This window comes from Excalfactoria chinensis, chromosome 1 (assembly GCF_039878825.1).
Source record: "Excalfactoria chinensis isolate bCotChi1 chromosome 1, bCotChi1.hap2, whole genome shotgun sequence".
Taxonomy (NCBI): domain Eukaryota; kingdom Metazoa; phylum Chordata; class Aves; order Galliformes; family Phasianidae; genus Excalfactoria; species Excalfactoria chinensis.
This window is the reverse complement of record NC_092825.1, coordinates 23091573-23379930: the sequence shown is the minus strand read 5'-3', so window position 1 is coordinate 23379930 and position 288358 is coordinate 23091573. Positions and strand designations below refer to the sequence as shown.

At 42.5% G+C, this 288358-nt stretch overlaps 4 protein-coding genes across 6 annotated transcripts in view; 3 read left to right on the top strand and 1 right to left on the bottom strand.

Annotated features, from left to right (window-relative positions):
- The window catches only part of MET (MET proto-oncogene, receptor tyrosine kinase), an 87407-nt gene extending 10458 nt beyond the window's left edge, over nucleotides 1-76949 (top strand). Inside the window, exons 2-21 of one of the 2 annotated variants that reach the window (XM_072337474.1) lie at nucleotides 8406-9618; nucleotides 23417-23608; nucleotides 35623-35757; nucleotides 37140-37313; nucleotides 42216-42376; nucleotides 43055-43157; nucleotides 43355-43491; nucleotides 45501-45665; nucleotides 46559-46658; nucleotides 55014-55232; nucleotides 60657-60803; nucleotides 62837-62993; nucleotides 63786-63926; nucleotides 66150-66380; nucleotides 68722-68802; nucleotides 69503-69684; nucleotides 71310-71419; nucleotides 73967-74132; nucleotides 75017-75153; nucleotides 75331-76949. In XM_072337474.1, coding sequence (XP_072193575.1) covers nucleotides 8419-9618; nucleotides 23417-23608; nucleotides 35623-35757; nucleotides 37140-37313; nucleotides 42216-42376; nucleotides 43055-43157; nucleotides 43355-43491; nucleotides 45501-45665; nucleotides 46559-46658; nucleotides 55014-55232; nucleotides 60657-60803; nucleotides 62837-62993; nucleotides 63786-63926; nucleotides 66150-66380; nucleotides 68722-68802; nucleotides 69503-69684; nucleotides 71310-71419; nucleotides 73967-74132; nucleotides 75017-75153; nucleotides 75331-75541 — 4149 coding nt within the window. In that variant the 5' untranslated portion in view covers nucleotides 8406-8418 and the 3' untranslated portion in view covers nucleotides 75542-76949. The remainder of the gene's footprint in view (nucleotides 1-8405; nucleotides 9619-23416; nucleotides 23609-35622; nucleotides 35758-37139; nucleotides 37314-42215; nucleotides 42377-43054; nucleotides 43158-43354; nucleotides 43492-45500; nucleotides 45666-46558; nucleotides 46659-55013; nucleotides 55233-60656; nucleotides 60804-62836; nucleotides 62994-63785; nucleotides 63927-66149; nucleotides 66381-68721; nucleotides 68803-69502; nucleotides 69685-71309; nucleotides 71420-73966; nucleotides 74133-75016; nucleotides 75154-75330) is intronic. The other variant, XM_072337483.1, reaches the window with a different exon arrangement.
- Nucleotides 76950-99311: 22362 nt separating this feature from the next.
- On the top strand, nucleotides 99312-126971 carry CAPZA2 (capping actin protein of muscle Z-line subunit alpha 2). The gene is made up of 10 exons (XM_072345908.1): nucleotides 99312-99451; nucleotides 112689-112752; nucleotides 114309-114360; nucleotides 115046-115109; nucleotides 115638-115844; nucleotides 117264-117343; nucleotides 118285-118363; nucleotides 122105-122176; nucleotides 124945-125007; nucleotides 125979-126971. Exons 1-10 carry the CDS (start codon nucleotides 99377-99379, stop codon nucleotides 126117-126119), a joined length of 897 nt encoding a protein of 298 aa, XP_072202009.1. The 5' UTR covers nucleotides 99312-99376; the 3' UTR covers nucleotides 126120-126971.
- A 12511-nt stretch (nucleotides 126972-139482) lies between these two features.
- On the top strand, nucleotides 139483-268959 carry ST7 (suppression of tumorigenicity 7). Of its 2 annotated transcripts, none has more exons than XM_072329584.1 (15): nucleotides 139483-139797; nucleotides 211253-211335; nucleotides 218247-218406; nucleotides 221230-221284; nucleotides 221573-221688; nucleotides 222851-222926; nucleotides 224918-225072; nucleotides 228285-228382; nucleotides 239461-239575; nucleotides 247841-247913; nucleotides 249500-249602; nucleotides 258416-258566; nucleotides 262782-262874; nucleotides 264505-264644; nucleotides 268637-268959. In XM_072329584.1, exons 1-15 carry the CDS (start codon nucleotides 139647-139649, stop codon nucleotides 268730-268732), a joined length of 1665 nt encoding a protein of 554 aa, XP_072185685.1. In that variant the 5' UTR covers nucleotides 139483-139646; the 3' UTR covers nucleotides 268733-268959. The 2 variants fall into 2 exon arrangements, with proteins under 2 accessions (XP_072185685.1, XP_072185696.1); XM_072329595.1 differs by lacking the exon at nucleotides 139483-139797 and adding an exon at nucleotides 177532-178036.
- A 3339-nt stretch (nucleotides 268960-272298) lies between these two features.
- Nucleotides 272299-286181, bottom strand: WNT2 (Wnt family member 2). The gene is made up of 5 exons (XM_072344693.1): nucleotides 286048-286181; nucleotides 285052-285275; nucleotides 283629-283906; nucleotides 280468-280732; nucleotides 272299-272774 (listed from the first exon to the last, which is right to left on the bottom strand). The coding sequence occupies exons 1-5, from the start codon at nucleotides 286179-286181 to the stop codon at nucleotides 272545-272547; spliced, it is 1131 nt and encodes a 376-aa protein (XP_072200794.1). The 3' UTR covers nucleotides 272299-272544.
- Between the last annotated feature and the right edge of the window lie 2177 nt (nucleotides 286182-288358).

The window sequence follows — 288358 nt, the reverse complement described above, 5'->3', positions numbered from 1 at the left end:
CACAGATGTGAAGTGAACACTGTCCTTGACATTGCTGTTTGATTATCATTGAACTGCTATGAAGCTAGGTAGACCACCAAATTATTAACGTGACTGTCAGATAAAGGATGTATTCTGCTAAGCGAATAGTTCATTGCTTCCACTAGCTGTTTACAAACACAGACAATTTAGCTTGGTCTGTAAGGACAGCACCACATTTTTTTACATGGGGCAAAGAGTATTTAGCTAGTGTTAGACAGGGGCAGTTTGTATTTGGTAAGGCTAGTTATCTCTGATAAGTTAGATTATTGTGATTTAACTGTAGTAGAGGAGCCAGACTGGACCTGGAAGGTGTGAAGTCTGCTTTCTAGCCCTACACTAAATACAATACATGTGGGTAAACCACAGTATCAGCACAATGGGCTGTGCCAGGCCAATTTGGCTCTGCAGCTTCTCAAAATCTCCAAATGCAAGGAGCAGGCTTTGGGGTAAACCAAAGCTCTCTGTGCAGTACTTCAGAAATCATGCATTTTCCAGATGTCTGTCACCCGAATAGTCCAGGCCTCAGCAGAGGAGAGCTGAGTGACCCATTTCAGCCCTCTGAACCTCTGTGTTCATCTCCTCCTGAAGATGTGCTGATCTCACAGGGACCCGCCGTGAACTTTGACCACAACACCTTAGCTTGATGAGATACGTATCAAGTAGGGTGTCAGCAGCCTATTGGAAATCCTTGACCCTGGGTATTTGTCACTAATTTGCCGTGTGGCCCTTGGAGGCATATTGACAGAGAAGGGTGAAGCCGTGGCACCCAGCAGCATGCTTTATGTGTGCTGCAGAGCAAAAAAGCTGCTGCCTGACACCACCTTGTCAGTTCTCTCTCTCTCTCTCTCTCACACACACACACACACACACACACATATGCACACCAAAAACAAAAAGCCACCACCAACAAAAAACCCACACCAGAGCCAGCATGATTTCTTTTGCCTGCTATAGTAGGTATTCATACATTCATTCCTCACTGGAGGAATTCAAGGACCTGTTGGGGTTTTGCTGCTATTATTATTATACTTAAATGTTTACTATGACATTAAAAGGAAGCTTGATGACATGATGCACAAGTAAATATTTTAGTACTGATTTCATGTCCTATACTTTGTCATCTCTATCTATTGATGCAAAGAAATTTTATTAATCTTTTTTTAAAAAAGATTAATGTTTGGCTATGGAGTTATTGTCTCAGGGACTCATTAGAACCATTAGCACCAGATAACAATTAAACTGCAGGAAACGCGCTGCGTCAAGATCATTTATAATTGCTGTTAGAACATTTAGATCAAATCTGTGTGCTGTCTTGGTTACTCACTGCTATCTGCCTTTTAATCTTTCTCATTTTATGACCCATGCCTTTCCTTTAATTATCACACTATGGAAGGCTGTTAGTTTTTACTGCAAGAGGGAAAAGGCTCCCAAAAGTTGTTCTATGTTTCAAAACATGAATTCAGGTAGATAGATGATATAACCATAAAACAGGAAATCTAAGTAAGTGCTGGGAGAATAGTCAAGGGAATTGAGCTAAAAGTGTGCTTATGGACAGATTTCCAACTTGGCTTTTTAAGAAAGGAGAAGCTACATTCTAAGAAAATTACACTGTCCCTATTCTTTGCAGACAACCACAGAATGCCTAGAATCTTGCTAAAAAGCTGATCAACAGGGTCAGCTCAGAAAAACTGCTTCCTCCTACTCTAAGGTATTATGTTTTTATACTGACCAATAAGGTACTTGAGTCTTTAACTGAGGTTGCATGTGCCTCAGTCAGCTGGGGCACATAGAATCACAGAATGGCCTGGATTGAAAAGGACAATAATGATCTTCTAGTTTCAACCCCCCTGCTTTGTACAGGGTTGCCAACCACCAGACCAGGCTGCCCAGAGCCACATCCAGCCTGGCCTTGAATACTTTCAAGTTATACCTCAAGTTTCCCATTTAAGTGTTATGTGCTTAAATATTTCCTGAAGTGCAGAATACCAGCATGGACATTTGTACTTATCTCAAATGGCTAAAGTTCTGCTTATGTAGTAAAAATACACTGAGATGCATTAGCAAATAGTCCAAATAAAAGAAAAATTGAGAGTGAAAGCCAAATATCTCCATATTCACTCTACTGAAACAGATAACAACCCTAATATGGGTTATTGTTTGTGACATGTAAAATAACAAATACAACATCTTATTCTGCTCCCCTACAGATCTCCTTTTCTGCTTGAACTAGATGTTTGCACTAAGATGTTCACACAAGGGTTATCAGACAGATTTGTTTGATGCGAATGTGGAGTTTAGGTCTGTGTTAGAACTGAACTTCTCTTACTGCTGATAACAGCGGTAAAGAGCCACAGTACCGTCCCAGGTATTTTGTTAATGAAGATCTACATTTTCTGACTTGCATCGAGATGAATATAGTGGATCAATAATGCTGTGCTGTGCAGACTCTAATTTCTATTTTCACACTATTGTCAAACAATACAATTATTTCAAAGAAGTCCTTCCATCTGTGTGCTTCCAGATGTGAAAAACAGTCCATCTGAATGTAAAGATCCAAATCCATCTTGAAATATGTGTGAACAAGCAATGAGAGATCTATCTTATTCTAGTTATCTCTGCCCTGTTCTTCAATTATTCTTTGTATAGTTTGAACTCCTTTTTTAGTTCCTGTTAACAATGAATTTGATTCCTCAGTCCTTAGAATGACTTCCTCACTTGGGAAATCTTACTGAATTACAGCAACTGCTGTATTCCACCTTTTAAAGTAGACTTCCTGATCGAGGTGTAACTCTTGATCTTCTCCACTCGCTTGTAATGTATCAGTGAGCATTTGCTGAGGTTCATCATGAAAGACCCTGTAGTGTCATTATAGCTCATCATATCAAAGGCAATTAAATAAATCTGGTTGTGCTACACACCCAAGATGTATGCTGGTGTTAAGATCTGCTGCAAGTTTCCAAGAAAGCACTCTGCGTTTGGTGTATGCAGGATATCTACAGATAATTAATGATAAGTGAGTGTAAGAATACCATTTTCTCCTTTGCAAAGGATACGTTTATTTTTTTCTGTTTTGATGCTAGTTAAGACTGTCAGACAACAGAAACACTTCTGTTGTAAGCTGCTGTGAAATATAATGGTATGTTGGATACACTAATGGACCGTGTATATTAGAGTATATTTTATGCAGTGAGACTTTAGATTGCTCCTTTATATCTGAATACTGTAAGAAAGAGCTTGCAGATCAGCTGAATGTGCCAGTGAAAGCAATTTCTTCTGACACACACCACCACGCTGGAGTTATGGAGGGTTTATTTAATGGTAGATCCTCTAGCAATTGCCTAGGCTGTGCCCTGCCCACCAGTTCTTCATTCAAATCCATCTTACATGCTTGCATACAGTATGGCTACCTCCTAGCATTCCACAGAAACCTCTTGATTTGAGTTAATTTGTAACATACATCACAGATACTAAATACTATTTACTCTTTGCAGTGGGGAGCTGAATTACATTAGAGCATATATTAGCCTGCAGAAAAGTTACGTTCTCATCTCAGAATGAACAACTTAAATAAGGAAAATGGGGTGAAAGTAGGACAAGAAAATATGGATTTGAACTCAAATAGTTAATCTGGGTTAAACTCAGGGATCTGTTGTATGCTTGATGCTGAGTTGCACAAATTTCCTTATTCTCTCAGTTGTACTCATGGTAGCTAATTCAGATTAACAATTCTAAATTAGGAATGTTTTCAGTCTGTGGATGTAGGAAAGAGAAAATCAGCTTCAATCCTTTCTACAGTTGCAATTGGTTAATTGAAAAGTCTGTTGAAGACATGCCCACTGTAAACTTGCTTTGTTAAAGCTGGTGCTGATGTTGTGACAGATTTGCTATAACAGATTAAGATTGGATGGATGAAGCTGTTATCATCTCCTCCTCTTATTTGTCCTGTCCTTTCAAGTGATGCTGCTGTCTCCATGGCAGGGCATGTGATCTGTGGGGAATCAGGTCCTGAACTGACACAGTTTTCAGTCTAGAACTGCAAAGCAAGCTGAACTCTTAGGAACAGTAATCATTGTGGTTATCCTACATGTATCTGCCATCAAAAGTCTGTCAGAGCCCACAGTAACAAGATGTACTATTCTGTTGGGGGGAAAATACAGAAATATACTACCAAAATTTAATTTTTAAAAATGTGAAAAGGCTACTTTTCATTCTATGTTTGGTAACAGTAGGGTTTGTGAAGTAAGAATTTACGTGTTTTTGCTGTATCTAACCTGAAATAACCTGAGGAGTCAGCATATTCTTGTAAGAGCATGCCATTGTACACTGTATGTAGGATAGACAGGGACCTTTCCACTTCTGTAATATGATAAGAAAAGATGAGGTGCACTAAGAAATCTGCCAAAGCCTTTCATTCGTGCCTGTGTGCTGTCTTAACCTGTGCAGTTCTATGGAGTGCTTTATGATCAGATTTAATGGGATTTGTGTTGTTGAAATGAGGGCTGGTAAGATGCATACAGCTCTGTTTTCTGACTTCTTTGCAGAAGATAGCTTGAACGTTATTTAATAGTTATTCCAAGTCTGGCTTGTTGGTGCTCTGGCCAACACCAGCATGGAGAGACATGATGTTCAGTGTTTTTAAATTATCACCCAACCTCAAATTAGGGAAGCTCATAGAAAAGAGATTGCCATTGGGAAGCTATTAATGGGATACTCAAGACCAAACCTGACGAGAATCATCATCCGTAACACTGGAAGTTTCCAGGCACACTAATATGATGCATCATTACTAGCCATGGTTGCAACAGTTGACCAAAATCTGTTTTCTCATCAGTTATACAAGCTAGTGCCTGCTGAGAGATGGAAAAATGAGCACATCATGACACAGGCTTTGAAAATATCTCTTACAAAAGGCATAATCCATCCACAGCTACTGCTTGTGATAGTTATCACAGGCCAAAGCTTACAAGTCTTCAGTAGACACATGAAAGAGTCACTGACATGGAAGTCACAGAAAGGTCATGAAAGCATCCATCATTCAAATCAAGAAAAGAAACAAAGAGATTGCTTGTTTTCCTTTTCCAGCTCACAGACAGCAAATAATTATTTGACCCAAATTTAGAAAGAAAAGTGTATCTTTTACCACAAGTATTTTGGTTCAGATTGAGCAAAATGCTAAGTGCTGAAGTTCATTGCATTTGAGTCTGTGCTTAGGAGATCTGGGACTGTTGGATGTTTAAAATAGGTGGTACTAAATTCTTAATTCTCCAGAGTTTTCCTGCTTCTCTAGGATGTATTCAAGTGAAGTATGTTTGCAATTACCTGATTTGGAGTTTGCAAAAAGAGACTCTATGCTAGGAGCAGTGATTCTGGAACAGAGAAGGACTCTGGGTCAAATTAAGATAAAAAGAAGGCACTGAATGTCACAGGTCTGGACACAGTACTCCAAGTAGGGTCACATGAGGGCAGAGCAGGGGGGCACAATCACGTCTCTCACCCTGCTAACCACCCTTCTTTCAATGCAGTGCAGGATATAACAGAGTTTGGGATTCCCATAGGTGGGATTCTGCATATTTCTGTCTAGGAGGTTGACTGAAACACCTTGAAAACATACAGAGAAGGACAAAATGAGAGCAAAGTTATTCATCACTCACATTTTCCTTCTCTTTATGATGAAATGCAGCACCTATTATTCCCGTTATCTGCTGCATTATGCTGAATCCCACCCTTGTTTTTGCTGCTGAATGCTTTGTTTTGTATCTCGATTGCTAGAAGAGTTGAAGAAGGAACTTTTCTGTCTCCAGAGCACAGATTCTAACCAGTGCTCTTTCAACAACTGAATATAAGTTGAGGATATTGACCTCACACCCCAAGATGTGGCTTGAGGGAAAGAGAATATTCCAGTCTGTATTTATTGCTCTGAAGCCCTCTGAAGTGCACACTGAAGTTTGCTGTTTTACAGCTAGGGACCCCCTTTTAAGAGTCTGGAAGAACAGGTGAAGTCTGAGGGATTCTATATGGACATACTGGTTGGGAAATTATTTAGGAACATGCTAAAACAAGAGCATGGCACCAAATACACTGGTACTTGGAAGGAGGTACTTGAAGGAGGTACTTGGTTGACAAGTAACCCTTTTCTTTATTCCTGTAACAGCATTAAACTGTCCTCATCGAACTCTTGTCCCACTTATTGTATTTCTTCCTCTTTCAGAGTTACAGAGATAACTTGGGTTAAAATTGATGATGTAGAGAATATATTTGCTTCTGTGTTGTGTCAGAAAGAGAGCACTTTTGGAATTTTCAGCTTAATCTATTATTTGTCAGAACATGTTGACTTGTCAGAACTGAATGCAGGAATGTATAACAGAGTTTTTGTGCAGTTTCTCAGGGTGGAAGTGCTGGCTAAAAGGAGGTAGACAGTTGGACTGTTTTCCCACTCCTCCCAGCTCAGCACCGATGGTGCAGGGACGTGAACATGGTTGTTCTTGGATCGCATGAAGCTTTTGGGTGTTTCACAAACTTTGAAAGCTCTTGGTTTCATCCCAGTACAGAGCAGGAAAAAGTCTGTAACAGCAAGAAGTTTCATGGGATGAGAAAACAGTTCCCTGCCCTATAAAATATAAAGTCAGCATTATGTGTACTGTGGCTGTTTCCTAATTACAAATTCCTGTTCTTTTTTATTATTATTGTTTTGAAAATATTTGGCTATTTTTCAGAATTGTTATTACTGATTAATATAAAATAATAATAATAATAATAATAATAATAATAAAGGTTTCTGGAAAGAAAGACCTTCATTTCTCAATACCAAAAGTGTGAATTGTCTTTACCAGCCAGTACTTGCAAACAGCCTGTGTTTCTGAGGTTTATCCCAGTCCTCGATTATGACTCTTATCAGATAATGGGGAGAAAGAACAAGTCCTTGTTTCTAAAACCTATTATTCTGTGTAATCAGTGAGGTAAGCCAGTGAAAGAATTCAGTAGATGCTGAAGCAAAATGTCACAAGGAATGCAGGAAAATTATCGATGTTTAAATCGTTCATAAAAAAACACTGAATTTATAGCTGAAAGAGTTCTGTCTGAATGAAATATAATTAAACATAGCAATCCTGATTTCTACTCTTAATTTGCAATTTTCAAGGTCATCTATTTTGAATCCTTTAAGCATTTCTGTGTTAGTGACAACTGCTTAGCTATATCCAAACTATAAGGATTTTCCCAAAGCACGTGATCATATTGCTGTTAGAATGCATAATTGTTTTCTCCACGAAGGAGCTAAATTTGGCTTAACAACTGTGTCATGGCATTAACAGAAAATGTCTGGTGTGACGGGGCACAGTGTGGACACTGCACCAAAAACTCATAACCACAGCTCATTTCATTGATCTTCCAGGGGGGTGAAATATCACACTAGTCATCTGCCTTTGGTTTTCAAAGCCACATCAAACAATTGCATGGAAAAATAAAAAAAGGAAAGTGCCAGGTTTTTTGATTTCATCAGTTAATGGCTGCAGGTCACTTGATACCCCTTTGTTTGAGAAACAGTGATATGCCTGTATCTTCTAAAGGTTCACCAGAGTGACTTATTGCTGTGGTACAAGGCCTAAAATAAAACTTGCACATGCCAGGCACCACATGATGCATAAAATATTCTAACAATATATTACAAAACCTTGTCAACGCTTGGGAAAATTACTATTCTAAGAAGTAGAGTTGGCTGAAAAAAACATTCTTCTTCCAAAATGGGCCCTAAGGAAAGATCTCGAGGGAGAGAGGAAAGGGGTTTTTCCTTTGTTCTTATGGAGAAATGTCTCTTCCATGGTTAATCAAAAATGCAAGAGAATAAAAGAGAAGCCCAATCCCAGCTCAGATATGTATATTATTTAATCTCTTCTATTTCTTATTTTCGAACAGCTGTGCTAAGAAACATTCCAGCCCTTTAGGGTACTTGCCAAGTATCTTATATCCACACACTAAAATACTATATCTGCTTTGTGTGCATTGTGAATGTCCTGAGGACATTTGCTTTCAGCTACCTATGCACCATCTTGTTCCAAATCCTATCTGCCAGCTGTTTTAATGCCAATGGAGGAGTAGTCATCTTTCTTCTACTGTTGTATGATACACCAAAAGTTCTTGCAAAATCTATCATTGTAAAATCTTGCTGTGAACTGTACAAAAAGCAGTGAAATTAGTACCTACAAAGAACAGTAATCATTAGCAGTTCTCAGAGTAAGGCTATTAAGGATGCTAAGCAAGAGTATGACACTTAAACTGAAACAGTTCAGGTAATATTCACGGTCTGGAAACAGATTTCTGTTGGCTGCTAAATTCGTGTTTTACTCTATGAAACATAACTACTCTTCTTTTTAAATGTATTTTGACAGATTAAACCTGACGATGAAGCCTGTTACTGCCGATCTTTCTGGGATTATCCTATTCTTTTTTGCGTTGCTGCAAAGAAGTCATGGACAATGCAAAGAAGCAGCTAAAAAATCAGAAATGAACTTGAATGTAAAATATGATCTTCCTAACTTCATCACAGAGACGCCAATTCAGAATGTAGTTTTATACAAGCATCATGTTTATATTGGAGCAGTCAACAAGATTTATGTTCTAAATGAGACTCTCCAAAACATTTCTGTCTACAAGACTGGGCCTATTTTGGAGAGTCCTGGCTGTGCACCATGTGAAGACTGCAAAGATAAAGCTAATCTATCTAACAGCGTATGGAAGGATAATGTCAACATGGCACTGCTCTTAGAAACCTATTATGATGATCAGCTCATCAGCTGTGGTAGCGTGTCTGGAGGTGTCTGTCACCGCCACATCATTCCCCCTGACAACCCTGCTGACATAGAAAGGGAGGTGCACTGCATGTATTCACCACAGGCAGACGGAGAGGCAGATAATTGTCCTGACTGTGTTGTAAGCACTTTAGGAACCAAAGTTTTGGTGACTGAAAAGGACAGGTTTGTCAACTTCTTTGTTGGAAACACTGTGACATCTGCATTTCAGCCTCCCCATGTACTGCATTCAATATCAGTTAGAAGGTTGAAAGAAACACAGGATGGGTTTGAATTTCTTACAGATCAGTCTTATATAGATATTCTCCCTCAGTTCCGTGACTCGTATCCCATTAAGTATGTCCACGCCTTTGAGCATGACCACTTTGTCTATTTTCTGACTGTCCAGAGAGAATCTCTTGACTCCCAGACTTTTCACACCAGAATTATCCGCTTCTGCACTTTAGATTCAGAGATGCGCTCTTACATGGAAATGCCTCTTGAGTGTATTTTTACAGAAAAGCGGAGGAAGAGGTCCATTAGAAAGGAGGTGTTCAACATTTTACAAGCTGCGTATGTAAGCAAACCCGGTGCAGCTCTAGCCCATGAAATGGGCCTCGGACTGAACGATGATATTCTCTATGGCGTTTTTGCGCAAAGCAAACCAGATTCCTCAGAACCAACAAACAGATCCGCTGTCTGCGCTGTCTCTGTGCGAACAATCAATGAGTTCTTCAACAAGATTGTTGACAAGCAGAACATGAAATGTCTTCAGCACTTTTATGGGAAAGATAGCAAATACTGCTTGAACAGGGTAAGTGACAATTTTTTTATATTTCAGAACTCTTGGTCTCTCTTTGACTATGCCATTGTTAAATAGATGCCATCTCATCTTCAGTCACAAAAAATAAGACCCTGGTAATTCCAGATTACCTAGCATTGCTGATGACTCATCCTTGTAAGAATGAGTTTCTGACTGAAACTGACTGAAAATCACTGAGGTCTTTATGGTGCTAAGTATTACTGGAACTGGGAAAAAAAAACAACAACAAAAAAACCCACTTCTTTATTCTTAAGTAATTGGTTATTCTGTGTTCTCAACAGTCCGTGCTGCAGATAAGTAGGATGTTTAGGGAATTATTTCTTTCACTGTCTTGAAGAAGTCTTCATTAACATTCGTATCCATGTGCACTGAAAAGTCTCTGAAAATATCACTCATATTTTAGACTCTGTTAATGCTGAATCACTGCTCTCTTAAAAAAAAAAAAAAAAAAAAAAAAAGAAAGTGCTGGTTTGGAACTTGCCACAGAGAGCCAGATTGTAATACAATTACTCATGCTTAATACATAAACGGTCCCACTGAAATCAGTTTTCTTAATGAAAGAAGTATTTATTAAAAGTGTGTCTGAGTGAGGATGCCAGTAGTCTCAGATGGGAAAAGTGGCTGCTCTGTGCACCATGTGTTCAGGTGACTGCTGAGATACTGAGGTGAAGGAGGCACAAGAATTATTGATTCCTTTCTGGTTGGTGTCTGTACCCGTGGCAGCACTTGGAAAGGAAATACAGAGTCTGAAATAGGATACTTCTAAAATTTATTTCAAAACATAAAACACCCTCACTTTGAATTATGCAGCAGGGCCTTACATGCACTCTCTGTGGAGCTTTCTTTTTGCAAATAAAAGGAAATTGGAGCTGCAAGGCAGCATGCTGCCCTCTGCCCCAGGGCAGGGCCAGAGGGGCCATGAGGAGGCTACACAGCCCAGCAATCCCAGCCAGGGTTGGGTCAGCATGGCAGCAGCTCAGTTTGCCCTTGGGGAAGGCTTGAGCTGAGGATGGGCACTGCAGGCCTCTGTTGCTCCAGTGAGACCAGCTCAGCACACTGCCCAGCCCAGGCCATCCAGAGGGGGTGCTGAGACTGACCCCATTAGGAGCTGGGAACATCTGAAATGAGAGGATCAGGAGGGGGCATCTGCAGAGAAGGAGCTGTCATAGAGATGCTGTGGCTTTTATCCAGTAGTGGGAATGTGCTCAGAGGTGGGGTCCAATCCAATCAGAGCATCATCAGCTCATCACAACAGCCTCTGCATTCAGGAATGCCTTCTTACTGCTGTCTCCAGAACCAGGCATTGTCAGTGGACGCTGATACTACAACCACAGCAGATGTAACATCCTTTTTGAGGAGAGGGGAGTCAGTTTTCAGGAACTAAAAGCAAGAGAGCAAACATTCCGTATGGTGACTTTCAATGCATTATTGCTGTCCTAATTTTTCATTTCAGGTCTTAATACCATTTCATTTTCACATTTCAGCTCATTTTTCACAACAAACATTGTTCTTCTCTGAAAGGACTCTTTTTTTTTCCCCCCTTTATTCCCAGGGTGTTTTATTTGTGAGTAACTGTCTTATGGCCTTTAACTTATTGCATTCTGTCTTGCCTGTAGACTCGTTTCATGAGGTGACTTCTTGTAGCGAAGTATACCATTAAAATATTGACAGAATAATTTGCTACTTTTTACATGCTGGGAAGTACTTTCTTGTTTCAAAAGCTTTTCCAGAATCTGCTGCTGCTTTGCATATCAGAACTGAATGTCTTATACTGCAGACGGTTTATTATAGTTGCTCGATTTCAAGAAATGTCATCAGAACTCTGATTTCTGCTACATTAAATTGATAAAGGCAAAAATGTTGCTGTGATTTCCTGTGGTTCCTTTAAATGGCACAAAGACAGTCAGAATTTTTTGTCCTGATTGTTTGCTTAACACTGAGATATCAAGATTGTCAAGCTCTGCCATTCCACTTTCTAAATGCATATTTACTCCAAAAGAATCACTAAAGCTCCAGAAGAAAACATAGTTTGAGCTTTTCTCGGGTTTCATTTGTCCAAAAATATAGACAAGAATTTGCCAGGCATCTTTTAATGCACCTGTTTTTCTGAGGTATGCAAAAGAGATCTGAAAGTTCGAAGAGCAAAAGAAGGGAAGGAAGAGGCAGAAGAAGGAATGGTTGTGCCTGTCAGTTCTGAACTCCCTTGATTCTGCTGGAGATCAAAACAAAACAAAATCCCAAACCTTTCAACTTGTCTTACGTCCCTTTTTGTAGATGATTAAAATGCACTTTGTAAGTCACCTTCAACTTAAAAGAAAGCTTTTAATAAACTGTGAGAGTTTGTCACAGTTTATTTTGGCAAAATTAAAAACTTGCTTTTTGTAATACTGCCAAGATGATCTTTCTTTTTAACGTTGACAGAATGAAACCGCAGACCACTGAAGCAAGAAAAAGTCTCTGACCACTATGAGAGTTAGTCATAGGACAGTGAAAAAGAGCCAGCAGTGAATAAGAGTTACCACTATCTTCAAAATTAAATAGAAAAAAAAAAAAGAAGCCTCTAGCAGCATTTGCAAGAGACTGCTCTGCTATCTGATAATTTAGCAGCAGCTTCATTGACAAAGGCTGTTCAATGTTACCAACAAAATTCCCAGTAGAAAATTATACATAATTTGGTTGGACTTTGAGGTAGTCCATATTCCTAGGAGGCGATCCCTCAGTACTGTTGAGAATGAGGTTGCTAAAGGGTGCTTGGGCTGCAAAGTATATCAGAGTAAAGCAACCAAAACATTTCCTCAACCCTATCTTCTCAGATTTTGACCTTTTTAAAGAAGCTTTATACTAATCTCAATGTGCTTAGTAAAATTTGTTAGATTTTTAGCCTTGTTTTCTAACTCAGTGTTATGATATGCCTGTCTTTCTGTTAGTTCTCCTGGCAAATGCAACCTTCAGAAATTTTACAGATGTGAATCCAAATGTGACTCTAGAGGCAGATCCAATATAAGCTCAGGCTGTGGAAACTGACAAAGTGCAAGGAGCCCCTTTATAAACAGCAGAGGGGCTAACTGGGTCTGGAGAAGGAATTGCTCACCCATGGGAAAAGTCTATGTCAGAGCTCAGTGGGAGAGTGTAGTCAACCAACCACAAGATGTAAATCCAGGCTCAATTGTGCTTCACTTATTCCATTGTTCATGGAAAGCATTTTAAAATCAAAATGAAACACTTTCAGTTGTGTTTAAGTGAAATACTTAAGAAGGCAAAGCCTGGACTCACTAAAGTCTGGGTTAGGAAAAGTTAATCCAGTGGTACATCTGACTGACATCGGATGTACTTCAAGTGGAGCTGAGACCAGTTAACAGTTCCTGAGAATTTCCTTCACTGAAGAGCTGGCTGTCACTTGAGTGACAGAAAGGAAATTGAACTGGCTTCAAATTAAAAGTAAAATATGGAGTTGTAGTAAAGGAGTCTTCTTGCCAAAATCAGGACTGTGGAAGGTTTTGAATCACTGTTCAGGAGTCCCCTCACCCACAAGGAGGAAACTGGTCTTTGGCTTTTAGTCACTTTCAGCTGTGGTATTGGAGTGGAGGTGTACATAACTAAGGAGACAAGTACTACTTGTTTCATCTGCAGATGTAGTCCAGTAGTCTCAACCTCTGTCATGAATTGAATGGGATCCTCCATGTGAGGAAAACGGTTTGAGTTCAGCCTCAGCAATCAGCTATGTATATATCAATTGTCAGATCAGAATCTTATGGCTTTGTTTAGCTTTTCTGTTTCTTTTATTTACCAAACTATTGTGAGCCCATTTCCCTGCTGCCCAGTTTCAATCTCTATGGACTTCCATGGAAAAGCATCTTTGAAAATGAAATCAACTCTAGAAGTTCCTTCTGTAGGGACAGATGAGAGGCTAACATACTCCATTTACTTTCTGGGAAAAGAGAAACCACACACAGGCTTTTACCACATTTCCCACAAGTGTCCTAAAGCAAGACAATCTGGTCGCCACTCCTGTCAAATGAAAGGCACAAAGAGATAAAAATCATATTGGAAAAGCATGAAATGAAAACAAAAAATCACCAAAACAAGAGATAAAATGACAGTAAAATGAACACATGCTGATGCTTCTTTATTACTATTACATATCATGATAGATGAGTAAAATTGGGTTATGCTTATATTGTAATGGAAGAAAATAATTGCTGCCTTCTATCAGGAAACCACAAAGGCACTTATTGATCTGTCATCCTTAGGGTATGTCTAGGAATATTTAATAAAATAAACAGAGACAAATAAGTCTTTTGAAGCCCTGTAACTCTAAGATCCCACACCATTTGGCTTAAAAAATATTAGCAGGCTTAAAAATAGCACCACATCTCTCTGGTTAGGAAGGGTAGATGTGGCTTATTTGGATAATCTCACAGCATGGAGAATACGTTTTTTGTATCGTGAGTAGGATATGCCTTGTTCCTTCCCCTAAAAGCCAGGCACCAGGATCCATCTGATTGATTCAATCATTCATTCTTTTTTTAAATGCTACATCAAATGGGACACAGAGATCTGCCTGGGCATGAAGCCTGCTCCTAGCCACGTAGTTTTTGTGCTAGTTTCTCTATGGGTTCTGACATCTCAGAAGGATAAATAAAGAGCAATTTGGTGATGAGCAATGCACAGTGACACCCTTTAATATAGGCTTAAATCATGCTAGTAAAATGATGGGCTGCATCTACATTCCTGTTTTGCACTCACTGCCTGTCTGCTGAAAGTCCAGGAAATACCCTACCTTCATAAGTCCTGCATGGCACCAAGTGCAAAGCAAGGTATGCTTGCCATCCCAAGGCCCTCCAGCATCTACTACAGTGCCATCTACTCATTCAGTTTTGCAAGGCATGTCTGGGGAAAGTGTGATGGCTGCAGGAACAGTCTGAATTCCATGAAAGAAGTTAGGCACAGGTATGGCTATGGTTATCTCGGGCTGGGTCAGATTAATTGGAGGTGGTTGAGGTGATTGCCCAGGGACAATGACACAAGAAAGTTCCCAAGAAAAAGACAAGGAAAAAAGCGTGTCAAGGACCTTCTTTGGAAAGTACCAGGCTGCCATTAGTAGTAGGTGTAGTAGGTACTAAGTAGTACCTACTTAGTAGTAGGTAGTAGTAGGTGTATGCAGAGTCTTCCAAGCCCCAGCACACATGGGACTTGCGGGCTGACTGACCTGTTAATCTAAGTGTTGAAAAACTACAGAGTTTTTCATCTCCTGATCTCCTGTTAAGGACCTGGCTCTGGCTCCCAGTGCTGCTGTTTGGTATTTTATCATCTTCTTGTTGAAAGCTGGATTTCTCTGTGAAAAAGTGGTATCCGTTAACCTACCATTTTCTGCAAAGGGCACTGCTTTATCATCCAGAGTTACTAATAATGTTCCATTTCCAGAGTTTTTAATCAAATTCTTCCACCGAAGGCAGGGTTCCCTGTTGGCTATTAGTGTGGGAGAGTGATAGTGCTGCATTTCTCTGGAATTTCACAGAAATCATTTCAAGCAGAAAATGTTTTTAATTTTTCACATTGATGTCTGGATATTCTGGTCATGTGTTTTTTATTCCCCGGAGTTTCTGAAACCCTTTAAACTCTAAAGACTAGAGCTGGGCATAGAATAATTTTCTGATCCTGTGTAACTCTGACAAAATGTGGAAAACTTTATGGTCCCACAGGAAGACTCTTCCAAGTGTAGACTAGTAGGCGTGCGACATTAAGTACACTCACTAGAGATGTATTCAGATCTAAGTCTATTTTCCTGGGTGCAAAGCAAATTCTAAGGTTCCTTTGCTCCACTCTTAAGTTTCTGTCTGGTCTGCAGATGGATAGTTTGCAATGGGACACTGTCAGCCCTGCTGAGTGAGCTGCTTGGGTTTCTTTGTATACAAATCCATGTTCTGGAGAAAAGAAAGCTGATTCTGCAGTGCACCACATGCATATCTACTAAGCCTTGGATTTAGCCCACCTGGCTTTGATAGTTAGCTGAGACATCTAAGTCAGGAACAAATTTCTCTCAGCTTCTTCTGCCAAATGATGAAGAAACATATCCAGAGGGCATCCATCAGATACTACAGTATTGTAAGCGTCTAACAAGCTTTCAGCCTTCTATTTCTGCCCATCTATGAAAGACACTTTTTTATCCTGTCTGCATTTAGAACAAAAGCCCTGACAAGGCAGACATCTGCCTTTCAGCTCCCTCAGCACCACCCTTACCTCAGCAATTTCTCTGCTCACAGTTTGATCTGACTCAGGACCATGTATCACCATCACTTTCACCATTGCTCACTAAAGCAACAGTAGGCAATTAGTATCCAGGAGACTGTTGTGTCACTTGGGCTTTCTAGGTTAAGAACTCAGACAGATTTTCCATCAGAGTGGAATTACTCCTGATTTCCACAGACAGAAGTAAAATCAGAGTCAAATCCCATACTAAATATTATATATATATATATTACATATATATTATTATTATTAATTAAATATATATATATTATTAATATATTATATATATATATATTATATATATATATATATTGCAAAGGAATAAAAACCATTGAATAAATGTTTCAGAAAGCAAGAGTAGGTCACAAAGAACTATTAGTTCTACTGGATATGCACTGAGTGAATACAATGAAATGTTAGGGGAAGAATGATCCTGGGGGAAGTGATAATTAGAGCTTCATTTTCTTAAGGCATACACAACTCTTCTTTTATACGCTGACTAGAATCTAGGGCCAGTTGTATGATTTTTTCCTACTTTCTGGACACTTTTGTATCCCACACACTCTTGCACCACTGTTTTGGCTGCAAGTGCAGTTGTTGAGCAATATTCTCGTGGAGTAAGAGTCTCCACACTCAGCATTATTTTAGAATATCTGGTCTACATGAAATTCACAGCTTTTCTGCATCATCACAGGTTCCACATAAATAAGGATTTCTCTGAACAAATGCACCCAACATACTGTGTAAATGTATATCTAAACTGTTTAGAGCAACAACTCCTACACCTTTTTTTATTTATTCACTATCTGTAATTCGTCAACACCTCTCATTTGATAATCTGTATACTGAGTTAAACGTTAAATTAATATAAAGGAAATAAGCAAAATGCGAAGATTACTTAGGTCCATTTTATCTTTCAAATCAATAAGATTTACTTAGTGCTAATGCACTAACCGAATTATGAGAACTAATGCAGTGCTGTTCAATGACAAAAGCAAATAACTCTTTGAATGATCTTGACAATAGAACATATAATCATCTTAATTTGTATTAACTAATTACATTTAACGTGGATGTCTTTTTACCTTGTTACCTTAAGTGGAGTATCACTACAGTAACCTCTTTCCCCTCCTCATTTAACAGTGAAGTAGATCAAGGCAACAAGCATAGGAGTTAGTGGGTTGATACTGCGTAAAATTTTAGTTCAGTGGAGTTCTTTAAAGATTTAAACATTTGAACAATCCTTCCTTTGACTTAAGTGAGTTCCAGACCAAGTACTGGAAGTTCAAAGTGAAGCTCAAAGATCTTCCAGTAATTTCCTCCAAATTTCTCCTTCTTTTACAACAAGGACTGTTTTGCAGGGTTGGCTTCTTGTGTTACTAAGTCCAGGCAATAGTAACTCATAGTATTGGCCACAGCATAATTACAGTTTCTTACTGGTTTCTATCTTGCTTTTTCTTCAGATCTCTTACTTTGCAGTCGAGAACTGAAATTTTACTCTCAGAAAGGGAACATACTTCCCCTGTATTTTATTAAAAAAAAAAAACACTTGAATTCCATTCAAATACATGAGGAATAATAGGAAGAAGAGGAAGGAAGAGGGAAACAATTCTTTGTTTAAAACAAAAAGAGGAAGAAGCTCTTTTTCCACGTAAAGCTAAGTTTTAGTGCCCCAGCAGAAGTTCTTAGAAACAGAAGAACTCGATCCACTGCCACAGATGTGTTCAGTTCTCAAGCAACACTGCACATAGCTCTCAGCACCTACACTCTCATGAAGTGACCAGGAACACCTCAGATCTTTTTCTGTAGGAACTGGTGAGAAATATGTGCCCACTAGTGAAACTGGCTCATTCCATTTTTTATTGCTTTTTTTTTCCCTGCTTATTATCACAAGAAGAATTCTGCTTTGCAAAACTATGTTTTAAAATTCACATCGCTTTTTGTATGATGTGTTTTAAAATACATTTTTTGTGATGTGAGCTCTGAATGACTTCTGTTCCTTTTCCCAAGAACATAGATATTAGGTAGCTGCTTGACAGAACAGTGCTTGAAGAAGGTGAACATGTGTACCTAGGAAGCTATCTACTACCTATCATTGCCTCATTAACATGAAAATTAGATGTTTTTCTGGGCTGTTAGAGCAGCAGGTGGGCTGTGCACAACAGACTGTTCCAGTATCATTTCCATTGGGTCCCTACTGCAAATAACAGCTGACTCACCTATTTGGAATACCTCGTTCCAAGGATATACTGAGCCCATCTATATAAATATGTGCAACAGCTCAATATGAAAGACCAAAGCTCATCACTGATAATATCTAATAAAGGAAATGAGATAATATGATCTTGGTAATCTTGGTGCCAATGAAGAACAGTGTCATTGTACATTCAGCCTGCTTTTAAAGAGTACGTACAACTAGCATGGCTATATGGACATCCCTGTTTAGACACATATAGCTGCTTCTTGGAAATGCAGCAGCAAGTTTTGGGAATTCACACTGCTGTTGTGATGATCCAACAGGTGACAATTCTGACTATAGAACTGTGGTTGATTTTGTTGGCAAAAGCTGGGATGCTGTATCCAAAGAACTTTTGTTCCTCCATCCTGACTGGCTTTAGTGTACAGCGCTCATGTTTGTTCACAAGTTATTCTTTTCTGTTCAGTTACTTACAAAAAATAAGTGTTCATTGTTTTTCCTTGTAAAGTCATTGATTGTGCTCATAATTAAATAATGGACACAATTGTGTCCAGTGAGAAAAACAAAGTGACCATTCCTTTTTAGAATTGTTAGTAGTGAAATTGGGTCAATTTCATAAATTTTTGTTCTTGCAGATTGCAGAGTTAAAAAATCTCCTCCATGGGATCAGCTTGGAAAGCTACATGTATATGTCTAATTTTCTCCCTTGTGCATTATTCCATCTGACCAACTATGATGTGAAACTACATGGAAAAGGAGAGGGGAAATTGTCCCTTTGCTAAGGGAATTGACAGAATAAGGCACAGAGTGAACAGGGCCCATAAATGCGTCAGAGGCCAGGAAAGTTGTCCTGGTTATTTTTCTCCTCACCTCATTTTGTCAAGGAGTTATAAGAACAAGGATCTTCGTAGTCTTCCCTGAGTTTAAAATTTAAGAGATAGGTATGTGACAGCTGGGAAGATTTATGAGGTTTATGAAATCCAAGGAGTAATTCCTTTCAAAGATAACAACAATATACAATCCAGGTTAATAACGTACCTCACATTTTTTAATTTGGGGGATGAAAAAAAGATGGTACAAGTTCCAAATTTAGTCTTCTAATGGGCTGCCAGCATGATGCTGATCAAGTCACTCATCCTCTTCAGGCAATATCTTGGCTTCACCAGTGTTACTGGAGCCAGAATGTTAGTTCTTGTCTTTCATATGGAAGGATGGAGTGATCAAATGCATTTCTCACCTGGAGAGAGATATTGTACACTACCCAGAAAATCTGGATGTGTTGCAAAGCAGCAAAACTTTGTTGACTAGAAACACGCAAGCAAATTGAGAGAGGAAAATCTGAAGAGGTTCTTTTATCTTCCCTGCAGTTGCTGTTGCTGTTCAGCCTGTTATGCATGTAAGTTCTTCACAATTATGTATTTGTATATAAAAGAATACATTCCTGAAGACTGCAGTTTACTCATCTCGATTTGCTAACCTCCACGGCAGAAGAGAAAGTAAACTATTCTGGTGATTTCCTAAATGTCTTCATACACTGTTTTGACTTTAAATTGGCTTGGGAATCAATTTTCTATGTAGAATCATCCATTCATTTCCTTTATAGCAGTTATTCATTGAAACTGGATTTTGCCATTTGTAGATATCAGTCTCCAGCTCATCTGGCAGCAGCTCCTTTTCCATGATCCATGTTAGACCATGGAAATGCTCAACAGAGAAATGCTGTAGGCACTTCTGAGTGCCGATTTCCCTTCCTGGAGACTTTCAGTACCTATAGCATGAAACTAAAGCTGGTATTAGTAGTTTGTTTCCTGAGAGCCAATAGGTGATAAGCCGTATAAACTAACCAATAGGAAACAAGATTCCCACCTATTTCCAATGTACTTGAATTCTCCTTCATAAATGTAGTATTTTACAACTGACACTAGTAAATCTTGTTACTTTCAGTCCATTTCTCCAATTTGTCAAATTAAATTTAAATTTTAATGATGTCCTCCAAATTGCTTGCAAGACATTATGAGATGTTCTGCAGTGATTAAGTCATTAATTTCGAGTTTATTCAAGACATTAAGTATCAGATCAAGACATAATATCACTATCTAATTGAGCACTGCACTTAAATGATGAAAGGTTTTGGCCAGCTCTGGACAGACCAGCCTGGAGAAATGCTTACTGAACTGTTTCTCCAAATAACATGGCTGCAAATGTCAGGAAAGCTCACAAAAAATCCCTGGTTAAACCTTTTGAGACTTTTTGTCCCTGAGTCTAGCTGTTTGGACTAGATAGAAGGCACTGACACTGACTCTCTTTAGTGGTTTTAAAATTTTCTTCATGATTTGCACTTTCAGTTTTACATGTGCAGTTGTATCCAAAATATTATATTTAAGTCTGATCATGTCATTAGTTAACTGCCAAGCAGCAACTGATTTTGATAGCCCGGCTCAAAGATTTCTGGAGGGTTCTTCGATGTGTCTGCCTTCCCTGAACCCAGACAGGAATAAATACTGAAAGATCAACATTTCTCCTATGAAAAAGTAAGGTGGTGTATGTTATGTCCTACCCTTCTGGATAGCGCATGTCTGCACCTTGTTGCATTCCAATGGCTCACCTACAGTAGTTTCACAAAGCCCTTACTATGAGTCATGTGCAATTGGTACTTCTCATAACACAGGAGAGGCAGCATAGCCCAACCCAAGCGCTTACCCGTGCTCTAATCGTCCATTTCAATATTTGTGTGATTTGTCACTGGAACTTGGCATAATATCCCGAGTGCATCATCTGACATCAGTTATTTTTCCACACTGACAGCCAAGAGAATACTTATGTGTACACTGAGAGAAAGAGAGGGAGAGAGATTCAATCTTCAAAGAGTTAATTTAAAGCAGCTTCTTTGCTGGTTTTCTGTGTTATCAGTCTTTCTATAATTTTCTAAGTAGCCTTTTAATCTCTCTACTTCTACTCAAGGATCAAAGCATTTGTATTTTCTGAACAGCTAACCTTACATTGTGGTTGGTGCATGAAGAGCTAGGTTTTGTAAGAGAGCCATATGTGGAACAGTCTGAAGGTTCTTGGGCAGATACCCAAAATTACAACATCTCTGAGGAAGGCTGAAATGACTTCAGGGAGGCTAGGAAAGGTGTCAAGGCAAGTAGGAAAATCTAGCCACTTGTTAAAATGAGCTTGAACAGAGCTGCACAAGGAGCGTCAGGATGTTCCAGTCATGTTGAGATGGGCAAACAGGAGGAAGTGCTTTTTTAAGGTTAACGCAGAAGCATCATACCCAAAGTTTTGGTTTTTGTTTTTCACATGCAAGGAAAAGAATTAAAGAAAAGAACAGAGGTCCCAAGGTGGGGGAAGGTAAACTCAGAAACCTGCATTATTTCAAAAAAGCATGAAAAATGCACATCTTTCTACACTTGAACTATTCATACTCACTGTATGAGTAATCTCTGCACAGATGTTTCAGAAATATTTTTCAACTGGATAGGATATGAGTGCAAAAGAACAAAGCCTTTAGCTTGTTTGGTGGCCAAAACAAAGAAAAGTTGTGTTTGTCTATTGTTGATGATTTAACCATGTCAAATACTAGGTTAAAATTATGTATTCAGTGAATGTTCAGTGTGTTTAAATGCAAAGTATTAGCTGACTTCCTAACATACACTGATAGTTAATAAGATATAGAGAAAACACTAGCATGTGGATAACCAAACTGAAGTGACTGCTGTATCAGGTCTAATCTGGATGCCCTCTTTCTCTATCACTAAATTGTGTATAGAGATTTCAGTTGCTTGTTTGGTCTTATGCAGACTTTTACATAAATGATACAGCAAAATGGCAAGACACCTGGAGAAAAGCTGACTCCACTGCTGAAAGCAACCTCCAGGAATCACAGGACCTTCATTTGCCACTACTATTGCTGGACACAGTTCAGGAATACAATTTAATGGCCAAGGACTGCACCATTACATTGAACAGTTTGCTAGTAGCATTTTCAGTGCATTGTTTTGTGTGTTGTTTATCTTTTCCAGAATTCACCAGTGTTTAACCAACAAGAAATTCTGGGTTGTGTTCTTTTTCATAATACTTTGATTATAAACAATAGAAGGAAAATCGCCCAAATCAAGAAAATACAAAAGTAAAATTTTACTCCTACTTGTTCTTAAAGTATAAGATCCCAGTCTATTGAGTTTAGTGGTAAGACTATGTCTTTAAAAGGCTTAATTCAAGCTTTTAAAACGATTTTAAAAACATGTTTGTAACTACAAATCAATACAAAATCAGGAAAAAACCTTGCTCTGAATTGATTTTGACAGAGGAAATCATCATAAGATCCTTTTTAATCTTCTTGCATGTTTATTCATAAAGTATGCTACTTCCCCTATGAAGTGGGGAGACACTAGATGACTTCCAAATTTAAACTGGTTAGAGATCCTTTTGGGGGTTCCTGGTTATTATGTGTACAAATTCACCAAAACAGATGATGTAGTATCAATAGTAATGGAATTTTCAGTTAGTAGATTACTATTGAATTCTCAAAACAGCAGGTTATATTCTTCTCTGGAGATTCCTTAAAGTGTACTCCACAGAAATTTTTCCAATGGAAACTAAAAACATGTATTCTCTGTTGCCAAACTGAAGAAGAAAATCCTGCAAATACAGCAACTATTATGGTTCACCCAAGACATACAGAGATTGGACAAAATAGTGCATAAGCAATAGATGATCAATATAACAGCTTATGTGATTAGAAAAATCTGGCCTCATTCTCAGTTTCATTAAAATGCACGATCAGAAACATATTTTTCCTGCTCTATCTTCTTCTTCTTTCTCCATCTTTTTCTGTTACTGAAACAAATGTGGGGAAAATAGAACAGAAAAAGAAAAATGTTGGAAAATCTTGTTTTAATGCAGAAAAAAAAAAAAGTGGGGAAAAAAAGCAAAGCTTTTTAGAGAATCATTTTCTAGGAATCAGTGTTTTAGAAACAAGTGTGTTCTTGGTCAAGTTCTGCAATCAAAGAATTCTGAGAGCCTTGTTGAGGAAGCATTATGGCATTCACTAAGAGAAAGAATACTTTGGTATGTGTTCTTATACACACATCATCTGGTTAAATGAAGACCCTGTGGTCTTCTTCCTAACCAACTGAATGAAAAAGTTCAAAGAAACATTCCCATAATGTTAAGAAGTCATTGCCTTCCTCAAGGAACACCATAACTGATGAAGCAATTAAGTTTGAAACGTTTTAAAATACTTTTGGTCAAATGCATTTGTGCTAAATGACTTCACTCTGACAAAGATCTATTCTTACTCATAAAGACAGTACTCATCTGTACTTCATTTTCTAACAGGCTTTTTCAAGAAATGCTTCATACTGCAGAGCACAAGATGATGAATACCGCTTAGAAGTTACGACTCCTTTGCAGAGGGTTGACTTGTTCATGGGCCAGTTCAACAACATCCTGTTAACTTCAATATCTGTCTTCACCAAAGGGAACCTTACCATTGCCAATCTGGGAACTTCAGAGGGCCGCTTCATGCAGGTAAATATTACCTTCACACTGAAAAAAAGCACTCTGGAGTTTTGTAGAACAGGAAAAAGTGAGGACCAGTATTATCCAGTTTAGCAGGGTGTTAGAAAATATAAACTGCTGAGCAAAATAGAACCTCTGGAACATAAACAAAGCATCTAATGGAGCATTCAGCATTTTAAATGTTCACATGGGATTTGTGGTTTGGAGCAATGGTTCTGGATCAGATTCCACCACAGTCTCCAACTAGTCCATCTGGTTAAGTTCAGAGATCTGTTTTGGTCCATACAAACTAGATTTCTTTCAAAGGAGAATAAACAACACTTTCTGTCCTACATACATACCGATTATACTTCAGCCCCAGATGGGTGTAAAAAGCTCTAAAAGAATGACTGATTCTTCAAACTGTTTCAAACGTGCTTCAAGTGGTCATTTGATCTAGAAGATCAGATTAAACCAAACTTAAAGTAAATTGCCCAGACAGCTTAGTGTGCAGAAACAGGAGTGTTAGTTGTTTCTAGATACTGATCCACTTTTATGGCACCAAATTACTTGCTTTTCTACCCATATGAGATTATGACTCACAGCTGAAGAACTGAGATTAACTTCTTCCCCTACACACTTTCAAGTATCTCTGATTGCATCTTAGATTTTAGAAGACATTTTCTTCACACTGTTCTTTTGGACAGCATTTCCTCATGCCGTAAAAAAAGTTTTCCATAATAAGTGGTAAATTATACTCCTGAAGTCTGTCTCCCTCCACTGAGTGTATAACTGATCTAGGCAGGCAGACTAGCCTGCGTGCCTTCTTTGTAGGTGAATAATGAAATAAGTCTAACCCGTAGGGCCAAGTCTTTTTGAAGTTTGTCAGTCACACATAAGAGGAAAAAATACTTTGAAAACAACGAGGGATGCCTCTATCTACCCATCTCTCTTCAAGCACTGTTAACCTTCAGTGACCACCTTGGAGAGCTTGGCTTCTAGAGCTGTCACAGGGTCCAGCCAGGGTGTGTACATCTGAATCCTTCTTGTATCCAAGTATCTGCGTCCTTTTCATTCTGGCAGTGTTATTTGTCCTGAACTGTTGGCAGTCTGAATATTCTTACTCCGTGGGTTGATGAGTCATCGAAGATAGGAGTGTTATCCATCAACCATTGTTAAATTATACTGAATAAGAAGGCCATCATGAGCTGCTGTGCCCTTCCAGAATGAGCTTTCTCATTCTGACAATCTTCCATTAGAAAACACTTGGGCACTGCAGCTTCTTATAAGAATCTTTGTAGGGTGTAAGTCATCAGATAGTCTAAATAACATGTTTTCTCTTCCTTCTCTCCCTTCCCCTCATTCTCTGTCCTTAATATACCCAGTAGGCAGGTGTGCATACTGTCTCCATTATTTATTAACCCACAGTTGGCACCTATTTTGGTCAAAGGGAAGCCAATACCCTGACTACTGCCTTCTGCACAGACTGGATGCAGAACCTGTCCCTTACTGCACAGTCTGTTGTGCTCCTGCAAAACAAGAGGTCAAAGTAATTTTCCACAAAGGATAGGTGGAAAACAGGAGAAAATCAGAGCAAATTACATTTCTCCTTTCCTTCTAACAGATAGGAATTTAACAAAATGTTCAGTGACAACCCTGCCAGTTTTGCCTGAACTTCCTTTGACAGCCTCGTTATCTATAAGCTGCAGGAAGTCTTAAGGCAGGAAAAAGCAAATGCTAAGAGCTACATGCTAAGCACAGGAGCAACCTACACTCTGCTCTTAAACATAGATACTGGTTCATAAAGCGAACATGAGCAATTTGTTTAACCTTTCCAAAGCCATTTCCCTATCTAAAAAATACAGTTAGTAACAACCACTATCTTACTCACTGCATTTGTTTTTGGCTGTCACAAAGCTTTTAGGGAGCTCTGGTAGAAAGCAAAAGCCAACATTATTTTTATTTGCAAGATTCCTTAAATTATTCAAATGTGAACCACACATTTCATTCAGACATCTACCCAGCTCATGGAACAATTAAAATATTTCCGGGATACTTTTCCCATTCTAGGTTCAACTACACATCAAAAGAAAGGCTACTGTGTAAACTGCATATTGTCTTTACCAGAAATATTCTCATTGTTGAATTAGATTGGTTTGATTTACAGAGGGAAGTTATCATTGGCCTTATACTGTAGTAAGAAGGAGCTCTTTCTGAGAATTTGGTGTGACCACTGGGAGAATAAGCATGATAACTAGCTTTAATGACACCATCTCCAAGTAAAATCCTTAGTGTTTTTCATTTCCTTTAAATGGTCTTGGAAGGAATAGTAGGTCACTAGGATGTGTGACCAGAAGATGTGTCTTTTTGCAAAATGCAATGTTCATTTCCATTAAATCTTTCATTTTTTTTTAACACTTACAGTTATCTAGGAAGTGCTTTCAAGCATGTTCATCAGCAAATGCCCAACAAAAGCAGATTTTCAGTGTTTCTATGGAAATATAGCTATTAACTGCAATGAGATGGAAATCATTAAATACTAAGATATTAAACTAATGCTACTGAAGTAAAATGGATTAAAAAGTCGGGATAATCTAACAGTAACTTAATTCATCATAACAATATCTCCACTCACTTCCCTGTACTTTTTACCGAAGAAATTTAACTGTTCTCTTTTTGTTTAATTCACAAAGCTTCTGTAATTTGTTGCAAGGGATCCCCTGTTGTTTCCCTTATTGCACACCTACCTTTTGTACAGTGCATCATTTGCGCTAATATTTTTAGCTCTTTGTACAGGAAAATGTTGGGTTTTCTTGTACAATCTACTTTTAACTTGCAGCTATTCAGAGTTGACCATACCTGTTCTGAGAGAGATATGCTTTCAGAGAAAATGAGTTGCATGGTTCTGTCTGTCAGGGAACTTGTTTTATAACGGGCTATATTGCATTAATATCTTCATATTTTCATAGAAACTATCTAAAGGAAAAATAAAAAATATGTATTCAAATATGGGTTTCTTCTAATGAATGCAGTTCATCTTGTATTTAGATCCTCTTTGAAGTACTAAATTTCAAGTCTGTGTTTGGACATTTTAGTTTGTGGCATAGATTTCAGCACTAGGAGTTATCCACAAGATTAATAGTGACACGGTACCTCTGTCTCTGGCAACTGCACCCATAGGTGCAGAAGCAAACTACTGATACTCTAGAAAAAATTATCTGAAGAAGTTTCTCACATTCACCTGCTTACACTTGATCAGTAGTCAACCATTTGATCCTCCTTTTCTTTCTTTGATTTTTCTTGCTCTCCTTCTATCGTCTTTTGCGTTTTCTTCTGCTCATCACTTTTTGCCTTTCTACCGATGCCTCATCCCTGAGTCTGTTTCCATTTCCATTCCTTTTTCTCTGTTTACCATGTACTTAAATAACAACATTTCTGTGAAAGTCAGGAGAAAGTTTAATAAATAGTTTCTGAGAACACAGTTTTTCCTTCTGTAGATGATGGCTAGCTGATTCGAGGTTTTTGATGTATTTAGAGCCGGATCGCATTGAATCTTTACAAGTGATTCCACTGAAGCTTATGGCTGTGCTAATGATCCAGCATTTATCAGAGAATAGCCTGTATTTTGCTTCTTGAAAAAAAGCATCAGAGGAACCAAAAATAATGGGACTGCAAAAGCAGCTATGCTTTACCCAATCAGCAAGTAGTCACCTGTTATTTTCTGCTTGTGCTTTTATTTAGATTAAAAAAAAACTGTGTTCTTTAACAGCTCCGGAAAGCACTAATATACTAATACTGGAAAGGAAATGCAGCCTCCTTTACTAAATATATATTTCTTCAGCCAAAATCTAAAACTAAAATCAAATTGATCTAGATGGTGCAAATACAGAAGATTCATGAGCTCTTTTAAGGAAGATAATTGGGGCCGGAAGGTGAATTCCAAAGCTCTCCCGGAGCATAATTGCAGCCCATTGACATACTGAGCGTGTTTTGGCTGCATCAGAAACATTAAATCTTTATTTGGCCATGAATAGATTGGAGTTTGTAGTTTACTAAGTATTGTGGAGTTTCTGTTACAACACAGAGCAGTAATAATTTCTCTAAGACAGCTGACACACATGAGATGGATAAGAAAAATGGTTTTACTTCCTTCCTAAGCTGGAGCCTGACAACAAGCTTTTTTTCTCCCTCCTTTTTTTTTTTTTTTTTTTCTGTTGAGAAGTTGCAGCTGTTTCGACCTTTCTTATTGTGCTTGTTTTCAGAGTGTGACTGGGAACAGAGGCTGAAAGTACAGCTGTTGGGTGCAAAGTGAATCAGGTATTTCACAGTGGTTATTTGATTAGAAAACGGCACACAGTCACACTACCATGGCTGTGGAGTCAGATTTACAGCTGATGTAAACCAGTCTTACTCCCTTTGAGTTAGAGAATTTACACTGAGGATACTTTCATAACTGGAAAAGACACATTTATTACCAGTCAATATTTCAGGTAAATTATAGTTTGTCACAAATAAATAAGGAAATAACATCTGTGCTTACAGTTTTGGTTAGCACCAAGGTGAAGCTTTATTTTTCTTTGTTCCTGGAATGTTATATCACCCAGAGAGTGAGTTTTGAGTAATGAAGAAAAGAGCAAAGTTCTTCAGGAAGGGGAAGTCTCTCTTGATAGCTCTGGGAGAGTGGGATATGGGAAAGTTTTAAAAGATCCTGAAAAGCTCACATTCAGTTTGGCCGTAACAATGAACAAGAGGCTGATACCTCTGATGGATGCAGAAGCTGATTTTCAACACAACACTGTTTGGAAGTAGAGAACTGCATACACACCACACACCTGAAGCTGACATCACTGAGGTCAAACTCAAACAAATGCACTTATTGTTGGTTCTCTGCTTCAGGAAAAGGGATAGAAAAGTCTTCACTGTAAGCTTTACAACTACTATGAGTAACAACTCTCTTTAGATGCAATTTTGGCACTAATGTCATATCACTTAGGGACCTCCTGATTCTAGAAGTTAAACTCAGTACAGAGTGGGGTAGCACTGGGCTGTGCATGTGGGGAGGAACTCTTGCAGGTGTCCTCTCATCTCTATTGGGACAGTTCAATGTCAGTCCTGTTGTTCCTGGAGGTAAGAGCTTCTTCTCATGGGTTTACATGCACCCTGAGATGCAGTCAGTCTCTCATTGACTGCAGTCCTGTTTAGTCTGGCTGGATATGAGCCAGAGCTTGCTGAGAAGCCAAACGTTGGCAAGGCATGGTCACACACTGTCACGTCTGAGCAGCTTCAGGACTGAATATGGCTTGGGGCATGAGAACCAAAACATGCTAGCATAGATAGTCCTTGCTGGCATAGAAAACATCCTGCACGGCAAAACGCTCACCCTTCTCAGGGCCTCTCTGCACTTGTTTGACACAGGACAATAACAAATAGGAAACTTTTTTTCTAGAGACTTATTATATCTCAGTGTTTTTATCCAAATTTTTCAGCTAAGAAGTATGGGGTTCGAATGAAGATTTAAGGACAGATAGGGGAGATGTACAAGGAAAGAAAAAGGACAGACCAGTATTTCTTCCAGTAGTCTCCTGTGTCTGGTACTCAGTGTCCCAGAGATTTCCTGAGCTGGAAATTGCACCCGTGCCTGGTGTTTAATAGTCCTTAATAGTCTTTTAATAGTCCATAAAGGAATTCTTTTCCATTAATTCTGTTTATTGGTTTTTGAATTTATATGTTGCTTTGCCATCCACAGTATCCTGTGACAATGACATTATGCTATGAATGATGAAGAGATTCCTTTGGGATTTCCTTCATCTGCTGCCTTATCTTTTCATTTGATGCACCCCATTCCTTCTGATGAAGAATAGGGACTCAGCTCATGCAGATCAGTGGTTTGGGAAATGCTCACGTGCAGAGCAGAAGTCTGTTGGCTTTCATATCCGAGTGCAGAACACTTGACAGTCACATTCATTTCCCAGGAATACTTATGATTAGAAACAAACACCACCACCAAACTATAACACACACATCTCATTTCCCTGAAAAGAGAAAAATCAGTGTGTGTCATAGCTGCTTTCATAGATTACATGCCAAGCAACACAATGCATGTTACAGAAATGAGTATAGAAAAATTAATCACATCTGCTTTTTATTTGGAACTGCACTCAGCGCTTGGAAAATTGTGTCCCAGAATTCAGCAAGAGAGCCAGGCATTCAGTATTGCTCTCCTCTTGTAAACAGCAAAATGGCAAAGCCTCACTGCTTCAGGAATTGAGGCTCAAAGCCATGGTGCCTATTAGCAAAATGGTTGAATACAGAGCAAGGGAGTACAGAGCTTTGCATCTTTCAGCACAGTTATTCAGCTCATCTTTACCACAGCACAATGGAAGCTGCTTTCACCTTTGAGCTGGTCAAACTTCTTTTGACCTAGTTCCCTTCCTCCTAGATAAATATTATTGTAATATAGTAATATACTATGCCACTAGTGCAAGTGGCAAGCCTTGTTGGAAGCAAGTGCAAGGAGGTCACAGATATATGAGCATGAACTTTAAATCAAGCAAAACCAGGAGGAAGAAAGAGAGATGGGATATGGGCAATGATTGCAAAAGCTGTCCAACACGGTGCCCACTCCTGTTCTGCCTTTGTGGATCAGAAATTCACCTGTCATTTCAGTAAAGGTATTCTGGAGTAAGCTAAATGCACAATATGCATACATGTATTTATAAGAATGCAAATTGTTGCAAACCTTCCCTGTTTGTCATCTTTCAACCAGCAGAAATCTGTGGTGAGATCTATGAAGGCAATGCTTTCATCCCTATATCTCAACTTTTAACAATTCTTTCTGTGGTAAAGAGAGTATCTTGATGATGCCAGAAAAAATACGAAATAATAGTGCATAATGCAAAATCTGTACAGTCAAATTAACATGAACTCATGCTGACAAATAACTGTTTAAGGAACACGCTTGTTTTAATATTCCATTTGAATAGAGAAGCTTGCACCCTTTAGAGATGATCCGTTGTACTCTCCATGGATTAGGATGATATACAGCATTTAGAGAGTTACATATGTGCCCTTCACAAGGTTTTGCCACATATCCTGAGGCATTTGAGGCATTACAGTAAAGTTAACCCTGAGCCTATCTCTGCAGGGTAATGGCTTCCACCTGCCAGACATCTAGGGGAAAAATAACAATATGATACTTAGATGTGATTTCTTTAAAAAGGTTTCTCATTTTTGCAGAAGATATTTCACCATACACGCAGTAACATTTGTAATTCAATCCTGCTGACCAGCACAACTGAGCAACAGAATGGTTATTTTCAATAGCCACTGCACACTGTTTTTCAACTCAGATTATTACAGTCTTAATTTGCCATATTATCCATAAATTAATCTAGAGTCAAGTCTTCTGACTTAACATTAATGCTAACTGATGGTAATAAGAGAATATTTAAATGAATTACTTTGATGTTCGTGGACGTAAGTGATCACTGGCTTCCAGTATAAAGGATATATTAAATAATATATCAGATAATTAATTAATTAACCGTTGGCCCTTATCTTTGTAGAAGTACTTAGAGCTACATGCAAAGATTACCCTTTTTTTTTGTTTGTCTTGAAGAGAGAGACATGAGCACTGTTTCTGCTTTAAGAAGGATGTCTGGGGTTTAGCTACTAATTGGGAATGTGCTGCTTGGGATGTTCTTTATAAGAGCATCAGAACACCCTTGGGCTCAAACTAAGGGTCCAATTCAGTTCTCTATCTCCAGCCACGGTGTCAAAGGAACACCTAGGGAGCAGGGCTTCGTGTGTAACACCTTCTGCTTCAAGCCTCCGGCTATGTTTGGTTCTTCAGTTCTGAGTATTTTCTGAGCTTGAAAAATTGGGTTTTGTCTGTTTAGCTCTTTCCATGTTCAAGTGGAATTTCCCTTTAAGTATGCATTCCTCTTGCATTTACATCCTTTGGCAAGGAGTCCACGGGTTTGTCACATATTGACAGGAAGTCTTACTCTTTTATTTATTTTGAACCTGACTCTCACTTTGTCTTTTTGATGGTATTCAGTTCTTTGATTGGAAGACATTAAATGGTCAATTCCAATCCACTGACTCTTTGCCACTCAGGACCCTGTATGTCTTTTTCATATCTTACCCCCTGTGTGAGTGCTTCCATATTTAATCTGCTCAGTCATTGTTTATTTCAGCCTTTTGATCACCTTTGTTACTTTTCTCTGAACCATTTCCCATTTTAATGTATTCTTTTTGTCATGAGATAGCAGAACAGAGCAGAGTGTTCAAGGATCAGACCAATCATGAATTTATATGAAATAAAGATCTTTCCCGATTTATTCTGTAATCTTTTTCTAATAATGTCTAAGTTTTGGGGTTTTTTAAGTTCTATTGAGCAGAGAGATGACATTTTCCTAGAACTATCTATCATGTATCACTTTAAATCTATCTTCTTTGTTCTGTTTCACCTGCCATTTTATTGCCTTGACATGCTGTCTTGTAAAATCCTCCTGCCATCCTTCATAGTCTGTCCTCATCACCTTGAAGGCTTTCAGATCTTCAGCAAACTTTGTTGCTGGACTGTTCACGCACTTCGCAAACTCATTTATGCATACATTAAACAGCACAGACTTGCAGAGCACCCCTGGTGACTTCTGACTATTGCAGGAACTGACCGTTTATATCTAGCATCTGTTTGTTCTCTTTTTTGTCAATTGTTTATCTGTGCAAGTCATCCTTCTCTCTTAACTGCTTGAGTGCAGGTACATAGGTATATTTTCATTTCTTGTATGCTCTGAAGAAATGCTTGGTTTCTCATTAAAATGTTAGAAAATATAAATGGAAAAAATAAATAAAAGAAAAAGAAAGAAAGAAAGAAAGAAAGAAGAAAGAAAGAAAGAAAGAAAGAAAGAAAGAAAGAAAGAAAGAAAGAAAGAAAGAAAGAAAGAAAGAGAAGAGAGAGAGAGAGAAAGAAAGAAAGAGAGAAAGAGAGAAAGAGAGAAAGAGAGAAAGAGAGAAAGAGAGAAAGAGAGAAGAGAGAGAAAGAGAGAAAGAGAGAAAGAGAGAAAAGAAAGAAAGAAGAGAAAGAGAGAAGAAAGAAAGAAAGAAAGAAAGAAAGAAAGAAAGAAAGAAAGAAAGAAGAGAAAGAAAGAAAGAAAGAAAGAAGAAAGAGAAGAGAAAGAAAGGAAAGAAAGAAGAAGAAAGAAAGAAAGAAAGAAAGAAAGAAAGAAAGAAAGAAAGAAAGAAAGAAAGAAAGAGAGAAAGAAAGAAAGAGAGAAAGAGAGAAAGAAGAAAGAAAGAGAGAAAGAAAGAAAAGAAAGAAAGAAAGAAAGAAAGAAGAGAAAGAAAGAAAGAAAGAAGAGAAAGAAAGAAAGAAAGAGAAGAAAGAAAGAAAGAAAGAAAGAAAGAAAGAAAGAAAGAAAGAAAGAAAGAAAGAAAGAAAGAAAGAAAGAAAAGGAAAGAAAGAAAAGAAAGAAAGGAAGGAAGGATTGCACCTGGGCAATCAGCTTAATAGCCTTTGCAAAGAGAAATCCTTCTGTAGTGCTGAACTATTTCAGTTGTAGAAATATCATATGTGGTAGTGTGGCCACATTAAAACAATGCCAAACAGTACATATACCAGCCCAGTCCCAAGGAATAAAAAAATCAGATGTATCTGAGAATAACACTAGAGTCCTAAGCTGCCTCTTCTTCATGCAGTAGGAACTGTCTTAAAATCGCCTTTCTCTTCAGGATTATGTTGGATAAGAGTAAGATAGAATTTCAAGGACTGGGTTGAGGTGTGTAAAAATGGCATAGTTATATAGAACAAAAAGAGTTTTTCTGCATCGTGAGTCTGTTACTGCAAAGCTATAGGCTGGCAAATTAGTTCTAGGAAAACAGCAAACTTCTATTCCACAGTCCCAAATGAATTAGGAAGTGTAATTTGAGCTCCTTGTGTGTTAAGAGGTCAAAGTCTATTCTCTTGGGCTTTGTGCAGGTGATTTGACAATCAGCCCCTGCACAACAAATATTTGATGTTGAATGTACCAAATAATCTTCCAAGACTGTAGAGATAAGTTTTCATGTATCGTTATAAAGTTACAACACAGATGTCTTTAAAGGGTTAATGCTGTGGCTCAATCAGAAAGAATGCTTGGCAATAAGAGGAAGCCTGGATTAATGATAGAAAAGAATTCTTAGCATTTTATAGCAGTGGGTATTCGAGATGAGACATGGCTAATGATCAACTAAAAAGGTATTTGCAGCTGTGGTGCTACCTCTCCCCATAATGCCAACATTAATCAAGCTTTTCCATGCAGCTTTGCAGTCTGTTCTATTTTTCATTGTCCTGAATATAAAAACAGAGCTTATGCCCTAATACACTGAGTCAGAGACCATACTTCTGTGTCACCGAAAATGATCAGACCATATCGATTTCTAAAAGCTGTACTTTCTGTACTGTGAAACAAACCTATAGCAAATTCTTCAACAATGCCCAGTTTCATTTTAAGGGCAAAAAAAAGCTTCTTGTAACCACAAACTGTAAGTACCTCTGGATGTGAAGCATTTATCACCATGAATTAATTGCTCATATATTTTATTTAAGTCTTGAATTACAACAAAACATCAGCTGTAATTACAGCATCTCTAAATCGAGTCTTGGAGTCAGCCATCTTGTTGAAAGACCTTGGCAATGGGAAATGCCAGTGAAATTGTGTAAGTCAATGTCCTGGCTGTTCTGATGCTGCCTTGAGAATCAGGAGAAAAGCTTCATTATAGGAAAAAAATGAAACATTTGACACACAAGTTATTTTCAGAATTGCTTCGATATTGTTAAATAATGAACTCCATTGAATCTCAACTTCTCAACAAATGCTGATTATCTAAATTCCTTAAGTAAACTGCACGTGATGCAGATTTTGAAATATGAACATGATCTTCCCTTATGTAAACAATCCTCTGCCTTTGTTGTCTGATGCTATCACACTGGGTGCACATCCTTCTGGATTGCAGACCCAAGCCTATAAAGTCTTGCTATCAAATATCCACCCCAATCTGCAGATGCTTTATGCCTGTGCTTAACAACCATGACTCATCCCATTAAAGTCAACAAAGTTACAGTAGTAAAGTCAAGCATGTGTTTGTAAGAATAGGCCCAAATTCTCAGAAGTATGTAGGTAACTTAAGATGAAGAGAGATGACTAGTGGGGGAATTTCATACTGGTGTGACTAATCTCCTTAAGATCTCCTGAAATAAAGAGAGAGGGCCCTTAGAAAAGGGCTTCAGGACAACTAAATTAGGCTCCTGTTTTGGAACATCCTCTAGAGAAGCCTCCAGTACTCTCTGCTATTTAAGAGGTTCTGGAGATTGTTCTGGACACCCACCTCATACAGAAATCAGAAGAAGCTAGAATTCAAGGTGCCCAGCTTCATCTTGCCAAGGGTCTTTCTGCAGCAACAACCACCTCAGCAGCTCTGGGAATCGAGCTCTGTCTGCTTGTGGCTTCATAGCACCACTCATGGCCATAATCTGCTCCTGCCATAGCTTTGCACTCCAACAGCACCAAGGCCGGATAGTAATGACACATGGTGTGGTTTATTTTTCAAGCTGAAGGACAAAAGTGAAAACAAATGAAAATATATTTGACCTTTAATGTCCTGAAGTCTCCTTTAACTAGACATTGTAGCTACAGTTTTTTTTTTTCTTAAATGTACTCTTAAATCTACAAGGCTGACTAAGTGACCCATCTTCATCTTCTATGGTTGATTTTAAAAATGCTTGAAATTATAAGATCTGAAAGCATGCAGTGACTTCTTCATATTTTAATAAACACGATGCATTTTGAGGATCCCTCAACAACCATGATTTTGCTGTGTTAAATAAAGTGGATTTTATAGAGGCTTAATCAGATCATGATGAAACATTATGCAAAACATTATGCAATGTAATGCAAAATAATTAATGCAAGCAGATAAGTGGCAGCGATGTGAGAAAGCCAAGCAGGATGCATTTGTGTCACATGTTGCCTGCTGATTTTCCCTATTTCTGTCTTTCTTAGATAGTGGTTTCCCGCTCCGAGCCCACGGCTCCACACGTCAACTTTCAGCTGGACTCCCACCCTGTCTCTCCCCAGGTTGTTGTTGAGCAGTCAGCAGCAGCAGATGGCTATACTCTGGTAGTGACAGGAAAAAAGGTGGGTGGTTCATAATCTCATCATTCCGCACCCCATGTAAACCTGCACCCAGAGCAGCAGTTTTTGGTAAAGGCAACTATTTACATTGTGGCTTTATGTCCTGCATCCTCCCAACCTTCCCATTCCCTTAGGAACACAGAAAGAGCAAATTTTCTCCAAGACTTTGTTTTCTCTACTAAATGAACCAACAGACTAAGATTGGGAAATATTTAACTAATGTAAGAACTGTGATATAAACCAACAAAAGTCAGGAAATGCAAATCTCAGGCTGAACGTCTGTACTTAATTCAAGCGCTTGCAAAGAAAACTACACAATGGCTTAAGAAAAGAATGTATGCAGAATTTCCCGACTGTTGTTCATTTGTGTCATAAGATCAAAACCTTTTAAAGAGAGGTGTGTGTGCAGGCCTTAGGTAGGTGTGTTTAAAACTGGAGATGCTGCTCATGGTAAGGCTTGAGGAATGTGTTCACAGGCAGATTACAAAGGGTTAACAAAACATGGAGAGTTGTCATAAATAAATATGCTATTGTCATTAGCAGGAAATGTATTGTAGAGTGAGCTTAGTACATCGTTGCATTAGCAGATAATATTACAGATAATCCTAAACCCTAATCGTAAGCAATAATTTGACTATAAGAATGTAAAGAAATAAATCAACCATTACTAAAGATGGTTATTAATCATTTACTGGAAATGTATTAGATATTAGAGTAATTTTCAAAGAGAAAGTCCCCAGCAAGTTTAAGAAAGGTGCTGAAGTATAAAATATACTTATCAAATGAAGCAAATATATGCTAATATTAATGTTTTGACTAAAGACAACATATATTTAGAACTACTGTTATCATACCTATCACGATATTTTGAAAAACAACATCATTTTTAATTTATATTTTAGATATAGGATAAGTTTTATGATAATAAGTGTTAAATCCTGTATTTGGGGCATTGTGTGCCCTGTGTGTCACGGCTGCCAGTGTAGCCTCTCCAGAGCCAAAATAGCTACCACGACTGGTTTAGCAAACACATGAACTAAGGCATACTGAGACGCACTGCTTTCTCCAAGAATTGCTACAGAACTAGGAGGAGCACGCTGCTGTTTCCATCAGCAAAAAAAAATGCTATCTTGCTGTAAACACCAGATGCTGGTAGTAACTGTATATAACATTAAGATGCCTTTAGGGTTTCTCCCAAGTGAATTTAAAATCATGTCAGTTAAATTACTTATAAGATCCTATAATTATCGAGCTTAGGAGAAGTCGAACCACAACTTGCACAGCTGAAATCTGAGTAGCACCACAACACAGCGCATAAATTGAGACTCCTTGCCAGCAAGCGTACACATTTGAAGGCTCTGTGTACCATCTCTTTCCATCAACAGATAACCAAGGTGCCACTGAATGGTCCGGGCTGCCACCAGTTCCAGTCCTGCAGCCAGTGCCTGCTGGCACCTGCCTTTATGCGCTGCGGCTGGTGCGGACAGCAGTGCCTGAGGGCTCCCGAGTGCAGCAGAGGGACCTGGACCCAGGAGACCTGCTTGCCAAGAGTTTATGAGGTAAAACCACTTGCTCCTGGTGTTTACATACCACAGGTAGTGCACAGGGGCTGCTGGCCAGTCCACAGAGTGAAAGGCAGCCTTCCTACCATCCTTCAGAGCCTGTCATACCCAACACTGCCCCCGCCATGACCATTTGCCATCACAGTTTTAATATTGCCTCATAAGCCTGAAGGATTGGATGAGTCTTTAGGGCAGGTATACAGGAAGAGGTGACCCCAGATGCTCAGCTGGTGAATATGAGAAGCAAAGGAGAGGAGTTTCCTTGCTCGTTACAGCAGCTGTGTCCCAGGAGAGGGGACAGCCGTAGGCTGGGACCTATGAGGAGCATTCAGGGACAGGGCAGATGAGCACACCACTCGTCCCTGTTTCCAGTTAGCCATGGTCAGTGTGAGATTTGCATGGGCTGACTGAACGTTTAACAGAGTAACCTGTTTTTAGTTAGGTCTGGCATGGCTGTGAAGGCTGGGGTTTTAGGAGCAGCAGAATAGTAAGCTAACAGAGAAGCAAGCATAAAGCTCTTCACTAGCACTTGCACCCACTTCCTTTAAACACATTTAAACTATACAACTAAAAAGTAAATTTTCCTCTGAGTGTACAGCTTATAAATGGAGATGAAGCTTTGACATTTGAAACTCCCAGAGAGAAAGGGAGCAACTATTGTCTTCTTTCAACCAGGCAGATAATTTCACAGACAACGTTTTAAAGGGGCAAAACTACTGTAAAACTTTGTATTTGCTAGTAATCTGGAAATGCATTTATTCAGGTAGGCTTTTTTCCCACATTTCAGATGCAAAATGTAAAGCTAAACCAGAAAAAAACTCAGTGAACAGACAATTAGGCAGTCTAGGAATCAAGCCCCAAATGGATGGAGATATGTGTGTGTGTATGCACACCTGTAACTGAGTTTGCTTTGCCTTCAGTTGCCATCTACCTTTGGATAAAGGAGACAGAAAGAACTGCTAACTCCAAAGGTGAATCATTTACTTTCACTTTATACAAGATCACAGCCATCTCAGAAAAGCCATGGCAGATGATCAAACAGTCCTTTCTGGTCCTCGCTTTTAAGAGACTATGAGTCACCGATGCAAAGACATACACTGAGAATTAGTCCTGGACTATTTTTATATACTTCCTCAGGACCAAACCATCTTTCATAGCTTGTTTTGTCTTTCCTAGAGCTCAAGCACAAGTAGTAACCCTCAGCATTTTTTCTCTGCAAAACTTTTCAGCATTAGCAGTGTATTTCCATGCTTCCAAAAAGACTTCTAAGGCTTGGAACTGTTTTGTTTCTGAATTTCAGAGGTGCTGAGCTGCAACAGTCCTCTCTGTTTTCAACCAACATGTGCTCAGCAGCTTTGAGAAGCTAGCGTCCATACAAAGATGCTTAGACTGAGAAGTGTATCCCCAAAGCCAGGGTCCCCCTGGAGCTGCTGGGAGCACTCATTTGATGGAGTATGCCTTAGATGTGGGCAGCAGGTAGGCATGCTGCCAGCCATGTGCTCCCCTTCCCCATGCACTGCTCTCAGCCCTACCTGCTCAGCAGGTAGAAGCCCAGCCTACCCCTGTAATGGATACAGATCTGTGGCACTGTTAGATCTTGAAGGCAATCTTGAATTACTGTGTATCAACATTGGTGAAAGTTTCTTCTAGAAGGTCTGTAAGGAAAAATAGAGCTGAGGACTCAAATCCCTTTGGATTGCTAGCTGTTAAGACAGATTTCATGCTCTGCTGGACCATGACATTTAACATTATTACTGAAAAAAATGTAAAACAGATTATCCATCATCTTCTGATCTGTCTTTAAACCCATATGCATAAAATATGAGAAACAAGCTTGTTTTGTTCCTAACAAACAGAGGATGACCTGCTTTGCATAGTATTTGAAATTCAGTCCTACCTCTCCATAATTTTGCAGATTTCAGTGAGGCAGATTGCTTAGGATATGTCACATGAGTGCTTTAACTGAGGGGAACACGGAGGGTCTGATCCAAAGAATGTTAGATGAGTCTTCAAAGAAGTTTTCTCTCGTTATTGCACAGAGTAATGTGCAGTAGAAAGAAAAAGAAATAAATAAAATATATAAAGATGAGATTTTCATCTCAGGAAGCACGAGGTTCTCCCATTGGAGTCCTGCTGACATGTTGGCCCTCTGCCCTGCTCTAAGCATTTTTCCTTGCAGCATTTGGTCTCTGCCCCGCAGTAGCACAGTACCCCACAGATGTGCCTCCACCAACCACCCTGCCTGCAACCAGAGCATGTTCTGTCAGCCTGAGTGACAGCACTAGAGGAGCTCTTGGGGACTCAAAGGATTCTCACTTGGGATAACTCCATAATGAAACAAATTACAGGCATCTGCATGCAGAGTTCAGGTCACTCTGAGAGGTGAAGTGCATGAAAGGAAAAATAAACTGGTCTCCCTTTGGACTCTTTGTTGTGGCTAAAAGCCCGGGATGGTGTGTTGTTGTTTTGAAAGTGAGTCATTTTAGTTAGCTTTTGTTACAGAAGGATGAAGAATATCAGAACTTTCTGCTGCCTGCTTAGATTGGAGGTTTTGGTGGAAACTTCAGATGTGGCCTCTGCACATTCTTCACTCTTAATTAAAATGAATGGGCTGTTGAAACTTTAATAAATAGATATTTTCTTCTAAGAGTGTATAAAGTACGTGAGTGGATATTAGAAGAACGGCTGTTAATGTAAACAAAAGAAAAACACAATCTTTTACATTTTGGAGAAAGCTTTCTGCCCCACAGCCCAAAGCCAGGGAGCAGCAGGGACATGGGGAACTGCAGCCTTGTGGCAGGATGTGCTGCAGGCTCTCAGTGGGTTTACTGTCTACAGAGAATTGACAACAATTTTCAAGTCCCGGATTTCATAGCTTTCTTTTTGATGTTGTTGTTTTTTTGCACTTTGCTTATTTTCTGTTGCTACCTGCATATTGTAAGGACAGAGAAGATGCCTATGAGTGCCTCAGTTCAAAGTCCAGGAGGTTCACTGCTTATTCTTTCCCTCTCTCCCAAGAAAAGATCTGGGAAACCACATTTGACTTTCATTGGCTTCATCATAAAGATCATCTGAAATAAAGGAACGAGTGAAAACTTTGTAGGGGAATTTTTGTAATGCTTAAGTAAAAAAGTGTAAGTTTTGGCATGTTTATTTTCTATCTGCTCTGAAGTCTCACCTCATACAGAGTGTAGTAAATACTTTCATTCTTCCTCAGTCAAGGCACATGGGCTGCTATCACAAGCCTGTTTTGGCTAATACCACTGAAAACCAGCTAAATGCCTTAGGTTTTGATTCTGTATGGCATTGTGAAGCTTGATTTTAATGCCTTTATTTTGCTAACTTAATGGATTAATTTTAGATTCTTCAAATGCCAGAAGTCTACGCATTACTGTGCAAAACATCTTGTACCCCCACAGAGCAGTTTCAGTTCCTGCTAGGGTTTTGCTGCTCCTAAAAATAGATAGTGTGCTGAGATTTTGAGTGGAAAACTATGATCTGAAGTCAATCCAGATTTTGAAGGAAAAAAAAAAAAAAGGAAGGGAAACTGAAACTTGGGATTGGCACGAGCTCCACAGGGTGCAGTACTGCTCCCCACATTAAGCTGCAGCACTGGGCGATGGAAGGCTATGAAAGCATAGCTCGTTTTTATGGGATTTGTGCAGAAGCACTGCTCCTACATAGGTCCCCTCTTCTGTGCTCACTGAGAGCTGATCCAAAGCTCATTAAAGCAGGAAAGATTCTTCCTGACTTCAGTGCATTTTTGATCAGACTCTTTGTCTGCTTTCTAATGGCGGCAGTAAATTTCCCCATATAGAATATATGGTATAATTCTTTTGAAGTATTCTTCAGCTTCCTTTCTATCTACAGTAGTTCATTTGTGATAGTCTTGAAGAAAGTTGAAAAGAAATGTGTGTCTTACTGGATTTCCAGATGAAATAATAGCCAAGTATCTCTCAAACACTTGCCTTTAAGCTTGAAAATGAAGTCGAGTCCTTTGAAAGGCACAGCTGTATTGCGTTTCAGGGGCAAAACTACTAATACTGAAGCATTAAGTTTAAAACATTCAGGCAGTACAACCACAAGTATAAATTCAATCCTCCATGCTCTGTTGTTTGTCCAGCAGCACTGGTAGTTTTGCACAATTTTGCAGTATTGTCCCCATAAACCCTAAACCAATGTCTCTTTTATTTTTGTTGCTGGCAGTACTGACCAGAACTGTTACTGAGTTCTGCAAGACTTCTATAGTGTTTCTACCTTTTTCCCACCATTGTTATATTTTACAGGACAATTTACAATATACAGAAGGGAAAGAAAAAAAAAAAAAAGCATTTCCTTTGTAGATTGTCTCTGTGTTTCTGAGAGGTAGTTTATTTTTAACTCGGAATTAGAGGTGACCAAATGTAAAAGATTGAAGGAAAGAATAGCAGAAATCACGTTAACTTTATCACAGCCAATCCAGTTTCAGATTTAGGTGTCTTTGAAGCTACTTCACTATGAACCTGACTTTCATCAAGATGACAAAAAATGGTCATTTGGGGGCTCTTTTGTGTTCAGCATTCAGCTTCTAACAAAATAAGTACATTGTATGTTTAACATGCCAGAAATAAGATGTGAAAGACAAGAACGACGGGATTTAAAAGACTATTACAATGCACAGCTTGTTCAGTGCCCCTAAACACTATCCTTCAAAGCTTTCTAGTATAGGTTTTGTTATTTATTGCTACTGTCAGAGAAAGCTCATAATGTGACGAATGAAAGGTGAAGAGCAATTAAGATGAATGGTAGGACACAAACCGCCAGAAGAAATGCTTTTCTAAAATCATTCCTTTGCACATTCTTTGACTCCATTTGAAGTTCAAGAAAACCTGATACAAGTAACAAAATATTTTTTAACAGATTCTCCCAAGCAGCGCTCCTTTAGAAGGCGGGACAAAACTGACACTGTGTGGATGGGACTTTGGATTCAGCAAAAATAATAGATTTGAATTAAGAAATACAGTAGTCCATATCGGAGGACAAATCTGCGCTCTAGAAGCAAAATCTAGCAACAAAAACAAGTAAGAAACCTAAAATACAGAATTTCCTTTATAAAGATGTTCTTTATGCGGAATGGCTTTACTAATGATACGAACTTCAGTCTATAAGTATTGTCCTTCCATTTGGATTTTCAAACAAAAGCTTTTGGTATTAAATAATCCCCCATTTTGACAAGCTCCTTAGGAAAACAGTGCTCTGGAGAGCCCATGAAGGTAGTTAATGCCACTAGCTCTTGCAACAGCTTTTTCTGGTTTGCCTTCAAAATGCCGTTCTGTACCCATGGGAGCTGGCAAAAATGAAACTGTTCAAAGGTTTGAAAATGTGGCAGGTCCTGCAGGACTCAGATATGTCACCTCCATCTTCCTCATCTGTGAGGAACATGAGAAGAGAAAGGTATTTAGTCATCATGCTGCTCATGGCTCTCTGCAGTACTTCTCCTCAAAAATATGTATTTGAGACAGTGGGAAGATTACTTAAACTCAAGACAGAGGGTATTTAGTATATGTAGTTCAAGTTTAATTTTTGGTAAAATTTAAATTTAAACAATAAATCTGTATAGGATGTATGGCACACATAGGTTGATGGCTGGTTCTGTGTGGGTTCAGCATTGTTATGAAATGGTTGTGGCTGTACTTTAATACAAAATGGTCAACCTAGGAAAATAAACGTAATCCAGTTTTTTTCTTTGCTTTTCAAAGGCTGGAATGCACAGCTCCTGCTGCAAAAAATGCAAGTTTTAATATATCCAGTAGTGTTTCTGTTGGACATGGAAAAACATTATTCAATACATTTTCATATGTGGTAAGCACCATGATTAAAATTCTAATGTTGAATAAACTTCAGTGTGAACTGAAAGAAGACTTTTCATGAGTCCAGTCCAGTATAATTCTACATTGTTTGTTATTAGTTCATAGAAGTGCTAATAAACGTATTAAGATTATTCTTTTTGAAAACAGAGAAATGTAACAGTCCTCTTTTCTTATTTTCACTTCCCTCAGAATCCTATAATAACAAGTATCTCTCCTACCTACGGCCCCAAATCTGGAGGAACATTGCTAACAATAACTGGCAAATACCTAAACAGTGGAAAATACAGAAGAATTTTTGTTGGTGAGAAACCATGCAGCTTGAAAAGGTAACGTATCTACAGAACAAACAAACAAAAAAAAAAAAAAAAAAAAAGTGATGCCTTTAATATTGGTTAAAATATCATGGAGTTAACAAAATAAAAATAAAATTAAATGTGCTGCTCTCCATCTCACATATCAGGGAACAGAAACTGCAGTAAGCAATCATTTCTGGATTATGTCCTGAGTGGAAGGTGTCTGGAAGCTTCTTAGAAAGGACTGCATTCCACTAGAAGTCTCATTGCATGATGCATCACTGCATCATCTCAGCACTCTTCCTGATATGCATAAAAGAGTTTTAAGGATTAAGCCAGAATTTCTTCATGGCTTCTTACTGGATCCAGTAGGAAGTCAGCCAAGAACATTTGACATGCTGCGTGTGGAAATGCTTTGAATCTTATCTGAATGTTAGTGTTATTAAAATAATGAGTACAGATTCTCTGTAATAGCCAACCAATTATTCTGAATTCGGTAGCCGTTCTGCAACAGTGCAAACCTTGTTTGGTCCTCTTTTGGGTAGAGCAGATTGGCTCCCATTGGTGTGAACAGAATTGTTACCTCCACTACCAAGGGAAGAATCAGGCCAACTGTGTTCCAGGAAAAAAGGAGTTCTGCAATTTGTGTACATTTTAGGTCTCTCCTAAAGATTTTGTAAAGTTGTAGTGATGAAAAATCATACTTGCAGAGGATGCAAAGAAATAATAGTCTATTAGTTAATGTCAGACGTGAAGTCAAGAGAGCTGAATTTTATTTGTGGCTGGTAAATGATTTATTTTATGTTCTTGATCAAAACAGATAAATCAACAAAGGGATTTAGGTATTCAAGTTCAATATGTAATCACTACCAAGATCTTCAGCTACTACTTAATACTTCAGGGTAGGCTTTATTGATATCATCTCAGCTGGTCAGCTGTTGGGCAAATGCACGGAACACTTGGGAACAATTCATTTAATCCATTTGAGATGCCTATTGTGGGGGTGAGATGACTCCCTCCTCAGAGTCAGATCTATGCCTTAGTAAGTGGGACCACCAGGCTTCCCACTTTACTTCAGGCTTATCCAGTAGACCCCTCTTCTTGCAAGCAAAATTGTATAGATTCATATATGAAGGTCTGAGCCAGTTTTTCAGATTAGATACTTCTCAACCTAAAGTGTAATGGTCCCTGTTGGGAGTAATGCCCAGTTCTCAGTGAAGCTAAATCAAGGGCGAATTCTGTTGCTTTTTTTTTTTTCCCTTTTAAAAGATGGTAAACATTTCTAGATACTTATGAATAAATCACTAACCCCTTAAAGCATGCTGCAAACACTACACTCCTGGGAAGCTTTAGACATAGTAAAAAATGCCTGTTTTGTCTGATTTGGAAGCATCCTTTGAGAATGGCATCTCCTGGGGGCTATTGAATGTGGTTTGGCCCAAATCATTGAAACCACCTGCTAGAATTTTATTTTGCTTTTCCAGTCAAATTTTACCCTTGCCTCTGTTGTGCCCTTGTGGTCACAATTCACGTGCTTCAACTCTCCTGCCTATCCCTTGTTAGTATATGGAGCCAATAGATTCCCCCGGTGCAGAACACCTCTGAGAAGATGGTGCATATCCTGCCACCCTTTTTTCTTGAGATTTTTTAACACAGGCCAAGTCCCGTGCATTAGAAAGAGGAAAGCCTGGTTATGGCAGAACAAGTCATTCTCCTTGAACTTGGTGCCATTTTCCAGGCTGGAAGCTGCCTTTGCACAGGGCAACATGTGCATTAATAGGGCTGTCACTGGCACTGAGGAAATGCTTTTAGCCAGACGAGGTGCATGGCAGTCAAATTAAGGCAACCTAAGAAGTGTTATTGCTCTTTCTACATTGTGCTGTGCATATTTTCTGCAACACAAACCTCCTTTGTGATTATCAGTATGATTTCTTTTTCACACATGGATCTTTAGCTAGGGTTAGGGCTTACTAAAGGATAAGATTTTAATCAGAGTATGTGTTTTATAACACTAACAAGCAAGCCCTTCTCTGTGCTTCCAGCGCATCGGAAAGCACTGTGGAGTGCTACACTCCAGCACAGCGAATCCCCCAGGAATACCGTGTGAGGGTGGGAATCGATGGAGCTATCAGAGACGCAAACAGTTATTTCACCTACAGAGAAGACCCCGTTGTTTTAAAAATTCATCCAACCAAATCTTTTCTTAGGTGAGTAAAAGTTTCTCATCGAAATAAGAAAAGTAATGAATGAAAGAAGCGTGGCTGTGCCGTGCAGCAATCTATCAAAAGAAATTGCATTTTTATCTCTATCTGCCATGCCAATTGCTTCTATTATGGTGCAGTTGCAGAGGGCAGATCATTTCCCTTCAGAGGTGAAGGAGAAGGGGGAAGGGCGCCTCTGTTCTTTGTGTGATTTAACTCCTAACTGCTGCCGAGTGTACCTGTGATGTCCTGCTGAGATACCTACTGTACAGCTAAGTGGGTCTCCTGTGCCGTGTCTGGACATTACACTGATTAGTGAGGAAAATCATTTAATGTGACAAGTCAGCAGTACTCAAGAGAGCAAATGGATTTTAAAATCATCTAAATCCAGCAAATCATAAATATTATGAATATATATGTATGGTAGTATGTGTGTATTTTTACTTGACATATTTATTATATCAGTAGCTCTAATCCAAACCATCTGCCTTTGCCAAAAAAATGTCAGCAGTAAAATAGACACCTTTTTCAGCACCACTGAAAGCAGCAAGTAAGTTAGAAAATGTTCAATTTGCTCTCCTTTAAAATTCACACGTTTGTTTTATATCCTGGCACGCCACAATATTTAAAATTAATTTTCTTTTCTTGTATATGGTTAGTTGTTATAACAAGTGTAAAATTTGTTTCCCAGGAAAAGAACCTCACTGCTCAGAGCTATGTATTTGCATTCACCCTGTATATCCCTAATTCTGGTTTTATGTTGTCATTTAGTCTAAAATATAATTTGTAATTAAGGTTATCATAGCAAATGCATCATTATCCTACTTACCTTTTTTTTTCTTCTTCTTCTTCTTCTTTTTTTTGTTTTATTTTGTTTTGTTTTGTTTTGTTTTCCCTAGTGGTGGAAGTACAATTACAGCTCAGGGAATCAACCTGAACTCGGTGTGCTTTCCTCGGATGGTGATTACCGTACCTAAACTGGGAATGAACTTCTCTGTGGTGAGTCTGTCTTGATGAAGGCAATCTGCTTCTTGCCTACTTCATGTGGTAAATGGCACAGTTTTCAGTCAAAACACTTTGATTTTTGCCATAAAACTTCGGGGCTTTCACCGATGCTTTCTTCAAAGAGTTTTTCAGTGGAAAAAATGGCTTTACATAGGCAAAACCCATCAGCAAACTGGAAATCAGAGGATGGGGAGAATAATAATTTTCAATCAAAGAGATTAGGCTTTCACAGTGTCCAATAACAAGGTTTTTATAACTCAGCTTAGCAGAGCAAATTCAATGACTAAGCACAGAACAACAAAATACATGTATGCCAGATTCACCAGACATGACAAGTTGAAATGTGCTAAGTAGGGAATATATTTCAATGGTGACTGTGGATATAAGAGGAAAATGAAAGAAAAAAAAGAAAGAAAGAAAGAAAGAGGAAAACATGTATGTAAAATCAAGAATAGGTATTGTTTTAAAAAACAGCTAATTGCCAAGTTGCCTGTTTGGCAAGTTAGGAAACATTTACCCCAAGTTGAGTAACTCAGTATTAAGAAAGGTTTGGGTATCTGCAATTGGAAACCTCTTCATGAACATAAATTCCAAGGTTTCTTTTGTTATCTGAATTGATAATGTACAGTATCTTAATCTAAATATGATCATCAGGTATGGTCATGTGATCAGCTTTAATTTTTATAAGGCAAGATGACATTTATTGGCTACTTGGACTGGAACTGTTTCCTGTAACCTTTTGCCTACACATTTGTCTTACATCTCTGACATTTTCTCATCTTCTGTGGTCTGTTTAGCCTAATTGAAGTCAAATTAACCTACACACATTATAACATGCCACACTACTGCTCAATTTCTTAGCTTTTTTCTAATGAAGATCATATGCTATTTCCTCTATTGAATTCTAGTATGTTGGCAGATTTTCAGACTTTTATATTTTCAAGGTCATAATATTCCTCATGATCCTAATTTGCATAATATTTTGAGTGTAGGGACCTGAATTTCAGCTGGATGTAATCATGGCTTGTAATTTAGTGGGTACGGATTTAAATCTGGAAATCAGTGCCCTACAATTTAACAGTATTCAGTGTTATAAAAATGCACTTCACACGAGTTGGGAAATAAAATATTTTGGTGAAATCAACCAAGCTCAGAATTTCTTGTATTCTCAGCACTGTGGGCACAATTATTTCTAAGTGCAAAAGATTTGCTGAAATCAGTTCTTTAGATTTTGCTTTGGATAGATATGAGCTTGCTTTCTTTTTCACTCTCTTGCTTTCTCTATTTCCCTGGGAGTATATGCAAAATTCCCGCTCTTCAGGGACAGATTCTGCATACCTTGCTTATCAGATTTCCAGTCAGTGAGAACAGTGAATATTTGGAACTTGCTGGAGTTCACAATCTGACTTAAAGTGAGAATGTTAACAATACATGATGTTAAAGTAAATCATAACATCGTGTTCTTCAAAATCCACGAAGAGAATGTGTGTTAGGAGACTTGCTCGGGATTCGTACAGCTTTAAAAGGATCTGAAGTAAGGAAGTTAATCCATTCTGCGGCTCTGACAGGCAACTCCAGGCAAACAATACTAGAGTTTCCGCTTTTTCCCAAATACTGAGGAGTGAACAATCCTTTGAGCAGTGATTTCTTCCTGTGCTGCCTTCTAACCTGCTATTTTAGAAAGGCATGGGCATGGACAGTCACAATTAATCTCCCATATTCTTTTTCTTTCATACCTTGCAGTGTGCATGATATTTATCAACAGACAGGAAGAGTCAAGTCTGAGCCTCCTTGTCCATGAGGGTATCTGTCCCCTGCCATGGTCAATATCTTTACGTAGCTCTAGGAATATGAGCCAATGTAAAAGCAGCTGTGCACGAAATCACATCCCCCTGTGTGGAGGGCTGGGCTATAACCTCAAACAGATTATAATCAAGAGTGTATTATGCTTTGACACTGCCCAAGTAATATATGTTGCTCCATTGCAATTAGGGGCCTCTGGCACTCCACAGCTTCCCTCTGTGGCAGCTCAGCTCTGCTTGCCATTTGTTCTGCCACCAGTCTCTACCTCAGGTTTATTTCTTCAGCATGGATAGTTGTTCTCAGGGAGAAATGGAAGACTTAAAAGGAATTAAAAAAAGGGTATACCATGTAAGTGAGGGAACTGTTTGCAAAGATGCCTATGACTACAACCTGTCTCATCCTGTGTGGGAGATTCTGGGCCCTATGTATGAGCAATATGCCAAAAAACAAACTTTCATCCGGTCATTACAGACATACATAATGATGATGAACTCTTTCAAGCAGCAATCCAGAGCGATGCAATGGACAACTATCATGTTAACAAAGGAGAAATAAGTTGTAGTCCTGAATAGAGCTAGCCCAGACAGACAGTGCAATGCAAACCAACTTAATCAAGTCCTGCAGCTGAGGCCATGTATATTTTTCTTCCTTAGCCTGGGAGAGGAGAATGAACTGAGTCATTTTTTAATTGTCCTTTAAGGCCTTTTTCTTTACAGTTTTCTCTCACCAGCCTCCAGGAAGCTGCTTTTGTCAGCATTCAGAAACTCTGGCTCTTGGGAAAACTGAAGCCAGCACTGAAACACATCCCAGAGCATCAAAGGAAAGTGCAGCTGGGAGGTACCACAAAGACCTTGCCTGGCCCGCTTCTTTGCAGTAGCAGCAAACATACCCAGACCAATGCCTGACAGATATTTGTCTAGGCTGTTATTAAAGCTCCTTGAGAAGGAAATTTCACAATCTCACTTAAACAAGCTTTGGAGAGAGCTGTTCTACCTGCTTACCTAGTGGTTTGGAAGTAATTCTTTCTAACAATTAACCTGAATCCCAGCTGCTAATTAGTTTAACCCTCAGTGGACACAAGCAACAGATTACCAGCCCCTCCTGCTAATTTTACTTATTTGCACTATGTTATGATTCAGCCTTTCTCTTTGCCATTTGAAACAAACCAAACCAAACTCTGACCTCACATGATAAATGTAAAAGCTTAGAGCTCTGTTCCCTCTTTCTTCCATCTCCCAGATGCTCTCCCATTGGCTTAAAACTGGTGGCGCCTGACTTAAGAGTTCTCTCCTTTTCCTGTCATCTATCTGTCCCCAAGCCATTAATTCATTCTGCCAAGCTTAATTGGGGCCTGTAGCACCGATGTAGTCAGGGTGTGAGCGGAGGGTCACTTCAGCAAGCAGCAGGAGCTGTTGGGAGTTCTCAGTATCACAAGACCTCAGGAGACAGAGCCAGACTGTGCTTCTTGGGGCATCTGCTTCTTTCCAGATGAGCAATACAGCTGGTAATTTCTATGGAAAAGCACCCCATAAGAATTGCAGTATCACTGAAACTGAAAAATTCTGGGAGCAGATGCCAGCCTCCTGTAGAAGAAACACGGAAGTTGCACACGTTTGCAATTCAGTATTCCTGAACATTTCTCTTCTGTAACATAAAAATAAGTTGCTTCAATTTTATAATTTTCTTTTCATATTTATATAAATGTCGGTGAAATTATTCAATACTGTGCTCATATTAATTGTGTTTATGTTACATTCCACTAACACTGTCAGTATGTCTTGCCTTCTTCAAATTCATCATTTCAACATGAGTGAAAAAAATGTCCTAGCTATTGAGCCATATGTTTCAGTATTTGCAACGTGTTTCTTTTTAATTCTGTTTCATGAGTTCTTTTGACCATTTGTTCTTATTAAGGACATACAAATTTGAGGAGTGCTGCATAAATTCCTCCTCTTGAGAGCTCTAGACGGTGCACAAGCCTTCTGCTCACACATTCAGTTCCTCTGTGAGATGCACAAGAAGGATAGCACTCATTCCTTCCTTTTTCTTTGCACTGTTTCTGTGTAAAAGCAGGGCATGGTGTGGGATGGTGTTTGATCAGGAGCCTGTCTACAGAATAAGTACCTTGTGATTCTGTAAGTCCTGCTAGATGATTCTCCTGCACTTGAAGGTCCTGAGGCCAGTATTTTCTCTTTGAAAGACTATAATAGCAAGTTCGCAATAGTGAGTTGTCATTTGGGGATCCTTTGGAAGAACAATTAAATTGCATTTTAAAAATCTTTATTCATAATACCCATCAAACTGCCTAGAATTCATCCACAGGGTCTATCATAGATTTATTTAATAATAATAGGAAAAAAACCTCTGGGTACTATGGATGGTGTGAGGGATTATTGAAGTTATTCCTGATTTTGTATCCAGAACCACTTGGGGTCAGATCTTCTATCTGTGTTCACTCTGTGCTGCTACAGAAGCTCAGTAAAGATCTCCCCTCATGAAGGGGAACCATGGCCTTTTCTTTCTGTGCTGCATCTGCATCTCATGTAGATTTCTCACAAAGAAAGGAATTCAGTGGTGGGTATCAGAGAAGAGCCTCCGCTGCAAACTCATCAGGTCCCTGGTATTGTTATCACATACATTAATCATCCTGAGCTGAAGGACTCCCGGTCAGTATCAGTCATATTGTGTGAAGATCTGGCTCTCAGATGCAGGAGCAAGAGGATTTACTCCACTTTCTGGCTCAGTAATCTGATAAACTGAAAGTATCATCTCCAGTGCTTTCATCTAAGAGACAACTGGAATTAAAATGTTGCCAAACCATTAGAACCAACTGAAATGACATCAAAAGCTCATGAGCTGCCTGAACATTTTCAAGATACTCTGCTTGAGTGTCACTGCTGCATTTCTCACCTCCACACAAAAGCCTTCTGAATGGGCTTTCCTCAAGTTAGACCTGAATTCTCATTTCTCTCTTTTGAGAAATCATTCTTGGCAGAGACAGGTGGAGAGTCTCCTGGTCTGCCTTTAACCTCATTCATCTTTCATTTCTCACTGGAATTCCAAAAGCTTAGACTTCTTTTGAAAGGACAAAGTGGTGTTTTTCTCCTTTCTGACTGCTACAGATCCTGTAACACACATCCGACTGCCCCTCTCTTATCTGGGTTGGCTGCTGAGAGACCTTTGGAGCTCCAAGATCCTCCCTCATACTTTTCCTGTAGCTATGTCAGATGAAAAAAATTGAATTGGGCGTCGAAGTTCAGATTCTGTAGGTCAGGTTTGAATTAATTGCCTCAAGGGTCATACTTTACAAATGAAGCAAGAATACATACCTTTAAGTGATGAGTCATATGCATTGTACAATAGATTATTATTCCCTTTGGGGCATAGTATTTATTTATGCTTATGAAATGCTTCATAATTTTTACGTCTTTTCTTCTTTATTGTCTTCAGATGTAAATTATAGTCATAGGAAGAACACAGGTTTGGCTTTTAAAGGGAATGTAATCTAAAGCCTAATTAAATAAAAGTTAAAGGTGCCAGGTGATAGGCAGTATCTTAATTGAGTAGGCAAGAGATTGAATTTGTTTTTTTCTTATAGATCCTCAATCCAATATTTCTTGAAAACTAAACCATCATATTCTTCAATTGCTAAAACCAATTTCAAGGTAAAAATGTCATGTCAAATCATGTACCAATAAGGGCATCGCAAATAAGATTTTTCTTGACCTTACCAATCAGTCACATTGCATCCCCTCCAAAGAGTATTATTAGATTTTTATCATTCTCTGAAAGCATCCTCTTCAGAGACCAGCCTGATAAAGTAAAGTATCTGATTCTAATAGATAGCCACAAACAAAGTTATGAATACCACTGCTATTCATTTAACAGACATCACTGCTCTACAGTAGATAAAAAGTCTAATGAATTTACATTAATCAAATAAATATAATGATTACCCAGGACGTAACTGGTTTTATAATTATATATATGTATTAGTAATCTCTTTTTAGAATTGACACAATATGATATATAACTTTACGAATATTCATATATTGTGGAAAAATATGACTCGGTCATGCATTATATTAATGATGCATTTGATTATTACAGTACTGATTCAAATCAATTTCCACACCCATGTGATATAACAAAGCATGAGCTGTGGTAAATGGTCTGTAGCAAGGCATTCAGAAGAGAGAGTACAAAAATTATCTGATACTGCAAGAAAACAAAGGGAAATTCTGCCTTGACTTGTGTCCTGCAGATCAGCTATTTGTTATAGGGGGTGCACAACTATTCCTGAATCAGGAATCTACGTGAGCTGTTAGTTGCATGGGTGCAAGTTCCCCTTTCATTACGGAGAGCTACTCTGAGTTATTTAACTGAGTACAAACCTCACAGCTCACAGATATGTCAACCTTGGGGTAGAGCTCCAGATGTCGAATGCTCAGTTTCAGAACCTTAAACATGTTTTTCTGGGCAGATTTAAGATTTCATAATATTATGCAAAGAAATAGAATTGCTACGGTGATTTAAAAAAAAAAAAAAAAAAAAAAAAAAAAAAAAAAAAAAAAAGCACTGATTTGCAGTTATCTAATTTAATCTTACTTTTCAAGTTAATGTGAGTACATAATTGATATAGCTTGAAATGCTATGTCACTGATTGGAAACAAAGCAAAATTACATTGCATTCATTTAACATATTAGAGAAAAATGTGAACCAATTTCACAACTTCTTCAGACAGCATTTTATAACGAGAACCAATTTAATTTGCAAAACAAAGCAGAATATATATGTGTGTCTTACATATATATATATATATATATATATATAGGCCCTCCCTTTATGCACCAAGGTATTCAACAGCACTGTCGGTTTTACAGGAAAATATCGTGCAGATCAAATGTAAGATTTATGATGACTAGTTTATAAGCCCCATTGTTACTGGGCCACATGTCAGCTACTCTATTTAAAATAAAGAACAATGTAATGTCTGCTTTCAGAGCACAGTGTACGGGGAAGTACTTATACAAGGCTTATGCAAAAGTACTGTGGAGCTGAAGCAGCTCTGTGCCAGAAGTCCTTCAACTGTATCCACTGCAGGAGGCATGAAGGGGAGGCACAGCGAAGGGAGAATGCAACACAGTCACAAAAGAGCCTCTCTGCAATGTGTGTGATGTTGCCCAGCACCCATCACCCTGCCTATCGATGCTTGTAGATGTGCTGTTGACAATATAATCAAATTAGTTATCTAGAACACCCTAAACTCAAGACAGAAAGGTTGATACTTAGAGAGTGCTGTTCATCTATTTAAACTTGTCTAAAACAGATGGGATGAACCCCTCCTCTGCTATCAAGGGAATTCAGAGAACTAACTGCAGTCTGGGTGTCTGGATGAAGGCTGGAGGAATCCCAGCTGCAAGGATTCACATTATCCCTGTAAACTGACCTGACTCAGCTTCAGATCAGGCTGCCTTCCTTTCAACACTCAAGTCCTTTCAGGAAGGGCACTGATCCATCTTGTCTGTCTCAAGAAACCTGTGTCAGGGTGCTGCTGGATGGAAGGAAGCACCCTGGCTACACAACTTCTGATTCACAGTTCCAGGGCACAGTGCACTCCCTAGGAGGTCTTCTGGAGCAAGAGAGCTTTTTTCCCCTGAGAAGCATTGCTTGGTCCAGAGCACACCCTTAGTGGGAATAAGTGCAGAGTGAAGGGAAAGTGCTGCTTCACGCGTGTTGTCAGGCAGCTTTCACGCTGCACTGAAAGGCAAACCCTTCATCCCCACTCATCCAGGGATACACAGCGTGAAGCACGTCCTTCTGTCAGCACTTCCCAGAGGGACCTACTTGTGTTATACCTAAGCACCAAATGCCACGATACTGGGGTCCTACACACACTGTTTTAGAAAGAAGATACATTGTGCTGAACTTTCATAGGCCAATTCCCACAATAGTTTTGGCTTTGAAGCACTTTCTCAGAGTCCTTAATAGCTTTCTGGAAAAAACATAGCTCAGCAACGCCATGAATAAACATGGCGTACTTTTATTTTCCACTGTTTCAGTCAGATGCATTTGCCTTATTTTTAACTTATCCTCTGGTCTGTTGCTATCGCTTTGGTAGTATAAAAGGCAGATAAACCCATGTTGTATTCGCACTGACACAGGCTGGATATTTGAGTTATGGTTGCTTTGTGTCCCCATACAGCCCAGTGAAAGGGTAGCCTCCTGATGGTCTTTGGCATTGGAAATCATTTTCCACTAATTATCTTCAAAATATTTACTTTAAAAGTGCTGTGAACAATCAGGCCAGGAAGCTTGTTTACTTGAACATTTCCTCAACAAGAGCGCAAACACCACTGAGTTTTTACACCCTTCTCCCCACTCTAAACAAACGCTGAGCAGCCTTGATCACGATTTTGCTTTGGTTAAAGAAGAACAAGACCTCTGGTGTTTATTTTTTTAATATATGTGTATTGTTTAACAACAGCTATGTTCATCAGTTACTTCCTATGCACGTACTTACTCCAATCCTTCCTTTCTTACAGGCATGTAGCCACCGTTCCAGCTCAGAGATAATCTGCTGTACAACTCCTTCCCTGAAAGCCTTCAATCTTCAACCACCCTTTGTAACCAAAGTATTCTTTATTTTTGATGGCGTCAGCTCTCTGTACTTTGATTTTGATTATGTGAATAATCCTGTATTTAAACATTTTGAAAAGCCAGTCTTCATCTCAAGGAGCAACCCAAATGTTCTGGAAATTAAGGTAAGAAATGCTGAAATAAGTTTTTAAATTATTCACTTTTCAGTGGAAGTACTCATACCCCCACTGAAGGTTGTGAAGTGCACATCAGCACTGTACTGCAGAACAGACCTGTTGATAGATTAGAGGAAGCCCCAAGGAAACAAAGGCAGAGAGGAATGGAGCAGGGTGGTTTTGATACTGCTTTCATTCAAACCTCACATTGTCACAACTTAAAATATAAAGAGGTGAAACCAAAGACATTCTAGGGTGGTTGCTGACATCAGGTGTGGAGGGGAGAGGGGCTTTCCCCAACCTCTCAGCAGTGAGTGAGACAACTGTAGCAAAATCCGACTGCTACAGGCTGTGTCACCACTCTATGATTAAACATGGCCAGCAGCCCAGAACTTGAAGTGTGTGGTCAGTGTTTGTCCCAGCTCTTACTGTCATACAGTTTTGTGCTCTTCCTCATGGGTGATGTGGAGTTATGTTTAAGAAATGTCCCAGCAGTTTTGGCTTTCTAAAGCTGAGGGAAATTCTGGTCTGTGCACAATCACTGAAGATCAGCCACCAATGTAGCATAAATATTTATGGATCCATGAAAAATGCAAAGTTAATACTGAGTGCTAGCTAAAAGAGCACTGAAAATAGCCTAGTGGGCATTGAGAGCCATCTCTCAGGAGTTTGGGGCCTTCACAGGCTTCTTTGTACAAGAGTACTGCAGAGAAAGTTAAATTAACTTGTGAACCTGAAATTTAGTACTTTTCTGATTTAGAATTTCAGAAAGAAATGGGATAAAAATACAGGGAATTCTAACTTAGGACAAAATTAATTTCCATGGGATATTTATAATTTATATGGAACAATGAAACTTGTAGAGAAAAGAATCTCCCTTAATGGGGTACCTGCTCCATCGCTCTTTAAACCAAAACTTTCCCTCTATACAGCCATGAAATCTGGGAGCTCTGAGGTTTTTTACTCCAAGATGGTCCAATGAGCCAACTTCTAGGCTGCAGGAAAGCAGAAGGGCTTACCTGAGAGACTCTCCTAGTCATGTTGGGTCCCAGTCGAACTCTCTGATGTGATCTGACACCACCACGTGAGGTGGGCAGGTTACAAATAATCAGTCTAGAGGTTTTTTTAATTTTGTTTTTCTGCTTGGAGCTCCTAGTCAACCAGTCACCTCTTCCTCACCACAGAGTAAATGTTTGCCTGTTCATAGAGACACACTAAAAAGAGTGCTGGTGTGCGGATTAGCATAGAGCTGGGAATACATAGCTTCTGTATGGCTCAGTGCCTCTGTGCAGTGACAGCAGCAGTTTCCAGTTGTTTCCAGGTCATACATATCAACCAATTGGAAAGAAACAAGACTAATTTAAGAAGAAACATTGAATAAATTAGATTGGAAGGAACCTCTGGAGGTCTTCATAGTCTAACTCCCTTGATCAAAGTGGTGCTAAGTTTAAAATTAGGTCAGGTTGCTTATGGCTTTGTCCGGATGAGTTTTGAAATTCTTCAAGGATGGAGAATTTACAGTTCAGAAAAGAAAAATCCAGCTCCCCTAGCCTCACTTTGTGCATCCTGTGCTGAATTCAGCCCCTTTTCTTTATCAGCAGCTCTCTGTACTTCTATCAGTTTGACATTACTGCCCTTTTACTATGTGGCCCAACATTCAACACAATTATTCAGGCGTGGCCTTGCATGCACAGAGCAGAGGAGAACAATCACTTCCTTCCATCACAAGTATGTGCTGTTGCTTAAGTATATGATGAGCTGTTCCTTTGTCCGGGTTGTTGATGAATATTTTGAACACTGTTGGTCCCAGCATCAGCCCTGGAAAAATGCCACTTGTTAGACTTGTAATCTTTGAGTTGATGATGCACTTATTTTCTTTACCCAGTCTATACTCCCCTCATCCAGCCTGCATCAAGTCAATATGTTTTCAGTACTAGGAGAGACTGTGTTGCAAACCTTGCTGAAAGCAAGGCAAACATTTTCAAGGGCTCTCATTTCATCTACAGAGCCACCCATTTCCTCATAGGGGGCAATCAGGCCACTCAAGCAAAATCTGCCCTTGGGGAAGTTCTGGCTATTCCCAACTGCCTTCCTGTCCTTCATCTACCTGGAAAAGCTTCCCGGTTAACTTATTTCATAATCATTCCAGGAACTAAGGTTAAAAATCAGGTATTTGTTGTTTGTTTGTTTGTTTTTTTTAGCTCTCCTCTCTTGCTCTTGGATCTTTTATTCTTCCTTAAGGAAAACTCCCTGGTGCTATTTATTGTCAGGAAGAAGCCACTGAGATGAGGAAGGCTGGCTGAGAACTGTTCCACTGACAACTGACCCAAGTAACAATTTTGTAGTATTGATGTCACCTCTAGTCAAGGCACACAAGGCAAATGTCTACCTAAGCCTAATGCCCTGATTATTTCTTGGCAATCAGCTGAAGAATGACATTGGAAAAAGCTGGTCTCCGCAACAAAGCATGAACAAGCCCCAGCTTAGCATCCTCCTCTAAATAGAATTAGTTGCAGTGGGATGCTTCTATCAAAACAGTGAGGCAGCTTTCAGAAATTATATTAGGGAGCCAAAAGATCATTACAAGCCATATTGCCAACACTTTTCCCTCATCCCATACCCACATACAAAAATACACACATACAAGTTTACATGCCTCATGGTCATATTTTGTGCGGTAATTAAGCAAGCTCAGCATGAAATTAAATGGCAGCTTGCTTCAGTGAACAGGCTGTTCTACCAAACCAAAGTTCTTTTATCTTTTTCTTAATTAGTTTCAGAGAGGAGGAGGAATCTTTTATCACAAGTTTTTCAATCAGACTAATCTACTGTGTCATATTAACTTCCATCAAATGACGGTGGGTCCCAATTGAAAGGTACTGTTTGGTTTCCCCTGATGACCAAAAGATGTTTTTGTAAGAAAATGTTACGCACAAGAAAACATTAACTCTTCTGTCTGAAAAACAGACAGGGCACTGTGCACCATAAATGCCAGCCTTTCTTGTCTTCAGTGCCAGCCCTTTTGTCTTCCACGCTACCACATCTCTTAAGGACCCACATCATCACTGTCTTCTTCTGCCAAGTATGTGACTCTTTGAAGTCTCTCAGTGCCCGCCATGCCCCGGTCAGAGCGGTCACAGCAGAGTGGCTTGAGGCACTTCACTGCTTCAACACCACAGAGACGTTACTTTAGAAGTGCTCCCATCTCCTGCCAATACATGAAGCTCAAAGAGTAGGAAAATCTTACTGTCGGGGAAGAGTGAAGCACAGAATCCGCTAAAGAATCTGCTCACAGCCTTCCACAGGAGCTACTGATCTGGACCAGGAAGAAACTGACAGCTTTTTAGAGGACTAGCTCCTTCACTCAGTCCACTTTGTGCAGTTGGGAATTTCTGACCAAAGTCACGTCAAGCAAACAGCCTGTCTGTAGACACTGCAAGCAATAACACACTGTGATGACAGGGTAACCCCTATATTGGTATCACTCAGCAGCCCACATTTGCCAAGGGGAAACGTGCCCTAACTCTGCTGGGGACATCACTTTGGGAGCTCTTGAGAATGTTCTTCAACAGCCTCTTGATGCAGGAATGACTTCTGATGTGCTGCAGCAGACCCAAGGTTTGGGGACTGTGTGCCAGGCCACTACCCTTCCTCTCTGATGGCTGCAGCAGCAATCCCACAGCTTGCCTCTGCCCAAGCCTGGAGCAGTAATGCAAGCAGAAGAGGCACTGGTGAGAAAGGGGCCTTGCTTTACTTCTGTGTCTGTTCTTTTCTTTTGCTTCTTCAGGCCATTGCCAGAGCTACACATCACCTGCAGAGACCTGGCCTGGTCAGGGGTTGTGCTGATACACAAAGCCAGTGCCGGGTCTCTGCATGCTTACATAAGAGGCCTAGGCCTACATGACTAGCATGTATTTATTAATTTTTCACCAGATAAATAAGCAGCACAGATTCCATGTTTCACATCACGTTTGAGTGTTCTCTGCCACACCTGTCTTCACTGTAACTAAAGACCGCACTGGGAAATAACAGAATGAGTATTTCTTTTGGCTAAGCAGCAGTTTTGGTAGAAGAAATGTTCTAAGATCTGGTGCATAAGAAAAAGAGAGGCCACTCATCCACATTCACAGTGATAATGTGTTTGTCCTGAACATGGAAGACCCAAGCTGAGGTCTTTTGAGGTAAACGAGTCAAAGGAAAGATTTGAACTTGAATGGTTCACAATCAGCAGTAAGTTTCCAGACTAATAAGCATTAAACCACCAGTCAGTGCCTGGCTTGTTGAATATTCAGCACCAAAGAGAATGGCTCCAAGTAGATATTAAAAAAAAATAATAAAAAGAAGAAGAAGAAAAAGAAAAATGGACTTTTTTGGCCAGCAATTAAAAAGCACTCACCTGGGATATGGCTTTGCCAGTCAAAATAGGCTGTCAAACTGGCTCTTCTTTATTTTTATTATAGTTTCCCCAGAGGTCAGCCTCTTTCTGCAGCAAACCTAAAAAAAACCAATTTCCAAAGTAACATTTATTTTGCTCTTCAGAATGGGATGCTTATTTTCTTTTCAGTAGACGAGGCCTCACAGCAGTGTCAGGCATGACTCTTTCCTCCTGTCTTGTGAAAAAACTCCCAGTCCAGCCCACATCAATAGACTGTATTACTGTTACTCCCCGTCTATCCTTCTTCCCTTTTACTCCCTCATAATATGCCTGTTCTTTCATCTTATCTTAAGCTAGACTGTAAATGGGTCAGGGCAGCACTGTAGCTTCCTAAATACCAATGTAGTCTTAAGCATAAAAGATCCTGACCTTGGTCTTCGGACACCACTGTCACAATACCAGAAGGAATAATATTTCATCCAAGTCTAGGATGTGAAGGCAGGTTTTCTGTGCAGGGAGTGCACTTTTCATGCTGTCATCTTTAACTGGGTTTGTTCTTCTTTGGTCTGTGGAATGTGATTTTAACAGATTTGTGCATTTTTTATTATTATAATTCAGTCACTCCTTTTTGAGAGCTTCACTCCCTCGGCCATAATCACTTGCAAAACAAAATATTTGAGATGCTTTTAGTTTGTGGATAATATAATGTTCGTTTTGTATAAACAACAGGATCACATAATGCTTTCTTTCTTGTGAAAACTATGCAAAAATCCAAACAGGACCAGCAGAAATTATTCCTTAAACATTTGCATTTTAAGAAGTCCTTATGGGCTGTGTGAGTAGTCGTGACAGGAGATTTTATCCTTTAAACATTATTATCCCCCCTTTGCTGGCCTGTCTGTCAATGTAAACCTGTATTAGTCTGCTTTATTTTGCAGTTGTGGGTTTGTTTTTTTTTCATTAAAAACATTTTCTGAGGTAATAAAAGCCCCCCTCCCTAACTTTTTTGAGGATGTTTTGTAATATTAAATTGATCTTATTTTATTTTATTTTCCAAGGGAAATTATATTGACTCAGAAGCTGTCAAAGGAGAGGTGCTAAAAGTTGGAAATAAAAGCTGTGAAAACCTCCTCTTGCAGTCACAAACAATTCTGTGCACAGTTCCGAGCGATCTCCTGAAATCCAACAGTGAGCTAAATATAGAGGTGAGGCATCTACACTGCACGTGTGATATTAATGTCGCCTATTATCAATCCCAGTGACACTACTGAATTTACAGACTTCAAATACAAGCTCAGTGTTGTTGTCATAGATATTTCCATCTCAATCTCTGTTTGTTTGGGACGGAAATTAAAATAATATCAACTATTTTGAAAGAAATATTATCACCGTAATGGCCGTTACCTGTTTGTGCGGAGACTTTTTGGAGCACTGGGCACAAAGCAGAATCTAAACTAAGAACGACGGAAATAAAATGCTGTTTCTTAAACCAAAGACAAAAAGTGCCATGTGGGAAAGAACAAGAGTTTGTAATGGAGTGTTTTTTCTTAGGAGTTCATAAGTCTTTTTTTTCCCCCAAACAAACAAACAAACAAAAGAAAACCCTGTGATACAGACAATAGGATTGGATCCTTTCTGAATTATTTCTTTCCTATTTTATACATGTATAATTTCATTAGTTTTGCAAGATGTGGACACTGAGATCAAATGTTTGAGTTTCATCTCTCTTGTAAATGTGCTCTCATTCCCATCGTTCACAATTCTACTGCAGATTGAAATTTTGGATTGTTTTGACCTCCTGATTCATAGAATAGAACGAAAATCTTTCAACATTTCTGCATTTTAAACTATAGAAATATCTAACATCACAGGGGATTAACAAATTAAATTTGCTGAGCATGGGCTCAAATTCACTGAAAACAGTGTAAACATTAACAGTCATCTAAGTCTGACCAGGATCAAAGTCTGTGTAAGCTCTTTGGAGCAGGGACCATCATCTTGTTCTGTGCTTTTATGGCACTCATCTCAGTGAGACTCTGTCTTCTGAATGGTATTTTCATGTGTTACTACAATCTAAATAGTAATAATTCATTTCAATACACTAAATGTTAATTCGTTTTAATATAAATTTGCTTTGAAAAGTAAGAAATCAATATCTTGGGCATATCGGACAAACTGTAGAATGAGGTGCAGCTCCCTTCTGGCAGATCTATTTCCCAGACTTGTAAATGCCTGTTTTTGTACAATATTTGCTCATGTTTTACATTCTGTACCTATTTGTATTTTTACATACTCAGTTTCATTCAATCTGTGCTACTACGTGGCAGTAGGTCATAACCTCTAAGCAGCAGATATGTGCGCCACGTATTCCATATGTAGAACAGAGTACAACACAAAGGGGTTAAATAAGGTTTCTTCTTGTTTACTGGCAAGAAGCCTCAGAAATTGAAGTCTGCCCAGCGAACAAGAAAATTTGCTCTTTTGACGGGCAAATCCATCATTACAGTACCCAGAGGAATGAATTCCACAGGAGGAGGAGAAAAGATGGCCAAATGCATTCCAACTGACTGAGCTAGTGCCGTGTGATCTGAAACAGTTTTTCCCTGTTAGCTGCTTGGTGTTTTGTTCAGTTGTTGATTTGGGGGGTTGTTGTTTTGTTTTGTTTTGTTTCTTTAAACTGTCAACAAGCTAGAAGCTGGCAAGGGACAGCCTCACGTGACCTTGGGAACTAAAATGCAGGCACGCTGTCAACAGAAAGACAGCTTGACGTTACAGACTGGCTATGCCAAAAGGACACATATCAAAGACATTTTGAGTTTGTTTGTGTGTTTTTTTTAAGTGTACGTCTCAGCTCATGTATCCATAGGCCCACACATCTGAGTGAATATATGAATTTGGTACTTTTAGTTAGCATCTGACAGCAATGTAACCCTGTTATGATGTGTGTGTGAGAGTGCTGTGTGTGTGGTGTGGCACACACTTAGCTGTGTCCCCACCAGAGCTCCTGAAAGCAAGCAATGTATCATAAGCACACAGATCTGATTTCACAGACACCAATAAAATCGCTTCTGCGCTGCCAGTGCCTTATCTCAGTAGAGCATCATAAAATCAAGATGTATTTCATATGGGATATATCAGTTTATATTCAGTACTAATAATCTATTTCTTACTTGTCTTTTGAGATCATCACACTACTTTTTTTTTTTTCACTTGTCGTTGTTTGTTTGTTTCTTTCCAGTGGAAGCAAGAAGTTTTGTCAACAGTTATTGGGAAAGTGCTGATCCGGCAAGATCAGAATTTCACAGGACTGATTGCTGGAGTTGTTTCAACATCTGTTTTAATTTTTATCTTTTTGGTGTTTTTTCTCTGGAGAAGGAAGAAGAAACAGATTAAAGGTCCGTCATAATGAACTCCAATCAATCGTTCGGTTGTTATATCTAAGATTTTTTTAAAAGCATTAATTTATGCTCTATTTAAGTTCTGTGCGGTGCCCCTCCGTAACCCGTTAGCTGAAGTTTCACAACCTAGTCCAATGTTTAGACGCATTTCAACCATTGGCTGTTGCCTGAGCTGGGTGAAGGGTCGCACTGTGCCTGCAGGAGGAAATTCTGAGCTATTAGGGAAACGCGGTAACTTCATTTTCCCAGTCACCCTTACAAGAGGGGCAAGTAGATGGCACACATGGAACCACATGTACTTCAGCTTCATCCAGTGTCATAAGTCCCCACACTGAGCCTCGGTTGTGCAAGACAGAGCGCTGCAGTGTCCCATTCACTCAAATCAGGATCTAGGTGAAAGTTTGCCTCCTTTCTGGCCCCTTTCCTTGTAGTGGAAACTGCTGCAGTATGCAAGTGGGAAGGAGGAGGGAGCTGCTATACAACCTGATTTTGTTCTGATGTGGTATCATGGTATCGCAGTCCAGTCATGAAACTTGTCCTGAAGCCTTCAGATCTCCCTTGGATTTTTCAGTATGGCCAAGAATGGGACATTAACACATTACATCAAATCTTGTCCTGTTCAAATAGCTGAAGCCTATATTTCAAATAGCCCAGCTTATATTTCCTCAGACACAAACTGACCTTTTTCCCAGAAGAGAGGAACATCTAAAATTAAACAAGTAACTAAGTTAAAGTTGGCATTCAGTAAACATGAGTGTGTTACAATATTTCTTTCTCCTTCCCATTCAGATCTGGGAAGTGACCTGGTGCGCTATGATGGCAGAGTGCACACTCCTCACCTGGACAGGCTGGTGAGTGCAAGGAGTGTCAGTCCAACAACAGAAATGGTCTCCAGTGAATCTGTAGATTACAGGTCAACATTCCTTGAAGGTAGGTCTCTACTATGAGTCTGTACAGACTGTGCCATTTTATGCATCTTGCTTTTCCTCTGCCTTCGGATTGCAGCCATTTGGACTGTTTGACCGTGTCTCCATTGAATGGGATTATCACGTGTTCACAGGTTTACTATTTGAACTGAGGTTCTCAGATGCTTCCCAAAATTAAGGTGAAAATAATTTTTGCTTTTAGTCTACTCCATTTTCAGGAATTTAATAAAATGCTATTAGTAGAAGCATGTTCCACAATTAATTAGGAGCTAATGGATATAATGATTTTGTATTATCATGAAGTTTGCCACATTATGATCAAATCCAGTCTAAAAACATGGTTTTAAGGATCGCGAGTGGTTTTAGTTTCAGTGTGCATCAGTGACTTAATACAGTCATTATAAAGTAGATCGGTCAGTTCAAATTGGAAATGAAACTTCTGTAAACTGATATTCTGTGGTCTGTTCATCATCCTCCTATAAAATGGTGAGTTGTATCACCTAAAATTGTTCAGTTTAAAGTTTAAGATAAAGGGCTGTGTAAAATGTCACAGTTCAAGTGGAGATCCATGTGTGCTAGAATGCCAGGCCCAGAAAATACAGTGCTCCCTTACAGGTCTGGGAGTATAAGGAAAGATTAATCCTGTGCTAAATATGTTTCCATACTATGTAATACTGTTTGAAAGTGGACTCTAATGGACTTAGCAAACCACTTCAGAGTGAACATGTCCTTTAAGAAGTGTGGAGTCCATGTCCTCTGATCGCCATTAAACATATTTAACTAATAGGATCTACTATATTAAGATATTTGAGATATCACAGATTTTTGTTAGTAGCCGGGCCAGTTTCCAGCTTCCTTTCTGATTTTATATTTGCTGCTGACAACTGGCACAGGAAGCTTCTTGACTGAAAGATTCCTGAAGGAAAAGGAAAGCCTGTGCCAGTGTTAGAAGGGAAGGTGGTACGAGAGACAAGACTGTGCAAAGATCCTTAGTAGAAGGTAAATCTGAGGGGCCATTCTGCACTGGCAAAGCACCACAGAGAATGCCCCAGAGAAGGAGGTTTGTTCACTGAATATTGCTATGAGGAAGCAATTCACTTCATTTACTATAGAAGTATAAAATGACAGGAATGTTTTAAGACAAACACACGCAGGAGCTATAAAATTTAATTCACAACCATAGCTAATTTTACCGTGGCTATTAAGTAGGTACTCGCTTTTGGTGACATAACTGGGGCTTGTAAATGGAAGAGTTTTTGGTTTTTCTTCCAGGTGGAGCAATGGTGAGTTTTTCTCATTACCTAGTGTGGTAACAACACTATGTGAAAACCTCCCAGGTTTTACACATAAATATATAAACCATGTCTATGCAATAAAATAGCTGATAATTTCTGTTGTTAAATTTATTCTCCTCTTTTCTTTTTGACCTTGTGCTAAATTCTCTTCACAGATTCCACTGGAATCATTCCAAACTGAAATTAGTGTAAATTAAACTCATTTCCTTGATTCCATTACATAGAATGCCAGGAAAAAATCCTTTAAACAAAAGCAATTTAACATACTTGGACACAGTGTTGACAAAAATAATTTTCTCAAATAAATACTTCTTGCTTGACTGAAACATTTTAATTTCTGCTATTTTAAATCAGCTGGCTCATGTTATTTTCATGAGTAGCACCAACTGTATTATCTTCAGGAGCTACAGGATATGAATCACCTCTAGGCATTTCCCTGGTTGAATATTTACCAATGGATAAATATAGCGAGTCACCAGCAGTTTGGAAACCTGCATGAAAAGTAGAGTTACCTACCAAACTAAAACATGACAGTAGGTTTCATGCTTTTAATTGTTCACAACTTCCTTCTCTCCCATCTCTACCATGTTTCCCATTTTACTCCTATTACTCACAGTTACTAGAAATGCTGTAAACAGCACTTGGCAAGAAGTGACAAGATCTTGTTCTGTCCCTTTATAAAAGTGGAAAGTTTGTCCATTTGCTTTCATAAAAGTAGAGCTGAGACGAGCATAAGTTTCTAGTGGCATGGTTTCCCTGGAGTCTGGCAGATTAGCAGTGCTTATTTTCATTTTCCCTTGTGAGAAAATCTTTTGCAAAAGCAAACTGTTTTCAAATGGTAAAGTCAAACCCTTGCTTGTCAATGAAACGAAGCCTTTCATTTTCTGGGGTGAATCCTGAAAGTACTATAATAGTTTATGTTCATCTTGCAGATCAGTTCCCAAGCATGTCTCAGAATGGATCGTGCAGACCTGCCCAATATCCTCACTCTGACCTCTCCCCAATTTTGTCCAGTGGGGACTCAGATTTAGCCAGTCCTCTTCTTCAAACTAACGTCCACATCGATATCAGTGCCTTAAATCCTGACCTGGTCAAAGAAGTCCAGCACGTTGTTATTGGTGCTGATAGCCTGATTGTACATTTCAGCGAAGTAATAGGAAGAGGTGGGTACTGTGATTGCAAACTGTTGTTCTTTTTGCATATTCAGTCATCGTAAACCATTGTGAATTAGGTATATATATGGGAGTTTTTCGAGCTTTTTCCTCTTATGGCACAGCATCCCATTCACCAAATCAAGAGGACAACCAAGGAGACTCATTTTCAAGCTGTATGAAGTGGTGTGTGCTTGATGAGTTCAAGGAAGGGGGAGCGAGCCTGGCATTTAATGAGATTCCTTCAATCTCAAGATACTTGCAGACTCCCCTCAACTGCCTCATTCTTGCCTTCTTCCAGGCCACCAAAAAGCTCAGTCTTATCTATGAGGCTGCAGAGATGGAGTGAAACTACAGCAGAATACTGCATAAGCCAAAGGCGTGTGTCTAAATGGCAAGGGATGCCAAAGAGGAGGCATCAGTGAGTCTTAAACTCCGAGCACCAAAGCTGTCAGGGTTGCTACACGGCACTGAAATCCCCTCAGTCACTAAGTGCTTTCAGTAAAAGTCCCTGTGGGCCAGGTGGATGTGTACACCTGCATGTTCTCCACAAGTTTCCCCCAGCTTTGAAGTGTTCACTGTTTCCTTTTACTGAAGTCTCTCTATTCCCCTCCATTCCTCTCTCATCCCAACAGCAAGTTGAGTAAGTTTCCCATTTTTCTGATTTTTTTCCCATCACCCTTATTTCTCTACGTCTTTTTGAATGAGTTCTCTCTCACATTCAAAGTCCAAGTCAGTGTTTCTGTTAGTGACATTTATTAAAACATACGCTGTTGAGTACCTACCAATAAACCAAGTGGAAACAGGATTTTCAGTACTTCTACGGATCACATTCAAGAGATGCATTTGAGTAACAGAATCTTGATTAAAAAAAAAAAAAAAAAAAAAAAAAAAAAAAAAAAAACCACTATAAATTATATTCTTAATGTTGTTTCTGCAGCAAAATAGCCACAAATCAAACATACAGTCAGTGTGTTTCCCTTCCATGTATTACACTTCATCATCCCCAAAGCAAGGGTGGGCCTTTTGCTTTTCTTTCTTGTTTCAGAGAAGGCCAAGTAATTTCCCATTTTTGAATGTTGAAAAATATCAGGAATGACACCAACATAATTAACCTGTTTTAATTTTCACCTCCATAACCAGAAATGGGCCAAACCCAAAAATGTTTCAGACACACCCGATCCAAGCTTTAGGACTTGTGCCCAGGCTCCAAGCAAGCTGTGGTCTGATGGGATTTGAGTTGCTTTTATAAAACAAAGTTTATATTAATTTTACCCCAAGCCAAAGTCAAAGCCAGCTGGGCTCTGACCAGCACTTATGGCTGGAACCTAGTGGAATTAATCTTGTTCTCTCTGAAGAACTTGTGTGCACATACACACACACACAAGACTTCTTTGTTTTTGACTGCAAATATTAGTGTTTTAAAAGTGCTCATTAAATAGTACATCTATGAAGGAAAGTCACCATTATATGTACATAATTTGATCTGGATTATTTAATGGACGTGCCTGAAGCTTGAAGTTCTCTATGCTTCCCAAATAGGTCAAGCTAACTTCTCACAGTAGGTCTTTCCTTTCTGCAGACTATTCCATTTTCTTGACAGAAAAACACAGGTTCAGGAAGGATTTATGTGTCCTTGCCAGCTTATTTCACTGCTTAGTCTGTCAGCAAGAAGGCAAATCGTGCTCATCATTTTTAGTGATACTCTGCACTAGGAACAAGACAACGGCAGAAACAATAAACTGCCTCCTAGCAATGTGGTTAAACCGTGCAGTGACTCCCACACCTTTCATGGCTAACACACCACTTTTAATACTCAACATTTTCTATGAAATAACAAGATCAGGAAGATTATAAGGCCACAGTGCCCCTTTATTCAAATTACCATTTACATCACAGCTGTGCAGGTTGGTAAACCAGTTTACATGGGTGTACAGACTCCTGGGAACAACTGATGCAGTGGTTGCATTCAGCTCCTTCAAACTGCTGCTGCCTAGCGCCTTCCAGTGCCTCCATTCAACATATATCCAGTGGGACAGTATGGTGGGAATGGGCTGATGCATAATTTTGTGTGCATGGTCATTAATAATATGAAGGAGCTGTGGTGCCAGCCTTGTCATTATTTATATACTTCATCTAGAACAAGAAATATCAATTATGTTGCAAATAGTTTTCATTTATGTAATGATGGCTTTATGTAATGACTGTTATGTGCTAGTTCCGGTTAACACTACAAGTGTTGGGAATTGGACAAAATAAAGTGTGATCATTTACTTAAAGTTTAATTGCTACCTAATGGAAAGCAACAGAAGGCTAATTTTACTAAAGCTAATCTTGCTTATTATTTACACAGGACATTTTGGGTGTGTGTACCATGGAACACTGCTGGATAATGACGGCAGGAAAATTCACTGCGCTGTGAAGTCACTGAATAGTAAGTTACGTGTTTGAGAGTGAGACATTACCATAATTCCAAACTATGGTGAACTAATCAATTACAGTGACGTGTACTTTCACAAATAATACTTCTCAGTTGCAGCTGGATTAAATTTATCTGTAGGGCAGCTTCAATGACTTTAGATTACAATTAGGCATTGCCATATATTTATTCATCAAATGAAATGTCCAAGTATTCCCTCTGCAGAGAATAGGATAGAGAAAAATGAGGGAAAGATAGTGTCATTTTTTATTCTCCTGACTCCTTGAGATTTGCTTTTGGAAGTTAAATTGCTAAGCAGCAGGCAAAGATGCTGGAAAATCAGGAAGAGACTAGAAGAGAATTTATTAAAAGCTCTACTGAAGTGTTGTAATTCAATTCATGCTGAGGGAAGGAGAAATGTAATTAAAATTAATTAAAATTTTTTGAATTAAAAACAGTACATTTGGTCATTGTAAGAAAAACTATGCACATAGTGTAGCTGCAATGTGGGAGGTGAGGAGCATATTTGTATCTTCTCACTATCAGTTTCAGTTGTGCAATGAGACTGCACAAAAATGAACCATAGGTTTTGTTTGGGTTTTTTTAAATTATTTATATTAATTTTTTAAAATTATTTTATTAATTATTTAATTGTTTTTTAATTTCTTTTAATTATTTTTTAATTATTAATTATTTTTATTGCTGAATTTCTTAGGAATTACAGACCTGGAAGAAGTAGCTCAGTTTCTGAAAGAAGGAATAATCATGAAAGATTTCACTCATCCCAATGTTCTGTCACTTCTGGGGATCTGTTTACCCAATGAAGGATCCCCCTTAGTGGTCCTTCCGTACATGAAACATGGAGACCTCCGAAACTTCATTAGGAATGAGACTCACGTAAGTACACAGTGATGTCAATGAAACAGTAATACAAGTCTAGCCACACCTTGCCCCAACACAGCAGGTTGATAATTACATTAGGTATGTAACTTGCTGCTGTTACTACACCTTAACCTTTGGCACTTGCCTATGCTGGCAGCCAGCCCAACCACAGCACTGCCACTCCTTCCCTTCCCCCTCAAATTCCTTTCTACAGTGTTTCCCAGAAATTATCAGCAATACATATTTCTCATTTCCCATCCATAAGCCTCTTCATAAACAAATGTCTTTATGAGATTCAAATAAAGGGGCCCAACCATCTGCAGGTTTAAACTTGTATGTCTCCATCAACTTCAGTACAGCTGTGTCAGTTGTCACCATATGCTCTTCCTACTTCTAGATGAGGGATCTTCACAGCCAGCTAGAGAATATCACAGTCCTAATATCATTTTTATTTTTTTCATCTTATCTTAAGAGAGTCAACCAATAATTGTGATACAAACTGTGAATAGCCTCTTATCAGAGATTTTCTTCATCTTTATTGAAATTCTACAGTTTTCTCATATGGGCCTCACTCTCAAGTATGAGAGAAAGCACATTACCACAGGTTGTGCCGCTGGTAATTTAAGCCCATTTTATACTGTAGTACTCATTTCATAGTGCTTGGGCAATAGAAAGCCATTTCTGAGCCAACGAGACTTTGCCCTTAATTCCTAGTAGCCAGGAATTTATTTATTTAGTTAGTTAGTTGGTTAGTCATTTTAAAGGCATTTTAGAGAATTGTTGGAGGAGTTAAGCTTTATAGGATAGGTACTTCTTCACTTTTGAATTGATTTCATTCTACGAGTACCGGGGATCTTGTCTGTGAGAAGCTCTGAGTGTCTTCCTGAAATGAATAGAATAATAACCACAGTTGAATAGGATTGCTGCACAGAAGAAAATGGTATGGAACAATGTCAACACGGTAATCTGTTGGACCTTACCATTACATGACAAGTTGTGCTGTTGGATAAAAGAATTACAGGTTTATTTTTATGACTATTTCTGTATTTAACTTTTTTTTTTTCTGTAGGGTCTCAGCAGTGTGTTGTAGACCAGCAGTGTGTTGTAGACCAGCAGACTGTGGGAAATATTTCCCTGAAAGCTGCTAAGGTCTCATCCACCTTTTCCTTAGCATCATACTGATGACAGCTTGCACTTATTTTGCCCCAGATAAGATTTTCCTTTTTTGGACATTTTAAGCTGACAAGCTCCAAGTTCACAGTTAGTATCTTCTACCGAGTTACATGTTATTAATCTAAGTTCACAAATGTGAACTGATACACATATGTGAATTCTGTGTGTCAGCTGTGCTGTTGAGTTTTCAGCACATCGTTCCCCTTCCCAACCCAAGCCATGCTACTTATGCTGCAAACTCCACTCTTCGGAATCTGTCAGTTCTTTTCATTTCCTCAAGTGTGTTTCCTCAGTGGATACAAGAACCTGACCTAAACTCAAGCCACTTTATTATAAGCACCAACTTACTTTGCTCATTCTGGTAGCAAGATATCTGTATCGAAAACTGAAAGTCACAGAAAAATACAAACAACAGTCTACTATTCAGGTTTCTCATTCATTGTATTACAAATGTTTATATTTTACAGAATCCAACAGTTAAAGATTTAATTGGATTTGGTCTTCAGGTTGCAAAAGGGATGAAATACCTTGCAAGCAAAAAGTTTGTCCACAGAGACTTGGCAGCAAGAAACTGTATGTAAGTACAAGCATTTATTTCCAGCCACATTATCACACTACTTTGTGTAGGCAGGTAGATGAAGTAAATACAAGTTTCCAGGATTCTCCCTTTTTAGTCAAACTAGATTTTTTTCACTGTTCCATAATTACACTGATGTTTGTCTTGCATACTGCTGAGCTACTCAGCTTGCTAAAGACTCACTTGTTACACATAAGCTTTTTGAGTGTGGGAAATAAGAAAAGTTGAGGTGAAAGTGAAGTCTCTCAAAATCATTGGTGAGAGAATTTAAAAGGCATCACCTAAGGGAAGTTATACCGCTGTTGTCTCAACTTGCTGTGCTTCCACCCAGCCTCTTCAGAAGCAGCACGTCTCTGCTGCCGCACCTAGCAGTAGGGAACTTTGTGAGAAAAACAGGCACACAGAAACAACAGTGAGACCTCCTGACAGTAATTTTTCATTATATGAGTATGAGCTTAATTTGGCTCAATTGTGCACGCTGATTTACATTTAAAATTGAGTATGCAAAGAATCTTACTAGTCACTGCATAGCCAGGCAGTTCGGTTCACACACAGTCTAACTGATGCAGTAGTTGCCAATAGTGTTTTGCTGATTCATCACCAATGCTGTAAACTAATGAGATACAGCAATAAATATTAGAGTGTGTTTTGTTTTGTTTTGTTTTTTAAATAAGTGGTAATTTGGAGATCTGGCTGCAAAAAAGACTTTTTACCTACGATACCAATTTTCTCGTGCTTTTTCAGTCTGTGTGCTTGTGTAGTTGAATGGCCTGTGGAAAAGAACATTTTCTTGCAGCTGCTGTTGATTTTTAAAGAGCAAAAAAGTATCAACCAATGTGATTTTCAGCCTTTCTAAAGCAAAGGAATGACATTACTGGATAAAAAACTTGGCTCATATAATCCAAGTCCAAAGTGTAGCAACAGGACACTTTCCTCTGAACTACTGTCTCCTTATGGGAGGAGGAAACAGCTATGAGGGTATCTCATATTGCCAACTGAATAGCTGCTTTTCTGCTTTTATATGGCTTAGCACTTCAGAGCCTGGAGAGCTGCTACCACACAAGAGGAAGATACAGGGTTGAAGACCCACATTCCTCAGCAGATGTGGGCAATTCAGCATTCATAAACAAAGCTCCTTCTACACCGGTGAAGTCCATCAGAAAGGAAGTTGGGATGTAAATAGAGTCCCTACAAATACTTGACTATTCTTGAAGAGAGGCAGGAAACAGCTATGGCATAGCTACCCTCCTGCTAACCAATCAAACTTGCCTTCTACTCTCTTCTTTTATAGCAGCTCAGTTATTACATCAGTAAATACAGCAGATTGTTCTGTGCCATTGAGAGAAACCTCAGCAGACTAGAGAATTGGCCAGACAGAAATCTCATAAAGTTCAAGAGAGAGAAATGCTACATGAAAAAGCTGAGACAGCTGGCATTGTTTAGCCCAGAAAAGAGAAGGCTCAGATGGTGAAGGGTGTCGGCCATACATATAAATATCTGACATGGTGAAGTAAAGAAGCTGGTGTTAGATTATTCCCAGTGGTGCCCAGTGACAGGCCAAGAGGCAAAAGGCCCAAACAAAATACAGGACATTCCATTTAAATGTAAGGAAGGGGGGTTTTTTGGTGGGTTGTTTTTTATTTTCCTCCTGTAGAAGTGGTTGTAGACATGTGCAGGTTGCCTAGGAAGATTCTGGAGTCTCCATCCTTGGAGTTATTCATAACTCAACTGAACATGGTCCTTGTCAAACTGCATCAGTTGACCTTGCTTTGAGCAGGGAGATTGGACTAGATGATTCTCAGAGGTGCCTTCCATCCCCAACTGTACTGTGATTGTAAAGAAACCCCCAAACAGGCACTTGCTGTAGCTGGGCCTATACATATAATGAAGGATAGGTTTAAGCATGCCAACCCCCCTGCTCTGTTTTCTATTAATAATACCACTTATCAGGACATACTCCAAACACAGGAAGACTAGAGCTAGCGAGATCTGGTGAAATGACTGAGTTGCAACCCCCATAGAACTCTGCTTATGCCACCATTCTTCACCAGTACCCATCTCATTTCAGTCGCCAAACACATTCTTAGCAACAGGACTGCATTATTAGATATGAGTAGGCACTGAGATAATGATAGGTCCTTCCTTACCCAAACTGAGAGTGAATAAGAAAGGTGATATTTTGATTTGGAAATAAAAATGAGAGGTTTCTAAGGTTACAGAAGAAGAAATAGCTGCGGAAGAAATGACGTAGCAGACAGCCAGGATATATAGGCTATTAGCAAAGTTTTTTTCTACAAAGTAATTGTTTTAAGAGGACTGTAATTTGAGTTCTATTATAAAAATAATATTAGTAATTTCCTGAGTTCATTCACTGTTGTTAAATGGGTATCAAGTTTTGTTTCACTGTAATATTTGTTAATAGTTTCCAAGATAAAATACTGCCTTCCAGGCTCACAGTCTCAAAAATGCAAGTCACTCATTATAATCAACCATCATTGTAAATGCTATCTGCTCGGATGAAGATAACACTTTCTGTCATTTCTTCAGGTTGGATGAAAAATTCACTGTCAAGGTGGCTGATTTTGGTCTTGCTAGAGATGTCTATGATAAAGAGTACTACAGTGTGCACAATAAAACAGGAGCTAAACTGCCAGTGAAATGGATGGCTTTAGAAAGTTTACAAACTCAGAAGTTCACAACAAAGTCAGACGTGGTAAAGTACAAACATATTTGTATCACTTATTCATTTCTCTCCTGTCACCTTCTAGCATTTAATGAATGGACAGACTTCAAACCAAAACTTGTATTTGAATTCAACTTTAGTTCATGTAACTAATTTATATCCAGAAAAGACATTTGTTCCAGGCACAAAGCAGCAAGATGCGACCTGACTGTCTATTACTACTCAGTAAAAAATTAGGACTCAGAACAATTTGGAGTTTAATTTCACTTCAAGGTATACTGAGGAGTCAAGTTGGAGCGGATCCCTGCTATAGGAGGGACTCTAGAAAGCTTGACCAAGCAGGTTAACTTTGATACTCATAAAATGCAATGGGTCACAAAAAGACTTTATTTGCTCTATAAAAGCTTACCATCTGCCTACAGCAATCTCAAGTACTACCTGGCCATTTACAAAGAACAAATTATAGGGTGAAGTCATTAGTTGGCTGGATCGCCTTGTATTTTAGCTCTCTTTTCACTCTAGATCCAAATTAGCCTGTGATGCATAGAATTTTCACCACGCTCCCTTCAGTACATATTTACACAAAGTCAGTCAGATCATCATATCGTGTAAATTGGCAGCACTCCATTAACCGCAGAGAATGTCTGCCAGTTTTTACCAGCTAAGTAGCAAGCCTATAGGCTTTTATTTTCTTTCATTTATTTACTTGAGTTTCTCTGGCTCTAACTTAAGTGGCTCCTCAAGTCCCTACAGCATTTATTAGCCCACTTAAAATAAAGCTGAATGCAGTAAAATAACTTTTCAAAGGGAAAACTAATGCATTTGAATGCTTACATCAGTCAAACCATGTTCTAAAACTGGAATGTAAAGCTCTCCAACCCTATCACTTGTTATTTATTTCTTTGTTTTCTTAGTGGTCCTTTGGTGTGTTGTTATGGGAACTTATGACAAGAGGGGCACCACCTTATCCTGATGTAAATTCTTTTGATATAACTGTTTACTTGTTACAAGGAAGAAGGCTGCTACAACCTGAATACTGCCCTGACCCACTGTGAGTAAACAGTTTGCAAAACTTTCTGCAACTGCTGATATTGCAGTAACTTCTGATATTACAGTATTTTAGACTGTGGGGTAGAAGAGGTGGGGGGGGGAGGGGAGGGGGATTGTCTTTTGTTTTGGGGTTTTTTAATAATTTCATAATTGAACACTTCTTTAATTTGGATGACAGGTATGAAGTCATGCTGAAATGCTGGCATCCAAAACCTGAGATGCGTCCAGCATTTTCTGAACTTGTCTCAAAAATATCAACAATCTTCTCCACTTTTATTGGGGAACACTACGTTCACGTCAACGCTACTTACGTCAACGTGAAGTGCGTTGCTCCCTATCCTTCTCTACTATCTTCACAAGACAATACAGACATGGATGTAGACACATGACAAGTATGTCTGAAATAGAGGAAAATCCATCCTTAGTGGTATGAACAAAAACTGAAACAATTTGTTCATTAGTTTTTACTGCCTGGTCTTGGTGAGAAAACTGTTGCACATGTTTATGTTGTTGCCCAAGTTGCACTAGTACAAGGACACGATGTCATCTTTTTTTAAGGCTGTGGGATTCTGTAAACCATCACAGTAATTTTCCGGGTATTTGGACAACTGCATCAATTTACCAAATGGAGACATTGTGTTCTACCAACCAGAGCTACTTCTTGCTCGTTCTCATTCATGTGTGCTGAGACCCAAGAACAAAGATTCATCATTAATGCCATGAAGGAGAACATAGAATACCAATCAGAAAAGCTGGAAGGACTATTATTGTTGCCATGTACTTTAGGATAATGAGCAGTGCAGAATGGTTCTTACATTAAAGGCGAAGACAAGCCATGAAGTGTACAAGAGTTTAAAAATGCATTTTCCTGCCTCACAGTCCAAACTTTGGATTTTTGCACTATGTCAGCAAGGTTTCTCAGCAGATAGGCAGCCAGTAGTGCCAGCTTCGTGGTAAAAGTCAACAGCAGAAGTCAACATCACAGTAAAATAAGTACATAGTAAAATAAGTATGTCAGCCTTGCCAGGCCTCTGGCGTAGTCAGACGGTACATAAAGTGAACAGAAAAGCATCTAGCTTAAAGCATTCCTAGTGTTAACTCTATTCCAACATTTGAATATTTCTTTGAGTAACAGCCTAAATCTACAGATATCTCACTGAAACAAATGCGTAGCCCCAACACTTTCAGTCAAGAAGCAACTGCTCTCACAGACGGAAAACTTGAAGGCGCCCATATTAAATGCCAGGTTAATCCCTGGGAGTCAGTAACATGGGCTGCATTATTCTGGAGAGGAAGAGGAGACAGGCAGACTGGCAACTACACAGAGCTGCTGTCTGATGAGTCACACAGTGAGCAGCTGAAGGTGTGCCACCTATCCTTGGGTGGAGCTGCTGCCAAAGGTGAGTAAAAAGCGGAGGTGTTGCAGCCAGCCCTGACCTAAGAGAATGTCATAGCAAAAATGTTAATCACTTTTTCACAGCAGCCCTAAGGAGCTCAGAAGACTGACGAAAAGAAGAAACAACACCTTTTTGGTCCCTTATCTTTTCTTGGATCACATGACCCAGTGAATTATGATATCTATTTTTATCTCTAAATTATGCCCAGAAAAAGAAATGGGAAGAGAGAATGAATAAACTTTCATTCAGCAGAGCGAAGTACTATAGCTTTAGGGCAAGCATCACATGTCATTTCTGTTCCTGTGGAATTCTGTGCATACTACTGTATAGATTGTTTAGAATAGAATAGAACTGGGTTTCTTGGCGTAAACACATAAAGTATTCTATTTTTATATATTATAAAACAAAAACAAAAACAAAAAAAAACCCAAAAGTTTATTTTTAATGACATTTACAAAGTTTGGTTAGGCCACAAAATACTGCACTGTGAACATTTCAGAAAATGTATGTCAGCGTACAGGATTCATAAATAGTAGCAACCTTAAAAAGAATACTGTGTAAATACTAGAAAGGAAAAGAACTGACTGCAAACACACTCCACCCTACCTTAAGTGTAATATCTCCATTGCTGCAAGCCAACCATTTTAAGATCTTCAAAGAGAGGCAGTGTGGGTAAGGAACTGATATAAGAGAGATAATGTTGTTCTTGGGAGACGGCGTTATAAATGAAAGATTTATAATGAGGGCAGAGTGTGTAGGTAAACTATGAGCAGATAATACTGTACTGTGTTTCATCACCACTTTCATTTCAGAAACAAACTTTCATGTCTGCTGAGAGCAATACTAATTGTAGATTGCTCAAGGACAAAAGGCTTTGCTGCAGGCAGAAAAATCATCTCTATGGTTGTTAAAACAGCTAAGGAAATTTAGATTTGAAGAAGATACTCCAAACCTGTACATACCTGCTTGAGGAACGCTGCAATGTGAAACAGATGACATTTTTACTATTTATGAACTTTTGCTTAATAAAGTTAATGTTGTGTCTGGGACACCTGTAGGAATATGTGATTCTGGTAAAAATTGATGTTAGTAAGTTCATATATTGGCAGAAGAGCTGAACGGTACTTATGTTTATAGTTGTTATGATCTAATAAACATGTTACTAAAATGAACTATTGTAATACTTTCTGCCCTGAGTGCTGTTATTACTCTTAACCTTAGAAGATTAAGCTGGTAAAAGTCTGCATTTTTTTCCTGACTGAGGCTGGAAGAGCAACCAATGGAACTGCGTGCAAGAGAGCAAAAGAGGAAAACTCAGAGAGATAAAAACATGGAGAGTGCTCCAATAAGTCAAGCTCACAGTCCATCGCTGCAGTACTGTATGCTTCAAAAAAAATTGTGAATGCTCTATAGCAAACAATTTTGGCACAGCCCGGTCGGTTGGAAACTCTATTCTCCCTTCACAGACCACACCCAAATCAGCCCTGAGCCACAGGAAACTTCAAGCAAAAAGGGCATCCGAGCCTGTCATGGCCAGAAGGATCATGGTCATGCATCGCACCTCGGACCAAGCACCTCATTTCTGTGAGGTGCTCCAGATCTGTGATGCCTGAAGAGAGAAGGCCCCCCAGTTCCCACAGGCCTTAGTTCTTTTGGAGGAACAGGAGTCAGCTCCACTCTTCTCTTCCGTGTTTCCTAGTGGGCAAATTATTATATTATTATTATCCCATTGAACTCATCGGTTCACTTCTGTGAACCAAGTCCTGAGTGGGTACCCAACAAAATATATTTGTTTGGTTTCACCTCAAAATGTTGAAATATTATGGGGAAAAAGACATCAAAATTGGGAGTTCTTCTTTGTGCCACAAGCACAATGCAGCTAAACAGTCTGATTTTTTTATTATATTTATTTACACCTAATTTGTTTGCCAAAACATTTCCAAAGTCTTCCTGAAAAGTCAGTAAGACATCCCTACGTTTATACTGCAACCTGTTATTAATACCAGGGCCTTCAGTAAAACAGAGAAATGATGACCTGAACTTAAATACCAGATTTGTAACACATTCCTCCAATTAATTCTCATGACTTTAAGGAATGTCAAGCACTGCATCTGTGAAAGAGTCAACAGAATCACAAGCCTCCCATGCTCAGTCTTTCATCCCAGCGACTTTGTTTACCGCAGGTACACCCCGCTGCAGATCCTCAGCTGACTTAAACCGTCAGCAGTCCCCTGACATCACTGTTAACAGTGGATGGCCCATGGTCAAAGAGTTACATAAGAGATACCCGACGCAAAAGCCAAGAGATGAATAAAAAAGGGAGGGTATACTCAGCACACAGAAAGTATGCCGTTGATTTCACCCAAAAATGTAATGCATTTCTAAGTCAACAGTTTTAAACAATTCCCTATATTAAAGGGGGCTTTTAATTCATCTAACTGTATTAAAATGTTTCTTAAAAAAATAGTACACTGTATAAATGAGTTGTTAAAGTTTTGCATATTACTCACTCTTTGTATCTAGTGTTAAATTCAGTCATGAAGAGCAGACTTCAATGCCTTTTGTAAACAGATGAAAAGAAAAGGTACATTACAATCTTTGTTACAGAAGCAGCATGGGTGAGCAGCAGTAGAGTGGCACGCAAATAGTCATAAGCCTTGAAATTAACCTCTCCCTTCAAAAATGCCATCTCTGGCATTAAGCTATAACATTATATCTCAGGAAGAGATAGAAGCTGATGAATGAAATACAAATCCTAATGAGTTTTTTACTCATTAAACTGAACATCTCTTCCTAAGACATTCCAATTTCCATTACTTTAACAAATAGGTCATGAACTAAGTATTCCGAGCAGCGAAGAAAGACACAGGAAATTTTCAGGTTTTGCCAGATCTGCTAATAAAAACATTTACAAGAAATCCTGATCTCATAAGCAGCAGGGAGAGCTCAGAGCAACTTGATGGATGCAGCTGACACCAGCAGGGCTGTGAGCAGCATCTGGCCCGGGAGCTGTGCTGTGGGACACTGACAGGGAGTTTGCCTTGCGAAATCCCCCTTCACCTGCTAACACTGACAGTGCAGCCACCCCTAACGAGCACACCAAAAGGCAGTTCTTCCCACTGAGGTCAAACACTGTTGCCATTCCATGACCTCCTGAGGGACAAGGTGGCCCCGAGACTCTCCCATCCGAGAGGCCATCGGGGGCAGAGCAGCAGTGAGGCTCCGACACGCAGACAAGGCCAGGCTTTTGATTTTTCAGTTGTTAGTTTATTTGGGAGTAAGTTGAGGGTAAGAGGCACGTTCTGATTTTTTGCCTCCTTCTGTCACTTCATCTCATCCTTCTCAGCTCTGAATTTAACACAGGTTGGCCTCTTGTCTCAGCAGCCTCACAGGATCCATCAAAGGAGCAGGGACGTATGTAGGATTTAAAGCAAATATAGCCAGAAACTGTACGTTGGACCTGATATGATTTTGGTTATATAATCCAAGCTAGAATACCAAAGAAGGGTGATTTATTTAATCTGGTTTTGCTGTGCTTTTTCCTCTTGGTGGTAAGTGCTGTGCTGCAGCCTGGTGCCACCTCACAGTCATTTTGACAATATAACAGAAAAGTTTTCCTTGCTTAGGCCTCTGAGGCCCTGTGGGTCTCTACGAATACTATATATTAATATTTGCCAGACTTCCAATTAGCAGGCACACACTGAGCTCCTCTCCAATCTAAATGACAGCTGAATATCCTCTTTTTGAATGCAAAAAGTGTGGTTGCCAAAAACTTTAGGGCGCATGACCAAACATGGACACCTCAGCTGCCACAAGTCTGCGGCTCTCTGTGGCTGCTGGCGGACTTTGTGAGTTTGACAAAACTGAAAATAAACACTAAAAATACGGTTTGAAATTCAGTTAGCAGTGAGGAAAGGACTTCAGACGTGGGTGCTACACTCTATCATTTGTAAGGCTCGGGAAAAAGGTAAAGGCAATTTAAGAGAGCTGAGCTGCAGCCCAGTGAAACTCATGGGTATGCTGTGAAAATGAAGGCAAATGAGCTACTACTGAACTCGGCCTTTTTATCAAATTGCTGGCCATGCAGTGCACCACAGCTGCCACCTGGCCACAACAGCCTCAACAGGCCCAGGAGCACTTCCCTCTAAGGTTAGCAGATCAGTAACACTAAGAATGCTCCAGCTCTGCCTGTGTCCTCCACACACCTCTGAGGCAATGACCTGTTGTAGCTACTTCCAGAACCTTTGAACATCAGCTCTGATTCAGACAGGAAGAGGGTAATGGTTTGTCAGGCCCACAAAGACCCCGGTAGTTCTTAATCATGATGGTGAAACAAAAATAAACTCACCTCACTGCAAGTGTAAGCCTCAGCTGCTGAATGGAATCCAGGTAAATAAAGGGCATCTATACCAGCGCTACTCCTGCTTCTTTCTGTGCAGATTAAGTTTACCCAAAAATATCCTGGAAAATGAACAACATGTCTGCAAAATACAAAATTCTAAACTGCATTTGCTAGGTATCCCGATATTAATTCATAGCAGCAGAATTTTTCTAAGATCATTAAAAAATAACTGAGTGAATTATTTTAAAGTATGTTTAAGTCTCTGTCATAAATCTAAGAGAATGAATGTCTTCAAAATAATTCTGTCAGCTTACTTGGATAAATGAAGGGAAATCCCTTCTGTTAGCTGTTCCACGCGCCTTGAAATAGGTTTTGTTTCTTCTTAAAACTGAAGTGGTTTGGAAAGAGTCCAGGCAAACTCATTTGGGGTTATCTGTCAGAAACTACAGAGTTCTCTGCAGTACGTGAGGAACTTCCATCCACCAGAACTGATCTACCGAGTACTTCACCTTTTTTCTTGTCTTTCATTATTCATAGTCATAGAATCATAGAATAGCCTGGGTTGAAAAGGACCACAATGATCATTGCAATTCAACCCCCCTGCTATGTGCAGGGTTCCCAACCACCAGACCAGGCTGCTCAGAGCCACATCCAGCCTGGCTTTGAATGCCTGCAGGGATGGGGCATCCACAACCTCCTTGGGCAACCTGTTCCAGTGCGTCACCACCCTCCTTCCTCCTAATATCTAACCTAAACCACCCCTGTCACAGTTTAAAACCATTCCCCCTTGTCCTATCACTATCCACTCTTGTAAACAGCCATTCCCCCTCCTTATAATATCAGAAGGCATCACAATGTAAAGGTTCTATGTGCAAATATCTATCCAATATTATGGTCTGTAGACAGTCCTAAATAGCAAGACAGCATCTGAATTGTGCTGATCAATACAAACAAATCCCCATGCACTCCCTTCTGAAGTTTCTGTAGTGGTTACCATCATTGCCTTAAAATTTATGCAGTCTTACATTTTAGTGCGTAAAATGTGGAATGACGTTAGAATAGTAACTTCGTTGCAGGGAAATTGGTGGCCATGGAGGTTAACAGCCCATGCGGAAAGCCACTAACAAATGTCTTTCCTTAATGTAATGCTTGTTTTACACTGTATTTTTCATACTGTGCTTATGCACCACTCTGCTGAGCAGATATTATAAAAGAGACTTACTCATTCATAAAGTACAACATACATAAACTGTACACTGGTATCTTTCAGACAGGATTCAGGCTATCATGTCCTCACTTTAAGGAAAACTAAAGAAGTCTCTACTACCTGAATGAGAACACGGGAACTCAGTTCAACATCCATACATTCAGTTACAACCAGAAAATCAGAGACCACAGTGAGATCAGACAATTTTACTGATCTAATCAATCTCCTCAATGATATTTTCCCCAGAAGTTTAAAATCTCTCCTCCCCACCCCCTTTCTTAGTTTTACACTACCCCCAATAGCTGGGTCAGATTTTATGAGCGGCCTTTCTGAAAGCTGGAAGAGCCTTCTCTGGAAAGAAGCCACCCGCTTGGAGCGCTTAGCTCCCTCACGATCTGAAATGCTTCCCAGTGTTTTTCACTTCCCAGATGTTTTACAAATCCCAACCATTTAAGCATTAAGTGATAGACTGGTAGAGTCTCCAGGGAATTTCTATTTAGTGGTAAAGCACGGCTGAGATGTAGGCTGTGTCAGTCAGATACAGACAGCACTGATGCTTTGCTTTATCTGCAGTTTGCAATGTCACTGTTATATTTTTTGTGTACATGAAAGGTATCCCAAACTTTTGATGCTTATGTTGTCGAGTGAGTTTTCTTTAGATACGAATGGAATACATAATGCATCCTCTCACAGATCAAAGCTACGCTAGAGAACATGAGCAATGTCCCTCATTCTACAATGATTTATATTTCCAGACAAGGGGAAACTGATAAAAGGCAGCTTAAAGAGGCAAATCCATCCTACCGCTGCAATCAGCTGAGATAACGTCAGTACATTGTTCAGCGTGGAGCTATTATCCAATAACAGGCACAAAGGAAAACAACTCAAAAATCAGCCACTCTGAGAAGAACTGGTTGAGGAAATTAACACCAAAATTAACACCAAAATCACCCGTGATTAAGAAACGCTGTAATACTGGGAGAATTCCCTGATAGAAACGTCATCACAAAAGCCTCCTTCTTCCCTCCCTTTTTTGATGCTCTTAGTTAAGCACTCCTTTGTTTAAACAGCTAGTGGTAATTTTCTTCTGCTATGATAAGGTCTAATGCCAAGAAAGCCGACCAGAGAATGAGCAGAAAGGACCGATTTAGGAGATAAGAGCTTTCCTTTGTAACCACACTAGGAAGTATAATAAATAAATACTACTACCAAGTTTGGAAATTGGATTTTCTTCATCACTACATTTCAGAGCACTCCAACAGAGATGTAGGGCTGAAGGAAATGTCAGAAAGTCACTCAGCCCACCCTCGGTCATTCAGACCAGATGGATGCACCTGAGCTGCTTTGGCAAATGTTGGTCTAGCGTGTTTTCTTAAAAAATAACTGCCCAAGCTACAAGGATTTCAAGACCTCATTGTTTGTGTAGCGCTAATGTTCTCCTGAACAGCTTTTCCAGATCTCCCCTGCTGCAGCATAAGGGTTAGGGTCAGGGTGCCAGCTTCTGCTTTGCCCAGATTCTGTCTACACAGCAAACAAATAACTGTCACATCATTTGCAGAGAACTTTTAACAGGATAGATCTTGTTGTAGTCTTTTCTAAGGTAAAAGGTTTTCTCCAGCTCTTACTTATATGCCGTCTTTTCTGAACAAGTTAGCTTTCTTCTTGCTGCTTTCTCCCACTTCATCCACATTTCTTAAGTGTGGTGCCAAGGATGAACTCGGTACTCCCCAAACTACTCAGTGCCTCATAGAGCAATGAGGTCAGCAGCTCTGGTGCTCATGGCTTAAGAAAACCACCAGTGATATAGCCCAAGTTGTCTGGAAAATCAAGGTACTACAGACCATGACTTGTTTAGAAGTTTTGTCCACACATACACGCAGATCAAAAACTATTGCAGTAGGTGTTAGCAGGGCAAATTAATCATTTCTTTGAGGATCTTTCAGGTTATTCAAGTTAGGTGGGTCTGCAATTCTCTGAGTCGTCTATTTTCTCTTATTAAGCATACATCTTATTAAGCATACATCCTACACTTATCTCGGGACAACATGCCTTCACCAGCTCGTTCTTTTGTGCTCACCTCAGTTGAACCATAGCAGGCAGGAAAACTGCCTCACTGGGAGGACAGCTTTCACCAAGGAGAGTGATGGCAAAGCCGAGAGCTGGGACTCAGTTGCCTCCCCAGTCCATATGTGCATATGTATTCTGTTATTTCACGCTTGTTTTGTCTCTATTTTAATTAACTTTGAATAGCTTGCTTAACTCAACCAGCCAGCTGCAGAGAACCAGAGATCTCTGCTTTTTAAACAGTGCTGCGAATCACAGAATTTCTTCACTCTATTGTGAGATGGGTCAGATGGAGCCCAAGCCAAGGGCAAGGAGCACCAGAGAACCAGGAATACAAAAGAGACACTGACTGTGCTGCAGTAGGAAGTTAGAATATCTTGAAAGATGGAATCATCAGCCTTTGGCAGGAGGTGTGCTGACATTCACTGCTTGCAAGGTTACACGGACACCGTTGCCAGTCTCTTCCACAAATCAAACCTGACACGGAGGAAAACATCCACGGGCCCCAGCAGGTGACTCTCAGACATGTGCCACTCACACTGCCAGAGACAGCACTCAGCAGGTGAGGGATGCAGAAGCAGCCCTCTCAAAATCACAGAAGTGGATCTTTCCTCTCTAGTGCCTGCACAGCGATAAAGTCATACAGCAATAAAAACTCACGCATGTGCTCACTGAACATCAGCTCCCTCTACTGTAAGTATATCGTTCCATGCTACTGTCCCATCCCACCTCCCAAAACAGCCAGTTTTCCCAAATGCTCGTTAGAAGCACTGCTCTGAAGCAGAGGGGAAAAAAAATGCATCCTGCAGAACAGACGGGCAGAAAGACAGTGTGGATTTTTCTTTTCAGATCTTGCGGTTGCAGTAATTGGGTTTTCAATCTTTCTGTATGTTGCAAATATCTGTCTCTAGTTTGTCTCAAAACGAGAATAAATTTCATGATCTTAATCTAATATTTTACAAACTACTGTAGACTGCAGTCTATGGATGGCTCTGCTGCAGGAACTGCAGCCTCGCCTTTATTAGTCGCAAGATTTATTTGTGACAGGAAATGTAATGGTGTGGACCCTAAACCCTGCTGATCGTTATCCTACTTAGAATGTTTTGTCTTCCTGAAAAGGTTAAAAATCCAACAGGGCTCAGTAGCTGATGGCCGTGCCTATCTGTACTGAGGGCTATTCTTGGTTCCAGCAGAAATTAGAGATGTTTGCAGCACAGCTCAGTAACACAGTGCCATTAACTGATAAGACTTGCTCAAAAGCAGGACTCAAACGAACAGAAATTGCTGTTCAGCCCAGTCCGAATTTAATTAACAGTTCCAACCCAAAACTATGAAATGATGGATTTTTTCAGAGACTGTTAAATGGTGTGGGCTTTTTGTATTAATTTGGCTTTATTTTTTCTTAATGTTAGACCAAACAAAAGTTTAATTTCAAATTAAATCATTGCTCATGGTTTTGCTTGGCATGAGATCCAATTAAATGATCAAAGTATCACAAGTCAGCCAAGAGATGAAGGAAGATGAGGAAAGCAGTGAGGCCCTGCGACTTGCACAAGAACGGACAGCCGGAGCCTCTGGTGAAATCATAACGTAATGGAGAGCACAGACACCAGATCAGAAAGAATCCCAGCAACTGAGGAAGTGATCAATAGCCTATCCATGAAAATGGCCCATTTATTGATTGTAAAATAAAATAAAATAAAAGGAGCAGGAAGAAGATATTAAAGTAATAGCACAAGGATTAAGATCTGAGTGCTGGGACTCTAATTTGAACGTTAAAGAACGGGGAGAAGGAAAAAGATAAAAGGGAGAACGGATGAAAATATGATCAAGACGGGTCAGCTCAGAGACAAGGAAGCATGAAGGGGTGAGCTGAAAGCAGTGGGAGTGGAGGCAGCATACATCTTGAAGTAAGGAAGCTGAGAGGTGGTCAGAGCTGGCCTATGCAAGGGAAAGGGACAGCAGCCAGGAGCCCAGCCTGGCACGTGACCCTCACATGTGGGGCAGAAGGATTTCAGAATGCCCGGCTTCTTGCAGCATCCTGTATCCCATTGTACATAGAATCATAGAATGGCCTGGCTTGGAAAGGACCACAATGATCAGCCAGTTTCAACCCCCCTGCTATGTGCAGGGTTGTCAGCCACCAGACCAGGCTGCCCAGAGCCACATCCAGCCTGGCCTTGAATGCCTGCAGGGATGGGGCACCCATAACCTCCTTGGGCAACCTGTTCCAGTGCGTCACCACCCTCTGTGTGAAAAACTTCCTCCTAATATCTAACCTAAACCTCCCCTGTCTCAGTACAGAGGGTCACTGTCTCAGCCCTCAGCCCTCTATAGTCCCCAAAGGCAGACAATGTCTGAAAAGGGATAAAAAGAAGAAAGTGAGTTTGATCAATTTAATGTCAACATTGTACCACGATAAGAACAGAATAGTCAAAGCAAATAATTCTGCTTTGAAATAGGAATTGACAGGCCAAAATATAGCAAATACACAAGAAGAACTTCACCAGAATTATGCCACAACTCATTAATCTGTATCACAGTAATGATGTTGTTTTAAAGTCAGCACCGCTATTTCAAAGCAGAAGGTCTTCTGGATCTCCAGCAGCTCACTGTAAACCCCTTACAACTCATCAGGATCGTTGCTTCAAAAGAAATTAAACTGTCTCCACCCAGTAACTCTGCTGGCATTTGATCTACAATTGGCTCGAAGTTAAAAATTAATTACCCTTCCAACATATTGATTACACGACTATAAACATAAAAGCAGCAGCCCAGAACAATGTACGCTGACCCTCTGTTGGAACAGCATGTTTGTTTTCAAAGGGAAGCTAATTAAGTCCCCCAGAAGAGGGAGACAGCGGTAAAACCAAAACCAACAGTGCCATCTAGTGCATAGCTGTGCTCGTACACAGTGCATTTATTGCAGCAATTACTGGAAGGTTTGGGAAGTGCGATCAGTTTTAACATGCAGCGTTCCGCTGTGTACAGGCAGCTGGTCTGGGACTATAAGGGCTTTTTGGTAGTTTTGAACACCATCCCACGTAAAATCTCGATATTTGGCTGCTTGGTCTATTTGTTTTTTTCTTAGAAAAAGAAAAGAAGAAAAAAGAGTTGTTTGTTTGTTTGTTTGTTTGTTTTTATTAGAAGGGTAATGAAGCATTGGAACAGGCTGCCCAGAGACATGAGGGATGCCCCGTCCTTGGAGATGCTTGAGGCCAGGCTGGATGGGGCTCTGAGCACCCTGATGGAGCTGTAGGTGTCCCTGTTCACTGCAGGGCAGTTAGACTACATGGCCTTTATGGTCCTTTCCAACTCAAACGATTCTATAATTCTATAAATGTGTTTGATCAGTACTGTTGCTGGGAATTGACTGAAATGAAGTCCTACGTCAACAATAGCTCTCAGATTTCCAGACTGCTGGTGCTTCGAGGCAATTACACTGGAACATTTATTGTTGTCTTTAGATGGTATCTTTATAATATGCTCTCAAATCGTTTGGATAAGAATCTCTGGATATCCTTCATGGCTTTTTATTACATGCATATATATGGATACCAGCAAGCAAAAATAGAAGGAAGAAAGAAGAGAAAAGAAGAGAAAAAGAGAAGAGAGGAGAGGAGAGGAGAGGAGAGGAGAGGAGAGGAGAGGAGAGGAGAGGAGAGGAGAGGAGAGGAGAGGAGAGGAGAGGAGAGGAGAGGAGAGGAGAGGAGAGGAGAGGAGAGGAGAGGAGAGGAGAGGAGAGGAGAGGAGAGGAGAGGAGAGGAGAGGAGAGGAGAGGAGAGGAGAGGAGAGGAGAGGATGTTATTTTCTGTAGAGTAGCATCTGTTTAGGATCTGCTAAATACAGCCCTTGCTGGTGGATATGAATCACCTTTTATCAGAGAAATTTAAGCCATTAACTCTTTTCTGACAGTGTGTGATGGGCAAAGCATGACGGGCTCACTTGTAACTGTTCACCTCAAGCAGCTGGTTGGTGTCCAGCCCTGTGAGGAGTCCTTGCAGCAGTAGCAGTTTCACAGAGCTGCTCAGATTTTGCTGTCACCCGATTTTATGCTTCATGCTTCATTTAAGACGCGCCGTCTCTCTGACTGATTCAACGTTTCCTATTATTAGAAACTATTCCCTTTCAGGAACAGGGAACCCTGGCTTGGCTTCCTTTACCCAAAATTCTGTAAAGTCTTCACAGCGCACCTGGCATTGTTCTTGGCACTCAGTGCTCACTCACTGTATGTTCATTGTCAGCTCTCAGCATAGATTGCCTTATACTACAAAAGAGAGCCTCAAATAAAGGCTGTATGTCCTGCAGCAGGAAGAGACTGAGATCTCCACGCCAATTGCCTCAGTCTCCTTTCTGCCCCAAGGACTCATGTTTCACTGTGGGTTTCTGCAGCCACAGCCTGGTGTCTCTAATCTTTAATCCACATGAAATAGAGCAAGTCACGTCCCAGATGACACTGGGCAAACAGATAGCTACAGCACTGAAAACAGGAACACATCTCTGGGATTTTGCAGTTTAGTCACGACTGAAATTCCTCTCTGTCTTCATCAGTTCCTCTCCTGACATTAGGGCAATTACTCTACTCACGCACATTGCAACAACTTCACAATTTGTTTTGGTTTTCCTTTTGTTTTGCTTTGCTTGGCTCCCAGAACTCCCCGTACATCTTAATAACACAGAACCCTCTGGGGCAGCCTGAGACTTGGCTCATTTCAACCCTTCCCTTCCACCTGACACCCAGGGCAGCAGCAGCCCCATAGCAGTGACTTGCAGGGCTGGCCACAAACTGGCACTCCTCTAGCTCCTCCATTGCACGTTATAAAATCCCATCTTCGCCAAGCTAAGAGGGCTGGAATAGATTTTTGTTTGCTAATAGCCCATTCGAAAAATCCTTCCCTGGAATACAGCCTGTAATCAGAGGTAAGCCGTACTGCCCAGAAATCGTAAGGGTCAATAGGCTCAAAAGAAAGAAAGTGGCATGAGATCTATTTCCCCACTCCTCACCCACCCTCTCATTTTCCCATTCCTTTCCTATTTCTTTTCTTCCTTCCTGGGCTGGCAAGAGCATCCCCACACACAAGGCAGGGAAAAATGGTGGCAGAAGCAATCTGGTGTGACTAGAAAAGGTTGTAACTATAACTTAAGGCCAAACTCAGAAACAAATAAGCAGTGATGAAGACTTAAAAAGTGCCAGAAATGAACAAACATAGGTCCAACCACCAAGAGCTACATGAGGTCACAGCCAAAATACAACATCCAGGACAGTGCTAGGGATGCAAGAGGAAGTTGGACTCAGCTACATCGGGTCTGCAAATACACCCAACTAGGCTGAGAAACAGCTTCCTGTGTCATCATGTCATCAAGCAGTACACAAAACAGCTCTCCATCTGTGTCTCACCACCCCCTGCCTGTTACCATTCCGTGTTTTTCATACGTTATCAAAGTCTCACATCCTGACACCAACCTGTCAACGTCAAATTCTCATGAAAGCATTTTGCCTGTGTCGCACTTTAAACACCTACAAAGGCTCCTTTCTTCCTAAAAATTATTTCTTATATGAGGGCCACAAACATTTGAAGAAGAGCAGTCAGAATAGAGATCCCTTCCCTACACGCTGGATAATGTTACCTTACAGCTTTGGATATTCCGCTTATCTTGGTATCTCTTTGTTATCACATCCTAGTGATCACAACAGGAATAAGATTCTTTTTTTGCCATATACTTTGATCCGATATGAGAGACTGAAAACAGTAGTTCAAAATCTTCTGCTGAGGCAGGAAGTAGCGCACTGTGTTTGCATTAACTTTCCACGGATTGAAAAAAGCCTGGGCTTACCATCCGGAGGGAAAGTGCATGAGGCTTTCCTTCAGCCTAATGAGCTGTACCGGTCAGGGGTATCATTAGAACGGCAGCAATAAGTGTTGAAGTAGGTACAGAAATAGCAAAACTATTTCTAAAAACTGCAAAAACTTCTGAAAAGACATGTGGACTACAGGTATGTACCATTTCCAGGATAAAAATCCATTTATTTTTCTTTTTTAGTTCAGAATAGTTCATCTAGATACAGCAAATATTTAGTGAGGTATTAGATACTACCAATGGTTTTAATATTTTCTATTGCTGTAAGGGAACTGTTATGTCAAGGCCTGAACTGATGATTGAGCACCTGGTGAAGGAGGTGCCCAGCCCAAGGAGGACAGGTGCAAGCAATTCATCTGTGCTTCACACCTGACCACTCAACTCCTCCCTAGGCCTATTTAAGGGCTAGCCTCCAATAGAGGGTTGTCATCTGGATGGGGGCCATTCTGTGAGGAGTGGTCTGTAGCCAGAGGCCCCTCTCACTGGTTGGGTGAGTTAATGGTTTGTCTGTATGATTATTGATATTCCAAATGATGCTTTATCTGGTATCACAAAGACATTATCAGAAGCAACTTTGCTGCTTTGTGAAACCACCAATTGCTAATAAGTTCACATAAGATGTGTGTTAAAGAGCCAGAAAGAGGTGATGTTTTTTTTGGAGTTAACATGTTTTACTCCTGCACGTATTCTTGAGCGGGAAGAAATGAAAACAACATCATCTGACCTTTAATCATTTTGTGTTACTTTTGTTCTGAGTTACCATTCTTGGTCGAAAGATTATTTCCTGGGGGCACTACAATGGGATATATTTTCTTTCATGTTGTATTAAGCTCTCACCAGTTGGTTTTCTTACATGTTAAAATACAGGAAGAATGTGACTTACATTCCCCATATCCCAGCTTACTGCAACAAAAAAGCTGTCCTTTTTCTTTTTGTTACATACTTCCCAGAAAGAGATAAAGCTATTATCAGCATTTATTTGCCATAGACATAATCAACAGTGGAAATACTTTGATGGATTTTTGTTCCATGCAAACTGTTGAATAGTCTATCTTCATGAAGCCTATGGAGTTGCTTGTGGTGGAGTACAAGGAAGCATGAGACACAAAGATGGATAATTCTCACGCTGAACTGTGTTATGCGTGTGGTGTTAATTGTGCTCTTGCAGTAGGTATCTGCAGCATTACGTATCTTAGTTCCGTGTAAAACATGCCTCAAATCAAGAAAATATTGTCTTTTGAAGTCGAATGAGGTGTTACCATGAGACAACATGTAGAACCTGCATTTGTCTTTGTGCATGCACACCCAACTGTAGCCTCCTTCCTTGATTTCTGATGATCTGGTCTTAGCCAAACTGGCCTATGGCTATCATCAGTTTCAGAATTCAATTGGGTGAAATCCTTCCTCTCTTACAGTCACGTAGAGACCTCCCAGTTTCTAGAAAACTGAGAACAATGTAATCACAGAATGACCCAGGTTGGAAAGGACCTCAAGGATCATGAAGCTCCAACCCCCCTGCCTGGCAGGGCCACCAAACTTCCACATTTACTAGATCAATTTACTAGATCAGGTTGTCCAGGGCCCCATCCAACCTGGCCTTGAACACCTCCAGGGACGGGGCATCCACAGCATCCCTGGGCAGCCTGTTCCAGGACCTCACCACTCTCCTAGTAAAGAACTTCCCCCTAATTATAGTCATACCTTGGAGCACTCTGAGTAAAGAACAGTGGAAAGACGACATCCTCAACATTGCTTTTACATATGAGGCATCACTGTATCATCCACTGAGAGCTGACATGTCCCAAGTAAACAGCTCTTGTGCTATAAGGTCAAAGGTAAGTTCTGCTGTATGGAGTTCACATGCCTGTTACAGGTAACTTACATCACTCAGTCTTCTATGAAACAGCACAGAGAAAAAAATATTTTAATAGGTGTGTGAGACTTTATCAATACACAACGCCATTATTGCTTTTTTAAGGGTTTTTTTTTGTTGTTTTTGTTTTTTTAATTGACTGGGGTATCCTATGAGATACTGTGAAGAGTTGTTTATATTCAAAGAGTGGTTTTTACTGTAACGGTATCAGGGAGCAAACCATTTTAGTGCTATGCACATCTCATTTTTTAACACTTATTTTGGTATCAAGCTCTTCCAATAACATATTAGTCACTGTATGACACAAGATGAAATATTAAGGCCCCATGCCGTTAGGAAGCTAGAAGTAGCATTGTGTTTGAGCTACGCAGGCACAGAAAATATCAACCATCATATCTGCTTGTATGGTTTATCTTAACTGTGATTGTTATCATAAGAAATTCATTTCTATAGAGAGGAAAAGAAAAAGGAATTTGGGCTCCTCCAGTGATCTCAACCTCATTATACAAACCAGCACACTTACCATTTCCTGTTGAAAAAACAATTGCTAAACAGTGTCGCATAATAAACAGATCCATTTAGAATACTACACTTTCTTTTTTCAGAAGGGAATAACTAAACTATAAACAGGAACCAGTCTCAGTGAGAGGGAAGGAAAGGAATTTGTGTGGTTTCTCATGGAGCCTTTCAAATCCTGTTGGCTGCTCTACTCTACTGATGGCTGGCGCTCAGCAGTGCTCCAGCTCCTTTGTTTTCCTCAGTTTTATTTGCTTCCTCTTAGCACCACTGCTGCTTTCTCCTGGACCTTCCCCTTCTTCCCAACCAACCTGGGCATAAAGACAAACAAATGCTGTACACCAAAGAAAAGTTAGACTAATTAACGTTTGAGAACTTTCAGAGATGTTTTCATGCACACAGTTAAAGGCCCTGCTCAACTATTATCGAATGTAGAAACCTCACGCTTTGATTCTCCCACCTCACGTTCCCAATCTCCTCTTGCTTTGCTAATCCTAATCCTGCTCTACCTCTGTATTATTCATGGCTTCCAATCAAACATTCCTGATGCTTGAGCAAGAGTTATTCTACAGAGAGAACAAAAACCATTACAAAATCCTCCATGGATAAACATGGGATTTACCTCCTTGAGTATGAGTTCCCCAAGGAGCATAGAATAATGGTGAATTAACTGCCATCTTTTAATTAGCCCTGTAACTTCAGCCCTCTGTTTTGCTTTTCCCTCAGTCCATCACCCTCTTGCCCCCCTGATCTTTTAAAGCTGAAAGGGGATTCATCTCTCATAACATATGCCCCCCTATTTAGACATCTGGATCTGAACTCTGCACCTCATTAGAACCAATAATCTTATCCTAAAGCAGGCATCTTAACTAGGTCAAAAGTATCTCACCCCTGGCATGCTTATATCTCCCTGTTGATGTAATGGGAGCCCAGGGTCAACAGCTCAGGCTCAGATGTTTACAACTGAAGCACTGAAAAAAACCCACAAAATAATCTCATTTTAACTGTTCTAATATTCACGGACCTTCTATTTGACCCTGATCTCTAATCTGTTAATGCCCATTTCAACTTCAGTAACTTCCCTGGTGCTGTTAGCAGCCAGATCACCTCCCACTCGAGTTTGCTGTGCTTCCAGCTCACTCTGGCTCTCTCGCGGAGCTACTTGAGTTTCCCTCCATCAGTTGCCAAGCAGGAGAATGACTAAAATGGTTAACGGAATCATACACTGCAACATCATGGGGGGTTGCTGCAGGATCTTCCTTCCTGCCTTCTTCTGCAGCACAGGCCATAGACTTAATTCCTTGCTGAACTGTAGAATTTTTCTTCTAGAAAAACATCAAATACTTGCTCTACATTTGCAAGACCCAGTGCTGCTTTGGCTACATTGTCCCAGTAGTCAACTACCCTGGCAAGTAAAATCTATGTTTCTTTGTAGCTTGAAAGCGTCCTGTTTCAATATCTGGTCACGTCACACTCTACTGTACTAAAACATCCTATTAGCAACTTTCCAATCACATAAAACTCATAAACATTTTAGCTTTTTGTTGATAAACTAACCAGATTTAATTGCTCTCATTTTCCAGTCCCTGATTATTCTTTCTGAACCCTTTTCCAGTTTATCAATGTTCTTGATACCCTCCAGCTGTATGTGTAACTGTATGTAGCTAATTTATGTATCTTTGAATGACAGCATGCTAAATACATACATGTTAATATCCTTCTTTCCAAAGTTCTGTCAAAGCACAAGGCTACAATGTAATTTACCAGACAATCAGTAGCACAGACTAAGGTTTAAATTAGAAACTTTTCTACATACACTAAAAAATAAATGCAAGAAAAAAGAGATTCCAAATAGTCTGGCAATTTTTCCTGCAAACTCTGATGCTGTAATTTTAACCCTTAGCACTGACTGGCAATCTGGCAATACTGACAAGTCATCTAACACCACTAACAGTAAGAATACTTTTAGAACACCATTTTACTTCACCATAGTGAAATAAACCATAATCAAATTATTAAAGTATTCTGTAATAAAAGATGTTTATGAGCAGCCAATAACCTTCCTTACCAGTGCTCCGTTTCAGAAGGAAATCATGATTTTGTCATCAGAGAACTTTGGGTGAAGTGCTTTTGCAAACCTGACAACTTTATCAAACAGCACATTCAAGAAGTCAAAGGGTGGGTGAAGAAAAAGGTGGGCAAGTAGACAAGATTTTAAAAGCTAACACTGTGGCCTTTAAGTGGTTCACATACTAAAATAGCAAAGATAACAAACGTGTTGGGAGAAGTGTACTGACACCTACACGGTGAGTGAAGATTACATGCTTCAGATTCAACAAAACATCCAATTTTTAGCACCTCTGAAAATCAACACGGTCTGGATTATGTAAGCATTTCTTCTTCTGAATTGTAGCTCAGAACTGCCTAGGTATTTTATTGAGCAGCATTTCATCCTTATCATCTTTTTGCCTCCACCTCTCCGCAGTTGCTGCTGCCATTACAGCCCGCTGAACCTCCCTGCTGTGATGGTATCACTGCTGAAACACACCACCCACTACCTCACTGTGCTCACATCCACAAACTTATACCGAGCATCAATGAACGTCAACGGGTGTAATTTTTTTCCACTTGGAGAATCCAGTGACACACACCTTTGCCACATACACACTTCCAGGTCAAATGCCATTTTGTCAGACCGCCCCTCTGCTGCCATCTTGTTGCAGGGCAACAAAATTTAACAGAATATCGGTGGAAAGTTTCAACCTCTAATGCCACATCACCACCCCTAGTTGTGGGCCTGACCAATGAAAATAGGATACATTACTTTCAGAGAAGCCTTCATAATTCCTGAAACATAGATACGTGTCAAAAGAAAGGCAAACCTAGGACTGTGAATTTGAATTACATAAGGCAAGATATATAGCTGACTATTCCTGGAGGGGGTGGGATGGAAAAAGAAGCTGAGAAAGCTCCCAAAAATAGAAGCAGAGTAGGAAGCCACAGAGCAAGCCTGGATCAGATCTAAATGCAATGGTAAAGTCGGCCCCTAAAACAGCAAAAAAAATATCCACTCTAAATAGCAAGCCTGTCATCCAGACAATTGTGACATGCACAGTCATAAACATAAAATACAATGCAAAATTTCAATAAATATTATAGTTGTGAAATGTAATGCTGTGACAATCTTATAAATGTCACTGAAAAAGCCTAAATATCCTCAGACTTCCACAGATGGTGAAGGGCTACTGAGCCATTCTCTTGAATACCTGTTGCAACCTAAATGATTGTGTTGGCCAAGGAAGAAGCTCAGTCTAAAGTCTGCACTAGAGTTAGACTGCATTATAGCTTTCTTCCCTACATGGCTTTAAGCATTTAATGTAAGGATTTAGCATTCAACTCTTCTCGAATAAACCTATTTGCTTTAACTGTTAAGGTTCTGTAAGGTAAAAAGAGAACTGGGAGGTTTGCAAAGACCAAATACTGCTCCCCTCTCCCCCCAAATTTAGATGCAAATTGGCAGGCATTTCTCAAGGCCCTAAGATCTGGTATGTATTTGGCAACCACAGGAACTGAAGTATATCTCCCACCAGCTCACAGTAATGTGAGGTTTGTTGTGAAAGATGTCAGGATGAAGGGAAGTGCTTCCCACAGAGAGGGGCCAAGGACAAAGCCATCCACACCATCCCAAGTGCTACTCCTGCCACAGAGCTGGAAGCACCACCTGAGCAGGTGCAAAGCTCAGCCCAAGTTCACCACTGACCTAAGAAGCATCCTTTGTGTTAAACAGGTATTTACTAGGTACATTTCTCATTGATTTGTCTTTTGAGCACATGCAAAAGGTCAGCTATCAATCAGAATAATGGAAATGCATTTCTTTTTTCTTTGTCTGCATTGCTTATCTCAGTCTTTGGAGCCAGTGCACAAGGCAAGAGGAAATGCACTGTGCTAACTCCCTAGGTACCATTGCCCACTTGCTAGTCTTCAGGATTGCTTTCGCACAGAAGCTGTTTATCTGAAGCCATTTTGACTGTCCAGAAGAGAAACCTTGAAGGAAGGATTACTGGGCTCTTTCTCCCAGTTCAAATCAAGGGTGGGGGCCCTACAGAGTGAATACTGAAATAAATGACAAAAGCAGAACAGCAATGTACTTGATTAGTAGCTCTGCAGTGTCTGATACAATTAAATAGACTCAATGGCTGCTTTTCTATTTTCCTTTAAATTGCCCTTCTCTCCTTGCATCAGTAAACCACACACTGCTCATCAGACAGACCAGGCGGCCCAGAGTGAGCTCCAATGTGGGATTAGAAATTCACTTAAACTTGGGCTGGCTAGTTAGCAATTGGATGTTTCACTTTACTGCATGTAACTGCAGTGCAAATTAACCTTTGATCAATGTGTAGAGACAGTGGCACATAAAAAAGCTATGTAGATGAACTTCATGGCATAATAAGAGCTACCGGTTGGAAATTGAGTTTGTTCAAATTAAAACAGCAAGTGGGGAAATATAACTTCAGATAAGATGCAGATAAATTCCAAACTAACTCAGGCATCACTGCTTTATACTGCAGTCACCCCCTGAGGAGATATTTTCTAAGTCACTTCTTAATCTTGGCATCCTTAATCTTCCCATCCTGCAATTCGCTCTGCATCTTCAGGAATATTTTTAGTTCTCCTTCCTTTAAACTCCCCATGAAGTATCCATATTCTTCCTGAAAAGACACAAAACCACTTCAAAACACTGAGTCATAAGGCAAGAGCAGTACTTATTTCCACATTATCCTGATTATTCACTTCCCATTAAGTCCTAAGGTCACAGTAAAGCACCTGCCAGTGTAATACACAGAAGGTTCCCACTAATATCTGTGATGACTAAGCAGTCCTTCCCTGAATCATTCCCCTCACCATGGTAAAATTCTGCAAATGTTAAGAAAAAAAACCTTGCTTAAACACAGTAAAACCAGCATCTAGATATCGCATCTTAGGAGAAAATCAGTCATGTTTATCTGCCCAGACCTGAGTGATCCTCTTTTTACATTTTAAGTAAAGCCGTTTCCTCCGCAATACCCCAGTAGGTGGCAAATCCCCAGGCTTGTTGAAAATCAATACAGACTTCCCCAGCTGGTTTATTTTGAGACTCCTAGGTAGAAATTATCAATTCCTGTTGCGTGAAACTGAATGCTACGCAATGCATTCCATGCTACAGACCATTAACTGCAGTTGTTGACTCCAAATAACAAGTATGAGATTCTCCCAAACCAAACTACGTCAGGACATACCTTTCTTGTTCTATGCTTCACTGCTTTGCCTCTAGCAAGGACCTCATCACATACAAGGTTTGTTCGTTGTTTATTTTGTTCCCAACAGGAACAAAACTACCTTTGTCCACCATGGCTACAGATATTTAAAACGTCTCTTCAACTTTTCTGAATCAGACATGTTGCCCAAATTGTACATTCATTGACTTTTTCATTTTCATCCTTTGTTTCTATATTGATTGTCAGGGGCACTGTAATTTTCCAGTGCCCGCTTGACCTGCAAAAAACACTTGTACAATATTGCTTTCTTTTATTTAAACACAACAATCCCTTTAGGGCATCTAGAATGCTACAGGTACTGGGAATATTTTGCTGTACTGCATGTGACAGTATTAAGCAATTTTATATGGCTGCTGTTGCAACAGAGACGGATGAGCCTCAGAGTGTACCAAGATCTTTTGCTAGAAGGTGACTATATCATACCACTAATTATGATCTACTAAGATCTATCTTAATGCGTGTGAATTTTCCAGTCAGTGATCTGCTTTTCCTTGGCCATCACTGCTTGGGTGAACACACTGTGCTTAACAAGAAGAAAGTCTGTTTTTTTTTTTTCCACATCTTTTCATAAAATTATCACTGGATGTGAAATTCCTCTGCCATGCTTCCTTCACTTTAAAGCAATGATAAATACTTAATTCCTCCCACGTATTAGCAATAAATCCTTATGAATTTCACCTCACTCACTAGCAAGATTAGGTGGACCATTGTAGATAATATTTCATATACTAAATAAGAACTTTAATTATCTTATTATTCCAAAACCCAGACTTTGTAACAGCTAATAACCACTCTGCCATAACATACTAACCGTCTTAGCTCTTCAATTCTGAGGAACAAGGTCTAACCATCAATTCCAACATCCTCATCACAAGACCCTACCCACAAACTTAATTATAGTAATCGTGTGATCTTTCTCAAGCTCCAAACTGTCTTTATGGTTTCCTAGTGTTAACAGAACTGAAAGATGCACCCAATAAAATAACGTGATGTTTGGATTCTCCTCGTGGCGCTTAAGGGTTGCCATTTATTATATAGAATGAGGACTTCCGTGTTATTTCAGGTGCACGTGCTATTGTACCACTCAGGAAATTGGCACCCCTATTAATGAGGTGGTGCTTAGTCGTTTTATTCAGCCTTTACCCCAGTATTTCACACAACCCAAGCAGCAGAACTTGGTTTCCTAACTGCATCATTTCCCATTTTTTCTCTAGTTTTCACCGAGGAGGAGGAAGGATATCTCAAAAACATCATCTGACTCTTCTCAGCCTTCGGTTTCCTTTTTCACCACAGCATTTCAGCTTCCTCAGCGCTTTCTCCCATCTCTCTGAGCGCGGAGCTCAGCCAGCCCCGCCAGGAGGGCGCTAGGAGGGAACCTGAGCAGCGTCCCACAGGAGGTGAGGAGCACTCCCAGCCTGCGCCAGTTCTTCCACCATCCCCAGGTCTGCCGGTCTTTGCTAGATGCAGACACTGAGCTCTACAGCCTCCCAACCCACAACTCCAGCTCTCTGCACGCCTTCCTATCCCCGCACGCTCCGTGTGGGACAGGCACAAGCCGCCCACCGCCCACCCTTCCCGCAGCCGGTGCCCGCCCCCGCAGCGCGCATGCGCAGACGCGCCTCAGCCGTAGGGGCGGGGGCGCCCTTCCTGCATGCGAGGGCGGAGCTGCGGGGCGCCGGACGGCAAGATGGCGGACCTGGAGGAGCAGCTCTCAGATGAAGAGAAGGTAGGGGTGGGCGGTGTGGGGATGTTGCTCCCGGCCGCCGAACCCCCCTCTTCCCTGGCTCTCTGAGTCGGCGGGCCGCGGGACCGTCGCCGTTTGGGGCCGCCCCTGCGGCTCGGCCTGTCAGTCGGGGGCTGGAGGAGGGTCCGCGGGCAGGCAGGGGGCAGGGCCGGCCCGGGGCAGCTCCCGCCGCTCCTTGTAGGGTGCGAGGCCGGCCGAGAGTAGTCGGGCCCGGCGGGCCGGGATCCCCTGTCCGCTGGAGGCGGCGGCCGGGGGGAGAAAAGGCTCCTCCGGCCCTTCCTCCATCTCCGCTTCCCTTTTCACGGGCCTCCTGCTCTCCCCAGGGATGGGGCCGTGCCTCGGCCTGGCCCCCGAGCCGGCGTGCCCTAGGGGAGGAAGGATGTGGGGTGAGGAAGGCTTTCTCGTTTGCTATTAGGCGGCAGCAGCGGGGGAAGGCTGAGGTCAGGGATCAGAGGGTCCGTGCTGCCCAGGGGTCTGTGTGCGTGATCTCTGCTTGTGGCCGTGGGAACTTCTCTGGCTTCAAGTAGGTTTTCACAGGGCATCTCTCTAGAAGCAGCGTGTGTTACAATGCCTCTGTTACCAGCACTCCCTGCCTTCCCCTCGGACCCAGCTTTATGGTAGCTGCCTGCTCACAGCTGGGGTGTGGTTCTTCGTGTGCACGGCTCATGTCTTTGCATAGTGCAGTTTTATGCATTTCTGTACTAAGACCAGATTGTTATGGCAGCAGAAGCTTTGGGATGATTTAAATGTTGGAAACATCAGAAAAATAAATGCTTCAAACTTCTCTGAAGTTAGAAGAAGGATGTCCAGGATGTCTTACGTGGTTACAATAAGGTAGATTCTCTGTACTTTTCAAGATTGACAGGGCTGTGTTTCAGAGCTGGAGAGGTGCTGGTGGGCTAAGATGCTTATCATGTGGATCTCTAATTTCTGTTCCTAGCCACAGGTTTTGAGACTGGTCCTCCATCTGGTTCACATTCACATGTGTTAGATGTGGCAGTCTGTCATTGTATTCATTCTAGAACATACAAGTAGCTTTAATCCACTGTACCCTTGACAGAGTATATGCCTGAACATGCTGAGTCTGCAAGCTAAGATCACAGGGCTGGAGGATGGCTCAGGTTCGCAGGCCCAAGCAGGGTACCCATGATCATATCCAGGCTGCTTCTGAGTATCCCAAAGGAGGAGTAGCCTGTGCCTGCACTCAGCCACCCACAAAGCTCAGAAGTGCTTCCTTCCTTGTGCCAAACAGAACTTCCTGTTTCGGTTTGTTTTTACTGCCTCTTATCCTGTCAAATAACGTAAGATACAGTGACGCTTTCTTCTTACCTCTCTATGAGCTGAGAAGCACTGCCTGTACTCAAGTGACTGATGAAGTTAAGTTCTGAACTTTCTTTTGTCCATTAATTACAGTATTTCATTTTTTCTCCAAATGGGTGCAGACTTTCTGGAGGCTCCTTCTGCCTTCGTATAATTGAATAAAGTCAGCATTTTTCCATTGCAGATTAAATTGATTCCTCTGCCCATGTCTGTCCTCTAGAAAATTAATCGTTCTACACCATTGAAGTTTTCCAAGCCTGGCTGTATGTTTATTGGCAATAAAACAGAGATGAATAATGCTGCAGGCTCATGGATAGGCAAATAGGTGACCATGCTGATCTTGTGATACCTCCAGGTTTTAATTTTTCACAGAAGAGTCATGTGGGTTAGTTTTCATGAGTCTGAACTGCTTTGAAGGTTTGTCAGTGATATGTATGTGTGTATATATATATACATAGCCATGCTGAAATAAGCATTCACTGTGTTCTGTGGCTCTCACTAGTGTTTGGAGAAGCTGTTTGCGGACTTATTTTTGACTCTTACACGTAGCTTATTTTAGGTAGCCTTTTAGCAATGCTTTTGAAAGCACTGATACATTTAAGTTGTGCTATCACTTTACAACAAAAACGTATACTGTTTAAAAACCATAATCCTTTTCAGATGGTATTAAACTGCGAAGTTTGTGCAAAGTTAACTAGGTAGAAGATATGTTCAGTTTAAAGCATCTGGGGGATCCGAGCTACTGTAAAATGAAGTGGATAGATTTGCCTTCTACTGAGCCACTAAATGAATGCTGCATAAGGAATGTAATTTAGAAGTGCAGATACTTCGTATCCATATATATCTTGAACTGAGTTTCTTCAGATGGAGATGTAGCTATAGGGAGGGATTAAGTGATACCACAGGTTATGAGTTGTACTTGGTTTGTGTCTACCTCTGTGTGTAGGCAGGAACTGTAAGTGCTGCAAGGGCAGTAGAAAGTGCTTAGTTCAGGTAAAGGAGCTCTAAAACTGAGGAAGGAGAAGAGCAACTGTGAGGAAACATCATTTTAATGTGCAGGATGGTGTATCATAGGATCGTTTGAGTTGGAAAGGACCTTTAAAGGCCATCTAGTCCAACTCTCCTGCAGTGAACAGGGACACATAGAGCTAGATCAGGTTGCTCAGAGCCCCATCCAGCCTGGCCTTGAGTGTCTCCAGGGACAGCACCTGCCTCCTCTCTGGGCAGCCTGTTGCGGTCCCTCACCATTCTTATTATATAAAAAAAACCTGTTCTTATATCCAGTCCAAACCTCATTTTTTAGCTTGAAACCATTTCCTGTTGTTTTGTCACAACAGACCCTGTTAAAGAGTCCGTCCCTTTCTTTCTTATAGTCCCTTTTCAGACAATGAAAGGTCGCTCTCAGGTCTCCCCACAGCCTTCTCTTCTCCAGGCTGAATAGCCCCAGCTCTCTCAGCCTGTCCTCAAAGGGGAGCTGTTCCATCCCGTGGATCACCAGGGACTGTCCGGTACTAAAGGTGGCTTCTTTGAGACACAGTGGTTTGTGGTGTTCTGTAGGTCACTGAAAATTAAGAACATTTCAGTTAGGTGGAAAAAAGAAAATATTATGCTTATGTTTCAGTCTGTAAATCAAGATTAGATGTGTGAGGTAGAAATATTGAAATACAGAACTTTTAAGGAAGACAGCAATGGAAAATCATCACTTTCCTTCACTTCAGAGGTAGTTTACCCTCTGAATAAGTCTTGAATACAAAACCTATTTATTTATCCAACATATTTGTAGTAGATTTTATGCTTAATAACCACTTTTTGCAGTGTAGTTGTGTTGCAGTTCCTGTACGAATTGTTCTACCTGTGGCCATGAAAAACTGATAAGCAAATATAAAAATGTTTTGTTGGTTTTTTTTTATGAACTTATTAGCGTGCATATAAGAATTGCGCTTTATTTACATGAATATAAGCAGCGATCTACGGAAGGTATTCTCTTCATTGCAGAAGATGTATTTGTTAATGTAAATACTAGTTAATAAATAGCAGCAGTCACAAAATAGGGCTGCAACTGTTTGGATCCTAAGGGTGTTCTGTAGTCGGTGCCTTTTGCTGACTCACCAGGATGTGTTTGCTGTAGGTTTTTTGTCTTTTTTCTTTTTGCAGTGTAAAAAGCACAAAGCACAGGAGTTAAATAGCCATGGAGGCAGGCTGAGCAAATGGAGATGTCTTTAGTGAAGAAAGAGGAGAGCACTGATAGGAAGTTAGAGAACACCGATGTGTTTTTTAATGCAAAAGTAGCTCACTTTCCTTACAATGCTGAGCATAAAAGTGTGTGTATTGTCAAAGGTATCAGAAAGGAACCCCGCCTCTTTCAGTAAGGTTATGCCTCAGTGCAGTCCTGCTTGTTCAGGGAGGCGTATTGAGTAAGGTGGAGTTTAGCAGTTGGCCAACTGGCTGGAGGTATAACAAAACTTCTCTTCTGATGAGGAAATAGTCTCGTTTGTGAAAGTGAACTTGCTTTGCTACCACATATTCCCTGGTGCATTAGGTAACTTGACAGCTTATTGAACTAGGTGTGGAAAGCTTGAAGGCTAATGAATGTGCTAGCAAAACTCTGCAGTGGAATTTAGAGAGGTTGGGGAAAACTCTTTTCTTTAGTAAATGCTTAGAGATGAAATGTCTAAACCAGTAAAATGCATTGTCTTGTGTCAAGGCTTTGTATGTTGGCAGCAGAGCTCCCTGTGCAGGAGGAAACCCACCCATGGGCTCAGAAGCATCAGTAGGCTTTTTTTACTGATAGTTATAACAGTAATTAATTATGTTGATGTTTTGTAAGTCAGTTTGTGCTCTTAATCATTTGTTTTGGTGGGGTCTGAAATCTTAACTTCAGGAATTGCCCCAAATGAGACTATAGGAAATGAGGGTCAGAACATTTTGGAGTAGAAGTAAGATATTAATAGTCAGTTATGAATATAATTGCGCAATAATCCATAACTGAAGGTGATGCTGATGAAGGTATTCTAACTTTTTTCCTTTCTGGTTCATAAAATATATGCTTTGTAGTATGTTTAAAGATGTATCCTTGCTAACCTGTCTTGCAGGGGAACCTTGTTAGCCCTCCTTCCCATTCCTGAAGTTCTGAGTGGAACTGGGAATGCTGTAGCGTGTTCCTATGGCCGATTGAAAATCCTTTAGTAATTAAATGTGAAAAACACTCAAACAGTGAGTGAATTAGTCTGCGTGTTTAAGTTCTCACATTATGGAAACAGTCTCAGTGTCAAAGTTGATATTTTTCCATGAGTGAAACAGAACAGACGTTTTGCAGAGGGAGTTGCTTTCCTACAGATGTGAGGTTCAACTGAATGGTTACACTTTGGGGCAATGCTTTAGTAAGAATGAGGAAGCTGAGAGTGCATCTCAGACTGCTGTGTACTTCTGAAAGTGGTAGCCTTCCCAAGGCTTTTTTATGTCCATAGCTGAGATATGGTAATGTGTTAGTGTGAGTTAGGAGATGATTTTTAAGAATGCATCACAACTTCTGAGATCAAAGGATGAAATCAAAACTGTAATCATTTCATCTTATAAAAATGTTGAAAAAACGATTGTATACTGTGTGTATAACTGCAAATAATAACTTTATTTATTTGTGGGGTGGTACAAGCTGGAAGAATCTTCTGGAGGTATCCCAAATGCTGCGTCGTCCAAGCAGGCCAGCTCAGATCAGGTTGCTCGGGAACTTGCCCTTTGAGTTTTGGGTATCCCCGAGGATGGAGGCTGCATGGGTAACCTATTCCCGTGTCTGACAGCATTCACACTCAGAGACCGTTCAGTGACAGTTTCTCATGTGGCAGCTTGTCTGATCCTTCTTGTTTAATTTCACTGTGTGTCTCCATAAAGAGATATGATGCAAAGCAAGTTAAAAAAAACCCAAACATCTGAGAGTTGAAGATGCATACAGATTAAATCTGTTATTCTAAATCTGAGTGGTTTCTAAAACTGCAGTTGATATTTCCTTTTGTTATGAACAGATGAAGAGACTGGATGCTTACTGTGCATTACGGCCATATCATGTAGTATGTACGTGTAAGCAGTGCCACCTCCACACCATCAGAAGCCTGGCTCTTTCTGCCTTTGTACTCACACAGCTCTTGTGGAAGCTACCCAGGGAACCTCACCAGTTACATTTATAAGGTTAAAAAGAAAATAACCCAAAAATAGAGAAAAATAGAACAGATTACTGGCTAACCTAGCAGTACATGAAATGGGAGAGAACAATCTATGCAGATAAAGCTTTCTGTTGCTCAGCAGCAGTCATCAGCCTGCAGTTTTGCTTTGAAATACCATCTTTGATTTCATTTCGGCAAATCAAAAAGGAATAGGATAAAAATTCTAACCACAGTATATGGCAAATCATTGTATTTTTCTCAGACGGAACCGTATAAAACTGAGGTTTATTTTCTGAAAATGAGGTTTTAAAAAGTTGGAACAATTTAAGCAGAAATGAAAGCAGATTTTTTCAGTGCATGGAATTGCAGTTTCTATTGCTGAGTAACCAGCTTCCAAAATGCAAGGCCCTTCAGGTACTTCCTTCTTAATTTGACCACGCGTTCATAACCGTAAGGTAAATTTGAGAGATAATTTAAAGGCACTGGAGTGGCAGGGGTGGCTTTGGGTATGGGTAAGGTGGCATCTCAGTCTGGGAAAAGGTGTTTCTCACAGAGCAAGCTCTGCTCTCCCCCCACTGTTCTTGAATCCAGGTTTGGTGTCTTTGAAATAATTAATGATAAATGATGAGCTTAAACTAATAGGAAGGATCACTTCAAAATTGTAGGTTTTGCAGTGGATGAATAATCTGCACATGTAAATGAAGGAGTTGTTATGGTGTGAGGAGTAGAACTCTGCAGCAGCTGCTAAGAGGGGCCTGGCTGCTGGGACTGAGGAGTGCTTCTGTTGGCCTGGCAGAGCGGAGTGGTTCTGCTTTGGGAAAGTGGCACTACCGAGCCTTGTGTGTGTGTTTGGTGAACTATGCTGTACGCTTCTAACTTCTCAAACAGAAGTTAAGAATATTGCTTTACAAGAAGCATAAGATTTGACAGCTTTTTCAGTTCTCCAGGAATGACTCTTGCAAGGAAATGGTGAGATTTGTATGGATCAGATAGATAGTCCTGAGAGCAGGACTAGATGCACCTTCATTGGACACACCTTTGTTTTTCTTTGCTGTTGTCCTCAGAAGTTGTTTAAGAAGCTGTTGGAAGCCCTATATGTGAATAAAAAGCTGAATTTTGTGTAAATCCTGAACCTGGAATATTCTTAATTTTTGCAGCTGTTTTGATACTTTCCCGGTTGCTCATATGGATGAGCTTTCATACACATACCTGGAGAAGGGACTGCAGTAAAGATAAATTGGAGTAAAAACACCACAGGAATAATCTGCACTACAAATGTGGGACACGTGATGCCATCAATAGTTCTGGAGTCCCCTTTGTATGTATGTGGTTTTCTTAGCCCATTTGTTTTCTAGCTCACTACTGACAAGACACTGTCTTTCAGAGAGATACAGCTGTGGGCAAAAACTGATATATCCAACTCACTGTAGTTTAATTAGCAGTACTTTTCTCCTGTTGCATCAACTGATGGCAGTAGCTGAAGTTTCAGACTGACATTGGTGGTTTAAGGTTTGCAAACAAAACATGTTTTGCTAACTTCAGTACTGTTCTAATGTTTCTGAATTAGAATATGGAAAGTATGTGACAGTACAGGGTGAAAATAATCAACACCTTTCAAGATGGTTGTTTTCTGTGAAAATAAATGTCATCATCTGAGTCAGTACTTCAGATAGAAAGAATATAGGTAGAAAACCTCGCACTGTCTCATTTTGACAAAGATTCACTTTTTCCGCTGCTGTTAAGAGCTAGTAGTGTTACATGCTATTAAATACTTGTGTCTTTGTTTTAGAAAGTCCTTTTTTAGGCGAAGGGATTTATTCCGATCCAATATGGTATGGTGTTATCATCCTCAGGGGCTGCCTTAGGTTGTTACAAGCATCTGTTCCTTGACTCTTCATTGTTCCAGTTTGCAGAATTTCTAACTTGCTAAATGGATTGAAGAAAATATTTGTTCTATGGATTTAATGCAGCTTCGGGCATCAATATGAAGGAAATGTCTGTTCATTTAAAGCTGTCGACATGGAATGTGCCCCTCCTTTCCTGTGCCACAGAACCACATTTTTGTAGTTTTCTTCCTCAGCTCTCCCAGAAGCAGAAATGAATTGAATGCCATAGTGCAGTTTTTCAGTTGAGGTTGGTAGCAAACCTCAGCTTCATACTCATCCCCTCCTTGCAAAGGCAGCGAAGCCTTTGCTCCATGTCGGTGTGAGATGCTGCATATATCAGAACGCTTCTTTGCTATTTGGAATCCTACCCATGAGCGTGAATGTGTTTTCTTGAGATGCTGAGGAGGTGCTTTGCTGCCTGCTTGGGGTAATCCCTTTCTCACACATGTTCTCAGAGCTTGTCTGACCCTTTGAAGGCTTATTCACCTCACCAGTCTGCTGGCAGCAAGAAGCAACAATTCTCTGAAATCCGTACAGTGAAGGAATTGATTGCTCTGTTCTTGTCACCTTCTACAGCCATTTTTTGCCACATCAGTTTGCTTCTCTAAATGCTTACGTAAGTAGACAAGCACTGCTGATACAAGGAGTTTGTAGATGGGTTTGTGGGGCACTTAGGTGAGGAGATGGAGATTATTTCTTTTGGTGGCAACAGCACAGCAGGTCAGTTTATGCCATTTGCAAAACACCCCCAGGTCATTTTTATTTTAATAGATGTATCGTAATGGCTGTTGGAACATTCTGAGGAGTATCCAACCCAGACATTAAATTAACTGAAGCTAGTGAGTACCAAGTATGTACCTGTCTAAAGGAAGCCAGTTGCTTTTTGTTGTTGTTTTAAGCGTTGAAGGATTCCCAAGCTCAGGACTCTTTCAATGCTTGCAATACTGACAGCTCGTCAGCTGTTGTATCTTGTAAGTGGTTTCTCTGGTTGCTGATTGACCTTTGGGCTGTGTTCCATCATACGCTACATGAGTCAGTGCAAAGTGAATTTTACCTAGTATGAGATACCAGAGAGCTTCTGTTGTTCATGGGGCAGTAGAACAGAATCATGAGAACTGCCTTGGATGAACTCAAAACATGAGTTTGAATTGCACTCAAAACTTGATAAAGCTAGATGAGTCTTCTCTGTTCAGTACCAATCTCAGTTGTACCAAGAGGATCTGAATAACTTGAATGTTTTTGTCTGTGAATGACACGTTTTTCAGAGAACTGAAACTTCTTCATCTGCTTGGAAATGTGAACACTGAAGGATCAGCCTTCCAGCAGCTATGGATTAGCTGTGAGACACCCTTCTAGCTGCCTGTAAATAGAGCTCAGTGGGTCGAGACTAAGCCATTTGCTCAGTTACCTGCAGCAAGGCTTCTTGAGCCAGCGAGAGCAGTGCTAGAAGGTATGGCAGTGGGCATCAGACACTTGGGGTACTTTGGTGCTCCTAGAGAAGGAGCAAAACTACTAAATATGGCATCTCACCTACTTGTTTTGCCAAGCATAGATTTACCTGTGAGTAGGAGATTTATAGGGAAGCGAAGGTTCTCTCAGGAATATGAAATTCATGATATGTGGTGCCTTATTCCTTGAACAACAGTTGCTATAATTGCTGATAAAAGCAACTCTTAGAACAGACTCTTCTCCTGTGATTAGCAACAAGGTTGTCGTGGCTCTGTCTGGAATTGGATGATGAAGGTTTTCTCCTCCCACCCCTCTGCTATTTTTTTTATTTAAGATTTTAGTTTAAAAGGGTTTTTAATATGTACCTCACTTTTATTGCTCTAGGGTAGTAAACTTTAACCCACCATGAATGTAGAGGAAGGGCGGGTCTCCCTGCTGCAGTGAATCTGCAGCTGAACTTGCAGTAAGTGATGCACAGGAAAGAGTAATGGCAAAGCGTGTGGTTTCACAGCATATCGCTCTTCTTCCTTTGTGTTGTGGCTGTTCATTGAAGGAGCTGTGACAATTACAGCTGTAGTTCAGATAAGTTAAAGGGGAAAAGATAAAGGGGGAAAAAAAAATTAGCTAACTAAAGTTGTAGTGCCTTTCTTGTCAGGTGTACCCTGGCTGATGGCTGGCAATGGGCATATCGCACAGCAGAGCTGACACTATAGGGTGGCACGGTGTGAGCCCTGTGTGTCTGAGTGTGTTCATGGCCATATATAGGCACATGCAGCACGGAAGGTTGGGCTTTTTCAGCCAATGTCAGCTTCCGATTTGCCAGAAACAGGAAGAGTGCTCTGGGGGCATTTTAAGTCACTGCGTGTGACCTTAAAATGAAACAGACTTAGTGGCACGGTATGGAAAATGTAGACAAGGATTTGTTTGTGTACCTGAGTCATGGTGTGCCTTGGGAGACATTGCACTGGAAACTAAGGCAAAAGGATGAAAGCAAAACACTGTTCGGTAAATGACTGCTTTGTCCTTGTGTAATCTGAACAAACTGCAAATACTGACAGACCTGAATCTAGGTACTTGTTTATGTAACAATTGCTTTAATCTCTAACAGGACAGAGTGTGGCCTGATAGCTGTACTTGTTGCATACAACAAAGCTATCTTTCCTCCTTCATTTGTCTCCTCAATCTGAATTTTTACCTTAGCTGCAGTCATTTTCTATGTACAAATCAAACAGCTTTTAGCCGATGTGCTGGGCAGTGTTGGGTTTCACTTACACTGAGAGATTCAGTCTTGCTGACTCTTACCTACTGATCACAGACTGCATTTCAGTCTGCACTGTTAACTCTGATCTATATGTGGAAATCAGCATCTGCAGCAAGGACTGCTTCTCTTCTTAATGCTTAAGAAGTTGTTTTCCCTTACAATGTGTGTATCACTTGTCCAAACTAATCCTCAAAGCTGCAGCAAGTCACAGAAGGCTTTAGGAAGATGTATTTAGATTATGCATTCAGCTAATTAAATACAATAAATGTGCACTTGAAAGCAAAGAATGGTGGTAAAAGCTGCCCACCAGAGCTGGTTTTTGTGAACCACTGACTTGCAATTTCTTGCAAGATGTTCTGCAGACTTCAAACTAAAAGAGTGACTGTAAATGTAATCTTGGAAACTCCATCAGGAACAGATTGCCTCAGTGCTTCAGGTGATGTCTGGGGGAAAACTGGAGTGACAAGTTGAGAAATGTATTTTCCCAGTGCTGGCTATTGGAGATTTTAGAGGAATGCTCAATTAGAACCTAGATTTTTGCTTCGCGCTGCTGTTCATATAAGGTGCTCGTACTTCGTGCCAGCCTGCGTTTCTCTTGAATGACAGATCGTGTCCCTTAGACATTAAAATGCTGTGCTCTTTCTGTTCTGTTAAATCAGTTCTGATCAGTTTTAAGAGTTTCGGTGTCTCAAATAACCGGCATTGTTGATACCTGTCGTGCACCTCTGTAGGGTTTAAGGAAAGCCCTAATTTCCTTCCTGTGCTGCGTTGCACTTGATGTTTCTTAGCTTATTGCTGTGTGTTACAGGTGTAACATACTTCTGATGTATCTCCATCCTTTCTTTTTCTTTCTTTGTTCTTTATTATTTGTCCTAAACCACCGTTTCTCATAGTTGTTCTGCTCCAGCGTTGTAACTTCCTAGGGTGGTACCTGAGCCAGTGGCTTCTTGTTGCCAAAAGGGGGAGATGTTCAGCTCGGCGAGGCACATGGGAGCACATTCACTTCTCCTTTAATGTTTAGTCAGGCTTCAGAGCACTGAGTGTGCTTTGAGAGCATGTCTCTTGGGAAGAACTCTCTGACAATAAAGAATCCCTAAGAGATCTTCAGGTCTTGTGTGTTAGTTAAGAATACTGGATAAGTATTGGTAAGAAGTTAATTTGGTTTAACTACTGAGAGGAGAGGTGGATTGGCTGTTATAGGGCTCCATCCACGTAGGTAGGTTAGCAAAATGCAGAGAACTGACTGACAGACAGCAGGTTTCTGGCTTCCGTAAGCATGAGCATACCTTGCACTTTTTGATTTGCACGTTTGTGATTATTTGTGCTTTAGAAAGTGGTATCTGTGATGAATTGCTGCACTGAAGAGAGTCATACTGTGTAATTTCATTGGGTAGTAACTCAGTGTTCATTGAAAGCAATATCTTGCTTAGTCTGTCCTGAGGAAATGTGTTACTATTGATTTCTTCTGGATGGATATTATTCATACTACAGCAAATCTGACAAGAAGAAAAAGTTTGTGGTAGTAGAGGGGTAAAAAAAAGGCAAATCAATGTAGCATTACCAGAGCAGCTGAAAACAAGGTATTACTTGGGTTGTAATACAAATTTCCTGTATGATGTTGCACATATTTGCCGTTTATACCACGTGGTTATTCAGAGTGCAGTTTGAGCATCTGAGTTTTCCTTAATCTTGCATAGTTAGAAGCTGCCCAGCCCCAGACTGCGCTGTGTGTTTCAGAGCTCAGGTTGGCTCTGGAAGTCTTGCCTCTGAGCATGCCCACAGCTGGGCCAGCCATGCCCAGGGTGAGCAGGCCTGTCTGTGTTCTGGAGCCAAGTCAGAATCTGCAGACTGTCCCCTCATCCAACACACCTGTATAGCTGCTCCTCAGTGTGAGCCCAAAGCCCAGCCTAATCCCATGCTCCGTGAACCGGTCACTTGATTAAAATGCCCTGGTAGTAGTGCCCGGAGCCCACCTTGCCCTTCTCCAGTTCCTTAGCTGTGTGTCTGTGCTTTGCATTGGTTTGGACTGAGCATTGAACCACATGCTGTATAGGGTGCCCCTGCTCCTGCAGAGGAGTGGAGAGGTAAATGAGAATAAATTCCTTTGTGTCAAAGAAGGCAGTTGAGCTTATCTGGGCAAGTGCTTTATTAAGCTGCCTTTAAAGAAGGCACTACCACCTACATGTTGTGTCTCTTTTGATGAGAGTAAGCCCTGTGGCATTTATCTCAGTATAATGCAAACTGTATGTTTACTTGCAAAGAGGAGTTCTGATGTATGTATTTCAAGTAGCAGATAAAGGCTGCCAGCAATCCAAAACACAGCATTCAGTTGAGAAAGTTGAGACCTGGCAGCCTTTTCATTTCCCTGAGCAGCTCTGACTTGCAGTGGGCAGGAAGCCACTTGGGCAAGTCATTTGGGGTCTGCTTGAGTTTGAACTCCACTGATGAGGCAGCAGCCAAGTGCTTTCTCAGGGCACTCAGAGCTTGAACCACCTCTCCTGGAGCTGACTGGCACCTGGCTGATCACTGGCTTTATTATCAGCCTGGGCAATAATAGATACTTACAGGTTGATTCCGGAACTCATGCAGGCTCAGTCTGTTTCCTCTTCAGTTTCATATACCCATAGATGTCTAAATGTAAAGTGTTTTGTGGTTGTTGAGGTCTTTGTCAGTAAAGTACATACTTCACGGAGTTCTTCATTTCAAACAGAAAGACCAAACAGTGCAGAAACTGCATCTCCTAGATCTTTATCCCACAGAACCATAACTGAAGGTGTTAGAAATGGGAAATATGGTCTCTACCTCTCTAGATTTGAATAGCAATATCATGGCAAGGATGAAAGACAGCCTTGAATGTCTCCTCAGCTTAGGGAGGTGTGCTGTTTTGTTTTGTGGGTTGTTTGTTTTTGTTTGTTTTTGTTTCTTATTGACTTTCTTTGTGGTTCTGTCACTTGTAACCATCTCTGTCCTGTTGAGATGGAACTTCATTTTCTGTGTTTCTGGAAAATGGAAGTCCAGTGTGAATGAATCAGTGACAGGAATTGTGCATTTTCATGTCTGGGAATTGAAGTTATCCATCTTTTCATGATTGATGTAAACAGAAATAATTACAACTTTATAAAACCATGTAATTTTTTGTCTTTTAGGTGCGTATAGCAGCAAAATTCATAATTCATGCTCCTCCTGGGGAATTCAATGAAGTTTTCAATGGTAAGTGTCTTTCTGCTTCATGTTTTCATTTAAGGCATCTGTACGCAAAAGCATATTCATTACTCTCCTGAATTTCACATAGCATAGTTGTATAAAGGAGCTCACTTGCTGTAAGAGCTTTACAATCCTGGTTTATATCATAACATATAAGCTCTGCAGTCATAAAGCAGCTTGGAGTTTAATTGCAGTAGTGAGAAAGTACCACTTCTCTTTGTGATGTGAGAATGAACATTCTTTCTGTTTCTGTTCAGCCGTGGTTTAACAGTTGTGTTCATTTACAAGGCACACACTCCTGCTTCAGCATTTTACGACTATATTTTTCAACAGAAATCAAACTAACTCAAGTTAAAATGGCCTTTTGAATATCATTTGTATAGTTAACCTTGAATATACAAAGGGATGCTGCTTAAAGTGTAGAAGGAGTATTAATACCCTGCAAACATTTTTAACCCTGAAATACGGCATCCTACATTTTACTGTAGGTAAGCTGTAATGAAACTTGAAATTAGTTTCCCTCTGCTATTAATTCCTAAACTTTATCTAAGATGTTATTTTTCTTTAAAACTTGTTGCATTTATCCTGTGCCAATGTGTATGGACATATGCAAAGTGTAAGAAGGCATACATTGGTAGCCTAGTATGGTACAATAACTCAGATGCTATTTAGATGAGGATGTAAGGTGAGTACACTGAACTTCTACTGAGTGGCTGGGGCTTAGATTTGTTGAGGAATGTAATGAGAGGAGGTATTTTGTTCTTCAATTAAACTATGAGTAGGTAATTAATACGTAAACTTAGTTTGTAGTGTACTTGTGAAATGAACTGCTGGTGAGCAGCTTGTCAGCCCAGATCTCTGAAAGCAAATAGGATTTTTGCTAAAACTGCTATTAAGCCAGTTCATAGTTACAGCTCCCTACACAGTAATGCAGCTGCGTGTGTGATGATGACACATAATAACACATTTGATCATAAATGTCCAGCCAAAGACTGGAGTGTTAGAGTGCTAAGTATCAAAAGCATTTACATGCAATTCAGACTTGCTCCTTGAAGTGGGGAGGAAGAAAAGGGAGGGATCTTTAAACCTGAAATCTCCTAATTTATTGTTATTATTATTATTATTTTTATATAGAGAGAAATGCTTCAGATATTATGGGATGATATATTAGAGTTGTTAAGTTAAAATAACCACTACTGTCAATACTGTGCAAGAGTTTTTTGTAGTTTATCTCTTAAAAGTGAACTTATTTGAATTGTATGCTGTTTACCTCTCCAAAAACTAGTTCAACAAATTCCTCAAGCTGTCACAAAGCCAACAGGGTATGGCTTGTATCTTCTTACCAGATTGCATTGGAAGGAATCCCATTTATGTAGTGCTTTTCTCATTTAGTTCAGTCAAAATTAGAAAATATGAAGCAAGGGGTTTTCCTGCTTAATTACTCATATGGGATGGGATGGTTTGGGTTTTAATTGTTTTGGGTAGTTTGTTGCCATTTGTTACATGACTGGAACAAATCTTTGAATTAAATGTACTTCTGTGTTACAAACATCTCCTTTCAGATGTTCGGTTGCTGCTTAATAATGACAATCTTCTCAGGGAAGGAGCAGCCCAGTAAGTACCAGCTGCCATGTACTGAGTACATGTATATTATGTACTGCATAAGAGTCAGTTCAGTAAGGCTTCCCTTGGCAATAAGCGGTGTAAGAGATGCTTTTGCAAATAAATCCCTGTTGTGAGCGTTGTGCATCTTTGATTAAGATACAATATTTTGGCAGTGAAGAAATCAGTGTTGTATCCCGCTGAGTTAGAGTAGCTGCTTTTGAAAGGGGTGACCTGGGTTTTGGAATTTGTCTCCACTATTCTGCATTTTGTTCTCTGTTGGTAAATGTTGTAGACACTAGACTTGTAGAAGTAGGAAAGACCCTGTCTTTAAATGAAAGCATTATGTCTAATGTATTACATGCCAGATTTAATTCCCACCATCAGAATAATTGAATAGGAAGGAACTCAGTGGAATTTACATTTTCTGTTCTTGCACTTTCTGTGGGATACTGCAAAGCTGAAGTGTCTGTCTATATGAGGTTACTTTGGAATGCGAATCATTGTGTAACGATTGGAATAGCAGTATCAGTGCCAAGTGAGTCATGGTGAGCCCATACTTTAGGGCCTGCTAAATAATGAGGCAGTAATACAATTCTTTTATCTAGATGATTAGCTATTGTTTAAGTCTATTACATCTACTAAGGAAAAAAGCTCATGTCTGATGCAGGTTTTTGGTATTTTTTTCCTTTTGCAGTGCATTTGCACAGTACAACTTGGACCAGTTTACTCCAGTAAAAATTGACGGTTATGACGAACAGGTATGAATACAATGACATTCCTTACATTTTTACAGATGTTCTGGTATTGGAACATACCTTGGAAAGCAAAGGAAAAGAAATGCATCTTCTCTACTAAAATATAGATGTTAAGGTCCACCAATGGTACCAGTTTAGCAAGTTAATCTTTTAGAGCATCTAAAGAGCTTGCAATTCCATTCTGTGCTGTTGTCCTGCGTTCAGTTAGGCCTGGTTTGGACCTGTGGGAAATGTTTACTTGTAGTACTTGAAGCCATTATAGATAATAGAGAAGAACTTCTAATTGTGTTTTTGTGTCAGTAAGAGAGGAGCAATCTGGATTTTGATTCTGTGTCAGTGCTTCCTGTTAGCCAGTTCCTCCCTTAACATACACAGATATTTTGTTTAAAATATGACTGAGGAATCTTCAGTTAAATGTGCGCTGTGATGTACAATTGTACAATTTGGTGTGATATATATATATATATATATTTTATTTTTTTTTCTTCTTTATTTGATCCTGGTACAATTAACTAAATTTTGCTAATACAGGTTTTGATAACAGAACATGGTGATTTGGGAAATGGGAAGTTTTTGGATCCCAAGAACAAGATTTCTTTTAAATTTGATCACTTGAGAAAGGAAGCAACTGATCCGAGGCCCCACGAAGTTGAAAATGCCATAGAATCCTGGAGAAATTCAGTTGAAACAGCAATGAAGGCGTATGTGAAAGAACACTACCCAAACGGTGTATGCACAGTAAGTCCTAAACTATCTAACCACTACGTGGCATAGAATTAAAGATAACTATTCAAAATACTGCTCTCATTAGTGCAGTCATCCTTTATTCTATGAAAAGTGCAAGGAGAAGAAGAGCAATACCAGTGGCACTGCCAAAGGTATTACAGATGGCCCTGAAGACTAGGTTTTCTACCTTAGGTAGAAAAAACCCTATCCCTCAGCAATGTGCCTTGTTAAAATTTATGATGTCTAATCTTAGTTTGGTTTCTGTGAATATCTACAAATTAAACTCCTAACATCAGGTCAATAAATAAAAGTGATGTACATTTGTTTTATTCCACTTCCTTACGTGTCAATATTTGGTACCTCCTTTAGATGAAAATTTAAAACGAAATTGTAACAAACTCTTGGTGAACCAGGAGCATGGTTGGTTTCAAATGTAAAGAATATTTCAGCAGTTGCCAACAGGTGGTTACTACAGGTTATTTTTATATTTTAATCCTTTCATAGAAATGGCTTCAATCTCAACTCTTAAGAGTTTTATTGAAGTTTCTTAAAGCATTGAGACCTTCTGTAGATGACTGCAGATGGGCCTCATTGATCCTGAGTACCTGGAATATTACTTAAAAACAAATATCCATAAGATACAAATATCTGGTTTACTGACAAAACTGTCAGTAAACAAACTGTTTTCTCTCCATCACTTGTCCTATATATAAAAATGCTGTATTCATACCACCAGCATCACTGGGTTCTGCAGCTTCTTGAAATAAAACTCTGGACTTCAATAGCATTTGATTTGTTGTAACTATTTTAATTTTGGCAAGCTGGTCTATGAATAGCTGTCTCGGGCTTCGAGTGAGCCTGATGGAAAACTAATCTAGTAAGGAAATGAATATTCATTTGCTGATTTAACATGATGAGTTGGTTTTCTGTACAGTCAGATGAGTGCCCAAGTTTCTATAAAGGAAAGCAGGTTACACTTTCATCAAGATAACTTCTGTATTGTTTGTTTGTTTGTTTGTAGGGAGCACAGCAAAGCAGAGAACTAAAGCTACCTTTTATCACTTAAGTAATAATCTTTAAAGGTTTGAATCACTTTTTAATTGAAGAGTAACTGGTATCTGAAACTTGTGGTAGCAATGACTGCCATGACAGTATGTATGCTTGACGTTTCTAGTTGAAAAAGCAAAAACGACAACAAAAGCCGGTGCAGCATAAACAGCTTAAAATACTTGACCTCTAGATTTTCTAATCTTACTTTTCTTCTTTTTAATATATAATCATGTTTTATGTACTGAATGTTATATAAGAATCATACTGATTGTAAAATAGAACTTTACAGTTAATTGGAATGTATGCTAGGACTGGATAGTACTAGGCAGTTTGAACAGCATAGCTGAAATGTTAACTCTGCTTTTTCTATTTCTAACTAAGGTGTATGGTAAAACAATTGATGGACAGCAAACCATTATTGCATGCATAGAGAGCCATCAGTTCCAAGCAAAAAATTTTTGGTAAGTTTTTGTATGGATACAAATACAGTGAAATACAGCATATTGAACAACTGCGCTATTGGCATTACACTGATTATCCTAAGGTCAGAGAAGTGCATGTATACCATTCATGGTTCCCCACCAAGCTTTTCTGTCTGTACTATAGAAATCATTGAGTGCTCTGGAATCTACACCTAGCTGTAGTAGAATTGGATCTCAGAGTATTGAAACTTTTCTTTTAAGTGCAGACAAAGCAGGAATCAAGATGCGGCCACAGTACCATCCTGACTCAGCTTTAATGTGCCAACCTTCTAACCCACTGACCTTCTAGCTAAAACGAAAATGCCTAATTTACAGAGAAGAAATCAGGTGAAACTACAGTCTCCCATACTGCTATTCAGATGTTTGAAACTCCTTTAAGCAATTAGGTGAGATTATTGAGTTGGTTTCTACTGGATGGAAACAAATTGCCCTGGAACAGAAATTGTAGAAGAGCTAAAACATCTAGTTAAGAGTTTCAGCACTAGCAGACGGTCTTCCTACTTTAAGGTTCCTTCCCTTCAATGTTTTGGTAGCCTTCTGTGAAGTATGGATTTGGCTGAGTTAGCAAATGTTCCAAGTACTGGAAAGGGGAAAAAAAAATGGTTATATATGTCTAGCAATAAAAAAGGAAAGAACACTAAAGCCTTTAGATATTTTCAGAAGCTAAGTCCTGTTGTTAAGAGCTCCTTACTAATGAATGTCCTTGGTCTTCATCCAAATCCTAGGATAAGTATTCCAGGAAACTGTTCTCCTCATGACTGGTTATGGGCTGAATATTTATGATTTGAAAGATATTGTGCATTTGTAGTTCTGCTGAGTATTTTGTTCTTTTCTTTTGACTGACAGTCTATGTTTTGTTGGGCTTTTTTCCCCTTAACTAATGAGGTGAAATGTTTGTTTTCCTTTTTTATTTTGGAAAGGAATGGCCGTTGGAGGTCGGAATGGAAGTTTACAATCTCCCCTTCAACCACTCAGGTGGCTGGCATCTTGAAAATTCAGGTATGCTTATCCTCAGCTCTGTCCTGATGAATGAAGTATCCAGTTCTAAGGAGAGACTTAGGCCAATGTTTTAAATATTTCAAGAGAATTGGGGAGCCCAGGAAACCAAAGAGAGAGAACAGTTTAGTTAAGTTTTAGCCACTTACCTGCGTATTTGCCTGATCGTTGCAAAGTAACATAATGATTCTGAGGGCTTCAGAAGATGCGTTTGTCTTTAATGGACATATACCTATTTCAGTTTTGTGCTTATTTCCTATACAGTGAGCCAGTAGAAACTTGAATCCCACATTACACAGAGAAGCTTTGTGGAGGGTAGCCCCTTTCTGAAGGAGGGAATTTTTTCTTCAAAAGTGCTGGTAGCTTTTTTGTTTCATGTTACCCACCTTGTTGTTAAGAAAGATGGGAACCTTTGGTTTAAGTCATTCTATTATCTGAAATTTTTGAGTTTACATCTCCCTCGTTAAGTATTTTCCCTTTCTGTTGACTGTAAGGCGTTCAGAAATATGTTCTCCAAGCAGGAATGCAGAATTCCTGAAACAAGAGCAAGTCTGACTGTCATGCGGTAGGCAGGCAAACTTGGCTTTCTGGATTGGTTCCCTGGAATGTGTACGCATATTTTGCAGGAGGTTATTAAAACAGTTCTGGGATCAGGGACTAGAATCTTAATGCAGCCTGCCTTTCAGTGTAGGAGGGCTTTTTGGCTTGGCTATGTTTTTTTTGTTGTTGTTTTTTGTGGGGGTTTTTTTCTGCCATATTTTTCTTCTGCAAGATGTAAGCCAAGTTCTCTTTTCCTGTTCTTTATGCACCCTCAGTAAATTTTGCACTGACCTTACTGCTCAGTGACTTGATTTCAGAAGGAAGATGGATCAAAATATTCTCAGCGTGAGGCTTACTGTGTTCTTCTGGGTTGTGGTAACTGTGTTCAGATCTCCCCAAGCAGGGGCTTGAATCTGATTTCCCACTTTGGGTCTACTTCTCTAACAGCTAGAATGATATTCAAAGTGTGGACAGCTGGTACTATGTTGTTACATCAAGATGGTCATAATAAGCACCCTAAGTAACTTAAAGACCTGTTAACACTTTGAATCATAGAATGGCCTGGGTTGGAAAGGACCACAATCATCATCTAGTTTCAACCCCCTGCTGTGTGCAGCATTGCCAACCACCAGACCAGGCTGCCCAGAGCCACATCCAGCCTGGCCTTGAATGCCTGCATGGATGGGGCATCCACAGCCTCCTTGGGCAACTTGTTTCAGTGTGTTGCCAGCCTCTGTATGGAAAAGCTTCCTCTTAATATCTAACCTAAACCTCCCCTGTCTCAGTTGGAAGAATCTAAATAAAACTTTGGAAGAATCCAAATAAACTATCATCCAGCTTGCAACAAAACACACGTTTTTGTCCACAGCATTTGCTTCTGGTTAAATGTCTAGGAGATTTTCCACGACTAGCAGGCATTTACCTCATTCTGGGAAATCTGTGAGCAAACAGCTGTGTGATGCTTAGCTGCCTGCTGGATTAAATGACAACAGAAAGTGGCCCAAACAGGAAATTGAATTAAATGTGCATCTCAGTCTCATTTTGTCCTCTGTGACTATCTTGCATAATTAATCAGGATGCTATTTCTGTTCATTAATGTGTATGTTTTGGGAAGCAATTAAAAGTTTGAGCTTTTTGCTTGCTTAGGACATTCCTGTTTCACTGGGGAATGCTGAATTCTGTTTCAAAGCTTTTGAAATTTAGTATACTTTGTGCAGTGTATATCAAAGTACCTTGAGTGCTTTAGTTTATTTTAAGGAGTGAAACAAGCTTCTGGATTATAAACTTACTGTGACCTTAGTCAGTTGGGGAACCTTTTTGACAACAACACTGCCATTGCCTTGGTTCTGATAAGATCTTTTCTAAGTACCTTGGGGGAAATTCCAGCACCTCCTGTGTTCTGGTGTCTTATTTACTGTTAAGGTCACATATACGATCTCTTCCTTTTTTTCTTGTTCTATTAAACTCTAATATAGGGGAATCTTAACTGCCTTAGCCTCTTTCAGTTTCAGTTTTAATTACACAAGGTGAATGCTGTGCAACAGCAGTCTTTACTAAAACTTAAGTCCCTTTGGTGCTCGACGTACTCCAGTTGTGCATGGAAAACAGTTGATAGATGTGTTGGTTACTGATTTTATCTGTTAGACAATCTGTTATTCTCATCCCTCCTTAGTTAACCTTTCCAAGAGGTTCTGTTCATAAACATCATCCTTCTTGTAGTCTTCTGAGCCCAGATGTAGCATCTAGAAGAATGTCAGCAGTGAGGTATAGTACAGAGCAGTTACTTCTCATATTTCACTTGACATAAAATTCTCAGGATTAGATTTGACTCTTCATCCCTGTTAAACTTTTAAGCCTGGATGTTTGCTAAGAATGTAACTTGGTTAGGCAGATATTTGTGCTGATGTTGACTTTAGAGCTTGGGGATGATTTGAGTCCTTTCCAATGGATCGTGACGGAGAAGGCCAGATTATACCTCACGGGGTTCTCTTGTTTCATTGCAAGGCCTTGTAGTTTTGCACTGAGTAAGCACTTCTCGCCTCCAAGGAACTGGATTGCAAAAGGCTGATAGAAGTTTCAGCCTGTGATGTTTGACTTGAAAATAAGCCGATCCTTACTTACTTAAGATATTTATGGTATCTTTTGTTGGAAAATAAGTATTTGCCAGTAAGCAAAATAATAAAACACAATGAATCTTAAGAAATAGGGTTTTCTCTTATAGGAAATAGTTCTTGTGCTTAGGTATAGCTGTCTTGCTGTGTCATGTAAATGTGAAGACCTCTTGCATGTCATGATCATAATGTATTTGAAATCATAGTATTGTGCATTTATCAGCAAATATAAATGTTATCTTGCCTGGCAGGGTGAGGCATATATGCTTGTATTTCTCATAACATCAGTTAGTTACAACGATTGTGTTGACTTGATCAAAATTATAGAAGTATCTTTAAAGATCCCTGTTTAAATGTCAGAGTTGCTTAACTCTTTTGTATCAGTTACTGTGAATGATGCACGTAATTTCATATATGCTCCTGATTTTTTAAGTTCTCTAATAGTCGCATTAGAACCTGGATGTTTTTAGATCTTTCTCTCCTTCTCAACTGAATTTAGAAGAAGTAAAGTTAGCTTGAGTGGAGTTTTACCACTTACCTCCCCTTGCAGGATATGTGAGGAAGCTTGTTTGTAGATTTAACATTTCAAATGTAAATAGATTTCATTCTGCCTTACTACCTGATCTTGTCAGACTTTGTACTGAAGAGCTCCTTTGTCTACATGTGTACCTGGTTTTGTTTTGAGTTGTACCTAACAGGGAAATATCAAAAACAGGCAGGTGAAGGAAGGGAAGCCCAATGTTGCAAGATTCCTAGCACACGGTTTGAGCAAAGCTGGAAAGAAAGGAATTTCACTGTATCCTGAAGCCTCACCACAGCTGTTCTTGTGTTAAATATATCTTTACTACTTGAATAATTGTTAGTAAATTATCGCATAAGTAGCAAGTCTTCTACTTCTTGTTGTTAATCAAAGCCTAAACTTCTTTGCATGAAATAGTACTTGAGGCAGATCAGCACCAAAATATTTTAAGAGTAGCTTAATAGCTTCTTCACTGTTGCCTTTCCAAAAGTATTTAATTTCTACAACAGTTTGATTTTCCTGTATGATGACATTCTGTAACACTTAATGAGCTTTTTGTCTAATTTTTTGTAGGTTCACTATTATGAAGATGGTAATGTTCAGCTTGTGAGCCATAAAGACATACAGGATTCTCTAACGGTGTCTGTAAGTGAACTTTAGAGACCTTTGTGTGTACGCTGACATGACTTTTTGATTTCAAAACAGAAGCTGGCTTAAAAAACAACTTAGAAATGTGAGGGCTAGTTTTCTTTCCTGGATGAATGAGAATGAATATTCTAATCTATGAATATTTTATACATAACATTTTCTACTTTTACATTATAACTACATTTAATAATTTTAAATTACTACAATTACATGTAGTTAATGTTTAATCAAATCATTTTTAAATTAACTTGTGCTTTGCTTGCATGTGGCTTATATAGGCTACATTCACTTTGTAGTTTTAATCAGCTTGCTGTCTCCTCTTTCTACACCTGTGTTGTATTTAAATTTCATTATGCATAGTGTTTAATAGATTTAATTTTTGAGTCTGAAGATGGTTTGAGTTACAATAATCCACTTTATTAGAGCAGCTTCTAGGAGATTACGTGTAGTACTGCGTTGTTCATGGCAAGGTAACTGTATGCTAAGAACTAGGAAGCAAATGCTGCCAGTTGAGAAGCAGTAGTGAGTACTTTTCCTTCATTTCCTCCCTGTCTGTAACTGGTGGTTTTAGCGTCGTGGTCTTCCATACAAAAAGCCTTTTCAGGGATGCTTCAGCTTGAGAAGTATTAACACTTCCAAAGTTTAGAGTTTTCTTTCCAAATGGACACTTGTAGCAATGAGGAGCACAGGGTTGGAATAAATATAGTTTGGAAATAGTAGCGTATGTATCCTTTAGGAGTTGGTATTACTGCAAAATGAACTGCTCCTTTTAAAGTTATAATCTTGCGTACTGGAGGTGCTGTTTTAGGCAGTAAGATTTCCTCCTGGGGTGTTCATTGAAGAGTTTAAACCAGGGAAGTTAAACTGGTAAAGGGAGATTTTAAACATGAACATTAGAAATATGTTAAAGATAATGACTAGTAGTGACCCTGTGGGTCTAAAAGCTTAGTTCATCAGTAGAGAACATTGTTCATTAATATAAAGCAAGGCTTGTTGGCTTTTCAGATGCAATAGCAGCATAGAGAATGGCAAACTGTGGTGCCAAGAGATAACACTTCAGGATCTGCATATATAAAATTACTTTTGACCCCCTAAACAAAGGGATCTGTTTAGTTTTCCATTCAACTAAGGGGTGTTTCAGGAGGAGCTGTCTGAAAGGAGGTCTCATTTCAATAGCTTTTGCTTCTCTTTATATCGAAAGTAACTTAATCCTGTTCAGCAATTTAGCAAAGTGGCAGAAGACCAATGAGTAGAAAAACATCTTTTACATAACCTTCCTGCCTCCTAATAGAACAAAAGCAAGTGTGCTGCTGGTTACCAATTTTTAGCCATGGCTAAAGTCTTCGTAGAGGGTAGAGGCTCTTATCTCACACAGGCAGCATGGTAGAATAAAAAGAGCCCTAATGACTTCTTTTTTTGTTGTTTGGCAAAGAAGCAATTTTGTACCAGCAAAGGGCACAAGTGAAATAAAGAACTGAAAAGTTGTCTTCTTGTTGGAACTATGAATAATTGTAGCGAGGGTTACTTTTTTCCCCTCATTTTCCTCAGACCCTTTGAAATCATTTGCCTCATTTCGCTGAAAAGTCAGAGCCCTTTCATTCTGTAGTCCTCTTCTGCTTGCTCTCTGATACCTTCGTCTCTTCCTTCCATGTTCACAGCACTTTCACAGCTGTTAAATGCAGTTTCTCTGAAGCTTTGAAGCAGTTGTAGTTGAGCCTGCCATAGCTTTCCTCCAGTCTCGAAGTCCAGCTTTGATCTTCCATTAGCACTTCTGTTGCCAGTGGCAATTGAGCTCAAAAAACTAACCCTCTGTAGGCACAAGGGATCACATGGGACATGTCTACCTTTTCAACCACTGCTGCAGAGCAGACATCCCCTCAGGAATGTCTCTGGGATCCAAGTTGAGGTTTCTAAATTCAGGAGCTCTGCCTTCCTTCCTGACACCTCTTTCAATCACTTCAGCTAATTTACCTTCAGCTTGAACGACGGGTCGTTGTTTATTCTTAAAACAAACAAGAATTTTGGTGCATAAGGATGAGGCACCAAAACACTGCCATCAGTCATGATGAATTTTGGAAGTTGAGTTGTTGCACCCTCATTTTTGTAATGTTTACTTGAATGTTTTTTGAAGACTACCTATAAATTGTTTTCTGCCTCAGCTGAGTCGCCTCATTTTAGAGTACTTCAAGACTAAGCATTTTTTTGTTTCTAGTTTGTGTATTTCTGTTTAGCTGATGTTCTTTAAGTTGTACTGGAGGTGAAATGTGACAGTGCTAAAACAAGCAAAGTATTGACGTTTAGAGACTTGTATCTGCATTTTCGTACTTACAAATGCTGTTCTTTTCCATATGTCTTTTCATCAAAACAGAGCTTTTAACCAAAGCATTTTAACGAGCTCTGCAGTAATCTTTATGCTTGTTCCAGTTGTAACGTTCTAATTTTTTAACATCATTTCCTACCTCAATTAAATCTAGCTTGACACATGTAAATAAACCAGTACTGCTGTGTACTTAGTTCATTTGTTTCCTCATAATTTTAGTTTGTGCTCTGAACTTGCACAACTAATTAAGGTGTAACAAGAAAGAATGTGGCGTATGCCTATTGGATGAGTGTTGCGTTCAGTTGAGTGTTAGTCACTAAATGGTCACCTGTTCTCTTAGAGTCTTCTGCACATCTCTCATGATTAGTGGCATAAACAAAATGTAAGTAGTCTTCACAGAGCCGTGCTGTACATCCAGCCTGACTCAAATGCTCTCTTTGTCTAGAATGAAGCCCAGACGGCGAAGGAGTTTATAAAAATTGTGGAGGCTGCAGAAAATGAGTATCAGGTAGGTTGGATAAAAACACCATACCCATAATCACAGAATCCCAGAGTCACAGGGCTTGGAAGGGACCTCCAGAGATCGTCAAGTCCAACCGCCCTGCCAAAGCAGCTTCCCTACCCCATAAATCAAACATTATCTTATATTTAACCAGAGTTACTAGTCTACAATTATCAAGCTCGATACTAAGATAATGCCATTTCAAACAAATACAAATAGATTGCATGCTGCCATTAAACGTACCTTCCCTTTCCAAACCTTTTGGTGATTGCACTCACCTACATATAAGTCATTTTTTGAGAGCAGATGGATCTCTGAGGTCCCTAGTGTGTTTAAATACCAGCAGTTCTGATCCCTTTTGTTCCAAGTGCATTTCTGAAGTAGAATTTTTGTACTGATTTTGTTTGGAGGCAGCTCTTCTACACAGCTCCTCTAAATCCAACTGTAAGCATTATGTATTTGAGTTAGTCATTTTGAAGTTAGAAGTACAGCTGTTCTAGATGCCTTTTGTGGAAGTGGTTTCACATTCAATTAGGACTTTTAACATAAGGTACATTTCAGACACCTTGCTCTGTCAGTTTGGAAAAATATACTCATTAGTCAAATTGTACGAAGTATCACATGCATTATATTTAAGTCATGCTTTGTTGTCGAGTGACTCAGCCATCCCCCAGAAATAACAGGGGGAAACTTTGGTGTGTGGAGTTGATGTATGAGCTGACTCTGATCAGTATTTCATTCATATTGCTGATTAACTGCACTGAGGTTTGCTGAATCACCTGGCCTAGAACCAGGGTTATTGCATCTGTTGAACTATCTTCACATAGTCTCAATCTAGATCTAACATGTTTTCTTCATGAAATGTTTTAGTTTATTAAGTGTCTTTATGAAGCAACAGATTATTCAGTCATTTAGCTTTTTATGTGGCATCTTTGTTCTGTTTTTCATGCATCTTTGTATGACTTTGTATTTAACAGACTGCAATCAGTGAGAATTACCAGACTATGTCGGACACTACGTTCAAGGCCTTACGTCGACAGCTGCCAGTTACCCGCACCAAGATTGACTGGAACAAGATTCTTAGCTATAAGATTGGAAAAGAGATGCAGAATGCTTAAAATGAACGTTGCATGACTGGATCATTTTAGTGTCCTTGTATAAAAATTAAGAAAAATAATACACAAGGTATTTGGAACTGTCAGATCACCCAGTCAGCATGGGCTTTTGCCATTGAAAATCACTGTAAGTAGTTTGGTTAGAGCACAAAGCTTAGCTAATTGATCTTTTTTTTTTTCCCTTTTCTTTCTCTTCCAAGGGTTGCAACTTCAGTATAGCTGAGTATTTTCCTTTAAAGTTTCTGTTATACCTTTATTTTTTTATAATGAAGAAACCACGCCTTTTGTTTCCGGTTACAAGTTAAGAACAGTTTGGGAATATTTTTGCATATGAGAACCCTTTCTCTTGCTTTCGTGTGAAATGGGCAACTTCCAAAAAGTGCTGGATTCCTTGTGGAGATCACTGGTGTGCATTTCTAGGTCAAGGTCAACGTGGAGTTAGCGATAGGTGCTGTTGTTGAAATCATCTACCCTTCCACTGTATGTCATCTTGGGGAAGGCATTTTCTATCTTGTTTAAACCTTTGAGATTACTTATTTAGCATTAACAACACAACACTTATTATTTTTTTTTAAGGAAAGGCCGAGGTCTAATGCTGTTTTAAGGTTTTGGAATTAAATAAAAGTACTTATTTCAGAAATTCACTTAATGCTTTGTTCCTGACAGTTACTTAAATGAGCTTAAATTCCACCTGCCCTCAAGTTTTTATCATAAAGCCACAAGTGTATTATAACAAGGCATATTGTAATATATATACAATCCTGTACTCGTTACCATGTCTGTCATTTTTTTTTTCCCCTTGGGTTGAAATGTACTAAAATTCAATGTGACATTAAAATGCAAATTTTCTATTTATTTGAGTATCAAATTGCTTCCTGACGTAGCCTATTTTTGGTACTTATTTTTAGAGCGTTGCTTAAAACAGCCACAAACTTGTGGCCTGTTGGCTATTTCCAGTGTGTTTGGAGATTTATTGTAGTATTGTCACCATACATGGTTTCCACCCACATTTAAGAAGCATCTGCCTATGGGACTCTTCTTGAAATGTTTATCTTATAGCTTCACATGGAAGAAACTGCAAGACAAAAAATAACACCAGTTGTTGTTTTTTTTTTCTGGAGAATACTTTCCCCATCTGATAGATCTGATGTTGGAAATGAATTTTAAAAGAAAAGGCAAAATTTGTTGTAAATGATGTATTTCACTTCAGTGAATACATGGATTTCATTTTGAGTTGGATGACAGCGTGTTCCAAAAGATGCTGTCTGATTCCTCACTCACGATGGAAAAACAGGCAGCTTCGTTTTTCTAGAAGTCAGTTACTCATCCAGGCTCCAGAAAGCGGCGCTTACACAAGGGTTATGTATTTGTTTACAGCATGGTCCTGTTAATTACCTTAAACCGTTAAGTTACAGCTTTGCAAGAGAGAGGATCTAATCTTGTACTGAGTGTAAAGATGTGCACGAAAGGTAGGTTACTATTTGGAATGGAATAGCAATGCCCCTGTATGCTGGTTGTCAGTGTTTGTTTTAAAGGGGTATGAAGCTGACTGAAGTTGCTGAAATTGCTGCTACTTTACAGTACTAAACTGTCCAGTAGAAGAATGAGGTTTGTTCTACAGCAGCCTTCCTGAAGAATTGCCCTCTTAATTGTCTTTATAGATCAGCTCTTGAACCATCTTGTTCTTATTTAAAAGAAAGCTTGTGAAAGCTGTACATGAGCTGATGGCGCATCCAAAGTCACACTCCAGTCAGTCTGTCAATCTTCCTTAAGATCTAAATGCAAGCCTTGCTACGGCATTCTCTTCTACATATCTAAGAAGAATAAAAGGCTTAAAATACTTAAGAAGAATAAAATGGACAGTAAGGAAAACTGTCCATGGGCAGCAATGGTGCAGGTAACTATTCTAGCTGTTAGAATGTTATGTGTGACCAGAATCAGTGCAGGCTGAAAGTCAGAATGCTATTTTTCTTAACTGAAATAAAAGGCTAATTTTAAATATATTCCCAATAAAGAGGTATTTTATTGTGAAGTGCTCCATGGTTGTGCTTTCCTCTCTGTTCATTCAATTCCACAATAGTCTTGATTCCCGTCTTCAGAAATTAGCATCCCTGTAGGATGCTCAATTCTAGCACGGATTTGGTAGAACAAATTTGTATTACTTGTACTTTGTTCCCTGATATGTTTAGTCTGAGACAGTTCTATGCCTTGGGCATCAAATCCATAAACCTACAGCGTCAGTAAAGCAATTTAGAAGTAAAACAAATACTCCGTTACTTTTTCTGGGCAGTACATTGTGTCATATTTGGGAGTAATGACTCCCCAGAGGAAACTGAAAGGAGTTGATGAGTTGAGGTGGGTGGCACGTTGTGAGCTCTTTGTTTCTCTCAGTAGTTTTGGATATCAATTGTGTTTTTATTGTTTTCCTAACTTGTAGAGCTCTGCGATTTAACAGTACAGCTTACCTGGTGGGCTTTAAGATACTTTGTGTAGGGAAAGCACCTTCTGAGAACTTCTGCTGTGGCGGTTGTGTCAGTGTGAACTAATGCTTGCTTATATTCTATTTTTAAATATAAAGACAAGCTTTGTATTGTGCAGTGTTGGTGTACGAGATATTACAGCTTGCAATAAGAACTTTGTAAAAGGATTGTGTTTATGAAACGTGTTCTATCCTACACATCTCAGTGCCCCCTTCCACTGAGGATTTTAACTTGTATGCAACTAAATAATTGCTCCTTCTGAACATGCGAAACAGGAGTTACGTTTCTGCTTTCAAATTCTCCTGAGCAACCCTTTTTGTGTATGTCTGTTCTCACACTACAGGTAGTAGGAGGCTTTACCATCGCTGTCATTTTAGTTGCATCACTTCTGTTTCTTGTGTTCTGCACACTTTGGCACACTTGAGTTCACTTCCTTTTGGAGAAATCTGCACTGGAAGTTGTGCTCTGGCTTTGCACTAAACTCCGGCTCCTTGCAGGGATATGGGGCCATAGCAGTGGTTTGTCCTTCAGACAGCATGGAGCCACCCAAGTGTTGAGGATGTCTGCACAATCGCATCAAATCTAGTCCCCTTCCTTCTTGCAGTGCCCCTTTAGATATTGAAAGGCACTCTCAGGTCACCTTGCAGCCTTCTCTTCTCTAGGCTGAACAGCCCCACCTCTCTCAGCCCATCCTTGGAGAGCTGTTCCATCCCTTGGATTATTTTTATGGTCTTCTGGATACATTCCATCAGATCCACATCTTTCCTGTTCTGAGGATTCCACATCTGGACACGGTACTCCAGGTGAGCACTGTGAAGTACTCTTACCAGTGCAGAGTAGAGGGGCAGGGTCACCTCCCTCGCTGTGCTGGCCACACTGACATGGATGCAGCCCAAGAGTTGGCTGTGAGGGCATATTGCTAGTTTGCATCCAGCTTGCTGTCCACCTGTGCCCCCAGTTCCTCTTCATCAGGGCTGATGAAGAGGTTCTCCTTACACCCCCAGCTTGCACTGACAGTGGGGGTTGCCATGACTCAGTGCAAGACCTTGCGCTTGGAGTTTTTGAGCCTCGTGAGATTCTTCTGGGTACATTGCTCGAGCCTGTCCGGGTCTCTCTAGATGGCGTCCTGTCCTTTGGGTGTGCAAACAGCACCCCGCAGCTTGGTGTCATCCACAAGCTGGCTGAGGGTTCACTTGAACCCACTGTCCATGTCACTGGTGGAGATGTTAAGGAACACTGCTCCCAGTGCTGAGCCCTGAGGGGACACCACTTGCCACTGATCTCCATCCAGACATTGAGCCTCTGACCACCAGTTCCTCGTCCATCGAGCAGTCCACGTGTCAAATCCATATCATTCCAGTCTTTCCAAAATGCTCTTTTTGGTTTTATATCCTAATGAACTTAAATATATTGAAATATATTTCAATGCCAAGTGTGCACAGAGTACGGTTCTGTCGACAGCAGTGAAAGAATTTGGAGTAGTTTTCTAAATAAATAAATATGTAGTTCTCCATTTTGCAAGTCAAAGTTCAGGAATGATAACGCAGAAGGCTGAGCTGTGGCTTTGGTGCAACATTGCAAATGCGAGACCAGCAGCGTTCACAGCCTCTTGTTGCAAATAAAACTGTTATTTAATGGGATGCTGGTTGCTGTGGTGAATAGGTCGCAAGCCTGCCTGAGGTGAGGCAAAAGTTACTTTTGCGTGGTGCATCTGGAACATTTCTTAGGTGAAGAGGTTTTGTCCTATGGGAGAAAGAAGGGACTTCATGGAGTAAATGGCTCCAGGGAACCGGGCTGCCTCCTCTTTTGCAAATAAACCATTTATGTGTCTGACAAAAATCCCAGCCACGAGATCAATAAGTGGAAGAAAACTACTGGTTTTCTAGGCATACGATGACTATTCATTGTTTTCTTTCCAGTCAACTGTCTGCCTGCCCCACGCCCTGACTTTCTGAGGTACCGCACTGTAGGATGTGTGCAGTCTAAGGACTGAGCATCTGCTGCAGAGCTTGTGTCTGGACATGAGGTTTCCAGTGGTAGGAATGTTCAAAACCTTGCTGTGCTGCTGAGGTACCAGCAAGGGCTCCAGCTGTGCCTGTTCCCAGGTAAGGCACTACATACAGTGATAATACAAGATACGTCGCTGAGATCATAGGAGGTACAAGGCTGTGATCAGCTGTGGTTTTTCCAAGTTTCCTCTTCAGCATGGAGAGAGGGAATCTGACACTGCAGCTCTGAAGAGTGTGAGCTGTTCTTCCTCTTTCAGTCTATCTTAATCCAGACAGAAATGAGGGTATTGTCCCAAATATCTCTGTGAATCTTCTCTACCCGCCGTCTGAATGTTGACCCAGCACTTGTTTCTCCCATCTTTCTAACAACTTGCATTTATAACTTCCATGTCATTTGGAAAGCAAGGAAAAAGGTCAGCTCATTACTAAATCAATCAGTATTCCAAAGACAAACAGACTGTTTAAATGCGCTTCCAGCTTTGCTGTGCCACTTCAAGTCAATGTCTGCACAAGCAACTGGAGTAGAAATCTGAGCCATTAGCAGTTTTAAACCAAGTACCAGGAAGAAAAGTCAACTTTCCTCTTTCCTTTTAAATGGCACTGCGTTGTTAAACCAGTTTTCAGATGATGTGAGATCAGTGAAGTTGGCAAGTCTTTCATGTTATTGTGGAAACATGAACATGAGAAAGAGCAGAACTGTAGTTAGCCAAAATAAATGGCTGTGGCAAAGGAGTCCAAAGGTCAGAGACTTGATTGGAAGAGCTCAGAACAACAGCGTTAACAGTCTTGAAAGCTCTGAATGAAAAGGAGTAGTTTATCTTGGTTTTCATTCCACAGTGTGGCAGCATCAGCTGCACCTTGACTGCACTTAGTAGGACAGAGGTCTGTCTGCTCTGGAAGGAATAGCTGATGGTAAAATCTAACATTCCCCTCTAAGTTCCTGTAGGCCTCTAACAATCATATTATTAGGGTAGGTGTTAGGAAAATTACATCTTCCTTGCTAATATGTACTATAGCAAACTGTTCCTCTAGCAGTACCTTGTAGGTCAGCTGAAGGGGTGAAATACACCACCCTTTCTTCTGTCAAATACATATTAATGCATTTGAAGAGTGTTTCCAGGCTGTGCAGCCTTTAGGCTGAGGATTAATACCAGCAATTCTAGTTGCTACATGAAATTCAACACTCCTTGTCATTTCTCTACATCTTGCCCTTTGGTTTCTGCTCACGTTTAAAAGCAAATGGTTTGGTTTTCTCTGCATCTTGTTAACTTAGGTCTTGGTGATGTTGAAGCTATCACGATATTAGCAGAGTTCTTGGATTTCCTACTGATAGAAACCCGCATTGAAGGCTTCATCAGTACTGAGAAGGATTCTTGGATAATTTTAATGCTAATTCTAAATGAAGTTAAAAGAAATTGTTCCGTATCCTAACAGTGACAGCCAGCAAACAGATCCTGAGCTGAGGGCATCCTGGAACAAAGAGCAGAAAGCTGCTATCAACCTGTGGGCTGACGGACCGGATCTTTATTTGGGGCAGTTCATCCAGCGCTATCCTGTAAGCATCAGTGTCAGCTGAAGCAGAAGAAGTGAAGTGCAGCACTCTGTGTCTCCCAGCTGTGTGCTGGCTGCTTTGCTGGCCAACCAGCAGTTGTGTGACCAGGATTACACTGCCTGAATGGAAATGATGAAGGTAGAGCAAGCCCACACGTAACATCCAAAAGAGTAAATTCAACTGCTGGACACTTTATCCATCTGGAAAGGTTCCTCTGGGACTCAGCAGAGTTGCTGAACCAACAGTAACTGCTGACATGGCAACCCCAGAACCGAGTCCTGGGGAAAGTCGAGGTTACCGCCCAAGTAGTGGAACCAATGGAAGAGGTTCTGAGGTTATTTATGATAATGGGTAATCAGTGCAGATGATGGATTTGCTGCAGCCATGTGGTGATCACCACGGACGACAAAAGCTTGAGAGGAGCAACCATTACCACATCTGTTGCTCAAAACCTCTCTTCATCCATTGATTAAATCATAGAGGGAGAAAAACTTTTATGTGGCCATTTGTGTCTACCACCAAGGTTAGGAAGTGCTGAAAGAATGGAGCTGTATGTAGGGAGAGCCCTCTGCTCACTGACTGGGATTTCTGTTGTGGCCTGTCTCCCTGCTGCCATGCACAGCAACTGACTCAGCCAGAAGCTGAAGAGGAATCAGCTGTTGTAGCTCAGTTGACTGTGCCTATACAGAAATGAAGCGAGGTAGTGCTGGAGTCAAATGTAAGTGAGGATTCAAAAGATGTACAAAATCAGTATTTATTTGCACTGAGATGGGACATCTCCTGATACAGACCTTCCCGTGTAGAAAGGGAAAGAGAATCGTGTCTCCACAGCCTGCAGGGAGAGGTTTTTGTCCGCAGTGACATATAGGAGGGCTGTGAGTAAGCAATATAAGCAGGCCAAGTAGGAAGTAGGGTTCTGTCAGACAAGGGAAATAAGTATTTTGGTACTCACTGTTGCAAAGGCCTGGCAAGATTCAGCTCAGGAGCCAAATTTGTGTGACAGAGTGAAATTCAGTGTGCCATGTGAATGCAGCCTGTTCTGGTAACAGAGGATGTGCTGTTTGCTGTATCTGAACCTGCCTGCAGTGTGTTCCTGTTCCCTGTAGCAGCAGTAGTTATCTGCTCATGGCCCAGCACTGTGACTTCTCCATTTCCTTCACCTGGATTTCTGGAAATGAGTAAAATATAAATGTCAGTGAGTTCCTGTGTTTTCTACCAGTACTTCGGTGGCAAGGACAGCATGTAGGCATTCAGCTCATTGTTGTGTTCAGTTATGGGACCCACAGCTTAAGAAGGACGAGGAGCTGTTGGTGTGGGTCCAGAGGAGGCCATGAGGATGGTCAGAGGGCTGGAGCACCTCTCCTTTAAAGAAGGACTGAGAGAATCGGGGCTGTTCCTGGAAAAAGGGAAGGCTTTGGGAGACCTCACTGCAACCTTTCAGTACCTAAAGGAGGCCTGCAGGGTAGATAGGGAGGGACTCTTTCTCAGGGGTATAGTGACAGGACAAGGGGTAGAAGCTTTAACCTAAAAGAAGGCAGATTTAGATTAGACATTCTGAAGAAATTCTTTACCCAGAGGGTGGTGAGGTGCCGGCACAGCTGCCCATGGAAGCTGGGGGTGCCCCATCCCTGAAGGCACTCAAGGCCAGATTGGATGGGCCCTGGTCAGCCTGAGCTTGGGGGTGGCTGCCCTGGCTGTGGCACTGGGTTGGGGCTGGGTGGTCTGTAATGTCCCTCCCAACCCAAACCATTCTGCAGTTCCATGAAGATAGAAATAAACAATGCTATGTGTATACAGTAATTGCAGATTTCAGATGGAGGAGTCAAGGCTTTTTTTCAGTGGAGAAGGCTCACTTTGCATGCAGTAACAATGCTCAGCAACTGAAAACCACTTTCAACATCTTAATTAAATAAGGCAAGATACCGAACGGCGCGAAACTTCAATGCCTTCTCTCCTGCACCTCCAAATTCACCTCAGTAAGGAAAAACAGACCTATCCCTTGGCTCTGCTTCAAGGCACAGGTCTGAAGAGCTCAGCTGTTGTCCTCCTCAACCTCAACTGGGGAGGGAGAAAGCAGTGCAGGTTCCCCCCAGGCTCCCAGCCATGTCTCTGCCTCCCCGCTTCTCCCACAGCCTCATTTGCCTCTAATATGTACAGAACGTGGATGGGTGTGGATGCCAAACTCTGACTTGCCAAGAGCTCTGTTTTGACCAGAGGCCAACCTCACAGCTTTTAATTATTGCTTTACAAACCCTGAGCACGTACAATCCTGCACAAATACTGATGTTCCACCTGATTTTTATAAAAGATCTTCATAAAATAGCCCAGTGAATATGTGGGTCAATGTAATCTGTAATAAATATGGATATTTCAGTAGATTCTTTTTCAATAACCTTTCAGTAAGCTTTATTAAACATAGATGTGTTTGGGAGAAGGCACAGTGCCCTGCACTGACACCTACATATGCTGATGTTCAGGGTGGAAAACCCACCTGCTTTCTGGGGAGAAAAGTCATTTGTTAGGCAAAGAAGGAAAAGAATAAAGGGCAATCAGTTGGATTGTTTCAGTTTTCTGGCTAAGATTTATTTCTAACGCTGCCTGAAAGTACTGAAACACTGCTCAGGGTTGCACTTAACTATTTGTTAGCTCCTTTCCTTGCACTGTGTTTGTGCTGACGTCCTCTTAACTGGGCCAGGTTCAATTCTGTTTCTGCGACTTGTAGCTAATGCAGGTGGTTGGTTTTCCTGGTAAAAAAGACCTTGACTTTCCTTCCAGGCTACACTTCATCCCTTCTTCATTACTGCCCACACATACTCTTTGACCTGGATGGCACTGAGTGCACCCTCGGTAAGTTTGCAGATGACACCAAGTTGGGAGAAGTGTCAAACTGCCTGGGGGTAGAAAGGCCCTTCAGAGGGATCTGGACAGGCTGGATCCCTGGGCTGAGGCCAATGGGGCAAACTTCAACAAGACCAAGTATCGGGTCCTGCACTTTGACCCCCAAGATCCCAGGCAGTGCTACAGGCTTGAGGCAGAGTGGCTGGAAGACTGTGTAGAGGAAACAGACCGAGGGGTGTCACTGATGTTCAGCTGACCATGAGCCAGCAGTGTGACCAGATGGCCAAGAAGATCAACAGCATCCCGGCTTGTATCAGAAACAGCGCAAGGAAGTGCTCATCTCTCTGTACTCAGCCCTGGTGAGGCCGCACCTTGAGTACTGTGTCCAGTTTTGGGCCCCTCACTGCAAGACACTGAGATCCTAGTGTGTGTTCAGAGAAGGGCAACGAGGCTGTGAGGGGTCAGGAGCACAGGCCTTGTGAGGAGTGTCTGAGGGAGCTGGGATTATTTAAGTCCGGAGGAGTTTCATGGGAGACCATATTGCTCCCTATAACCACCTGAAGGGAGGTTGTGGTAAGGTGGAGATTGATCTCTTCTGTGTAACCAGCAATAGGACTGGAGAGAATGGCCTTAATTTGCGTCCAGGTTGGATGTAAGGAAAAATTTTTAGAGAAAAAGAGTGATCAGTTGATGTAATGGGCTGCCCAGGGGTGTGGTGGAGTCACTGTCCCTGGAGGTGTTCAAGAAACATTTAGATGTTGTACAGAGGGACATGGCTTAGTGGGAAATACCGGTGATGGGTGGATGGTTGGACTGGATGGTCCTGGAGGTCTTTCCAACCTTGGTGATTCTGTGATTCTGTGATTCTTTATTGTCTTTTTACCGAGTCTTCATGCCTATGGGCAGCCCATGTGCTCAGGGTACGTTGAACTTTGTTTTCTCCATCCCCCCCTTGTGGTGACAAGTTGTGCCAGAGGAGGTTTAGATTAGACATAAGGAAGAACGTTTTATCTCAGAGTGGTCAGGCACTGGGATGGCTGCCCAGGGAGGTGGTGGAATTGCCGTTCCAGGCAGTGTTCAAGAGGAGTCTGGATGAGGAGCTATGAGATATGGGTTAGTGGCTTGTGGTAGCAATGGCAATGGGAGGATGGTTGGACCAGATGATCTTGTAGGTCCTTTCCAACTTTGTGATTCTATGATTTAAACAGATCTTTGGGAATCTGGGATCCATCTACATCTCACTCAGCTACCTCTGCTTTATGAACCGATAAAACAGGCAGAACTTCATTCCCTGTGGTCTAACCTTCACACCACTCAGGAATTCATAAAAAATATTATTTAAAATGTTTTTGAGAAATGTCTGGCACACAAATGAGTGTTTTTGTTTCCTAATAATGGTGGCATACTTTGAAATATGACCATCTTTTCAGCTGAAATGTACTCCTGTAGCAGCATCATATCTCACCTTTAAGGTGCAGAGCAAAAGCGTCAGGCTAGGCACTCTGCACAGAAGCCTGTTCTTTAGGTGTCTGTTTTAATGAAAATACATTAAGTTGTTAATTAAGCATGACTCTTTATTTTAACCTGCCTTATCATATTTTCAGGTCTGTGACAGCAAACTGCACACTTTAGCTGAAAACAGACTTTTCTATGTCTGGAAGCTGTTATATTCCAACTTCTGGATGTCTGAAAAGTGCTGGCTGTGCTATGCCATAACTCCCTGCCATTGGCATGCCTGTATGCCAACTATATACGTATTGCAGATTTCAGTTTAGACTGCCATCTCCAGTTCATCCCAGATATTGTTTAATTAGCATTTGGGTATGTTTGCATATCCAGTGTATGTGAGTGGATTAAATCTGCATCTATATCTGTGTAGGTATGTGTAGGTATGCGTGGGCATATATCTGGTTGCTTACCATGTACCAAGATGAAATGGCACCAGGCAGGGAGTTGCATGGAGGGTGCTGCTGCCAGTGGGGCTGGATGAATGTGAGTGCCTGGGCTGGGGCTGGGTTGCCATTGCTTCCCAATGCTCACTGGTGCCTGAAACCAATGCAGAGACTGCTTGTGCCCTATGTGAGCATCCTCAGAGAATGCTCCTGGCCATGCCGGGCTATGAAGGCAGGGAAGGGCCTAGAGGGGCAAGATGTGTGATGCAGAGCGGCTGAGGCCCCTGGGTGTGCTGAGCTCAGAGCAGAGGAGCTGAGGAGAGGCCTGATGGCGGCTGCAGCTCCTCACAGGGCCCGGAGGGGCAGCGCTGAGCTCTGCTCCGTGTGACAGCCACAGGTAAGTGGGACTTTAAAACCACCCGTTTGTTGTACACAGGTGGCAACTATTATTTCTTACCTGGCAGGACCTACATTCAAAAATAAACTCTCTTCTGGAAAAAAAACAAATGTGACTTTCTGTGCCTCACAGCTGGTATCTGTCAGTGCCTCTGCTTCCTGACTGAGTTTAGCAAAGTCATCAGCAGCTGCCTGAGAAACCCAGAAGGCCGGCACTTAGGCAGCATTTGGAGGCAGGGACTGGAGTGCCTGAGGAGCTGTACGAGGGACCAGTCGAGTGAGGAAGCTGTGTGCAGAATCCCAGCAGAAAGGTAACAGATGCTTTTCAAGTGATGTGTACGCAGCCATCACTTCAGCTGTACGCCGGTAGGTCTTGACCTAGCAAAGGAGTGAGTGTCTGGAGCCAGATGACACAATAAAATCCTAATAAAATCTCTTTATAGCACTGAACAGTTTGCCTTTTTGACTTGTAAAATGTGTGTTGTAAGACTTTTTATTGATACTCAGCAGCCTTTGCTACCAGAATGGAAAGAGGAGAGAGAAGTGGTGTTAAAGAGAGCCTGAACTGCAAACACCTCTTGCATGTGAGCTCCTTCAGTGGCACAACAAACTCAGTCCATCACACGGGAGCACACAGACGCTCACGGCTCAGGATATCCCAACCAGTAATTCCTCTTCACCCCATGCATGCTTTTGTCGTTGGACACACGGATCCTCTTTCCTGATTGTCTGTAAAAGGAACCGATCATAGTTCTGCACTATAGGCAATAATGTTCAGTGCTGTAGTATATAGACAAAAATTGACAACTATGCTGAGTGCTTGTTGTTCTCTTTAACCTACACATAAGAGAACATAAGGTGAATATTTTAGAAATAGCCATACAATGGGATAATGTTGATTTACTTTTCAGATGCGACGCATCTAAAATATTTGTATCCTTTCTAACAGGAAAAGGGGGCTGAGATGTTTGAAATGTGGTTTTCTTTGGTATATAATTTACCTAAAAAGGTCCTGTTTGTAGTCACGTTGGAAGTGCCACCTGTACATTGTAATTTACAAAGGCTTTATGATTATTAGTGGGAAACCTGTTAGTCCCACAGCAATAGAGTCACGTGGGGACCACAGCCCCGTAATCAGAGGATCCTGAAGCTGCAAATGCTCATGGCCCGGCCACAGTCCCAACCACTGCATGACCCGTGGAGGAGCACATCTGTGTCTGGCTGCCTCTGCTCCCACCAGGAGGTATGTGTCTGTACAAATGCAGACTGACTTTGCTGTAATGTCTTTTAGCTACTGTAAACATCCCGGAGAAGTGACCGCGTTCTTTCTGTGGGACCTTTCCAATGGCAGACTGCAGGCTGCAGAAATACCAAGGGGAGAAGCTGTGACAACAAGCTGCAGTGTGTAGCACTCACATGTTTGTAAGTGATGTAGCATCATTAAGTCGGAACTGGTGATGGGAACCGGTGATGGTAACCGAGCTCTGCACATCCGTGTTGCCATACATTGTTTTGTGTCGAAATGTGGCACTGAGAGAGCCAAGGTAGAAGCAAAATCACATGTCACAAAAGGAATGTTTGACTACTCGATGGTTGTGCTTCATACACGCTTTTCCTTAATAAGACGTTAATTTCTCTCACCGTGCAGAGCCTTCCGAGTGGGGGTCTGACGGCTCAGGACGGTGCAGAGCAATGCACAACAAATTGCCGCTGTGCGCCTGAGGCTGCCCGAGCAAAAGGGACGGGCAGAGAAACTGGAAAAAAAAGCCGAACCATACAAAAATCCTCTGTGCTCCGGATCCCAGAAGAGCGAGCCCCAGTTCGGGCCGCGCTGTGGAAACACCGGCTAAAATCCTTCTGCAAACACACAAAACCAAGAAAAAAGTTACAGCGTGCGCGGCTTTTTCCTTTTCCCTAATCGCTCCCGCTATTAATCTTCCCCCCTCTCCCTCCCTCCCGCTCCCTCCGGAGCCTCCGGCCGTTTCGTTACGTTTCATCATGCTGCCGGTGCCCGCCGCCGCCGCCGCGCTCCCCCCGCCGCGCCGGGGGCCGGCCCGGGGCCGCCTCGCAGCACGTGGCCGAGCCGGGGCTCGCGGGGCCGCGCTCTGCCTTCCCCGCCCCCGGCCGGGACCGACCCGCGCTCCGCCGGGCGCTGCGCGCTGCTGCCGGGCTGGGGCCGCGCGGACGAGTCCATTTCCGCGGCGCGGCGGCCGGGAGCTGCGAGCTGGGAGCTGGGAGCTGAGCCCCGCGCACAGCGGCACACGCGCGCTGCGAGCTTGTGGCAGCAGCAGGGAGCGCGGAGCGCGCTGTATGGTTGGGTCTTTTTTGCCTTTTTTCTTTTTTTTTTTTTCCTTCTCCAAAACATGGCTGAAGCCGGGACGGGCTTTCTGGAGCAGCTCAAGTCCTGCATCGTCTGGTCGTGGACGTACCTCTGGACGCTGTGGTTCTTCATCATGCTCTTCCTGGTGTACATCCTGCGGGTGCCGCTGAAGATCAATGACAACCTGACCACAGGTACGGCGCCCGCCCGCCGCCAGGCGGCCCCCGCCCCGGACGCCGACCCCGCGGGGCCCCGCGCGGCCGCGCCGCTCCCGACCCCGCTCCGGCGGCGACCCCCGGCGCCGGCCGGGCCCGGCGGGGCGGGAGCGCCGCGGCCGCCGCCCGCCCGGTGCCGCGAGGAGCCGCGGGGAGGGCCGGCGGTCCCGGCGCCGGGATCCGGCGGGGAGCGGAGGTGGGCTCGGGCGGCGGGGTCCCGGCACCGCCGGAGCGCCCCGGCTGAGCTGGGCCCCGGGCGGCCGCGTCTCTCGGCGGCGGCCCTGCGGGCGGCGGCCCTTTCCCCGCCGAGTCCTGCGCCGTCCGCTCCGCCGAGCCGCGGGAAACGAGAGCGGAGCGCGGCCTCGGGGCGGGGAGGCGGCGCGGCCCTGCCGGGCCCGGGCCCTGCCTGCCGCTCCGTGCCCCGCGGCCGTGCGGACTGCGGGAGCCGGGGCCGCCGGGCGGGAGCGGGAGGTGGCGCAGCCCGCGGAGAGAGGGAGGCGATTGCCCCGAGTGTCGCGCTTCGTTTGTGGCTGTGTGCGCTTACTGATGTGAATTAAAGCTGAGAATGGCTCGCTCGGCGTGCGTGTGCGCGCTGCTCGAAGCCTGCCCGTGCGGAGCGCCTGCGGACAGCTGGGCAGCTCCCGCTGGGCGTCGGAGAGCCGCGGGGACTGGCAGCGCGGCAGCAGGCGGGGCACGCAGGTATCGGCGCAGCCTGCGCGCCTCGGGCTACTGCTTTCGGTGCGGGAACGCGCGGGGTGCAGCTGCGACCTCCTGCCGCACAGCCTGCTGCTGCCGTGCAGGACGGCTCGGAGATACCAGGGGACTCGGCCGAGAGTTTCCTCTTAAACGCAGCTGAGGTAGCGGTGCCGCAATGGAGACGGACGGTGGAAATCCCAGCGTCGCCCTGAGCGTGCCGTGTGGCGTGCAGAGAAGTTGCCCAATGGTGTTTTATCGCCTTGCGCTCCACAGCACGCACAGCAGTTACCTGCTTTACCTCGTGTCCTCTGCTTTAGGACTGCTCTTGCCCACGTGGAGTGCAGGTAAAGGTTAAAGATCGCCTGGTGAGCGCAGGGCGGGCTGCTGCCGGCTGGGCTTTGCAACAGCCTGGAGTTGGTTTCACACGGCGCTTCCCGCGGCCCTCCTGCCCCAGGAGCAGACAGATGTTTCCATGAGTAAGCCCTCCGAGCAGGGAGCTGTGCCTCTGGTGCTCAGCCGTTGGCTGAGCCTATTTGTGCCGCTATTACTGCGGAAATGGCAAATAACAAAACTTAAGTCTCTTGGGCAGAAATAGGTGCAGCGTGTTCAATTCAACAAGCATAAGCCACAACAATCAAAAGCAATTTGCATCCCCTGTGTGCCTGCCTCATTCCAGCAGCACGCTTATCTCTTATCTCTAGTGTAGTGTGAGAGCGTGTGAATAGGAACCTGGCAGGGCAGCTCATCCCTTCTGGGAGCATTCTTAGGAGCCGGGGGGCGGGGTATGAGGACTTCGGGAGGGAAACTGTGTGTGGAAAATTCCTGGTTTCTTTGAAGGATAAAGGCAGAATGGTTGTTGAGGTGGGTATGCCTGTTGGATGAGGGAGATACACAAAGCGGATCTGATACATTTTCCTGCGCAATCCATGTTGTATGTAAGCATTTTTTAACAGGATCCATTCTTCCGTGTCTGACAAAAATGAGATACTGGGTTGCTCTTCTGAGTTACTAAGAACCATAAGCGTGCAGCCTGCTGGGGAGTTATCACAGTTCCAATGGACTTTGCTCCAGCTAGTAGGACTTAAGGCAGAATGCCCCTGTTAGAGTCAGCAGAAGCATCGTGGTGTTTGCCAGTCTAAGCTGGGCCCTCAGGTCTTTATCTTGAAATTGTTTCTTTTTCCCAGCTTTGTTTTCTTTTTCAGTTGAAAAGACTGAAGAAATGACCAGCCAGTCCCAAAGTATGTGATGAAAGTCAGTTACCGTGGGGGAACGATGGGCACAGTATGGCCTTAATGCACTGTCTGCGCCTTAAAGCCACTTGTTTCAAACTCGGCCCTGGCAATAACGTGGAGTTTTTGTTGGTGGTGATGGCGTGTTTTGTTTTTGTTGTTTGAAAGCTTTTGTGAAGGAATGAAAACCCATCTGATTCATTGTGGCTTTTCTTTACAAGGGCAGGCTGGCACTGGGGCGAGGTTTCTCACAGTCTCACAGAAACTCATGCCAGCTATGATGCCAACTGCATTTATCTCAGTAACGCGAAAATCAAAGCGTAAGCACTGCGAGCAAAACTGCTGGATGACGTAAAAAGCAACAAGGCGATTCACAACAATGGCTGGGCATTCTCCCAGGAAGATCTGAATCTGTTGGTAAATAGAGGTCAGTCAAGCAAAATGGTTTTCAGCATCACCAAGCAGCCAAGAAGAGAAGCACAGCCCGTTGTTCCTTAGGTGTGGTTTGCACCTCGTAGAATAGTGCCTGCAATTGGCTGCTGTGTTATGCAAGAGTTCCCATCAAGGATATTGTTGTTTCTAAGGTTGCCTGCGTTGGTGCAATTTTGTTTTTCCCTGTGTGGCATCAGGTATTTTCAAGAGGAAGGTGAAAACCTGGAGAAGGTGGGAAAAATGGTTTAAGGGCTGGGATATGCATTAGAGAGGTTACTATGAAGTGTTGTTGTCTTGGGGAAAAATAGACTGCCTTTGAGTCATGGAAGGAAAAATTAGAAGCTGTGGCTAGAAGTAGGGAGCAAACTCAATTTAGTCATAAAATATCATTAATTTTTAACAAACTGTGGATCTGCTGCTGAAGAAACCTTTGGGGTTCCAAGCTCTGAAAGTCCTCAAGTCAGAGGGTGAAATAAGAGTCACTGGTTTTTCATCCAGCGCTAAACTGGTCTTCAGCAAGAGCTCGTGCAATAGGCTGTGCAGCATCAGTGGTCAGAGTAAGCAGGGGAGGTCTCACCAAATAGTCCCGCGGTCAATTCTAGCTTTAAATTTTAATAAGATCAAGCGTGGGGCTACTTCTCTTTTGTTGTTGGGCAGATGTGCTTGCCCTGAGCGCTTTGTGGCTCTGGCCAAGCTGGTAGCACAAGTTGGTTATCCGTTGTGTAATTTGGCTTGCAGGCCTGGAAGTCTTTGCAGTTGTGGGCAAGTGTAATTTCAGTGCCCTCTGCGGAGAGTAGACTACTGCAACATAACCTGAGAGAAACCTACTCGGTCATATTAAAGAAGCTTCCAATAAATCTAATTCTTGTGTTTCAAAGTTTTTGGAATTTAATTGAAGCTCGTTGCAGAAATGAAGTCATCAAGTCCTTCACGAATGGAAATGTTTGAGCTATTATAGCTGTATTATACCATATAGCAGGAAGCAATTGAGGAGACTTAACATGTCGGGTTAAAATATTAAACACAGAATAAGTAATTAAGGAAGCGGATGTCACCATCTTACTCCAAAAGAACTAAAATAAACACCATTTCTTTATATAATGAATGTGCTGTATTTTTCTTCCATGCTGGCACTCGTGCAACTTCTGAATGCCACATTAATCTGAACCAGGACACACCTCTTATAAAAATGTGCAGCCCTGCTCGTTTCTTCCTGACTTCAGTTTGCCTTTTTGTTCATGTTCTGAGAAGGAGAGAGACCTGAAAGCTGGAGTATCTGGCTATTACATTGATCCTTCTGAAGTGCGATAGGGCAGATTAGCTGCAGCCAGCTAGTGGCAGCGCACACTGGAAGGCTCCTCAGGAATTTGTAGGTTGAAGATGGAAGAGAAATTAGGAAACTGGGTTTCCTCAGGAGTGTGAACAGTCTGTGGGAATGAGCCGGTGCAGCTTTGTGGATGTCTGTACGGTGATACTGAAGTTGCTCAGGACATCCCGCTTAGCTGAAGCGGGGCAGCCCTGTGCTGCCAGCAGCTGAGCATCTGAAGGAGGGTCAGAAACAGGTGGTGACAGAAAGTAAAAAGTGTCACTCTGAGGTCAGTATGGATATGAGAACAGAGGAACAGGAACACATCACCTCAGCTGAGAGCTGCTTGCTGTCACAGAGTTGGCTTCTGGGGTGCACCGATGTTTTTATTTCTCCTTCTTTTTTTCTTCTTAAATTCTGGTGATCCTACTGAAATAATTGGAGAGGGTTTTAATTCCGTGGGTTCTGTGACCGTGTGTAATAGGATTCTCACAGAGCCCAGAGCCTGAAACGCTGTGCCCGGTGCCAGCCATCTGGAGAGGGGAAGAAAGAAGCTGGTGTGCACCGTGCTGTAACACTAGCCAGCAGCAGATTACTCAGTTACAGCCAGGTTTTGTGCGTGAGTGGGCAGGAGAGCTGAGCAGACGTGTTCAAAGTGTTCCTCTGTTCTCTGTAAAATTAGGATAACACTTTCTTTTCATCCAAGAGTGTTTTCGAAGACGCAGAACTGACAGCTTTTCAGGCAGCCAGGGGCTGCAGTAATTCGGTCCAGCTACAGTACATTCACTGATGTGTGCGTAACACAGGCTTAGATAAATAAAGTACTTGGACCACTGCAGTAAATCTGTCTCGCTGAACCTTCGTTTTACCCAAGCTATCCAGAATTTAACCATGCAGGAAAGTTGTGTGTGATTCTGTACGCGGGAATATTGCAGGGGATGAATAGATGAGGTGTGAGCAGATGGAGCACTGCTCTCCAGCTTTGGATGTGCTGCCTTTGGGGTGTCAGTGACTGCTGATGAAGCTCACGTAAACCTTCTGATTTTCCATTTACTAGTTGTCCTGATCTTGCAGATCTGTACTCGGCATTGGTGCAGTATAGTGCTCTCCAACGAGTTAGAATTGGGGTTCTGGCTGATGATGACAAGTTGAATATGTGCCCTGACAGCCCAAAGGACCAGCCGCACCCTGGGGTGCACCAGGCAAAGCGTGGCCTCTGGGTGGTGAGGGGAGGGGTTGCTAGTTGCTCAGCCTTGCAAAGCCAGCCCTCCTTATTAGGATGGGTTTCCTTGGGAGTGTTTACGGTGTGAACTGCAGAAAAGAATGCGGTGTTGTGACAACAGGCAACTGGGAGCAGAACTCAGATTCCACCAAAAGTTGGTGGATAAATCATTAACTCCCGGAAGGTGCAGGGCTGATTTTTTATTTTTATTTTTTTAGCTATAAACTGGAATGTTGAAAGTAACATGTTAAATCTGTGACTGCTCCTGCCAAGGTTGGCATTAATTCTATGCTTAGGTTTCACAGAATAAATCAGTTGCGTACAGCTACAGTTTGTTGCAGCGCTACTCGGCCCCTTGGCCCCAAATTACATGTATTTAATTTCGGTGTTTCTCAGAATGTAAGTGAAGGCTTTCCTCGGTACTGCTCCTGCTTTCCTCAATACTGCTCCTGCTTTCCTCAATACTGCTCCTGCTTTCCTCAGTACTGCTCCTGCTTTCCTCAGTACTGCTCCTGCTTTCCTCAATACTGCTCCTGCTTTCCTCAGTACTGCTCCTACTTTCCTCAATACTGCTCCTGCTTTCCTCAGTACTGCTCCTGCTTTCCTCAATACTGCTCCTGCTTTCCTCAATACTGCTCCTGCTTTCCTCAATACTGCTCCTACTTTCCTCGATACTGCTCCTGCTTTCCTCAGTACTGCTCCTACTTTCCCCGCAGCCCTAATGGAATTAAAGTAAATCTTGTTTTGCTTACTGTCAGCTTCCGTCTGCAGCTGTATGGGTTGCAACCCGATGAAGATTGGTAGCTGGTGCATAGTTGAACACTGGAGGTACAAACAGCAGGTACCAATATTGTCTTCAAAGCAGAGAAGACAAAGTTACAAAGCCGGGTGGCTGCAGGCTGAGTCCAGTGGAATTCATACGTGAAGTGTGTTTTTAACATAAATTCTTGAAGATGTCTGCTTTTGGACCTAACTGCTATGGCGAGCAGTGCTCTGGCTTTGCAGCTTTGGTGGTTTTTTCTTTGTATTAAGACTGTCAGTGTGACAAATAGAAAGAGCTGAGTGAAACTTCATGGCCTGCCATAAGCAGGGCTGGGCAGTAAAGGTGCTGTCGTGTTGAAATTAAAAGCAAAACATCTGGAAGTGGTTGTTGCCTGCGTGCAGGTACATTGTGCTGGTGGCTGCAGTGCTTCTGGGGGTGCCAGGGCTCTGGTCCCAGCTGCTGTACCCCAGGGCCCAGTGCTGCTGGGTCAGCTGCTGGGTCAGCTGACAAGGTCGGTGTTTGAGCTGAGCCTTGTAAAACAGAAAGGGCTGTTTGTCTCGTTGGCAAGTGGTAAAGCAAATAAAGCAGCTAAAGTGGCAGCATACGTTGGGTGAGCTCGCAGTTTCTTCTGGCCTCAAGTCTGCAAAAGCAAACATGGTAGTCAGGAAATTATGAAGATGCAGTCTTTCTCAGCTCGGTGCAACTGCTGTACTACTCAGCCTTTTATCACAAGGCGAGTTGTTTAAGTAGGTGTTTTATATTTAACAGAGTGAGGCCCTTCTCTCAGCATCTGCGAGTATGTCAAATGCAGCTGTATTGAAGTGTACAGGAAGAACTAAGGCATGGGGAAATGAGACTTTGATCCTGCAAATCTTTAATGACATGATTTGTTCTGCAAGCACAAATCCCGAGTTGTACTGAAAAGGTCGTAATAATGTGTGTGAAGTCTTAAAGATGGGGGCTAAACAGCTTATCAGGGTACTACCAGGAGTGCTTACCAGGAGGCCTGTAGCAAAGCTGGAGTCCCCTTCTCCATCCGGAAACAGTCTTCCCCTTTGTTGTTTGGTGATCGCATCTAATTTAGATACTTTTACAGGAGCTGCTTCCATAAGGTTTTCAGGGCATTTGTTAAAGAATTAAAGAGAAGACCCGACTTGGTCCTCTGGCAGACTACAAGGTATTAGTGGGAGCGTTCTTCCTGTGCTAATTGTCGGAGGCCCCTTCCACCTGTTTTTAAATTAGCTCTTTGTGGCACTGGAGGCATCTATTGAAAGATTGTATTATAACCTCGAGCTTGTCCTCGTGCCTGCAAAGTGTCACGTGGCCCAGCGATGCCGTGTAAATACTAATGAGTGAAAGTTGCTTTGTAAGCCGCCAGCACAGCCTAATTGGTTTTGTTGTGTTTCTTAGGCCAGCACTATGGAGGGGGCAGCTGATTTCAGCACCGAGAACACTGCGCTTAAGCAACGCTAATACAGTTAAAGAGCAGAGTTAATGTCATGCTTTCAGAAGGCAGGACAAACAAGTTGTTACTGTTAAGCCTGAGGAGAGGATCTAAATTCAAAGTCCAAATCAAAACTTGCCAGCTGCCAAGAGAAGACAATGATTTATTGTTGCATACTCTAAATTGGAGATTATCACGGTGGTAAGTTCAGTGCTGAAATGATTGAGTGCACTTAAATATACCAATTAGTAGAAGGATAAAAGCTATAGGGCAAAAATGAAATGCAGTCGTCTTAGGATTCCTCTTGTGCACAGTGTGCCAGCTGTAAGCAGGAGATTTAATTTCCAGCTCACTTTCTAGAAATAAACTTGGCTTATTAAATGTCAGGCCTGTTAGGCTGCTGTGTTAGTTCTTATGCCCAGCAGCAAGGCTCTTGGAGATCATATTTAAAGCACAAGAAATGTTATTGTTGGTATTGGTTTATTTTGTAAGGCTGTCATTAATTTCTCAAGGAAACGTGCCTGCAACCTGAGCCTGTTGTAATTATTGGTTTTTGTGTAAACAAATGTTCTGATGGCAGTTCCTGTATGTTTTCTGCTGCAAATTGTTTACAGCATGGCTTGGTCTGGTGTGAGGTTATATGATCTATTAGCACGCTTGATCTTCCACATGAATTTTCTCCTGCTATTTTTAATTCTGAAGTAAACTCGATAGCAGCATGCCTGCCTGGTAGATTTTGCACAAACCTCAGCACAAACCAGTTCCACACTGGTAATTTCCTCCAATTAACAAAATAAGGTTGACCCAGACCTGCTGCAGGAGCAGAGCTGGCCCCAGCCCCTTGTGCAGGGGACAAGGGGACAAGGGGAAAGTCCCTGCGTGTGGCTGTGGCAGCTCCTCAACCAGGAGCTGATGAGCCCTGCTGGGAGAGGAAACCCAACAGCAATCCCTGATGCACAGCAGCTGTTAGGAGACAGCAGGGTCTCCAGGAGAGAAGGCTGACTGACTTTTTACATGACATGGCAGTGACAGGACAAGGGGGAATGGCGTTAAATTAAGAGAGGAGAGATTTATATTAGAAACAGATTTTTTACTCAGGAAACAGTGAGACACCGGCACAGGCTGACCATGGGAGCTGTGGATGTCCCATCCATGAGGTTCTCAAGGCCAGGTTTGATGGGGCCCTGGGCAGCCTGAGCTGGGGGGTGGCAGCCCTGCCTATGGCAGGGAGTGGAGACTAAATGATCTTTAAAGCCTTCTCCAACCTAAGCCATTCTACAATATGACGGTGCTTGGCTTTGTGGAGGCATCTGCCTCCTGGTCACAGTGGGCTCTTGTGTTGGGTCCCTGTTGGTCCATGCAGCCCTTTGGGTTAGGACTGAGAAGGAGTGATACAAGTGCAGTACCTCCTTAGCCGTAGATATTGTCCTCCATATTAACTTGAATTTCCCTCTGAGAAAATTGCCAAGATCTGCTATTTTAACCTGCTGACTTCAGCTCATTAACAGAAGCCACTAAAGCCACTGTCACGATGGGACAGGGAGACGCAGCTCATGCGGAGTTACAGGACATCCCAAGGTACCTGGATTTCAGGATTCACTTTGGGCTGGTGAGTGAGGATTTGGGCTGTGCCACAGTCAGGGCATTGTCAGCCCCTTCCCTGGAGCTTGGATTCTCACCTGTGATTTCCCAGCCCAATTCCTCCGTCTTCTGTGATGATGCAGGAACTGTGTTGTGTGGAAATAAAGAGCTGGAGAGGTCTCTCTGGGTCAGTGACTGCGGTCCTTAGCCACCTTTTACCCACCTTCTCATAAACCATTGCACTGGGAGATTTTTGCACAGCTTGATTGCTCTGGTGGTGGTCAGAAACCTTGTTCTAATTCCAGCCCAATATGGTCATGACTGGTTTGCATGCAGTTGTGCTCTCTCTTTTAGCTTTAAAACCTGTGGGGCTGCTCCAGGAATTGCTCCCCAGTGTATCCACGTGGATATTTCCCTCCTACAAACTGCCCTGGTCTGCTCTCATAAAGTGTCTGTATTTCCTTGTTCATGCTAGTCACACCTGACCTGCTTCAGTTTTCTATCCCTTTCATTATTGGGTAGGAAGCTCTGTACATAGTATTCCAGAGATAAGGCTCTGTTAACTGCTTTCTACATAGAATGTTTCTCACCTGCCACTGGGAATACTTTCCTATGTATTTAAGTGGTTAAATTGCCTTTTTGTGTCAGCATCTCCTTGGAGAGAAGTGGTAGTACTGTGCTCATCTAGTTCATCTGGGTGCTCCTGTCCCTACAGCTGGCCAGCTGCAAGCAGCAGCTCTTGTTCTGCAATTTGGACTATTGACATCAATCCACTGTATTGCATTGCAACTTGCATGGCCTCTGCTTCTCCCTGTGCAGTGTTTCATTCCTCTCTGTGTTGGCAGTCTTCTCCTGCACCCTTCTGGTTTTGGCAATGAAAATATTCAGGAGGATTCAGCCGACAGCTTCAGTAGCCTCTCCTCATACCCTGATGCTTCCTGGCAAGCAGCAGCATTCTCCCTCTTTGCCAGTTCCTCCATGTTTGCTACTTCTCCTGCTTCAGCTAGCTTCCTATGTCACCGTGTCAAATACTTTACTAAAATCCACGTAGTTTGGAGCTACTCACTATTCTTGTCTGGAAATCTTTCTAATAGAGAGCTGCATCTGGTTGGTCCAGCATTTATTTTTCATTGTATCCAGTTTTTCCATTCACCTGTTTGTGTGTGCTTAATGTCTTGTGGTCTGCAGGATTCAGAAGTTTCACAGAACACTGCTTTGTCACTAGTGTCATAGCTTGGGTCAGTGTCCTAAGTGTAGAAATACGAGGCTTTCTGGCATGGGCTGGGGGAGTGTCATTAGTTTATTAAAACTACCTTACTATTGGGCTTCACTTTTCAGACACCACATCTTTCAGGAAGATCATTTACATGTGCTCTAATTCGTCTTGAATGTGCCACGGTCTCATAGTTATGCCTCTGTTCCTCTTGTCACAATACTTATTTTCTTGCACTTGCGGTTTCCCTCCATGTACAACAGTTTAGTTCACGTTCAAAAGTGAAGCGGGGATTCCTTTTGTTTTGGAGACTGCTGCAATCTGCTCACCTTACCGTCTCATTCTTGGCATTGCTGGAATGATCTCGCTGGCTTGGTGGGTTTGTTTTGATGCATAATGCATGAGTTCAGACAGCTCTTAAGGTATAGTGCTGTCTGACTTCAGCAAGTATGAATTTATTTCCTTGCTTTTTGTCCTCCCTCAAAGCAGAGGGGAAAGTTTGAGCATCCTGGGTCTCGTGTGCATTATGTACGCAGAGCTGATGTTGCTTTATTTTAAAGCATTGACTCATAGATGAGCATCTACGAGATGATAGAAATATAATGTAACTTTCCACAGCTATTTTAAGCCAGTCAGTTGAGGTTTTGGACTCTTTGAAGCAGTCGGCAGAGCTCCTACTGCCTCGTGGTGAAATGACTGTGTTGCCCCTATAGAGGTTTTTGACATCACATTCTTCTAGGGGAGACTGTTAAGCACAAATGACTCCCAGGCACCTCCCCGCCACATGAAATGAGCCTGCATGTATTTGCTGTCTTACTGTGGGACATCACAGGTATCACGAAACTGAGAACTGATAGCAGCGCAGAGCAGCTGTTGTTAAATATAGATGGGTAGTGTGTACCGTGTGTTAGAAAAAGCCTGCTTGTCTAAACTTGAACCACAAAGTTTCTCTGATGCTTTTATATTTAAAGAGTTTTGATCAGTTGTCATCCCACACATCTGTCTAAACTCTGTGAGCTTTCTAACAACGTGACAAATTTATACCATATGAACCAAACCCGGTAACTGGAAAATTACTCAGCTGGAGAGTTTGGGTGACTGAAGTGCTGTTCTGCTCTCAGGCAGCTCAGGTAGACTTACAGTTCCTAGTTCTGCTGCAGGCAGTTATTAATGATTGAACATCTTTGTTGATTAATTACTTTTATTTAGGATTCTGATTATAGATCTGTAAATGCACATCTTTGCAAACGCTCTGTAAGTCAGGACTGCTTCTGCACATGGTTGCTAAATGCATCAGCATCACTGGCTGCTTGCTGTAGGAAAGGGCTGAAATGTGTATTCTTCAGTATCTTCATTACAAACCTGTTCTTCCCTAGGTATGGTGGAGCTCCCCTTGCTGTGCCACAGAAATGCATGAGTTGGTACACTCATACTCTCACTTTATAGTGAGGCTGCTGGAAGTCGGTTTGGCATGTTTTCTTGGTATAAATCAGATCAGCCTCCAGTCCATTCTTGTAAATTTGCTCAGGAATCGTAGAGCATCCTGAGTTGGAAGGGACTCATAAGGATCATTGAGTCCCACTCTGAGCTCCACACAGGACCACCCAGAAGTCATCCCTTATGTCTGAACACGTTGTCCAAACACTTCTTGAACTCTGTCGGTGTGGGGCTGTGACCACTGCCCTGGGCTGCCTGTTCCAGTGCCTGACCACCTGGTGGTGAAGAGCCTTTGCCTAATATTCAACCTGAAGCTTTAAATACTGACCGGGCATGGTCACTGGCAGGGCAGCTGCAACCCTCAAGGCTATTCCTGAGCTCAGTCTGGAGCTATCATCTTTGCAGTTGACCTTGAGAGCTATGGAGGAGCTTTGGTTTATCCCAGGGTGAGCACTGTAACAGACAACAAACGCAGACAAAGGGAGAAACAGCCACAGAGAGAACCCACAGAGATTCCATTTAGCTCTCTTACATCCACTGTAAACTGTAGTAGTCCCCTTCCTAGTTAACATGTGCACGTGATCCTTCTGCATAGGCACAAAAATCAATAATAAACTGTGGATGAATAGAGAGAGGCCTGCCAAAAGCTCTCTTGCTTAATTTGGGATTTCTTTTCCAGCCTAATGTGAAGTACTTAAGGGAAAACAACACCAGGAACACCACGGCTTCATGAAGCACTTATCCCCAAGCGCTCTCTCCACAGAGGTGGCCGTGGTGCCCGGAGCCCATGGCTCAGCCCTTTGGGACCTGTCCTTGCACAAAGTGGGATGGAATATCAGTTGTGTGTTAAGGTGGCAGAGTTGACAGTAATGTGTCTTGTGCAAGATGGTCCCTGCTGCTCCTTGGATGTATGTTAACATGCAGAGGGAAGCAGCACCCTGCAGCTTTGTTCCACCAGCTGTACCTGAGCCCACCCCTTGGCTCCTGGATAACCAAGGGCTTTGTTCTCTCCCATTCCTCCTCCCTCCTTAGATTTTAATCAGATTCTAATCTTTGACTTATAAATAAGTTGGTATTAGAAGTATCTTCCCTGTTCCGCTTTATAGTGTTAGTTTAATTGGTGTGTGTATTTTAAACCTACAGTTTGAAATTACACCTACAGGGTAATGTTTGCACCTCTGCTGTTTCATTGCTTTAGTCAGCCACTGCTTTATATGTTTGGTATAATAGGCATAGTAATAAACCAGAATGTGCTTTGGTAGCTTTAAGATAATCATTATGTATCTTATACATGGTCTAATTTATACACAATATTCTCTTTTATCTGTATGTTACTGTGCTTTTGTCCTGTGTGTCTTACTGCTGATTTGCAGGAGGTTATGTTATCAGTTTGGAGTAGAAGTTAATATTAATGAGAGATATGAAAATGCCATAAAAGAATACAAACCAACTCAAATAAATCTGGTCTTGCTGTGTTAGGCTTCTGTGAATCCCAGTCTGTAGTTCACAAGGGGAGTGTTGGCTGATTCAGTCCTCAACTTTATTCTTTATGTATGTGGCCCTCTGATATGGGATTGCAACACTTTGTGACAGCAGGTGAAAATGATCTGAACTTTGTATTCTGTTCTTCATTCATTGTGAATGAAATAAACTGCACGCTTAATTACAGAGATCACGACCATTTGGCATGTTGTGGTTGAAGGTAAGTTTGTTTGAAAGGATTCGTTGTATTTGCTTACGAAGAGGATGAAATTATAGTTTCAGCTCAGCAGATTTTCTCATGCACAGAACTAAGTAGCTCCCACAGCACTTGTAGTTTGTCTGCTTCCATTCCCTAGTGTTTGCTGTTTAGACAGGAACAGTCAGATGAGCCTTTGTTAAAGAGAAGTGTTTGTAGGGGTTTTCTTTGTCTTTGCCACTCCTAGTCCTGTTAGCAGGGCAGCCTGCAGGGCTCAGCTGCGGTGCCAATACTTCTTTAAGCAGATTTTGCATCTGATATGCAGCAGTGTGGGCAGAAGTGGAACAGTCCATCTCCGTGTTCTGCACTAGAGGGCATCCTGTTAAAGACACAGGAGGAAACTGGTGACACGAGGCAGCCAGTGGCCTGTGGGAAATGTAGTCTGGAAGAGCTGAGGTCTCCTTGCATCTGATGGTTGCCATCTGTTTCTATTAGCAGCCACAGTACACCCTCGTGCAGCAGACCTGTCAGTGGGCTGGATCCTGTCTATGCAAGCAGAGATTCTCAGAAGCTGCACTGAACCAGATTACCTGCTGAAGATGTGAAGGTAGTTGGGTGCTGACACGTGGCAAGAAGTAGGACTGTAAGGTTGTCCTACTACTGATGTAGTTGTAAGACACACGTGATCCATCCTTGTCCTTCAGAAGCCCACCTGTGTGGTGGTCCTCTGGGTTGCTTTCATAAGATCAGCTGAAAGGTGAGGTTCATGAGAGCCAGGTCCTTGGCCCCTGTGGTGAACTAAGGGGACGGTGGTGGCTGCAGTGAAGCTGAATTACTTTAAGTCAGACTGAAAGTGGAAAATGCGGGATTAGAAGGATGGTTGTTGACTGAAGATATCTCAAACTCAGCTACCTGGAGAAGTTATTGCTGTGAATTTAGATCAGTTGTAGCGATGGAAACTACATCTGCATGCCATGTTGGGGACTTGAGGAAGGCAGTGGGGCCTTTTCATGGAAGGAGCTGAGGAGATGACAGCCTCCTGCCTGCCTTTGAGCTCAAGAAGCACTTGAACAGATTTAAGCTCACCGCCCGTCCCACTGAAGATGCAGGAGAACTCTCACTGGGCAGCTCTGAAAGGGCAGTTGGCAGCCAGGGATGCTCTCCCGTAGCCCACTGGAAGCACAGGCTGACCCCAGCTGACTTATTCCAAACAACCACCGAAACTAGCTTCATTTTGTGGAGGTTCGTCTTCTACCCACTTGGTATTGGGTAGATCTCATGAGTCATCTCTGAGCAATTTTTTGTTTATGTACTTGTACAAACAGATTAAAGGTGGTGGCTCTTATGTGTTTATTTATTCTTCTCCAGATACAGCTGACCCATTCAGGCATCTGTAAATACAGACACTGGTGCAAGACTGAAAAAACGACCCATTTGAATCAGTATCATCTTTATACAAGAAGAGTATTTAAGCTGCTGATTTTTAGTGTTTGATGTTTATGTCAAGGATTTGCTAGGAAAGAATTCAGTAGCTTTCTTTTATGCTAACATCTGCCTTACTAATAGAACGGTTTAGTAGATTGCTTTGTATATGCTTGCATATATATGTATTTAATGAATCAACCAAGGTCTAGCTCTCTTCATTCAGTTTTGTCTGCTTTATGTACTTGCTCTGGACTGCCTTAGATATTTTCTGTATGCACAATTGCATCATTTGAAAATAGGAGCGTGCAGCTGTTTGCAGCTGCCCAGTTAAAGCAGATTCCTCAATATCAGGTGCCTCTGGAATGCAGCATCTGTATACTCTGGAATACTTCTTTTTCCCTGGGGCTGGATGCAGGAGTTTATCTAGGGGGTTACAGGAGGGTTGAGGTACTGATGCTGTGTGAGTTGTGAACTGTGGTTGTGTACTAACCTCTGCTTGACAACAAAGACAGCTGTAGGTGACGGAAGATGACAGATAGCATTCAAGCATGGTTTAGAATGGGTTGCAAGGTGACAGACAGGTCTCTCTTTTAATGCTGGATCACACCTGCTTTGTGACTACTGAATTGATTTGTGTGTGTGTGTGTGTTGGTCAGTGAAGGGCTAGCTCAGGTAAGGAGGCTTACCATCAGGCATACGAGGTGGAAACAATTTCTGTGTTTTTGTTTGCAAAGTGTTTTATTAGTAGCTGTTCCAGCTGTGATGTGCTTTCATTCCAGATATTCATAAATAGCACAAAAGTATTTGGTCATTGTATGTCAAGGCAGCCAGTGTACGTTAGATTTTAGAGAGATTTCCCAAACAGAATACATTTGAAATAAATTTGTACAGCCACCAGCAGCTCTCACTGAATGCAAAGGCTTAGGACTAAGTGCTCTGTTCTGGTGAGTTATTTCTTACAGTATCTCTTAGCTTAATATTTCAGCCTTGTCCTCTGTTGCATTTTGCATGATCACAGAACTGCAGGGGTTGGAAGGGACTTCAAGAGGCCAACCCTGCTGCTAAAGCAGGTATTCTACGATAGGTCGCACAGGTGGGCATCCAGACAGGAATAAAATTGCATGCTAATTAGGAGGGCACTGACTGTGGAAACAGCCTTGGTGGGCGAGTCCTCAGCCCTTCCTTAACTCATCGCATCTTCCCCCGCTGAACAACAGCAGCAAGGCCAGAGGAATTACAGTATGTTTATAAAGTAGCCTCCTGAGGAATTACTTCTAACAGTTGAATTTGTCCAATTGAGTCGTAGCATCTGAAACTGAGACATATAAGTGAACATAAAACATTACAAAGGCTTACTGCATATTTTGCATGGACAGCTATTCTTCGTATATACAGGAAAAGCCCAATAATGCTGCTGTGCCAATTCATTTCCCAAGTGTTATCCAGTATCACTTGAGTGTCCAGTTCCTGTTTGCTCTCCAGCTCTTCAGTCAGCAATAACTTTCTCTCACTCTTCCTCCCCTCCATTTGAATTGCTCCGGCCATGTCAGGGAGGCCCCTTGGAGCTGCACAGCACATTTAGAAGCACAGGCCGTGAGACGGCAAGGATTCAAAATCCATGTATCACTGTTTTTCAGTTTTAAAAATTAATGTAGGTGATTCTTTTTCAGCAGCCAGCTCAGTGGGAAGAGGCAGAACATGCAGCTTCCTTTTCATGGTGGCATACTCTGGGAGCCAGTTCAGATAATGTAAAAGGTACTGCATCTTTGCTAGCAGTTATTTTAATTTCCTCTACTCATTCTTGCAAAGGGGCTGTCTGCTCCTCTAGGAAAGGTTCTTTGATTGAAAATAAAGAGGCAGGAAGGATGGGGTTTAATTGTGCTGAAAATTAATTTCCCGTAATCAGATTCAGTGTGTTTGGTGTAAGGGAGGCAGAGAGATGATGCTTCAGGAGCTGGATGCAGGCACCTACTGGTTACCGAGAGGCAGTGTCTACTCTGCCAACAGAGTGCCCTTTCCCTTTGTCATTCTCAGTGAGCTTCAGCACATCCTGCATGCTTGTTTTGCTTTGTTCTGGTTTCGGCCCCTATTGCTCAGGCAGAACTTGTCTGCTCTGCTGCTAAGCCCCAGACCTGAGGTCCTTGCCCAGGCAGGAGCAGTGAGGATGACAGACATTGAGACAGGAGAACCGCTCAGCACCAGACCTGCAGCCAGCAATACCTGCTGGAGCACAGCCCTGCTCTCGCTTGGCATCACAGAGGAGGAGGGGGCGTGATGGACTCCTCTGCTAAAATGGGATGAAAGGAGGCTCTCCTATTCAAATGGAGTGTAATGCATCCTGAACCTTCAGGTTGGTCTGGGAATCATCACACAGTTTTCTACCATCTGTAAAGCAGGTTTTTTTAATGTGTTCTTGATGGATTTGAGTGTTGCAGGGCTGTTGTGCATGCGAGCAGGTTGTGCTCCAGGAACCACACAGAACGTGCATTGCAACAGTCAGTTCACTGAGGGCATTTCTAGTGCTGGTGTGTTTTTTGGGGGTTGGTTTTGGTCTTTGTATTTTGGAGGAGTGGTGCTGATGTCTTCTTTTTTGAGAGCAAGTCGCACCAGGCAATGTGGAATAACTCTTAATAAGCCAATCGCTTTGTTACTTTTCTGGACGTTCTCATTGTGATTCCAGCTGTGGCTTTTGCTGGATCCTTGACTTCAGCGTCACCTTTTAGTAGTGATTTTTGTATGTAAATTATGTACTTTGTGAAAGCCCATTTTCTCGCACGGTTGTCAGTTTGTCCCTTATTCTGTTGAACAGCTGCTTGTTAGCCATTCCGTTCCTTTATTCTGCATACACCTAAAGCATCCCTTCTCCTTTAACCCTTACAGGACCTAAACAACACCGATACTTCAGTCTTACAGTTTTTACTGCCTCAGTAGCATCTTCAATCACCACTTTTAGATAGGGTGGCGGTGCTTATAAAATGCAGGCAAACTGCACGATGTGAAAGAAACCGTATATTTCAGATTCTTGGCCATTCCTCACATTGCATTCATTTGTCTGGGTTGAGATTTCTCTTGTTTTTTTTCCTTTGGCTCTGACTGCAGCTGGTGGCAGAGGGAGGGGTTCTGTTGGTCTGGGCACAGCAGTGCTCGCATCCTCCATTCAATCAGTTGCTCTGTATGAGGAGAGGAGAAAATGTAGTCGTTGTGTTTTAAATTTAGTAACTTCTGTGTAATTTCGATGATTTCTAAGATCACTTTTCTGGTTATAAATAAACCATGTTATTTAAAAATATTTTTGACTAGACTGAATTATTATCCTTAAATTGGAATAGGCTGAGGAGAGTTTGGGAAAGAAATTATGGTCAAGTTTTTGCATTCTTAACCGTAAATGGAAACAGAAGGGCATTGACTGGCCAGAAGTTTTGATTTTATTGCTCTTGCGGCTAATGGAAAACATTATTTACTAAAAATGCTGTCAGATATGATTCCTTGTGCTATGGAGGTTCCTCTGAAAGTGCTGAGGTGGCAGAAGCCTAATATCTAAATGAGCTATGAGGAGGAAATTATTTCCTCAGAGGGTGGTGAGGCACTGGCACAGCTGCCCAGAGAAGCTGTGGGTGCTTCATTCCTGGATGCGCTCAAGGCCGGGCTGGATGAGGCCCCAGTCAGCCTGAGCTGGTGGAAAGTGCCCCTGCCCGTGGCTGGGGTGTGGAACTTGATGGTCTTTAAGGTCCACTCCATTTCATTACTTTGTGGGCAATCTGCAAGCTGGAGAAGGCTGAAAGGCGTATGTGAATGGATGCTGCTTGTTCTCTGGTGTGAGTGAAAGGAGCTCTGACTGGTGGTGGACCACGCCAGTAGCTGATAGGCATATGAGAATAACCATGTTCTGGGTTGTTTCAAAACACTGAGAGCAAAGTCTGAGCAACGTAATGTTTTCCTTGTCTGGATTGCTGTGAAAAGGCCACAGAGTTTGATGAAGTAGCAAGGTGGCTAGGTGAGCTTGCCAGAAAAAAATAATAAAAGGAGAAAACCAACAAACCACTGCTCCTTCAGCTGTGCTAAATCCCTTTGTGTGGTGTGTTTCATATGCTGGCCAATATCTTTGCCCTTGTAGAAGCTTACTGCTTGCTCTTCTTCGGATACATGTAGCACCCCTCTCCCTGTGGTAGGTGACTCTTGTGCTTGGAAGGTGGAATTGAACCTCCTTCCAGTGTCTTGATTATTAAACACAAGTAGCATGTTGGGCTGAAATCCTTGGAAAGCTTTTCCAACAAAGCACAAAAGCTGCTGTTCTACAATGTAAGGAAACAGCAGATAATTGCAGATGTTGGAAGTTTGACACGGTGAAATCAAATATGGGAATGTTTTGCCCTTAACAAGGTCTTGACAGTGTGCTGTGGTTTCGACTGTTCAGATTGTTTGACGTAGATATGTGATTAATTTTTCCATTACTAAATTTCTTCAAAGGCAATATTGAAGAGCTTTTATGCAAGCCCTGCTGCTTCTTTTATGGACTTGGAAGAGTAAATGGTAAGATTTCAAATCAGTAGATGTTTTCAAAAACATCCTGCTTCTCTGTCTTACATCAGGGTGCAGGGCTCTATTTCAGGTTAACAGACTTCAGCCAGATACTTGTTTTCTGTCTGCTGTGGCTTTGTTAACAATTTTTCATCTGATCAGTGTTAACAAGAAACAGCAACTTCAGAAATCACTGTTACTTTTTTCCTCCACTTACTACCAGCAAGTGAGAAGCCCAGGAGTTCTCAGGCATGTTTGTGGCCATGTGTGAAATAGCCCCTTATACAGTCACTGACTCTGTTTTGGTGTGTGAAGACCATTTATAGCTGTAACTTTTGCTCTGGATTGCGGCACTTATGTTTCAGCACAGATGTTATGCTTCATGGGCAGCTGGGCCAGAGGAGGCGTCCTGGTGCAGTCAGGCCAGGTCTGAACTCAAGAGCTTTTCCATACAGCCATGGCAGCTGGCTTCTGCCAGCAAGGGCCCTGGCTTTAGAAGGTTTCCTTGTGCAATTAGAATTGACCACCCCGATGAGACAATGTGGATCTGAAATGCATGGACAGCAAGAAGAGAGAGACTCTGGAAATGGAAATTCTGTGGGAATGGAGGTCTTTTTACAGGCAAAAGTCAGAAGGGATGTGGGGCTTTGGGTAAACACGGGGTGTTGACGTGCATTAAGGTCCATCTGGTAGAGTGTGTTGCATTCAGTTCTTTATCAGATAAGGCATTTGTGACTAGAAACCATGTTTTGTTTCTTTGGATAGATTGTCCCTCAAAAGTATAAGACAGGAATGTTGAATGTATGGAGACGTACCTTTAGGCCTCAGTGGTCCCTGTCTGGTGCTTTGGGTTCCAGACCACCGGATTCGGTGGAAATATAAGGTGGGAACTTGTGCCTTACAGGGCTGTATCACAGAACGCCCTGACCCAGGGGTGTTAGAAGCATGTGGGAGCAGCATTTTGCTCTGTTGTTCTCAGGCCAACGTTCAGCCCAGCTGGGCCAGGTTGCAAGGAGCATTTTCCTCTCAAAAGCAGTACTGCCAGCACAAAAAGCTTCACATTTCTGCTTAGGGAAGAACCTGCCCATTAGTGATGAAAAAAAGAATTTATGAGGGAATCTAATTGCAAAAATAACATTGCTGTTACAGTTGCTTTGCTTACTTAGCTTCCTTCAAGCACTGCAGTGTAAGATCTTTGCAAGTGAGATGGAGAGCATAGAGAGCAACATTCTCTCCTCTGAATGCAGTAGTTACTCACATAGGGTCTGGTCTGTGGATGTATAAGGCCTAGACAAGAGCATGGATGTTGCTCCTGCGCATGCTTTCTGTCAGGTGCAGTGTGCACACTAAGAGGAATTCTGTTCTTACCATTCAGCAAACCACAGTGTCAGATGGGCAACAAATGCTATGAGATTAATTTTATGGCTCTCTAACATCAGATATGCTCCAATTCTGCCCCCGTTGCCGTCATTAACCTGACTTTAGAACACAGTATATTTATGACTCTCTCTAACCTTACAGCGGAGTTGAAAGAAAACACATAAACAGGTCAGATATTTGGCCACGTTATGTTTTGTTTGGGTTCTTCACACTTATTTAATTCTTGTGAGATAGTTCAATTGACTGTTCTCTGTGATGTTATCCTGTAATACAGCTGTTTTGTCAGTGTCCTGTGGGGCTCTCTGTGGTGTCAGTAGCTGATTTCTCTGTCTTCAATAAGTGAAAGTTCATGGCAACGTGAGTGTAAGTATGCTTTTATAGTTGGTCATGATGGCTCGAACCTAAGTTGTGTATGATTTCTAATAAGTCCATATGGAAAGCAGAAGTGCAATTGCTATTATTTCACATACAGCCTATTTCAATTTGTTTCAGTAGAGGGAATTTAAAAGATGATTGTGGTGAACAAAGCCAAAATTATAATTCATTTGAAGGAAAGAAGAAATGCAGCGATTTAATGGAAATTTATTTGCAGCAGTATTTCCTACTTTTTTCTCCTGTCTGCACCCATTGAGATCCATTTAGTCAGTGCAGTATCTTATTACCTACAGGATCTCTGAGTGCAGCGGAGAGATCCATCTGCTTTTACATTATGTGGCAGGAGCACTTTTGGAACAAAGTGTAGTGCAGTAAGGAGGGGAGCAAGAAATATTCTTGGCTGCGTCTGAAATTACATCCCAGATTCATGGGGTAGCGAGCACGGCCGTGGGATTTGTAAGAGTTTAATTTACAAAGCCTTAAAGTGTTGAACCTGACATTACATCTACCCTTCCTGCCACTGAAACCAGTTACCTTTATTCATCAGTGCAGTGGGGAACAGGGAGTGAATGAGTTTGTTAGAAGTACCAGAGAGATGACATCTAACCTCACTTTCTGTGCAAGTCTGAAGGGCTTTTAAGAAGTAGCAGTGAATTATGGTATAGGAGACCTGTTTTCTGTCTGGAGTGAGGAGAAAAACTTATGAGAACAGGCCAGTTGGGATCAATGAGAGTTTGTTTATGAGGAAGTCAGTCAGCCTATCTCCTGTTAAATATTAAACTTGAAGATGTAGAAAGCCTGTCACGTCTAACGTGGCCAACAGAATGTCAGTGCTCGGTAGCAGACCGGCCGTGTGCCACTGAAATACGGTGTACCTTGAGACAGCTCTGCGCTTGTTTATTAGGGCTGTTGTGAAGAGCTGCTATTTACCCAAGGTTTTATTAATGCAGTTTAAATTATTGCTCAGATTTGAATCTAAGAGCTGTGGGCACTAACTAATAGAACAGCTTTGGTTTCTATTCTGCTGCTGTTCTCTTCTGAATCATGTTTCCCGTAAAGGATTTGAAATATTGTGGAAATGATGACTAAGAGCATTTGTTTTAAGATATATTATGCTGCATTCTTAGCCACTGATTTAAAAATAAATTGTCTACAGAAGAAAAAATGTTGGGCATGCTCCAGTTCCACAACGAAAGGCAGGGGTGGGGTCAGACACTGCTTGAGCTGAAAAGGAAAAGCGTAGAGAGATTGGCTGCAAGGCATTTCACGTAGAGCTGGGGGAGATGTCCAGCTGGCTGGGCACGTCGTGCAGAAGGGAAAGCATAAAAGTCATTCTCAGTGCTTTTGGAAGTTGGCGCAGACAAATAAATAAGCAGGGAAGGAGAGCTGATACGTGGAGGTGGTGGAGCTCTGCTGTCAGATTCATTCTTTTAACTTCTTTTGTTTTTAATGTTGCCGTTTTGAGTCTCCCTGGCCATGGAGACCAGTGAGAGACTGGTGATCCACAGCCTTCATAACCTCGGTGCAGTTTGAACAAGCACGGACATACAGTCCTCTTCAGGCTCCTCAGCATTCACCTGAATGTGAGCAGTGAGAGACTTCAGTAAGAAACAATGTAGGAATGGGTTGGTGATAATACAAGTTTGCTGCCAGGCTGCTAATCATCTCAGATGAAATAGTTCTGAGTTTCCTTCCAAGTCATCCTGTGACTGAATCCTGTTTTCAAAAGTGACTTTTCCAATAAAAGTGGTACTTGAATAAAAAGGTTTCTGGTTACCTCAGGTTTCTAAGAGTTTCAGTCATACAACTGAACCATTGTATACATAACTACATAGAGGTAAGGCACGAAACTGCTCTTTTCAGAACCGTAATTTCTTTCTGTCAGCAATATGGACTTTTTTGTTGTTGTCATTTTCAGTAAAAATCCAGAGGCAGTAGCTTAAGGCTGAGATCCGTGTGCAGATTGTGCTGAAGTAGGAAGCACTTTGAGGGGTGTTTTCATCCTCCCTGCACACCTGAACTGAAACAGGGTAAACAAGACCCTTTCTGAGGCTGCGTTGGCTGGCCTACATGCATGCCAATGATAGTGTGGTAGCCCTGGCCCTCCAGCATGGGAGACCCATTGAAATCCTTGCACTCCTGTTAAATATTTGGTACAACTGAAGATACTTCCAGCAGAAACATCCCCAGTAGCTGTTCCAGAGAAACACTGAATAGAAGCCTACCAAGGGCTATTTATTAGAATTAGCCTTATAAAGCTGTCATAGCATAATTTATGTTTTCCTCTTTGTGTCGGCTACAGCTTTTCTGCTGTAATGAGAAAGCTCAGAGTGCTCCCCCACCAAAAGGAAAGCAGAGTGGCTGTGAAATCCTGTCCTGCTCGGAATGTGAAGAAAGATAGCCTTAAGAATGCGCTAGAAGAAAAATAAGTGACCATTAAAGATAAGAAGAGTCCGATTGTTAAAAGGGCAGAAACATTAAAAGAACAAATGAAAACCCCAATCCTGAAAAATGATGGGAACTATTAGTTTTTGAAAAAGAAGTGAGGCCAGTGTTGTTGTCTGCATAGACATCACCGTGTTCGCTTCCTGCTGATGGATCTGTGAGATCGTGCAGGTAAAATAAAGCACTTGGAGTTGCTCTACATGGTTTATTTTCTTTTTAATTTTTTGGCCACATGTATCCATGAGGCTCAGGCACAGGGCATGGTGCTGGTAGAAGGAAGGGCTGATGGGAGCAGGAAGGCCAGACAGGCTCCTGTGGTGCTGTGGCTGTGCATCCCATGCCAGCAGTGTGGGCTCCTTGATGTCTGTTATGAAGCAGCAGATGAGAGACCATTCTTGCCTGAGTGCTCAGATGAGGCTTCTCCCCCGAGCCTGATCTGCTTTCTGGCCTTGTTCAGCTTTCCTTTGAGTTTATAGGTAAGGTAAAGCTTGGTTTGGTTGTTTGATCATCGGCCTTTTGAAGTTTATTAAAATCCAGGCTTTTGGGCTCCAGCTCTCACTTGAATTCACGCTGCTGTGCTTGGCTATGCGGTCAATATGTACAAAGTCTCCCATGCAGGACAGCAGCCAGCAGAGCATTGTTCTTCATTGCTTTAGCTGCTCCTTGGAACTTGCTTATTGAGGTTGAATGTTTTTTCTTATGTCTGCTAGAATCCCAAGGCATTACAGCGCAATATTGTTGCTGGCACAGAACAATGAATGTGATCCTTACTGTGGGAAAAATCCCTCTGAAAGCCACACTGGTTCAGAGGAGGTTCATTGTTGGTGCTGCCTTTGGCTCCGGGATGTGGCTCACACGGTGCTGCTGCACAGAGGTGCCACCTCATTCCCAGTTCTGCTCTCTACCATTTTATGCTGTAAGCCTTCTCCCACTTCCTTGCATTCTTCTGTTCTCTAGAAGGCACTGCAGCCTGTCCTGGCTGTGCCAGTGGCTTCTCTAGGACCTGCTTTGATCACAGTTCTCTTGCTTTCCAGCACAGCCTGCTCCTCACAGTGCAGCTCCGCGTTTCAGTCTCAGGAGGATTTTAGATATCAGTGTATTCCTGTAGCAGCCAAACCCTGGCTTACCTCTGCGGTAACCCTGCTCTGTCATGTCTCCATTGCTGCCCCCAGCAGTCCGGTATTTGTTGATGGTCCTTCACCATTTACTAGGATGGGCTCTGTGTTGCCCTGCTGCAACCACACTAGAAAGTCTCTCATGCAGTGCTTTCATAAGCCCTGTCAGGCGTGTCTTTTGTTGTCCTTTGAATGATGCTAAGTGGGGTTTTGAGGGGAAAGAAGCGCACAGATGTTGTCGTTTTGTTTGTTTGATGTTTTTAGCTCCATCCAAGCAAAGTCAGAGAATTTTCTTTTTCTTCTTTTTTTTTTTTTTAATTTTTATTTTCTAAAGGGTGAGAAGCAGCTAACGGGGTGGGTTTGGCTGCATGTGGCAACCCATAGGGGACAGCCAGTTCCCCTTGCCAGTGGATTTTGGGGTGTGCTGTCGGATTCAGACAGGGACAGGGGAGCAGCATTGCGTCTGTGCCAGAAAATGGGGCTGACTGAGTGCTGGAGTGACTGCAGGCTGTGGGGCAGGGGAGGTGGGCTTTGAGGTGTGCAAGGACACTCGTGGTGTGAGTGATCTTGGGGCTGGGGTGAGTGAGGGAGCTTGATCAAGACTCTCTGGACCTTGAGTGCATGTCTTCCATTCCTTGAATTATCACTGGATCCTTCCCTTGGTCTGAGCAAATGTGTCTGGACTAGAAATGAGGGAGGAGTAAGAGCATGAGGAGGAAAACTTTCACAAAGCATCGCTCATGCCTGTGGAAAAGATCGGTACCGGCTCACCATATGGGAGAGATGACGTGTATTGCTGCAGAACTGCACTATTTGGCATTTGACAACCCAGCTCCTTCTGGCACGGTGTGAAGCCTTCAGATAATACTGGGGATCTGGGGAAGCCCTTAACCGGGGCTGGCAGCTGTGGGTGTAGGAGTTGGTGGGAGGCTCACAGTGCTCTGCTGGCCGCCTCTTCTGATCAGCTGTGCAGGATGTAGGAAGGGTGTGAGAGGTGTGGGATGATGGAAGCAGAAACGGTTTCTTTGTGAGAGCAGGAGCAATTAAGTGAGAGTTGGAAAGGGTAAAAGCCACACTAACAGCTTGAAGCCAGCAAAACCCATTCATAAATAAAAGGGCGAAAGAGTTCGAATGAGTGAAAAGTGCCTTGTGCGCTCTCCTTCTATGAGGAGAATTCAAAGACTCTGCTAGATCACCTTTGTGGGACCTTAGTTAATAAATAGCATCTTTAAAACTACAGAATCTTCAGTTTCTTTTCACGCTCTTCTCAGAAATTACTTCAGCCATCTCTGAACTGAAAAATGGTGTTCTATATTTCATACAAAATCTGTCTTAAAAGAATATCTTACATACGTAATCTGTTGATATCCAAGGACTGAGCTCTGACTGTTTGGAGGACATTGAGCTGTTGGTGTGGGGCTACAGAAGTGACCAAAGGCCACATGTTTAGCTAGATAGATCATGATGACATCATTTGCTGCAGTAATAGTATTCTAGCAAAAGGTCGAGATACGCCTCCTTTTGCACTGGAATAAGAGGGAACTGCATGAACTCTGGGGTTGGTAGCGGTGGCAGATTGCTGTAAGTCACTGGTAACTGTGCTCTATTAACCACTTTGCATGCATGGGCAGTCAGTGGCTGTGTGGGATTCCCAGATCTGCTCCCAGGGCAGTGGAGATCCCCGCATGCTACTCTGGAGGGAGAGTACCCAAAGGTGGCTGTAAGGAGCCTGTTCTGTGAGAGCATGGCTGTTTGTTGTGGTGTAAGACCTTGGATTACAGCCATGTAATGCCGAATTGCATGGTGATCCAGTTCTAGTAGAGAATGATTTGGGGAACTTCTTGTGCTAAGAAATGCAGAAAACCATAGCTGGCTGCTGCAGAAGCAATGGAACGATGGCTCGGTGCTGCCAGCAGAAGTATGGAATTGTTTGATTGAGAAAGAAAATTAAACAGTGGGGTTTTCCATGTACAGACTTATTTTGATGCATCTTAAGAGGACGAAGAAGTTTTGTTTGTTGCTGACAGTATGTTAATCCATCTGTTGACTGGAAGAAAAAAAACAACCTGAAGGTTGGATTGAGAAGGTCCTGTTTTCCTCTGAGGTCAGTCGTGCCTCAAATCAAAGCCTCAGTTGCCTCTTTCAGGTGTTCAGCTAAGGCAAATAGCCAAACCTGCTGTCAGGTTATTTTCAAGAACTGATTAAAAGCATTAAAAGCATTACAGCTTCTTTAAAATTAGACTGTCTACAGCCATTGTACTGCTTAATACCTTAAAATACATTGTGGAAAAGTCTTTGATTTGGGAGGATATGCAATCAAAGGTTCTAATTACCTTTATCTGCAGAAGCTTTGGAATTGTATAAAGTTGTCTGTTATACTGGGCTTGATGATGTGGAAATGTACAGTCATGTCATCACAGCATGGATTTTTCCCTTTGCCTGCAATTGTCAGTAACTTCCGTACCACTGGATCTGTGAATCATTGCTGTTAATGCTGTGATTTCTGTGTATTTTTTAAAGATGCTGAAAGAAGGAAGGTATATAGGAGTTGGGGAAGGTTCTTCACTGAGAGGGTGGTGAGGTGCTGGAACAGGCTGCCCAGAGAGGTTGTGGATGCGCTGTCCTTGGAAGAGTTCAAGGCCAGGTTGGATGGCGCCCTGGGCAGCCTGGTCTAGTACCTGATCCAGCAGCTGGCAGCCCTGCCTGCTGCAGAGGGTTGGAACTTGATAATCCTTGAGGTCCCTTCCAACCCAAGCCATCCTATGATTCTGCGATAGCTGTGTTTTCTGATGCTTCTAGTTTTTTATAGTACTAAAATCTATTTATTATACTCTTAAGTCTCGTTCAGTCTAATCACAGGCATAATTAAGGTTTTAATTTAGGTCATTAATTGATTTTTAAAGTCTTCACTAGAAAAGAATTCTTTATGGGCACCTGTCTTTATGCTTCAGTCACTCTGCATCAGGAGAAGCCATGATGTTGCTTTGATCCAGGTTTCCCATTTCTTAAACTGTGAGTGCTTTACTGTATGACTTTTTACTTCAAATGCAGTGCTGGACGGAGTATTTGTTGTTGTTGTTGTTAGTGAGTACATTTGAGCAGATTTACAGAACCTTGAAAAATATTCAGCTGCTAAGGCTGGGTTTGGGGAGCTGAGGTGGGTCGGAGATGCGGTGGGATTCTCTCAGTAGGAGCTGGTGACAGGGCAGGAGGCAGCAGGTTCAAGCTGAAACATGGGAAATCTTGTCTGAACTTCAGAAGACACCTTGTTATTAGGCTGCAGAGCAGGTTGCACAGGCATGTTGTGGAGTCATCTTCTTTGGGGATGCTAAGAACCCATCATGACATGGCCTTGAGTGACCTGCTGTAGCTGGCAAGGGGTGGACCAGGGAACCAAGCTTGGCCATGGCTATGTGGGTGGAATAAGGACTGACTTGTGTTCTGGCTTGAATTGGCGCAGCTGTCTTGCTCTTGGTCCAACCACCCCTAGAAGGTGATTGACCACTGCACAGTGACTTTTTGCAAGAGAACTGCCCGCACTATCCATCACCTAGCCCTGCAGGTTTCTGTTTGATTAGTTTTTCCTTTGTGTTTACTGCTGGCTGTATTACTAGTGAATCACTTTGTTTTAAGTAGACAATACTAAGGAAAAACAAGAATGATTAAAAAGGCATGTTTCAAAGAAAATAGATGTTTTAACTCTAGCTTGTTAACCAGGAAATTGCCCTTCAGAAAGCTCCTGCCCTGAAGACATCTCCTGGCTCTGTAACTTACATTGCATGTAAATCAACACTGCGGCTGAGCTGAGCTCTTACCATGGCTCTTGCAAGTAAAATGTTCCAGTTCCCTTTTGGCTTCCACAGTGAGTGTGCAGCACATGTCTGTCTGGAGCAGCCTGATGTGCGTCAGCGTGGGCAGTTATCAAGGCACACAGAGGGCACATTTCAACAAGTGGTGCTATGCAGCTCTCTTATTATTATTTTCCATCTTCTGTGTTATTTTAAAGCAAAGTAAAGTTACTGACATTTCTTTAAGCTGCTATTACCTAATGATCTGCCTTCAAATTGAAGTTAATTCAAGCTAGTAAATGACAGTGAAAGTTGGTGAAGGGTTAGTTTGCCGATGAAATGCAAATTCAAAGATGCATTCCTTTCATTTGCATCGGTAATGCAGGGCAGAACTTGAACAAAGTGGACTATTTTTCATAGAAAATATTCTGCAAAAATAATTGCTCTGGCAAGAAGCACTTATTGTATACAATGAAAGCAATGTTCCAGAAGAGCCTTAACTCCCTCTGCACAGACATGAGAAAGGTATTTGGAATAAGGGGCATGTTGAGCACATAATTAAGACATAGTTGGTCTTTCCACTGAGGTCTTTTCTCTGGGACTGGCAGCACGTGCCAGAGGAAGCTGTATGCTCATAACTGGACATTGGATCATATATCCTTGTTAAAGCACTCAGACATTTGCTTTTCCCTGCTTATAATGTGTTGAGAAAGTTATTCTTTTGTTTCAGTTTCAATTAAGCAGGTAGTTAGCAACAAGAAAAGTGATAAAGCCTGTAAGTCTGTTTTTACAGGTTTATAAACAGACATGAGAGCAGAGGAGGCCATACTGGACCTCATTCACCCAATGTGCAATATCTCCAGTGATGTTTGCTGCGAGCTGAAGAAGGGTACAGTAATCCATGTAAATTATTTAAAAATACATTTTCTTCCAGTCCTCCTGAGAGCTTTCAGAAGCAATGTGCACAGGATGTATTTCTCATCCTGTTTCCCTTAAATGTAAGAGCAGGGAACATGCAAGATCTGCCCTGCAGGTGCCTTGCTGGGCCCTGTGGGGTGGCTGTGATGGTGGCAGCCAACCAACCTCATCCCTCAGTGCTGGGGTGGATCGTTCCTTCTGCTTAGGGATTTGTTTTGGCCGGCAACCGGAGTGTGTTCTGCTGAGGATAAGTGGTGTCAAATGCTACTTGCCTATAGTGTAAACAGGGCCAGAGGCTGAAGTGGGTAAATAATACTGACTGACAGCACACAGTGCTAAGAAGAGCCAGCAGTGATCTGAAGACTGACATGTTATATGGAGAATAGAGGAGGCGATGTACTCACCCTACAGCTGGCAGAGGGGATGTGCCGTATGCGCATGCTCTGCTACTGAAGCAGTTCTGTCTGGTTTGACAACTGATTAGGTAGGCTGAGTAAATAAATCCAGTATGCGAAAAGGGCTACAAAGCCTTCAGCTTGAAAGGAATGTGTCTCTGTGCTTTAACTTGGAGAAGGAGGAATGTCTGATTGCGAAGGAGAGTTCTCTTCAGAGAAGTGACTGTTGCTGATTTTATCTTCATTGTGTATCTGCAAAGGCTGTGCTCGGCATGGACTTCCTGCTTCAGCTGATAAAGCTGATAAACTCTCCTTGCCACCTAGTACTGGACACAGGCCCTTGAATCTTTCATGATGCTGAAGCCAGAGAATATAGTTGGCACGGTGCTTCCAAGTATCAAGATACTGTTAAATCAACGGTGTTGTGGATATTTATGTGGCTGTACACAGCAAAAGGTGACTGTCTCAGCTAAATACCTGCTCTCTGGGTGACTTGGCCATGCCGAAGGCTGGGACCTGGTTTGAGGATCCTTGCACCAACAGCAAAGGGCACAGCAGAAGCCTGGCAGGGAGCTGCAGGCTCACTGGACCTGCACATGGGGGTGCCCACAGTTAGTGTAGAAACTCAGACAGGGTTAATGTCTGGTCATTTAGCCTCTACTAAATTGCCATGCTGCTCATTATCATACCCATTTAGAGTCCTGCTTCTACTAGGATGTCAGTGTATTGGACCATCACTGGGCAGTAGGTGTGTGCTAAAGTTAATCAGTATTTTAGCAGCAGGATATTTTCACCAAGGGAACCCTGTGAGCCAGGAGGTGCTGTGAGCCCCTCATGAAGGCAGTCCTCGCAAAGGCAGGTTTCCGTGTGAAGCAGGACTTGGGAGCTTCTGCAGTTTTCCTTCATGACTGGTGTCTGGCAGGAAGGGTGCTGGTGCAGCTGGATCTGCTTCGAAGAAGGCAGGTGGCATCACGCTTTGTTTTCCTCTAACTGTATAGGAAAGCCTTCTGTTACCGTGACTAAATGGTTGACATTTTCTCTAATGCTTTTTTGTTCACGAGAACATTTCCAAGGTGTCCATCAAGTTTAAGAGCCTACTTCCCCTCAGAGCTGGTAGGACTACACTTTAAGCGCTGTGGTGGAAGATTCTTCATCTGATGTGTGCTCCTCAGGTTGGCACTTGTCCAGAAAAGTCTTTTTTTAGTTTGGAGAATCCTGTCTTTCCAGGAAGGTTTTTACCGTTCTGCTGTTGAGTGTACATCAAATGAGGCTACTGTGGCAAGGTCCAGGCCTGGAACCTGCAGTCTGTGTCTGAGGTGGACATCTGGGCCTACAGCAGTGTGTGCAAATGGGATTTCTAAAGCAGCTGCTTTGATTGTTTTCATCAGCTCCTACAAGAGGCTCTTCTTCCTCAAGAAAACCTCTGTTTGTTAAGTTATTCAGGCATATATCTATCTCCTAGACTGGCAGTGCCTGGAAGCTGACAGGAGCCCATGGAACCAGAGGCTGTGACACTACCACAGCCTGGAAGTTCACCTAGTAGCGCTGATGAAGTTTAGTTTCCAGTGGATTTAGTTTCCTAACTGTCCATACAACTGCATTGTATTTAGGGCTGCAATGTCAGTTTATCCAGCATAATGCACACAGGTATCCACATAGGAAAATAAGAATAAAACTGATGGAAGTTTTTCCCTGGTTACACCATGAACTCTTTTATGCAAGATACATGTTCAGCACAGCATTCTCTCATGGCAGTAGAGACCTCTATAAGTCATCTCCTCCCTGTCTAATTACTTGTTGCTCAATGTGCAGGATGCTTTGTTTCTCCTGCTCCTCTGCAAAGTGGGGTTGCTGTGGATGATGCTTCCAGTTATAAAGCAGGGACTTGTGCACACAAACAGTGTGTTCATGTGAATCTTATTTCCTTTGGAAAGCTGTGCTCAATAGCTCAGACACTTTCTTGTGCTGTCTTGTGGGTATTCCCTTGTAAGCTTAGAAGTCCTTCTTAATTTTTCCTGTACGTGCAATGAAATCATTGCTCTTTGTAAAGTCAAATCTAACATTCTTCCCATGTTTATTCAGACTGAGAATTAATTTTAATCTAATCTTCCTCTCTCAGCAACCAAACTTAGTACTAGCTGTGAAGTTTTGGCATTAGATCAGTCACCATTATTAATATGGATCATAATGCTGTGTTGGCAGTGTTTACTACTGTTCTAAACCTTCTCTCTGTTTCACTATTTTTGCATACAAATTGGATATTTTTGTGTTTTCGTTTTCTGGGGCACACATGTTCTCACTGATACCAGTTTGCATGTGATTTATTATGAATAGGCCTTAATCCTAATCTCTCGTCCCTCAGAGTAGCATTTAAAATGTTAGTTTGTTTATAATCTATTTTTAATTTGTTACCCACCTCTGCTCACTCGTACATTTGAAGCTTTTGCATGTACACATGTGCAGACCTTTGGCATAGATCTGTGTAAACGACCTTAATTTTAGGATGAAAAAACAAAAAAACCACAAAATATTTCGGGCATTTCCCTCAGCGTAGAAAATATATACTCTTCATCTTCTATTATTTTACTACTTTAAAAATGCATATAAATTGCTGTTTAATGAAATGCGTTTGATTTAACCGCAGAGCTCGCTGGTTGCTTCCTTTGCTTTCAAGCTCTCCTGGCTCATAACAAAAGGTGGTGTGTTCTGCTGGTACATTTTTCAGATACAGCCGTGGCCCTGTTTCACCACACAGTTGAATGTCTTTGGGACAAAACCGTCTCTCAGAATTTAATGGAGTCGTGAGCAGTTGAGGCCTGGGACTTGTTCTTATTGGAAAACTAATGCGTTTAATTTAGATCTAAAATGCTGTTTGCACACAGTGAGCAGGTAGTCCCACTGTGTTGGTAACTGTCGATATATTTTTGGGTATCGTTCTGTGTTTAAAACAAAGCTGACTAAACTGAAAACAAAACCAACAGAACTGAAATAAGAAAGAGGTGAGTCATCATCCTGATCTTTTGACAGTACTGTACAGAAGATGAGATATATCCTGCCATGGTTGTAGAGAATGGCAGACTGTATCTGTATCATTTGTTGTTGGGATAGGAATACCTTTCTGCTCTCTTGTTCTCTGTCAGTGGACCCCAGCTATTCAAGTATAGTCCAAGGGCTACTGGAGGAAAATTAGATCTTATTGCCTAGGATCTCAAAGCTCTGTCACCTGCAGAAGACAGGGGCCCAAGATTTGAGATTTCCTTAAGGTAATGATGCTAATGAGAAGCAACCACTGAGCAATGTGAAGAGAGCAAGATGCCTGCCTGGCACCCACAGCTTCAGCCTTACCCTAGCTTTAAGTGCCTGCACTGGGCTAATCCTTCCTTTTTGTTCTTTCTCATACGCAGTGTTCTTTACATACAGCTCTCTGCGTGCAGTGCACTGCCATTTCTTAGATGCCAGAGCTTTGTGTCCATTAAGAGCATTCCAGAAGAGCGTCCTGGGGGATGCAGAGCTCAGGGAGCTTCTCTGCTGATTGCTGAGCTCTTCCCATAAGAGAACAGATTGCAATAATCATGTACAGAGCAGTGCTGAAGCTGTTTGTTAGAATTATAGTTGAAAGATACTGTAGTGATGTAACAATGCTCTATTAAGGCTCGTAGTGTCTCTCTGTTGGACTTTCTATCTCAGATTATCACTAACACATAAAAACATTTTTGGTGGAAAGATGAAATATGCATTCTTCACTTCTTGTCATTGGTGTGTGTGTATGTGCATGCACCAAAAACTTAGCGATTGAGGCAACTGTTGGCTGGAGTTGCTGCAGGAAAAGAATTACGTGAAACAGAGTTGCATAAACATGATATGAACTGTACAGAAATATCTGAAAAATTGATGCCAGAGCAAAAAATAAGAAAAATATTCCTGTCGTCAGGAAGCTGTTCTGGTCTAAATTCTGCTTCGTACGTTAATCAGTTTAGAGACCTTGGCATTTCTTTCTCTGCCAGCTCACTCCTTCCTTTCTGTGCCAGTGAAATAAGGGAACTGTAAGTTGCAGAGAGGGAATGGCTCAGATATCCAGGGATATTTTCCACCGTGCTGCTGGCCCAGTTTCTGGGCCGTCTGGTTCCTGGTGTGGTCCTTCCTCTTGGGAACCGGGCACCTCCGCTCCCAGTTGCTGGCCTGGGCATTGGGTGAGTTCCTCTGTTTCCAAAAACGATGAATATCAGGTGTTTCTTTGCAGTGAAATTGTACCAGTAATGAAGATTCTCCCCAGTATACTCATGAATTATTCACCAGAAATGTTTACTGAAGGTAATTATGTGCCAGAAAAGTTGAGCAAAATAAGACCAAAGAAACTCTGAAAGTCATGGAGCTGCAGCTCAGCGATGTGTGCTGTCACTGTTCTCCATTATTCTCCGTAGTCTGGAAAACGGCCTTGCAGTGTTTGGTTGGTGTGCTGGGCTACGTGGCAAGGTGTTGGCAGCAGGGGTTGTGGGACAGCCTGTGTGAGCAGAACCCTGCAGTGCCTGGTGTCAGAGCAGAACAGCTCCAGCTGCTCCAGTAGGGTTCTGCTGCTGCCTGAGAACCGCTGCACAGCTGGGAGAGAGGGGAGAAACGAGAGAGCAGCGGCTGAGGGCAGGAGGAGGGCAGGAGGTGCTCCAGCAGCTCCATGCAGCCCAGGACAGGCCCATGGAGGAGCAGGCCATCCCCTGGATGGTGTAGCAGTGCACGTGCTCTGAAAGAGGTATGTCTCCTGCAGGTGGGGGACCTGTGTGGAGCAGCACCTGGAGGGTGAGCTTCATGGTATGGAGCTGCATTGGAGCAGTCCTGGGACCTGCATGAAGGCCATGCTGAATCAGCTGAGGAAGGACAGAAATGGGCAAAAATGAAGTGCTGTGGACTGACTGCAGCCTGCTCTGGGGGAGGTGGTAGAAGAGGATAGATGGGAGAAGGTGTTTGTAGTTTGGTGTTCTGACTGCTCTGGTTTGTTACTGGTGGGCAATAAATCACGTTTATCTCCCCATGCTGAGTCTGTTTTGCCTGTGTTGGTTATTGGTGAGTGATTTCCCTGTCCTGATCTCAACCTACAAGGTTTTTTTTTGTCATTGTATTTTCTCCCACTGTCCATTTAAGAAGGAAAAGTGAGAGCAGCGCGGTAGAGCTGAGCTGCTGGTGTGAAGTCGCTACAGTTGGTGTCACACAGATCAGTAATTGCTGTCAGCTGCTGCTGGAGGCGACAAAACATGTAGAAGCTGGAGGTCTTCACAGCAGAGGTGATGGGTAGCCTGCCTCCAATGCAGGAGAGAGCTGACTTTTGTAGAGGCAAAATAATTCCAGTAGCTGCCGGATGGGTACAGACAAAACATGCAGTCACTCATGGATTTCCTAAAGCACTTCAGTTGCCTTAAATATTGTACCGTCCTTAATGTTTAATTTTTCGTCTTCTTTATTCAAAGTCAAGCTATTGCTTAGTAGCTTGTTTAGCTCTCGTACTGACAACATGGATGCTTTCTTTGTTCTGTAATGTAAATTGAGGAGTAAGGAATATCTGTTGGAGCTGTGCTAGTGGCTGAGGAGCACATCCCTTTCTCTGGAAAATATGAATGTACGGCAGAGAACATTGAATACTACATATGTTTGCTGCTTTAAATATAGCTGGCTTGTGGAGAAATGTATGGAAGTTATATTGTAAACGAATCTAGTGCTTGAACAATGTCTTGTGCACGTTGTGAGAAGATCATAACAATGATAATTCTTGCACGTTTCCTTTGACATTCCCTGTATGCTAGTTTACATCATCTGAACAGCTGTGTAGGATAGATAGACTTTCTCATAGGAAGAGATGAAATCTGTTAACCCTTCTTTGCAGAATAAACGAAGAGCAAAACTCAGGATAGGAAACAGAAATACTAAATTCTACTAGTCAGTTTATCTAACTGGATGGCTGTGGTCGTATTAAGCAGGTGGTAGTAAAATTAAACCTGTTTCTTAAGTGATTTTGGTGGAGTTGATAAAGAATTTTAGTGCAGGTCCGTCAAGCATTGCTTCCTCCACAGTGTAAAGCACCGACCCGGCAAAAGTAATGCTAGTGAACTGGAGTATGATGAAAGTCTTACCCAGGGTGCAGTCAGGGTGGTTTGGGCCTTTCAGCCACGTATGCAGTGAGAAGCTGGCAGTGGGCCTGGCTCCCTGACACCTGCATGGATGTCACTGGGCAGCCCTTAGATTTTGCACCTTCTTTGGAAACAAGGCTTTGAGAAGGTCAGATTTGCTCATCAGAGCTAAAATTATCCTTAAGCTATTGCACATTAACAGTAGGGGTTTTGTTCCAGGGTTTGGTGTTTGCAGGGTTTGGGAGCCTTAGGCATGGCATGTGATAGACATGTTGGCTTTGTGAGCTTGCCTTGGTTACTTGAAGGTGGAGCCAGAAGGCTTGCTTCCTCCACACACCACTTTTTGTCAAGCTGTTGCAGTTAGAGGAGCTGTTACTGGCCCTAAGTAGACAAAATGACTGCTTCAGTTATGGGAATAGCCAAACTGTGGTCCTGTGCCACCAATAGCTTTGCGAGCAGGAATAATTTAGACGTGCCTTAATGGTGCTGAGCACCCACACCATGACTGGAAACGTTAATTGCGATTCAGCAACCAGGTCATTACTTCAAGTGCCAGGTCATTACTTCAGGTGTTTAAGAACAGATTGAAGACATCTGGTTAGTCATTGCCTAAGGGTTGATCTGAGTCACGGTGCTCAGGTGTCCATCTGTCAGTGGGGAGATGAAAAGTTGCCCGTTGCACAGCATGTTGTGAGATGTCTCACCCCAGGGTATGGCCTCTCCCATCGCTCCGTTCCAGTTAAATGCTTCCAGGATCCTGGTAGGACTGAGTGTTCTTGGGGTGTGTGCTGCACACAGAGGCTGTTTGAGGAGCTGAGTGAAGAAACAACCCAGGAGCATTCTGTGCCAGCAGAGAAGACCATGAGAAGAGCTCAAAGTGCCTTGCGTTTTGCCCCCAGCCCTTTATACAAGTACAGCAAGGAGATGGGGCTTGGTACAGCTTCTTGTCCTCCTTCCTTGCTCTGCTCAGGGCCCAGGGCTGTAGGGAGGAGCACACTGCCATTGCTGGGCCTGCACTGGACCTGCACTGGGCCTGCACTGCCCCTCCCTGAGAGCAGAGATGCCAGTGGGCTCCCGTGGTTCTGACCTGTGCATTGTTTTCTGGTGGACTCTTAGGGCAGCAGTGTCTGCCGATGGCTGGCTGCTCCCCAGTGCTCGGTGCATTGAGATACTCCGATGGAAGGTGCCTCCAGCGTTAGCTGTTACCCATTTTCCCTGCCTGCTTACCACAGTGACATGGTGCACTCTGCAAACAGCACAAAACCCCCCGGTAAACAGAGTGGTGGGAGCATTTAGTAACGGGTAAACTGCAAAAGATCAGAAAGAGGGGGGAGCCTTTCTTTAAGTGCTTTGCTTAATGGACTTGCATCTATTTCCTTTCTTCTTGGCCACTGGCAGCGCTTTTCTGTCTTTCTCATGGCTATAGCTGCATGTACTTCTTGCTCAGTGAGACTCATTAAAGACTCCTCATTGTGCCCCCTCTGGACTGTTGTGCTGAAAGATGACCCCCAATATCTGCAAGCTTCTGCACATGGGCTTACTGCTTTGCTGATCCTGCCAGTGCAAGGCATGGAAATGCCTTTTGTCTGCAGTGGGACTGGAAGGAGTCAGCGGAAGCCTTTGTTTCTACAGTTTAACGTTTTGAAATTACCGAATATCAGAAAAAAAATATGTTCAATATGCAAAAAAAATACACCAAAAAATGCGCTTGCAGAGGCTAAAAAACACCAAATCTAGATGGCTTAAAGGAATAAAGAAAGAAGTAAAATAGTTCTTTGGTTGCTAGGATGCTTTTTTATCGCTGATAGCAGTGCGATTTGGGGTTTGTTCTTCTTTGAATGTGTAATTTATTCACTATGGTTAGAGCACTGCTGCGCTGTGTTGTGACAATGGGTTTAAGTAAATGAGATAGTTGGCTAGTGCCACGTGAAGGGGGTGTTTGAAGTGCAGATTGGCTCGGGGTTTTCATTTTTCTTGGAGGGAAAGATAATGAAGAGCATTAGCAATGGAAATTTGTGATTATTGTATATTGAAAATGCCACAAATGGCATTTTCCTGGACATTTGTCCCTGGAATTTATTCTGCATGATGTGTTTGCAAAGAAGCACTTTGCGTCTCGTGCAGCTGAGCAGAAAAGTGTGAATTCATGGCAGATATTTCAGTTAGCATTAAAGGCGCAGGTTCGGGGGTTTATATTCGGGGAAGGAGATAGACGTCTGCTTCTTTGTCTTTTGCATTTTGTGACAAAGGAATCCCCATCTGAATTGCTGCGCTCCATCCGAGCCCCCTCCGAGCCTCTGGTTAGCAGCAGTCAGTCTTTGCAGTGTCCTGACGTCATCCAGTGTATGCATGAGCTATGCTATTGTCTTACCCAGAGCAGGGCTGGGGATTGCAGTATCTGGTGTCCGCTACCTATCTCTGCCCGCCGCTCTCGCGGGAGCGACGCCGGCCTTCCCTTATCTCTTGGATTTAACACAGAGCCTCCTGCCTTTGGCTGCCCGAAGAAGGACCTTCGCTCTGGGGGCACGTAGAGCCATCTGCAGCGTGGCTCAGAGGAGGGGAGGAGAGAGGAGAGGAGGGTCGGGCAGCTCGGATAGCTCGGACTGCATTGTCTGCCTTCATGACCCCTGCTGTGTAGCGGTCTCATCCCTGCTCTCATATACTCCCTCTGTCTTCCACTCTTTCTTCTCTCCTTTTTAAAATAGCAGCATCTGGGGCCAGCCATGTTTGGCACCGAATCCTCATGTAAGTAAACGCATCCTGCTTGCATCCTCTTTCTGTTTGAACAGGGCCGGCGGTATTGTTTGCTGTGCATCGCGGTGCCAGCCTGCTTACAAAGGGACGGGGGATGCAGGAGGGCGGCATCCCCTCCATGCAGCCACATCCTGGCTGCGGGCTGCCAAAGCACCGAGGGGAAAAGGCAGCATCCTTGAATGTGCTAATTGATAAGCTCGTCCTAATTGATAAGCTTGTCTAATGGTCCTTGGCTGTGAGAACTCTGGTGGACGCGCTGCACGGGTGGTACATTGAGGGGCTGAGATTGCGGCAGCATGAGATGGGCTGGAGATGGGGAGGGATGGCTTAATCTGACAGGGAAGATGGTCTCGTTAGCTTTGGTTCTGCTTCTGGGAGCAGAGGGGCTGTCTTGGGATCCTTCCTGTGTCTGAAGAATCCAGAATTAAATCAGTTGAGTGGAATGCTAAATACTAGTAGTGGTTCTAAATGTCTGAATGGGTGAAAAATCCAAACGAATGGCATCAGTTATATGTTGTTGTGTTTATTTTTTCCCGATCTCTGTGCTGGAAAATCGTACTTGAGCCTGCCATGTAACAGCAACACAGACACATGCCTTGGAAAACAAGGAGCGCTTCTTCCATGGGAGCAGCAATCAGCTCCCTGCAAACCTGGCCATGGATGCAGCCCAGGGCTTGTGTGGAAGTGGTGGTGCTGGCGCAGCAGCGGGGGGACCTGTCTTATCTGTGATTATCTGCAGACTGAAAAATGCGGCGCTGTACTTCATGCCCAAATAACACCGTGCATTGCAAACCCACCCGGGCACCAAGCAGAGCATCTCCCTGCTGGTGGTGGTGCAGCATCCCCACGCTGTGGGGCTGGGGCTGCTCTGCAGCTCGGCTGCTGCCAGGCAGCGGTGAGAGCGTGGGGAGCCCTATGGACCCACTCCTAGTGTGAGGCCGGGCTGAGGCTGGGCAGCTGCTCCCTCTCCACACAGTGCCCGGCCATGGTTCTGCAGAATGGCAGCAAAACCTGGTTCCTGTCTGCTCGAGAATGGTTTTTCAGGCGTTGCAGTAAACATGCTTGAAGCTCTTGGTCGATGGAGCACGAGCAGAAATGCCCACTGCTGTGACTGTGCCTGTTGATGTTGTGGCCGTATTGATACAATGCAGCCTGTGTGTATGGGGGGTGTGTGTGCCTGTGCATGCTGCGTGTGACTGTGTGGTGAGGTACAGTCAGTCCTGCACCTGCCCTCCTGCAGGCAGCACATGCTGCAAACTTGGGAAGTCAGGAGTACTGAGTGTTCATTTCCGTGCTGCTCTCTTGGTTTACCATTTAATGTGCACCATTAAATGGCTTGCCTGGCACATCTGGATGCATCCACCAGCGTGCTAACTGCCTGTTTCCATGGCTCCCACGTACATAGATATAGGGGATGGGAGCTTGTACAGCCACTGTCAGCTTCCTGGGGGTGGTCCAGCAGTGTTCATTCACCTCAGGTACCGTGCAGTGCAAGCAGTTGCAGAAGATCTGAGCCAGGCTGTGCCCTTGTCCACATGTACCTCCATGCTCAGCTGGGGCACAGAGCAGAGTCGTGGCACCGGAGGGGCTTTGTGCTGCTGGCAGTGCCCTGACGGCTGCTGCTTGATCCAGGAACCGGTGGGTCTGGGTTCAGAGAAAGAAAATGGAATGGGAATTCTTCTGATCAAAGTGGGATCAAATGGAGGCGTTTTTGGCCTCCCCTTTCCTCCTGTCTTCATGTTCCCATTGCCGGATGATCAGTGCAGCCATCTGGTTCTTAATATTTCAGTCCTGCCAGAATGGTGCTGGGTCCACCAGGCAGACCTTCACCGTGCTCAAATAATTGCATGAAATTCATCTTTCTGTGTTCCTTTAAACCCCCCCAGAAGCCATTTGCACAGCCGTTCAAAGAGCACAAAGCGAGCAGATCGCAGTTAGTTCACCCTGCTGCCTTACACGTTGTATTTAGGGATTGATCCTTTTAGGTTTTTTGAATTACTTTTTCCAGTTGAAATATCATCGCTTCAGCTTCGCCGCAGAACAAACCCTGTGTCAGAACCTTGATTCTGTCGCTCAGTAACACGAGTACTACAAACGTCAAACACTCTGCAGCGCTGCTTTTTGCTTTTTCCTTCTAACAGCACGAGAAGGGCGGTCGGAGATAACGCGAGGGCAGTGCGGAAGCACAGCCGTGCTTATCGCTGCCTGGGTGCTGGGAAAGACAAACATGGGGCACGGCGGTGTGGCGGGGAGCTGGGACGCGCTGTGCTAGCAGATGCCAGCCCTGCGGCACGCTGCGAGCTGGGAAAGGGCAACGCAGAGCTGTCTGCAGGGAGCTGGGCTGCAGCACGGCAGCTCCCGCGCGGCCATGCTCGGTGCTTTCCATCAGTCACGTGCCCTCTTTGTCATCCCCACGGGGAACACGTGTGCTGGAGATCGTTCATCCTTAGTGCTTTTGTTCGGACCCCTTCCACGCAGCACAGTGTCGGGCACAGCAGCTGTGGGAGGCTGGGGTGATGTGGCTCAGCTGGAGTTCTCAGTGTGATGTAAAGGAGTGGGGCAGGCTGTGGTTTGGAGCTCATATGGCTTACAAAGAAGGAGGCTGGAAATGGGCAACTGAAGGCTGGAGTGGACATACTGGAAAGAATCCATGGAATGGCCACTAAGATGAGGAAGGGACTTGGAGCATCTCCAGTGATGAGGCAGAGTATGGAGTCAGACTCCTGTCAGTGATGCCCCGTGCCAGGGCAGGAGGCACAGCCTGGGCGTTCCCTCTGAACACGTGGAAGAATCACTTTGGTGCTGTGCTGCAGGTGGTGGAGCACTGGCACAGCTTGCCCAGAGGCTGCATAGTCTCCTTGGAGATGTTTAAAGCCTCCTGGTCATGGTTCTGGGCAGCCTGCTCTGGGTGTCCCTGCTGGAGCGGGGGTTGGGCTGCAGGGCCCTACCAACCTCAGCCATTCTGTGTGCAAAGGGGTGCCCTGCCCACTTATACTCTTGTCTGCTCTGTCCTTCAGTGTTATTGTTCATGGGCTATTTTTATTTTTTTCCAAACTCCCAGCCAGAGCGCATTAAATGGAAAAGGTTGCACCAAGATAATTGATTTTATAGCATCGGGAGTGTCTTGTAAAACTACATAAGAGCAGCAGTCAGCAATGAAATGAGAAACTGTAGTGCTGGATATTAAGAGCAATTTCTTCTACCTTAAAAGAGGCAACCTGTGAAGTGAATGCCCAAGTACTAAAACTGATGTTTTCAGTTCATTAGTGAGTCGGGTGCCTGGGACCCAGCTCCAAAGCTGTTCAGTGTACTGATCTCCCATCAGTCAGGGCTGTCGGAACACTGCAGAATCAGGTCAAAGAGACTGGCTTAGCTACAAAAGCTTCAAATGCCGGAGTAAACCTGGATTATGGAGGGGATTGAGATTGTAGGAGTTGTAATAAACTTGGCAAATTCAATAGTGAGACTTCAAGATATTTGGAGGGAAAAGCAGTCTCCCCTTCTTTCTGCTTCACGAGGGATTTTAAATGCTTATTGAATTGTCACTATTTTCTTTAAAGGCTTTTTTAAAAAAACTATATCCTTGAGATAAGAGAAGGCCTGTAGTTTGTGTAAACCCCATTGCTGTGTTACTTCATTAGCTGCCCAAGGTGCTGTCTGCAAGCAATGGCTATGTGTGTGCTCAGGAGGGCTGGGAGCTCAATTCAGCTTTCTCCTCCAACAGTGCCAGTGAGAATTCACTGCTTGAGCTGTTTGCAAACATGCAGCTGTTTGAGAAGTTTAACTGTGCGTCGCCCAAATAAGAGTGCTGGGGTGAATGGAGACAACTTGCAGGCTAGATTTGACGCGCTCATTTGACAATGTGAGACCTTCTGGTTCTTGTAGCCCTCAGTCACCTTTTGTGTCTCATCAGTTTGGAGGCTGCAAAGATCTGATGGAAGGTTCAGAGTGTGATTCTAATCAGTGCTGCAGTTGTGTCCATAGGTGAGTTTCTAGAACTGGGAGGAGATCTGAAAGTGCAGGCAGTGAATGGGGTACCATCTTTCTTCCTCCCATATTGTCTCGTTACAGTTGATCCTTGCCATAGTTAAAATCCTAAGCTATGGTCAGCAGAGAGGCCCATGATTGGTTAAAAATTGATAAGAATTATTTTAGATTAGATTAAATATGGAAATCATAGAATAATTTGTGTTGAAGGGACCAGTACCTCCTTCAGACCGGGACTGATCTCCAGGTTACATCCATCTCAATGGATGTACTATATGGATATTATACCATTTCAGTCCATCCATGTATTTGCAAAATGATGGGAGATCAAAATGAGCTTCAGCTGTGACCAGTTTGATTTACAGAACCAGAAACAAGGATCAATCTTTAAGCCCAAGGACAGCTGAAAGGCTATTAGAGTCCTGTTGGGCCACATGACACACATAGGAAGTTCAGTACATGCAGTGGGGACTGCAATGAGCCAGACTAGAAGCACTGGAGTTTCGTGTGATTTTGGGAGTAACCAATGTCAGTGCCCCACTAAAAACTTATTTGCAGAACAATCTAAGCCTTTGGTGTCCATCTGAGCTAGAATTGCCTGCTGATCACTGAAGCACCAGGGAAGGTCTATAGAGTGCTGTGAAGAGCACTGTCAATTTGGGGTGATGGAGTATCCCAAGTTGCAGGATCAACAGATATCTTTCCTGCTTGTTAAAACACTGCTGAAACACCAATGTTTAAACCCTTTTGTATTAAGGTTGCTTCCTATAACAAGGTCCAAAAGAGGTTTAGAAATGACTTTATGTTCATTATCATATAGGATAGGATGCTGAGCCTCTGTAATAGGGAATAAAGATGTAAAACTACAGAGAAAAACATCCAGAATCCAGTGTAGCTCAGTGGAAAATTGCTTGGCTGTGTTATGTTTGGCCAATGAGAAGCCCATGCTAAGAGATCAAATTATGATGCTCAGAAACCAGGATTCTGTGTGGACCCACATTCTGCCTAGGCCAAGAAATCTGCCACTGTTTTCAGCATCATATGGAAAGTATTTTAGGAGTTCCTAAGGCTGTTTGTGGGTTTCATTTTGAATTGGGATCTTGAGGTATCTCGAGTGCTCCAAACAGCGCGTGGAAATCAGCAGGGAAATTCTTGTGAGACTCCAAAGTAGGGATGCAGAGTTAAAGTCCGTTGTGTGTATGACCTCCTTCAAGAAATCCTGTGGCTGAGGTGGTCTGAACTCAGCGCAGGGAAGTGAAGGATGTGCAGGTGGCGCTCAGACAGACAGTGCTTCAGCCAGAAGCAGGAGCTCAGAATGGAAATGTGCAAAACTGGTGAGCTTTGATGAGAAATGTGTAGTTACAGTGGGGACTTTCCACATTTGTATAGCCCTTAAAATAGCTTTTCTAAAGGATTGACTGGGCAGGGAGGGATGAGAGAGTGATGTGAATGAGCTCTGAAAGAATGCAATCTGTACTCTGAAGGTCGGTAGCCTAAGATGCTCTGGGAGGTTTTGAAGATGTCAACATAAAGATTGTCCATCTCCTTTTGCCTCTCATCTTTAGCATGCTACTCATTAGCCCAGTGATTTCGCTTCTGCAGTGAGGATGTGATTTCATGTCTGTCATCACACCAGCAAATGCTGGCTTCCATGTTGCTGCTAGGACCGAGTCCTGGAAAGCTGCTGTGAGTGTGCCTTCCTGCAGCGCTCGTCTGACTGTGGAAGTAGCCAGCTTGTGGTGCAGCAAGGAATGTTAAGAGGTTGCGTTCTTGGTGTTGATGAGTTGTACTTATGAAAGTGCAGCAAAAGGAGAATGTACTCACTCGCAGACTTTGAAGCTCCTGGTTGACGGTAGTAGAAAAAGGAGATTGTGTATTTTTTGCTGTATATACTCTTTGCATTTTAAAAAATAGCAGGGGATCGTATTGTGAGGTGACAACTGGGGAGTGAATTATGGCACACACACAGCAGCTCTGTGGAGCACAGAAAATGGCAGCTGACTCCACCTGTAAGATCACTGCTGCAAGACCAGGGAAAGCTACCAGCAGCAGACAGCAGCATCCCAAGCAGAACCTGAAGTGTGTGAATCACACTGGCTGTCCAATACTCAGTCGCTCCGATTCTGAGGAAGCTTAGCACAAGGAAAATACCACTGGTCACAAAGTAAGGAACAAGTAAGTGCGATTGTTAGTAATGCTGAAACATGCTAAAAAGGTGTATTGATCGTTTACAGGAGCTGAATGTGGAAGCTGTTATCCTCATTAGCCATTTCTCCTGGCAGCTGCCTTCATGGCAGGCTCTAGCCAGGCATCCCGGGCTGTCTCAGTGGTAGCAAACCATGCTGCAGTGTTCGCATAGGTGCAATAACCCAACTCGAATTATCCATCTGCTGATAAAATGCTTTCAAGCTTTTTGATTTAACCAATCAGAGGGAATGCACTACATCGGAAATACTGAATTATCTGGTAAAGACACTTTTGTGAAGATCCTACACGGTGCTTTGTCATCCGGAAAGAAATGAAACCAAACGGTTCATCTGAAATAGCCTAGAGATTTCATAGGCGGTTGGTGGAGGGGAAGGTCTGTGAGAGGGTTAACTAAGCTGGGGGAAGTGCTCCTGTAGCTCAGCAGCATGTATCAGCCTGGTTATTCTCTGCTTGCGTGGTCCACAGTGATAACTGCAGATAAGCTGTTATTATTATGTACAGAGCGTGATAATCAGTCTGCCTCTGCAGATGGATGGAAAAAAGCTCCAAGTGGTGGAAATAAGCAGCCAGATAAAAAGCAGCAAGAACGGAGCTGCAGAGCTCTCATTCTGGAGTGGAAGTTCCCCTAGGAAACCTCCCATGCATTGAGAGGCTTCATGCATTCAGATGATGTGAGTGAAATAGGGGGAATATAGTGTCCTTTTTAACAGAGCAGAAATGTACTTTCTGTGACCGTAAAACTGGGAACATATTCCTGACTTACTAGTGAGTTCATTCAGAGGCTTCAGGCCTCAGCTAGAATGTAATGACAGTACAAGGAGACAGCACCAGGATGAAGGGATCCTCAAGCGTGGACGGTAAGACGTAGGTATGAAGGGATAGGATAGCACGCATCCTCAGCAAGTCTGCTGATAGCACAAGGCTGGGAGGAGTGGCTGCCGCACCAGAAGGCTGTGCTGTCACTCAGTCAGACCTGGAGAGAATGGGAAGCTGGGCAGAAAGAAAAACGATGTGGTTCAGCAAGGGCAATGCAGAGTCCTGCACTGGAGGAGACATAACCACGTGCAGCAGTACAAGTACAAGCAGATGAAAGGAGCTGCTGCTGGGTGGGAACGCTGCAGAGAAGGACCTGGGAGTCCTGGGGGACAGAAGGTTGGCCATGAGACAGCAGCGTGCCCTTGTGCTGAGCTGCATTAAAAAGAGCATGGCTAGCAGGTTGAGGGAGGTGATCCTTCCCATCCAATACACTGCGTTGAGGCCACATCTGGTGTGCTCTGTCCCGTTCTGGGCTCAACTGCTAGAGAGAATCTAGTTGAGGGCCACAAAGATGATGAGAGGCCTGGAGAGCCTCCCTTATGAGGAAAGACTGAGAGACCTGGGGCTGTCATACATATCTAAAGGGCAGGACTTAAGTGGATTGGGTCAGGTTCTTTTTGAACCTACTTTGTGTAGTGACAACACAAGGGGCACCAGGTGCAAACTGGAACACAGCAGTTCTATCTGAACATGAGAGAGAACTTAGTGTATGAGTGACAGAGCAGTGGCACAGGCTGCCCAGCAGCGAAGCTGTGGAGCCTCCTCCAGAAACATTCAGAATCTACCTGGATGCTTCCATGTGCAACCTGCTGTAGGAAACCTGCGTTAGCGGAGGGCTGAGCTAGGTAATCTCAGGAGGTCCCTTCCAACCCATATAGTTCTGTGATTCTGTAGCATCATCTTTAATATCATTTACAGTTGCCATGCTATAGTGGGGCTATTGCATGATGCTCTGCCTTTAGGGGTACAATAACTGCAATGATCATGAGATTTAATTACCTGCCCAGGAGTTATCTCAGTAGCTTTACATATTTATGTTGTACCTAAGTATTCATGCATATTACTATGCTAGGATATACCTGCGTGCCACAGAAGGTGTTCTTGCTGTGGGCATTGTGAGTCACAGCCTGCAGTGACCCGTTCTGATGCGAACAGACATCAGGTTGGTTGTTTTGGAGCGTTGCATGTATGCTAATAACTTACAGTCTCTTTAGTTCCTGGCTGCATTTCAGCAATAAATGAAGCTGTAGATTCAAAATCAGTGCCCTGTGCTTCAGGAGTTTTGAGCTACGTGTCTGGCATTTCGCTGTGCTTTATCTTGTTTGTCTTTCTCTAGCAATGTTCAGTTAATTCTTCCATAAAATTAAGTGCGTATAAATAGTCACACAGAGCTATGCAAAAGGACAGGAAGAAAAGGCACATATTGGGGCTTGCCGTCCTTAATAGTATTCCCTTAAACATCCACACTTACCCTGGGGGTACAAAGCGATGTGCGTCTGTATTCCAGGCTGTCAGTGCAGTTGCTGTCCTTGCACAGCGAGGCACTGCTTGCAGCAGCTCATGTCTGCAGTAAATGCATATTCTCAGTTATTTCTCAAAAATATTATTTCAGAAATCTGCATTTTCAGCTCTTCTCCTTCCGTTCACTGATGAGTTGCACTGTAATTCTGATCTGCTTTATACTAGAAAGAAAGATGTGGCTGTGTCATAGAATGACCTGAGTTGAAAGGGGCCTTAAAGACCACCCAGCCCCAACCCAGTGCCACGGGCAGGGCTGCCACCCCCCAGCTCAGGCTGCCTGGGGCTCCATCTAATCTGGCCTTAAGTGCCTTCTGGGATGGGGCACCCACAACGTCCATGGGAAGCTGTGCCAGCACCTCACCACCCTCTGGGTAAAGAATTCCCCCCTAGTATCTAATCTAAATCTCCTCCTTTCTAATTTAAAACCTCTCCCCCTCATCCTGTCATTATCTGCCCATGCCATTCTCTCAGCCTCACATACTGTTTATAAGCCCCCTTGAGGTACTGGTAGGCCGCAGTGAGGTCTCCCCAGAGCCTTCTCCAGGCTGAACAACCTCAGCTGCTTCAGCATTTCTTCACAGGGCAGGTGTGTCACTGACCGATCTAACTGTGGGCAAAGGTGTGCAGAAAGCTCACAGTTTTTATTTATATATATACATATATGTGTGCATTATATATATGTGTGTGTGCATATGTGTATATACATTATGTATATATGTATTTTTTACTTTGTAAGCTGTCGTGAGTTAAAAATTATAACTGGAAATTCAGTACCCCGGTACCATATCTAGTTTTCCTATACTGCGTTTGCTTTCATTCTTTTGCAAGGAGATTGGAGCTATGAGCAGAAGTAAAGCTAGCTTCCTTTTCCTTGATAAAGCCGCATCTTCCGGGGACTCATACCTGAGCCCAAGGGAACTGAACTTATATCTGATTGCCACTCTTTAATTGATTTCACATCAATGATTTCAGGAGTCTTTTGTCCAAATCTAAGCCAACAACAGCAGTTGGCATATGGTAGGAGTCACAGCAGCCAAGTCTCAGCATTGTCCATTTGCAGCTGTTCCCCTTCTCTTTGGGAACACCATGTCAATATGGTATCGAGCAGTGAAAGACCCAAATAGATGTCAAAACCTTTTATTGGGGGCTCTTAAGAGCTGAGACTGATGGATGGGATTAGCCTTTTCTGTGAGTACTCTTCTCAGAAACTGCAGGTGATCCCTGGGAAGGTTGATCTGTAAATGTCCTGCCTCGGGTTTAAATAACATTGTGATTTTTTCTTAGCAGGAAATAGAATGTCTGTGAAATATATTGCATAACAGTGTGAGCTCAAACAGGTCAAAAAGTAATACCGTATTTACTTTAAAGTAATCCTTGTGAGGTGATGTCTTGTTTTTGTTTCGAGATCCATCGTAACACTTTTTGTAGCTTTCAGAAACCTGAAATATCACTTTGTTTGTCATAATCATGGAATCAACAAGGTTGGAAAAGACCCCTGAGATCACACAGCCGTCCACCTACCACCACTATAACTCCACTAACCACGTCTCTCAGTACAGCACCTACACATTTCTTGCACGCCGCCAGGGATGGCAACTCAACCACCTCCCTGGGCAGCCCATCTCATGCATGCGAATAAACATTGATAAGGGGTTTGAAGTTCACATCTGCCAAAGAGGAACTGCAGTTTCCAAACATAACAAATGAATAACGTTGTTTTCTTTGACGCTGCCATGCTATCAGCCCTTTGGTGATGTTTCTACAAAGCCAACGTTATGTTTTTGGAAGACACCAAAAAATTGGCTACTGGTGTTTAATTGCCCTGCTAGCAAATTTGGCCATGCTTCCCTAAAATGCTGGCTTTGTAGGGAGACCTGGGTACATTTTACTGATCCACAGTGGCTGAGAATTAGCAATTCTGAGAGCATGAGGTGAGCAGAGCCTTCTTAAATTTATGATGGCATTATCTGTAATAGTTCAGCATATAAGCCATTGCCCATGATGGTATAAAAGCTTGTTTTTACACCGGGTGCCCTCCTAGGTACATTCGAGTTTGGATCTAACAATTAAACTTCATCTGGTTTTGAGATTTTTACAAAGACAGAAATAGAATATGGTGTGTTCTGTGTGAACTGTTGCAGAATCAGGTTTTGGCTAGATGGGTCAGCTGTGGAGGTTGAAATAAACTGAAGAACAGTTGGAAACCTGAAGGAGGAGGCCAGGTCAACTTATTTCTTGAGCAACTAGAAAATCTGGGAAGTGTGATGAGCTAAAGGAGAGAAGGAACTCTTCGACGTGGAAGGTCTTGGAATTCTCAACTTATGTGTTGGGTTTTTTCTATATATGTAAGTATATAAACGGCCAGGTGTATCATCCAAGTGGAGACCGGTGATGAGTGGTGCTCCTCAAGGGAGAACCTTATGCAGCCTTTTAGTATCTGAAAGGGGCCTACAGGAAAGCTGGAGAGGGACTCGTTGTAAGGGCAGGTAGCGACAGGATGAGGGGAAATGGTTTTAAACTGAAGAGGACAGATTTAGACTAGATATTAGAACAGAATTATTTCCTGTGAGGGTGGTGAGACGCTGGAACACATCCAGAGAGCTTGTGGATGCCCTCTCCCTGGAAGCATTCAAGGCCAGGCTGGATGGAGCTTTGGGCAACCTGATCTAGTGGGAGGTATCTCTGCTTATAGCAGGGGAGTTGGAGCTAGACAGTCTTAAAGGTCCCTTCCAGACCAAATCATTCTGTGATTCTATGATATAAAGAGAAGCAGTGGGAGAGACAGATATGAACAGGTTTGATAGTGGAGTCCTGCCTGCTGCTTGTTAATTCCCCTGAAGAAATCAGGAGACATCTTTGGATTGTAAAACTGAAAAAGAGAGTCTGGAAATGATATTGGAGGGATTTCAGTTAAATGAGGTCAGTTTAGAAACTGCAATCAAGACATTGGTATCCTTTTACTCTCATATCCAGAAGATGATGGTAGATTTGCTGTATGGTTGTTATCCTGCTGTGGGAACAGGAGTTAATCACGTCCATGAAGCCAGTGCCCCTGCTCCTGCTTGAGCTGGGAAAATCAGGCAGTGTCTCTTGAACTGGGGAGGAGAAGCAGCGATCCCAAAGGCTGTCCAGTGTGCAGGGAGTTGTCACAAATCTTATTTATTTCCAGAGCTTTTCAGAGCCCGGAGTGTAGGCAGGCTTCTTTTTCCTTCCCTCACTTGATGATGGCTGCTTTTGTTGTTTTCTCTAGGTCTGTCAATCCTGACTGTGCTCTATTTTACTGAGAGCACCAATTAGAAAGCCGAGCATTTGCTCTTCCTCCCAGATGGCTCCCTCTGTGATACTGGGAGCAATCTGTGCTGTAACAAAATGGGCACAAGCCCAATCTGTAATCTTGTGCACAGATCAGTGCAGCCTGCCATTTTAAAATGAATTGATAGTGGGATGGGAGCAAACCGTGTAGTTAGTGGGAAGGAGCTGAACTGGAACAGGGTAGCAATAGGAGAAAGAAGAAACTGCCTGGTGCTGCTTTGCATTAGCCTGGCTTGCTCCTAATTCTGATAGCCATCCAGCATTGATGCTAGCAGTAAAACAATACCAGTCCCTGTGTGCTGCTGTGTTATTTTCAGCTCCTGTCAATATGAGGCATTTCTATTTAATTTGCATCCTTTTCCCCCCTTCTCTTTCTCTAACGAACAAGTGAGTACAGCAAATGCATTTATGTACTCCTCAGCAATGCCTCCCCTCTAGCTGCGTGTACTCTTAAGATCGCTTTCAGTTCATTGCTCACTATAGATCTGTCAGCATCTTGTAGTAAGAGAAAATAGCTGAATGTCTCTGCTTTTTGATTCCATCTCCCGCAGTTTCCAGCTGCTTCATGGACATTTTGGTTCAGAACTCAGATTTCTGAGTGTAAACCTACTTACCCATTTAGTATCAGCAGTTTGGCTTCGCAGAGATTTTACTGATGGGTACTTTTGCTCTGAAGATCTTGTGTTTTCAGAATATATATTGGGAACTTATTGTCACAGCTACCTATGTTTTTTCCCCTCTTTATTAGGGAATGTAATGGGGACAAGGAATAATGCCTTTAAACTAAATGAGGAGTGGTTTAGGTTAGATATTAGGAAGAAATTCTTCACCCTGAGGATGGTGATGCCCTGGCACAGGCTGTCCAGAGAAGCTGTGGATGCCTCATCCCTGGAGGTGTTCAAGGTCAAGTTGGATGGGGTCTTGGGCAACATGGCCTAGTGGTGCAGCTGCCTGTGGGAGGGAAGTTACTACTGGGGGAATCTCTAAGGTCCCTTTCAACACAAACCATTCTATGGTTCTCTGAATGTCGCTGAACATTTAATTGCTTCATGCATTTTATGATCACTTCCAAGGTTGGATTGGCAGTCAGTGTTTCACATTGTCTCTGGAAGCTTAGGGTGGTGGGGGTTTATTTGCTGTTGCTGTTGTTTGTTTTTGTTTTTTCTTCCTGGAAGTTGATATGCTTTGCCTGCTTAGCTGCAAGAAGCTCAGTGTCCTTTCTGCTACAGCCCATACAGCGTGCCAGATAAGGTTGCCTGAGCATGAAAAGATACACTGAATTAATTCAGTACATCTGCAAGGCCATTTTTCAGTCTCTGGTAGGCAGACCAGGTTTGGAGAGCTCAGTCTGCTATGGAGTGGTCTTTGGCATGAAGAATAGGTAGCTAGGAGTTCTGCCTTTATCCTCAGTTTACAGGTCGGTACTGAGTGTTTTGGAAGTGGACAGAAATCAGTTCTGAAACAAAAAGATGTTTTAAAATAGAATCCCTAAAAAGGTAAGAAATCAGTCAGCTGCTAAAAGAAGCCTGCTGTACTGGGGGAGGGAGGCAGACAGACAGACAGAGAAAAGGGCTGTTGTTATCTATGACATGGCCTTCAGCTATTTGGCCTGGGGTAGCCTCTCATATTTTTATCTCGAACCGGTTGGTTTTTAAATTGTTGCTGGTCGTGAGCTGCTTTCTGCTCAGCAGGACTTGATGTTCTTTGAGTGGGCAGGTAGGGGTCATCTCTAACAGGTAAGGAACAGTTTCACCCACGTTGCACCCAGATTTATCTCTGCACAAAGCAGTGTTTCTTCCAATTCCTCTCACTGATTACATCTTTGAACAAGCTGCAGGGGCTGCTTGGCAGCAAACGCCTGTTGGAGCTCCAGCGGCTCCTGCACTCCAGGGCAGAGCAGCACAGGCTTGAAGCAATTACAGAAATTTATGTTGTAGTCATTTAGATCCCCACTTTTCTGCTTTCTCTCTGAGTTTGTGGCTGTTGCTGAGTAGAAGAATGAGAGCTTGTGTATGCTTGTGTGATTATAAAGGCAAACCTTGCATTTTATGTCACATCCTCCCTAAAACGCACAGAGTGCTTCAGTGAGGAGGGTAGGTGTTGGGTGAAATTTAGTGAAAAGAGCGAGGAAATAAAAACAGTGGCTTCAAATGCATTAATTTCCTGAGTAAAGGTACTGTATTCTGATTCCTAACGAAATTTAGCACTGTGCAGTTTTTGTTGATGAATTCTCTGATTATTTGTATCATTTCAGATGGAAGGTAAGCTGTGTTTTTGTCATTAATTAAGTTAGAGTAAAGCAGTGAATTGCAAAGATAATGAGTTTTAACATGGCTGATGGTTTTAGATCAGTCAGCCATTACAGCCTATCAGCAATTCTTTCTCACTGCTTTTATCTCTCAGTATTTCATCTGGGCACTCAAGTAAAGTGAAGCCAGTCAAAGTTGAGGTACTGATGTACATTTAGAGTACAGATTTTTGTCACACCTTAGATTTTATTCTGTTGTCAGCAGGCAGAATCCTGGAAACCATCAGCGTCAGAGGGCTGAACCATGGGAAATGGCCTTTCTTCTGAAAGAAATCACTTGCTTTGTGAAAAGTCACTGTTGAGATAACAAACATCTATCAAAGCATTCAGATAATAAGGCATCTCTTATGGACTGTGAGTGCTGAGATTGACTGTCAGGATTCATCCTTATCGCAGGGGTCTGTGGCCCAGGCTGGAGTCAATTTAACCCTGCTTGACCTGTGGGACTTCAGTCTTGTTGCTACACTGTTGTCCTCCAGCAGCAGCATGCGTTGGGATGGGGACCCAGCTATCTCAAGTCTCCTAACCAAATCTTCCATTATGTTTGAGCACTGTGATGGTTCTTGTGGGTGAGAGTCTTCAGTATCTGCTTGTATTCAGAAGAAATAAATATTAGATTTTTTGTCTTCTTTCGTGATTTAAGATGGGCTCCCCAATGAACACGCTGTATATATTTAACTGCACTACTCAGCCATTTCTATTGAGAGGCTTAGGTGACTGAAAAATGCAAAGCATGAAGGGAACATTTGAGGCTCAGGACAGTTGCCTAAATGAGGTTTCTTGGGTTGGTAACACTAATACTCTGGGGGTATTCTGTCTGTGTAGTGTGTCAGTGTTTCAGAGACGCATCTCAAACAGCTTTGGATGCATGTGCTTAGGCAGCTGATGCAGTCCTAAAGAAACTGAGTCGCATTAAGTATTGTGGGTTTCTCAGATTCCTGAGTAACTGTGGGGGCTTTGCTTGCTTTTGAGTTTAGTCGTGTTCTTGTTTTTGCTCTTGTTTTGAAGGGTAGAGAGTAGAAGTCAAAGTGATAATGATAAACTTGGGCTCTGGCAAGACGCCCGCGTCAACTGTTGCAGTCATTAACCCTGGCTGCTTAGTGGCTCAGGCACAGGGAGGAACATGCTGTACTTGAATTATCTGGCTCCCTCCGTTTGCCATTTACAAGCAGGGACAGACAGAAGACAAACATTTCTTCCCCTAAATATGGGACTTGTTATAGCTTAGTTGCTTGGCAGTCAACTTGACTGTAAATTAAGCAGACTATTAAGCAATGCTACTGGTTTCCTTCCTTCTATGGCTTTGTGGGATATTCTGTGATCTTTGTACCGTTACAGCATTGGCACCCATCTATTTAACTGCAGCAGGAGGCAGGCATTGCTGTCATGTGGCTGGCTTCTGTGGAAAGAAAGTCACTGTGTTTTTAGGTGTTCCTCCTACAGGTTTTTTCTTTCCATATGACACTGCATTTGTATCCCTACCACTTCAGTTTCTCCTTTTAAGCTCATTGGCAACATCTGTTGCTGCTTTCTATAATTCATGCTGGTAGAAGGGGAATGACAGCAGCCGCCTGTGCCTTCCACATAGGTATTCAGGGTCATTTATTAATATACTGGCACATCTAGATTCCTTCATTATACATTTCCCTCAGTTCAAAACAAATTATTCTCTCTCAGCCCTGTCTGGACTGAAGCATAAATTTACCTTTACCAGGAAAATAAGACCAGCTCCTGTCAGGAAAAGCATCAGTTTCCATATCAGGTTATGTTCCTATGGCTTTCTGGTGATAAAAGTAGTGTCAGCAACATGGAAAGCACTGACAGTTCCCTGAAAAAATATCTGTATGTGTTAGATCCCGGGTAGACGCTTTTATTCCTGCAATCAAAACAACAGTGTTAATTATTAATAAATGTTAATAGGCTGCTGCTAAAAAGTGTTCTGAATAATACTGATAAAATACAAGATTCCAGATGCTGAGCATGGCTTACCTCAGGGCCATAGGAAGAAAAGGCTTTTGAAGATGTGGGTTTATGTCTGTAGAAATTACTTATAATTCTGGCATGCTTTGTTTTGATGTGCCCTTTTCTTGCCGTCCAATTTAGTAACAGATTCATAATAAAGTCACTAACTGCAGTAAGAAAAAGGAATCTCATGGAAAAAAAACATACTCTATGTAAGATAAAAAATGGCAGTCTCGTTTGTTGAAAACTCACGGTACGTTCTTGTTTATTTGACATTTAGAGATAAGAACTTTAGTTTTAGTATTATCACTTTTATATCACGTCATTTGACTTTCCCAGCCAATGAGCACTGAAGTGTAATTACAGTAACCACAGGAACTGCTAAATGAAAGGGCATTCAAATATGGGAATTAGCAGAGCTGTGGTTACCTAATGACTCCAGTGCATTTTGTAAACAAGACATGCAAATTTGAATGGGGCAGCACCTTGAGTCTTTTCCTAGCAGTGGAGAAGAAGCCCAGTTCACCATTCTTAGGTTGGCAGTCCCCATGGTGGTGAGGAATCCGGGCCTTCTGTGACCAGACCAGCAGTTCCAGGGCTTTCTGTGCAAACGGAAGGCTGAATGGTGGTGAAGGAATAGATCTGGGCAGAGTTATGAAGAGTGTGGCACCTTTCAGCTATGAATTAAAGAGCCATAGAATCTCAGAATGGCTTATAATGGAGTGTTCCTTAAAGACCATCCAGTTTCAACCCCATGCCATGGGCAGAGCTGCCACCCACCAGCTCAGGTTGCCCATGGCCCTATCCAACCTGACCTTGAGTACCTCCATGAATGGGGTGTCCACAACTTCTCTGGGCAGTCATGCCAGCGCCTCACTGCCCCCTGAATGAAGGATTTCTCTCTTAACATCTCATCTAAATCTCCACTCTTTTAACTTAAAAGCATTTCCACTTGTCCTGTCACTATCTGCCCATGTAAAAACTTGGTCTCCCTCCCATTTGTATGCCCTCTTGAAGTACTGGAAGGCCTCAGTGAGGTCTCCCCAGAGCCTTCTCTTCTCCAGGCTGGACAAACACAGCTCCCTTAACCTTTCTTCACAGGAGAGGTGCTCCCACCCCCAGTCATCTTTGTGGCCCTCCTCTGGACAGCTCTGGTGGAACAAGCCATAAGACAGACATTAATCAACTCTATGGGATACAAAATCCATGTAATTCACAGACATTTGTCATGTCGTGTATTGCATACATTAAATTTACATGCAAAACTAATGTCATTTCTTCCTGCTTCAATATGTTGCTCTTTAGTACTAGAAACAGATTTACTGTCAGAAAAAGTTAAAGAGGGAAAATATATGCGTGCTCACTGTCTACACATATAAAATGCACAGAGGGAGCTCCACATTAAACAGAATTATAGATACCACATTTCAAAAGCAACCTGACTTTAATGAAAGCTGTCAGACGCCAATTGTAGAAAGATGCTTTGATTCCTTTAAAATGATAGATCATAATTTTTTCCAGAGGGGAAAGCATATACGGAACACAAGCTTTAATTATGCCTACGAAGACTGAAAGTTTTTGTCATTTCAAGTAAGAATGGAGGTGACATTTCATCTGAGTTCTTTTAAGATTTGGATGCAGGCCTCGTTAGGTTGAGCTGATGCTTATGGCATTCTGCAAACAGCAGTATATGTATGTCCGAAAAGCTGAAGATAGAAATTTAATGTAAAGGTTGAAGGACAAAACGAGTGAGCGGGGCTTTTGTCGCTTAATAAATGGAGCTTAGGATTTTGTAGGAAGGGCATGCCTATGTTGTGCAGCAGAGAGAACTTCAAGTGAGCTACTTAAGCAACACCAAAACAGTATTCTTCTTCAGCACTGTATTCAAGCTGATCAGTCTTTCAAGTTGTTTAATAGGGTTTTAGCACTGCTGCGCATGGAGATGAGTATCTTCAAGAACCTTAAGGATTCTTGCAACTCTACAGAGGATTCCCTCAGGGTGCTCTGTACCATTCTTTGTTGTGCGGCTGAGGTGTTTCCTGCATCTTCTGTAGTAGGGTTTGTTCAGACCCGTGTTAAGTTTAGGTTGACAAAGTTTTGCTTTGTTTTGTTAGAGCAGGCAACAGCTTCATTAATGGAGTCATTTTCATTAGGTATCCAGTAAGTATTCTGTTAGTTCTTATATTTATGTATATACTTATATACCAACATTGTGTTACATCCCAGCAGCTGCAGTGAATCCCATTTTCTGGGCTTCAGACTAGACTATAAATGTTGGAATAGGACATGCAGAGAAAGGAGTAGCAGAATTTCAGGTTTCATCTCTCATTTGTACCTTTACTGACCTGCCTGATCGTGTCCCTTTCAACATGGACAACACAGTAAGCTGTTTTTTCAGAGTTAGGAAGTCTTCATTTCTCTTTGTATTGTGCCAAACTGAGACAAAAGATACAAGTGCAAAAGGTGTTTATTAGCATTGTATAGGACTCATCAAAATGATGATTTTCTTCATTTGTAGAACCCTGAATCTCAGGGATGAAAATCCTCCCCTTGGAGTCTACCTTAAGCAAGGTTTAGTGAGGAAGCTGTTCTGAGGCTCAGGCTCAGTATGAAAGACAGAAGTGGGGTAAGGGGAAGGAGAGCTGGAAGAACAACAGATAGACGTGAATTTTGGTTTTCCTTTTTCCAGTGTATTCCAACAGTTATTTTGGAATATTAAGTAGATCGTAATCAAGTCCTACTGTTTTACTCCTTGAATCGTAGTCAGGTAAAAGTTAGATAAGATGCATTAGGTGTAATATATAACTTGAATCGAAGCATTGAATTTTGCCGCTGCCATCCCAGCGCAGGCCACCTCCATTTCCAACCATCCCCTGGATGGAAGGTGTTGTGTGCTGATTGAAAGGCAAGGGAGCAGAGTTAGTCCTCAAGCCCTTCAGCACTGATGTATTTTTAACCCCTATCATCTCAGTTCACCTTTCTGAGGAAGAAAACCCTTTAAAGTATATGGTGAAAGTGGGAATGCCCATGTTTGGACAGGACTCTGGTGCTGTGTCCAGTGTGGTTTGGGGGTCATGGCACCATAAGCCACCGCCACAAGGCAGGGTGCCCCACGCTATACTTCTTGCTGGATTTGGGGTGAATCAGCCCTGGCTAATGGCTCTTGTCTGAGTGGCCTGCTTAGTCCTTCTCTAGGCTGGGCAGATAGCATTGGCATAGCCCCCAGCATTGCAAAATCTGATTATGGATTTCATTCTTGTGATTGAGCTGTTGCAGTGAAATGGTTTCCTTTTCTTGAACAAGATTATTTTCCTTCAAGGTTAAAGGAATTATTTAATTTGTCCCTTAAATAAAATAAGCCATGATATTCCTTGGTCATGTTCCTTTCTGTGTCCAATCTGCTCATCAGCTGCTTTCTTGCAACGTGTTTCCCAACTTTTCAGCTGAACTGTGGGGAAATCTGTTTTTAGGGAAAGCTTTCAAAAGGATTTACTAAGAAAAATAAACCGTTCGATGTCAGAGGGGACTTTGACTGGAGTTTTTGTCCACTGGCATTAGATATGCGTTTGGCCCATCACCATTCACCATGCGACCCAGCTGCATAAGGATAAGTGGCTGAACTCCACAGAAACAGTGCTGCTACCTGTCCTGGCAGAACGGGCATAGGCAGATGTATTGCACTTCCAGTTCCTAGTCCAGTCTGAGACCATTTCAGGGCATGCTGATGGGAGATAGTAGGATATATCTGCCCTGTTTTTTTTTATAATGACATTGCAAGTGGAAATTAGATTTGTCCGTATGGCGGCCAGGATGAATAATTTAGAGCTCAAAGAAGAGGAAGGAGCTGCCATGGAGGCGATCGAATTGATGTATGTCACAGAAGTGGAGTCAAGAAGAAGCTTTGAAGCTGGGCAGTGCAGAAGAATGTGAGAGTGGCTTTTTGAGCCAGAGCTGGTGTGCTGAGGAGTCAGCTCCCCCATCACTACACTTCAGTCCTTGGCATCCACGTTGCTGCCTGAGCTACTCTGGGTTGCTTGAGAGCACTCTGGAGTACGCTCATGCTGGCCCGCTGCAAGAAATCTTATTTAGCACATCTGTGAGCAAAGCCTCTGTGCTTTCCCTGTCAGCTGCATGAAGGGTCCTGGAGATAAACATTTCAAAGGAAGGGTGTGCAGCAGTGGTGGAAAAGCACCTGTCTGCTCAGGGCAAAACTGAGAAAGAGGTGATGATCTACACAGAGAGCAGAGGCTGCTACTGAAGAATCCAGGCTTGTTTCATGTATCAGTTTTCTTTCTTTTTCTTGCTCCTTCAGTCTCATGGCCCAGCCAGTAATGATGCTCCACATGAACAAAGCGTGGTACGTGGAACCAGAGTGGTTGCTCCCCGTGGCAGGCCTTGCCCCAACTGCTCTGGGCCGGGTTCCTGCAGGCAGCAGCTCAGCAGGGCCTGTTGTCATTGCCTGTTCACATTTCTGTGCTGCCTGTTTACCTGTAGCTTTGCCTCAGCAATGCTCATCCAGAACAGCTTTCTCTGGGTTATTCACCTGTGTTTCCAAACTCGTCGGTATGTGGAAGCCATCTGCTGTGTGCTCATTCCGTGGCATTTCAGATCTGATGTGCGCCCACGTGTTGGTGTTCTCTCACAGCACTGACGGCAGCGGGACGGGCAGACTGAGAGGGCACTGCATTTCTAGACAGTGTCCTGCTGCCTTCCCTTTTTACTTTGCTTTGCTGCATCCATTTCTTTCCACAAAGTGTAATGTTTAAAATACTATTGTTTCTTTTAACCAGTAAGAGCAGCACGCTGAGAACCCTAATGAAACCGCTGGAAGAATCCTCATGGATTTCTAGCTGTGGTTTGAAACGAGTTTATGAAGATCTACCTGTGCGACAGTATTAAACTAACTTGGGGAAACTGATAATGTTAAATTAACTTGGGAAGACTATATTAAAAAGAAAGCAACAGCTGAAGTATTCATGCAGAGATCAACAAATCTTTCCCCACTGCACATCAACGAAATACATCTTTAATACAGCTGTAAAATGTAGCATCTCTTGTTGCCATCTCAGGCTTGCAGACCTATTGGCATCTCCCACCCTTGGCTTCCACTGCCAGCACTACCTTAGTACGTGGCTTTGCTGAGCAGCGTTCCTCGTGACTCCCGTAGCAGTTTCCTTCAGGCAGCAGTGTCTTAACATGCTCAGGTGGTTTTTCCTTGCCTTCCTGGACTGATGACTTTTCTTGTTTTCAAAGTGTCAGCTAGGATCTTTCTGCTCAGTGGTAGCTCTTCAGCATTTAGTAAAATATCAATTGCACAGCATGAAGAAAGAGCTCTTCAAGAACCCATTCCTTGAGAATGTGGCTGGAACTTAATGTAAACTATTTTCCCTTTCAAAAAGTAATAAAGAAAATAGATGGTAACCGTATATGGGGAGATCCAAACCCAACATAATAGGTTCTATGTAGCATTCACTTTCTCTGCTCGAGGGAGTTTTTAAGGCTGCAAAGCTATGTTAGTTTTTTCTTTTAATCGCCTCTTTGTGCTTTACTTCATCTTCCATCCCCTATATATAATGCTAGCTGGCAAGTCTGCCTCATTGACCTCCATAGTGCTGACTACCGTGCTGTGCTGAGACAGGGCGGACCAAGATTAGCTCTGCTGGAAAGCACTAAATGAAATACCTTTCTTTGCATGTAATCATCTGTTTTCTGTAATGCCTTCTTGGTTTGTAGAAGGTCTGAGCGATTCACTTTACCAGTGTTTTAGGAAGCAACTCCCTGGAAACAACAGGGAGTGCAAAGGGAACTTCTGATTCTGCACACTAAATGTTACTGAGGTCACATCCCAAGGCACATGCATGGAAACTGCGCCCCAAAATACTGCATTCAGAGATTCACAAACAAGTCAGTCATGAATCTGGAAGCAGAACCTAAAATTTATTGCAAATTCTGTCTTGTTCTGTTACCATATATTCCTATGTTCATCTCTCTCATGGGCACTTCCAACCAGAAGGTCAGTAGCTCTTCCCTTGGTGGTATTTTGTGCTTTGAACAATGAGCAATAAGTATTTTGTTAGTTATTTAATTGCCACAACTCCAAGCACTTAAACACACTTAGCAAGTCAAGTCCCCACTCTCCGTTTTGTGCCCAGTGGCATTTTGGAATATTTTTCGTTCCCTCTGTGAGTGTTGTGTGGGATACATTACTTCGGATGTATTTCTGTACTCATTCTGCCATTCTCAATGTTTTCTTCCGGATTCTTCTGATGAAGCCATTGCTTATTCGGATGTGTGCATTCCAAGGGGAATCAGTTGCAAGATCTGCATGCTCAGAGACCACTTTCCTATTGCCCACTCTCCAGTGCCAGATGGAAATGGTTCCCAGCCACGCATGTGGAGAAATTCTGGGAGTGGATGTCCTCCAGTTGCTGGATCTTTTTGCTGGAGGCTCCCCACTCCAAGAAAAAGAGAACTCCAGAAAGTTTTACTACTGCATTAGGAAGAAACATCGCAAGTTTTATCTTCAAAGACAATTGTTCAAAGCTGATCTTAGTATTATTAAGTTAAAGAAGAGCTGGAAAAAATCCCAATACAGTGATTATCATAATTAACCACCTGTGTCTGAGGATTAACGTCGCCGTGGTTACTAGTGTTGCATGAACTAATATGGGCAGAAGAGGAGCAAAGTAGTTGTAATGAAACCGAGCCATTTTTGACTGCCAGTTTTTGGTGCGTGGCCTTCTAAGGTCACTGAGCGCATTGGTCACAGGTTACACAGCCTTCAGCCATGCTCAGAGATGGGGGCAGGCAGTGGGCTCTTGCTCTGTGCTCAGGCCCCAGGCTGAGCTCTCACAGCATCTCTCACCTCTGTGACTCACTGCCTGCCCGACCAAAACTATTCTCTGGTTGCAGGCGTTCGATTTGAGCTGTCCTGGCCTGATTTTTGAGGAACTCGGAGTTCCCATAACTCACGCCTGAGCCAAGGGGGAACTCCTGACCTGCGTGTGTGCTCAGCTGTGGGAGCAAAAGGTAGAACTGCTGGCCAGCCATGCTGCAGGAGTGTTCTCCCTTCGGCTCGGCATCTAAACAGAGATGCAGCCTGCTAAGCGCAAAGAGGAATACTTCTTGCTTCATCTGCTTTCTGCATCGTGGCATCTGCTGTTACCTGCAGTTTGATGTGGCATGACATGCCAAATATTTCCATATTGTTATTTACTCAAATATGTGCGGATGCACTCTTCACCTCTTTGATATCTGCTGGGGAATTCAGAGGCAAACACGTATATGCTTTCACAGGTTGCAGGCTGTAGCTAAATGTGGGAGCTTCAGACACCACTGAATGTTTCACATAGGCTTTGAATTTGCAATTTAGAGCCATTGCAGCATCTGATGCATCTGATACACCTTGTTGAGCTAATTCTGTCTCCACACCAACATAACAGGAGATGAAATCGGAGGAAGAAGCTGTGGGTGCTCCAGAGTGCTGGGATCGCTGTGCTCATGGAGTGGTTCTCAGCAGCTGGACTTCTGATGCATGCCCAGTGCCTGCAGGGTTCGTGAGCAGCCCTGCTCCTGCTGTGTCCCCTCTGTGTGTGGGAAGAGGCCCATCTCTGAGCAGGTCTTATGCTTTTAATGAGAAGAAAGGAAAAGAAGGCACTATTGTATAGAATGCAATTTGACAGTTATTTTTAGCCAAGTGATCCGCAGCTCCTTTCTGGAATTAAAAGCATCAGATATTCCGTAAGAAAAACTGTGGGTGTATTGAGCTGCCTTTACTCCTGGGATTTCATCAAAGGCTAAATCAAGTCACATCTTTTATTGTCCTTGCTAATGACATAGTCCAAGCACTATTTTATCTATCTCTCAGAAAATGATGCAACCAAAGCGGTTCTGACTGGTGTCCCAGACCTCTGGAGGAAGCAGCATTTGAGAAAGACCCACTGTCTGCAGGGACAGAGGATCTCCTGGCCACCAGCTGATAACGTTTTAAAGGTCTACGTGAGGTCTACGTGCGGCCCACGTGAGCCCTCACCATCCATTTCCTGTGCTTTTGGTTGGAAGTTGTTTCTCTGGAGCTCATTCTGTCAAAAAACTTTATTACCCAACATTCACCACCAAAGATGGTGTCCGCATCAGTTGGGACCTGAATGAAGATTTCAGTTTTATCTACAGAGTTTCCATAGAGCCTTTTACATTTTAATAAGTCTTGGGTGACCCAAGAGACTGCTAGACAATGGAAATCGTACTGCACTTGTCAAACTCAGTGCTGTGCTTTTTGTGAAGATCCCCAAAAGTGAGGCAAAGAGCTCCAAACTGTCTTCTTAACTTGTCTTCCATTTGGTATGAGTATCGTGTGAGTCACTCGGCTTGAAGAGTGCTGTGAAAGGGAGCATTGATTATTAGATACATAAGAGTAATGAATCACACTTGCTAGAAAATTCATTTTTCCCTTCTTTTTGTGCTGCATTACCTGTACCATCAATTATTGGAAACAAATCCCTGCTGCATGTGGAAATACAGGTAGGTTAGAGACAAATGGCGTGAACACTCTATTGATTTTGTAAGTAGGAAGCAAAGATGAGTTTTCAATGACAAGATAATGATCTTCACTGTTGCGAATCTCTGGAGAATTTTCATGCGGTTGCTGCCTCTAATTACAAAACAGTTTTCCAGTTACCTCTGTTCCGAGAAGCACCTTGCCACTTCATGTATGCAAAGGGATCAGCATCTTAGAGACTCTTAAAATAGATGTGCTATATACGGAAGCTGTCAAGGTTAGGATAGAAATGTCAGGAACAGAACATTTCTCCAGAATTTAAAGCAAACAAACAACAACAAAACGTGTCTGAAAGACAGTCACAAGTTCAGTCAAGATGCACATTTCAGCCATGCTTTCTGATTTTTTTTTTTTCCTTTCTGAGACAATGTTTTAATACGCAGAAGATGATGATCTCATCTTTGTGTCCATATGAATGCACCGCACAAGTCAGGGTGGAAGATGTACACTGCTGTATCTGTAGGGCTGGCGCAAAAGGAGGCTGCAGGGCAGCAGAGGGTGTTCTGTATATGTGCTTCTCCTTCTTTAAGCATGGGAACACCTACTCGTAGAGTCCCTGGCTAATAGGAAGCCAGGGGTTATTTTGGCTTGTGCGGAAGGCCAGTAGCTGGTTGTGAAAACTCTTGGCATGATTGGTCTCTCTGGATTAGATTAGCCTTTGTTATCTACAGCATTTGAATTAATGACTGTGGCAAACTTTTAGTTAAGGGTGTTCTTAGGCAGCTAATGAACCAAAAGCAAAGAGCCAGTGCAGCTGGTTCTTCCCTGGGCTGCTACAGGAGAGAAGAGGACAAAACTTAGGCTGTGAGAGAACTGTGCTAATCCATTAATTGTCTCAAATGACTCCAGTTAATGAGGTTTAGTAATTGGCTTTTGTTTTAATACAGCTTTGAAAAGCTAAAGCACATAGATCTGTGTAATGCCTCAGAACAAGGGGCAGTTAAGGTTAGCAGGTAGGTCTGACTTCACGAACAAAAACCGGATACAACCATGTCAGTTCTGTTCTACTGGTAGTAGTTGGTATCTAGAGAAAATTTCAAGTGCAGAGTGAATTAGTTGGAATACTTTGTGGTTGGGGTGGAGCACCACGAGCTGCCCATGGAGCTGTGCAGTGCCTGCGAAGACGCCGTGTAGCATCGCGTGGTGAAGGAAATACCCCTTCACCAATCTGAGCGCGTGCTTCCACACACGGTACATCGCTTACATAGCAATTAGGACCAGGACTTTTACGCTTCTTTCAGTGTTAAAATCTGCAGGGGAGACGTTGGCAGCGTTTCTGATCAAGCTGATGAGCAAACTAATTTTAGAAGAATTAAGGTTGAAAATGTTGCAAGAGGATTTTGTTAAGAACCGAGGAACAACCAACTGTTGTTCCACACCTTGTTCCACACGTACACAGCTTGAAAAATCCAGATATCAGTACTTTCACACTATATGTCATTCTTCATCCCTCGTGTTTCATTCTTAATTGGCCCAGTTCTTCCCTCCCATTGCTGCATTATTAGTAGCAGGAGCCTGCTTTTAGCAGCAGGGCACTGTGCTGGCCATAAAGAAATGCACAGCACAGTTTAATCCCTGGCAGATGAGGGCTGCAAGGTCCCAGGAAATGTTTTCTCCCTCCTTTTTCTTTTATTTAAATGTAAATGCTGGGGTTTATTGGCGGTGGCAGTTTTTTTTTTAAACAGAGTTTTTTGCTGCCAATAATTAGCAAATCTGGGTATTCAGTCACCGTGCTCTACAATTAACGGGAGCTGTGTAATTACCTCATGTCACCACCGCATTGTGAATGCAGGAGGAAATGTCCCCCATCCTTTGGCAGGGAAGGCAAATGTAGCAGCTACTTTGCATGATAGTGGCTGCTTCTGTGGAGGGAAGTTGATCTTTTTTTCTCCCTACTTTATTCTTTGCAAAGGTAGGAAGGTCGTGGTCTTACACAAATGGAATAGCAAAATACTGTGATAGAGTCTGCCTATCCTATGTTGATTTTAGTTATTTAAATTCATAGCAGAGAATGGTTGTTTGGGGGTTGGTATATTGGGTCCTGTATCTGTGCATAGCATGGAGGAAAGCACGGCAGCTATTATTTGCAGCTGCTGAAGCACTGATGCACCCTGCTGCACTGATGTGCTGTGTTGTTCTGGGCTCTGGCTGCTCAGCAATTGCTGCCGCTCCTCTATGGGAGTAGGAAATTGTGGGAAGATACATGAATGGTGACAGCAAGCTTGTGACAAGGCTCTGGGTGCATTTAATGCTGTGGACTAACTTGTTGACAGTACTGCTTCTCAAAATGACCACAGCTGTTAGCGCTGACAGCGTTGTTTCCCTCCAATGAAAGATACCTCTGATCACAAACCATCTTTGCTAAAGCAGAAATAGCTTTTGTTTACACTCGTGTTACATCTGTAATTTCTCATGTGCATTTTTTGCTTTTGCTATTCTTGTCTCTTCTTTCCTTTCTACATGCTAGTCAGAGTCCATTAGTTATCTGAAGTAATAGGTACCTTTTGGCACAGCATCATTTATTCTCACCTGGGCTGTGATCCAGCATTCCCAGAGCAGTAGATCACTGGCCATGAGATGAGGCTCCAGTTGTCTGAATGTAACTCCTGTTCAGCCTCATGCCTTTAGGACAAGTGTAGGTGGTTGAACAAAGTGAGTGGGCATCTGGACTTCCTCGTGCGCAGCGCAGAGGCACGGGTTGTTCCTGCCTGGAATGGCCACGTGTCTATTGCTGAGTGTCAGAAGTTGTCGGGTTTTGAAAACAGACTGACACGAAAGGCCTTAGAGAAGGAAGTTGCATAGAACTTATGACTGCTCAAGTAAAGCTGGTACTCAGTCCACCAGATTCTTAAACTTTTCAATGTTCACTTTCTTCAGAAAGAAGTGCAAAAAACCCACGACCCTGGTAGTTTCCCAGGGAAAACCCGAGTAAATGGTGAAGGTTTTGTTTTTCTTGTCTGTGGTTTTGGGATTGGGGTTGTTTTTGTAACGTTGTTCCTAAGGCAGCATCCCATGCTAACTTTAAATCTGACGCGGTTTGTAGCTGTGTTGAGCTGGAGGCCATCACAGTATGGAATGCATAACTCAGTGTGACCTTAGCATGGTTTCCCATATTGCTGAAATTCTTCTGAGATACAAACTTGAGCCTTTCAACAAGGTTGCGTATGAATAGTTCAGTTAGAGTCAAGAGCGTGCAGTGTTTCCTACTCAGAGAGGGGGATTTTTTATGCATGCATTAAGATAAGTTTATTGAGCTTTACGTCACCGTCTTTACTAACACTTGAGTAGAGCAGCTCTGCTCTGCTGTGGCAGCTCTGGACCGGGGACTCCACTAATCCACACGGGGCCACTGTGAAATAAGCTGGCCACCGTGAACGGCAGCTGGAAGAGATCACTATAGTGAAAAGAAGCTGAGCTGAGGTGCCCCAGGCCCTCAACAACAGGATCTTCTTAGCTTGTCATCCTTCTGCAGGGTTGGGCTCCTGGCACTGGCATTAGGAATTCTCATTGTTTTGCATACTAAGCAAATTCTGTGGGGGGTGGAGACAGTGAAATTTCTTGGTGACACGGAAATTGTAGCCATGATGATGTAAGGACCAGCAGTGCACAAGAAAGGCTCTGTGACTGTAAGCTTCATGCTCATAAATGTTGCTGCTGCCCTGAGAAGCCATGTCTCACCAGAGAGCATGGAGATACTGGCACAAACAGAGCTGTGATTTCATGCGTATTTCAATACTTTTAGATTTTTTTTCTGCTTGATCTTGAATTCTGAGTCTACATTGCGTCTTATTTCTTCTAAGTTATTGGTGTCTGTTTAGCCCTTTTAGAAGATAACATTCGGTCTAGGGGTTCGAATCCCCCCTGTGGTTCAGGGGGTAGAAGTGCCGCTTCACTACACAGGGGGCTCGAAACCTGAGAGTTGGACTCGATGATCTCTAAGGTCCCTTCAAACTCACACGATACTATGATACTATGATACTATGATACTATGATTTTTCCTCTTAGAAGTGCAGTAAATGGTGCAGTCCTTTCTTTGCTTTGGCTGCTTGTGTGTATGATTTGTTGTAACGCTGCTATTCATTGTTTTTTAGCACCCTTCAGGGCAAACGAGCTGGTCTCACAAACAGAAGTAGGTAACAACACTGCCTTTTTTTTTTGTCCTGGTGTGAGTAGCCGGTGGTTCACAGCGCTCCCACCCTAAAAGCTCTTTTAATGTAAAGAATTGATACAGTATCATGATGATAATTCAGCTCGTTTAAACCCAGTATTTCTCTCCTGCAGTGGTTCCTCCAATGCTTGAAATCTGAAATTCTCAAGTCCTTGAAGAGCTTTGCAAAGCAGTGTAGTGCTTCATCACCTTGAGCGGTACATTTTACATCCTTTGAGGATTTTGTTGCTTGAAACATACTTGGATCTTCCTTTCTTATTTATCCCGGTGTTCAGCAAAGATCACGAGAATAGGCAGTGAATGAATAACAAATATAACAGGAATGAGATGGCATCAGCTTTAAGAACATTTCAGTCTCCTCTTTTATCAGCCTCAACAGCCTGCGGCTTGAGTGCTTTGTTAGCCTGCCTGCCAGGAATTGAATCGAGTCTAAATTCATCTGTGTGAGCGTGCACGGCTAATGATGACATAATAATCCTTCCCTAGACGTTATACAGTAGGATGGAACGATTTGTCAGTGTCATGCAGGCAACGCTGGAAATGTAAACAGTGCCTTATTCTGAATGAGTCAAGCATGATGAAAATGAAAGCAATAAAGAAACGGGAAGAAAGGCGGGGGGCTTATTTTAAGGGCCAGGAGCCTCTCATGAGCAGACACGTTTGGTTTGTTTAGACAGCGTTCATAGGTCATGCTGGTTCTCTTTACAGAAACACTGGCTCTACTGTGTTCCATCAACTCCTCTAACATGCCTAAAATAAATCATTCATCATCAAAAGCCCGTGGAAATAATTGGGATTTAACCATAGTTTCACATGAGTTGGCAGTGAAGGTACATCAGGCATTTGTTAAATACAGGCAAGTTTTTCTTTCTAGATATTAATTAGATGCCTTTTAAAGTGCTGCCAAGTTGGAGATGAGAGCTGATAATCCAAGCTGAATAAGTGTGCCATCTTCCTTTTGTGGACACAAATAATCAGGCATAGGCTGGTGTGTTACGAATTCCAAAGGAAAGACAGATAGATGTAGACGTTTAGCATTATCTGATGGTATCTTTAGTTTACAGCAACACACTGAAGGAAGTCTGGGTCCAGCGTAGGAGCAGGAATGGATGTAGAAATTAGGTAGCTAACACAGACAGTGATTTCTTCAGAGTCAGAATAGTGTATATGAAAAAATACTCTTTAAAAAATAAATATAAATAAAGATGCACACAGGATAACCTCAAAAGTGAATTGATTTTTACTTGGGGGATTAACATTACAGTAACTAGAGCTTGATGTATTTCCACTGAAATGATGACTGGATTCTCACTGACTTCAGCATAGTCTGACCACAAATCCTCCAGTGCTTACTTTTACTGTTTTGGAAATGTGTTTCATATTAGAAAGTGTTTGCTTTGGTTAATAATATTTACAGAGACAGAGGAACGAGGAAGGTGGTTAATAATTGGCAGAAGTTGATAGTTTCTGTAATAGAACTGAATATTCTTTTATTAATCAGTGGGCAGAAGAATAGTAAAAGGATTAGAGATACAGGGAAGACAGGAAGATCTTGTAATTGCATGTAACTTGTAGCAGATCAGCAGAGCAGAGACTGTGGTCTGTGCGTTCTGAGAGCATCCAGTTTGCACCTGCTCTCCTTGCCAGCTCCCAGCATTAAGCTCTAAAAGGGAGCAACTGCAGCAGTGTGAATGGATGCCCAGCACAGTACAGTAAGCAAAGTAAAGCAGCAGTATTTGTGCAAGCAGAAGATAAATAAAATCCTATCTCCATTCAGATCTGATTGTTCATCTATAAATCAGTATAAATTGCTTGCAGCAGATGTGGTGACAGACAGAAGCTAACAACAGTCTACTCACTTTGCTGTACTGATGAGCAGCTCAGAGTTTAATTTGTGGGGAAGGCTTTTCCAAATGTGGATGCATTTCCCAAAGTGATGTTTACTGGTGGCAGTTGGTAATGACAAGTGAGTACGTTGGCACTGCTTAAGCTCCTTTTTTCTCTTTTTTCTAAGCATTTCTTAGTGAAATAGGCAATAGAAACTTAAAGCAAATATCCTACATCCAAATTCAATGCTACCCTTGTGGAATCTTCTATAATGTAACAGGCTTAGGTGGATTCACAGCTTTGGTAAATGTTTTAGGTTTTTGTATTGAATGTACTTGGAAATCAGATTTCTTCCAGGATTTTGTTTCCAGTGTAATTGGAAAAAGCCAGAATTCCATGTGCCTGTGGCACAGGAACACAAGGTAAAGCTCTTCTGTAAGGACTCCTGCTGCTCAGCTCTCTGCCTTACTGCAGGCACTGCAGGGTATGTGCAGCCATGCTCCTCACAGGGCACCGTCTCCTGGGGATATCAGAGGAAGCAGTTTCACTGGCGGTCTGAAATATCCCCAGGGACTCTGTTTGACTTTGTCTCTGCTTTACATTTGCATTCCGGAATGAGGAATGTTTCTTCTAAAGGACTTGTGGGTCATTTGTAGAAGCTGAAGCTATTTTGGTGTTCCTCTTTCTTTATGGATGCTGGGACTGGGATAAGCAGGGACTGCTATTTTAAAGCCAGTTAGCATTAGACCTTAAAAAAATTAATGGGAACAGGAAAAAAAAAGAAATGAGAAGTGAGAAAATCCCAACTGTTGAGCCAGAGCTGGTATAAATGGGTGTAGTTCCACATGCTGATGTGTTAAGATTGGGAATCTTATGCAGATTTGCTCCAGCCAACAATTTAGCGCCCTTCTCATTTGTGAAAGAAGATGTGAGATGGAATGAAACCCCACAAACTAGGCCTCTGCTGCCTGCTTAGTGCTGTTCCTGCGAAGCACAAAATGATACATCTCAATAATTTATGGCATCTTCAAGGAAAAGGAAAAAAATAAGAACGCAGCAAGAAGCTGAAATCCAGGCAAAGCAGCTGATTTGCAGTTTCCATTGCTTTTAGTGATGGATTTCTAGAGAACATTTTTCTATTTACTGGGCATGGAACATTAATTGTATGTTTGATGATTTGTATCACGCTGTTGCTGTCTCCTCTTCATTTCTTGGCTGCATATACATTGATTTCAGCAAGTGTCATTTCTGAAGGGAACAGAATGAGCTGGGGGCCTCCCACCTACGTATCCAACTCTGTCATTGTCGTTTTAAATGCCTGTTCAGTAATCTGCTCCAGGCCTTTAAATTTACCTGCTTACTGTTGTTTGTTCTCTCATCAGTCACAGATGCTGATTGCAAGGGTATTTTGCCTGCACACACATGCATATGTGTACAAATATGTATATATCAATGTACACATGAATATATGAGAAGTACTTTAGGGTTGGTTAAGAGTAAGACTAAGTGAGGTTTTTCAAAGATGATGCTCTAACCTCCTATGTAGTTTAAGGGACAACACTTTGATTCATAGAAGATGGAAGCGATGAAGTGATGCGTAGTTGAAAGGTTTTCTTAATACATCTGGGATTTAGTGAAAGAACTCTAATGCTCTCTAGCAGCTTCTGTAAGAGTATCCTAAAACTAATAAAAGATTATGTTATTCTCCTAAACCCATCGGCATTTTCTACAAGGGGCTGAGCAAGAATACCTGATGATTCTCCCGGCAGCTTCCAAAATGACTAAAAAGGTGTTTCAATTTCCAGAAACTCCTACAAATGGATTTGTTATTCCTTGCAGCTCACTGGGCTTTGCTTCTGCCCTGGATTTCAGATAATCTGTATAGTTATCCTGGGTTGGTTGGTTAGTTTGTTGGTTGTTTTTGTTTTAGTGCTGGTGCTGCTGGGTTTTCTTCATAATTGTATCAGAAGATCTGTTAGGTCTTTTCCTAACCCGTTCTATGCATTTATTCACTATTACCGTCCTATCTGAGTGGTTCACAAAGATTAATACAGAGGCACAAGTTAGGGAAACGCTGTTATCTCCTATTTTATAAACAAGATATTGAAAGCAAATGAAGGCAATGAAAAGTCAGAGGTTTTAAAAAGAATCTATCCTGGTGGTTTCACCAGGATCATGCAGGGTGTTGAAACAAGGTTGAATGCAGTGCATTGACACCAACCCTGGCATGGATCTCTACCATGTACTGTGGGGAATCCTGCAGCCAGTGGCAGTGGAATTCTGACTGGGATGGCAAAGACCCATCTGTGTGTGCAACGCCGCCTTCTGATTGACGGCTATGGAAACAAAACCCAGCACGTGTTGTTCTAATGTTCAGTTTTGCCACGTTGGGCAGATGAAACGGGATGTTCTTCAAACCTTTTTGTCAGGAGTTAACTCATCACTTACTTGAAGTGGAGAATAGCTGGGAAGAGGAGGGGACACAAAAGGAGAGCATGTCCAGCTCTTGTACTCATGGTTTCCTCTCTTTTTCTTTTTCAGTGAGTATGTTTTTGAACACGTTAACCCCCAAGTTCTATGTTGCCCTGACAGGCACCTCCTCGTTAATCTCGGGACTTATTTTGGTAAGTACTGCATATATTGATACTACTTAATCAATTCATTTTGTTATCCAGGATGGAATTTTAGACTTTGTGGGTGTCATTTTTTTTAATTATTATTATTTTTTAGCCCTTTAATGGGTGCCTTTTTTTTTTTTCCCTAACATTTCTGCAGCGCATAAATTTTGTATTAATATTTCTGAGGGCGAAAAAAGAAAAAGAGAAAATATCCCATCACAATATGCCTTAGAAGGAACAAAAAGCTTGAAGGACACCGTGTCCCACTAACAAACAACCCTATAGTAATTCAGAACAAGGGCTTACACATTAAGTCTTTCCATTACCTGTGGGCAGGTCCTACAAAAATGGAGAGTGGTGTTAAGAAGAATGGGAGAGGCACCAACTCTCTCAGCTTAGCCCGCTCCTTTTAGAAAGCTAAGGCAGGACTTTCTAGAGAAGCAGCAAACAGAATGGTAGCAGTGAACGTACTTTTAGGGCCAAAATTCAAAGGGATGATAATTTCAGATCTTCACTATTAGAATCTTTCTCAATACATGTCTGCCTACTTGTTTAAAGGTCTAATGACTATTTTCAGCCCCCTTAAAGAAAATCTCCAGAATATAATACCCGAGGGCTTCAGCACACACACTGATATAGTGGAGCAAATCATCATGCCCTCATGGCACGGGCATACAAAACAAAGTATTTGCTCTGGGTTTTGCTCAATATTTTCACAGAAACAAACAGAGTTTAAAAATAATCTTAACAATCCCTAAGGTGTACTTAGGGTATTGTGCTAATGTTGGCCCTCGATACTGAGTGCTGCCTTTTAACTGACAGAAGTGAGTGTCATCTTTGCTTTATTTTACTTTGTTCAGTCAACCTTAGGTCCTGTAACTAAACCCAAATGTGTGCTTTTAAAAACTGCTGGATGGAAGCTGTAGGCCTTCCCTCCCCGTACCAAACTAGGCACTTAATTGTAAGACTAGAAGGCCAGTTGTAGGTGTTTAGTTACCGTGGTGGTAAATGGAAAAAGAGACACATCACCAGGGGCTGGTTAACATCACTGTATATCTGCTGACCTCAAAGGAATTCTCACTTACTTGCATATCACTTATTGTAGATGTAGGCAGAGAAATGCCATCCTTGACTCCTAAATGCCAGTGAGACTCTTCACTTAGATGATTTCAGGTATAAAGCATAAGGTGTACTGCTGCTCTGCTTTGCTCTGGGGCTTACTTGTAGCAGAAGGCAATTACTTAATGTTTGTACCTTGGGCACTCATCATGATTGTATGGATTGAGCCCCAAAGCACAGGACAGAGCTCTGGAGACATCAGTTCTTTCAGAATATGAACACAGGCTCAGGAGTCAGACCTGTAAGACTTGGGTTCTGCTCAATGCAGTTCACTTACTCAGATGCACAACAAGAGGATACCGAATGTAAAATTCAGTAACCTCAGTAGTCTCACCCGGAAAGAAGAAGGATTCGAAAGGCCAGGTCCCGCCAACAAGGTGCAGAGGAATGAGGGGAATGCATGGCTTCCACAGGCACAGTTCTGTACTTGTTGTTGGATAGTGAAGACAGCTGGAGGAGTCAGCAAGGAAAAAAAAGTATGTCTATGGAGATAAAGATACAGGAGCAAAGACCCTAGAGAGAGATTAAATTCTTTGTAACTAAATTCCCTGCATATATAGCATGATTACAGGTGTAGTTACACTTTGTACTGGTGTCATGAAGGCAGCCTCTGAAGCATGAGCTCAGTAAGAGACTTGTGAGCAAGAAATTTCTAAGTGCAATACTTTGATGGAAAGTACAAGAAGCAGGTAGGATGATGATATGATGAAGGGGGAAAAGGGCATCTGTAGAAGCCTTCCAAGAAGAGATGAAACTGAGTGAACCTTACCCAGAAAAATTCAGTAAGTGGTACATGACAAAGTTCTTTATGAGCACGTTAAAGGAGCAGTGAAGTGATGGACATGTAGACAAAGACTTAAAGAAAACTGAAAGCCTGTTCTGTGTTGAAAGCCTTTTTCATGAAGCTTCACTACTGCTGTCAGTTTTTGTCTGCTGCTTATGTGCCACCATCATGTAGGTGCGAAAGATAAATAGGCCAGGTGGGTGACTGCCAGTAACCAGACTGTAGGGACCAGTGTCTGTGCTGAGGGGAATGTGTAGTCTGTAAATTCAGTGGTGGAAACAGAACTCAGCTGAGATGGTCATGGAAAGAAGAAACTGCAACTTGAATAGTCCAGGAAGGACAGCTGGGTAGATGCTAGAGAGGTAGTGCTAGCTAGTCACTAGCCCAGTTATGCTTCAGATTTATTACTTCTTCACAGTCTTGCTGTTTAAGAGTGGACCTGTAATACACTGAATTGCCCACAGTAACACCACCCACTTACCTGTCACACAATGCAGCATCTGTAGTTCTAAAGATTCTGAGTCCTGCTGATAGTATAAAATGAAACCCTTCTGTAAAATAAACATTCTCTTCACAAATCTACATTTCTGGGGTATCTGTCAGACTAAACGTTCTAATATTCCTTGGAATTTTCCACCATATGGTCTGTCTGATTTCTTTCCATTATTGGTTGGCTGCAATTCCTAATCAGAAGGAGAAATCACAGCTCTGCACATTACGAAATGATGGAAAATTCCATCATTTCAGAAGTGTGGTAACTGATGGGAAAGTGAATGCTTTTCCTATTCCATGTTTGGATCATGAAACAATGACTCTACAGAGTTCAGTTTGGGGAATTGCATGCTACGTGACTCCTTTGCAAAACACTCCTCTCCTGTCTTATTTTGTCTCTTACTTTGTTGTTATTCTTTAGGTAAAAGTCTGGCCTAACTGTAACCAAAGTGGTATGACGCAAGAGTGTCAGACCTCTTGTCTTTTCTGAATAGCACAGAACAATATGGAAGTCTTTTCTATTTCAACTGTCTTCCTTATTAATGACTTCAGAGCATATAACTTAAAATGAACAACTTAGCACATATTTAATTCATCCCCGCACTATTTTAGATGTTAAAAATAGAAATCAAATTAAGTCCCAAGCTGCAATTAAAATATTGTATTAGAAATAAACTTGATTCCACCACAGTTACTTTCAATTTAGAAAAAACACGATTCTGACTCTCAGAATACAACGTAGCTGTATTATCCCTGGTGTCTTAAGAAAGGCTGAAGTTTGCCACAGTTAGGGTAAGGTGAAACACAACTGATATCCAGCAAATGCTGCAAGCTGGAACTGTGTTTGTGCATGCCACTGAGGTTTTCCAAGAAGGCTGCATGTGTAACGTGTTAGCACCAGAGTGAAAGTTGTGTAGCAAAATAGTGGTGGCACTTGCACTGCAAACTGATAGTCTCAGTTCTGACAAATCAACAGGCAGCAATGAATCTCATTCTTGAACGTCCACCAAGAATGTTTTGTTTTTCTACTTCAGGGATAAATAACAACTGTTTTCTGCTACACAATAAGAAACATTCTGCAGTAAACTAAGCAAATACCAGGGAGATAAGAATTGGCAAGGCAGTCAACATGGAGGTAGAGCATGAGTGCTGAGGCTATACTTGCTAGTCTTGAGCAGCTGTGCAGCCCAAGTGGAGGCACAGTCTGTGTGAGTCTCTATCTCAGTGGTGCTAGTAGAAGATGCTTCAAAGAAGACCTAAATAATACATAAAGAACCTGTCATTTTTATTTTCTTTTAGATATTAAACATTCTTCTGCTTGTTTCATTACCTTTGTATAGTCTGCTGCAGAGGGGCAGAGAGGTGACTGAGTTCTGGGCATTCCCACCAATTCCTTCAAGTCTGACAGTTGTACGAGGACAATCTTTGGCAGCTGAAAACTGGCACGGGTTAGTTGTTCTACATTTCTGCCTTGCTCAGTGGATGCGGACAGGTCAAGGAGGGCAAACTTGTCCATAGGAGAGAGTTCCTAAGAAACCTGAAGTGTTTGCCAGGTAGCAGATAAGACAGGAAGTCTGTAGGAGGGCAGCCTATACCTAGGTCTACAGACACAAGTTAAGTGCGGCCTACCCAGTGCTGAAAGAAATATTACACATAGGCCATGTATTTCCAGAGGTAGGTAAAATATAAGTAAATAGGTATTTTGAATAAGCTGGTTGTTAGCAATGTATGTACTTACTCCTTGATTTACTGAGCCCCAGAACCAGCAGCAGAGGCTAAGAAGATGCTCAGCTGATGAATTTCATCCAGAAGGAATGGGGCTGTATTGCCTTCAAAACTGTCATTGAGGACACAGAGGGCATGGTCAGAGGCAGACTTTCTCTTAGAATCAGGCTGGGTAGGACTGTAGGATCTGCGTGTGTCAACTGGCTATCCCTAGCAGCTAAATAAACAGATTTTAAATAAACAGCCGAGGGGCTTTCTTTGTTCAAGAGCATTGTATAGTCACATCCATATGGATGAACACTCCTGCCTCCCAAAACAGAGATCTTTTCTGTACTGTCTACTGGAAACAACCCCTGGGCTGTGATATCCCTAAACATGCCCAGTCATTGTCTGGGAGAGTTGGCACAGGCTGGGCAGTGTGCTAAAAAGCAGGATGACTGAGTCAGTCAAGCATGTGCTGCTCTCTCGTCTTATTTATCTGAGAGGCTTAACCATTGAATCTTCTGCTATCATTATCCTATTCCTCGAGGGAGTAAGCCTCAGTTAGATCCATTAGATTGGTTGTTACCGCCCCTCAGATTACAAGAGTATTCCAGCCCTTACTCCTCAGAGACCTAGATGCCTAATTAGAAGTCTGAATGTGAACTCTGAGATGTGGAAGTTGCCTGCAAGGACATTTCCTGCTGTTTTGGTTGAAGACTCAGTACACGCACTGGGTGAGGACTGTAGAGAGTATTTGCTGTGTAAGAGTGGACTCCTGTCGTGGATATGCTAAACAGGAAAGCATAATTCATATCACTGATAGGCATCGCTATTTAGTCCAGTGAGAACAGCCGTCAAAACCATCCCTTGTGAATTAATGCATTTCTGGTGGAGTATCTGGTCTGAAAAATGAGGCAGGAAGATCAGATAAGCCAAGTGATGCAGAATATGTTTGTTGTTACACAGAGAGATAAAACAGCCTGGGATTGCCTGCATGTGCAAACAGAGATGTGAAAGAGAATGTTTTTGTCATAGCACAGGGGAAAAGAAGTACTTGCATAGAGAAACAAAGGCAAAAAAAAAGGAAAATGAAAGTCTATAATGAGTATCTGAAATGCATTAAGAAGACTTACAAGTGATTAGTCAATTCTTATTACTCAAATATCTCGCTTAACTATCAGCTGTTTTTTCATAGCCACGCACTTCTAGAAATCATTACAGGTTTCCATGATCTTACATTAGGTACGATCTTTACCGGAATAAACTCTAGATTTGGATTTCTAAACACACAAACTGGAAATGTTCAGAACAGAGCTTTAACTTGGCCTTTGTGAAGGCTTCAGAGGCCCCTTGAAAGTCCATATTTGACCCTGTTCTGATTTGAAAGCATATGTATGCATATGAGAGAAATGTATCATGGCATCACAGGAGAGTTTGGGTTGAAAGGGACTTTAAGGTCATCTAATTCCAAGCCCCTGCCATGAGCAGGGGCACCTTTCAGCACCAGTACCTTTCTCTAAATGGGGTCACTTGTGCTTTCAGAGGTAGTGCAGTAACAGTTTTTCTCCCCAGTTTCCTCTCTGATCCAGATCTCTTTGCATGGATAATTAATCCTTGTAGTTAGCTATTATTATGCCAGATGATCTCTGAACAAATTACTCCATGCAAAGACTTAACTGTGATGATGATTTATGGCTTCATTTTCTGAGAGATGGTACGCACTGAGATCTAGTTGCCATTCCCTAGCTCTAGATTCACTCAACAATGCAAATAATTTTTCAAAGGCGTTTGAAAAGATTTAGGAACTTTAATTGCCCTTTTTTAAAGCATAATTAATATATTTTGAAGTCTATGGAGAAACGTGCACCTACATCAGATGCTTTGACAAGTTTCTGTCACTCAGCAGTGCTGTAGCAGTGACCTTCATACATTCATTCCTCATGCTTGTACCCCAGTTTCATTGCAATTCAGTGGGACAGCTTCCCAACCTGTATACATTTTTGCAGGGCAGATATGGGTGCCTGTGCAGTGCAGCAAGGCAAAGTAGGGGCTGTGATATTTCCTAACAGCTCAGCCCCCGACTCACAAGATTCCCACCATGGTGCTCCGATAAGTTTATCCTAGGGAACAAGTACAGTGACAGACACACTGTGAAACCTGAGTAGGAGCCGTACATGCTGTGGGGCTTGTGTCGATTTGCCTGGAATGCAGAGTTCGCAAAGATTGGGATGTGTTTATGTTCTCATTTCTCTGTGAGCATCTGTTCAAGCTTCCCAAATGGCCGCTGTGCGTTCATACAACCCTTCTGCCTTCTCCACGAACCAAAACGTCCAGCCCGGCGGCTCACTTGGTTGTGTTTCTGCTGGTAGGCAGACGTGTGGCGGAGGGTGGGGGTGCAGCTGCAGAGCCCTTAGATGCACTCCGTACCAGTACGCCTTTTTACAAAGCCGTTTCCCTATTTACATGGAGCAGTCCCCGTTTCCAAAGACTTGAGTGGTTTCCTGAGCGGTCTGCCCTTACCCAGGGATATAACACCTCTGTGGCAATGCAGCGGGTACATATATTTAGGCTGCGGTTTCCCAGGTGCAGCTACACGAATAAACGTTCTTTTCTGGTTTGCTAAGCTCGGGTCGGGGAAACAAAAAACAAAACCTCAAACCAAACAACAAAGCTTTAAAAGATATCAAAGGTTGCGTTGCATGGGATTTGTCACTGAGGTACCCGCTACCCAGAGCAGGGCTGTGGCGGGGCGGGGCGGGCTCTGCCGGCGGTGAGGGGCGGCGCGCTGACGTGCGTGTGTGTGTGTGTGTTGCAGATCTTCGAGTGGTGGTACTTCCGCAAGTACGGCACGTCCTTCATCGAGCAGGTCTCGGTGAGCCACTTGCGCCCTCTGCTGGGCGGGGTGGACAACAGCGCGCCCAGCGCGGCCAACGCCGCCAACGGCGAGGCGGACTCCAGCCGACAGAGCGTGTCAGGTGAGCGCCGTTCGGCGGGCCGTGCCGTGCCGTGCCGTGCCGTGCCGTGTCCGAAGTCAGATAAAGCGCAGAACTGCCGCAGTAGTTGCTTACCCTGATCCCACCTTTCCATATGAGCCCGCTGTGTGTTGCGTAGTTAGCGGCACATCTTCCTGCTTGCTCTGAAACCCGAGGGCTCGCTCTGCTCCTCTGCGTCTCTGGGCAAGGCACTGAAGTGACACATGAGGAAATGTGTATGAAAAAGAAGATAGTGAAGGAGAATGCGTTGTGAAGCAGCTGAGCTATTCCTGTCTGTACCTGGCAACTTTTGCTTCAGTGTTCTTCTTGGAAACAAGCAAGCAGAAATTAGCTTTGAACTCACAAGTTAAATAAAGTAAGCGGCCTCAAAACCCCTTGCACTCCACTGGGTATTTCCACTTAGGGAAGCCTCCGTATAGCGCCGCAAAGTCAGCTGCTGTCATTCCCATCTGAGGAGAGGCCACAAATAGCAGCACTGCGTGGTGCAGGATATTAGATTTGGGTGAACTGGCAGAAAGCACAGGACGGCTTGGAAACACCTGTGTGCACTCATCAGTGCCTTCAGTCACGCTTCAGCAGCTCTGAAATAACTCAGGGCATTTTAAAGCAGAAGGCACAGTGTTTCGGCTAATGAGGCTCAGCCAAGCATCTCGACTTTCTGGTATGAAGAAGCAGGCGGGGAATGGCTCTGCCTTCAGTGCACAGGCACACAGTGCTTCAGGTTCCTCAGACAGCATCTTTGTGCAGCATGTCTGTGAGAGCCTGCTATTTGTGCCTTCAGAAGGATATCGATGCTCAAAACCAGACCATTCAATAAGGAGCTGAAAGAGCAATACTTGGTAAATCTGAATTGCTTGTACAAAATGAGAGTGTAGGTGTAGGGTGTTATTAGGTTGTAATGGAACAGAAAAAACAGTTGTTTTATGTTGTAAAATACTCCAGTTTGCCTTTGAGAACACTGGGAGAACAGTTGTACTAAAAACGTAGTACCAGCAGATACCAAGACAAAAACAGCAGAGTGCCTTACTAGCCAGACAGGTGCCAAACCCAGGACAGAAGGTGGTAATGTACCTTCTGAGCTTCCTATTCTTGTTCCTCAGTTTCCCCTACCACAGTGCTGAACTTCTGTGCTCCATTAGAGTCCTGTTGCCCTTGTCAGAATAAGCTGAGGGAAAAAGATTATCAAATATCTGTTGCCAAATACTGTTCGTTGCAGAGTAAGCCAAGCCTTTGAACTGTAGCTCTGGTCCTGAGGAGGCTGATATTAATTTAATATTTACTGTGTGTTGAAAGTTGTATTATGAAGAGGTGTCAGACTGAAGCTTGTCAAACAGCCATACCCTCTGGCTGCACAACTGAACATCTGAATTCTGATTGAGTGCTTCTGCTGAGTAAACCAATGGAGCTTTCCAACACTGGTTACCTTGGAGTGGTTGGCTGAAAGGCACAGCCACATAATCAATGCCTTTATTCTTCCCAGACAAATTCCCTTCCCCATATCAGTGCTTGGTGCACGTTATGCAGCGCAGGGACCAAGCTGAAGTCCTGCCACCTGTGCTGCTTGACTACTTTTTGTGTAGCAGCAAGGGCTTTTATATTATTGCAAACCATTCCTGTAAAATGCTTTCTCTCCTTGGCACTTGTGCCTCATACTCAGGAATTCTAGGTCCATGAAAACAGGGGAAGGTTTTGCCTGTCATTTTGTCTTGTACTTTAATGGACCTGACATAACTTATGAGTGTTGTATGAAGTAGGGTACATAATCCTGCTGACTCAATGTACTTCCTGAAAACCGCTGCAGTGATTTGTTTGGAAATGATGTTACAGAACCTCTTTGTGAAAAATGTGCTGGTCGGCGTTGGGTGGTGGAAGGCAGCCAGCAAAATGCTGCAGGTTCAGTTCTCCTGATGGGCTTTTGCAGAGCAGCGATTGAGGGGTCTTCCACTGACATGGCAAGGTGGCATGGGGTTTCACAGTGAGCCTCTGAGTCCTTGTTGCAGATGCTGGGTTCATTCTGGCCTTAGCTTTGCTTGTATAGTCATCACTGAAAACAAGAAAATGAATCTGATGTTTAATTGAAGAAACAGAAGCTGTAGTTAAGACCTTCACTTTTCGAAAGATATAGGAGCTAATTTTATTATCTTTGTGGAGTTCTGTTCTAAATGAGTATTTTTTCATCCCTTCCTAACCTGTAGCATTAAAAATTTGCAATTCCACCCTCCCCTACCCATTCCTCCCAGGGTATGTGGATGAAATGCCAAACCTTTGCCATGAACCTTTCTCTGCCAATCAACTTCAGACTACTTTGTCAACCCTGGGGCGCTTATAATTTAAGTAAGGTTAGCAGATATTGCCATAGATAAGCTAAGGAAGGATTAAAATTGGCAGCTGTATCTGAGGTTTCCAGTGATTTACAGTATCAAGTAGGCAGTGATGCTCTTCTGTAGGAATAACAAGTCCATGGGGATGGAGTTAATTGCTGTTTTTCAGCGCAGTAACCCAGTGTGAGCCCTTTTCAGATCTTCCTTATGGTAAATGTGAGTCCCAGCACTAATCGGTGTTGTTTTCACCTGGCATTTGGTGCTTTGTCGGATGTTATTTGTCTGAAATGGTACCATTTATTAACACCGACTTACAGTGAAATTATTATTTTAAAAGAAAGGAGTGATCAGGTTGCCTGCATTTGTACCTATAGAAAATAAAATGGGATTGTTAAGGCTCATTAGAAGGCAACCAGTGTTTCTGAGGAACCTCACGTTTTAATTTGGGAGAGATAACATTGTTGTGTGTTTCTGTTTGTCACAGAATGCAAAGTCTGGCGAAATCCTTTAAATCTGTTCAGAGGAGCTGAATATAATCGGTAAGTGCTCTGATGTTACAGGTATAATATTGGGCTAAAGACTTTAATCGTACATTTCCATTCATCTAACTCAACAGTGGAAAAACTGTTGTGGATGCCAACATACCCACCATCCTCACTAGCTTATGTCCAACTGCTGTAGCTCCATCACAGAACACTGAAATGCAGCGTATCAGTTAGGATACTTGGCAGGTTATGCCTGTCTAACAGCTAGGATCCTTCTTTCCTTTGTGTTTTGCTGAATGTGACTTCATTAACCAAAATGTCTCTTTGTTGGCATGCCTGCAGGTATACATGGGTAACGGGAAGAGAACCTTTGACTTACTACGATATGAATCTTTCAGCACAGGACCATCAGACATTCTTTACGTGTGACACGGATCATTTACGGCCCGCTGACGCTAGTAAGAGACTTTGGGAACAACCATTTTTACCAGTAGGTTAATGATTACTTTGAACTGCTGCAAGAAAAGTTCAGTCAGACATCAGTTCTCTCAGGCAGATCGAGGAAGACAAAAGTTTGGTCATGCCTGGAAAGTTGTTGCTGTTCTATTACTAACATGCTGGATTTGTACAAGGCTCTGTGTAGATATAAGCTCTCAAATTTGTGTCACTGTTGTGTTGTGCTTTCTGGAGTCTTTCTTTCTGGAGTCGTTCAAGGTACCACTTACAAGTGTAAATAAGGATTTATATTCTCCTCCCATTTCTTGCAACAGTTCCAAATAGATATAGTTTTATTTGCCTCCAGTTGTACTGTAGTAAGCTAAATTACATTATCCAGGCCGCATTTAGTCTACATCGACAGAGCAGAGCTTATGCAAAACCTGAGTTCTGTCCTTTATTCCCTGCTGTAGTTAGAAGCTCTGTAAAAAAAAAAAGAGTGAACACATTTAGAACCTAATTTCATATAAGCAGCTTTAGTTGTATTAAGCCTTTATTGTTAAGTCCACATGCGTACTTCAGTTCAGCTTAAAATGTACAACAGTTATTTTGATAATCAGAATTTGCATCTGAAGAGACGAATCTTCTTTGTCTCTTAGGATGGAAGAAATACTGACAGTTGGGCAGTATGTTCTGTGGGCATAATTGCAAAGGAGAGCATACTGTGCTTTTTTGACACAGAGGAAACGTGAATCCTATTTTCTGAATACCATGGGCTAATTATGAGGTCATCTTAATTAGCCGGGAAGTTGTCTCCATTTAACATACTCCTAAAGCAACTGCACATTAAGGAGCTGGCATAGGATACCCAACTATCCTTGTATTCTTCTATGCCCCATGGAATCCACCTCCCCAAGAAGAAAAAGCTGATTACCCATTCTGCGTGTAACAGCGCGGATGGCACAATCTCAGTCAGATTTTCCCATGGAAAACAGGTGAATTAAGAGAAAGAATAAGGCTCAGCATTTGGTTGTTTGTCTTCTGACTGATTGCTGAGGACCTTGAAATGTTACAGAGTGAGTCAGGCTGAGAACAGTAAATTTTGTTGTTAAAATGCAATAGATTTTCCTTGTTGTAATGCTGTAATGACTGATATGCCCCTTTTCTGCTTGGTTTATTGAATAGTAATGCAAAAAGCCTGGAGAGAGAGAAACCCCCAAGCCCGAATTTCTGCGGCACACGAAGCTTTGGAATTGAATGAGTGAGTGACAACAACATTAACATTTATTTTCTGTCATTTAAAAATCCATTTGATGATAGCTTAGGGCAGGGGTTTTACTACAGTAATTTTTAACCGTGATTACTGGCCTGCCACAGGAAGTCCAGCAGTGGGAGGAAAAAAAGCACAGCTGTAAGTGGTGGTATGTGATGCTAGTCACCCAGAAGATCCTTAGGGCACTGATGACAATAGGGTGTTTTCACATTGATGTCAGCGGGCTTTGGATCAGGCCCTGTGTTAGCACAGAAAAGTGTTAATTATGTTACCTCCTGGTGAGTCTATGATATGTTTATTTATGGGATGGAGACAAGAGAGTTCCCTTTTGGATTTCTTGGTTGTCCTGAACAGAAGCAAGAAAGAAGGGACTCGTAAACACTTCCTGAAACATTCATTTGATAGTGTGAGGGAAAATGATGTAATATTTTGGGACTTTTGTTTTTCCAGTCTGTTATTTATTTTCCCAATGAGAAATGTAGCATTCTGAGATCCCGCAGTAAACTCAGTACTGTGAGGCTTTGCTGGCATGGCATACTGTACAAATGTTGCCAAAGCACATAAAATTGAGAGACTCCCTTAGGTTGCTGTCAGAGATTGCTGCATTCTAGAATTGCATAAACTGATGCCTTACAGATTGTCCTTCACTGGTTTCATTAGAAGGAAAAAAAATAAGTGTTTGTTCCTGGGCCACAATTTAACTGAGAGAGCATATAGCTTAAAAGGCTTTAGCAAGCAGTGAGCTATAATACACAGCTATATCTGTTCTCTTCACATATGGAGTCTTATTTTCACCCAGACTTGTTTTCACCACTTCTTCAGTAGATGACTCTGTGAAACACGAGCAGCCTGATTCCATTTCTGTAAAAGCAAGAATCTCATCATAATTTTCTGTTTGTATGAGAAATAAATCGCCATGCTGTATCCTACCTAACTTCAGCTGTTAAAACTGTATCTGTCAAATCCAAAGTAGTTACCAAGGCTCCTTGTATAGCAATGAGAGAAGCCTCTAAACTCAGCATATCGTCTTGTTTTTAGAGAGAGATTTAAACAGGTGAAATGAATGGCTTTGTGAAGATGCTCCTGAAAGGAGGAGTAGGAACACAGATAGTTAAAGAGTTCTAAATTAGATGGTTGAAAGCTGAGTGAAGTGATTCTCCCCTACATTTCACCTTCCCTGTATTCCTAAAGCAAATTTCCCAGTTATTATTTTATGATTGAGGATCTCCACAATTACATTTATGATCTGATATTTGCAAGTGCTGTGGATTCATGGGCCAGTAGTAAGCCCTTGTGGCCAAGAGAGCAAGGGGTACTCTGGGTTGTATTAAAAAGAGTACGGCCAGCAGGTTGAGGGAGATGATTCTCCCCATGTACTCTGTCTAGCTGAGGCCTCATCTCAAGTACTGTGATAGAACCAGTGGCATCAGGCACAAACTGTACCACAGGAAGTTCCATCTGGACACAAGAAAAACCTTTTACTGCAAAAGTGACAGAGCACTGGCATAGGCTGCCCAGAGCGGTTGTGGAGTCTCCTTCTTTAGAGATACTCAAAACCCACCTGGATGATTTCTGTGCAAACTACTGCAGGGAGCTTGCTTTAGTGGGGGGATTGGACTAGATGATCTCCAGAGATCCATTCTTTTCATATCATTGCAATAATGGAAACGTTTTATGTTAAAACAGTTCATTAAACCAGTCTTGATCTGCAATGAGTTGTAGTTCATATTGCTTAGTGAAACAGTGCTTAACTTCCTGGGGCATATTTCAGTTGGTTTACTAGGGCGGCTGCATGATACAGTATCAACACATGAAAATCATGATCTGCTTGCCCGAGTATTTACAAAGGGTCACCAGAAAGATATATCACTAAAATTCCTTTGCTTCCATATTCAGTATGTGCTTGACTGTCCGCATGTCTTTGTGCAGTTTTTACCTCATGCAGCTTTCTCACGGCTCTTCTTCTGACATGTCTGCAGATGTGCTACTGCCTATATTCTTTTGGCTGAAGAGGAGGCAACAACTATTGTGGAAGCAGAAAAGCTATTCAAGCAAGCACTGAAGGCTGGAGAGGGCTGTTACAGGCGCAGTCAGCAACTGCAGCATCATGGTGCCCAGTATGAAGCCCAACACAGTGAGTTTCTTTGGAAGAAATAGCTTGTAGTGGTAACTTTCCTTTTTTACCTCTCAGAACTATGTACTCAGGATTTCATCTTGGCTGCAATATGGCCCTAGAGCTGTATCTTTTTCATTGTTTTTGCCTGATTCTGTTACTTAGTTGGCAATAGTCGGAATACAGATACATCTTTGCTGTCATGACAGAAAATGCAATCCATTTACTTAACAGCAAAAGGGATGCTGCAGAGCCAAAAGAGATCTGATATTCACAAAATTCTGGAGACTATCTTAGGAAGTTGAACTAAAAGGCCATTAGCCATTTTGAAAACATAAGCTCATGTGAAAAGACAGTAAAGGATAGCAGAAACAGGAGTGAGTTGGTGCTTTGCCAGCTTTTTTCATCAGCAGCAATGATAAATAAGCACACCTCACTGTTGTGTGAAAGTTAATGAGATCCATTCGCCAGCGCGACATTTGAAAAGTTAGGTGCATACATTAAGAAAGGTCATGGAAACATTAACAACTGGAATAATGCAGTGCTGTAATTGTTGCTGTAGGTTTTTTTCTCTTTTTAAAACATTTTTAATGTGGAGATTTAGCTGCTGTAATGATATATGCTGGATGTTTCTTAATTCTAAGAAAATACATGAGGTTACGCTGCCGGTAAAAGAACAGAAAGATAAATAAAGCAAACTGATCTCGGTTAGTTCTAGGCTACAGTGACTACCTCAGGCAAAAATAATACCAATGAATTACGTAAGTACAAGCACTGACATATTTTGGGCATCCGTAACTTTCTCAAGACTTGAATTCATAGCCTCGGGCTGTGTCACTTAATTCGAAGATTGCTGATAAAAATTGTACAAAGTGAAACTGTCTGTCATCTCTGGTTTCAAAAGTGCACACAAGTCTATACCTGACAGCCTGAGGTTTTATACATACTGGAGGTGATATTTTAAGCATTTGTTGGATATAAAATGATGTTTAAGATGATGCATTTATGGTGATTCGCTTATTTTTGGAGAAAAACAAATGGAGAACAACTGAGACCTTGAAGCAGTTTTCAGGTTCTAGCAGGCTTATGGCTGCCCACGAAACCTTAATTTGTGCACTTGGTCCATCTAAGCACAGATAAATAACAGTAATTCTGTGAAAAATATACAATAAGATGGTCACAGTTCTCATGCTGGTGAGCAAGATGTCCAAGATATCTTAAATTCATGCAAGCAAATTTAAGCATGGTATCTTTTTAACTTAGGAAGTATTTATCACTGCCTTCATTATCAAAATTGACACCCTGAACCTTCAGATTTACAGCAGAGTAAGCAATCGGCTGAGTCTCATAAGTATGCTGCCATAAAGTAAGAGGGGCTGAGGAGTGACTGCCAGCTCTGATCGTTTCTTGGTAGCAGGGCTAGATTGTCCCACTCCTCTCTGCCTTCCTCTGATAATTTCAGTGTGTGCCCTCAGGAGTTAGAGAAACTCCAGCTACAGAATGTGCCTTACACACAAGGGCTTCAAGTAGGGTTCTTTGAATTATATGCTGGATTTGCATGGTTTGAGAAGGCGAAGAGCTCAGATTTCTTTAAAGGACCATGGACACATGTCAGTAAGGAGACCACAGTTCCTCCCCCTCTTTTGCAGCTACTCTGTGGTTCTGAAGTATCTGTTCCATTTCTAGCCTTCGCGTTGCGGTTGGGATGAAAAGTGTCCACTTCATCTTTAAGGAGGGAAGGTGACTGTAACAAGAATATAATGTTCAGTTTTTCTGTGTTAATGTGTTCTATCTTTCATACAGTGTTTCATGCTATACCATGAATTTTAAGAGTGGACAATGACTTTGGGTAGTCAGTTCAATCTCTTTCAAAAGGTGCTAGTTACAGAAGGTGAAGGCAATCCTCTGTTTAAGGTGGCCTGTACTAGTCACCCTAAATAATTAGTCACCTCAGAAAATATTGGCCTGAAAGGTTGTCTTGATTTCATAATAAATAAATGCCTTTTGACCTTTCATTTTTCTGAGATGTCTGGAAAGGAGCTTGGCCTGAAATTTATACCTCTTAGTTGCACTATATAAACATGTTGAAACAGATGTAACTAATAAATTGTTTATTAGATATAGAAGAAACAATTCGGAGATAAGAAATTACATAATATAAAATATAGCTAATGAAATTCCTTCCCTCTCTTATTTTTCTTCTAAAGTCAGACCTTTCAGCCTGCTGTTGGATCTGTCTGAAAATTGTAATCACAGCTCTAAAGCAGTTTGTAGGTACTTGGAATGTTTTCAGCACACATCTTGTTCTTATTATGAAAGGCTTGAATACGTTAGGAACAGAGAAATCTTTACAGACTGCATACGTGAAGATAATTTGTAGCAAGTGTCTTATATTTTCTTGATATGGTAATTTTATAGATGATTGCCTGTCCACACATTTCCTGTTGGTCCAGAAGTATGTTAAAAGTTCACGTTGGGATTATGGAGAGAGAATGAGAAACCAAGGATCAATGAAAGAGAAAGGGTAATTCAAGAGACTAATTACTGCAGCTGTTTAGTTTCTGTCTTGGTCGAGGCACCTTCCAGCACATAGGATTGTTATGTCTGAAAGATGCAAAGCTGCCATCCATAGCTGTGAGGAATTTGAAGCTGGTAGCAGGGTAACAAGGCTCAGCAGAAGGGAGGTTCAGGGTGTCTTTATAACCAACAAGTAAGAAAGCTGTTAGAATAAAGCTGAGGAATTTGTTTACTGAATCTCCCATTAACACATGTGCAGCTTAGCTTACAAAAACATAAGACAAGACATACATGAATTTTCATGGATGCTGTTATCTAAACCTAATATGTGAACTGGTAAGTAATTCGATGCTGTTTGTATAACTGCAGATTTTGGTGTCAGTGTTAACTTCATAGGGGTTCCCCTGACTGATTACTTGATGGTCTGTATCCTACAGAGCTCTCCATACCTTCAGATCTGCTTATGTGTCACAGGTGTAAGGCCACCATATGGGTCCTTTGTACCACTGTATATCCAGAGTAATTCCTGTGGTTTTAGAGATGTTATATCATGTCTAAGTCAGCTGAATATATTAAGGTTTTATTGGAATTATTATGAAAGCATTGATGTTAGTGAATAACAAAAATTATATGGAAAATTTTCCTACTGGAGTATTAAGCCTTTTAAAAAAGGTTTTTTTTAATCTTAACTGTGTTTCTTTTTCTTTTTTGTGCAGGAAGGGACACTAATGTGTTAGTTTATATTAAGAGGAGGCTGGCAATGTGTGCAAGAAAGCTGGGACGGACCAGAGAAGCAGTGAAAATGATGAGAGATGTGAGTTTGTATTTTATTTGCATTTGATACATAGGTAATAAATAGTAGCACAGAAATGGTATGCATTAGTTACAAATTAGTATCTGCTCTTGAATCATGCAGTAGTACTGACAATCGTTTTGTATGTGTACTGTACATAAAGGCTAAGTTAACACATCCTTTCTGATGTTGCAAAAGGAACACTAAAAATCACAAAATACCAGATGGATGGCTGTATTTCTCATCCCGGTATGTCTGCATTAGAGTGCTGCCTTTAGTTATTCAGTCTCAAAGTTATATAGCTTCTTTTTCAGAGACATAGTGAATGCAACTGACTTAATAAATAGATCTTAAATATTCTGTTTACTCTTTGCAAAGCTGCATTTTGGCTCCTTGCCTTCTTTGTGACACTGTTCAGAACTGAGGACAATGTTATTTATTCATGCAGAACTTATTACTGAGACGTCAAAAGAAAGCTGTTAATCTGTAGTGAGCTAATTTCCCTCTGAGGATGATTTTATTCAGAATTTGTAGGCTACAAATTTGAAACATCAAACAGTAGCAAGCAGGAGAGTGGCAGTAAGTGCAGCAGTCCCCATGAAGTACTGTGTAAGTTTCAAGTGCATGAAAGACTCAGCTTTAAAGATAGCTGTGCACACCTGGCATTTCTTTGATTGAGATCTCCTGCATGGAGGTGAGTAACACAATAGTTTGAGGTAGTGACTTGCCTTACCCAAGGTAGCAAGTCTGTGACTTGGTGATGTTTTTGAACACACTGAACAAGAGTTCATCATGGTGCTAGTCCTCATCCTAAATAATCTACCAAATGACAAGTGGGGAGCCATTTTATTTCCTGTCTTCGGTTGAGGTTTTTCAGGCATACAGCTCTCACTTCTCAGAGTCACTAGGCTGCCAGATAGAGGTGTTAAAAAAGAACTTGTCGAAACCCAGCCATTGTACAGCTATGAGTGTGAGAAAGAGGAACAAGGAGGAAAAGACCTGTTTTTGGAGCCTCGTAGTCAGCAAAGTCAGCTGGGAGAAAATGTTTTCAGTCCAGCCAGCTCCACTGATTATTTATCAATTTCATTACACAGGCACACTGGGACCAACACTGAAATGCTGGTGGAACACTGATATTCTAAGCTCTGGCACTAATATACAAGAAAGGCGGAATTTTGAATTTCACATTCAAATGTCTCACATCGTAATTATGGCAACTTCTGGAGCTTAGTGTGGGCTGCTGAATGTGTCTTATGATCTGTAGATAGGGCTGTGTTGAACAGATCTTCCATGAACCTTTCCTCAGTTGATGTCAATGCGTATGGTCAGTGCGTATGGTTAACAGTGCATCCAGAGCAGGGTCTAGGGACTCAGGTGATCCAATCAGCCCTACGTTTCTTATACAGAGTGAGACCCTGAACATTTTGCTTATACTGAATGTGCTATTCTGTCACTAGAGAGAAAACGGTATGCTTTTGAAGGTCAGTATTATGTGGCTTTTGACAGATGACAGTGACAGGGAGACCCGAAGTCATTGGTTAGATGTTTGAGGGACTGAAGACACTTTCCTCTGTAGGAGCATCATGCTGAAACACAAGGGCCGGATGCAAGACAACAGAGATAGAAAGACAGAGTTTCACATTTCTAGAGCTTTAACACAGATGAGTGTGTTCTGTAGTTTTCCACATACAGACACTTAGCCAAATCCTCTGAACTGAATTTAGATGCCTCCAGAGCTCTTTGTTGTGAGTGAGCAGAGCTGAGAATTAGCAGGTCCCTTGATGAAGTATAAAAGCAGCAGTACCTCTAGTTCACAACTCCAGCACATTAAAAGCAAGAGTAGCATCAAGTCAGCTTTGCAGATGCTTTTTTTAGACTGATGCAGAGTTATTTATTTCTGATGAATGCACACCACTATTTATTCATGCATGACATAAATAATGTATTTATGAAGAAGTTTGAACATGAATGTGTCATTGATGGTTTCTGTGTGATGGATGAGGGAGGAGATGAATTTATTCACTCTCAGAAGAACATGAAGAATATGTTGGCTGAGGACTGCAGAATCTAGCATCATGGAACGGAGGGTGGAGGCCTTGTTTGTGTTTGAAAGATTGAAAACAGATTTCTCAAGGCATGGAACATGATGGAAATGAAGTGTTAAGAGGTTCATGACACCATCTGGGAAATATGATTGGGATGTAGTGAGTCTTTACCACTTTGGAAAACTAAAATATTTGAGAGTGTTTAATTCATGGCAAATACAAGGCCATCTTGAGGACATTACTGATGGATTGCAATGTCGATTTTATGTAAGAAAAGAGAGAGATCCTTCTTAAAACACCTTAGTAGATTGAAAATGAGTTGCTGGTGACTTTAATAAGATTTTGGATAATTGGTTTTATTGCACTGTTGATAGGAAAATCGTATTTAGTACTTCATTGAGGGCATTTTAATTATTTCTTTTATTGTTGAAATCAAATAGGAATCTGTCACTTCTGGGATTGATATTGAAATAGCATCTTTTTGTTGACTTTGCTGCTCTGATTTCATTCCCTTAGTTCAGTGGAATTAATCAGAATGACTAACCTGTAATTTTCATGGAAATTTGTCATTTAAGTACGTATAGGTGTTGGTTTTGCTTATTTTTCTGATGATAACTATTTACTATGTTTCACTATAGAAACCAGCAGCTGTCACTATTTGTATATATTGAGTTAACTTGTGATCTCATTTTGATTAGCGTGTTGTTGGAATAGCTCCAGCCTAGTCACCAGACTTGTTCCAGTTTTATTCCTCTTTATATAGAGCACGATATGGTTTGTGAGGGAACCAGCTCTCTTTTACCATCCCAGAGGAAAAAATCTTCAGTGCTGGTTGTTTTATGCTGATTATGTTAGGAGGATTTAAACCAGCGTGTTCCAAACGATGCTGGAAAATTCAGTGTGTGCAGAGGAGAAAGGCTGTAGTGGTGACAGTGGGAAATCTTCAGTACTCCCAATCTTTACTTGGGGATGTTACTGAAAGACAAGAAACGAGGTGCTGAGGAGCAAGGGGAGCTTTTTGCTGTCTGTCAGCTGACTCCCTCACCTTTACAGGAGAAGAACTGGGTGTACATTTTATGTTTTTCATTGATTGGAAGCCAAGATGTGTGGAGGGTATGCAAAGGCTGTTCTTTGGCAGTGACTGGAGCAGTAGTTTTCTGTGCTATTGAATTTCCCTTGACTGAGACACTGAGTATCCAGGTGGAAGTGCACGGTGCAAGAAAGTGAATCCTCAAATTAATTCTAGCTCCTTAGGATTGTTCTGGAGAAGGTGTGGGCTGTGGAACAAGCTTTCATTGGGAGGTGATGTGTGTTTACAAAGAGGAGGGAGGCAGGCAGAAGGCGTGCTAGTGGATGGAGTGAGCAGGTCTCAATCATTTTCTCTTCTAGAGAGATGAAACAAACCTGCTCTCCTCCAGATGTTTTTATCTCCTACACTGTGGCCCTGCAATTCCCTCGAAGCTGCTTTGTAGTCTTAGCAGGTATATGTTTCCAAGCAGTTGTGGAGCTGCTGCTTGCCACATGCTTTGCAGCTTTGTTTGTCAACAGATAGCATTTAGGAAGAGAAGACACTCTCCTGGTCTTCCCTCAGCAGTGGAGGTTAGAAAACAAAACTCTTTTTAAGGGTCAGAAATGTACATTTTATTTTATTTCTGGCATCGGTTGTGTCTGCTGAGAAATTACTCTTCAGTTCATTTTAAAAGGCGTGGAAGTCTGCTTGCTCTAAGAATCGTGCTAGAGATATTTCAATTGGGTATGTTTGTGCATTTGTCTCAGTAACCAACTGCAGTGTCTCAAACGCATATTCTGTGTCACAAAGAACAGCAAGGAACTATCAGTGTTAATGCAGCTTGCATTGTTAGAGGTAATGTTAATGTTAGCTTGCATTGCTTATCAGTGTGCTGCACGGTAACATCTTTAAACACTTGTGCGGCCCTGAACTTTTCAGGTGTTTTAAAAAGTAGTGTCACATGGGGGCATCAAAAGGGTGCTCAACCATCCTAAGTCAATTCTGATGATACGGGTAGGTTGGGCTTTTATCTTTTTATGACCAGCAGTGTTAGTGGTTTTTGCTGGTGTGCCAGTTCTGTAAATCTAGCGTGCTTCCCTGGCAACCTCTTGTATTCAACTTTGAATGCTCTTTTCTATTCAATATTCTCTTGAATTCTGTATTTCTGTGTGTACTGCCGATTGCTCTCAGGCAAGGGGAGCACACAACCAGAGCGGTGTTCTGCACCTTGTATTGTCAAGCTGTTTGAAAGAAAAGAATTCTGACTGCTAATAAAGATGTTATAATCCCTAGCAACTTAACAGTGCAACTTCTGCAGCTGCTTGCATCCTTGCCTACTGTCTGTCTCTCCCAGATTCTTCTGTGCTTTAGGCGAGGATTAGTGAGTCAGTCTTTGGCATGTGTTACACAGGTCAGCCAAAGCACGCTTCTTTGCCTTGAGTGCAGTGCTGACTTTATTAAAATCTGTAGCATTTATTCGAAATGCCATTTATTAAAACAGAAAGCAGAAAATCTTCCGAGTTAAAGAGACTGAGAGCTACCTCTTACATTTTAGATAAGCACTACACCTGTGAAGCATGACACTTGCCAGTCTCCACTACAGAAAAGTACCTTCAGTTAGTTCTTGTTCATACACAGAAATACTGCAATAACAGTAGAGTACCCTTCGTTCAAATAGACTATCAAGTGAAACAGAGATGCCTGTGATTGCCCTAATGGTGTTCATCCATTCATTTTACCCGCACGTGAGTCAGAGCCCTCCCTTTCTGTCATGGCAGTGATCCTGTGCAAAACCACAAACCTAGAAATCTGATGACTATCACTTGAACCTGATGATAATGTTTTTCATATAAATTATGTTTTAGATTGTGACAGCTGGGCGACTCCAGTAAGAGATTGCCTTTTTAGTGTGTGTCGAAAATATGCATTTTTCTAGCAGGACATTTGAGCTTTCTCACAATATTTGTCTGGTACACTTAAGGGCATCTTGCACCCAAATGGAACAAAATGTCTGTGTGCTGAGCACATGTTCTGTTGAGCAAAATACTTTTTTCCCCTACTAAGGTTATACTGCAGTGTTGTCTTCAGCCTGCTAAGCAGATACTTTGTATTCTCAAGCCCTACATGGAACAGGCAGCCACATCTGATTTTTCATCATATGTAATGTATATATCCAAGGGTTTCACAGAATCATAGAATAGCTTGGGTTGGAAGGGACCTCAAGGACAATCAAGTTCCGACCCCCCTGCTGCAAGCAGGGTTACCAGCTGCTAGGACAAGTACCAAACCAGATTGCCCAGGGCTCCATCCAACCTGGCCTTAAACATCTCCAGGGATGGAGCGTCCATAACCCCTCAGGGCTATTAACCCCATAACCCTGTTCCAGCACCTCAATACTTTCTCAGCAGAAAGCTTCTCCCTGGCACCTAATATAAATCTCCTTCCTTGATTATAAAACCATTCCTCCTTGTCCTCTCACTATTTATCCTTGTAAATAAAGTTGATTTTGCTCACATTTATAAACTCCCTTTAAATATTGGAAGGCCACAATAAGGTCTCTCAATAGTCTTTTACAGGCTGAACAAGCCCAATTCCTTCAGCCTGTCTTCATAGGAAAGGTGCTACAGCCCTGTGGGAGAGGGCTCATATGTACAGGGTTTCCAACACTGTGATTCTATTAAGACAAAGTATAGTGTCAGAACATAGTCACGTACTCTTATAGGAACTCTGTTAATTTGGACTTCTTTTTGTCAATCCTTTTGCATTGCTTCTTGTCCAAGGGCTTTGTATGTCCTTTAATTATGTCCATCCATCTCTGTAGAATTTCCTAGCCCATTTCTGAGCTAGATCATTTCCTTCTTTTAATTTCATTTCAAAGTCTACGTCTAAAATCATGAAAATTTCTGCAAAGTACTGAAGGATGATATCAGTGAAGTGAGGAGGGCTAGGAGTAATGGCTTGATCTTCATGCTTTATGAGGTCGCTGGTGTTTGACATAACAAAAATTATTAGTTTCTCATACTACTTTTATGTGATGCAGTTTTTTAGTAGTAAATGTCCATCTGGAGCAACTTGTGCTCTTCTGGTTTTATGTCACATCTGCCTTTAATCTTCCCTTTATTCCTGGAATGTGCATTTTTACAACATAGTTCAAGTAAAAGCATTTTCATAATTATATTCCTTAAAATGCTGAAGTCTTACTCTGAAGTCTTTAATCCTCCAGTTAAGAGAGAACATACAGGCTGTACGTTCTAGCACATTTCCTTAGAGTTTATGTACTGGGTAAGAGATTTCTCTCTTTAATCCTACTTCGAACAAAAGACAAATTATCCATAAATATTTTAGAACACTAGAGCTGATTTTGCATTTGCCAAATTAGAAGTTGAGTATCAGCTAAATTTTATAACTATCCCATCCCAAAGTTAATGTAAACTGGAGCTTTTCTGCATGCTAACCTTTGCTGACATTTCTTCTCTCCTTGCCAGGTGAGCTGGCCAAGGCTTTTTGATCTCCATTCTCAGACTTGGCAAATGAGCTCTACTGGGTTTGGTTAGTTGTCAGATAGCTTCAGTATCAGAGTGTTTACAACAGCGCTCTTTACCAGATCATTTTTAGCTCGATTTTCTAAGAGAATAAAGTTTATATGATGAAATCTCAACAATCCATGTATAGAAGGAACATTTGATCCATTATTCAGATTCAATGAAATTTGCGCACGGAATCTTAAAGGTAATACATTTCTGCAGCTTTTATGGGAAAAGTAGCTGAATAAAGATCATGTTGGTCATCTGACCAGAGAAAGCCTTAAACATAATTCTTTTCTATTACACATCACTGAGTCCATTTGGTGTGACATGTTTCAAACGCCTCAAGCTTAGGGCAAGCTTCAGACAGAGTTTAAGACATTTTAGAATCCAGCTGTAGATAATGAAGTCCTACGGAATTAGGGTTTCCTTTTTTCTGCTCAGAAATGGCTTGATCTTTAACCTTTTCTGCTTTCTTTGGTTAACAGCACTTATGGATTATAAGTAATGTACCAGAAAACAGCTTATGCAAAATACAGATGAAATTAACAATGCTGTCCATGCTGTGTGCTTGTTTTTTCAGTGGTGGTTGACAGCCACACCTGGAAGAGACAGCTTCAGTCAGTCCTCTTTTAGGAGATAGGTTTTAGCATTTCAGATAGACACTGTGGGAACAGACGGCAGCTAATGTTGAAGCAGTTCCACTGTTTGCATTGAACTTGTTTGTTGTTGTTTCTTCATTTTTAGCTGAATTCTCTTTCCATATTTATTAATGCATTCACTTGAAACCATTGATTCTAAAATATTTGTGTTTGTGAATGTCTGAACATCCGCAGCAATGAATGGTTGTGTGCACTGCCCTTAAAGTATGTGGCCATCTGTACAGCCGCAATGCAAATAGAGAATAAATGTGTCAACACCAGGTTACGTATAAGATCGTTCATTTATCCACCTCTGCATTCTCTCGGGTCCCATGGCCTAGTCTGTAGGCATAAACTATAACTTAAAGCTGTTTCCTACACAAGTAATGTGTCATCGCTAATTGATACATGAGGTTAATGTCATCACAGGGAAAACAAAACAGGCATAGCAGTTACAGCTACATTCCTTTAAAATGTTTTAAAAATTATATCTAAATGAGAAGATGCTGATGATGGAAATTTTCTCAGGGAAGGGAGTCCTCTTCATTAAAGTCTTCTTTGGGAGATATAGCTTGTTCCTCATCCAGTAAATCAGATTGGGATTTCCTCGTACCGTAAAGCATTTTTTGTCATCATCACCCTTTCATATCCATCACAAAATCACTGAACCTACACCCTGCAATATGGATTGGGGTGAGTCTGGAAATACAGCCCTCCTGGGACATGTGATAAGATCTCCAATTGCATCAGACTTATTTCCAGAATTTTTCTGCAAACCTCTACTCCCAAAATGTTATTTATCTAAAAAATAAATAATAATAATAAATGATCTGCTAAAGCTACCATTGCTGTGTATTTGCAGAATAGCTACTGAACCTATCAAATAAGTGTTTCACGTTCTACTGATGTATTTATTTCCCCCCAGATTCACAGAGCAATTGGAACAGAATGTGGGTTAATGCACTAAGAGAAAACATTTTGCCCAATGCAAGTTCCAGATAAAATCCTTATGAGCATATACATACTATGATATTTGATATCTGTTTAATAATCCTATATTTTAAGGATTCATGAATATGCTGTGTTGGTTTTCAGATGGTATGAAAACAGGCTTAGCTCAGTGGAATACAGCTCTATCATACTGGCCAAAAGTCCAACTAACTCAAGTGTTAGAATGACATCTTCAGTCTTAAACAGTGTCCAGTGGCTTTGGTGAGAAATCTTGAGCACTGAAGTTGGTGACTGTCTCTTGAGATCGTAAGGTGTGGAGAAAAGTGACAATGGAGCCTTTATCTTGTATTTTAAGTGTAGTGGTTGCCACCAAAATGACAGCATCTGTCTGCTGCAGCAAGGGTAGTAAGAATTAAAATTGATAAGCTGAACAATTCCGCCAGTGTTTGTAAGACCATTGAAGATACATCTGTGGGTTCAAAGGGAGGTGTGTGCCTCAAACTGGAGCCCAAAGAAAAGCCCAGTGCTGTGAGGGTTTCTGGAGCAGGAGGGTTCTTTCCTCATCTCACGCTCTCAGATGGTGTGCCTGTCTTTACTTCTGGATGTGGAACACGGGCCAGCCCTGCTCCCCATCTGCAAAGGAGGAGTGGGGAGCCGGCCCACAGTCAGCTTACCATTGCTCCTCAGTGTGAGGCAGTATTTGGCCTCAGTGTCTAGCAGGAGATGTTGTAACCTCTGTGGCTTTTTATTTTTAACTTCCCCAGCGTTTCCTCTCACCGTCAGGCCTAAAACATGACCTGTCACAACGTGCTTCCATCTAATTGGCTTTACTTTCTGGGAAGCTTCTCAGAATCCTTACCACGACTGAAAATTATTTTCAGTAAAAGCCATAGACTGACATAATGGGCTCACTCTCTACTTTTTTTATATATATATTTTTCATAGCAATTGTGTTGTCATTTGTGCACAGTCAACTTCAGAGCAGTTGAGTTGCTATTTAGAGGTTTAATTCTGTAGCTTGAATTTTAACTGAGTTCATTTTGACTCAGACTTCTTAACACTCGACCCTTCCCAGCTGAAACCCCTGTTAACACGTGTAAATTCAGAGGCCTTCTAGTCCAAGCGGTGACCTTTACTCCGCTGCTGTCTTAGGCGAGGTTTATCACTCTGACAGAACCTAAGTAGGGAAAAAATCAGTGAGTGATGTCAGTGAGAAGCAAAGAGAACCAGAGTAGGAACTTTTACTGGCCACAGTACATCTGTAACAAGCTGCAGCTCTTCCCTTTTCTTCGCTGATGGAGGGAAGGTTGTTCTGCCAGCCATTATTCATTCCCAGTGAGCAGGGATAATCTCTCTTAATCCCTTGGAGGGGCTTGTTTGCAATATGTTCATTCTGTACTTTAAATCACTTTTTACATAGGACCAGATTCTGTCATGCTTTTTCCTGCCAAGTAGTAGCTTCGACTGCTAAATATGCAATAGCGAGTATGGACAAGAATGAAAAGAGATAGGATAGATATATGTAACTATATATATATATAACTGTGGAATCCAGCTATGTGAATTTTCACCTGCAGTTACTTTCCTTCATGAGCAAGGATGTAAACTTTTTTTATGGCCAAAATTCTTCGTATAGACAAGCAAGCAATAAGTCCATTTCTTGGAAAACTGGAGGAGGAGGAAAGCCTGCAGACTGTGCAGTGCAGTTGTGTTCTTCTTCATAAGTTCATCTCCAGTCATTAAGACTAGGAGCATTATGGCCATCCATATTGTACATCACACAGGCAGCACTAATAGAACAACCATAAAGAGGATGTGAGGAAGCAAGGTTCTTTTAACATTTCCATTAATTGGAGAACCACTCTGATAATAAATATACATATATTTAATCATTTAAGCAATAAAAACGATACTCCTAATAAGTGTGGCTTCAGAAAGGAGATGTGGTAGAAAATGACCTTCAGTCACTTGAAGCTATGCAGGCTTTGAAACTGAAGGTGTCTAAGAACAAATTCTTGATATTCCTCAGACAGTTCACAAAGTTAAAGGCACTTACATGGAAGAGGATTACATTATTTTAACTACTCTCTCCATTCAGCTTGTCATGCAAGACGGATTCTTTACTTACAGTGCTAGATTTGTATAATCTATGCCTTTTATATTATTGGTTTTTTATTTTATTTTTACTGCCAATATTGGCCATTATTTTAATTGCTTTTTTAAAGTATCCATGATTTGGTGACAGGACAAGGGGAAATGGGCTCAAGTTGTGCCAGGGTAAGTTTAGGTTGGACATTAGGAAGCACTTCTTTACAGAAAGGGTAGTTAAACACTGGAATAGGCTCCCCAGGGAGGTGTTTAAGTCACTGTCCCTGGATGTGTTTAAGCCGTTTGGATGTGGTGCTCAGGAATATGATTTAGCAGAGGGTTGTTAGAGTTAGGGTACTGTGGTTAGGCTGCAGTTGGACTGGATGATCTTTAAGGTCTTTTCCAATCTGAGTAATTCTATGATTCTGTGATTCTGTGATTAATTTATATTTTTGCTACTGGTATGCCAGCGAAGTACTGGATTGCTTTCTACTGATATACCAGAGTTACTCTGGTGAAGATTCTTATCCAGTAAAATAACAAAACCCATTTTCTTTTTGAAGAACAACACCTGTTAGTTGTATGAGAGTTGCACATTCAGACAGCGGTGTTCTTGGGTTTGACTAATTGTATGTTGTGCAGAGCATGTCTTGTCAAGAAACCTGATCCAGCATCCATTTAGAGCTCAAAAATTTCTGAGATAATAGTGAACTCAGGGAAAGAGGCAAGAACGCAGGGAGCAGAGGGGTTTGAACTTGATGTTAGTTATTTCAGTGCATTTTGAGCAAGAAATCATTTTCCATGTTAATAATCTAACCCTTTCATGTGTTACTGATTTTAGTTGATGAAGGAATTTCCTCTTCTCAGCATGTTCAATATCCATGAAAACCTGCTAGAAGCTTTGTTAGAACTGCAAGCATATGCGGATGTCCAGGCAGTCTTAGCGAAGTATGATGGTAAGTCCATACATATATATATATATATACATATTCATTTTTTCTTTGTAGTACACATGAAAGCATTATTCATTAGTCAAGCTTTTAACATTTAGGAAGTACCCTAACTGAGGTGATTCACACAGCCCTTATTCCAAAGATTATGTATTAATTATTTTTCCTGCCAACCCTGCTTTATTCATTTTACAAAGTAGTGGAATTCACTTACTAGAAGCTCTGCAGTGATGTTTAGAGAATGACTACTGAGGTTCTGCAGACTCTTCATTGCATGCTGTTCAAACATTGTCTGAAGACAGGATTATCTGTTCCCTTGTGGACGTCTCGTGAATACTGACTAAGTTGCACACAGGTACCTTACCAATGTAATTGATTTCACTTCACAGCAGCCCAGTGAGTAGCAAACTTCATATCTTACAGGGAAAAGTTGGGAAGCTCATAGGTCTTGGTGAACTTTTCACTCTCATTTTCAGTATTTTCCATAAGCATTGGCCTAATGCAGTACATATCACTGTTTTTTGTTTAAATCACACCTCTTCTTATAGATGTTTGAACTTAAAGTTCAGATACCACAGTCTCAAACAGAGAATGGACAGTGTAAAAATCACCAAGTGGCATACTTAAGTTAAATGAGCTTTCCTTGTATTGTGTAGAAACTTTGGGACAAAAGCAGGAATAGAATCCAGTTTTCTTGAGCAGCATTCATAATCCTTAGCAATGTCACCCTTATTTTCCCCAGCTTACTCATGTTCTACTTGTTAAGTTCTGTAAAAATGGAGTCAAGAATGCTGCAGCCATCCATTTCCTGTTTTGTTACTACACGGTCCTCAAAAAAGTGTCATTCTATGCACTGGAGTATGGCAAGGAAGATGTCCAATTACACAACTAAAACTTAGATGATAGTATGCATGAACAAAGTGAAATAAGTGAAACAGCATAAATTTTCATGTTAACTCATTTTCTATCTATATCTCGTAGCCTATAAAATGTTTTTAATTATTAGATCTTACAGATTTTCATGTGTTCCTTAAATTGACTACCAGTACGGGCCCTGGAACCTATATTCCCAGTGCTTTGTCCACTCTTTCTATTTGACTCTTCTTATAAGCCTACCACCCTTTTCATTCTGCCCTTAGCTGATCTTTCCTATTTGCTTACTGAACTTTTTTTACTTCAGCTATTTTGCACAGCAAGTTCCAGCATTATTTTTCTCCCAATTCCTACCAGAAGCTGCTTGTTCAGCCTGTGCTACCCACTCCTAATTTCATTCTTCTGCCCCACATATGTACCTGTACAGGTTTGCTTTTCAGGGCAGTGATGGTCATAATATATCTTCTCACCCACTTTTCAGTTCCTGTCTTAACCATCTTTTCTTCTTCACTTACCATCTTTTCCACCTTCCCCTTTTTTTCTGTGGCTTCTGTCTTCTCTTTGTTGAACGTCCTCTGCCTGAGTGCCAAAATGTCAAACAGTACAAGAGCCCGTAGAGACACAAACTTTTCACTGTGAGCTGCACTCCTTGGCCCTGTGTCACCATATGGAGCAGTGGCAAGAGGATAATGTGTAGTATGTTCATGATAATACTGAGAAGTACACTTGATGAACAAAGGATCTTTAGAGGGTATAAATGAAAAATAAATAAATAAATAAAAGCCAAAAGTTCCATTTAATATGCACTAGCTGCTTTCTTCTAACATTTTATAGCTTAGGAAAGTAAGATAAATGTTAAGGAGGTTAGCAGTTGACTACTGGTTTGCTGCTAGCATGGTCAACCTGACAAGTTTCAGCCTATGGCAGAGCTGAGGTATTTTAAGGGAAGTGGTTGACTGCAGGCAACTGTTAGCAAGTGTTGCTACTACCAGTCCAGCATGGAATGTTTTCAGTTCTTTCTGGAGTTGAATCATTCTAAGCAAAGATCATGTAGTTATCAGGCCTTTGAGTTCTGCCATCCAGTAGCAGTAGCAGCTCTACTAGAGATCTTGGTTATGCTTAGTTTGGTTGAAAAAAATCTTCAGTTGAGGTGCTAACATGAAATGTGATACAGATGTAGTTCCCACAGACTTTGTTTTGGCACATTAGGAAGAAAGTAAATAGAAATGCCCACTTTTCTGTCCCAGGCACCATGGGACTTTAACACCTCTTAGTATTTAATGTAGTTCTCTAATAATAGCTCTGGGAGATAGCAGACCTATGGCAGAACAGGGAATTAAATCAGCCTTCCCAAACCCCAGATTAAACTCCTGTGCTAGGTCTACTTTTGCATACTGAAGCCGATCTCTAGCTTCAAACAATATTGTGGTAGCACTTTGTGTAATGGAAGATGATAAAACTTGAAGGTGAATTTTCTTCTCTCAGAAGCATCTGATGTAGTAAAAACTGAAGTTATAAATGAATCAGTTGTGTTGTTTGTTTTTTTCCCCCAAACAGAACTCTTTTTACTTTATCTGTTTGCATTTTCATCTCATTCTTTGCCTTATATAAGCAGAGATATTTGTATATGCTGGGTATACACAAAGACTCCACAAGCACAGGCTTAACCAGCATGACTCTTACAGCTCGTGAGTCTCAGAAGGCTCATCTCACGGAGTCTCAGCTCATTTTAGAACTCATCAGCTTCATGTGCTGTAAGATTTATTGGATTATAAAACAATGAACTCATTTATGCTTTCCCATCTACAGTTTCTGTTGGTCCCACTACACTGTCTATTTTTTTTATTATTTTTATTTTTTTTTACTGGGACCAAACCTGATTTATTGTATTTTGATAACATGTGAACAAATTATTTCCTTGAGTGGCCTGCCCCCACCCTGGGTTAAAACGTTAGAACACATTGTGCAAAACCTCAGCCTCTGCAAGCAGACACACTGCTTTACCAAAAGCCTTGTGTTAAATAGTGTTTATATTATGCACCTGGCAACAGAGCTGATGTCTATACTCATTATTCATGGAAAAAGGGCCTCATTAGTGGGAAGTCATGCACTGTTGCAGAGCTACATCATTATAGTTTCAGAGTTCAGTGCCTGTCAATAGAGTGCAGATGACCTAAATAACATTGAATTCTAAAAGAAGTTTTGGCTCTGTTTTGACACACATCCATGTTATTTACAGCAGAAAAACTTATGGATGCTGAAGAGACTGATATTGATGGAATAAGCTTCTGGTATTCACAGTAGATAATGTTTATTTGCTCTTCCCTTGCTTTTAGAACTGATGGTTTTCCACTGGAGTAGATCTGCTTGTTGTGATACTTAGAACAAATGGTTTATTAACTTCTGTGGGCAGCCAGGTTCGTTGATTGTTATTCTCTGGTAACCTGAGCGTTGTGCGAAAACTCAGACCTTTCTGGTAATTGAAAGTAAAATTTAGAAAGGATAGGGGCCTGTTTATGTAGTTGTAGTGATGCAGTGGCTGCTCCCTAAACCACTCCTTGTTTTCTTGTTTTTTTAAAGTCAGTGCCTATCAAAGAGACTATGTCAGGAGGATCATCTTGTCATTATTCTCATTGCACTTAAACACTTGCAATGGAGAAGGATCAGATCACCATATATAGACAGTTTTGAATTCGGAGTTCATTGGAAAAGAGAATTTAGAATTCAATACATACGAAAATAAAGTGTGAAGGTTTTGCTTTGTTTTTTTCTGTCTTTTGTTGTGTGTGTGTGTGTTTTTATTTAAAAAGGTCTCGTTCTGCTCCATGCTATTACACTTGTATTTGGTAACTGCTTCCTTCAAACAATCCTGCTCTAAGTTAGTGTCAAATCAAAAGGCAAACCTTAGGAATAAACAATTAGGGACAGTCATATTTGTCTTGGAGCATTCATGAAGATCTGGAATTGATCATATTCTTATTTGGTCCTGGAGTACTGATTGCGGTATTATTCTTTTTGACTACTTTTCCCATGAAAGTCAAGCATGAAAGGAATTTGGACCTTGAAATCCAAATAGTTAATGTAGAGAAATTAGTTTTCTAAAAGGCAGCACATTCAGAGTTCTGCTTCTTATAGTCTCCCCCTGTCCTTTTTTGTGTCCTTACAATTTATGAAATACGTAAATTTTAATTACATCAAACTTCACTGCATTTCTTTGGTAAATAGTTACAGATTGATCAGCTAATCAGATGGAGTCTTCATTTATATCAGCTATGGTCTCCAGCTTTTGTGTATATATACATATTTGATAGCAGCAGGTCATCGGTTTCGTTACCATGATAACGTCTGATGCTACTGAGGAGATTTTTACCTGGTGTAGCTAACGTGATATTTCTTCTCCATTCTAGTGCAAGAAAGTTTTTCTCTGAGTTAAAGATACAGCAAGTGGCAATATAGAAACAACCATTCATGGTATTTTGTAGTAGTTCAGTTTATTTGGAAGGGGGGCCTTAAGTTCGTCTTAGTTAAGGTCAAACCAAGCCTTCTTTACCATCTCAAATGCAAGTCAGGTAACGCCTCCAGTTTGGGTAACAGCAGTGCCAGGAGAGTGGTTTGACCTTACTCCCATTACATTTTCTCCTTCGGTTTCTGGATCTGAAAACTGGTTTCTCTTATCTCAGAATCACTTGTTACCTGTTACTTGGTCTTTCCATCAGTTCTCTGTCCTTACCAACTGATTGACTTTTTAGCTGTATGATTGTGTTTGGGTTTTTTTGGTGGATTGGCTGTTTCTCCAATTTTCACAACACCACAAAAAGTCTAAACGAATTGCACCAATCTTGATCTTTTAAATCTTCTGTGGGAAAAATGGTTCCTTCCCCTCTAGATGCATATACGATTGAGCACAGTAAAGTCAAGGGAATTGACACCTGCCTGGCCACCAAGATGTTCATCTCAGCTATGACATATTTACAGCCAGCAATGAGCTTCAAGATACGTCCTTATCTGAACAGTTTAAGTGTTAGCTGTGCTCATGGCAGAATAGAACACTCCTCATTTGTGCTGAAATGCTTTTCCTATTCTTTCAGTGAATCAAAATGAAGGCCTTACCATACACAGTGTCTGTGTGTTTGTTTGATTGGGATGTCTCCCACCAGTGAGGAAAACGTCAAAGCTACAGAAAATCAGAACTGCTTTTTGTTGCAAGCCCAAAGTAAACGTGCTATTGTTGTGATGATAGTTTTGCTCCCTCCAGCATCTATTCTAACCTTTTTTGGGGGGGAGAAAGGGCTCAGGCAATGCCTGTTCTTGTGGGAGATGACACCACAAGACAGTAGATCTGTCTGACAAAGTGTTTTTCCCCCGATGTACAGTTCATATTTGCCATTATTGAATTCCATCCCATTACTATTGTTTTAACCATTTTTATCTGCTTAATCCACATTCTTCCATAAAACTTGTCTCTTTCTAGATGACTGCATCTCTCTTTTGTCATCACTCATCCAGCTGACACGTATTTATGTATTAGAACACTTTCAGTCTTTCCCACAAGGAATTCCTTCTGCCACCTGTGCAAGAGCTGACAGTATAGTCTGCAGGTGCAGAGAACTGGGGGAGTTCTGTGCTGACAAGGCAAGTGTTGGCCTATCACTTAAACACCAGAGTCCGTAGGTACTGAGGGAGAGAAAATCAGCACTGGAGTTCCCCTCCAAGCTATAGCACAATACACGTCCTGTATTCCATCTTATTTGTTTGTTTGTTTTGTTTTTATGTCTTCACAAAACTTTTTCCAGTTTATTAATGTAATTAACAGTTGCATTTTTAGAAATGTATGAATGAGTCTGACAGCTTAAATGTAGTTTTCAGTACTGTACAAGGGAGGACTCTCAGTTTGTCTGCAAAGATCTTAACTGTGCAAAATATGGTCAAGATTTGCAGTTTATTTCAGTAAATGTTTAAGTAAGTGCTCTTAACACTGATAAGACTACTCTCCCATCTGAAGTTAAGCCCATAGGAATCTTCACTGTTGACCTGGGAATAACATATCCTTTAGGGTAAAAAAAAAAGGGGGGGGATTGGAATAATTACTGATTAATGACAGATTTTTGATTATTAATGAGTAAAGCAATTGCAACATGCTCACCTTTTCCTACTTAGGGCTTTCTGGTGATTTGGCTAAGGAATACTGTGCTAGTCTGTATTCAGATTCATCATTTCTAGGTTTAGTTGCTGTTTTATGAGAATCGTAAACCCCAAGACCTGTTTAGATGATGTATGGCATATTCTGGATATCATGAGTCAGGGAAATAGTGGTGTTATGGTTGCAGGTCTCTATCCATAGTATTTTTCCATTAGTTCACTCTCAAAAACAGCCACTTCTGAAGCAAACAGCTAGGAAGAATTCACTTTTCCAGCCCTTCCATTGGCTGGCCTAGGCTAATCCAATGAAATTGGTTGCTAATTAAGTCTAGGCTATTTTGTATTCAGTTTGGAGGTAAAAACAAGAAAGGAGAGTCTTTTTTTTTTTTAGAGAGTCATGTCAGTACTTACTAAGCACAAATGTCTTGATGGTTTCGACAACAGAATCACAGTCACATATTTCAGCACATTGTGGGAGCTCCACAGGTAATAATAGAAGGGTGGAAAATAGTATGTGTGACGATATTTTCCCAGATGGCTCAAAGAGCTGGACACACTCATTTATGAATACCTTCACTTTAGTTCCTGACAGGGGACTTATCTCCTAGGGCTAATTTAGACTTGATTCCTTTGATAAGTTCAAGTTGTAACCAGGCATAGCTGCTTTATGCTCTTTTTCTAAAATATGAGAGTGCAATTTAGGAAATGAGACCTAAATTATATGAGGATTTTAAAGTATTGTAGCAATCAGGCCAAGATATAGAAGAACTAAATGTATGTAGTCCAATATGGAGCAAGCAAAAAGCAAAACGCAGGAGGGAAGCAAGCATGGACCTAGCGAGGGTAATCACTATCTCCACAGCAACATAAACATGAACATTTGTGTGTATGTATTCTACTGCCAAGGGACTGTAGGTATTATCCTCAAATAACTGCTGCTCGTTTATTAGGAGCGCAGGTCTGGAAGAGCCCTCCTGGGTAAGTCAGGTTGCCTGCTGTTGCATTGACTACATGGTATTACACTTTCTGTGAGCTGTGCAAGCTCCATCCTAAAATTCGGTGTTTTGTTTGCCCCATTATTCTACCTGCAGATCTGCCTACAAACTTCACTTCTTAGAAACTTCCTTTTAATCCCCAGTTTAAACTTAATGCTCAATTGTTTATCCTTGTGCCAATATTGCCCTTCACCATTGCCCCCAACAACTTTTGTATGTCTCGCCTTTACAGACAAACTGAGGGATAGGTACTTCTTAGAACAATAGTCTGCTTCCACTCTTACAGTTGGCCTAGTCCAGTGCCTTGTGTGCTCAGTATTTACTGTATGAAGCTGTAGTATTATTTCTAAGGATGATGCTTTTGATAACTTAGTACCCAACTGGGTTTTACTTCAGTAGGCAGTGTGCTGTGTACAGAATCCAGCTCTAAGTGTTGGGTTTGTTTGTTTGTTTTGTTTCCTTTAAGTGTAATCTTTAACATTTTTATACGGGAATATTTTGATCATTATATAGTGTGTCTGCTAAGTAGACCACTAGTGTGGAAATCAATTGTTCTATACACCAGTAAGAAAAAATCTATGGCTAAAGTTCATTATGCAGTATTGATTACAATCCTGTGAATGCTTTGTGCCAATCTGCTGGTGGAGAACAAATAAGTAAAGTTGTACTAATGGGTTTTGTCAGGGTTACGGCTGCTTTTCATATCTGAGACAATATAAAATGGCCAGAGACTGCCTGATGAGTATTTTTGTTCAAAATTTCCTTAAGAGTCAAAACACTTTATATTCTTGTTGATCTTTAACTAAGTTTTTTACTTGTTGTAAAATCCGCTTAGATATCTGTCTGAACTTGTGTAGGTGCCATGTAGGCAGTTAAACAAGTGCTTCTTGGTGAAAACAGAAGGATGGAACAAGATAGCCCTCATCTATTTCTTGGATTTTCCAGCTTACCTTTATGTTTATGAAACAAATTATGAATTCTTTCACTATATCTTTGTCATGCCACTTTTTGGATTAGTTCTCTATGACCTCTTTTGCTACTCAAGTAGCAATTCACTATTATAAGTCTTAAAGTGTATATATTTAACTTGAGTGGAGGTTTAAAATCCACGTAACGTGGTAGTACGAGTCCCAAGGACAGAACGTACTCTGAATTCACTTAATAATTTTGTACATCCCGTGCATACTTTGAAGTATCAAACACTTTTCTCTTTCTGCAGACTTTTAAGGGTTCCGAAATTTACTTTTTTCTTTCTTTTCCACAGATATAAGCTTACCAAAATCAGCAACAATATGTTACACAGCTGCATTGCTCAAAGCCAGAGCTGTCTCTGACAAGTAAGTGCGTAAGAACCACTCTCCAGCAAAATTCCTGATTTAACTGAAGATTTTTCTTAGCTGAGCCCACACCCTGACAATCTGTTGAGTAAGCAGGATAGTTCAGTCCTGCAGAAATTCACAAAATTGATTTGTACCTAAAAAAAAAATTGCAGCGAGTAAACATTGCACTTCAAATATTAGAGAAGAAGAAGAGAAAGAGCCTCGATTCACTTCGTGTTTCACTTTTGTATATACTATCTGGGTGAGCTTTGGCTTCCTAGGTAGTATAATGAATATACGACTAAGAGATGCTGTGGTGGGTGTGCCTTGGCTTTCTAGTCAATACGGTGAAAATTCAACTAACAGGTGCTGTGTGGCTGAACATCTTCAACTTTCTATAAACCTGATCCCTAAAAGGTAATAAATAAATGTGAATACACTGATAGCAATGTCATTTTACAAAAGCTGTCGGAAGACTGCTTAGATAGTGGCAGGTGCATTTAGCATTACCATGTTAGGGGTTCTGAGAGGTAGACGTTGTTCATATTTTTAGACACACAAGTATCTGCTCATTCCTGTTATGGTTATCTCTTGGGTCTCAACCTTCCAAGGTGCTGAGCGCATCTACTTTTTGTCTGTGGACTTGAGAGTACTGGCCCATTCCAAAAGCGTGCTCAGCTCTTTGTGAGATGGAACTCAAAGATCCCAGTTCTGCTCTCAGATGCCTTCACACAAATCCCAAGCAGGAGTTGTGTCTGTGCACCTGAGGGTCGAATGCCTCCCTAAAGTTGGAAAGCAAGTAGAGTGGAAAGCCATTTTCTTGAGTGACATCCTGACAGTTTTTGCTTTTAAAGTGTATGTACACATCAAGATCTAAGTAATTTTCTTTCATTCTTTTTATCCTGTAGATCGCCAGTACCTACTGCAACATCTTTCCTCCCTACACAGCGACTCCAGCTTGGGAGGGCAGGGCTAAGGTTGTCACAGCTTTCCCTGTGGTGTCTGCCTGCCAAGTACAGCTCTGGAGTTAGCCGTGGGGTGTGAGGTGAGAAAGAGATTGCATGGTCTGGTTTTTCATTCACTGGGGCAGATGATTCGCCCACAGTTTGGGCTTGCTACCTTCAATGGTGCTGCGGCCAGTAGACCACCTGCTACTGCTGCTGCATCGTGCTTCCATCCCAACCTGACCCAGGGGCATTGGGTTGGGACCTCCCTCAAACCTCCCCAAACCTGTTTTTAATAGAAACCCTCCAACAATTATTTGGCATTGGGTTTTTTCACTTTTATTTTTTTCTGCAACCTCAGCCTTCAATATGCCCCTTAGAAAAGGTACCTAGAGCAAATTTAGATTAGTGAGAGAGAAAGAGCTGACTATTCCAACTGACTTTCTGCCATGACTAGCTACAAACATGCTTTCCACTTCTGCTGGGATTTTCATTGTCCTTGACATAATAGTTTGTTCAGTTTCCACTTACTATGGAAATTTGGAGAACCCAAGAAATCAATTCAGTTTACTTATATGGGCCCATGGTCTAATTAATTCTTTTCTGTCCTTTTCCTACCAGCATTTCTGACCCAGTGTGTTTTCTTCTTTGCTTTTCTAGATTTTCTCCAGAGGCTGCCTCAAGACGAGGGCTGAGTACTGCAGAGATGAATGCAGTAGAAGCTATTCACAGAGCAGTAGAATTTAATCCACATGTGCCAAAAGTGAGTATGGTGAAAGTACTGCTGTAGCTTTAAAACTGCTGAGATCCTATCATCTGTTTTATTGTGTTAGATTATCAACTGGTGTAGTGGAAAGGAGAGCAAACACTGGGAGGGCAAATAAGATGATAGTCAGCATGTTTTTTCTTTCTGGTATTCAACCTGAAGTATCTTCTACTGTGGGCCTCGAAACTTGAAATTGAAGCTGAAGTGAGTCTTTGTGACCAAGAGTTATGTACTGAATTGTAGTAATAGATACCACCAAATGCTGTGCAGCAGAACAGAACACATAGTGACAGATTATTCCTTACACAAAAGCCATGAAAGATCTTCTAGTTTAAAGTAGCGTCATTTTTTGTTTTGATGACTACATAAAAGAATATATTTTTATATGCTACGCAAATAGCTTATGTTTAGAGTTCATAGTATGCTTCAAATAAGTTGCATTAGTAATTCCTTATGTAGCACCTGTCATTAAGCTCTGAGAGCACATAGATCAGAGATGAAAAATCACTCAGAACTCGAGAGTTCATTAAGAAGGATTTATGTTGTAATGCCCTAATTCTCTCCCTGTATATGTTTCTCAGCAGTAAGAATCTTGCCTGTGGCTACTAAAAGCTAATATATTTTATTTTTCACCTGATACTCAAATTGTAGTCTGTGAGTTCATTGTAAAAGCAAACTAGCGGCAGATGTTTTTTGGCCCTTGGATCACTGAACCTCACCTTGCAAAGCTCGTTTGAACCTGTATTGCCCAGTGAAAGCAAGCAGCCTTTGCTGGAGAGCAGAAGACTGGATTATCCTAATATAGGAAACCTTTCATTAGCTAGAGTTGAACACCAAGTCTGGTCAAGCTGAACTCTGAGTTTCTCCCTCATGTACACGTGTACTGGAGAAAGTCTTTTTTCTCATGCATTTCAGGAATTATTTTTACTGTAAGATATACTGTTATGCCATCCACTAAATAGCATAGTTTAGCTATCAGAAAGTTAGGCTGCTTAATAAAGTCACCTAGACATTCTCTACAGACAGTGGCAAGAGGGAGCTGTGTTAGACATCTCTAGATAGAGTTGGCCTTCAAGGTGCCTGTGCACTGACTGTGAAAAAAGCAACTATTTTCTGGGCAAGTTTGGTCCCAAGATTATTTCTCCCATGGAACTCTTCGTCTTCTTCCATCCCAATGGTTCTTGCACCAGCACAGTCGTTAATATTCTCTTGTTCATCTGTTTACCTCTGTATTCTAATCTTGTTCTGGACAAAACTTTTAAAATGCTTTACTGAAGACTAGTTAGAGGGTTTCATCCTTGTTGTCTAAAATGGCGAGATACCAGCTTTGCTTGTCATGAGCTCTCTTTATGAGCCCGTTCTGTTTTCTGTACTTACCTCCTTGCTTTTGATCATTTTTTTTCCTTCAAAGTCTATTTTATTGCATACACATTGTTTCTCTCCGTTGAATAAGAAGTAGTACTCCATTTATAATTCTCTTTACTGAATCACTTGATTCTGAATGGGGATCTTTGTTTTAAGTTTGTAATGCAAATCTGGCAGTTTCCAGAGCCAATTCTTTCACTGCTTAGGAATGGAGATTAATGGCTGCAGTGGCTTCCACTTCTGTACATGCTCTTAATATCCATCCTGCTGTTGTCCCCGTGCTCAACATAACTGTGAAGCTGAGTCTATGCATGTCTTCACTTACTACTTTTTTGCTTGTTCTTTTTCTGTTTATACTTGTGCATTCTTTTCTTTAGCTTGATTTCCATTGCAAATTCTAATTTACTGTAAGTTGTGGCAGCTACTCCATTATCTCCGCACTTCCACCCCTCTGACATGCTGCTGTGCTTGCGGATCAGTGCTTTACTCATTGCTTGCGACTCTGTCTCACCTACCCACTCCTGGCTAGGTGGCTTCAATTAAGGACTGAAACTCCCTTTCTGACAAGTATCCCCACACATGAAATACAAACTGCATGCTATTCTCTGTATTTCTAATGTAATGAAATTCTGGTCCTCATTTAAGTCGTCAGTCTAGTTCACCTTGTTAATTGATTCCTTCACTTCGAATTTCAAAGTCAGTTACTTGGAAACTAAAAACCTTTGTGAAAAGTATAAATTATCAGGATAATGAGGTAGAAATGGCAGCAGAGTTTGGGTTTTTTGAGTTCATACTTTGACATTAAAACAGTGTAGCCCATTACAGACTAATATGCAGCACTGCTGATTTCACACTCATATTCTGTTTGCTATTGTAACTCATATTAATACTCATATTCTCTTTGCTTATAGCTGAAGGCTAATAAGGTGTCAATAACATATGTATATGTCAGTAGCATATATGTGATTATAATAAGCACTGAGAGATGTTGCTGTACTCAGCAACAAAGGGAGGCCAGGTCTTCCACTGGCCTGTTACAGGTTTGTGTCAAGCCACCATTGGACTCTAACAGTGCAGCTGATTTTCCATAGGAGATGCATGTCCAGACTCCAGTCCGTTGTTCCATAACAATACTGCAGAGGTCAGATTTAGTTTTTACACTTCAATTCTTTGAAGATAGAGGAACTCTTTGAGAAGAAAGAGTTTGAAAGTCACAGATTCTCATCTTTACACAAAGAAACCGTGCAAAACCACCTATCTTCTGTGCAGGGAGCAGTGTATGCACACGCCTTTCTTTAGCCTTCCTTCCAGCAATTAACATTCTTCTGGCTTAGGGCTCTTCCTTTTTTTTTGTAAAGTATGTTTTGATGACAGTTTGATTCCCAGAGATCAGTCCATTAAGCCGCAGCTACAGCTAATACATTGCCATTGTTTTTGAATTAGGTTGGAGTCAAGATGTGCCACATGGAGGTATCAGGTTTTTTAGTGAATCAGGGCAATACAGGGCTCAGCGCAATTTACTACATGTATCTGGGAAGCTGGGCAGCCAACCTGGCTGACCTGATGAAAGATACTGCCTCTATCTCTGGAGGTTGTCTTGTTTATGTTGCTGAAACAACTCAGCTACAGCAAAATGCAGTTTTATACCCTGGCAGATATTAACTTCATGAAAAATAAGCAGTTAACCAAGAAGAATATTTTCAGGATTCTTTTTAGTAGAAGAAAAGCATATCGATAGCCAATACAAGTCAGCAGTTCAGCAGGAAAGATAACAAAGCAGAGAGCTTTGATTTCCACTAAGAGAAGAATCATATCAAATTGGATTGCTTACTTGTTATCACTTGTCTGATATCCATCCATCCATCTCTGTCTTAAGAGAGATTCTGTAGCCTGGAATACCTTTGCTATAATACAGTATCACGTGCAGCAGAGTGTTGGCCCCAGGGAAATGTGCTGACTGTTCTGACAGAATGCTGCTCAAAAAATCAAGAGTGAAACAAAAAATGGCTTTAGTGCCACAGCTGGGGTATGATTGTAATTCCAGAGGATTTCGTACAGAAAAAAGAGGGTAGTACACCTTAGGTCATGGCAGTCCATAGTCTGTGGGGTGTATGGAAAAGTATGTATGTATGCACAGAAGACTTCATTAGCATTATTTATATGTTGTGCTTGGATCTTCCCCACTTACTTGTAATGCAGCAGTCCAAGTTAATGCTGATAAAATACAACAGCTGTTTATGAGATGTTTCTCAATTGTGGAACACCCTTTCTGAATTGATTTGCGTGGCTCTCTTCTGTCAAGTTCATCCTGATAAACTCCCCTCACACCCCCCAGCCAAAAATCGTCTTTTGTGTCATTGGTAAGAACTTTGAATCTAGTAAAGTCAAAGGGAGAGAAAACAAGTGTTGCTTCATGCATATGATTGTTAAAATTGAGACAAAACTGTGCCCTGCACACAGCTGTGTGGGGTGGCCATGTAAGCCAGGGCCTTTTGAATATTCAGACTAAATGTTACTGTTAGTTAAAGAAATGCCGGTTTTGTGTATAAACTGTTTTGTGAAAGAATATAACCAGGCGTTGACTTAAACACTTCTAAAGATCGACCTGTTCTCCCTTTCATTCTTTTTTATTTATTTCTTTTTTATTTTATTTTCAATGAGGACTGTGTGTCTTTGAATGCTCTGTGGTTTCTAGTAAGTTGTAGTTGCTAATAGAAACAAATAATGAAAACAAATTCATTTAGCAGATGGGAAAGGAATCCACTCTACACACCCCATGATATTACAGAGAAACTATTCCAGTTATGTTTAAAGAGGGGTTTTAACTGTTCAGTGAGACAGTGATTTGTTGTTATATCCCCAGTAAAAAGGCCAGTCTTGTTAATTACCATCAATCCAATGAGAACTTGTTGTGTGACCTACAATTGGCTTCTCCGGGCATGTAGAATCCAGTATTTCTGAGCTGTACGAAGCTTGTGCTGTTCATCCCACAGGGAGGAAGAGAGTTCCTGTTCAAGCAATGTTAAATTCTCATGTTCTGGCCTGGAGGGATGCTGTCACAGGTGCAGGAGTGACTATCGCCTATTCACAGCCTGAGCTGTAATTTCAGAGGCAAGATGCTGGACTGAGGAAAAATCTTCCTGAGATAGATTGATTTATTTTATACAGATTCATTTTATGAAGGGGCACTGAAGTAGCTTATTTATTTGGAATGTTAAAAGCAGTCCCAGCAGAGAAGTAGTGAGAGTGTGGTCAATATTATGAAACAAATAATGTGTATTCAATCAATTCAAGTAAGAAAACATGAACTCAGCCTTATTACCCTTCACATGCACAAGGAAGTGCTAGCACAGTACTAGCACAATGTTTGCACCTATAGGCATTATAACAATGAAATTAGTTTTCATTGGCATCTTCCAAATGCTCATTAAAAGGTATATTCCCACTTGCGTCCAGAGTGGTTATAGCTGAACGCTTTGGTTCATGTTTTTGCTCAAATAACCAGCCCAGAAGCTATATGAAAGATACTGTTCCCTGTTAACTCCTAACTGACAGCTTTCAACAGGAGAAGTTTGGGGTGGGAAAACAAAGTCCAGAAAAAAACCCAAAAAAACAAAGAAGACAATCACAGAATCCAAACCAGCACAGTGCAGTGGAGAAGGGCTGGGTGGCACCTGATGGTGACAGAAATAGTTGGGCACCATGAGTATTCACTCACAGCTTGGTTACGGGTAGGTTGTTCTGGCTTTTATCAGTTGTCTTCTCTGAGCCGATTCCTTTTCTAAAGGAAAATGATAGCTCTGTAATGATGGTAGTGTGTATCGTTTCCTGTTCTAATTAATCTTCTTCCTTTGTCACTGAAAAAAAGTGCAGATGGAGGTGTGCTGGGCTTGCCATCTCCGTTTCCTTTATGCTGAGAGCTCTTTGCAAAGTTTCTCACTTAGCCTATTGCTTGATGCTTCCTCTGCACAAGAACACGCTTGGGTTCAGAGCCATGTCAGAACAACAGAAGTTACCTGTCTTCCCTGTGTACTCGAAGTATTGAAGAGATCATGACATTTTATTGCTTTAAATGTAAAGGTCATGGTTGTATTCACAAGCCGGTATATCAGCAGGTATAGCTCTGGGGAATCTATTCAGAGTGTTGATTGTTTCCTTGTAAAGCCCAGAGGAGTTCATACTGCTGTGCCATTTACCTGTATGCTAGGTTCCTAGACCTGTCTTAGCCCTACTTAGCATGTCTGTATTGTGGACACAGCCTTCAGAAATGTGCTGTAAACTGCCACTTTATTGCTGAAAGGGCTCTCAGTGCCCTGAAATTCTCATTAGAAACACAGCAACACAGGAATTGATGATATATTCTAGAACACAAAATTAATGCATTTTCGTGGACAGTCGTATGTCTCCTTAATGATCAAGCTCAGTCTTCAGCTAGGTAGAACTTCAGCTAGGTTGTACTGCTGCTTAGGTAGGTTAAACAAATGAAGGCTTCCAAGTGTCCTCTGATAAAGTAGGCTAGCCGTGTCTTTGCTTTATTGTATTCCATACTTGCAGAAGCTGACCTTTATGGTTCTCAGTGTGCCTGATAAGGACTGTGCAGTGCTCTAGATGAGGTCTCTCTGGGTCTGTGCACAATTAGCATTCTTGCTGGCAATATTTCCAGAGTAAATTAGTTGATAGCTTATATGCCCAGAAGGTGAGTCTGACCTTTGTGCATAGAACAAAAGCTATTACAAGGTCTGAATGAGACTTGAGCCATCCATCAGTTTTGTGTGAGCCTTCGTGAATATCACCGGACCAGATGATATTCTTGTTTGGGAACGTAGCTGTGGTAGAGTAACGAGGGAGGTGTTTTTCCCATTTTTGACCTAAGGAACTTTTAAAAATAGTTTTGCTGTTCTAGAAGTGGGAAAAAACACAAGGACTAAAAAGTAGTTGTATGTATCAGTACAGCTGAGTGAGCTCTAAGAATGATTTGGAAGTGTCAAGGTACATCCTACTGCCAGGCAATTCCACATGATGGTTTTTAATCACCAATAACCAATAGCAATGTGTTACAATGAAAGGCTGCATGTTTTCATTAACCCTCCTTGAGGTAATTCATTCATTCCTGCATATCCTTACAAATAGTTTTGTGGCTTTTATGTTGTTTTCTTTTCCTCTGACTGAAATATTTAAATATTGAAAGCTTCTCATTTACTCTTGCAAGAAAATACAGAGTTGAGAGTTTTGTTCTAAATTAATAGAACAGATATCAGTCCTGCAGCTGTGTTCCATTCTGCTCAACAGGTAGGACATGGGATTTTAAAGGGTGGCAAAGTCATGTAGGCAGCCAATAAGAACATCTTCTGTGTGTCTGTAAGCTTGGCAGCTCCCTTCCTCATGTCAGATCATTATTCCATTCTTTCTGCCACTGTTAATCCCTTCCTATACCTCCCTGTCTACTGAATTGCAGCTTCTTGCCCTAATCTACCTAAAATACCTGATCTACACATTTCCTTATTTTTTTCTGAAAGGTTTTATAGAAACTCCAGCTATCACACATGTTACTCACACTGCTAATTAAGTTTTCCCTCCTTTAATAATCACCCAAATCAGAAATGTGTGATTTTTCTTTCCTCTTTGAATCACTTACCTGGTTCCTGGTGTTGTCATTTAGTTCTCTGCTTCAATATTGTTCCCTTCAGATCCTTTACCTGCTTCTCCAGTTCCTTCCTGGCTTCTGTCAAGGAGGTGTCTAGCTTTAGGATGCCCTCCGTCACATCATGCCAACTTGATTCTCAGCCCCCTCTGGCCTTTCTTTTTCCTTTCTTCAAGGATTGATTTGAATTCTCCTTTGTTCCCATTCTCCTTTTCTCCTCTTCATGCATCACAGAGCCAGTGTGCAAGGCTGCCCTGGAGTCCCCCATTCACAAATGCCAGTATCTGATAGGAGCTGTGTAAAGGTTACCATCACCTCTGTGTGCCAAGTTGCCTTCCAGCCCGTGCTCAGTTCTTGGCAGTCCTTAGATGCTGCAGCCCTCATTCTTCCCATCCAAGGTGGAGACTAGTGTGTAGACACAAAGACCTCTCTAAAGTCGAGGGGCTGCGTGCTTATTCTTCCTTTGCTGGTGATTGTCCATACCGTATTTTTCAGACTTCCTTTAATTTTGCCAATCCCTGTCTAAAATCTGCAGCTTTTTTCACATCTTTTCTACTCCATTTTCCTACTCCAAAACAGCCTGTCAGTAAATATAGTAGCTTTTTGTTTTTCCCAGGAGTGCTGCAGCCTTATACCTTTATTCGAGGGGCTGAAGGAGCCACCTCATCTCCCTCCTCTCTCTGTAATCCTCCTTTCTGTCACTGTCAGCCTCTTATAATTCATCCAATTCCATGTCAGGGTCTGTCCATGTGCTGCATCACCCACCTGCTACTTGTTGCCTCTTGTATTGGGCAGAACATTTGCTTTAGGGAGTTCTGGAAGAGGCCAACAGCTTTCCTGTTATACTGGAGAAAAATTACTGCGAAAGTGGGAAATATTCTACTTCATAGAGGAGACAGTGATTGATTCAGCAGCTTCTGCTTCCTGTCTGTCATCCTTTCCCTTCTGAAGTGTGCCAAAGCAAGATGTGTCCATTCCCCTCTGTTCTGTCTTTCCCCTCCACTAGCAGGAAGGAAGGAACACCAGCAGTGAGGTGACTTCTGACCTGGAGGAAGGTCACCTGCTCAAAGAACATTCAGGAGCTCTGTCTGCTCCTGTGACATGAATCCTGCGTGTACTTTGTTCACCTGCTGCTATAGGGGATCCCATAACGGGGAGAACTGTTTGTGGGTTTGGTCACTGGTGCTTTTCATTTTCACGTGTTGGATATTTTGGTTAGCAAACTTAAACATCAAGGCCTGTTGTATTTTTTTCTCTTAGAAATCTGACATTTGTTACATTATGTAAATGGTGTTACTTTGTAAATGGTTGGTAGCCCTGCTGGCCACTCACCTTGTGCACTTGCAGGCCTGGTAACCTGTTGATGGCAATGCAATAAAGCGGCCTGTGTGCAAAGTACGGCCTGTTTCCTTACAGAGGGGCGAGGTGCATCGAACTGCTTAATGTCTTCATTTTATTATAAATGCTTCTAATTTAAAAAGCTCTTGTAATTAGAGTCTCTTTTCTGCCTTGAGCCTATTTTTTTTTTCCTGCCCCTTTGATAAGAGAGACATCTCATGTTGAAATTCTCCACAGCCCTCCTCCTCCAGCTGAAGAGCACAACACGAACCATCTGTCAGCATATCGTAGTCTTTGGCAATAATTCAGTAATTATCTTCTAGTGCAGTTGGTGATGTTCCGCATCTGATGAAACGCTCATGAAATGAAGCACTTCAGGGAAATAGACCTTTCAGTACGCGCTGTAGGATTGCAGGCAGCTTTTTTATTACTTCTGAAATAATTGTGCTCTGCTTTTTTATTGCAGTACCTCCTAGAAATGAAAAGCTTAATTCTGCCCCCTGAACATATTCTGAAGAGAGGGGACAGTGAAGCAATAGCATATGCTTTCTTTCATCTTCAACACTGGAAAAGGGTAGAGGGAGCATTGAATCTCTTACACTGTACATGGGAAGGCAGTAAGTAATTCTTTTTCTTACAAAGAAGATCATAAATTATTTTGACTGAATGTTGTGAGAAAATGAAAGTATTTTGTAAAGCGTAGAATGGGGGAGTTGTGGAGGTCAGTTACGTTTCACTAACACTGAAATATTTCAAATTCAGTCAGAAAATATACACCTCATTTAATGGGGAAAAAAAAAATCTCTGAAGTCTTGGGTTCTGTTTTCTGTGTAACACCAAACAAAATTTCCCGTCTTCTTTGCAACATATTTTTTTTTACTCATGAATAAGGGTTTAATAACTTTTCTCATTCTGGAGTTACAGAAGTTTGTTTGTCATGAATTGAAAGCTTTGATTTTGGGAAATCATGGACGTGCCTTACAAGCAAATAAAACTAATGCATAGTATAAAACAAGATGGTATTTTCTGATTTCTTTTTTCATTAAATAGAGTGAGTCCAGTGGAGGACGACTAGAATGCCTGAGAAGCTGATATAGGAAAGACACAAGGGGAGCTGTTTTTAGCCAGCTTAGAAGAGACTTCCAGTAGTTGAAAGGGGGATTTGCTGCTGTCTTTAACCACCTGGTAGGGATAGCATGGAAGGCAGAGTCAGAGTGTTCCCAGAAGGGCACAAAGGAAAGACAGGAGGCGGTAGACATGAGTTTCAGCACATGGAATTCCATCTGGATGTGAGGAAAATATTTTCAGAGTGAAAGTGGTGATGGATTGGAACAGGTGGGGAGGTGGTGGGATGTCCATCCCTGGAGACACTCAGAGCTCAGCCGGACATCGTCCTGAGCATCCAGATCAGGGTTAGTTAGAAGATCACCCTGCTTTGAGTAGGAGGTTGGAGTATGACCTTTGGTCAGATCTAATATGGTCTTTTAGACATGTTCGTTTCAGGTTCCAGGGAAATAAAGCTACTATTTAGAATCGGCCTATTTTAATGCTGATTATTTGTTCCCTAACCCAATCCATTTGTTTCTGCTGCACTTTCTGCTGCTTTCTTTCAGCCTTTTCATACGTTATTACACAACTGTTTTTTCCTTCCTCCATGTGCTGTTCTCATTTAAGCTTCTTAGAAAAGATGCAGTTTGTCACCATGATAGTTTCCACTAAAAGGAAGTTGCTACTTGAAACTCAAAGTTGTCACACTTCCTTCCCAGTACTTTTTTCTCACTAGCTGCCCTTCTGTAGTATTTCTTCTTTTTAAGATGCTTATGGAAATCCTTTAGCCCAAGACCTTCTTATGCCATCACTCTAGAGCAGTATTTTAGAGGGAATACTGTATAGAATCATAGAATCGTGGAATTGCTCAGGTTGGAAAAGACCTTAAAGTCATCGAGTCCAACCACAACGTAACCACACTACCCTAACTCTAATAATCCTCCACTAAATCATGTCCCTGAGCACCACATTCAGATGGTTTTGAAACACATCCAGGGATGGTGACTCAACCACCTCCCTGGGGAGCCTATTCCAGTGCTTAACAACCCTTTCTGTAAAGAACTTTTTCCCGATATTCAACCTAAACTTACCCTGGTGCAGCTTAAGGTCATTTCCCCTCGTCCTGTCACCTGTCACCATTGAGAAAAGACCAACCCCGCTCTCACTGTGAGCACTTTTCATATATTGGAAGATGGCAATAAGGTCTCCCCTCAGCCTCCTTTTCCCCAGACTAAACAGCCCCAGTTCCTTCAGTCTCTCCTCATAGGGCTGATTCTCCAAGCCCTTCACAAGCCTCGTTGCCCTTCTCTGGACCTGCTCCAGCACCTCAATGCCCTTTCTGTACTGAGGTGCCCAAAACTGAACACAGTACTCAAGGTGAGGCCTCACCAGTGCATGAGTACAGGGACAGGATGATTTCCCTAGTCCTGCTCACCACACCATTCCTGATACAAGCCAGGATGCCATTGGCCTTCTTGGCCATGTGGGCACACTGCTTCCCAGTACAGGTGGGAACAGACCTTTGTTAAACTGAGGAGTGCCTAAGGGGTAGCTTACAGGAGCAGCTTTTGGCACTGTGGGCTGCTTACACTGCAGTCATCCTGCCACGTACGAGCTCTCACCATCTGTGCCTGAAGGCCTTCCATCTAACTACTCAAACTGATTCCTCTCTTCATTGCCTCCATAGCAATCTGAATATGCAATTCATTATGAAATATTGGTCTGTTAATTAGCCTGCAAGATGTAAATTACTGTTCTTGCATAACCTGTAAAGAAGAATCCGTAATTCCTTTTGCACAGTAATTTCAGTGAGAGAAGTCCCCAAGATTGCTTTTCATATTTCCCTCATGCATGAGGATGGCCATGGATTTAAAGTTTTCACTAGGATTTAGTCAAATAACTACAACTTTTGGTTCATATCTTACTATGAGTAGTATTCTTCAACGATGTACTAAGCTATTTATGTCACTCTAGCATCCTTTCCTTGACAAAGATTTTCTTATCATCTCTGTCCAGTTTTAAGCTAAATCCAGTGGAAACATGACAGAGGAGATGAGTTTAATTAAGCACATGTTAGCACCAGCAGCCTGCCATGTATGGTCAGTTGCCATCACATTCTTTCCAGGTGTTTGTGTGCTTGTCATGTCTTCAAATTGAGCTGTTCCAGCAATACCCACCAGTCTCACTTCAGCAGCTTGTATGTAGGAAGTTAATGCCCATATGTATGTGCTCTTCAGTTCTAACCTTGTAGAAATCAGGTAGAACTAAATGCTGTCTTTAAGCCAATCATCAGTCACTTAGGAGTACATTATGAGCACTGCTAAGGTGACCCCTTATGGGAGGTCATTCCTAATTAAGTCAGCCTCTAGCAAGGGCATGTAAGGAAAATCACACTGGCTACATGGCATGGAGAGCTTGTAGGGCCTTTCAAAGCGAGTCTCATAATTCAACAGTATTTTGCACTTCCTCACGTTAAAAAAACAACATTATTAGGTGGATAATTTTATTTCACACAAGCAATTAGAAACGTGAGTCTTTCATTGACGGAGAGCAAAGGAACAGCAGATCTTTCATTTTCTGTCTTGGTTTAAGAAATTTCTGACAACAGGGAAAAATCTATTACGATCTATCTCAATAGACTCCCACAGAGCAGTGGCCGATGGTGATTTGAGTCATACACCTGCAGAATAGATTGGCTCCAATCCACATACTGAAATTGGAAGCATAACGTTTTGGTTTCCAAACAATATTCAGTTGTACTCAAACACAAGAATACCACGCGCCAGCTGGAGCTGCGCTGGCACATTGTAATTCTGCTCTGAGGATTTCTGCCTTCTTTTCCCCTGCTTTAAACACAGTGACCAAAAATAAACATGGGTATAATTGCACAAAAATTACGGCTAGTGTTATTTCAGATGCCACGTGCACAACTGAAAACATTGGCGTCTTACGTATTTTAAGCCAATTCTTCTGTTGTCTTGTGAGCAATAGATAATGCAATATTATCATGTTGGGGTTGCTGTGCCTAATATCTAAGCTATACAGTGAGTGCTTCTAGGATGTTTGCTGAGGAAAATAACTGCTGCAGTGATGGATATTCATAGGAATAGTGAGAAAAACGCATCGCTGACATTTTAAGAGTGAGAATTATATATCGGATAATGGAAAGGGATGCACTGATTGCAGAGCTGTAATTCAGTCAAGTGTATGAATGTTTCCATAAACTACACGAGCAGCGCTCAGATGGCCCATGACATCATCACAGGCCAGACTGAGTAATCCCTTTTCCTCCCTCTCTGTTATTATTTTCAATTTTAAAAGTTTATAAGATTAAGTATTATTTTGTCCATGACCTGCAGATTTATATCAGAAACCTGACTTTATTTGGGGAGCCTGGTTTTAATAATTGACTACTAATCTTTGATTGCCAAATACAAAATGGGAACATGGCTGTGTTGGAAAGCTGTTTCTCTGGGCTGGTCTGATTGATATTACCCGTCTTCTCTGAAAGTCTAAGATGAAGTCTGTACATTTCCTTATAGGATTTTAAGTGTATTGGGCTGTGATCTTGCAAACATGTATTTACGCACCTGTAACACTGTACACTGCCAAGAATAAAAGAAGATGTGTCTTTGGGATTAAAAGCTGAATGTGGATTTCTATTCTGACATGTAGTTAAGCAATATATACGCTGGTTGCGACCAATATGAATTTTTTTGTTTACAATGAAATGTCTCTGGTGGTACCATGCTTACAGTCATTGATGCACGGTGTTTTCTTTCCAGCTTTCAGAATGATCCCCTACCCACTGGAAAAAGGACATCTTTTCTACCCTTACCCTATTTGTACAGAAACTGCAGATAGAGAACTACTACCGTGTACGTTCAACTTTTCTTATCATTGACACCAAGGAACTGTTCACCTGCATCTTGTGCTACTGATCAGTGTTTTTCAGATGGGGTGTACTGGAGTAGAGCAGTCAGGTGACAGCAAACCTCTGGAGCTCACACAGTTGTTCAAAAGGCAGTTTCAGGCCATCGTTCATAACGATCAGCTATCTTTATTGTTGTCAGCAGCGTGGAGATAGGGAGTGAGATTACCGAGGAGATCTGTTAGATCTTGCTACTTGTCTCTTGCCAAGATGGTAGAAAATATGTCTGATCATTTACCTAGGAAACACCACACCAAGAGCAGGGCTGCACAGCAGTGTCAGTCTTGTGCAGGCATATTAGCTATTCACATTCCAAGGCAAGATCAAACCTGCCTGAGGACAGCTGGATCATTAGCACAGCTGTTACTCTGACAAGTTATTTTGACATCTTCTGAAAAGCAACACGAAATAACAAGAAAGGATTCTCTATGTGTAATGATGTGTGTGCCGTCCTAAAGAGATTGAAATTGCCTCAGTCATTTATCATACACATTTATGGTATGTATTAGCAAAGTTATAGAGCTAATAAAGGCTATAAAGGCGGGCCCAGCCCTCGGCAAGTGTTTCAGAGCAAGCTAATGGGACTATTTGCAGCACATGCAGTGAAGCACAGGAATGCAGAGGAAGAGCCCAAGCAGTCACTCTTGCAAGCAGTTACACTTCATTCCCACATGTTTTCTCACTGAAGTCAGTGGGACTTTGTGTGAGCACACATGGGACACGCACAAGGGCAGAGGGGATAAATATGAGCCGATCCAAGGAAGGAGATCCCTCACTCGCATCCTCTATTGGGATGAATCAATCCAGAGAAAGCTTCTTCTAACGAAAAGTAAAAGTCTGCTTCTGCCGTGAGCACCGATTTTGAGGGCATTTGCACTCTTTGTAGTGTCTCGGTCATAACCTCTCTGCTTTGGGCTAAAAAATGTGTTGCCACTTTTAATGAGCCTATCTGAGTAAAGGCAAGGTGAGAGGAACAGGGCTGAAATCCATCCATTCCGAGGCTCTCCTTCCCAGTTCATTCTCACTGACACTACGCAGCAACGCTTGGCAACCGACAGCATCTCCCCACCCCATTATAATCACCCTAATTATAACAACACCTCTTAGAGTGTTTTGCCTGCTTTACCCAGAGGGATACTGAGCAGGGGAGGGTGGAGCGCCAGGAGATTTAGGAATGACAAAGTCATGCAGAATAAATAGCTCAGCACTCTCAGTTGCAAAACCCATTTTTCTTCTCAAATTCTAGAAGCAAGGGTCTCTTTCAGCAACGTACACAAAGCATCGTGTTTTGCTTTTGCAGTGCAGGAAATGCATGTCACCGCAGAATGGTTGGTTTTGAGCAGGGAAGGGTTTAACATACTGCAGCAGACACAGACCTGTGAAAGAGGTTCCACATACCTGTCCACAGCCTTTAGTTGGGTGTAGTTAAAAGGACAGTGAGGAACTGAGATCTAATAGGCTGTCCTAATTAAAACATCAGTCACATAACGTTAGCCATGACTGTGGAGGTTTAAACCAGGTAAGAGTGTTGTTTGGTGTTTTTACATACAGTGCATTCTTCCTTCTTTTTCCTGCAGCATTTCATGAAGTTTCAGTTTACCCCAAGAAAGAGCTTCCCTTCTTCATCCTCTTCACTGCTGGCCTATGTTCTTTCACAGCCATGCTGGCTCTCCTGACACATCAGTTCCCAGAACTTATGGGGGTCTTCGCAAAAGCGGTGAGTATTCTCTGCTGCTCCTCTCTTCTGGTAAATAAAGGCACAGATACAGGAAAAGCTGCAGTCAGTATTGCTGAGTATTAAACAGCTGTGTGTTCAATAGTATAAATAAACATTGCGTGTGTCTGAGCAGGGGGGACACACAGCAGCTGTTCAGGGGATTGACCAGTGAAGCACCCTGCTCTTTCTTCTTCGGTTTACCTGGTTCTTGGGCTAGGTTAGAAATCAGCTGGTTCTGCCAAAAAGGTCTTGGTTGGAGAAAGTAATATCTATCTTTTGTTTCTTATATAATCCAGTGAAATCAACGTCATGGTTTGCAGAGCTCCTCTTTTGCGTAGAGGTGCCACGCTTTCCGGTGCTATAGAAACTCTTCATATAATCAGAAACACAGCGTGTTGTTAACGAGGGGAAATTTGCATTCTTCCCCCAAACTGCCATGAAAAAAGCAATCCCACTATTTCCTTCATAACTTTTCTTAACTACATCCAAGGAGCTGCGTGCTAATTCTGCTTTTGTAATCCACCAAGGATTAATAAGAGCTGGAGAATGAGGGGGAAAGGCCACGCATAGTGCTAAAACATGCTTTTCTCATTGCAAAGCCAAGGACATGATTGCCCTGGTAGGATATTCTACCTAGGGTATGAAAAAACATCGATTTCTTGAAACATTGCTGTATGATCAAGATACAGTCTCCTCCTCCAACAAATAGCAATGCTCCACTGCGGTAATATATTTTCTCAAACATATTTGTACCTGATGCAGGTCATGTGTCTCTGGTGCCTTTGATTTTGTTGGCTTAGGGGCTGAAACATGATTAACGTTCTCCTGTTTCCTAAGTGTGTATTGTACACATTTGGTGGACAGCAAGTATGTAAATTCAGGCATATGTTCTTGAACTTCTTTGTTAAGCTTTTTTTTTCCCCCTCCTTGAGTCTTTGCAATGTGTGGCCCGTGTTTGAGGGCTCTTTCCATGTAATCTTCAGTTTTCTGAGACTGGCAGTTAATGGCCTGTTGCAATTGTCGCTGTAGTTTTCAGCCCTGTGTCCTGAACCAAGGGGTGTCTGTCAAGCTGGCAGCGCGATGAGGTTTTGTACTTCATGTACAAAAACAACAACAGGCAGTGGGCTACTGGAACTGACAAAACTTGGCACCGTGTTTGTGTGAGCTTAACTCACCAGCCTGTGGTTGCTGAGTGCAACCAGACAGAGGAATGAGAATCACAGAATCGTAGGGGTTGGAAGGGACCTCCAGAGATCACAGAGTCCAGCCCCGCTGCCAAAGCAGGTTCCCCACACCAGGTCACATAGGTAGGTGTCCTGGCAGATCTCAAGTATCTCCAGAGAAGGAGACTCCACAACCCCCCTGGGCAGCCTGTTCCAGTGCTCTGTCACCCTCACAGTAAAGAAGTTCTTGTACACATTCATGCAGAACTTCCTATGCTCCAGTTTCTGGCTGTTTCCCCTTGTCCTGTCTCCACACACTGCTGAAAAAAGCCTGGCCTCGCCACTTTGCCCTCCACACCTCAGATATTTATAGACCTGGATCAAGTCCCCTCTCAGCCTTCTTTTCTCAAGGCTAAACAGGCCCAGTTCCCTAAGTCTCTCCTCATAGGGGAGATGCTCCAGGCCCTTCACCATCTTTGTGGCCCTCCGCTGGACTCTTTCCAAGAGATCCCTGTCTTTTTTGTACTGGGGAGCCCAGAACTGGACACAGTATTCCAGATGAGGCCTTACCAGGGCAGAGTAGAGGGGGAGGATCACCTCCCTCAACCTGCTGGCTACGCTCTTTTTAATGCACCCCAGAATGCCATTGGCCTTTTTGGCTACAAGGGCACACTGCTGGCTCATGGCCAACCTGTCGTCCACCAGGACGCCCAGGTCCCTCTCAGCAGAGCTCCTCTCCAGCAGGTCTTCCCCCAACCTGTACTGATGCATGCAGTTATTTCTACCTAGGTGCAAGACTCTACACTTGCTTTAGTTAAACCTCATCCGGTTTCTTACTGCCCAGCTCTCCGGCCTGCCCAGGTCTCACTGAATGGCAGCACAGCCTTCAGGCATGTGCCTCCTTAGATCATTGCTGCTGTTGTCTTTTCCTTTTGGGCTAGCGGCCCATTCCAGGCCGACTGCCCCCTGTCACGGGTGCAGGTCGATTTTCGGCTAACCCATGACAATCATCAGCAAACTTGCTGAGGGTGGTCACTATCCCCTCGTAAAGGTCATAGATGAAGATGTTGAATCAGGCTGGACCCCGCATAGAGCCCTATGGGACACCACTAGTTACAGGTCTCCAGCCAGACACTGCACTGCTAATGACGACCCTCTGCTCTCTGCCAGTCAGCCAGTTTTCTTCAGTCACTTCACAAGTAACTTCCAGAAGTAACGCTGGTGCTGTGCTGGCTGTTGTTTCTGAGTTGTGTGGAGCCTGCAGGCTCCAAGGCCGTTTCAGGGGTAGAGTCAGCCTAGAAGTGTCTCTTCCTTTGTGTGTAAGAGCAGCTGCCATTGGTGTTAACAGAACAGATACCACCAGACTCTGTATGTGACTGTTAAGCTCTGCCTATCAGAGCATACAAAGCTTCTAGCCAGTAACGTAAGCACAGACAGAATGAAAACGTGGGCTGTGTTGTGTACGTAAAATTACTAGATTACTCAAGATCTCCTGGACACAGTTGGTCTGTCAGTTAGCAGCTACAGTGACTGGATTGAGGTGGATCTCCATCCTAAGTCACCACAAATGGCAGATTAGCTTTTCTTTTACACAAGAAGAGCGTGTGACAATCACTCAGTGACTCACAAAAAGACTTCAGTTCGGGAAGGCTGGCAGTGTTGTCTGCTCTGGGAAAAGCAGCTCAGGTACATGAGATTGCAAAGTCGTGGCAGGTATCTTTGGAAATGCAGCTGTATCAGAACAGAAGAGCAGGGGTTTGCCAGCTGTAGCTCTTCCCTTTCAGTTTTAGGGAAGGTAGTTTAATAAGTAACTGGCCTTCTAACTAACTAAAAGATGGGCGTGTTGGCTGTTGCTGTGGATATGAGCACTGAGGTGCCCATTCATTATGCTTGGTACTCATTGCTCTGTGGTTTATTACAACCAGCACTAAACCGTGTTTTAGTAGGTCGAAATTATTCTTTCTCTTACGCTGGCCAATCCCCAAAGCATTTCACAGAAATAATATCACCACACTCCAGGCTCATTCTACTGCAAATGACTGTTTACTGTATTTCACAGTCACTCTGTGCTGCGAGCTGGCATTGGCCTGTGCTCAGTCTCAAGGGGGTCAACGCTGCATATTATTTTATGCTGTCATGCACACAGAGCCCCAGCATAGCTGTATGTAATGCGTGCAGTTGAATTAGAGTTCATGTAAAGCACAGTCGTTGTGTATTGCCAGGAATTTGGGGAGCACTTTGTCTACTTCAGTTCTCAGGTGCAGTTTGCAGTACTTTTTTTCCTGTGCGAAAGTGGTCTGCAGTCACTTGATTTTGTTGTGTCTGTCATGATGTTCATGTATTGAAACTTCTTCCACCACTTCTGACTCTGTATCACAGTAGGAGGAGGACATGGAGATAAATTCCAGTTCATGGTGCCTCAGAGAACCATTTTAAACCCAAAGACAGACATTTTGTCTCTGGCAGGTCATGACAGATTCTGCAGTGATGGAAGAGCCTTTCTCTTGTGCTTCAGTAGGTTGAGTCCTCAGTGGCTTCAGTGTGTGAGCCTGAGCCTGGGATGTGAGATGTGGGGGGATTTTGGAGTTCACCGCTTTGAGCTTTGTGAAAATGGGCATCTCTCTTGCCTGGCTGCAAAACCCAGAGATCTGTAGATGCACAAGGCTCAGAATTCGGCAGAAGGGCTTTATGCTCGAGCTGTTGAGTTTTGGCCATGCTTAGAGGGCTTTACAGAAGCAAACAGCAAGAGCTTGTCGTGTTGGACAGCTTTGTATTGAGGGGTATTGTCTCCAGGCCTGTGATCTGAATGTGTGTCTGCTTTCTTTGCAGTTTCTCAGCACCCTCTTTGCCCCTTTAAATTTTGTGATGGAGAAAGTAGAAAGCATCCTGCCCTCCAGCCTGTGGCACCAGCTGACGAGGATCTGAGGGAGAGCCTGGCCAATTGACTGCCACATCTGCTGTGCCAACTTCTGGTTGACCACAAGGAAGCATGATAAAAAAGGGAAGCAGTTCTAAGACTGAAAAACTCTTCATGGATTGTCTGTTCTCATATAAAAACTGTTTCGTTGTACAAAATCCATTGATGTTAGGTTCTATTATATTTTGCCTTCAGAAAAGACAAACTTAAAAATAAACTTTTGTGTATTGCAGCATCGCTGTCTTTTGGCTGCTTCTTCAAAGCTCACATCGTGCTTTGTGTGCTTAAATGCGTGCTTCAGAACTTAAACTTCTGCTTCAGAACAACTCAGTTATTGAGAAAGCACTTAGAACTTACAGTTTAAAGCACTGAGATAGGTTTGTTTGCCCATAAGAACACAGATGAGCGAAGATGAAGCCTGGCCTTGAATGCCTCCAGGGCATCCACAACCTCCTTAGGCAACCTGTTCATTGCGTTACCATCCTCTGTGTGAAAAACTTCCTCCTAATCTCTAACCTAAACCTCCCCTGTCGCAGTTTAAATCCATTCCCCCTTGTCTTATCACTATCCACCCTTGTAAACAGCTGTTCCCCCTCCTGTTTATACGCTCCCTTCAAGTACTGGAAGGCCACAGTGAGATCTCCGCAGAGCCTTTTCCAAGCTAAACATGCCCAGTTCCCTCAGCCTTTCCTCATAGGAGACGTGCTCCAACCCTCTCCTATGTCATAACTAGTAGGGCTTACATTTCATGTGAGATGTGGCCTGAGATGGCAGGAGGAAGTTTGCTCACTGACAACATGTGGAAATATGGTCTGATAGATATATTCTTGGTTTTGCATCTGCAAAGAAGGCACACCTGCACACAAGCAGGGTAAAACTAAGGGTAATTCCCACTCCTGTTGTCTCACAGCAGTGCTGTGGAACCAAAAGGGTTCCAGTCTGCCTCTGGTGGCTGTACTTGATCAGCTCTCACTGTCCTGCGGTTTTGTGTCGCTCATCCCAGCGGCCTCCAAAACCTTTTGAAGTTAATTTATATAATGCCCAGCTGTGATGAACAGGCCTAATAGACACGTGTTTGCATATCGGTGTCTATGTAGCTACACACAGATGCTGATGTTCACCAGCAGTTGAGGTACAGGTTTGGCCTGTTGCTGGAGGAAGAGGCAATGTGAACATTATCTGTGTATGAATCATTATCTGTAACAGACTGAGAGAAGAGAATGCTTAACTCCCTGGAATGAACAATCAGAGCCTCCCCTTGAACTACGGGAACTTAGGACTCAAAAATGCTATATATGATTATTTCTGCTATTTGTAATATCCACCTCCCTTAGCAGGAAGGGGCGATGGATTTTATCTGGCACGTACCTTTCAAGCTGTAACCGTAATGCTGGGCAGCTGGGACCAGGAGGTCAGACTGGGAGTTCTTTGCCACTGGGCAGAGGCTGCAGCCTGGGGCTCTGCTGCTGGGGAGCTCAACACAGCTCAGATCACAGGGAGGTGCAGCCTGCGCTCCTGTGACAGATGGAAGGCTCTGCCTTAGTGCAGAGAGGAGCTCTGACTTCTGGCCATTCCAAAATGGCGGAAGTTCCCAGGAATGCTTTCTTTGTGGAAGAGGCAGCAGAAGTGCTTACGGCAGTGAGCAGCCCACGTGGTGACAGCAGCCATAGTGCTGGGCATTCAGAAAGGGCAGTTCGCAAGAAATTGTGAAGACCCTGTAAGATGAAAGCAAGTTAAAAGCCCCAAATCAGTCCAAAAAATGTGTTTTTAAAGGCCATTCTGTCTGCAGATTCATTATTACAGTATTTATTCGGTTTTTGCCCCCTCCCTGGAAGCACTCAAGGCCAGGCTGGATGGGGCTTTGAGCAACCTGGTCTAGCGGGAGGTGTCTGTGCATATAGTGGGGGTTGGAAATAGACAGTCTTAAAGCTCCCTTCCCTTCCCACAATATGATTCTATGATTTCTACACCGTTTCTAGTACAGGTGAAATAAGGGCTTAAGTAACAAGGTGTGTATCTAAGGCACGTTTCCCAGTAAGGTGTCAGCCTTGCTCCAGGCTTCCCAGAATTTCTTCTGCCAGAATAATATATCTGGCACCTTTAATACAATGACCCGAAAACACTTTACATGGGGCTGCAGAACTCAGGTGCATTCTCTGTTGTTGGTAGGTGAATGGTTGGATCAGATGATCTTAGAGGTCCTTTCCAACCTTACCGACACTGTGAACCAAAGGGTGAAGTTAAGAAGCAGGTGAGGCTGATTTCATACTCTTTTATTGGACTTTTGTCCCAGGACAAGTTCCCTCGCAGAACTGAGGCTCCCTTTTTGCAGAGTACCAAAATACTTTCAGCATTATTACCTGCTGAATTTGTACATCGCTCACAAGATCCCTGAATCTTTCCAAACACCCGGCACACACACACATAATGCTGCGCTGCTTTTAGGTTCTTTAAGTGTAAGGCTATGAACTCCATGCAGATTCAGTTTCATGGTGAAATCCGAACAAAAGTTCTCCTTAGGGCTGACCTCTAAATAAAATCAGGTGTGAAATTCTGCTTGTCCAACCTAGAGCCAGTTTCCAGTAATGAGTCCGATATTGTAACCGCTGACCTTAGGGTGTACATTGGGGTATGTATTTCCCATTGCACATGTGTATGTGTGTAACACTCGCACTGTGGATGGCACGCAGGCAGGGCTGTTCTCAGCAGTGCTCGGTTTGTACCCAGAGTCACAGTCTCCATCCACAACAGCTCCCAGCACCTCTCCTGCAAGGCCACGGCCCCAAGGCCCTGTCACTTGTAGCCACTGCTGTGCTTGGCTTTGTGTGCTGAGCCAGGCAGGACACGGGCCTGGGCAGTCTGCCCCTGCCACCATCAAGAGCCAGCATGTTCCTCCTCAACCGCTGCAGGTTTGTGCAGTGTGGATTTGGAGCAAGCCTCTCCAGGAAGTCTGCATCTGAACTGTTAGTATCACTTGGAGCACATTGAATAATTTTATTACATTTAAAACAACGTGACAGCTGATTGACTCCATAGAACAAAACCCAATTATTAAGATAAGGCATTGCCTTCTCCACCGGCTTTCTGCATGTTTTCCTGTTTATTATGTAAATGACAAATAGGAAACCCTATCCCTATGTTGTTGAGCATCCTGTTTCCAGACGTCATTGGGCTCAGAAACAAATCTCTTTTCTTTGATCAGCAGTTAATATTAATGACCTTTAACAAGCTCTCAAGGCAAACTGTCACAATTGTATACCTAAGGCGTTTGCTTTCACTCTTTAATAGCAGATGAGACTGTTGCAGTTGAATGCATTTCCTGTTCTCTCCTTTTTGCTATGGGCCAGTCTCTGCCCAGCACAGCTCACGCCCCAGAGGGCCCCACAGCGCACACAGCTCCGTGTTGGGTAGATGGACAAATTCAACTTCAGAGCTTTCCATGGAGGGGTCCCTGCCCAGTGCCCAGCCCTGCAGCCCCACAGGCTGAGTGTCCAGGACACCAGGTCCTCTGGAGGAAGTCACGGCCATGGCAGCAGGAGGCCTGGTGGGACAGGCCTCATCCTGGGGCCTCACCATGCTTGTGGTGACTCACAGTGAGTAGATGGAGGCGTGTGTCGGACGGGAGGCCCAGTGGTGGCAGCTCCTTCCAGCACAGCGTTGGTCCACATAAATTGTGCAACAGCACAGTCCTGAGGAAACGTGTAGTGAATGCTGCAAATTTGGCATGGTTATTGGGCAGCTTCCGTGTAATGAACGACAAAACTGGCATAAATGTAGCAAAGGCCTCAGAAGCATTCCCTGTGCAGACCAGCACCACATGTCATGTCCGGGAGGCCCAGCCCGCAGCCTTGGGCGCCTTGCACGTGTGGATGTCCACCTCCTCCAGGCAGTCCTGGCAGCGCACCGCGCAGCACCAGTGGAACTTGCACTCGCATTTGGTCATCCTGCTGACACGCAACGTGTCGTAGCCACGGCCGCAGCACATCACCTCACAGCTGTCCATGCCGCGGGACGTCTGGTTGCACACCCGGCCGGCCGTCCCCGGGGAGCCTGCAGGGAAGAGCCAGGGGTCAGTGCAAAGGCAGGGTGGGTTCCAGGAAGGACAGACAGCATGAAAATAAGAAGAGCAGACACAATCTGCAATGCATTTGGTTCTCCAACATCACATCACTCGGGATTATTTGTCAAATGAGAAATGCTTGTATTAGGGCAAAACCGGCCTCACATTTTGGGCAACTGGGAATAAGCGTCGGAAAGGAGGAGCACAAGTGACCAAATATTGCAGGGCTCTGCCTGACTCCAGGAATGTCACAGCCACACAGCCCTGCTGCCTGCGTTCAGCCCCAGGGCTGCACAGCAGTGTCTGCTCTGCAGCCAATGGGCCCACAGAGCAGCGCTGGGAGGGCAGGGGAAGGCTGCTGGGCCCCAAACTGCTATAGCTGGTGGCTGTGAGGGACGTGTGGGCAGTGACATTGCTGCTGGTGTCACAGTCTGCAGAACCACAGTGCTCAGAACACCTGGCACCACAGCTGTGGCTCACAGCCCTTGCATTAGAAGAAACTGATCTGCTGTGGGCAGGAGGAGGACTGGGAGACGGCCTGCTGCTCTCTGCACATCCTGAGTGCTGGGTCACCTCTGCCTGCAGCCACATGGCACAAAATGGCTGCACTCACCTCCTCACGGCATTCCTGCCTGGAGGCTGCTGTGCCACACAGGAGCTGGTGCTCAGCTGATGTGAACTTATCTCAGAGAACACTGCTTAATCTACGCCACAGCTCTTGGCAGACCATTTTCCATCCGAAAACCTCTTTGTCTAACCTAATTTCTTAGGTATTAATATTACCAATGAATTTCTGACGCTGCTATAATATGAGCATTGCTCTGGCACTGTCTTTAGACCAGATAATAGCTATTTTTGTCCGTTCTTGGCCAAAATGGAGCCCCCTGCGCAGTGACCATGATCACTAAATTAACTGGGTACATCCTACAAAGCATATCTGCTCAGTTTTGTTACTACTATGTTATTTCACAGGTGTACATGAAAATTACGCCTTCCTAAGGAATAAAATGCATGCAGACAGTAATTCAGATCTGTAGGAGAAGGACAGCAGATCCATCTTCATAAAAACCTAAGCCATAATTTTTAATTATTAGAAAATCTTCTTGCATTAATTCCTACTTTCTGTTGTTTCTCCCCATGGCGTACTTGGCATTACATCCCACTGCTACTGAATGAAGCACTTCAGCACACAGCAGCATGAACTGTCCCCCAGGTTCCCCTGCCTCCCTCCTCTCCCCAGCACCAGGCAGATATCAGGTCCCATGTCTCATCAGCCCAGCACACACACAGCAAGTGATCAAGTGATCTCACACCTGTGAGCGAAGCCACCTTCTCTTCTGCCAGTTCCCACCTGACCAATGCATTATGAGAGCAGTGTGGGAGATTTTGCTCTTAGCCACGGCATCAGAAATTTTGCTCTTTTTATATCTAATCAGGACAGGCTTTAACTGTTGTTCCAGCTGCTCACCCAGCCCAAGACCCTCCTCCAGCTTGCTGCTTTGGCCAGCCCTGGGCTGAAGTGCCACCTCGGGGTGAAGGGGGCTGAGAGCAGGACCATGTGCCTTGTACCTGGGCTATACCTGGGCCATGCTGCTCTGCCTGGTTGAGCTCCACCATCCCCAGCCCAGCCCTGTTCCAGCCTTCCCAGCTCTGCCCAGACTGGGGAGCTTGCAGGGAGGCAGCTGTGGGCAGGCTGAAGTCCCTCCTGTTTGAGGAAACAAATAGCATTGATGTGGAAACCAGTGACAGGTTGCACCAGGCATGTTCTACACCTAGAAGCAGCAGCAGCTCCTGGTGTCCCATCCCCACCATCTATGCATGGGCCTGGATTGTAGGTGGAGAACTTAAAAGAGAACAAGGTACTGTCAGTCCCAACCCTTGCTTTCCCAGGTCCTGTTTTCAGGTATTGCTCTGCACAGAGAGGCCCTGACACCACTGATTTGGGCATGGCCAAGGACCTGCAAGGACACAGAGCTGTGTGACCTGCTTGTAGTCACACAGCAAGCTGGTGGCAGAAACCAACCAACCCTACATTCATACAACCAACTTGATCCACAGAGCAATGCAAACAGTTGGAACATCTGTGCCCAAACCAGCCCCAGGGATCATCTATCACATCCCAGACTGAGCAGAACGCCTTTAATTGAATATGTGTTTGCAGGGCCCTGTCCCGCATTCTCCACTCAGACAAAATAAAGTCAAAAAGGCCAAGTGCGATTGATGTTTGCATTAGGAATTGGATTTGAATTCTCCCATGCTCCTGCCACCCAGCCATCCCCGCATGTGGGTGTACGACACTGATGGGGCCCAGTAACAAAGTCCTGGAGTGCCCAGGCTGTGTGATGCAGCACATAGAGGACAACAATCCATAATAACCACAATTTGGATTAGTTTCAAACTGCCTGGTGTTCTGCGCTGGGAGGAAGGCCTCACATCAACCTCTGCATAAGGTCAGGTGATGCAATATGAACGGCTGTGATGAGGTGCGGGAGCCTTCCCGGGAAGGTGAGCAGCATTCCTCTGCCAAGACACAGGTTATTTCCCAGCCCAGAAGTTCTGGTTTCCAGATGTCTGGGGAAACTGCACAGCAGCCACAGAGAACCTGAATGGGAAACTCCCACTGATTTCAGAGGGAGTTTTGTACTGACTTCAACAAGAAAATGATTTCATTCCCTAACAGATAGTCAAAAGTCAGTATCATCTGATGTCACCCACAATATAAAACAAACATCTACTGTGCTACTAGGGGAGGAGACCAGATTGTCCACAGAATGTGGCAGAAGACAAAATAGTGCACATAGAAGCTTAGCTCCTGAGCAAAACTAACATTTCTGAGTTCAAAGAGTCTCTTCAGTATTCCTGTGGCTCTGCCCGAGCCCAAGGACAGTTCTTGGGCACCAACCCCATTGGGGGAACCAGGGCACACACATCCCACGCAGGGCTCCCACTCTGGGAACCAAAAGACGTCTCAGCCCTCTGACAATATTCAGCACGCAAATTTAACTTGCCTTGCCAAACTCAGTTCACCTACAACATAAGCACACATAAGAGACACTCTCTTCACAAGGCAGAAAATGAGCAATAGCTGACAGCAGTCACGCACATCGCTGCATCCTTGGCAGTGCTCAGGCACTCGGGTGAAGAGGCCAACAGAGGAAACTAAACAAAAGAAGGTAGAATTTTCTGGTCTCACCCTGCTACTTACTGATCACCTCTGAATCACCTGAGAGGCAGGAAACTGTTCTAACTTGCAGAAAGTTTTAATGTAACCTCTTTGTTTTTAGTTTGAATTTCAGAATTGCCATGCCAACACACAACGTCGTATATGCCAACATACCCACGGCTCTGAGCACTGCCAGCTCTATGGTCTGTACATCAAACCTTTCCTTTCTTCCTGCTTTGCACAGTCATTTTCATGAGCAAATGTGGAACTGGGAGAGCGATCTTTTCCTCATTCCTAAAGAACTACAGTAACATTATTTCTCTACAGTGTGAGATTCAGGTAGACCCTACATACCTGGCAAGGATGTGAGGGCCTGAGGGAGTGGGCAGAAAACAGCCATCTCTGGGAGAGCTGGAATGGAGCACACCAGCAATGGAGAGACAGAAATGTGTTGACATAAATCAGCCCATTTAGAATAAGTTGACAGTGAGCACGTCTGACTTCTCTCTCTACAGCCATTGCCCACTGTCACGGTCCTTTGGGCCCAGGAGGATCCCAAGTTTGCTGGCATCTCCTCAGCCCTCAGGAGGATCCCAAGTTTGCTGGCATCTCCCCAGCCCTCAGGGCTGGCCCTTGTTCTGACTGAAGTCATTGCGAGCTCAGCATCAACCCCATGGGCTGGGACTTCGCCTCATATGTTCTCAGTGCGTAAACTGGGAGATGCAGGCCAAGTAGTCACACAGGGACTGACTGCGTAGGGCTAACCTTAGTGAAAAGTGTCTAACATAGATCAGCATTGGTTTCCCTCCATGGGTTACATACTTGAAGTGCTAACACATCTTGCCCAGTGCCAATACTTTCCAGGCCATGATTTAATTTCATGTTTCTCTTTCACTTCAAACTCGGCCTTCTTCATTCCTCTCAGAAATACAGCAAATGGCTTATGTGGAGCAATAAGGGGAAAAAATAACAGGAAAGTCACCCTGTGAAGGAGTCCTCAGACACAGCTGTTTGATGGAGACACACAACATTATCACCAGCCTCCTGGCCCACCTCCACCCCATGTGCAAGCAGAGGCCGCAGTGCTGGCTTTGATAGCACCAAAATGTGACCAAATGAGTGTCAGGAGAAACCTGTGGGCGGCCCAGAGCAGGCCCAGCATGACCTGTCCCTTTGCCCCACCCCCACCTGCACATGGCCGACACCTTGGTGCTACCCAAACATCTGCAAAAAATCAGCCCTCCTCACCAGTGCAATCCTGCCACCACGTCTAACTCGGTGAGGCCAACTAACTCAGATCTCAACTAATTTCTTTACAGGGACATGTTACATGGCTTTAACAGACTCCACAAACAACAGCCCCTTCTAAAGGATCTGACATTAAATAGGTGATGTCTGTCCTACGGCTGCTCACACATTTATACCCAAAGCATTCTTTATTTTTGCACCTATCTGTTGATAAACTTGCTTCGGTTTTCAGTCATCCTAGCCTGCGTGGATGGTTAAAAAGCAACACCTTAAAAATGAATATGTTTTTACCAGAAGCTTCCAAGCAGACAAAGAAGGCTTTAGAGCACTTCTGAGGTGAAGCTATGCATTTGAGGAAAGCCAGTACATGCTGCACCCAGACTGCCATCGGCCTAACCTTCCCTCTATTTCCTCTTACAGCATTATCCTCCCTAACAAGCCTCACCCTGTACAGTCCTGGGGATGCTTTTATTGAGTTTGGCAGCTGGCAGTTTATGTTAATATAAAGGAAGCCCATGCTAAGTGTGTCAAAATATGAAAGTTCAACGTAAGGTCTTCAAAAGCCCTCTGGGATGTCCAACCTCTGCTTCTAGTGAATTATGATTAAAAAATATATAGACGGGCAAAAATTGTTTTGGCTTCCACACAACCAGAATCAAGTGGATTCCGAACAATTCTGCCAATCTTCCTTCGGTCCATTTCTAAAAGCCTTGAAATCTTAATGCTCGATAGAGGTGGTTGGCTTATTATGCTCTCCTGCTATGAAGTGAGCTGCTATTAGTGGTTTCCACAGATTATCTCCCTCCTGAAAGCAATGACTCCTCTTCTCCTTCTAGGAAAGAAATAATAACTCAACATTTTTCCCTCTGTAGGGGTGAATCATGTATATATGTTCCAGTGCCTCCCCCAGACAGACTGCGGGGTGTATGCAGTGACAGCACCCTCAATGGCTGCCTGCCACCAGCAAACAGCCAAAGCTGCAAGCTCCAACAGGAGGAGGTGAGACATGGGGATTTTTGGATGGATCACTGATGATACAACTCCGGAGCACCTTTCATTTAGTGGGGTTTATGCGTTAACACACCCAAGCCACAGAGAATACTGGCTCTGTCATTTCACAGTTTGTGAAGCTGTTGAGTTGTGATGCTTCATGAAACGTGCTCTGGGAATCCTTCCCTCAGCCCCAGTTCCAATCAATCTCTAGGCACACAGCTTTTCTGAAGCTTTACTCTGTCGGAATTCCCCACAGACAGAACTATATTCAAGGGCACAACAAGTACCACGGTATTATACTTAGCTGATGCTGAGGTGCTGTCCACATATTTCCAAACTCAGACTTCCATAATCTCATTTCATTTCACCTCCAATCATCTATCAGGGCTAATGCTCTGGAGTGCTCAGCAGGGCAAAATAAAACTAATCAAGAAAAAATGCTGCTCAGCTGCTGATGTTATCTCTGCTGAACTCGGATCAGCTTGTGTTTATCTTTCCTTGCTCCATGAGAGTAGCAGGCAATCCCACAGCACTGTTCCTGTTCCCACTGAAGGCTTACTGCAGCTTTCCAAACCTGTACTCTTCCCAACAGCCATATCTTCAGGCTTCTGCACGGCACAGAAACGGCTCAACAGGAGTGTTATCTGAGGAGGAGCGGGAGCGTATGCCAGGCTCCGGGTGGGGAGCAGGGAGCAGTGCTGCAGCACACGCCCAGCATCCTCCACCAGCAGCTGACTGCACTGGATTAGGCTCACTGCAAAGGCTGTTACATGGCTTCCTGATATAAAAGTGGCTTGTGTACTGGCTCTCCATCTAGAGGGAAAGAAATCACAGACTTTACAATGAAACCAGCAGATTTAAGCAATGAGTATCAAATACAACCTGGTCTGCAAAGAAATAAAGTTCTGGATAAATCCTACCCTCTGCACAATGCCACAACGTGCCCATTCATTCACTTGAACGACTAGACCTTGTGATGCTGGTCACTACCCAAGGAACAACATGCTCTTGTGCAGGTAACGAACACCATTCACAAAATCCATAAATAACTTTTAAAGTTACACTGACTACTTAACTAACCCGGATCAGTGCACAATATGAGCGTACTGGATGCAATTCCGGGTTTGCTGAAGTCAATAGTACACGAGCAGGATTTCACATATTGTTCTTATTTAAGTACAGTTGTTTTGCAATGCTTATTCCAAGTAAACTTGGATTGTAAATACACAGGGATGCCAAAAAGACCTAAGCTGCATTGCTATCCAGATACTCCTATGGATGTGTCATAGCGGGTGCTCTCTGGTACGTTATACAACATATTAATCAGTTCCACAGCATCGTTCATACATTACTCAGTCTGGCTCTCTTCTCCACATTTCTGTTTTTCAGTTGCTCGTTGTTAATTGCCACATCAGGAAATACTGCGCACTGGTCAGGAGCCGTTGGCACAATTAGCACCACTCAGCAGTGCCTCAAACCCTGCAGCATTTCTAACAGTGTCCACGGACACCTCCTAAAGCAGAGCACTGCAGTGCTAACAGCAGCCCTGGAACTCCACCTCTTCCCACCGGGGCTGATATGACTCTACAGAAAATGTGATAGCTGCTACAGACCGAGCCAACGCCGACTCACAGAAAGAAATAACCACAGTGAGACCCGGTGCAGCGTGTTGTGCCCCACCAAATTGCACCCCTTCAGCCACCTGCACGCCCTCAGCAACCTGCACTGCAACAGAGGCCGGTGCGAGCAGTGCACAGAGTTGCTGGCCTCCTGCCTGCGAGAGAGGTGTGTCTGCAGCAAGGAGCTGTGGGGAAGGAGCAAGTAAAGGCCACCCAACTCTTGGGAGTGTACAGCAGCGGCATAACAACATGGAAAAGAAGCGGTGTCAACTGGAGGAGGCACCATGGGGACACCACAGGACTTGACTCTGCTGCAGAGACACGGGGTGGCTCTGGAGGCTGTATGGTGTGGGTCAGCCTCCAGAGCACAGCTCCAGCTTGTCCTGATGACAACCTTTGCTCTGCAGAGTCTCGAGGACTTCTCAGCCCCTGGAGGAAACTGCTGAATTACACCAGAACAACTGGCTATCGCACGTCTAGAGACATTGAGGAGCTATGGATCTTGTACAGAGCCCTTCTTCAGAACATCTTCCTTCCTGCTTCCTGCTGGTTGTATGCATGGATTTATATACACACACACTCAATAATAATGATATTTTTTGACCTGCAAAGTACAAAGGACTGAAACAAAACCATTCATGTGTAATGATAGAGGCTTACCTACATCCCTGTCCCTGATACAGTAGTCTGGAGAGCTTTCAAAGTATACCAGGTCATTCTTAGTTGGCTTCTTAAATCTCTTATTAGCCACAGTGAAACCCGTGCCATCTTGATTCATGACCACCTGAATCGCTCCATTGTATTTCTTCCACAGATAATCTCCTGTTTTCCTAAAGTCTGCCATGGCCAGCCAACAGGTCCTTAGAGTGCATGATCCACTCACACCGTGACATTTGCACTCCTGTTTCAAAAACCGCTTCACGGCCTGTTTAGAAACGCAGCAAAATATACACAGGTAAAACAAACTGTAATCGAAGCTTCTCAATCCCTTTCCATTGATCCTGTCATGCCAGGCTTGCCATGGGCCTTGAAACCACGGTCTGTAGTGACACCCACTGGTAGCACCAAGTCATCCGACAGGGCTGGGCTGCTCTGCTTGCTCCTTTCAACCACACCATCTTCCGGGGTTTCCTTGCCTCCCCCCCCCGGTCAGTCATCCCAAAGATCTGGAGCCCACAGTAGTGCCAGATACAGCTCCAGCAATGGGAAATAAGCTGAGTAAGGGACACAGCTGCTCAGCCCCAATAGGTGCGGGTGCTCCATGTCACCATCGCTCAAGCTGAAACACTGCCACACTGCATGTCCCTACCTGGGCTTCACCGAGCTGCTCTGGGATGTGAATTTTGTATATAGATAAAAGAACTGAGAATAACTGTGACATCTTTACTGCTTTGTTGTTCATGAACATTTTAATGCCATCGGGTTTAAATCTACTGTGAAAAATCTAACAGGACTGTCTAACTTCCTCCAAGAGCTCTCGGGCACAAGGTCTGGATCCCTACACAGAAGTAGGTGATGTTTTAAACATTGCCTGGGAATTCATAAGCATTTCATATTGAGTGATTCTGCAGAGACTCTGAGGTATCACACCTGGGCAGTGGCACACAGTTTAGAAATGGTGTTTCTAAAATGCCTACAAACCTTTACACACAGAGTGAGGCCTTAATGAGTTTGCACTGGAGAGATCACCATCGTTAATTTAATGTCTGGGCAGCACTGACGTCTTTTCAGCTTCATCTCAGACCTAGAAGCTATCTGCACGATGTTAGGGAACATCAGATGGGTTCTTATACAATAAATGAATTAATTCTGAAGATAAAGATATTTGACCTGTGTTATGCCTTAAGGGTCCGTATTTCATGAACATATTAGAGGAACGGCATCATGGGAGGAAGATAGCAGACGGAAGAGGCACAAGATCAAAGGTGAGGCTGAGGTGCAGCAGGGCAGCACTTTCCATTCAGGCACCCGGTAATAAAGTGAGGCTGTGTCACACAAGCAAAGTACGCTTAATTTTCTTTCTAACCTGTGTGACTGCTTCAAAGAACAAGTAGGACTGGGATTCTGCTCAGACAGGGATCTAAGTGTGTGCTTGGTTTTAATCATCTGAGGAACTACTGCTCTTCTTAAAGGAACCTGGTGGACCGAGGCCGCCAACACCTGAAGAAGCACATCAGGATTCAGCATTACTTTGTTGGTGGTGTCCCTGTACTGATACAATGCAAAGCAATTTGCGTGACTCCTACAAGATTACCGTGAATACTTTTCAGAGTATTTCTGAATTAGTAAGATCCAGGCAGCCTCCTTTTAAGAGGAATCTATGGACATGGGCTCAGTGCTGGGGGTGAGGAGAGTTTGAGGGCACGGACCCCCACCTGTGTAGGCAGCCTGGGCACAGCTGAGGCAGCGAGGGGCTGCAAACTGAACCTGCACTGCTGTATGGCGCAGCACTGCTTCCTGTGGAGCAGGCCCTAAAGGATAAGGGAAGGTGCAGCTAATATTTAACAAATAAAAAGCCCGCCTGCTTACCAATACTGTCCTACCATTTTGCATATATGTGTTATTAAACTTAGTAAGATACCTAGATATTACAGAAGGCACTTCACAGCATGGAGCCAAATTAACCCTATGAAGTGTTTCCTTGTGTTGTAGATGGCAGCCTCTTTTGGACAGTGCCATACATAGAGCTATATTGGCTTTCTTTGTTCCCCACTAGGCATACCATAACTGCCTATCAAGCTGGTGGCGTTACACATCAGTTATACCTGCTGCTAGAAAACAGATGAAATAGAGATGTTGAAGGAGAAAAAACTATTAGGAAAACCATCTGCTTTCTGTACAATTAATGAACATTTGATCTTTTCTTTCTAGTAAGAGCTTGTTAATATGAATCAATTTCACAATATGTGAAGGGAAGGTTTTAATACAAAAAAAGGTGAGGATGTGAGCAATTTACTTCCAGCTGAATATGTGCTAAGGAAATCAGAAGACAAGAAGCAAGAAGTCTCTTCATGCCAGCAGTGGTTGGTGTAGCGCTACGGAATATCTTTCTGTGTTATTCCAGATGTTAAGAGCGTAGTGAATTTTGAGCACATTCTGAGTAATGAAAAAGTACGCTCCAATGACATGCCCTACTCTCACAACTTATCGCCACTACCCCAGCTATGGTGCAATCCGCAGCCCTTGCACCAGCAGCAGCCAACGTGCCTGCAACCACTCCTGCTACCTGCAGCAGCCAGCTGAAAACTTCCTGTGGAAATTAAACAGTGGGATTTTCATGCAGTGCACAGAGATGGGTTTCTGTTGAGAGCAGTCAAGGCCAGTGTCTTTTGGAATTAAATGTAGCATGACTTCTGTGTTCTAAAAAGTGAAGTCGTTGCATTTTCTCTCTGCTTATTCTGTTTCGGTTTACCAAACACGCAGAGGAACGGTCAGCGCTGGTTTTCCTCCAAGACTGTTTTGAATTTGCTCCCTAATAGCCCAGCCTGATCTTCAGCCTCCTGTAGGAACTTCTACTTTTCATTAACCACAAGGAGTAGAACTCCTCCATACGTAAGGATGAGACTCAAAACAAAACCTCCATCCACCTGACCCTGCAAGGGCTGTACCTGCACTCAGCTCCTACACAAGGGATTGCTGGATGGACTCGGAGGGGCACTGACGAGCAGTAGCAGGTGGTGCACTGGGAGCCCTGCCACCCCCAGCCTTCAGGGCAGATAAAAAGGCACCTTGCCCTCCCACTCCCCCCATGCTTTTCCTGCTTTGAGGCTGCTGTGAGAGCTGGCCCCGTCCCACCCCATGAGCACGGCCACGACACCCACCTTCCTTCCTGCTCGGTTGTTGTGGAGGTTCATCAGCGCCCTGGCATCCTTCCCTTTCCTTTCCTTGGCATCCACGAAGGCCCTGGCAAACTTAACGCCATAGTCGATGTTGTCGCTGCAGCCGCCCCAGTCGAAGCGGCCCTTGCTGTCCTTGGCAGAGCCCTTCTTCTCAGGGTCACAGGAGCAGGACTTCAGCTCTCCCTGGCTGCACGCCCTCGTGATGGCGAACACAACGCCAGCAGAGGAGATGGCGTGGACGAACGCGGACTCCCGGCTGCCTGCAATAAGAAGCAGGCCTTATACATGGCTGCGGCACTCAGTGTGAGCAGCCGGCCTAGTTCACGGCCCGACAGCCCGGCCTGTGTGCTGAGCTACAGGTTAAACTTGGCTGGAACCATACAGAGGCGTTTCCTCAGTCAGAACTGGCCATGGCTCAGAGCTGGATCCCTCCCTGGTATAACCCCATCAGTACAGTTAGAGTTTGCTCCTGATGTGAGCCATCCTTCCATGGCTCAGTTGCTCTGTGGAGATGCAGGGAGAGGGCAGCTGGTATTTCTGCCACATTCCACCAGCTCAGAGAAACACGCAAAGTGCTGGTTCGGAGAGTATTTAGGAAATCACTGCACAGGGATGTGGGAACAGCATCTGCGCTGCAAAGTGCTGCAACTAACTTCTGAAGCCAGCTTTTCCCCTTCGGAGACACTTCATCTTGCTAATCTCAAAGGGAGTGGTGAGAAATCCTTGGTGCTTTTTTTACCTGAAAATGAGGAAGCGTTGGACCTGGAGGCCTTCCCTCACCCAGGTGTGCTCAGAGTGACCGGCAGCACCGCTGTGTGACACCCTGGCAGGCCAGGCTCTGTGACTTCCACACAGCACAGCCCGGGCACAGCTCCCTCCCACTAACGATGCTAATTCATTAAACCAAGGACCAGCTGTTTTTCTAGACTATGCCAGCTCCTCAGTGCACATTCCAAGGCAATAATTGCTCGGGTTTGTTTAACGATGTAGTAATTTACAGCACGGAGTTGGGTTGTGTTGATACAACTCTATGGTAAGCGGCTATTTTCAGACCTACTTACAGAAGGTCTGAGCTTCACACGAAAGGAGTGAGCAGAACCTTTTCCCGTGGTGGCTGGGGCTGGTATCAATGAGCCACACCTGCCCTTTAGGTAGCATTACCACAGTGCAAACCCAAAGAGTCTGCAGTGTTATCTACACTTTCACACTGGGGCAGATGGGCACTTGCATCCTTACAACAGACAGAACAGCCACGGAATTACTGCCAAGTATCGATGTCCCGGCAGCACCTGGGTGCTCCACCTGTGCCACCCTCCCGGGCCCCCTCCCAGCACGGCCCCCATCTCCGCAGGGATGGGTGCCCGCAGCCCCGCCCGGCCTCGCCCCGTCCCCCGCCCGCACTCACTGCGCTGCAGGACGCGGCCGAGGAGGCGCTGCCCCCGCTCCAGAGCGCTGCAATCCCAGCGGTGCCGCCGGAACTGGTGCTGGCATTCGGCCGTCCAGGCGGCCACTCCGCGCCCGATGGACAGCATGGCCTCGGGGTGCCGCCGGCACAGCTGCCGCTGCCGGCTCACCAGCCCCGGCACGTTGTCGCACATCACCCGCGACGAGCCCACGGCCCCCATGTACCTGCGGGTGGCAAAGGGAGGGGAGGGCAGCGACGGGAGCACCCGGCCGGAGCCCCGCGTGCACGGGGACATCGGGAGGGGCGCGGGGAGGGAAGGGGAAGGGATGGAGAAGGGATGGGGAAGAGATGGAGAAGGGATGGGGAAGGGACCGCGGGGCAAAGCGCCGGGGAGGGGCCGCGTTTGGGAAGGGCCGCGCCGCTCCGCTCCCCCCGGCTCCGACCCCGGCTCCGCACCCACTTTTTGGGGAGAAAATCTTTCAAACCCTCTCGGGCTGCGTTTTGTTTAATAACTTCGGGAGGTCAGACTTAAAGAACAGCCCGGACCGAAATTAAATTACATCATCTGCACCCAGATGTTCCCGATTAAGTCCTGCAATGCTCCGAGTACGCCTTTTATCAAACCCAACCCGCGATAGGTGTCTTCTGAAGGGACCAAACACAGGAAAGCGGCCTTTCCGCGGATGTTCATTATGTCGCACGATCGCGAAATCTATAAGCCGCGACTTCCAACACTGACGTTTCGGCGGCACCGCAAAAAGCAGCCGGCCACCCCACAGCGGCGCCCGTACGGACACGGAGCGGACACGGACGGTCCCAGCGGCGGGGACGTTCGGTGCCGGGTCCCGGGCCGGGATCCGCCGCTCGGGTCGCGCCCGGCGCCGCGCTGCTCGTCCCGTCCCGCCCCGCCCGGGTCCCAGCGGACGGATCCACGCGTGGGGCTGCTGAGCCCGACCGCTCCTTCCCCGCGAGCACGCGGGGGTCGCCCGCACTTACCACCACGAGGAAGCGACCGGCGGGGTCGCCCACAGCAACACGAGGGGAAGGGACCACCACCAGATCCCGAAGAGCGAGGCCATGGCGGGGGCGCGGCGCTCCGCATCGGGGCACTCGCGTGGGGCAGCGGACATCCCATGGGACGGCGCCGGTCGGCGGCGGTGCCGCGGGGCCCTTCCTTCGCTCCGCGGGGCTCTACCGCCGCCCCCCCGCGCCGGGGGCGCTCCGGGCCCCGCTTCGCGCCCCTCCGGCTGCGCCCCGCGCCGCCCCGCGCCCCTCCCGCATCCCTGCCCCGCTCCGGCCCTTCCCCGCGGCCGCAGCAGCGCTGAGGGGCGGCGTGGGCTGCGCGCTGACTGGGTGGGTTCTGCTTTTTGCTTTTTTTCCTGTTTTTTTTTTTTTTTTTTTTTTTTTCTCCGAAACTCTGATGGATGAAATGATGTCAAGAGGCGCTGGGGAGAGGAGGAGGTAACACCTCTGATTAGGATGGGGTTCCGAGGAACGGCTGCTTCCCAATGACCCCGCACGCAGCCGCCCCGCGCCCCATCGCCGGGCCGACCCCGACCTCCTCCAGGCGGCAGCGGACGCGCGCGGGCACCCGGCACGGGGCGAAGCCACAGCCTCGCACCCCGCGAGGAGCCGGTGGGGAGGCGGAGCGCTGGCGGCCAGCGAAGGTCCCGTGCCCGGCCGCGGAGCCGAAGCCTCGCGGGCGCTCCCCGCCGCTCCCATATGGCAGCGATCAGGCGGAGCCGCTCCCGCCCCGCCGCCCTGCCCGCTCCGCTCAGCTGCGGCCCCGCCGGGCCCGGCCGCCGCCCGCGGGCAGGGATAGAGCCTGAGCCCTCACACACCGCCCTCCAGGGCTTCTGCCTGCGTCGCTGCAGTGCCTGCCCTGCACGCACTCCTGTCACAGTCAGCTACAAGGACTGATCTAGATAACACCGTGACAAGCAGTAACGGGAGAGCAGGCAGGAGGAACAAACGAAAACCAACACTGCAAAACAGCATTAAGAGGGAAATGCCCCGGTTCAGGTTCAGCCCGCGGGGTTTGGGATGGCTGCACTCAGAGCATCGCTCTCCTTTTGGCTCAGACCCAAGGGAAAATCCTGTCAAAGAAAACCCAGGAGCACCGCTGGACTACACTCCTAGAGTCACTGATTCATAAAGGTTGGAAAAGACCACTATGGTCATCCAGTCCATCCATCAGCCCATCACCGCCATGCCCAATAAACTATGCCCAGCTGTGCCACAGCTGCATGTTTCTTGTGTCATCAGCACAGTGCCTCCAATAGCTCCTCAGACAGCCTGGCCCAACACCTCACCACTCTTCCAGAGATTTTTCTTAATATCCACCCTGAATCTCCCCTGATGCAACTTCAGGCCTCTTGTCCTCTCCCTGTTACCTGGGAGAAGAGACCGACCCCTCTCACTGCAACCTCCTTTCAGACAGTTGTAGAGAGCGATGAGGTCTCCCCTGAGACTCCTCCAGCCTTAACAACCCTGGTTCCCTCATCTGCTTCCCATAAAACCCTTCACAGTTTTGTTGCCCTTCTCTGAGCACACCCCATGGCCTCATGTTTCTTATAGTGAAGGGTTCCAAACTGAATGCCCCAGGCACAGTGGGCACGGCTGCAGTCCATGCCATCAGGCCCCATGAGACCACAGCCAGGGTTAAGCGCTGGGTGCTGCAGCAGGAAAATGCTCAAGCAATGGCTGTAGAGGTGTGAGAATGTCCACCTGCTTCTCTTAACTCAACCAACCAACCCCAAGCAAAACCAGCAACGACCCAACCTCCCAACCCCACAGAAGGACTCTGGGCCACAGCGGTGGGATAGGGGCAGGTCCAGCCCTGCAGCATAACAGCTGCATGGGAACTGTGTGCCCATGGAGCAGTGCCAGGGGCTCACAGGAACAGAGGAGTGGGCAAATCTATTCATGAAAGCACTGTCTATGTGCATAAAGAAATCCCTCAATTTTCAGCCCACTTCACTTTCCGGCACTGAAGGAGCACGCATCTGGTTCAGTTAACAGAAGGAAATGGAAAAAGCAGGGACAAGTCAGCAGATCCCAGCAGGATTTGGGACCTGAGTGGAGGCTGCAGGCATCACGGCCCCCTCTGGAGCTGCACCCAGCTGATGATGAACTGGGCTTTTCTAAGACAGCCTCCTCAATCAGCTGCTTCACTGCTCTCACCCACCCACACTGCCAGCATTAGGACACCGCTGCCATCAGGTACCTGCACACATGGAAACCCCCATCCCCCTCCCCAGCTTCCTCAATCCTCCCTCAGCTCACTGCCCTGAACCCTCAGCATCCT

What these genes read in the sequence shown, in the direction of transcription:
- CAPZA2 (XM_072345908.1), top strand. Translation starts at nt 99,377, where the DNA reads ATGCGAGGGCGGAGCTGCGGGGCGCCGGACGGCAAGATGGCGGACCTG. An exon ending in CTCAGGGAAGGAGCAGCCCA is followed by an intron (nt 114,361 to 115,045) that starts GTAAGTACCAGC and finishes TTCCTTTTGCAG; the next exon opens with TGCATTTGCACAGTACAACT. An exon ending in AGGATTCTCTAACGGTGTCT is followed by an intron (nt 122,177 to 124,944) that starts GTAAGTGAACTT and finishes CTCTTTGTCTAG; the next exon opens with AATGAAGCCCAGACGGCGAA.
- ST7 (XM_072329584.1), top strand. Translation starts at nt 139,647, where the DNA reads ATGGCTGAAGCCGGGACGGGCTTTCTGGAGCAGCTCAAGTCCTGCATC. An exon ending in ACACTGTACATGGGAAGGCA is followed by an intron (nt 258,567 to 262,781) that starts GTAAGTAATTCT and finishes TTTTCTTTCCAG; the next exon opens with CTTTCAGAATGATCCCCTAC. An exon ending in AGATAGAGAACTACTACCGT is followed by an intron (nt 262,875 to 264,504) that starts GTACGTTCAACT and finishes TTTTTCCTGCAG; the next exon opens with CATTTCATGAAGTTTCAGTT.
- WNT2 (XM_072344693.1), bottom strand. Translation starts at nt 286,181, where the DNA reads ATGTCCGCTGCCCCACGCGAGTGCCCCGATGCGGAGCGCCGCGCCCCC. An exon ending in CCGGTCGCTTCCTCGTGGTG is followed by an intron (nt 285,276 to 286,047) that starts GTAAGTGCGGGC and finishes TGCCACCCGCAG; the next exon opens with GTACATGGGGGCCGTGGGCT. An exon ending in CGGCCGCGTCCTGCAGCGCA is followed by an intron (nt 283,907 to 285,051) that starts GTGAGTGCGGGC and finishes TTCTTATTGCAG; the next exon opens with GCAGCCGGGAGTCCGCGTTC.